The 274,771-nt window shown below is 39.5% G+C and overlaps 1 protein-coding gene and 1 pseudogene across 2 annotated transcripts; both read right to left on the minus strand.

Moving 5' to 3' along the window:
* Nucleotides 1-767: 767 nt before the first annotated feature.
* On the minus strand, nucleotides 768-235,162 carry LOC126331618 (klaroid protein-like). Of its 2 annotated transcripts, none has more exons than XM_049996507.1 (11): nucleotides 235,041-235,162; nucleotides 229,880-229,990; nucleotides 229,612-229,764; nucleotides 180,534-180,617; nucleotides 180,166-180,449; nucleotides 156,151-156,193; nucleotides 114,865-114,951; nucleotides 90,890-91,002; nucleotides 53,448-53,615; nucleotides 24,693-24,788; nucleotides 768-1,077 (listed from the first exon to the last, which is right to left on the minus strand). In XM_049996507.1, exons 1-11 carry the CDS (start codon nucleotides 235,090-235,092, stop codon nucleotides 943-945), a joined length of 1,326 nt encoding a protein of 441 aa, XP_049852464.1. In that variant the 5' UTR covers nucleotides 235,093-235,162; the 3' UTR covers nucleotides 768-942. The 2 variants fall into 2 exon arrangements, with proteins under 2 accessions (XP_049852464.1, XP_049852465.1); XM_049996508.1 differs by having other exon boundaries at nucleotides 828-1,077; nucleotides 156,151-156,190; nucleotides 235,041-235,157.
* Nucleotides 123,936-124,053, minus strand: LOC126337246 (5S ribosomal RNA; annotated as a pseudogene).
* Nucleotides 235,163-274,771: the final 39,609 nt, after the last annotated feature.

Below are 274,771 nucleotides of genomic sequence, written 5' to 3' on the forward strand. Positions count from 1 at the left end.
TTCACAGACATGTAATTGTAATGTTTTATTATCCTTTGCCAGTATCTGTAATGTCAATTTCTGACATGTCTCATGCTCACAAACCAAATAGTTTGTAAAAGCACTTAAAATGATGCCTAATAACAATAATGTGTTGTGCTTAATCTCTGCAGGAGATGTCTCTCATCTTTTTCTTTTTCCAACTGATCATCTCACCAAATTTTACTGGTATACTGTTTCAGAATTTACTGATACTATGTCTGTATTTTAAAAGAGTGTTTCAACAAAGGGACTGTTTTAATAACATTAACTTTTGAAAGCTTTGGGAACATATGTGAAGTCTCTTAAGAATTTCTACTGTAGTTTTTCAACTGATTTTAACCAAATCCATCCCTGAATGTTTTAGTAAGGTCATCATCAGTAATTTGACTTTTAAGAGCCTTGAATTTACAAGAAGGTGGTAGGTTAATTCATGGATTAGATCTTACACCTGAGTTACTTATTGGGGTATACATCTGGGGGTGTCAGGAATTATGTATCCTAAAAAGAGGAAAAGGTAGACAGAAATGAGACTACACACAAGAGTTAATTGCTTGGCACCTACATCTGCCATTATTGGGCTACTAGAAGTTTTTAAAACATTTATTAGATTACAATTTTGTTTTAGAGGTTATTTCTTTTATACTTATCATTTATGAATTATTTAAATAGTGTTCCTGTTCCTGGTGACCACATTATTAATGCTGTATAAGAAGATGAAGTGTCCCACCTAAATCATAAAAATGTGGTATTCTTCAAAATTTTCATTTAAACTAAAAGCTTAATTGGAAAAGAAATTACACTTTAACCACAATATATGTACGAATACAGCTTCATTTGAGCAACAAAGCAGGGAGGAACAGATTAACAGCAAATAACAACAAATATTTCAACTTCAACAACACTAAGTTTAATAGCAGAATATTAAGTAATGATTTTCCTTTCTGAGTATAAAGTACCATGAACACGAAATCTGTAGACACATGTATATTCTGGATTACCATGGTTGGATGTGATCCATAGTTTCACAGCACTGAAAGGGCCCTGTTGTGCTGTAGTCTGAAAAAAATAAATACATACCTGCTGTCACCTCTAGCAATGAAATTAAACACCTTGTACTAAAAATATGAAGCAATTAAAATTCATTAGTTACTTATGATTTTCCTCATTACATCATATCACAAACAATTATAAATTCTGTTCATATATTATGTTCTATAGTTTTGATCATGAAGGTGAACCTTCAGAGATGTGAAAGAAGTCAAGGTATACATTAACAAAAGAAAAGTAACTAACACAAACTTCATAAAGGACACTGTATTAAAAATAAACTATCACTCAACTGCTTATTACAACTTGTACTAACACCAACTGAATGTAACCTATTAAATTAGGAGCAACCTGCTTGGGTGGGTGAGGGGAGAGGGGGGATGAGAAACAGGAATTGTTAAAGGAGATCGGTGAAAGAACAGTGCAAGAAAGTTGTGTAATGGCAGCATGACTAGGCGAGATCAGGGGGAAATTAACATGGGAGACAAAATGTGCTCCAAGGTTAGCGTTGGTGAAATCGGCCACAGTGATGTCCAAAGAAACTCTTCATGAGGCTAAGATGCACGCGACCAAAGGATGTAGATACTGTAGGTAGTGATGGTGTCGTTTGCAGCAGTGAGGAGGATGGGAGAGAAGTGCAAGGGGTGGAGCACAATGGTTAGTGCTGAAATGAGTGGGTGCGAGTGATCAAGGGCAGCAGTTAAGTTTGGCATCTCACAGTTCAAACATTCCATGATTTTTGCTAGGTCTGACTGTGCTCCTGAGGCACGGGCTATAGGGCCACCTCTGCTAGTTGTGCTTAAGGATGGCTGGGGGACTTGTTGCCATTGTGGTGGGAGGAGGCCAGAACGGGAATTGGAGGATAAAGGTAAGGGGGCCAGGTGATGGCTGGGGCAGGGGACTCAAACACCAGATTTGCTGTGACAGTGGTGGCATTGATGTCTATTAGCTCTTGTGCAGCACGCACCTTACAGATCATGGCAAGCAAGAATTCTAGTTGTGGAATAAAAGCTTGTCTGGCAAGACATAGGTTTTGGCTAAGGCATGGAGGTGCTGGCTGGAAACTCCTGTGGGAACATTCCTCCAATAAAAATAGTGCCCAGGAGGGCTGTGTTTTGGACGATGGCGATCACGTGATTAGGTACTCTTATAATTTATGGTAGCTGTTGGGCTGCAAATGTCTGGTGATGATATCACAAGCTTGAGCTTAGCAATAGTAAGGCAAACTTTGTTGTGTCACTCATAATTCCTGACCTGGTGGAGACAATAGGAATAGGTTACTTGTGTCAAATGTGGAATGAGAGGACAAGCTCTGTTTGAGTGATGGGTGAGTGATAGGACTGGTGCCTGAGGTGTAGCAGTGTGCGAGAGTTGTGCAAAGTTGGTGCGAAACTGATTTAAACCAGCTGCCTGAGTCAGTGATTTGGATGGGCTAGGTGCAGGGATTTGATTGGATGAAACACCCTCCATCACGGTTGACATTTCAGGTATCAGCTCAGTGGTACAGCTTCCTGACATAAGTTGCATCTTGTGCAGGAGTACGGGATAAAACCGAACAAGAGAGAGAGGAAATAAAATAAATAAATAAACATACTTTGGTACTCGCTTGTGAAGCAACACAGAGATGCACGAAGGGTAGCCTAATGGGGAAGGCATGCTGCATGGAGCATTTGAGGAATGGAGGCGATAGAAGGAGGCTGCTTAAAGCCCGGGTCACCAGTGTGACAAAGTTTAGTGCCAAAAACATTTCACTACACAATATACATCACAGTTATCGAGTGAGGAAAATTCAGGGGAAAAAATGGGAATGTGGAAAATGACATGTAAGTGGATAGCAATGAAGCAACAAAGAAAGGAGGTGGGAAAATTTTCAGCAACACAATCCATTTATTAAGGCAGACACCACTACATTTCATCTGACAAAAACAAAAAGTGAAAGATGCAATCTGTACATAACTTAGGTGTGACTTGCATAGCAAAAGTCCTCAGTTTATCACTACCGGCACAGGACAAACATATATTTCAAGTTCACTGGCAGGAGCGATCTAAGATTTACATAATGCATGAAAGCTCAACTTAAACACTAAATATTTTTCTGGCAAAGGCCACAAGAAATGACAAATTAAAATAAAGGGGATACTGTGGTGAGGTACTATCGTGCACGAATGAAGATACAAGCCTACTCAGGAAACTATGGCGCCTGTAAGCTATTTGCCTGAAGCACTGCACAAGGATGATTCATCATATTTATCCTCGAATAGTCATCGTGTGACAGTCCTTGGGTCCGTATTGAAAGCACTTTTCCACGGACAGAAGCACTGGTTCGAAAATGGTAGCACTCATTGACAATGTTAGGAGGTGCATTCATGTGGATGCTGCATCAATCGCATGTGGATGGTCATTCCAGACAGAAGCACCAGTAGGCGGACTGCGTTAATGGTGGGAAAGACATTCCAGTTGGTTGGTGTTCACTGTGGCGCAGGTGCTATGGAGAGCATGTAGATGTGACTGCTAGAGCAGACTATGAGACTCATGAAACTTTAGAATTTATGGAGGTGCCCCCACATTAACAGAGCATGCTAATGAAGTGTGTCTGATTTGTGATTCTGTGTCAACATGTGAATGGAGAATATTGTCAAACACTACTCAACCTCACTCGTTCAACATGTATAGACAGTACTGACAATATTTTGCGGCCATCAATAGTGCTTGTCACAATGGTAGAGCACTTGGCCGCGAAAGGCAAGGGTCCCGAGTTCGAGTCTCGGTCGGGCACACAGTTTTAATCTGCCAGGAAGTTTCATATCAGCGCACACTCCGCTGCAGAGTGAAAATCTCATTCTGGAAACATCCCCCAGGCTGTGGCTAAGCCATGTCTCCGCAATATCCTTTCTTTCAGGAGTGCTAGTTCTGCAAGGTTCGCAGGAGAGCTTCTGTAAAGTTTGGAAGGTAGGAGATGGATACTGGCAGAAGTAAAGCTGTGAGTACCGGGCGTGAGTCGTGCTTCGGTAGCTCAGATGGTAGAGCACTTGCCCACAAAAGGCAAAGGTCCCGAGTTCGAGTCTCGGTCGGGCACACAGTTTTAATCTGCCAGGAAGTTTCATATCAGCGCACACTCAGCTGCAGAGTGAAACTCTCATAATGGGCACATTCATATAGAGACATGTGATATCAAAAGGATATTCTAGTACATTCTAGCATTTTCAATTTATTTATCAAATATGAACTATTTGAAACAGAAAAATTATTTTATTTATTTATTTAGTGTTTTGATTATATGCAGTACAATTTACAAGATGGTACTGTTATTAATGTCATTTATTACAGAGAACTGCATTCAAGGTTATGTGGAGTTCTACATGTTATAACTTACAAATTTACAGATCTATACATTTATTGTAGTTCAAGTATTCACTTGCTGAATAGAAGCAGTGGTGCTGTAAACATTCTCTAATAGCTCTTTCAAAAGCATTAATATTTACTGTACATTTTATATCATTTGTCAACTTACTGAATGGTTTTATTCCCATAGAACATGTACCTTTCTGATACAAACCTGTATTGGCTAGGAGTCAATGCATACATTAGTATGTCAAGAATAAACATCATGCTAGAGGTAGCAAGTTCAGTGTTTTAAAAATAGATTTATGTGACTGACTAGATCTGCTCCCTATAATAATCCTAATGGCTGTTTTTTGGAGTTGAAGATCCAGAAAAATGCTGGTGAATTTCCCCAGAATATGAGTCCACACTACTGACCTTAAAAGATAACAGCCTGTACTCAGCTTGGCATTACAGTGTTCAGTATGTCTGTCCCATTTTAGGTAATTTTGAATCCAAATGCCAAGAGATAAGGTTATCTCTCTATTCGCAATGGGCCACTGGTTGATGGTGATGTGTGAATAATGCAAAGTGTTGAATGCTATTGCTTTCTGTTGTTTATTATAAGCTAATTCATTGTTGAACATTCACATAGTTGATTTGTAAATGAATTTACTATTTGTGCTTTTTTCTCTACATGTCTGTTGCACATTTTCTGCACGTGACCACTGAGAAATGAATCAGTCCAGTCATTTGATAATTCTCTAATCCCATAGTACCCAAGCTTGTTTAGAGAGCTCTGTGGTTTATCATGTCAAAAGCTTAAAAGCTTTAAAGTTTAAAAATATTCCAGCTCTTTGTTATTTTTCCTCAATTGCTTTTACAATAGTGTTGACGCATTCATAAAGTGCCAATTCATGTGATTTATTATGTCAGAAACCATGTTATTTATAAAATTTGCTTTCATATTGCATATTTTTTCAATACTTTTAAAAAACAGGATATTATTATAATGGGAGAATAGTTTATCACTTCATCTTTGTCACCATCTAGCAATAAGTGGGGACGTTTTGAGCTGATCGGGTAAGATGCCCATTTCTAATGAGCAGTTACATATGTGTGTGAGGTTTTACTTTACTTGTGGAACTTTTATGCACCAATCATTGTGCATTCTTTTGTCACCTTTATGACCTTTTGTAAAATGTGTAATCTATCTTTTCTTACATTGTTGATATTCCTACCTAGAGTTTCCAGTGTTTGATTTTAAAATTACTTCTGTTGCAAAAAATTCAGAATGGATAAATAAACTGAAAATGCTAGAATGCACCTCTCTACTAAACTGCTTTCTTTCAATATTACAAGTCTGTATGCAAATATGCCCATTGACTTGACACTTAAAAATTTCAGAAAGGAACCTATTATTGCATACGAAAACTATTAGCACAGTATTAAAAAATCTAAATCTCTAAACGTAAATGAGTTTACTCAGGGTGATGCTTAAGTACAATTACCCTATGTTTAAAGTAAAACTGTATGAATAATTGTTTGGCTCAGGCATGCAAGGTTCTTTAGCTGGTATTCTAGTGGATGTTTTCATTAAATACCTAGAGGAAAGCTTTCCAAAAATTAATTCTGAGTTGAGCATTAAGTTACAGTTTTATACTTTTGATATTGATGATTAGATTTTTGCATTATATGGCACTGATCGAAATATAGGTCAGTTGTGTGATACATTCAATGATTTTCATGACAAAATTAAGTTTGCGAAAGAATTGCAAAATGAGAACAATGAGTTAAATTTTGTGGATTTGAAATTGTATATGCAGAATAATAAATTTAACTTTGACATTTTTTGAAAAATTTTTGAAAATTTATTCTTGCAAACTCCTTTCACCCGTAAGTCCACAAACTGGCTTTCTTCGATTCAGCAATCAACTTTCTCCTGAATGTTTACCGAAAGAAATTAACTTGATCTAAAAGATTATCATCATCGTCATCATCATCATCATCATCATCATCTTCTTCTTCTTCTTCTAAGGATTAAGTGGTGTAATTACCTGCTCCAGTCTCTATCATCCATCTCTTACAAGCTCTACCTAGTTCACTCCTTCCAGTCAGCCGATAATTCATTACAGTTTTTGGCAATGTGTTTTCTGTTATACTGTCGACATGATCCATCCATTTTGTTCTATTTTGTCATTAGCTGAAGAACTATCTAAATTTGATCTTATTGTTACATTCTTTATTTTATCCATTTTATTACAGTCTCTTACATATCTCATGAACTTCATTTCTGCTGCTTGTATACACGATTGTTATTTCTTTGTTCTACAGATAGCTTGCTATATATTAATCTACATCTCAATGTCTTTGTCATAGTTAAAACTAATATCATACCCTGGATAACTGAAGTGGGAACCAGTTCCAAAATTTTTTCATTTATTATTATTTTTGATCTGACTGGAGTATTTTCTTTGAAAGCCATTATCTTTGTCTTATTTGCAGGTATAGTTATGTTGTAATATACTGCATACTGGCTCAATCTGTATACTGCTCTTTGTAAATTATTTTCTGTTTCTTGTATTACTATTTGGTCATTGTCATATAACAGAGTATTTAATTGTATGATAGATCCCAATTTAATTCCTCAACTTATTTCATCTTTTCACTTCATAATTAAGGTGTCAATGTATATATTAAAGTGGATGATAGATTGCACCCTTATCAAAAACCTTCATTTATTAACATTTCAACTGACATTTGAACTTATAACTATTTTGTATTTACATACAGACTCTTTATTGTATTAGGTCCATTACTGTTCTTGATATACATTAATGACTTACCATTCCACATTGATGAAGATGCAAAGTTAGTTCTTTTTGCTGATGATACAAGCATAGTAATAACATCCAAAAACCAAGAACTAAGTGATGTAATTGTAAATGATGTTTTTCACAAAATTATTAAGTGGTTCTCAGCAAATGGACTCTCTTTAAATTTTGATAAAACACAGTATATACAGTTCTGTACAGTAAATGGCACAACTCCACTAATAAATATAGACTTTGAACAGAAGTCTGTAGCTAAGGTAGAATTTTCAAAATCTTTAGGTCTGTCCATTGATGAGAGGTTAAACTGGAAGCAACACATTGATGGTCTGCTGAAACGTCTGAGTTCAGCTACGTATGCAATTAGGGTTATTGCAAATTTTAGTGATAAGAATCTCAGTAAATTAGCTTACTATGCCTACTTCCATTCACTGCTTTCGTATGGCATCATATTCTGGGGTAATTCATCGTTGAGTAGAAAAGTATTCATTGCTCAAAAATGTGTAATCAGAATAATTGCTGGTGCCCACCCACAGTCATCCTGCAGACATCTATTTTCTAGGGATCCTCCCAGTAACCTCCCAGTATATATATATCCACCTATGAAATTTGTTGTTAATAATCCAACCCAGTTCAAAAGTAATAGCAGTGTGCATAGCTATAACACCAGGAGAAAGGATGATCTTCACTATGCAGGGCTAAATCTGACTTTGGCACAGAAAGGGGTAAATTATGCTGCAACAAAAGTCTTTGGTCACCTACCAAACAGCATCAAAAGCCTGACAGATAGCCAACCAACATTTAATAATAAATTAAAAGAATTTCTAGATGACAACTCCTTCTACTCACTGGCTGAATTTTTAGATATAAATTAAGGGAGGGGAAAAAATACCAACTTAAACATTAGTGTCTTGCAATATTTTGTGTAATGCAATATCTTGTACAGACATCTTTTATTAACCTGACACGTTCCACATCATTACGAAGTGTTGTATTCATGATCTATGGGACAAGTATTAATCTAATCTAATAATAGATGCTTAGGAAAATCTTCTGTTTACAATATTTTCCTCAGAATGGGTCTTTTTTCCTTATCAAAGGCTATCTCAATATCAATAAATGCTAACTGTATTTCTAAGCTAAATCCCCAATGTTTTTTCAGTAATTTGTCTTATTATAAATATATTATCATTACATGACTGTCCCTTTCTGAAGCCTGATTCTTCTTCTGAGATTATTGCACCAGTGGCAGTTTATAGCCTTTGATTAAAAATTTTCCCATAAATTTTGATTCGAGCATTTAATAGACTTTTTCTGTCTCTTCCCTACTGTTGTTTTTAAATACAGAAATTACTTTATCTGTGTTCCATTCTTCAGACACAGAACAGTTCTGCCAACACATATTTAAAAATTGGAGGGAGCAAAATTCTAAAATAGTTGCCCCAAATTTGGTTAATTCAGCATTAATGTCATCTAGGCTAGCAGCTTTTTTATTTTTTGTTACATTTAAGTCTGCTTTTAATTTTTTTATGCCTATTTGATCTGTAGAGTTATCATCAATTTTTATAAAACAAATTTTGTTGTTATCTTCATCATGCTGTACATTTCTGTAATGGTGTAGTCATTGATTTTTTGTTATATGATGTTTACAAAAAAAGGTTCAAATGGCTCTGAGCACTATGGGACTTAACTTCTGAGGTCATCAGTCCCCTAGAACTTAGAATTACTTAAACATAACTAACCTAAGGACATCACACACATCCATGCCAAAGGTAGGTTTCGAACCTGCGACCATAGAGGTCGTGCAGTTCCAGACTGTAGTGCCTAGAACCGCTCGGCCACTCTGTGATGTTTGCAGTCTCTTTCTTTGTTTTATTTATAATGGTCTTGTTACTTCAGTCACTATATTCTGTTGTCTTCCATGAATGTCATGTTCAATATTAACAATGAATCTTTCCCAGGATTCACTATAGTATCTTTTTATTAAATTCTTTGTTTTATTTCTTTTCTGTTTATATATTTCTCAGATTTCATTTGTTCATGTTTGTAAATAGGCATTATTAGCATTTTGTTTTTCTTTAATATTGTTAGTTATTTCTGTATTTCTTATTTTCAGACCTCTTCCATAGTACCTAATTAGATATTTTCAACACTGCTGTTTTTAATCTTTCCCGCTCTTCTTCAATATTGTCTTTAGTTTCAACATTTGCAATTCCTGTGTGAGTCTTTGTTGATATAAATTGCTTATGTTTGTTTCCTGTGCAAGATGAACTTTATATTTCAAGTTTTGACTTTGGGTTTTCTTTACACTTGTATTTGAGAGCTTTTATTATTAAAAAGATTGGAAATAATAACAGTTATGAGTCAGTTATAGCTGACCAAATTTTAAGTAATAAAGCAACTAAAAAAATTTCAAAGCTTAACAATAAAAAAGGAAGGAAAAGGTGAAAGCGAAAGTTTATGACAATACCTATTCTGGGTAATTTTCCACACAGTGTTAGCGCCTCTTATCTAAAAAACATGGCTTTAAGGTTACACTCTCTACCAATCGTAGTTTAAAGAAAAATCTAATGCACATGCTTTGGATAAAAAAAGATTCTTTCACTAACTCAGATGTTTACAAAATATTGTGTGATAACTGACCGAGATATTATATATGAGGGTGGTTTGAAAAGTTCTTAGAATCACCACGAGAGGTCAGCATTAGCGCAATGAGTTGTTCACGTGATATTCATTGGACTGTTGACTGTAAACACGTGCCACATCAGTGCTCTTGGAAGAGAGCTGTGGTGGTAACATGGCTCTGTTGTTGCTCCCACAAAGTGATCTGCGAAGATGGAAAAAATCAAGATTCAAGCAGAGATTAAGACTTTGTGAAAAAAGGTATGAAAGCAAAGGACATTCATGCTGATTTCCAGAATACACTGCAGGGATTCTGCTCCTCCATATTCAACTGTTGCCAAGCAGGAAAATGAATTTAAATTTGGTCGAGGGGGTTAGCCAAGATGTGTCATTACTCAAGAAATCACTGCAAAAGTGTGCAAAATGATCATGGAGGATCACCAATTGAAAGTGCATGAAACTGATTATGCTTGCCAGATATCATCTGAAAGGGTGTATCACATTTTAACTGAAGAATTAGAAATTTAAAAAAAAATTACCTGCAAGATGGGTGCCGCGACTCTTGATGCTGGATCAGAAACATGTGGTGTCACCATGGCAAAATTACATGAACTAAGGTGTGAACTGTTACCACAGCCGCCGTATTCACCTATTATGACTCCATCAGACTTCCATCTCTTTCCAAAACTGAAAATTTCTCTTGGAGGATGAAGATTCACTTCAAACGAAGAATGGATAGTCGGAGTAGACAACTATTTTGCAGGCCTGGAGGAAACTCATTTTCAAGACGAGATCAAGGCAATGGAACATTGTTGGACCAAATGCATTTATCTACAGGGAGACTACATTGAAAAATAAAAAAGTTTCAGTGATTTAAGTACCTTTCTTCCATTCCGTTCTGAGAACTTCTCGAACCATACTCATACGACAAACTGGAGGGAGATTCAAAGTTAGATATAAAGAGCACTTACTGGGCAAGGGAGGTAATAGCATACAGAATACCGACTATGCAGAGCTTTTGTTAACCGAGAAAACTTGAAGAAATGGTAATTTTGCACTAAGAAGGAAAAGGTTATAAGTTAGATTTGTTGGAGAATCTTGGAATTTTAGCTAACAGAGATGGCTGTATCATGAATGAATAGCAGCAGCTTACTGATAAGAACTTCGTTGGTGGCTTCAAGCCCGTACTCATGGCCACTTAACAGCTTTTTATTGGCTGCATGTACTGCATCAAGGATGTCATTTTCCTCAAACACACTTTCTTCTGTCACTTACACAGCACTATTCATTTAGGGTACAGTCCAGTTTCATACCTCAATGAAACACATCCAATATGCATAACTATTTTATGATGCCATGTTTTATATTACATTTTTTGAGTTACTACATTGCATTTCATCTATTTGAAGCCACAGCCTTTGTTCCTAGAGAAGGAAAATTTATCCTTGGGCTTGTAATTGTTATAATGAAGTTAAGCTTTTATAGAATTTTCTGTTATAATGAATTTCAGGCAAGGATTTTTAAATAATTTTATTAACATCATTTAATATGTAAAATATTTCATGTACTAGTTTGCATTGTTAAAGGTAGACTAAACAATGTTTACTAGTCATGCACTACTTTTGTCTATTATTAGATATAAGCTACTCAACATGATAATTTGCATCCAGTTTTTATTTATCAATTCATTTCATGTAAGCCACCCAGCATGTCAGTGTGTGAAATAGTTGTACAGTACACATGTATTGCCCTCTATATGGAAGTCACCTTAAGGGCAGTAGGGCGTCAAACAGGCCGACTTGGAGCAGGAGAGGCACCACAGGACATTTTAATTTTCACCGTCTATACTTTTACAAGTAAATTCATAAAACTCTGTCAGCATGACCAGGAAGGATTTAGAATTGACACTCGCAGCAGCGCAAGTTCAAAAACATGAAAGAAATAATTTTTTTTTATATGTGAAATTTCATCATTTTTTCACTTACTATTGGCTGCATTTGTTGCTATAGGTACACTTTTCTTCATAAGTAAGAGAGACTGTTGTATGAATTTTTCACAGCATACAAACCATACTTACAGGTGTCTGAAACTCTATAATCTATTTAATTTATGAAAAAATGAATGAGCTGTTATGTTTTAAACTTTATGTTTAGAAAAAAATCAAATTTTGTAGTTAATTATCTCAATTTATACGACAGTTTTTAATAGATTTGGAAAATTCTAGAGTTTCGTACACGTGTAAGTATGGTTTGTATGCTGTGCAAAATTCATCAAATAATCTCTCTTACTTGTGAAGAAAAATGTACCTATAGCAACAAATGCAGCCAACAGTAAGTGAAAAAATGATGAAATTTCATATCTAAAAAAAATTTATTTTGTTATGTTTCTGCACTTCCACTGCTATGAGTGTGAGTCCTGAATTCTTCCTGGTTATGCTGACAAAGTCATATGAATTTATTTGTAAAAGTATAGACAGTAGAAAAAAAAAAATGTCCAAGTTGCCCCGTTTGACGTCCTACCCCCCTTAACTTAAGAGCTAAGAACATTAGTAAGTTGGCAGGTTTTGCGTATGAAGTTCAAACTGTTTTTATCTGATGACAATAACGTGTTACTTTGTTGTTTTTGGGATGAACTGTTATTTGTCAAGAGCTAAATGGCTTTATTCTAAGGTACGTTCTCAACACAATATGTAACAAGGAAATGTGTACTACTGGATTCTTTTATTTATTTATTTAGATTTTTTGTGAGGAGTCATCAATATGATGGCTTTTGCAAAAATCAAGTACAGTTACAAACATGAAATACATAAAGATCTTAGCTGTACAGGTAGTAATTAAACAGTAAATTGATGCTTTTCAAAATACATTACATCTTACACATATTTATACAGCCAACTTTTTTATGCATTATTTTACAGCTTAAAATTAAACCATTTAAAATTCGTTGGGTGAATAGGGACAGTTTTCAATAAAAATTCCTGTAGTTTGATTTGAATTGCTTTTTATTACTGTTTTTCATGTACTCTGGCAGTTTATCATACCACATCAGTCCATTAGTATATGGGCTCTGGTCCATCATTTTTAATGTTGTTCTTTGTCAGTAGTAATTCTCTTTGGGCCTGGTGTTTTGTTATGCATATAACTACATTTAGTTACTTCAGTTTTCTGTGAGACAATTAATTTACAAAGATACAAAGAGTATATGATGAAATACTTGTATTGTATGAAAACATCATGGCAAGACTCTTTATAGCCTAGTCCATGTATAATACTTAACCCTTTTTTTTGGAGCAATAGTACTCTGTTAAAGTCAATGTCTGCAGCACAACCCCATATTTCTATACTTTAGCTAAGATGGGGATCAATAGTCCCATAATACACAGTTTTAAGCATTTGGGTGGGCACCATTTTGGACAGTTGCCTAAGAAGATACAGCCCATTGCTGACTTATTTACATACAGCGTTAATGTGGCTAATCCACCAGAGGTTTGAGTCCAGATGGATCCCTAGAAATTTACACTCATTTGCTTCCTCTGCCACTATGCCACCTCATTTACGCATGAGCGGTGTGAGCTGCCAGTTGTAAATATTAGCATCTGGGATTTATTTACATTGACCTTAAATCCTTGTTCATGAAAATATGAACTTAATTCTAGTATCCCCTTACTAGCTGAAAATTTCAGTTCCTCACAATCTTTACCATGAAATAAAACTGAGGTGTTATCAGCATAATTTACAATGTGTGAGTTAATGGGGTGTACAAGAGGAAAGGTCCAAGAATTGAGCCTTGAGGGACCCCTGTGTCACTATTTCATTTGTGGATTTAAAGGTTAAGATCTTATTGTCAATTTGACGTGTAAGTTTGGCACACTGTTTCCGATTCACCAGATAGGTCGATAGATGTTTCACTGATGCATCACTGATATTGTATGCCCACAGTTTTTTAAAGAGAAGCTCATGATTTAATGAGTCAAAAGCTTTGCTCAGGTCAAGGAATATTCTGGCTGTGTGCATACCCTGTTCTATATTGCTATATACTTCATGGAAGAAATTGGTAACAGCAGTGGCTGTGCTTAGGTCTTTCCTAAACCAATGCTGTGATTCAGTAAACATTTTGTGTCCTGAGAAAAATGTTGTGAGATATGATAGGATAACCGTTTCAAATATTTTGCTGAAAGTAGGGGTTAATGATATTGGTCTATAATTTGAAACTTCTTCTTTACTTCTCTTCTTATGGATTGGCTGAATTACACTTATTTTTAATGCATTTGGGTATATGTTTTCATTAATACTAAAAACAATGGAAAATCCAGGATGGACTGTAACAATATGAGAGAAGGAAAGTTGCTACTCACTATATAGTGGAGATGCTGAGCCACGATAGGCACAATAAAAATATACACACACTCATAGCTTTTGGCCATAAGGCCTCTGTCAGCAGTAGACACACACACACACACACACACACACACACACACACACACACACACACACATGCATGCAAGCGCAACTTGCTCACACATCTGCAGTCTCAAAGAGCTGAAACTACTGTGTAGTATAATTCGGGAACTTATGTATAAGTGAACTGAGGTTTTCTCTGAAGTTTTTGGTTACATCAGGACATAAGTCTGGTGGACAACAGAAGGGTCCAATTATCATTTTATGCCCACCCCTGATACTGAGTGTTGCCCAAACAGTCTCACATGCAGCTTAAAATTTTATCTCAGTGGATTTTAAGTTCCTTGTCTAGTGCACCAAATACACAACCTTCATTTCCCATTTGCCTATCCTTTCAATATGCACTTAAACACAAAAGAATGGTGTATTATCTTCATGCTCTATTTTTCTATGTAATTTCCATCCCATTCTATGGCCTTCCTCCAGCTTGAAACAAGGGACTCTATGCCCTGTCGTTACCAATCCTTGTCCTGGTGGCGTGGCCAGTGCTTCACTGTATAGATCACCTCCTCAAAATGTCTTCCATGAATGGCATCCTTTAATGGCCCAAAACAAGTGGAAGTCTGAGGTGACTAGGTCAGTGCTGTGGGGTGGATGGGGTAACACTGTCCAACCCTGTTCTGCGATGTATTCAGCAGTCCTCAGACTTGTGTGGGACCAAGCGTTATCATGTTGCAGCAAAACACGGTTTGCTGTGGTGCTGAAGTTGCCAGAATCATATCTTGAGTTTTGTTAATGTGTTGACATATGCTTCTCAATTAATGATACCACCTTTTGGCATCACATCAATGAGAATCACACCTTCACAGTCCCAAAACATGGTGTTCATGACGTTACCAGTTAAAGCAGTTGCTTTGAATTTTTTCTTCTGCTGAGAGTGGGAATGGCACCATTCCATTGACTGTCATTTTGTTTCGAGCTCAAAATGGTGACCCCAGATTTCATCACCTGTCACAACCCGGAACAAGAAGGCCTTCCCCTCAGCTTCAAAGCACTGCAACATATCAAGACAAATGTTTTTTTTGTGTGATTTATGATCCACCATTAGACACTGTTGGACCTATCTTGTACACACTTTTGAATATCCAAGAGTGTGGATAATGCATCCGCACTTCCTTTGCTGATTGATAGATGCACCAACTGCCAAGTCATAATGTGTCTGTCTTTGTGAATGACAACATCAGCTCACTGCAACATATCAGGAGCGACAGCCATGGATAGTCTCCGCGACCACTGCAAACCGTGGAGTTCTGCCGAACCGCCTTCTGATGACCTCACCCTGTGTGTCCAGCAACTAACTGTACTTCTGTCAACAGCAGATGATCCATAGACTTTGCGTAAGCATTTGTGCGTACTCACAACAGTTTCTTTCTCTGCAGTGGGAAATTCAATGATGGCATGTTGGTTGTAATGTACATCACCTACAGACGTAATTTTGAAACTATGCTGCAGCTATGCTATTTGTTAGAAATGATGGAAACGTGGTGCATTCACTCAGGAGACTTCAAATAATGCATACTTAACATTTCGCATTTGTAGCACTATTTTTGGCTGTGAAAAAAAAAAAGTGACGCATTACTTTCTCAGTAACCCTTATAGAACAGATAGGAACACCACTCATGGTGTAGATATTTTGGATCTAATGGAAACAAATAGACCTTTGAGGATGTCCACATTAAAACCGGTATCAGTGACCATGGTGTGGTTGGGGCAACAGTGGTTACCAAACTACAAACAACAACTAAAACCAGCAAAAAGACATAAATGTTCAGTAAACCAGATAGAAACTCAGTATTGTCATAACTCAATGAGGAACTTGAAACTTTCAGCACATGTCAGGAACATGTACAGGAGCCTTGGCTCAAGTTTAAAATGAAAAGTTGACCGTGCACTGAATAGATATGTACCCAGCAGAACAGTTCATAATGGTATACAGACACTGCAAACATACTTCTACAGAAACAGAGATTACTGCATAACAGGTGTAAAACAAAGCGTAGGCCTGAAGGTAGCCAGATGCTGAATGAAATGCCTTTGGCTGTCAAGAGAGCAGTGCCTGATGTCTTCAATGACTACCATAGTGAGTGAGATGGGAATTGAAATTGAACGTTGCATAGCAAAAGCTGAAATGCTTAACTCTGTTTTCAAATGTTCCTTTACAAAGGAAAATCCAGGAGCATTGCCCCAATTTAATCCTTGAATTGCTGAAAAGATGAATGAAATAAGTATTAGTGTCAGTGGTGTTGAGAAACAGCACAAATCGTTAAAACTGAACAAAGCTCCAGGCACTGATATAATTCCTGTCAGATTCTGTAGTGGATTTGCAACTGAATTAGACCTCTTCTAACTATAATCTGTCAGAGATCCCTTGAACAAAAAACTGTGCCCAGTTCTTGGAAAAAGGCACAGGTCACACCTGTCTACAAGAAGGGTAGTACAAGTGTTCCAAAAATCTACCGGGCAATATCTTTTACATTAATTTGATGTAGAATCTTAGAACATATTTGAACCTCAAATATAAGAGGTATCTTGAACAGGATGGCCTCCTCAGTGCCAACCGGCATGGATTTCAAAAACATCGATCATGTGAAACCCATATCACACTTTTCTCACATGACATACTGAAAGTTTGGATCAAGGCAACCAGATAGATGCAATGTTACTTGATTTCCGGAAAGCATTTGACTCAGTACCACACTTAAGCTTATTGTCAGAAGTACGATCATATGGGGTATCAAGTGAACTTTGTGATTGGACTGAGGACTTTTTGGTAGGGAGGACACATCATGCTATCTCAGATGGAAATCATTGTCAGATGTAGAAGTAAATGCAGATGTGCCACAGGGAAGTGTGTTGGAACCCTAGCTGTTCATGTTGTACATTTTGCCGACACTATAAACAGTAAATCAGGCTTTTTGCAGATGATGCAGTTATCTATAATGAAGTACTTTCTGAGAGAAGCTGCATAAATATTCTGTCAGATCTTGATAAGATTCCAACATGGTGCAGAGATTGGCAGTTTGCTCTAAATGTTTAGAAATGTAAACTTTTGCACTTCACAAAATGAAGAATGAGAATGAGAATGACTATAATATCAAAGAGTCACTGTGTGAATCGACCAACGACAGAAATACCTGGGTGTAACAGTTTGCTGGGATATGAAATGGAATGATCGCATAGGTTCAGTTGTGGGTAAAGACGGTGGTAGACTTTGGTTTATTGGTAGAATACTGGGGAACTGCAATCAGTCTACAAAAGAGATTGCTCACAAATCACTTGTGTGACCAATTATAAAATATTGATGAAGTATGTAGGACCCATATCAGGTAGGATTAACACGGGATATTGAACATATACAGAGAAGGGCAGCATAAATGGTCAAATGTTTGTTTAATCGTTGGGAGAGTGTCACAGAGATACTGAAGGAACTGAACTGGTGACTCTTGAAGACAGACATACACTGTCATGAGAAAGTTTATTAACAAAGTTTCAAAAATGGGCTTTAATTAATTATCACTGTAGGGATATGCTGCAATCCCCTATGTATCGCCCACATAGGGCTCATGAGAACGAGATTAGAATACTTACTGCATGCACAGAGGCATTCAAGGAAGAAACTCAAATAACTGGTACAATGGGACATACACTCTGCCATGTATCACAGTGATTTGCAGAGTATAGAGGTAGTTATAGATGTAGACTAATGGCATCCTAGATTGCTAAGTATTTCTCAATGATGGACATGCAGAGAGGCTACTGGCAAATCGATGTTAATGATGTTAATGAGGCTGACTGGGATAAGTCTGCCTTCATAACTCCTAATGGCCTTTATGAGTTAAAAGTTATGCTGTTTGGACTACATAATGCTCCAGTACTCTTTGAGTTTATGATAGACAACTTGCTTTGATTGCTACCTGGGTAACAATGTCATTTTTTGAAGACATCTGACAAATAGCTAAGCCTACCAACAACCATGCTGAAGTCTGTTAAGACTCCAGGCCTCTGCCTGAGTCCAAAAAAGTGTCTCTTCACTGCCTAAGAAATAAAAATCTTGAGGAACCTAGTTAATGGTGATTACGTCCATCCTGATCTAAAGATAATAAGAACAGCCACCAACTTCCTGATTCCTAGGCACATTTGGCATGATGCAAGAAGTTTTCTCAGAATGTTCTTGTACCACTGGTGATCTGTAAAGGACTTCTGTAGGAAGCCAGATCCACTGAAAAAGTTATGCAAATAGATGACAATTTTTCCTGGAACAAGGTGCAAGAAACACTTCTTGTTATCTTTAAGGAGGTGCTAACATCTTCTTTACCTCTATTTATATGACAATACATTCACCCTTATGAAGGACCACCATTTTCTTTGTTTGCTGACTACCATGAAGGATCTATCAGGTCTACAGACAAGATGGCCATTGTGGATTGAAGAGTAAAAAGTGGATGCAAATGCAAGGATGTTGACTACTTTTAAAGGAATCCTGCAGTGGAATACAGCAACTTGGACAAATCTCTGTCATTGTTGCATTAAATGACATTCCTGTTGTTCAGAGAAAAGAGTCAGTATTGCTGAAATCCATAGAAGCATTGAAGGTGGGGAACCAACCACAAGAGGATTCCAATTAGTAACTGGAACATTGTATAAGAGGAACTATGATCCAAAGTGCGGAAATGGTTGCTCATAATACCAGCTTATCTATGGCCAACCATCTTGAAGTATTTCCATGACGTTCCATCATCAGGTCACCTGGGACATATGAAGACTCTAGATGGAATCAGATGCATGTATCACTGGCCCGGCTTATAGTGATCTTTTAGACATTATGTCAGCAACAGAAACACATGTTACATCTACCTCTGGGGCAACCTGCAGCAGCACCATTCCACTGAATTAGAATCAACGTCATGGTGGAGGTCTCAAAGCTGACAAATGGGAATCAATGCCTGCACTGACTATCTCACCCACTATGCTGTCACTAAAGCTTACTGATGACAGGAGCTCACAAAATTGCAAGGTGACTGTTAGGAGACATCCTTTTGAAACACGGAGGACCCTGGTAATGAACTCTGACTGGGGAAAACATTTTCATTCAAAACTAGTATCAAAAGAAATTTCATGTTGCAACATCACCCTCAGGATGACAACTACCTTCCACCTACAGATGAATGGCCTCACAGAATTCTTTAATAAGACATTGGCAGTAAACTGTTGATGTATGTTGATAATGAACAGAAAGATTGGGATAGAATCTGAATGTTGTGATATTCATATACAACACAATGAAGCGAGACACTACAGGTTTCAAACTGTTATTTCTGATTCAAGGTCATGAGGCTGAAATGACAACGGTTACACTGTACTTGTTTCACGTAGATGATACTGGATGACTACATGATTTTTCTCATCACCAGGACCAAAGAAACAAGATAGCTAGCTCACATATAGACCCTGGACATTCAGAAGGAGGACTCTAAAAACTATCACATCAAGCAACGGCGAGTGAAATACAGTGTGGGAGATGTGATATGGTTTTTATGTCTTTGCGAAAAGTGGAACTATAGGAAAAGTTATTCAAGTGCTACTTTACACTGTATCATGTTCTTTGTTGCTTATCAGATGTCACATTTGAAGTCGAGGATTGTGACAGTTTATCAAGAAGTCAAAAGCGCAGAGACATTGTCCACATCCTCTATATGAAGCCCTATGTCAGTCCTGAGGTATAGATCAACATGGGGGTTTCTTGCTCAAGGAAACTGATGCCCCACTTGATGACTGCAAAGGTTCGGCAGGGGAAGAGGAGGGAACAGGTGTAGGGATCTACCTACAATGGTGATACTGAAGAGGATGTGACAACTTGACCAGAATACAGGGCTCTTCCATTACTGCCACACGGAAGACTCCTGACAAGATCTAGATCCTGAATGGTACTTTCAGCTCTGATGGGGACCTCTGAAACAGTGGGCTGTTGTTTTTGTTCGGGAGAGGGAGCACTGACACGAGCTGTGCAGCATGCAGTGTGGTGTAGTGGTTAACATTACTGGCTGGCATGCTGTGGGTCACCAGTTCAAACCTAACAATCAGCAATTATTTATTATTTAGTATTTATCATTTATGAAAATTTCTTGTAACTTCTGATGTTTGTAACATTAGGATATTCTGGAATATTATGTGTTTGTAGTAATAGCAGCATTATCCCTCCAGGAGTTCCATTTGTTCTGGCTGTATGTTGGTGTCTGTAATAAATGTACTTTTAATGCTAAGTGTTGTACTTCATTGATGAGCCTGCTTTTGGATAAGGACTTGACTGTGGTTATGATGTTATCCGCCAGGCCTCAACCTCCGCTAATTTCAAGTTGCCGCCGCTCATACCTCACCTGTCTTTCAACAACATCTTTGCCTCTGTACTTCCATCTCAACTAACATCTCTGCCCAAACTCTTTGCGTTTACAAATGTCTGCTTGTGCCTGTGTACGTGTGGATGGATATGTGTGTGTGTGTGTGTGTGTGTGTGTGTGTGCGGGTGTATACCTGTCCTTTTTTCCCCCTAAGGTAAATCTTTCCGCTCCCGGGATTGGAATTACTCCTTACCCTCTCCCTTAAAACCCACATCCTTTCGTCTTTTCCTCTCCTTCCCCCTTTCCTGATGAAGCAACCGTTGGTTGCGAAAGCTTGAATATTGTGTGTATGTTTGTGTATCTATCAACCTGCCAGCACTTTCGTTTGGTAAGTAACATCATCTTTGTTTTTAGATATATTTTTCCTACGTGGAATGTTTCCCTGTATATACTGCATTTAGAAGCCTCTCTCATTCTGTTAACCTGCAGACATGATTGATAACATATTTTCACTCAGTACTGTCCTATGACATAATCTTATGTGGCAATGCAGCTAAAGTTTTGATAACATCTTATAGAAGCCTCTTTAGAGACCTGGGCATTATTTATGTGCCAATAAGTATACTCTAAAATGGTATATGTGGTCAATACTTTGAGTGAATTTAGGGTGAAATGTGCAACTTGCAAGCACAGTAGTAGAAGTAAAATTAGTTTCCATATGTCTTATGCCTCCCTATGGATGGTTCACAACATAATTTTAGATCCTAGTGCAAAAAATTTGTTACAGGCTACAGACAGAGATCAAGCAAGAAACTGAAAATCCACAGATATTCAAAAATGAAGTATAAAAAGCTGATAGTGGTTTGTGTAAAATTATATAAATGCTTTGTTCAATGAATTACATAAAAGCAATAGCTGGGTCATTTAAGGGGAGGGATAGTCACTGCTTTCAAAGTAATTGCTTTTCTCTTAATTCAAATACTCACATATAAAGCACTGTAGTAGTAATGTGCATAATTTATTGCTATAAGTAGATTAGTACTAGTCATAGTTTGTTGTCAGTACAGCCGACAGTGGCTGCTTCTTCCTGTTAATTTATAACATAACTCATTCCACATCCCTGAAGGCTTTTCATGATAGAATTTATGGAACATTATGTGTGAATGAATGAACGAATTTTCATTACTTAGTACTTTTCTTGCATCTGTGGCGTTGATAGTTTGTATTGACTATGAATCTTAATATCAGTGAACTCTAAGTGCTTTGTTGAACCTCCATCTTAACTTTACTTTAGTCAGTTCTTTGTTATACTTCATTCTATATGGACGCAGTGTTAAGTGTAAATATATATGAGCTACGACATATATGGGAATTAAGTTTTCTATATCCCAATTACCGATCCCGTTCCCATAGTGGTCACCCCGACTACCATCGCCATCTGCCTTCTGCTGTCGCTGTTCAGGCACCCCTGATGGACGTGCTATCACGCAAACAAACTTCCGGTATCAAACACGTCTCTTGGACTGCTCTGATGCTAGAGGCCTTCAATGCTCTGAAGACTTCTTTAGCTCACACTGTGACACTCGCCCACCCCAACCCCTCATCCAAGTTATTCATCACTATGGATGCCAGCGACATTGCAGTGTTGCAACAACACAAGGATGACACGGTTTCTCCCCTTCATTTCTTCCCCAAGAAACTATCTACAGCTCAGAGAAAATATTCTGCATTCAATAGAGAGCTCCTTGCTGTTTACGAGGCAATCAAACATTTCCGCCCTGATGTCGAGGGACATTCGTTTTTCGGCCTCGCCAATCACAAACCACTGGCAGAAGTGTTCTGCAACTCACCTGAGGACCCACCTCCTCAATGTTACAAACACTTTGACCTGGTTTCTCAATTCACAACAGATTTCCGTTACATCAAGGGTGCAGATAACATTGCAGATTTCTTCTTGTGCATCAGTGCTGTTTCCCTCATCGTTGATCTTTCTGATCTGACCTCCCTCCAAGCTTCTGACGAAGATCCTTAGGCTCTCCTATGAGACCCACAAACATCACTTGTTTTCACAAAAGCTAAATTTCCTGGCATTTCTGACGAGGTGTGGTGTGATTCTTCGACCGGCACCCTATGCCCTTTGCTCCCACCCAGACTTTGCTGACAGGTTTTCGATGCCCTGCATAACCTAGCCCACTCAGGCGTTCGAGCCACCACATGTCTCATGTCATAACATTTTGTTTGGAAGAATATCAAACGGGACTGTCAAACCTGGGCACCCAGCTGCGTCGCTTGCCAGTGCAACAAGATCAGCCGCCACACCTCCCCGCCTCTGGGGGAGTTCAACATTCCCACACAATGATTCTGTCATGTACATATTGATCTGATTGGGATTCTTCCTCCTTTGGAGGGCCATTGATATATCATATCAACTATCGACCATTTGTCTTGCTGTGTCGAGGCTGTCCCTCTCTCTAACATTACTGCCGAGACGGTAGCCAAGGCTTTCATTAGCTCGTGGATCGCTCGTTTCAGGTGGCCGACAACTATCACCACAGATCAGGGTTGACCATTTGAATCCTCCCATTTCATCATCCTCTGAAATATCTGCGGTATTAAAAAAAATACACACTACAACGTATCACCCACAAAGCAATGGGTTGTTGGAGAGATGGCACTGCACCCTCAAGACGGCCCTTCGATGCCATAACTGTCTCTGGTCGGAAGCTCTCCTGTGGGTGTTACTTGGTCTACGCTCGACCTATAAACCTGACCTACAGGGGACTATATCCAAATTTGTTTTCGTCAAGAATCCGGTCCTACCGGGGGAACTTATTCTTCCCCAGGTTAGTGAGGATCTTCCCCCCTCGCCAGATTTCATTAGCCGGATGCGCACACATTTTCAACAAACGTGTTTGCACCCGTCCATCAGTCACTCATTGCCCGAGACTTATGCTCACACCGCACTCTCCAACTGCTGCCACATCATGCTGCATGATGATGCAGTTAGGCAGCCTCTTCAACCTCGTGATCTTGGCCTGCAGCGGGGGACACAACTTTTGATATCGTGATTAAAGACCGCACACATACAGTTTCTCTGCATCGCCTGAAACCGGCTTTCATAGGCCCTGATGGTCTCACACCGCCACAGTTGGACTCTGCAGATGATCCATCCTTGATCGAGAACGAAGACGTGCTCCCATCAACCTCACTGCACACTTCTTCTGCCAAAGACTGTTTACCACCGTTCGCTGGTTTCCTGACCTCGCCCCCTGTTTTATCCTGTGCAGGTTTCACATCCTCACCTCCAATGTCAGAGATACACACACCTACTATCAGTGTGTCCTGCTATGTGCTGCTGGACCGAGTAAACAACTTTCCTATAGTGACATTCGACGAACGAGTGCTCATTCTTTTGACAGATACCGAGGTCCCGCCATTGGACGGTCCCTTAAACGTCAACATTGCACACACCCTTACACTCCTGCATGAGTGTGACCTAGCATCTCTCTGTGCTTTCATTTCAACGGACGGCTCGATCCACTTAAGGGCCAAACATGCCTCCACCACACCGTCGACCACCCCGACTGCTTACTCACGAGCCAACCGCCGTCTTATCCAGCCACGGTGGCTGACCGACTATGAAGTGGACCTGCCTATCGCCGCACCGCCTGCAGAACCCACCTCGTTCGAGATGGAAGTACCTGTGGTGCACTTGCCTGCGTCCACGATTTACAATGACGTCAACGCCTGCACACCCTTACCCTTGGACATATGTAGTACTCTGTACTCTGTAATGCGGGAGCCATTGGGGGGAGGGGGGGGGGGGGGATGGGTGCAGGCGTCAATAGTTCAAATCGACCATGAAACTTAATATCTATGAACTCTAAGTGCTCTGTCGAATCTCCATCTTAATTTTACTTTAGTCAGTTCTTAGTTATACTTTGTTCTGTACAGACACAGCATTAAGTGTAAATATATACAAGCTACGACATATATGGGAATTAAGTTTTCTATATCCTGATTACTGATCCCGATACCATACGTCAATAATTACATACCTGTTGGTTTATGAAAAAGGTTTGCAGTGCAGAATGTGATATATTGTAATAGAAAGAGCCAAGAGCAACACCTTCTTCGTTATATGAATTCAGCCCCTGAAACAAGCAAAGTCAAATCAGTATTAAGTTCTAGTGGAGACATTCTGAATTAGTTTTTATTTTCTGTAGATAGTGACAAATATCCACTACAGTGTTCATCATCATATAGTTTTGGAGCGAAGAAGACTCTGTAAGGCAAAATAACGCATGCAATACATTGTACTTGCAGAGATTAAGATAGTACAAATGTTTTTCAACACACAAACCATGACAAAGACAGGCAGCATATTGCACTGTGAGAAGTATAATCCAGTGTAGGAGGGACATCCAGAAAGGAAGTTTCCCTTTTCTTTTAAAAAATGAGGCTGCCGGTCAACCCACCAGAGGTACATGCTGTATGCAACGTGATCACTGGCAGCCACACACAACACTATGTTAAGTAGAGTATGTAATGCAAAAGTGTGGATTAATTTGTATTTTTTGACTGAGATGACATTGGTGTACAGGAACTCAGGTACAATACCTTGCTCAATGTTCAAGGGCTTGATTTTTGGCAACTTAAGAGTGGAGCCTGTGGCTACCATATGGCACAAAGTGTCAGATGTGAACCTCTGCTCACCAGCCAATGACCTCAGGGCAGTCAGCATTTTAAGACAGTTAGCAACATTTTAAGACAGTTAGCAATTCAGTTTTCTCACCATTGATACACCATGCACAGACAAAAGTGCTTTATTCACCATCATTTTGTCCAAAAGTGGGAGATGCTTAATGCAAATGTTTCTCCCACAACGGTGCTGAAGTGCGATACGTCATTATGGGAATGATATGTCCCATTTTCTGCTCTCCATCAGCCAATGAAAGATGTTCACAAATTGAGATAGTAAGAAGGAAGCACCCCACTTTCAGGATGTGTTTTATGGTTTGCGCAGATCAGAGTTGTACTGATCTTGTGATATTGGAGCATGAACTTGCAGTTCTCTTTGCTGGGTGGATTCGTTTGTTCAATGGTGCTGCAGGTGATCTCCATGATGTCAAAGAAATGCTCGCCAGAGACAAATGCTATTGAAATATTTTTCTACCGATTGTTATTGTCTTGATGAACTCTGAAAGACATACCTTCTCTTGTTTGACTGGAATACATGCAGTTGTAATTGCTCTGTAATCATCTAGAATTAGGCAATACATCAAACTATCTTGGTGTGTTATTCCAGTGGATATATAGAACAACAGAAATCTCAGCATCTTTTGATGCAAAAAGGAGAAGTACTCCACTGAGAAGAGCTGCTCCACAGTTAAAGAGGCACTGACTAGCAGGGCCCTTTTGTGCAAGAATTATGGTGAATGATAAATATATTGCAAGTACTCTGAAGAATTAACCCACAAAAATTCTACAGATCGACTAATGAATACTGTTTTACTTGTCAACAACTACCACCCAAATAGGAAAAGTAGGAAGAAACATTTCAGTTGGCAAAGTCAGTGAAGGACATTAAAGAAAAAAAAAGTGCAAAGAAAAGGAGAAAAAGATGAATAAAAATTTATTTATTTTATTTTTTCTTAAATGATGAAATTAAGTGAAATATGTCATTGCTCAGGCCAATCAAAGTCGACAGCAGAAAGTCTAGCACTGCACATGCTGTGTAGTTGGATTTAAATCAGTAAAATATTAAAAAAGAAGTTGCCTGTGTTGGTTGTAACTAGAAAAAGAAGAAATAGTCTTAATAGTAGGAAAGTGTGAATTGTGTTTGTTCTTAGCAACAGAGTCAGTTATTAACAACTTTAACATGTTTACAGAATAACAGACCCAAGTCACGTATGTACGTTTGGAGCTGCAACACAGAAGAACTATGTTGGGTTCGAAGAAGAAGAGTGTCAACTTCATAGCAGTGGACAGACCCCATGACAGCAATTTAACTCAGCACATGGTCTATGCACCACCAAACAAAGTACAGGAGAGCATTTGTTCCTCTAGTATTACACCCAGTCACCAAGCTTTACAGAGATTATGGACAGGATTAGAAAAGACACAACTAGACTTAAAGAGAAAAACTCAAGTAACTAGCGAAAGTAGTCGAGGCAAATGGTTGGAAGAGCTACAGTTAGAGACAGGATTGAATTTCTCAAAATAATTTCTGAAGTTTAAACCAGATGTGAAAGAACAGCCCACTTACTTTTTACATATATTTTAAGATCTTTGCCTAAAAACTGAGAACACCATAAGAACATATATTTTACTCTTTGTTACTTGATTGGAGATGCAGATGAATGAGGAACAGGGAACAGCCCATTCCAAAGATTTTAAATCATGAGAGGACTTCGTGGAGAAGTTTAAAAAACATACTGGTCCACAAGTAAACAGGAACAGCAAGTATTATAATAGTTCTTTGCTGACTGAAATATTTAAAGAATCCTCTCGAAGCCATTGGAAGAGAAATATGTAGTAAAAATATTAAATTGGTGACTTCCTTAGCACATATGCAAGGAAATTTCATACAGCGGTTGGAAAAATGTTAATTAACTGTTAACTTTTGCTGAAGAAAAAGATACATTGAACAACAGGAGATGCAAGTACACCCACAGAGACAACACTGTAAATAGTAATAGTGAAGATAATAGATATGCAAACAGAAACATAAGGAGGAAAGAAGGTACTGTATTTACTCGAATCTAAGCCACACTTTTTTTCCATTTTTTTGTAATCCAAAAAACCGCCTGCGGCTAAGAATCGAGTGCAAAGTAAGTGGAAGTTCTGAAAAATGTTGGTAGGTGCCGCCACAACTAACTTCTGCCATCGAATATATGTAGCGCTACACAGGCTTGCTTTGCAGGCACAAAGATAAATACTGGTGCCAAAACCTCTGCGTCAGTAAATAAAATAAAAATTTCTTACCTGTGAGAAGAGATGGTTGTTAATAGGAACTTTTATGAATTGTGAATCACATGCAGTATTCTCTTCACCATAAGAATAATACGAATATAAACATTTTGCCATGTATTCTTTCATGTCTGCTGCTATCTCATTTAAATTCTGTCTGCCTAATAAACTACGAAACTAGAGTGAGACAACAGCAAACATGGAGGAATATACATATCATGTCATGTTTATACTCGTATTATTCTTATTTCTCATAGTGATACAGTCAGAAATGAACCACGGCAATTGACTAGATTTTTAAATCTGAGATGACACTAATTTCTGTGCAGAATGTAATGTACTAAAGAGGCGTCTGCAAAGATTTTCAAATGGAGAAAAGTTTTTGCTAAAGTCTCATTCAGAACATTTTCTCATTTGCAGTCTATTATGTGGTTCTTGTTGAACATTGTCAAAGAAAGCAGCAGTGTAAGTATCAACAAATAGCAGTCTTTTGCTATTGTTTCGCTAATGAGACGATTCATCTCTCTTTTTTTTTTTTTTTAAATTGTAAGTGGTGGTAGCACGCAAAAAAGCAAGCCATGCCGCGAGCAGCGACAGGCCGTAAGCATGCACTATCCGAATGCGACAACAGTGCATGCCACAGTACAGTAATGTATTTTCAGCTTAGAGTGACGTAAACACCTATAACAAAGAGAGCGGCACTTACCAGATCAAAGCAAAATATAGCAATCCATTCAAACCAGACGAAGCACGTGAAAAAGGAAGGGTACCCGCATAAATACTGACGGAGCGCTTGACGTATAGCAATGGCTACCTGGTAAAGCTTAACTGTTAAGCTTACGACTCGAACCGAACTACTGTAGCTGTATCGTCATTCATTCGACCTAAATTGTGCCTCATATTAAAATGGACCAACTTTGTTTCGATTTGGAGGTGCGGCCTAAAACTTTTCTCTCCCCTTGAATTTCGAGTCTCAAATTTCAGGTGCGGCTTAGATTCGGGAATTTTTTTTCCCTTGACTTCGAGTCTCATTTTTCAGGTGCAGCTTAGATTCGAGTAAATACGGTAATTGTTGCTGCATGTCTAAAAGTAAACAAATTAATTAATGCACAGCGTCAAGGACTGTAACAAATTAAAACCCCAAGTGTTTACTCCCTGAACTAATAAGGTCATAGACGTCAGCAAAAACCAAAGTATGTTGTACTTGAATGAAAATGTAGGGAAGGCCGATTACCCTATTTAAAGTGACAGAAAATGGGAAACATCCTGGAATAGGGGGCCAGTATTCAGGATGTAACATTTCAGCAGTAGGCCTATACATGAAAAAAATTATTGCTTTTACACAAATGAGAGAGTGGTTACTAAATGAACAGCAATCGGCAGAAGAGGAACAGGTTAAACTGGTAGTAATAGGAACTGTTAGAGACAGACAAATAGACATTTCTATATATTCAGGAAGTGAAATCTCTTTTTTCACAAGAACTAAGATTCTATTAAAAATACATGTTATTCTCCTACACCACTGACAACTGGAGTACATGTTTGGAAATACAGGCAAAGTAATCAAAGTGGAAACAAGATTACCATTGTGTATAAGTAATTTTAGGCTCATGCAATCCTATTAGTGATGCCTAATGTAAATTTACATATATTATTAGGGACTGACTGGCTGATAACCTATAAAGGAAAGTTCGATTTTGATAACAAACTATTATATTGGAAATAAGAACATCATCATTATGAAGCACCAGTCAAGACAAATCAGTCACTTAAAACAGAAGAGGAAGGATTAATGTTTATTTAATAGTAAATACTGGAATTGTCAGTAACGAAGAACATGTAGCAGGATGTGAGGTAAGGGACGATCCCTTGCATCATAAAGCTTCTGAATCAAACTTATTAACCAAGAAGCAAAAGAAGAACCTACATAATATTTTACACTTTTTTTTTTTTATAGGGATGTATTTTCAGATAAACTGGGAGTGATTGGAGACTGTGTGTCATTTTAAAATTAAGGCCAGAAAACCATTCTTTTGTGCACCATATCCAGACCCATTAGTTTTAAGAATGACAGTTCAAGACGAAAGAGATGAATCGGTCAAAAATGAGATTCTACAATGGAGTCTTAGCATTTACAGCAATCCATTACTAACTGCACAAAAAGCTACGGAAGTGGTATGCTTAGTGTTCAGCATACATATGCTAAATAAACACATAGAAATGGAAAGAGATATTGCTCTGTATGTATCTATGGTTTGTTAACGAAATTTGAACATGGAAGAGATTTTAGTATAATGGCTTTAACTGTCACCTATTGGCTATTTGATCTACATGAAGAATCAAGAAAATATACAGCATTTCTATATGATGGTAAATCCTCCCAATTTCACCTTTTACCCTTTGGACTGAACATCTCAGTTTTGGTGTTCATAAGAGCACTCAATGGAGTGGTAGGGAAGGAATTTCTACAAGAATTAATACACAAATCAAAAAAAGTTTTGCAGCACCCCAGTTCCCTGAACTCCTGAAGATAGATGTTGACTGTGGATATTGTATCACAGATACAGTCCGTTTGACTGTTCAGAGACGTCACTAAACCAACCTTAAGATGTAAACAACCATGCATGAGCAGCTCCTATTAGACGGAGGGGGTCTGACAGCCGATAAGTTCAAGTTATTCCACCAGGAAGGAGGTACATGGCTCATGTTGTCTGTATTTCAATCATGCCTCGATAGTCGATACTGTTGTTCAATCGCATCCACACTGTTACTTTGTGCCAGGAAGGACTCTCAACAAGGGAAGTGTCCAGGCATCTCGGAGTGAACCAAAGCAGTGTTGTTCAGACATGGAGGAGATACACAGAGACAACAACTGTTGATGACATGCCTAGTTCAGGCCGCCCAAGGGCTAATACTGCAGTGGATGACTGCTACCTACAGATTATGGTTCAGAGGAACCCTAACAGCAACGCTACCATGTTGAATAATGCTTTTCATGCAGCCACAGAACTTTGTGTTATGACCCAAACTGTGCACAATAGGCTGCATTATGTGCAACTTCACTCCCTATGTCCATGGCTAGGTTCACCTTCGCAACCACGACACCATGCAGCGTGGTACAGATGGGCCCAATAAGCTAATATACCAATGTAATGCACTGTTACATAAATTAGAAAGATATGGAATAAATGGTAATGCTTTGAAATGGTAGAAAGCAAAACGTAGTTGTAACATTAGCTACAGGAAATTGTTCCTCAGAATGCAAAATTATTTCACAGGACATCCCACAAGGTTCCATCTTAGGCCCAGCCTGTTTTTATTTCCTGTAAATGATTTACTACTTAATATAACGTCACACTCAGTTTAATTTAGAGAAAACACATCTATACTCATTGAGAGTGTGACAACAGAACAAATTCTCCAAAGAATCATTAACACCCTAAGTAGTTTAGAGGTTGGTTTTATGTAAATGGATTAAAACTAAACACGAAAAGAAAAAAAGTGTCGCACATTTTAAAACTAAATAGTCAAAATCAAGTGAAACTAAATTATCCATAAAAACCAGGAACTTAGGGAAGCAGAATCTGTCAAATTACTGGGGATATTTTAAGGAAAAAAAATTGTCCTGGTCTTCGCATATAATTTGCTTGGCAAACAAACTAAACAGTCTAGCATTCACAATGACAATATTGTTCTATGCAAGTGACACTGACAATAGGAAAGTTGTTTACCACAGCTATTTTGAAGCCATTTTAATATATGGAACAATCTTTTGGGGAATGCAAGTAGTGTAAAATGAATATTATTACTTTAAAAAAATGTAAACAGAAATATGTGTAATATTAAGCCTACAATCATGCTGACCTTCTTGCAGATATCTAAAAATTTTAACTATTCCATGTACTTACAGTTATGAACTGTTTGTTACTATCCATACCAATTATTTATAGAAAACTGTGTTCAATGTATGTACAACACAAGGAACGAAGATATTTTCAAGTTCCCACTTCATAGGCTAAAACTCTACTCCCAGACTCCTCATTACATGGCTGAAAACTTACAATAAATTAAAAATGAAGTACAGTATGGAACTAGGTTTACTGAAGATAAGGTTATGCATCATTCTAGTGCAGAAACATTATTATGGAATTTTTAAATGAATATGAAGATTTCTTTGTGGAGTACTAAACAAATCTGGTTTTTTTTTTTTTTTTTTTTTTTTTTTTTTTGTGTAAATTGCGGTTCAGTTCTCTGTTTGACACACTGTATGTGTCTATGGTACATCATCTGTACTGATTTATGTACAAGGCAATAAAATTACAATCTTAATCTGGGATACAGGAAAACAATGGCGACTGTTAACAGATAATGGCCAACAATTTATAAACAATAATTTTAAAGAATTCCTTGCAGCTATCTCAAAGTACCATTTGCAATCCAATCCTTGTGAATGCGTCATGAAGGATACAGGAAAATTATGCAGGACATGTTGTTGTTGTTGTGGTCTTCAGTCCTAAGACTGGTTTGATGCAGCTATCCATGCTGCTCAATCCTGTGCAAGCTTCTTCATCTCCCAGTACTTACTGCAACCTACATCCTCCTGAATCTGCTTAGTGTATTCATCTCTTGGTCTCCCTCTATGATCTTTACCCTCCACACAGCCCTCAAATGCTAAATTTGTGATCCCCTGATGCCTCAAAACATGTCCTACCAACTGGCCCCTTCTTCTTGTCATGCGGTGCCACTAACTCCTCTTCTCCCCAATCCTATTCAATACCTCTTCATTAGTTATGTGATCTACCCATCTAATCTTTAGCATTCTTCTGTAGGACCAAAATTTGTAATCTTCTATTCCCTTCTTGTCCAAACTATTTATCGTCCATGTTTCACTTCCATACATGGCTACTCTCCATACATATACTTTCAGAAATGACTTCCTGACACACTCGATGTTAACAAATTTCTCTTCTTCAGAAATGCATTACTTGCCATTGCGAGTCTACATTTAATATCCTCTCTACTTCGACTATCATCAGTTTTTTGCTCCCCAAATAGCAAAACTCCTTTACTACTTTAAGTGTCTCATTTCCTAATCTAATTCCCTCAGCATCACCAGACTTAGTTTGACTACATTCCATTATCCTCGTTTTGCTTTTGTTGATGTTCATCTTATATCCTCCTTTCAAGACCCTGTCCATTCCGTTCAACTGCTCTTCCAAGTCCTCTGCTGTTTTTATTTCTCCTCCATGGATTTTAATACCTACACCTAATTTTTCTTTTGTTTCCTTTACTGCCTGCTCAATATACCGATTGAATAACATCGGGGAAAGGCTACAAACCTGTCTCACTCCCTTCCCAACCACTGCTTTCCTTTCATGTCCCTCGACTCTTATAACTGCCATCTGGTTTCTGTACAAATTGCAAATAGCCCCTGTATTTTACCCCTGCCACCTTTAGAATTTGAAAGAGAGTATTCCAGTCAACATTGTCAAAAGCTTTCCCTAAGTCTACAAATGCTAGAAACGTAGGTTTGCCTTTCCTTAATCTTTCTTCTAAGATAAGTCGTAAGGTCAGTATTGCCTCACCTGTTCCAACATTTCTACGCAGTCCAAACTGATATTCCCTGAGGTTGGCTTCTACCAGTTTTTCCATTCGTCTGTAAAGAATTCGCGTTAGTATTTTGCAACTGTGACTTATTAAACTGATAGTTCAGTAATTTTCACATCTGTCAAGACCTCCTTTCTTTGGGATTGGAATTATTATATTCTTCTTGAAGTCTGAGGGTATTTCGCCTGTCTCATACATCTTGCTCACCATATGGTAGAGTTTTGTCAGGACCGGCTCTCCCAAGGCTGTCAGTAGTTCTAATGGAATGTTGTTTACTCCCGGGGCCTTGTTTCGACTCAGGTCTTTCAGTGCTCTGTCAAACTCTTCATGCAGTATCGTATCTTCCATTTCGTCTTCATCTACATCCTCTTCCATTCCTATATTATTGTCCTCAAGTACATCGCCCTTGTATAGACCCTCTATATACTCCTACCACCTTTCTGCTTTCCCTTCTTTGCTTAGAACTCGGTTTCCATCTGAGCTGCTGATATTCATACAAGTGGTTCTCTTTTCTCCAAAGGTCTCTTTAGTTTTCCTGTAGACAGTATCTATCTTACCCCTAGTGAGATAAGCTTCTACATCCTTACATTTGTCCTCTAGCCATCCCTGCTTAGCCATTTTGCACTTCCTGTCGATCTCATTTTTGAGACGTTTGCGTTCCTTTTTGCCTGTTTCATTTACTTTAGTTTTCTATTTTCTCCTTTCATCAATGAAATTCAATATATCTTCTGTTACCCAAGGATTTCTACTAGCTCTCGTCTTTTTACCTACTTGATCCTCTGCTGCCTTCACTACTACATCCCTGAAAGCTACCCATTCTTTTTCTACTGTATTTCTTTCCCCCATACCTGTCACTTGTTCCCTTTTGCTCTCCCTGAAACTCTGAACAACCTCTGGTTTAGTCAGTTTATTCAGGCCCCACCTCCATAAATTCCCACCTTTTTGCAGTTTGCTCAGATTTAATCTACAGTTAATAACCAATAGATTGTGGTCAGAGTCCACATCTGCCCCTGGAAATGTCTTACAATTTAAAACCTGGTTCCTAAATCTCTGTCTTACCATTATATAATCTATCTGATACCTACTAGTATCTCCAGAATTCTTCCATGTATACAGCCTTCTTTTATGATTCTTGAACCAAGTGTTAGCTATGATTAAGTTATGCTCTGTGCAAATTTCTACCAGTTGGCTGCCTCTTTCATTCCTTAACTCCAATCCATATTCACCTATTAGGTTTCATTCTCTCCCTTTTCCTACTCCCGAATTCCAGTCACCCATGACTATTAAATTTTCGTCTCCCTTCACTACCCGAATAATTTCTTTTATCTCATCGTACATTTTGTCAATTTCTTCATCCTCTGCAGAGATAGTAGGCATATAAACTTGTACTACTGTAGTAGGCATGGACTTTGTGTCTATCTTAGCCACAATAATGCATTCACTATGCTGTTTGTAGTAGCTTACCCGCACTCCTATTTTTTTTATTCATTATTAAACCTACTCCTGCAATTACCTCTATTTGATTTCGTATTTATAACCTTGTATTCACCTGACCAAAAGTCTTGTTCCTTCTGCCACTGAACTTCACTAATTCCCACTATATCTAACTTTAACCTATCCATTTCCCTTTTTAAATTTTCTAACCTACCTGCCCATTTAAGGGATCTGACATTCCACGCAGGACACATTGCTTGGAAAGACATACCACGTGGGCACAACTGATTTTGGAATTTCAAGTAATAATAAATGAGTTGCTCCGTATGGTTACAGTATTATCACCAGTCCAAATTATGGCTAAAATTTTCATTAGGCAACCATTATTAAAATTATTTAAATGGCCACCTACACCCAAAGAAGATACAAGTGAAATCCAAAAGATGGCAGAGCAGTGTTTGCAAAAACATGTGGATGTAAGAGTACACAAGTTTAATATATGTGCATAGACTCCAAATATTTAATATACGTGAGTTCCTTCTAGTGGCATTAAGTTAACTGTTTCATTATTTCCTTTTAGTTTATGTGAAACAGTTGGTTCTCTCTTTTTCTGTCCTATCATCTTTCTGATATTTCTTATTATCCTGTCGTACAAGTGAGTGTAAGGCAGTGACCATTGGTGAGAAAGAGACATATGCATGGGGCCTTGTGTTAGACATGTCACATGCTTGGGGGGAAGAGAACAGGAACTTTACAGCATGTGCAGTAAGTCAGTTGAGAAGGTGAATTACAAACATGGGTACAATTAGTATTTTAAGAATTGAAGAAGGAAATCAAGAAAGTAGAACTGTATTGACCATGACAGGAGGAAATAACATAAAACAATTATATCATAGGATCACAGGTTAGAGTAAATTTGTTGGTGAGAGGTATTTCACCCATTGTAAAGTATTGTAGGATAACTAACAGTAAGTGCCATCACAGCATGGAAACAGTAGGGACACAAATATTAATATAAGATCCAAGCAAGGTGGAAATGTAGAGCTAGTAATAAATCAGAAATTGTAAATGATAAAGAAGTGTAATGTATTCTAAAAATGATATTGTAAGTAGGATACAAGACTTTATATAGAAATGAAAAAATGACAGTGCTGTGTATCTGATACATAGCAGGTATCAGGGATTTATGGGTAAGTAGTAGACCCAAAGAAGGGAGGACTTAACCCACGTCATGTGTACCCATAGGTGGAATGACCTGTGCTGCTTTTTATTAGGTAACAGAGAGGAAGTGGACCTATAAAGAGGATGACTTACACCTTAGGTCAGGTGGATCCAAAAGAAGAATGACTCATACCATTGTAGTGAAGGTAGGGACACAGGGCACCTCAAATGGAAAGGCAATTGCTAAGTATCTGCCCATAGAAGGAGTATACACAAACGTGTATAAGGAATATGTTCAAAAAGAAGCATTCTCCTGAACGAAGTAATGTGGTGACCTGATTGATTGTATTTGCATAATCTGAGTACCTTTCTAATGCAATTTAAAGACAAGAGTTTCTGAGATTGGTTATAGATAAGCATACTGTTAATTCCAGGGTCAGAAGTAATTTCTCAGCCAAATAAATGAAACATATGAAATAATTTACTAGTAAGTCCACACAAAACAGATACCTTTGCTGAGATTTACAATAAATGATAATACACATGTGGCCAACTATGTGGCTAATCTGAAACAAAATAATTTGTTAAATGTATTATCTTAGAGGAAATAAAGAAACTGGGAAAAATGAAGATAAATTTTGAGTAATTTTAAATGGTACAAAGGGATAGCAAATTCGAATTAGAATAGTATAACTGATATTTACAAGACATATAAAAGAAAGGAGTACGGTGATAGTAATGGTTTCATGACAAATGCAAACTGAATTGACAGAAATGTTTATGCGAGTCCCAAGAAGACATAAACTGACAGTATTATACTTTGGAAAAAAATGTTGAAGAATCATTTTATTGTGAATGTGTTAAAATCTAGAAGCACATCACCTTTTGTCTCAGTGGGAGAGGGAGGGGGGGCATTGAAGTCTGACATGCCATTCTGGGAATGAAATATCCCACTTGCTGGTCTACAACAGCTGATGAAAATGTTCATGAGTTAAGATAGTTAGTAAGTAGGAAGCACCTCACTATCTGGAGGTATTCTATGGTCTGTGCAGATCCATGTTGTACCGATCCTGTGATAATGGAGAGGTGGACCATGAACATGTGCTTTTCTCTGCTGGCTGGAAACATCTGCTCTGTTGTGCCACAGGTGAAGTGCATTGAGAGAACGTGATCTCCATGAACTCAAAGAAATGCTCAGCAGTGAATAAATGATGCTCAAATATTTTTGTTACAATTGTTTTTGTCTTGATGGGCTCTTACAGAACATTATTTTGTTTGACTGGAATACAGGCAGATGTAAGTGCTCTGTGATCATCTATAAATGTAAATTAGGCAATATATGAAGTTTAAACTATCTTGGTGTGTTATTTCAGTGGATACACCAAACAACAGAAATCACTTTCAGCATATTTTGAGGCAAAAGAGAAGAGGTTCACTGAGAAGAGCTGATCCATGGTTAAGGGTGCCGATTAGGAAAACCCATTTAGCATAAGAATTATGGCAATATATAAATATATTGCAAATATGACTTCTGAAATTTTCCCAGCGTATTTGTTCTTCTAATAATTTCCGGGTATGCAGCCGGATCCCGTCGACATTCTGCCACAATATTTCGGCCCAGAGACGTCTGGCCATCATCAGGTGAGTACACAACTACTGAAGAGCCCAGGTGCAGTCGCGGTATTTATACCTATTCTCGCGCACGTGTTGACATGCGCGGCATAGCCAAGTTGTACGTGCTGCCCTCGGTGGTGAAAGTAAAAGATCATCTAGTCATTGAGTATCAAATGGCGCTGTCTATTCCGCTGTGAATGTATAATTTTAATAACAGGATTCCAATTTTTATCCAGTTGAAAGCCGTCGTCACGATTTATAAGATTATCGGCAAGACGTATTTCCACTGATTCCTTGATTACAGAATCCCAAAATCCGGAAACCGGAGCTAAAATTTTTGTTCCATTGTATTCCATTGAATGTCCCAATGAAATACAGTGCTCTGCTACTGCCGATTTTGACAGTTGCCGCAGATGGGTGTATCTTTCATGTTCTGTACATTGTTCATGGACAGTTCTTGTCGTCTGGCCAATATATGCAGAGCCACATTCACAGGGAATTTTGTAGACGCCTGCTTTCTTCAGTTGTAAATCGTCTTTAACGGATCCAACCAGGGCCCGGTTCTTTGCTGGTGGACGGAAGATAACCTTGATTTTATTCTTCTTCATCATTAAAACTCTTTACATGAGAACATCAAATTCACGATGGAGATTGAAAAAGATGGCACTTTACCATTTCTAGACGTGCTAGTATGCCGTAAAAATGATGGGTCATTAGGACATTCTGTGTACAGGAAACCGACTCACACAGATCTGTATCTCCAGGCGTCAAGCTGCCACCACCCAGATTGAAAAAGATGGCACTTTACCATTTCTAGACGTGCTAGTATGCCGTAAAAATGATGGGTCATTAGGACATTCTGTGTACAGGAAACCAACTCACACAGATCTGTATCTCCAGGCGTCAAGCTGCCACCACCCAGCACAAACAGCCGGTGTTCTCAGTACCTTAATATATCGAGCGCATGTAATATCGGACGATGAAAACCTCCACGCAGAATTAGAACACTTGGAGAAGGTTTTTAAAGAGAATGGCTACACTTCACGCCAAATAAGAAAGGCCATGCGCGACTGTCATAACAAGAAGCAGCGCACTGAGGACGCTGATGACGACTTTAAATCAACTGCGTTTCTTCCATACGCCGGGAATGTGTCGTTGAAAATAGGCCGATTACTGAAGAAGAATAAAATCAAGGTTATCTTCCGTCCACCAGCAAAGAACCGGGCCCTGGTTGGATCCGTTAAAGATGATTTACAACTGAAGAAAGCAGGCGTCTACAAAATTTCCTGTGAATGTGGCTCTGCATATATTGGCCAGACGACAAGAACTGTCCATGAACGATGTACAGAACATGAAAGATACACCCGTCTGCAGCAACCGTCAAAATCGGCAGTAGGAGAGCACTGTATTTCATTGGGACATTCAATGGAATACAATGGAACAAAAATTTTAGCTCCGGTTTCCGGATTTTGGGATTCCGTAATCAAGGAATCAGTGGAAATACGTCTTGCCGATAATCTTATAAATCGTGACAACAGCTTTCAACTGGATAAAAATTGGAATCCTGTTATTAAAATTATACATTCACAGCGGAATAGACAGCGTCATTTGATACTCAATGACTAGATGATCTTTTACTTTCACCACCGAGGGCAGCACGTACAACTCGGCTATGCCGCGCATGTCAACACGTGCGCGAGAATAGGTATAAATTCCGCGACTGCACCTGGGCTCTTCAGTAGTTGTGTACTCACCTGATGATGGCCGGACCTCTCTGGGCCGAAATATCGTGGCAGAATGTCGACGGGATCCGGCTGCATACCCGGAAATTATTAGAAGAAAAAAAAAATATTGCAAATACTTTGAAGAATTAATCTATGAAAATACTATGGATCAATTAAAGAACTGTTTCACCTATCACCAAAATAGGAAGGAATATTTCATCCTCACAACCTCCAGAGAAGCTAGCCATAATAAATTATGTCTAGAATGTGGCAGCAGGCCCATAAGATCACTGCCCATGCAGTGATCAAGGCTGTTTTGCCTGTAGCAAGCTTTGACACTTGAAGCTGATGTACCATAGCCAGAAATCAACAACATGGTTTGTTACATTTCTATGTGTCATCTGGCTTTTGGCCACATCACTATGTAGGCCACTGCTGCAACTCTCAGTAAGGCTCAACATAAACATCAATGGGAACAGTTGTGTCTTTAGTAATCTGGAGACATGCCAGCTCAATGGTTCCCCACTGGTGCAGGATGTGAGTGCCCCCTTGATATGCAGGGCCTGGCATTCTGCAGGAGGCAGAAGTATGGAGTAAGTATGCATGAGGTATAGCAGGGGATCAGTTGACACAGGGTGTACTTCCTGCTGTGCAACACTGGTGTTGTCATTCTGCTTCCAGTTGCTGTTGGCGAGCAGAACTGAAGTGCAGCTACAATGACCAGTAAACACAAACTCTGTTCAAGAGTTGTTCTGCCTTTGCACTGTAACAAGACTCCCAGAGTTAGACTGGCTTGTATATCTACAGTGAATCCCTGGATAAATTTTCAAATGGTGAATTATTGGTCTGGTGGAGTGTTCGTCAAACCATGTTTGCTCTATGTGGCCACTCTGTTAGTTCGAGGTGTGTTCCTGTAACTCACTTGATGTTGAGTTTGCATCACTGTTAATTGTGAATGGAATTAACTGCCTTGTGCCCTGCTTGATATAGCTATCACATCTTGGTTGTTACCAGTTGTGGCCAATATTCAGCAAATTTGTATCTTACCTGAGTTAATTGCTATGTTCATGATTTGTCAATGAATTCCTCCCCTGCATGCTAAAGATTACCTTCCAACTTAAGTTGGATTTTGCTGTGCTCTTTCTGCCTGTGGACAATTTTAGTTTGTTGAATACCTTGTGCCGACAAAGGGTGGTATTCTTGGAAGTTAAAACTTAGTGCAAATTTTTGTTCTGTTCAAGGTCAAAGTCTTGAATGGCTCTGCACATTACCTTTTATGAATGTTAATTTGATTCTAGTCGTCTTAACAACAGAATTAATATCAACTGTACCTGCAGTTTATTACACAATATTGAATCTGAGAAACTTTGAGCTGAATTTTATCTCCAATTGTTTTCTTCTTTGATGATCCTGTATTTTACTGTTGTAGGGAATTGTTTAAGTGAATTGTATATTAATGTTGGTTCTGTGTGTGTTATAGAAGCTGTTGTCATTGAACAGCCCATGCTGGTTGTTGTTTCTGAAATTGAAACATGCAGCCAATGCTGAATGCCAACTATCAGTAGTGTACTAATTTGTGTTTACTCTTTTCAGGGTACTGCATTATGTTATGATCACGGATACTTGTTATGCTTTTCTCTGTATGCTGCAGATTTTTTTGGTTACTAATCATGTTGCTCAATTGTGATAGATTTTTGCTGTTAACACACTTTACATTTGAATAGTTTGAAATCTTAATTGCTATAAGCTGTGTTACTGATATTTGTTGTTATACTATTCTCTGTAAGCTGCAGATTTTTTGGTTATTAAACAGGTTGCTGAATTGTCATGGGCTTTTACTGTTAAGAAAATTTATATTTGAATAGTTTGAAACCTTGCTTGCTATAAGCTGTGTTACTCTATTGGTGTTTGTAAGGGACTTCCATTTGTCTGGGGCAAAATTCATTCATTCAATTACATCACTACCTAAGTTTTTTTATTTTAATTGTGAAATTAATTCAATGCATCATTAATATTGTTTTTATCAAAGTTTATCTTGCACACCTTCAAGAATATTGTTTGCTCAATGGGTGGTACTTCTTTTAAAATTTTATTTTAATTAATTCTGTAACCACGATTAACCCACCAGCATTTTATGATAGTATTACCCTGTAACTGTGTTCTTAACAGTGTTTGCATCTCAGTTTTGTCAAAGAAATCTCCTTTTTTACTGTATTCTCAAATTGTGGCTCAGCATTCCACTCCAGCAGCCTAGTGCACTGCTACCTACCTTGTGAACGGTAGCAGTGTGTGGCAGGTTTCATGTGTGTGGGATTCTAATTGAAATTTACTAGTAGCAGCATAGTGGCTACTGTAAAACTTTTTATTTATTTTTATTAATCCTGTTACTGCTTGTTGTTTGGGTCTTGTTATGTTGCAGTAGAGATTCTACAATATCAAGCAAGGTTTTGAAATTGGTATAGCCAGTCTCAGAAAACCTTGCTTACAATATGAGCTCAGGATTTGTAAGTAGGATGAGGAAGGAAGCATAGCGGAACTTGCTCAATGCTTGTGGGTGTAATACCACAACACTTTGGGATCCTGTATCCTTTTACCAGTCTCACCCTCACTCTTCCGAAGAGCGTATATGTGTAATATCAGTAAGCTGCTCTGTTTTTGTCTTTTCTGGATATCTGGATTCAAATACACTGAAGATTTTTTTTAGAGCAAATTAATAATTTGCATTAATTTAAACTATAGTTTTCACATTGTTTACATTAAGGTTCACCAATACGCAGAATGAAGGAAACATGTTGGGTTGTACATTATACAAACTTCAGGCATATGGTAGGAATAAAATTGCTATTGTAATTATGGAGTAATTAATGATTAAAGTTCTGATATTTCTAGTCATCAAGAGACAGCTAGAAAACAAATTGTATCAATAACAGAAATACGGCATGATAATTTTTAAGTCAGAATTAAGCATACTCAAGTTTTAATTGGTGCTAGTTAATCGAATTGTAATTGCAACTACATAGAAATGTTAAATTTTATCCATACAAAATTATCTTTTAAGTAAATAAAATAATATATGCAAATTAATGAAATACACTGTTGTAAAGATAAAACATGTAATTTGTAGTCTTAATAGAAAAAAATTCTTTCCTGTCTTTGTATGAAACTATTAAATGGAATTTCATGTTAATTTCTGTGTAATTATGTAAAAGTTTTAATTGTTAAACCTAAAAATTTAATATGTAACAATGTAAATAGAGGCAATTTGTACAAAACCATATCTCCGTTGGAGTTCAGTTTGACGTCAGTCGTGAGACAATGTTAAGTCAATTTTACACATAGTTCGCCGCTGAACATCTAGCATGCAAAATAAAACTCATTGTGAACATGAATCCCTGGAGCTTATTTCTACCCTTGCACGATTCCTGAGTGGCGATGCAGTAACACCAAGATGAACCTACGGAAGCATTAAGAAGCAGCACCCCGGATTACACCAGATACGCATTATTTATTTGGTGGAGGGTATCCGTAATATGACGTGGTATTCTGTTTTCTTGTGTTAAGTAAAAAAATCATTTTTCACCACGTTATATTACACAGGCTACCTTGACCTCACAAGTGAACACCTTATACGATTTGGTGGGAGAGATAAGTGAAGCCATACTTTTTTGTAACAATTTGTTCGGAGATCTTCAGGATGATGTGAAAGATTCTGAGGCTGCCTCCTGCTGTGAAGGGAAATTTGTCAGGTAAAGACTCAACCTGATCATTTAGTCAATCGAATGTGCAATATGCATGGTGTTAGTAGAGATCCTCCGGTGTTAGCCAAGATTCAAAAACTGCATGATGAAGTTTTAGACACACAGCAGCACATGTTATGTTTAAACTGGCGTGAGGATGTGTAAAATGTTGACACTAATGTTAATCAAGAATGGCCAGCACTAAACATAGTGAATTCGGGATATTACCTAACCCGATAACAACTATTCTTAATGGGGTATCAAAGCTGTCTGTGGAAAGTTCCGACAAGTTACTTGACTCTTGCGATTGTTACTTAGCTCACACGAGCAGGCCCAAGATGCTATGCATGAATCATAGTGTAGCACTGGAGTTTATTTACCCAGCTGCTGTGGGATGTTTAGCAAAGATAGTTGCAGAAGCATTAGAGAATCAGGAAACATTGGGGGATTTTCAGAAAATGCTCCTAAACAAGCGTTGAGTACTTTTGAAAAGAAAGACATAACTGATAAACATGTTTATCAGATACAAAGGAAATATGAAACACTGTGCCATTACGTAAATAAGGTCCATCTTGCTATCTTGCCTTGTGTGTTGTTTTCTCAGAGGTTGAAGTGGTCACAAATATCTTGAAAGGTAGCTGTCCATCGATAGATGCAACATTTTCTTTTGTGATAAACCTTAATGTTTTGCCAATTTAGACAAATTCTTGAATAAAACTGAAAACATTCATGGTGATAGCAAGCGTCCAAGATTAGAAGCTGATTGTAGTGAGGGTAGGGTAAATAACGTTGACATTCAGCATCGTCAACTGAGTGTGGTAGTTAAAGGAGTGTGCTACCACTGTAATAAACCAGAGCACTTTGTTAGGGACTGCCCGATTCTGAAGAGTAGGTGAATAAGTAGATGACGCCAGAAGAAATTGGCTCCATCAGCTCCCTGTAAAATGCTGCTGACGGACTGCTGTAGAAGATGTGCTATAAAGTATGAGTGGCTCCCTTATGTGCATGAAATGCTGGGTATGAAACCTTGTTTGTGCTCTAATTGATTTGGGCAGTAAGTTTCCTTGATTCATTATGATTGGTATACCAGACACAGACATGTAGCTAGGTTACCAGAGTTGCGTCTACCCAATCAACCTTGTCATTCTGCAGATGGGAAGCCTCTTGAACCAGTACACCAGACCCATTTTAATTGAGTGTTCAAGGCTTTATACGGCTCCTCGAATGTCTTGTTGTTAAAGGGCATCAATTAAAGTTATTATCTAGTGTATTATTTGTGTTTAAAACAGTGTTTAGTGGATTATATGGGTGGTTGGTTTTGTTTCAAGTTTAAGCCAAGTGAAAGTTTTAGCATATGTTCTCATAATGGCAGGGTAAGGGCTTGCAGGGTGGGCATTGAGTTGAACAGGGGAGACATCAGACAACTTTCTGAAACTCATGCTTCTACGATCTTTGAGTTGTCTCCTCCTAAGGTGGAAAAACTGTGCGAAATCATTGATCAGCTTCTTGCTGATGGCGTAATTATACCTTCCATTTTGCCCTATGCTGCACCAATTTTCCTGGTTTCCAAGCCCCACATGGGAGGTTCTGCAGAGTGGCTCTGCAGATTACCTTTTATGAATGTTAATTTGATTCAGGCTGTCTTCATAGTGGAATTAACATCAACAGCAGCTGCAGTTTATTATGTAAAATTGAGTTTAAGAAACTTTGAGCTGAATTTTATCTCCAATTGTTTTCTCCTTTGACGATCCTGTATTTTACTGTTGTGATGAATTGTTTAAGTGAATTGTATATTAATGTTAGCTTTGTGTGTGTTATAGAAGCTGTTGTCAATGTACAGCCTGTGCTGGTTGTTGTTTCCAGTCAGGTCTCGTGCGTGAAACTGAGATGCGCAGCCGATGTCGAACACCAACTGTCAATATTCTGGTAAGCTGTGTTTACTCTTGTCAGGCTACTGCAATATGTAATGATCACCAATACTTGATGTTATGCTTTACTCTGTAAGCTGCAGATTTTTTGGTTACTAATCTAATTGCTCAATTGTGATAGACTTTTGCTGTTAGGACAATTTACATTTGAATAGTTTGTAACCTTGCTTGCTATAAACTGTTACCATATTGGCATTTGTATGGGACTATCATTTGCCTGGAGCAAAATTCATTCATTCAGCTTCTTTTAATTGTGAAGTTAATCTACGTAACAGTAGTGCTGTTTATATTAAAGTTTTGGGCCATAAGGATGTCTGTCTTTCACACTTTCAAGAATTGTTTGCTTAAATGAGTGGTAATTTCTTTAAATTAATTCTATAACCATGAGTAGCGCACCAGCTGCTTATGATAGGATTATTCTGTTACTGTGTTGTTACCAGTGTTTGCATCTTGGTTTTGTCAAATAAATTTCCTTTTTTTACTGTATCCTCAAATTGTGGCTCAGCATTCCACTCCAGCAACCTTGTGCCCCACACAACAGCCAGTCCCATTGCTAGCCAAACAATGGTCTGAGAAAAGAATAATAATATATCTATACAAATAACACTTACAGTGGTGAATTCCAATACAGGCACTAACATTTTAGAACTGGTTACATTCACATTTTCTGGTTTCTGGCTCGAAGACTAAGTTAACTTGGTCTATAATACAAGACATTTGTGAAAGATAAAGTTATAACTGAGACTTGGAACCAGCAGGGGAGTACCATCATGAAACCAGGCCATGGCCAATATGATTGCAGCTGTTGAGGTGACTGATGACAGACCACACACTTGCTGCTGACATGTTACGCAGCCTACAGGAGTACTGCAGCTTAATTACGACAGCTGTAGGTCACTGACATGCTCCATGTCATTTGGCGTGACACACTAACCAGTGTGAACAGCGGAAATGAGCAGGGTTAAATGGTATTTGAGAAGCAGTATTTAACCAAAATAGTGCCACTCATCATCATTCAGCGAGCTGGGCTGTAAATGAAGCCCAGTCCACATTAGTCATATCCTGTAATTATGCTGACATGGGTTGCAAACCAATGATTGCCACCTGTCTGCCCAGCCTGAACAACCAACACTGCGAGCCGATCGCCCCTGCACTCCAGTTGTTGGTCTACAGGAAAACCTGGCCAATGCCATTGCTGTGCCACTGGGACGCCATGACCTTCCTTAAAGACAAAAGATGCTACTGGGTGGCCTTTCTCTGGGCTACAGCTGTATGAAGTCCCATGCAGTGTATGTATCACTGTCGCCAAGTCAGCATTGAATCGGTGCTTCACTGAGTAGCAACTTGACTCTCTGTACCAATGGCCATTACACCTACTACTTGTTTGGAATACTATGTGAAGAAGGAAATGCATTGCACTGACTGTACTAGCCAGATGGAATAATTAAAGAAGTGTTGGCGGAGCAGAAAAAGCAGTTCTTTACTACCATTGAATGTACCAGCTTAATTATATCATTTCTGACATGCCATTAAGAAGATATAATCTCATAAATGCAGAGATGCATTGAAAACTGCCGCATTATGCATGGCATTTAAAGTTATTAGTTCTTTGATACTAACTCTATTTGAAACACATTTTGCAGACATTACCTGCATCCTGCAGACAATATCTGCATTCACTGTTGAATGTACCTACAAAAATACATCATTGCAGGAAATATTGTTCAGGAGATATAGCATCAAATACTGAGATGCATAAAAAAATGCATGATATTTTAATTTATTACTTCTTTAGTACATAATATATTTACAACAAACTTCTCAGACAGTAGATACATATATTACTGGATGCAACTGCAAAATTAAATTGTTGTACAAAAGATAGTTTAGGAGATAAAACATCATAAATAGTGAAATGCTTGGAAATGAAACTGCAGGGCAAAATTTGCTAGAGATATAGGTGAAATATGTATGATACACATTAAATATATCTGACTATAGTGTACACAAGCAAAGCCACGGGTAAAAAGCTCATTCTAAACCCCTCAAACGATTTCAATCAAATTTGGTTCTAATGTTATTTACGACCTGGAAATTAATACTGTGAAGGTAAGAACCACCAGCCTCTTATTGGGCTGGGGGTGGTAATATAGAGAGTGATGGGGAGAAGGAGCTGGACAATTACAGAGGGAGAAGGAGGAGATGGACACAGATAGGGGGAGAGGAGATAGGCAAAGAAAAGGGGTGGGGACATGGACAAAAAGTGGGAGAGGAGCAGATGGACAGAGAAAGGGGTAGGAGAAGATGAACAGAGAGAGGGGCAGGAACAAATGGACAAAGTGGTGAGGTGGGGAAGGAGAGGGACAGAGAGAGGGAAAAGGAGTTGATGGACTGATAGAAGTCTGGAATAAAGACATAGCCAGACAACGCTAGGTACTCAGCTAGTGATTAAATAAAGGACTAGTGTTTCTTCACTGCTTGTCTCTCTGCTGCTTCCCCACACATCTCCTGTATCTCCCGAAACATCTATGGACGTTACAGTTTCCACAGGAAGACTTGAACCCATTTTGACAAGCAAGAACTGCTCAAGTTTAACTCCGGTTTTCCCACAGCCATCCCTATCCCGCTACATTTTGGTACCAAACAATGACACACTTCCATTCACCTTCTGTACATTCAAGGAGCTCAGTTTGTTATGTCTTCAGTGCAAACAGGTTTTTGCTATCACCTTAGGGTACACTGTGAATTCTGAAGTGTACATTTAATTGAAACAATTAGCAGTACTTAATTTCAGTAGAGCATGTCCGTTTGCTATACTTGAGCAAGTTAATGCAGAATTGGGCAGGTTTGGAGATTATTTCACCTGTATCAGAGACGGTGAAGGAGGAGATGGCCAGAGAGAGGCCACAGATCATAACAGCAGAAAAATTTCCTTTAAAGATACAAACTTTTTCTATTTGCTGGTGGATTTATAAGGGGCATTCAAATTAAACCCAGTCATTAGTGTAACATAATGGTAACAATCTTATTAACACAAAAATGTAATTATACACAGTACACATACTCAAAAATAGATGCCAAAACTGTTGGCACATTTCTCCGATTGTGACACTAGCTGGTTGATTCCATCCTTGAAGAAGCCAGTAGGCTGCTGTCGGACCTAGTCACACACTTCAACATCCATTGCAAATCAATGTCCGCAAATAGCTTGTTTTAGAGGTCCAAACACATAAAAGTCACGCGGTGAAAGATGTGGACTGTACGGTGGATGTTCCAGCATTTCCCACCAAAACTGCTGCAATGTCATCTTCACCACATTCGCCATATGTGGGCGGGCATTATCATGCATTCCATAGCACCTGAACGGATCAGACTGTACTCACCATACACAGCCTTCATCTGTCGATACATTTCAGGCCTTCAACTCCAACTGCCACCAAAAATCAAATCACTCCTCATTCCTGCTTACTCGCCTGCATGTTCAGTAGTGGACCATAACTTGTGTGACCACCTTCTCTTCGGCGCGAAACCACACTGGTGCTATGTAGCATCAAATGGTGCTCACTTGTCAGTCTCTCCACCATGGTGCCACCATACCTGCAGTTACGTGATGCCATATTATGTGTACGGCAAAAGTAGACGCACTGACCAGGTTTCATTTCAATGAACCTCGTATGTTATTTTCTGATTAGTCGTTTCATCTCTATAATGGCAAAAAGCAAAATGCTGCGATTGAGCTTACAGTTATAGCTGTTGTGATGGAGAAATCACATGTGTAAAGCTCGATCTTTTGTTAGTTACATCACGTCATTACTAATGAATATGCTCCATGTTTGTCAGTTAAGACTCTGTAAAGCAATTGTTACCAGCTGCAATGTATGGAAGGAACGTAATTGTCATTCCAGTGTGCCGCCACTATTGTAATGCTATTCATCAGCAAACATTGGCAATTATGTAGTCACATTCCAATATTGCACTGCCACATTCACTTTCTGTTGTGAGTGGAGGGCAATAATATGTGAAATTGTGAGAGAACACTTGATATACGAGCAACTCTCAATAAGCAACTGCTATTGCAATTGTGTACTTGGATCAGCAATGGTTCTATTGCAATGTCAAAACTGTGGGCTCTTTCTGCATAACTGTTTTCAGATTTGTCCACATGACTCCCTGAATTCCTCCACACACTTGAGGGAACACTTTCTAGAGTGGAGTGACACAACTCTACAATATCATTTATCTTAACATTCTTGTTCTCCTTTGTTACTTTGTTCCTGACAAAGAGCCACATAAGTTCAATGACACTGAATTAAGTTTAATTTCCTTGTCTGCTGAGCACAATATACTTCCCACCCCTGAAGTTCAGTTGCATGTTCCAGTAGGCCTACCATAGTAAATTCCTTGTATGACATGACACTCTACATAATGGCGTGAAGCTCTACATAATTGCTTTCCATCCATTCAATAACAGAACCCTTCTTCTATTTCACAGATGGATTTGATGATACTAAATTTATCATCATATAGTATGGAGTGTGATGTATAACAACAACAGATTTGCTTGTTAATTTTTTGAGAATGCTCCTAAACCAACCTTTGATAGTGTCTGGCATTCATCTCAGTATGATAATCTGCACTTCCTTTTTACCCAGTAAAAGATAATCTGGCATTTTGCATGAATCCATCATCATTTGAAATGAATACTGTGGATTTTTTACAACGCTGTAAAGGATGCAAGGTTTCTTAGTAGTACAAAGCAACTAATTATATCACAAAGACAATCTTACATGGTTAAAAAACTGAGATTGGTAGCATGATTGTTTCCTATCTAACGAAAAGCCCTGATGTAAACACTGCAACAATGAACAAAGAAATGGAAATACTGTTCAGAGGTCTGGCAACACAGCATATGTGAGCACACAATGCATAAGGACACAAAAGTAAATAAACACATGATATTAGCAACTTTTAAAGAGTTATGTGCATAAAAATGTAGCAGCTGTGAAAGGCAGCAACAGAGTTAGCATTTACATTTTTCATCTTGTCCATACATACCAGTATTAGGTGAACTGTGGCAATCTACATCCGCCATTATTACAAAGAAAATGTCTAATTGGAAACCGATGAAAATCAGCCTGTAAGTGGAGAATGGATGTATTTTTAAAATGTGCAAAGGAAATTGGTAACCTAATTATGGCCTTGCTTCTGTGACTCTTCAAACTTGACACTCGGGAAAACGTGCTGGAAAAAGCATGCTTTCTCTTATACAGTATGTTGCGCCCTTTTCAACTAACACATAATACTCAAACACCAAATAAAGGTAGACATTTCCAATATTCTGGTAGGTATAACAAACTGACGGTTGTCATGCGATATAACCAAAATATGAGCTCAAGGCCATGGGTCAATCGTTATGAAATGGATAATAGACACAGCCATTTCCTAACCAATAAAAGGCAGGCCCATGTGTGAAAACAGCCATGTTATGTATCAGCTACGCTGCGGTTACTGTTCAGCATTCTATGGAGGCATGTCAATTAACCACCTGTCTGCTCACCAAACTGTGGCAAACTTGACTATTCAATTATCAACAATGATGCTTATCACAACACAAATGACTTCAAAAGTGTCTTCACTATGTGCGCTATTTGGATATTCCTTTCCAGCACAAGTTTCTCTGAACTATGGAAATGGAAATTGTCTCTCTAGCATGTCCTGCAAACCATCTGGCCTAAACCTCAGCTAAGCTGTTTCTCTCCTTTCTACTGTCCACACTGCTCCTTCCCCATCCACATCATATACTGCCTTCTCCCACACCATACCTCCCATAAGGATATTCTCTCTCTTTCTCTCACCCCCTCCCTCCATTTTCCAACCATCTCCCCTTCTCTCAACTATCCTCCTTGTCTACTTCTTCATCTCCACCTTAACCGCCCCCCCCCCTCTCTCTATACAGTGGAACCTTACTTAATGAGCACCTCCCATAACATGCAATTCGCATAATGAGCAAAACAAATTGGAAAGAAATTATTTTCTTAATGAGCAATGTTTCGCATAATGAGTGACAATGATTTAGTGTGACGTCACCAGCCATTAGTGCACGGTGGGTGAACGTTCAACAATATAAATACCTTTCATTGTCAGCAGCAGCATATGAACAATGTCTTTAGTATGTAACACAGTCTGGGTTTCTTAGTGCAGCTTATGATCATATATTTTTCTAAACTTGTGTTCACACACTGTTTTTTTGTGTCCAAATTTTAATAATATTCATACAAATATCCCCAAAGCTAAAGTCGCAAGAAGATGACCATAAGAGAAAGAAAAAGACCTTAGAAATAAACTGTAAAACCACTGAAAAATGTGAATGTGGTGTGAGCGTTGCTGATTTAGCATGACCATACAATTGGTCTACACCAATTATTTGCAGTATCCTCAAGAACAAGGACAAGATTAAGGAGACAGATGCTTCAGAGGTAGTGATAAGAACATACACACAATGGTTTTGTATTCTGGATGGATAGGGATCCTTATATGGATAAATGAAAATCAATTGCAAGGCGGCACTATTTATGAGAACATCCTTTGTGAGAAAGCAAGAATGATTTTCGTCAACCTTGTTAAGAAGATGCAAAGATCATCAGTGGCCAAAGAAGTGCTTAAGGAAAGCCATGGGTGATTCGAGAAGTTTAAGAGAAGAACCAGGTATCCACAGCATTGTGAGGCATGTTGAAGCAGCCAGCTCCCACACAAAGGCAGCAGAGAACTTCATCATCAACATCAAGATGTTCGTAGATTCTGAGGGTTATCTGCTGTAGCAGGATTTTAATTGTGATGAGACAGTTGTGTTCTGGAAAAATATGCCAAAGCATACATTTGTAACAGCAGAGCAGAATGCACAAGCCAATGAATGACCTTCTCACATCGATATTCTGTACCAATGCAGGAGGCTATTTGAAAATTAAACTGCTTGTTTACCATTCAGAAACTCCACAAAACTTCAAGAAGTGTAAAGTCCAGAAGACCAGGTTAAATGTAAGGTATAGGTCCACCAACATGGCTTCGGTGACATGTGATCTTTTTGTGATTGGATCAATGAAGTGTTTTGTCCTTCGGTGAAAAAATATTTGGTTGAGATGAATCTGCCACTCCATGTCTTGCTTGTTATGGACAACTCTCCTGCCCTCCACCAGGCCTACTAGACCACCTCCTTGAAGAATTTCAATTCATCATGATCCAATTTATGCCTCCCAACACAACTCCGTTACTCCAGCCTTTGGACCAGCAGACATTTCTAACTTTATGGAGCTCTATGCTAAAGCACTCTTTGAGCACTGCTTTGAGTTGACTGAAGCTAACAATCTCACTCTCAGAGAGTTTTGGAAATATCACTTCGACATTGTTGCCAGCATCAAGATGATTGAAAAGGCATGTGAAGAGGTTACCATGAGAATTCTCACTTCTGCTTGGAAGAAGCTTTGGCTGGAGTGCATTGTTGAATGTGACTTTGAGGAATTCGAGTCAGTACCTGTGGAGCCTGTTATCAACAAGATTGTGTGTCTGGCCAAGACCAAGGGACTACAAGTGATTGCACTGATATCAATGATTTTGTGGAAGATCACAGGCAAGAAATTACCACCAAAGAGTTTATTAAGTTGGAGTGTGTTTCACGGCAAGAAGTTGTGGAGAGTAGCTCTTCTTCTGAGGAGGAGGAGGTAACAGCAAAGCAGCAGTCTTCTGGCACAATAAGAGAAATGCTAAAGGCATGGGAATTGGTTGCATCATACACTAAAAATCATCATCCCAAAAAGCTACAAGCACAAGCTACAAATTTATTTGATGATAATGCTGTGTCGCATTTTTGTCAAGTGTTGAAGCATAGACAGAAACAAGTGATTATAGATAGCTTCATAGTAAAAAAAGAATTAGTTATATATCGTGGACAGTAAAGTACACAGTACTTTATCTATAATTTCCTTTAAATAAATGGCATTAATAAGATAAAACTTCTAGTACTTTTTCTGCATGGACACATTATCATATTTTACATTAATTTATATGGGATAAATTGTTTCGATTAATGAGTGTTTCTAACTATGAGTAAGATTCTGGAACGAATTATGCTGCTGTGTGAGTTCCCACTTTATCTCTTATATGCCCTATCCTCTGTATTCCTTTCATCTTGATGTGCAGCCACTGAATCATCTGCTGATTGACCTGCTTGTCACTATCCTGCTACCTCTTCTTGCCTTGTGTATCATCCCATACCCCTCATCACCACCATTAGCCCAGGCCATTGCTCTTGATAATCAATAATCAGTCTTGCCATGGCTGCTGGATTGTGCATTTGGATGTCTGTTGGTGTCAATGTGTGTATTTGTGCTAAGTCTGAATAATTTTTTCTGTAACATGTGTCTATGCATCAGTTCATTATAGGTGATTGGTTCCCTTCCTATATTTTATGTATTGTTCCATCCAAGAATTACCATTATTGTTTCATATGTATAAATTTATTCTGTTTTCTTACCTGAAATTGTAAATTTATGGACTCCTTGTATTCTTCTGACTCGAGTAAATAAATAAATAAATACTACTTTGACAACTTTTGTGCCAAAATATTTTGTTTTAGAACTTACAAATACACTGAATGTCTTCGGTGCTGAATCAACCTTCCCTGTTAGAGACATGGAAGCTGATATATGCTCCATGGATACAGCTGTGATAGTTATACGAGCAGCTAGCTGTATCACCACAGAACCAATGGTGCCCCGAAAAGGCCAGCATTCACCTGGAGCAACTGAATTCTACATAACAAAAATAGTTGCATGAATTTGTTGTTCAGGGCTAACAACAGAAATACATAAATGTATGTAATGCAAAAAAAAAAAAAATTAGAAAATAGTCCAGTTAACTGAAATAAATGTGTGGTAATGTGAGCTATTATATAATGTTTCTACATCTGAACTGAAATATTAGCAACAGTTGAATAAAATCTGTCAAACACACAAAATTAAATACATTCACTGATACTTTCATTTTCAGAACTGAGCAGTTTCTTATACAGGTTAAGGAAACAGAAATTAGAAATTACAAGATTTGCAGATACTAGAAAGGAGGAAAAATTTGCTTCAAATAAGGAATCAGGATATGCACAAGTTTCAGGAGAGGAGCAACAAGCAACACATTCCTTCAATCCATTATATGCCTCTTTTACATTTTCTTTTTCCTTTACCATCATCTCTCCAACTGAAGAAACTGTTTTAAAGTTCTACAAGCTAAAGTTTCAGTAGTCACAAGTTCAAGCAGAGAAACCACAGTGGCATAAAATGGTAGAACTCAACACAGTCAAGCCAGCAAGTAAATGAAGACTGCAGATCAGTAGAACAAGCAGAGACAAGAAACAAGTTAAAGTAAACATGAACAAAATCCATAGTACTAGGACTGATTCTATAAATTTTGTCCAAGAGAGTAATGTTGCATCATTGTACTAGGACTGCAACGATCCATGAGTGAAGTCCAACACCTGCTTGCTAAAGGGCATAGCCAGTTTACCCACTGCTGGACATGGACATAATCTGAAAACTGCATTGTAGGACACTCAATTTTCTGCCCCATTAACCATCACGTAGGATTGAAAATTTCCGAGATGGTGTCGGAACAAATGATGAGGAAGAGGAGTGATGTTGGTATCCTCCTCCATCACCCCCTGTTTGATGATGTCAGAGACAGAATCGCATGGTGGTGGTGTATGTGTGTGAAATGGCCCTGGCTGGTCAGTAAGTGTTACAACACTTGAACCCATATCCATAAGATATCATTGTGTAGGTATTATTCCCTTTGATAGGGTGACTGCGGTTCACAGTGAACTTGGAGGTTATACACTGGTGCAGAAAGGGCACTGGTATGGGTGGCAGAGGGAACAAGTGGGCCTGCACCTACTGACTGGGCTAATGAAGTCTTCGGCACCGTGCGTGTGTCAGTTACTGACTGGCTGAGGTGGGAGTGTTGTCTGTGACAGAGGTTATAGCTGGTGATAAGCTGTGCCAGCCACTTTCATCCAGGCACGGCTTTGAAAGGTTGGCACTCCCTATGACCAGTTATGATACATTGAATCCACCCCAGAACTTGGTCAAAGGTGCAAGATCTGACATGGATGCCTGTACAATAGTAGGGTGTCTTGTGGAGAGGGCTGTGGGCTCACTGTGCTGGGCACAGAAGGTCTAATAACATATGAAGTCTGCACTCGTGCAAAATTTTGGCTATGCTAAATTTATTGATGGGTCGACAGCTTCCTCAGACAATGGCTTTAACACAATCTTCTGCATTTGTGTTTTAAATGCCCTGACCAGCAGTCTTCCTTCAAATTAGACACTGAGTGAAAGGAGGTGGTAGTTAGGTGCTCTATCCCCCTTTTTTTTGTTTTTTTTTTTTTTTTTTTTTTTTTTTTTTTTTTTTTTTTTTTTTTTTTTGGCGGAAATGTTTATATATGGAAACGTAAACTGCAAGTCACTATCAGACACAAATGTGTGAGGTGTTACTTCTGTTGCAAAAATTAATATTATCCAGTTGTGGCTGTTCCATGGAGTGGGAAATGCTTACCACGCATGGAAAAGTGGAGAGTGTGTCAATCATGAGCAACCACAAAAGTCCCTGAAAATGGCTCGCTAAATCTACAAGAATTCTCTCCCAAGGCAGCTCAGCTATAAGCCAAAATATTTCTAATGTCTTATCAAAAATTACCATAAAATTATTGAATCTACCAGTAAATAACAATATTCTGCTGAAGAACTTTAATGAAATGAACGATTTCATAAGATTATTGCCGAACACAGCTATGTTTGCTGCATCATACAAGGCAGACTTTAATTTGTGTGTGTGTGTGTGTGTGTGTGTGTGTGTGTGTGTGTGTGTGTGTGTGTGTGTGTACGCCCTGGTATGTTTGATAGCATCCTTATCTGGTAAAAGTAAGAAGAGTGTATCTGCTATCTGAGGAGCATTTACCATTTTACAAAAGAGAGAGTCATGTGAGGTTGATTTGTGGGTGTATGAAGGTAGAAATGGTGTACGGAAAGCTGGTAGAGTTGTGGAGGTGTTGGATATTTTTTACCGGTATCAAGAGTGGGAAATACTGCACAACACACCAATCAAGATATGTATTTTACTGGTAAGTCGGACTGTTTTTCAAAAGAAGTATTACCTTTTGGTAGTGAAGTGGTAGTTAAGACAAGGCGTTTATTATCTTTTTTGATGCAATAAATTCATTTTGTACAAAATGTACCACCTGTTTCTACTAACATATGGACTACAAGCAGCAGCAGCAGCAATTACCGATTCAAATAAGAACCGTCTCCTGGAAAGAAAAATGAAGTTCCTTCATTGTTGCCGATAGAAAAATATAGACAAATGAAAAACATGGGCTACTACAGGACTTCTTTAGTTTAATTGGACCAAAAGGTTTTAAGGAAGGGACCAAGAGGAAAATTTTTGTATTAGCTGAAAGGTACAGATCCTCATGAATCTAAAATTTCAATGTGTCAACTGGCATCAGATAAGCAAGAAACAGCTATGGAGGAACAAGAAAAGTTGGAAGAACCTTATTTACAGCCACATGATGATGTAATTCGTCCAATCCATTAGTTAATTTAATAAAATTAATCAGACACATTTTTTTCTCATGCATGTGAGGCTTCAGAATTTTTCACATAAGCATTAGAGATTGAAATATTTTGCACCTTCATCATCTATATTTGAACAAGCGTGTCTATAGTTAATTTTACTATAAAGGTTCCGACACTCCACCCCCTTATCTAGGTTCTACACCTGGCTGATCTGACCAGTCTAATTATGGTAGCAGATCACTCCTCAGTCGCAAGTGCTGATTAATAAAGTTACATGACAGAATTTAATTCACACAATACGCTATAGAGGATGGTAAGCACAGTATCCTGAGTGACTCACATTGAATTTCTATTACTCCTTTCTGAAACATCAGATTTGCTGACTATGAAAGTAAAATCATGGCATATCATGGATAAGAATTTATTTTACAAACAACATATTACAACTTGTAGGGACTAAACATTCATTATTCACAATCTCTCTTCCAATAATACACATTAGTGACTGTAACAGTAACTGGTTACTGGAAAGGTTTGGAGATAAGTGAAAATGTCAATTCCCTATCATGATTCTAAAATCATGAAGTCTTATGGTGGGTACGCACCAACTGCAAGGTGTGTGCAATTGACAGCGAATGAAGACAAGTATGTTACTGGGGCAGAGCGAACATTAGAAGGGTTACTGCTTCAATCTGAATCAACAAGTTATTGTGCCTGTTGGTCCCTGTCATGCTGGTGCTGAAATGTAATCCTACCCTGAGCTTCGATGGTAGACGTCAAACTGAAGTAACTTGAAGGGCTCCTCCATCACTGCTGGTCAAGCATGCACTCCTCTGAGCCTGTCCAACTCTGAGTCTCCAGGTTGGCAGTCTGCTTTAAACACAACAATATGAATTGTTATATATTTTCTTCCTCCATGGCCCAAGCCTGCATCTCCTTACTTAAAAGCCCATGTGTGGATCTTTCTCTCAAAAGACAGAACACAACAGGTGCATCTTCTGAGGTAGTGCGACTGTACCAAAAGGAAAGAAAGAGTAATCTATGTGAATAGCGTACATTGTTTCGGAGTATGTATTCTCTGATTTGAAGAGGTACATTTTGCCGCACGCGCTCTCATGGTAGTTTTCTGAAGCTTGGAGCCAAATGCAAACTGGCACCGTCTACCCTCACAAGCACTGTGTCAAAGGCTTGGCCATTGGTTTCTACATGCTTCTTATGGCAGAGGTTTACATTCCTTCTGCCAGAGAGCAGTAAAGCGCAGAAACTCTAAAGCACAATCTGCCATCTAGTGAGCATGTTAGAGTACGCTGGGGCTCAAAGTTCTTGTAATCCAGTGTTACATCTTTCTGCAAGTTAATGCTAATGCTTTCGTTAATGCAAAGTAATGCTTAATTAAACTGAATATAGAAATTATACACTTCAATACAATTATATGTTTATACTCATTATGTTTATGTGATACAGTTCTGTAAAAACACGTTGTAGTAATTGTGTGGTGAGATGTTGTTGTTGTTGTTGTTGTTGTCTTCAGTCCTGAGGCTGGTTTGATGCAGCTCTCCATGCTACTCTATCCTGTGCAAGCTTCTTCATCTCCTCGTACTTACTGCAAACTACATCCTTCTGAATCTGCTTAGTGTGTTCATCTCTTGGTCTCCCTCTACGATTTTTACCCTCCACACTGCCCTCCAATGCTAAATTTGTGATCCCTTGATGCCTCAGAACATGTCCTACCAACCGGTCCCTTCTTCTTGCCAAGTTGTGCCACAAACTCCTCTTCTCCTGAATTCTATTCCATACCTCCTCATTAGTTATTTGATCTACCCATCTAAACTTCAGCATTCTTCTGTAGCACCGCATTTCGAAAGCTTCTATTCTCTTCTTGTCCAAACTATTTATCGTCCATGTTTCACTTCCACACATGGCTACACTCCATACAAATACTTTCAGAAACGACTTCCTGACATTTAAATCTATACTCGATGTTAACAAATTTCTCTTCTTCAGAAACGCTTTCCTTGCCATTGCCAGTCTACATTTTAAATCCTCTCTACTTCGACCATCGTCAGTTATTTTGCTCCCCAAATAGCAAAACTTCTTTACTACTTTAAGTGTCTGATTTCCTAATCTAATTCCCTCAGCACCACCCGACTTAATTCGACTACATTCCATTATACTCATTTTGCTTTTGTTGATGTTCATCTTATATCCTCCTTTCAAGACACTGTCCATTCCGTCCAACAGCTCTTCCAAGTCCTTCGCTGTCTCTGACAGAATTACAATGTCATCAGTGAACCTCAACGTTTTTATTTCTTCTCCGTGGACTTTAATACCTACTCCGAATGTTTCTTTTGTTTCCTTTACTGCTTGCTCAATATACAGATTGAATAACATTGGGGACAGGTTACAACCCTGTCGCACTCCCTTCCCAACCGCTGCTTCCCTTTCATGCCCCTCGACTCTTATAACTGACATCTGGTTTCTGTACAAATTGTAAATAGCCTTTCGCTCCCTGTATTTTACCCCTGCCACCTTTAGAATTTGAAAGAGAGTATTCCAGTCAACATTGTCAAAAGCTTTCCCTAAGTCTACAAATGCTAGAAATGTAGGTTTGCCTTTCCTTAATCTTTCTTCTAAGATAAGTCGTAAGGTCAGTATTGCCTCACGTGTTCCAACATTTCTACGCAATGCAAACTGATCTTCACCGAGGTCGGCTTCTACCAGTTTTTCCATTCGTCTGTAAAGAATTCGCGTTAGTATTTTGCAGCTGTGACTTATTAAACTGATAGTTCGGTAATTTTCACATCTGTCAACACCTGCATTCTTTGGGATTGGAATTATTATATTCTTCTTGAAGTCTGAGGGTATTTCACCTGTCTCATACATCTTGCTCACCATATGGTAGAGTTTTGTCAGGACTGGCTCTCCTAAGGCCGTCAGTAGTTCTAATGGAATGTTGTCTACTCCCGAAGCCTTGTTTCGACTCAGGTCTTTCAGTGCTCTGTCAAACTCTTCACGCAGCATCGTATCTCCCATTTCATCTTCATCTACATCCTCTTCCATTTCCATAGTATTGTCCTCAAGTACATCACCCTTGTATAGACCCTCTATATAATCCTTCCACCTTTCTGCTTTCCCTTCTTTGCTTAGAACTGGGTTTCCATCTGAGCTCCTGATATTCATAAAAGTGGCTCTCTTTTCTCCCTTATGCTCTCCCTGAAACTCTGTACAACATCTGGTTTAGTCAGTTTATTCATGTCCCATCTCCTTAAATTCCACCTTTTTGCAGTTTCTTCAGTTTTGATCTACAGTTCATAACCAACAGATTGTGGTCTGAGTCCACATATACCCCTGGAAATCTCTTACAATTTAAAACCTGGTTTCTAAATCTCTGTCTTACCATTATATAATCTATCTGATACCTACTAGTATCTCCAGAATTCTCCCATGTATACAGCCTTCTTTTATGATTCTTGAACCAAGTGTTAGCTATGATTAAGTTATGCTCTGTGCAGAATTCCACCAGACGGCTTCCTCTTTCATTTCTCTCCCCCAATCCATATTCACCCACTATGTTTCCTTCTCTCCCTTTTCCTACTCTCGAATTCCAGTCACCCATGACTATTAAATTTTCGTCTCCCTTCACTACCTGAATATTTTTTTTTTATTTCATCATATATTTCATCAATTTCTTCATCATCTGAAGAGCTAGTTGGCATATAAACTTGTACTACTGTAGTAGGCATGGGCTTCGTGTTATCTATCAGATAATTGATTATATATAGCTGCGTGCACAGTGTTACCTGTAAGTGTAAATTCAGTTGACTGCGAAAGTAGCAATCATGAACAAAATAAGTAAGTTATTAAAAATGTCATTTAGTGACAGGATTCTCAGTGAAAAAAATTCAGATAAAAGCTCTAGGTAGGCCCACTCAAAAACCTGAATCTGCAGCAGCATACAACAAGTCGATGCTGTAAGTTCAATCCAGGAATATACCAAAACAACGAATGGATTTGTGGCTGTGAGGAAAACAATGCTGTTTTTTGTTTTGGTTGTGTGTTATTTGCAGGAGATGTTCATTGGTGTCAGACTGGAATAAATGATATTGGGCATACATGGTTTAAACTGAAAGTACATGAAATGTCAAAGCGACATATGATAATGTACCTAGTCTTTCATTTCTATGCCAAATCAACATTCAGCAGAAATTTGATTCACATTATAGACAAACACCTGCCAGCCACAACGAACCTGAAAAAAGAATAGATATTTATTGAATTTAAATGTAAACGGTATTCGGGACTGTGGCGCTTTGGAACTGGTTCTCAGGGGCGACAATGAAACTGATGCCTCCCAAAATAAGGGTTTTTTTCGTGAGCTATTTCAGTTCAGTGCAGAACTGGATAAAGATGTTCAAGTTCATCTATGTCAAACATCAGTGTTCAAAGGCATTTCTAAGAGTGTTCAGAACGAACTATCAATGCATGTTGGAAGTGTACCATGATGAAGTTCATGAAAAAATAAAACGTGTTGGTTAGCTGCAATAATCACGGATGAAACCATAGATGTGTCTTGCAAATATCTATCGGTTATTGTCTTTGCCTTATGTTGCTGAGGCAAAACCCATTGGAAGACTTTGGAGTTTTGTCAATCCAGGAAGTCAGAATGCTCATACAATATCTGAGAGTGTTCTGAAAGAAATTAAACCATTAATTGGTGATGTCTGAGCAAAACTGATAGCTTAGAGTTACGATGGTGCTAACGTTACGAATGGCAAGTTGTTTGGCATTCATAAATTAATTAAACACAAATACCCAAATGCAAACTACATCTATTGTTATGTGCATCAATTGCAGCCTCTGTTAATCGCAAAACTTGCATCTTTTTTGCACAGCTTTCAGGTATTTCTTCTTTCTTTTCTAAATTGCCACTGAGGTCAGAAGTGGTGTATAGCATTACTCTAAAAAAGCTTGCCTGTGTGGGTGTCACAAGATGGAATTACCTTTTGTGAAAAGTAAAAGATGTTTATGAAAAAAGGGAAGATCTTATGACTGTTATGGAAGTCGTTGAAACAAGTTAGAGCATAAAACAATCTTCTACTATTGAGAAAGCTGATTCACACAAAAAAAAAGACTGAAAAATAATTAATTCATTTTTAGTTATTATTTTCCTATAAGGTAATGCCTCATGCATACATACTTTTCATTCAGCTCCAGAAGAAGATAATTGAACCAACCAAAGCAAAACAAGACATATAGAACCTTGAAGTGGTAATGCAAAACATCAGAGATGACATTGACTCCATCGTTAGTGAGATTAGTTTTGAAAATGACGAAACAATGGCTGTCAAGAAGCCACGGATTCTTGATGAGTCACTGGGCACCTGGGCATTGCAGCCAATTCATTTGACCTAAATCAGTTTGACCAATATTTTGAAATTACAGACACATATACATTTCTGGAAAGAAGAAATTTGAAGGGTGAGCTTCAAGTCTTCATTGCTAGGCCAGAGTTGAAAGTAGTCTCTGGTGCACTTCCACTTATTTCGTTGATTCTAGAGGATGAGCTTTGTGACATGGTCAAAGAGACTGTTAAAGTTTTTAAACTGCTAATCATGATGCCTATCTCGATCTGAAACACTGAGCAGTGCTCTTCAATGCTCAAAAGAATTAATATGTTTCTACGAAACATGAAAGATGAACTACTGAGTGCCTTGGGGATGCTATCCTATGAAAAGTCATTTGTGTATAAAATTGAAGCTTTCAATTCAAGAAGTGTGCTGTTGTAGTAATTAGTTTATTTCTGTTTCCCTATATGTTTTGTTTGAAATAATCTGTTATGAAATACTATATACCAACTTTCATACTCCCTCTGTTCGCTCTGTCAGAACACCTTTCTCAATAAACTTCTTTATGACATGTCTCTGCCCAAAAAGTAGAACAACTGGAGGTGTTTTTTGGTATACTTTCTAGAGATATTATATGCAGCCAGAGCTCATGTTTCTCCAAGCCCAGAGCAGTATTTTTCTGAATTCCCTTACACCACCAGTGAGTTTTTCTTGTCTGCCTGCAGACACACTGTACTATATGCAGGCATGATTGGATGGGGGGGGGGGGGGGGACAGGGGGGGGGCAGCATTTCTAGCATCGCAAATTATGTATCCCGCTGTATTGTCCTATGTTTGGGCAGCCCGTGGCCCGATGCCTGTCTGTCTCTTGCACAAAATCTATTTGTTCCGCTTTCTCCCTAACATGAGTTTGCTCCTCAGATTATGAAAAGATACTGCTGCCTGTATCACAAAGGAATGACCCTGTGGCAGTCACTCCCTGTCCCATTTTCACCTGCCCAGGGCGGCACAGTGTCCGCCTCTAGACCTCATGGTATAAGCCAAACAGAGAAGGAGAAAGTGCAGAAAGTTAGTAATGCCCCTCCAGTCACTGCCTTACCTGTCCTTAAAATTCTAAGTGTAATTGTCTCATCCTACATGTCAACATACTACTCCGTTCCATCGTTACTTAAGGGTGAGATGCTGGCTGCTGTGGCCGAGCTGTTCTAGGCACTTCAGTCCAGAACCATGCTGCTGCTAAGGTCGCAGGTTTCAATCCTGCCTTGGGCATGGATGTGTGTGATGTCCTTAGGTTAGTTAGGTTTAAGTAGTTCTAAGTTTAGGGGACTGATGACCTCAGATATTAAGTCCCATAGTGCTCAGAGCCATTTCAACCATTTTAAGGGTGAGATGTGGCTAGTTGAAAAGGGTAGCAATTTTTCATGACTTTCTCATCACAATGCAAATTTTGCGAAGGAGGTGACATACTGAAAAATTGCTAGTGTGGCATCTCCACAACAAAATTCTGAAGGTCATCATCTTCCCACCAAACCATTGATCCTATGTTGCTATAGTCGATTATCAGAAGAAAATGGAGACACATTTTATCCTTGCCAACATCCAAAAAGAAAAACAGAGTATCTATGTATGAAAATTACTCCATCACACTTGTGGGAACCACCCTTTTCATTCATACTTAATACTTGGCCTGCTACTGAAGACACCTTTTGTGATGTGACAGAAGGTATTCCAATCTCACAAGCACCACTCAACAAACCTCTGCATATCAAATAAAATAAAAATGAACTCAACCCAACAACTAGGGAGAATTTACTGTTAAAATATTTCTACCTCCCACTTCTGCAAACTTATTAGTAATCACAAGTCTCTCAATCTCTCCATCTGGCTAACAGATAAAATGTTGGTGACATAAGGCCCAGACACACTTACATACATTATATAATTAAACTTTTATAAAGACAATATTTGTATATCAATTACATTTATACCACCATGCATAAAAATGTACATGTAGGAACACAACAACAAAAACCATAATCTTACGTGAACAGCTGTAATTTTTAGCACAGAATGAAAGCTTATTATTTTTTTATCATTGAAGCACTAAGTGTGTGTACATGTTACTATCGTAAATCACTACTAATTGAATAGGATATATACCTATTCATCTAGGAACTTATTAAAGGAGATAAATATGTATTAACAATGGGTAATCTTGTCTAAAAGAGAAATATTCTGAGTGTACATTAAGAACACAAATGCATGTCAAATGCCATAATATTTTTCCCCCCTAACTGCATCCTAGTAAATTAATAATTCCCCTGGCTATGTATGACAATTCTTTTTTTGGTGTAATGGGTTGCAAGTCTGCTGAAAACCATCTCTTTAAATTGTAGAGGGTTACCACCTAAGTTATTATCTTATTCAAAGTCCTTACTGCATTTATGAGTCACAGTAATGTAGGTCTGTGTTTTACAAACAATAAAACATCACAAGTGGAAAAGATATTGGGCAAATGAGCAAGCTTTATTGACTACTATAATATTACAAAAATATGGTACATCTCATATGACAGAAGTTATCAGTTCACTAAGAAGGACAAAACAACAAAAATACTTTTCACATTACAGCAGAACATTTCGTCTCCACCTAGCATGAATAACCCGGCATCTGTCACATGGCAGTTCTGGTACACTCAATTGCACTCTTGAGAATAGCCATTAGGCACTGGCACACGATTGTAGGCACAGGGTTCAGTTTGAGAGGTGGGGAGGCAGACTGCCAATGTTCATTATCAGCTGATCCTTGGTTTTTGACACTTCATCCACATGGACACAGAGAGCAGTCATCTTTCCTTTACAGCAATGGTCCATCTAGACATTCTGCTTCCTCTACTTTGTAGTGCATCAACAGATGTGGGGCAAGCTGGGTTATTTGTGCCTGAGTGGCACAGCAAGGACAAGTCACAGTGTACATATTGGCACTTGTGTAGTACGTCCATGCATGGGTCCACCTACACTCTTTGATGTGTCTGAGTGTGCATATCTACCATGCAAACAGAGGAAGATGCTATAAGGCTCACAGGGGAGCAAATACCGTAACATAAAATCAGAGTATTGCTACCAGATATGTTACTGTTATTCATGGGTGTTGAACACAGAAGATAAGTTGCTGTTCGCAGCTGCAATGCAGTCGAAAGCATGTGGGTATAGATGCATAGGTCTTGTAACAGTACTACTTGTGTTGCAGACCACCTGATTTGACATTCTCCAAACAGGGATGATTTCTGTCATTCCCTTGCTGGGTACCTCGCTGAATCATTACAAAGCCGTAACCGTGTACCTCCCCACTGCAGTGGGTCCTTTCACCCCTGGCACATGCCTACGCTTATTGGGGTATGGGTGCTTTTTTAACCAAATGGATTGCTGGTACTGTTGCACCTCACTCAGGCCACAAGGGAGTAACTCTGCCTCCATGTTGTAATGTGAGTGCAGCTGATGGCCTTGAAGTGGTGGCAGTACAATAGTAGCCAACTGGTCTTATTTCACTGCTCACTAGACCTGTAAGGTGAGCAAGTGCTCTGTTGTTAGGCTGTCGGCTGACTCAGAGTTCACCTTTGCACATCTGCTGAAGCCTCCCTCTTGTGTGCCAGTGACTGCAGTGCTGCCCTGTATACTCCACTGGTTGTCCTTGCAAGCTCTCATCTGCACAGTGCTCATGATACAAATTTTACCTAGTTATCTCCCTGAGACTATTTTCCTATTCCTTAGTGCTACACAAATTTCTTGATTACAATTACATTTCCTTTTTCACATTTATTACTATATAACGATTCATTATGTAATCTCCATGTTTGTTTTGTACATTTTCTGTTACAATTATTAATCTGTACCTCACTGTTATGTAATTTTAATATTTGCTTTATACACTTTTAATTTCTATAAAGTTTTAAACAAAATCTATATGACTTAATATTACCTCCATTTACTTTTCATACATATCTACTATTAATATGGTAGTCATTAGTACATTAGTTACTGATTAATAAACCACGTGGTGGTACCATCGATCTTTTACATACATGCAATTCAATTTTCATGCATCTTTGTTAGCTATTCTAGTTCTCTATATCTACATGAATTTTCCTCTGTTAAAATCAAGGTTGGAAGAAAATACTGTCACCTGATACAAACTACTCTTTAATGTCAAGCTTGGCCTCCTCCTCCTCCTGTATGGGTTTTCACACTGCCATCTTTTCTCTTTCCATTCCATCCAGCATCCCACTATTTCTGTCCTGCGTGGACCTGTCCCCTTAAACTTGTAAAATACCTGAAGTTCAAATATACATCAATGGTTGAATCAAATGAAACTTTGTGTGTCTACTTATTTTCATAAGTAGCAAAAGTCTTGAGAAATTCCTGTAACTAGCAACATACTTCAGAGAGAAGAGAAAGAGAGTTTGCAGCGGCAGGCTAACCAGCAAGGAAGGTCGGCCGAACATCTCAAGTAAGTCATCTCATTAAAGAACTGGAAGTTTTCATAGGTACTTCAACACTTCAAGTCATCCAAACCATTAGAATGTGGCAACCCGTGTGAAAGGGATTTTGAGATGAAAACAAGAGAAAAAGCTATCATGTGTTGACATAGCAACCAGGCATAATAAGGAGAAAATCTCAACGTATTAGACCAAGAAGAAATATACCTAGAACAGTCCGACTAAGAAGATTCAGTGCAGGGAATATACAACTCTCACAGACATCGCCGGGATGCAGACGCAGAAATCAACATCTGATGCCGCCGGCACCAGTTGCTGTTCACCGGTGCTGACCTGCTTCCACATCTGCTCACCTACGCAGCGAGACTCTATGCCAGGTGAGTGTGAAACAAAAATTAACTACTGTAATAAGAAGTATGACAGAAGATTGTGGAGTGAACCTTTACTGTGTATTTAGTATAATTACAAAATGGTTCAAATGGCTCTGAGCACTATGGGACTTAACACTAAGGTCATCAGTCCCCTAGAACTTAGAACTACTTAAACCTAACTAACCTAAGGACATCACACACATCCGTGCCCCAGGCAGGATTCAAACCTGCGACCATAGCAGTGACGCGGTTCGAGACTGAAGAGCCTAGAACCGCTTGGCCATACCGGCCGGCTGTATAATTACAACTAGCATTAAATGCCTCAAGGTCTAAAGCTTGTAGGAGTATGGATAATGTACAGCCAGTCATGGTAACTTCAGAACCACCCATGGCTATGAAAGTTAGCAAAGGAGGACCTGACTGGTCTGAGTTAGTAAATCTGATCAAAACTTTAAATTCTAAATTAGATGCCCAGAGTCTAGCTTCAAATGCTCAAAATGCATCTCTAAGTAAAGAGCTAGGTTTAATACATTCTAGATTAAATTCTCAGAGTGAAGTTCTAAATATCCAGAGTGAAACCTTAAATAGTCAAGCAACCAAGATAGGTTTCCTAAATTTGACTCACAGATTAAAGAATTTAGTAATATATGCAAAGGAATGGAGGCCTTAAAGACTGGATTTGACACCTTAAATAGTAAGGTAGAGGATTTGAAATTAGACTTAAAGAATGAATTAACTAATTCCTTGAAGATTCATGTAAATCAACTTTTCACTGACTTTAGTCAGAAACAGAATGATCAATTTCAGGATTTAACAAAGAGACTGGAATTGAATATTTAAGACAAATGGAATAGTGTAGAATCAGAGATTAATGAAAAGTTAGGATCCTTTAAAATGTGTGCAATGTTAAATTCAATGCTGTAAAGCAAGGGTTGAGTACTTTGAAAGAGAGTGTCGATAAGCAAGATAACTTAATGCCAATTATCCAGCCACAAATTACAGGACAGGTGGAAGAACTTATAGATTGGAAAGTTTCGGAGAAAGTAACATCCAAAAATGTATCTCCTATTCTCTCTTCTGAATTTAGTGATAACAAGAAAGTTATAGATGACCTGTGGAAAGAATTCAAACTCATCCAGAATAAAGTAGACAAAGGGGTACCTTCACATAATGTAGTATTAACTTGTGAAGTAATGACTGATCTGCAATGGGAAGCTTACTCAGGATTATCCAGGAAATTTCCTAAATTTAAGCCCAACAGGGATGTACATCTGACCCATCTTGTGAAAAGATTCAATGAAGCTTTGCCAAAGAATTGGGAAGATTCTAAAAAGATTGAATTTGCTGCTGGGGTATGTACTAGGAGAGGCCTCAGAATGTGGAACTGTAAATATTGAGAATTTTTCTTCTTGGGAAGACTTCCAAAATAAATTTAAAGAGAAATACAGGTCTGCCAATGCACAAGAAAAGTTAATATCAGATCCATGAGACCTAGGCGGAGTCATATATCCCCTAGAGACATTAACATTTTGTGTTAACAGGCGGAGTGATGACCATTGGATCCCTAGTAGTTTCAGTGTTTCATCCAAACTAGTTTTCCAGTACAGAATTCCTTTAAAATCTTAAACTATTCTGTCATCTATTCCTAAAATCTATCCTCTAATTTTAGTACTTAGAAAACTGGATATGTCAATCAAGTGGAAAACTATCCAGGTGAATCACAGAATAAGAAGGAAAGTGGAATTGACATAAAAATAAAATGAATGGTATATTATGTTTGTAGAAAATATAATATTGTGTGACTACTTGAACAAGTAATATACCATAGTGTATAGATTTTCTATGTTGTATAGAATATTTTGTACCTTTGGTGAGATGTGATATAGATAGGAGAGTTTGTATCAATTCTGAAAGGGATGGTTAACATAGATAAAAGCATGGTTTATGAGAACACATAAATCATGGCTAACACAAAACATACATCACACTTTTCAAACAACCTTCACAAACAAGTGTGCCTGATTGTTCATCACTTACCGTTTCCATATGGTTGCTAAGATTTCCTTCAGGGACCTCAAGGGTGAAGGTGGGAATGTCCGTTCTGTAGGAGATGATCTAACACCAAAGCTCCTCCGGCATCTTACTCAAGTACTTGAGAGTTAGGGATCCTGCTGGTTTTTGAACACATTCTAAGTTGATGTCCGAATGAATTATAAGTTGATTTTTGAATGTGTGCATATTGTAAATGATGTCTCTGCCAGGGGAATCATTGTCACATCTTGAAACAAACTTTCCCCCAGATTGGGCTATATGAGTTGAGCAGAATAAAACCAAACCGGAGAATGACAACGCTGCTTGTTTATGTGCTTGTTTTGGTTTGTGAATGTTCAGCGTAGTTATAATTATTACCAAAATCCACAGATTTAGACTACCAGAGTGGAAATAAACGACTAACAGCAATAACAGGTAACAAAGATTACGTATTATCTTCTCGCTGTAGCCAAGAGAGTGAAATTTTGACAGAAAATTTTTGGCCAGATCGCTACACTAGACTGCGCCAGTTTCAGTGCCCAGCTAGCAGCCGCTTAAGTTCCATTCTGGAAGTAGCTTGAGAAATGAATTGTATGAACTCATAATAACGCGTAACCAGAGAATAATCGCTGGATAACTAAACCAGTGATTGTGGCAGGGATAATAAAGTTTACCAGAGAATGAGTTTTGACAGTAATTAGTGATGACAAGACTGTAAGAATGAGGAAGGAGACATCGCACAAATTATGGAAGAATATGATGATTCCAAATTTATACAAAAATTTTGTTCTACTACTATTCGGTCTCATGCATGAATGAAACGTGAAACTATTTCATAACGTAAAGCTTATCACTTGTAGTAGGCCAAATGGGTATTTTGTATTTGTATTTTGTGAATTATTTTGTTGTATTATAAAAATGATCATTATTGCCAAAACAGTGTCACTTATTTGGTGTGTATTACAATTGCTGCAATATTAGAAAGGCCTATTTTGTTTTATGCGGCACACAGTGACAAAATAGACATAATCAGATCGAGAATCCACACCAGTCTTGGGTACTAATTGTATTAACATCTTTTTCAGTATTAGACAACGACATTTCCATTTTACATGCAGCAAAACATTTGACAAACTTTGATAAGGTAATAGTTCATTCACAGAAAGGAAAGAACGCCATGTAAAGCTGTAGCAATTTTGGAGAGAAAAATTGCTAGGACCTAAGGATTGAAGAAAAGTGTACTGTCTTGCCTGTCTCTTGTCTTTACTGGTTTTAGGTATCCTATATTTAATTTTATGTTCCACAGAAGAGCAAGATATTAGCTAATAGGCAATAAAGAGTCCAGATTTTCTGAAGAGTTCTTTTTCTCCTGGTTACAAATAACACTATCCAGTACTAATTGCGAGGGGTTGGGCAGAAAGTCAAAATGGTTCAAATGGGTCTGAGGACTATGGTACTTAACATCTGTGGTCATCAGTCCCCTAGAACTTAGAACTACTTAAACCTAACTAACCTAAGGACATCACACACATCCATGCTAAAGGCAGGATTCGAACCTGCGACCATAGCAGTCATGTGGTTGCGGACTGAAGCACCCAAAACTGCTCGGCCACTGCAGCTGGCGGCAGAATGTCAAACTGGCTGACTGGGAGCAGGATACGCACTACAGGACATTTTAATTTCCACTGTCCTGAAATAGTTTGACGGCATCCATTACAAAATATACACATTTGAGTTTCACAATGCGAAATACAGTGACGTGCGCTATAAGAATGTTGTTTGACGAGGCGTAGCACTGCACACTTAAGACCAAATAACATTTGTTACATTTCCTTGAAGATATATGTTTTATGTATCAGACTCTTCAGAAGGATGTGTGTTACAAAATGAACTTATTTTTTAAAAGTATGTTTTTTTTTTAAATTTTTATTTTTAACATTCTGATGTGCAGAGCAGTCTGAGTTATAGTGTGGGAGGGAGGAGAGGTCTCCACGTGATCCGTGTTTACATTTAGTGATTTTTTTGTATCCTCTTTGTTTACTGCTCTCACGTCAAATGAAACCAAGATGGATTTCTGTGGCTGAGAGCTATCAAGTGAATTAAAATATATTCACATAATTAGTTACTAGTTTCAGATTTTATTTTATTTCCACCTTTCTGACTGCTGAGGCAGTGAATTTATTTGAAACAAAGTGTTTAATTCCACACTACTGGCTAGTTTCAACTGTTTGCTGCCTTTCAAGTGCACGTTTTCATCTTCTAACACGTATGACATTATGAAATAACAAAGAACCAAATATGAGGTATTACAGGTACTGGCAGAAGTAAAGCTGTGTAAAGCATGAGTAATGAAAGAGAACGTAAGCAAGATTGGAGTTAATCATGACGCTTATTTAAGATAGTCAGTATAATACATACTCTGAAAATTGATGGATAATAGGATAATAGGACTTGAATTATAGGTAGACACACTATCTACCAAGAGTATAGAAGTTGAGAAGTAGATGAGGACTCTAGGGATTAAATGATATATTAAGAAGTGAATGCGAAGTGTAGAATAATTTTGTAGCTTTACCATAAAATACACTACTGGCCATTAAAATTGCTACACTAAGAAGAAATGCAGATGATAAACGGGTATTCATTGGACAAAGATATTATACTAGAACTGACATGTGATTACATTTTCACGCAATTTGGGTGCATAGATCCCGAGAAATCAGTAGCCAGAACAACCACCTCCGGCTGTAATAATGGCCTTGATGCGCCCGGGCATTGAGTCAAACAGAACTTGGATGGCGTGTACAGGTACAGCTGCCCATGCAGTTTCAACACGATACCACAGTTCATCAAGAGTAATGACTGGCGTATTGTGATGAGACAGTTACTCCATTACCACTGACCAGACGTTTTCAATTGGTGAGAGATCTGGAGAATGTGCTGGCCAGGGTAGCAGTCGAACATTTTCTGTATCCAGAAAGGACCTGCAACATGCAGTCGTGCATTATCCCGCTGAAATGTAGGGTTTTGCAGGTATCAAATGAAGGGTAGAGCCACGGGTCCTAACACATCTGAAATGTAACGTCCACTGTTCGAAGTGCCATCAATGCGAACAAGAGGTGACAGAGACGTGTAACCAATGGCACCCCATACTATCACGCTGGGTGATACCTCAGTAGGGCGATGACAAATACATGCTTCAAATGTGTGTTCACTGCGATGTAGCCAAACACAGATGAGACCATCATGATGCTGTGAACAGAATCTGGATTCATCCGAAGAAATGACGTTTTGCCATTCGTGCACCCAGGTTCGTCTTTGAGTACACCACCACAGGCGCTCCTGTCTGTAATGCAGCATCAAGGGTAACTGCTGCCAAGGTCTCCGGGCTGATAGTCCATGCTGCTACAAACGTTGTCGAACTGTTCATGCAGAAGGTTGTTGTCTTGTAAACGTCCCCATATGTTGACTCGAGGCCATTGGGATCCAGCACAGCATTCTGTATTACCCTCCTGAACCCACTGATTTCATATTCTGCAAACAGTCATTCGATCCCGACCAACGTGAGCAGCAGTTCCGCGATACGATAAACCGCTATCACGATAGGCTACAATCCGACCTTTATCAAAGTCAGAAATGTGATGGTATGCATTTCTCCTCCTTACACGAGGCATCACAATGACGTTTCACCAGGTAATGCTGGTCAACTGCTGTTTGTGTATGAGAAATTGGTTGAAACTTTCCTCATGTCAGCACGTTGTAGGTGCCGCCACCAGTGCCAACCTTGTGTGAATGCTCTGAAAAGCTAATCATTTGTATATCACATCATCTTCTTCCAGTCGGTTAAATTTCACATCTGTGGCACATCATTTTCGTGGTGTAGCAATTTTAATGGCCGGTAGTGTACTTAATTATATTATACATAGAAATATATACTAGGGTAGTGAACTGTCAGGCCTACTCAGACAGTATAAGGGGAGTACACCCAGCATTTACTAAGTATAAAGGGCAGGCATACCTACGTGGTGATAGGATGACCTGTGGCCTAAAAAATGGGAATGTTTTATGAAGGGGCATACCTACCAGAATGGAAAGAGGAAGTGCTCCAATAAGGTCAACCCACAAGCAAGGTATAGGTACTGATCCTAGGGGAAAGGGACAGTATTGTGACAGAAGTCATACATTTTATAGGAATTATTCGGATAGTATGAATTCTATACGAAACTAGCATCATTATGTTTCATATATAAATGAGTGTCAAAACTACATTTTCATTTTGCTCATAGTTCCTCCAAACTACAAGCTACAAACTAGTACAAAGAATGAGAACAGATAATAGAATACTCGAGTGTCATGAACAGCTGATGTTTATGATTGAAAATAAAGAAAGAGCCTCACGATTCCTAAATACTAGTGAAGCTTACTAAATCATGAACAAATGCTCATGTCTGACCAAAGTAGAGAAAGAAAACAGTAGAAAGACTGTAAGTAGAAACCTGTTTAAGAGAATACATATAAACATGTAGAAGAAAAGTATATGGTTATGAAATGTAAAATGTTACCATGTGTGATATTATGTACATAATGATTATGTATAAAATATCGCGTATTCGATCTGAGAGGGGGATATGTAGTGTTTCGAGAATTTCAGTGTAAATTCTAGAACCACTCGGCCTTCTACCGTATCGAACACACAGTGATTTAGATGTGAGTGGGATGATAAAATCCTACCTAGTACATGTTGCATGTCTGTGTGTGCACGTTTGGAGTTTGTCGTGAGAAGACTGTAAACACAGCGGTCACTCGGCACCGTCAAGTACTTGTCAATCAATCCATGGAAATCATAGTAAAAGAGCAAGGAAGAACTATGGAACTTCCAGGTTATTCCATGTTAATTGTATCAGTGAACATTGATAAAAATAACACGAACATTTGAGATTCGGAATTCTGAATAAACTTTTTACCTTGGACCTGCTGGAGGCAAGACGTTTTTTTGGTTTTGTTTGTAATAGAGTTATGGTTGTTAAGCCAATTCTTTTCTAAAATGTTCTTAAATCTGTTTCTAATGTGAGACAATATGAGTGACTTACAAGAAGTCAAATGTTTATAGTCGAAGTGTGAATTTTGTTCTTGATGAAGCTCAAATATACCAATAGATGTTGAGAATAAAATAGAATGAAACTTCCACATGGGAAAAATATATTAAAAACAAAGATTCCAAGACCTAGCAAGTGGGAAAGCGCCGGTAGACAGGCACAATAAAAAAACACACACACAAAATTTCGAGCTTTCGCAACCGGCGGTTGCTTCTTCAGGAAAGAGGGAAGGAGAAGGAAAGATGAAAGGATGTGGGTTTTAAGGGAGAGGGTAAGGAGTCATTCCAATCCTGGGAGCGGAAAGACTTACCTTAGGGGGAAAAAAGGATAGGTATTTACTCACACACACACACACACACACACACACACACACACACACACACACACACACATATCCATCCATACATATACAGACACAAGCAGACATATTTAAAGGCAAAGAGTTGAGATGTTGAGAAGTATTCTTCGAGTACCTATTTATTTCACAAGTAGAGAGAGAGTCTTTACGGTTCCTGTAACTAGCTTCATTCTTTGCAGACGAAGTTTACAGTGGATTCCAGGAGCCAGCTATCCAGAGAAGAAGATCGGATGTGTACACCAAGTAAGTCGACTCATATACGAGAAGTGGGAAGTTTGCAAATACACTTCACACACTCTTAGTTGTCTAAAGTGTTAGAACATGGCAACCGTGACAGGACAGAAGAAAACAGGAATTTTGAGATGAAAACGAGATGAGGAGATATCGTGTGTTGCCATAGCATACGAGCATAATGAGACAAAAGAATCATTCCAAGAACTGAATTAAGCTCAAAGTATCAGATGGAGAAAATTTATGAATGTAGAAAAAGAGAAGACATAAGAAAGTCACAACAAGATTGAGAGAACATTTCGACATATTAGGCTAAGAAGAGATACTCCTAGAATGATTTGACCAAGAAGATGTGCAGGGAGTATACAGCTCTCATACGCATTGCGGGGATGCAGATGCGGTAACCAAACTACATCCACCGCCACCAGCACCAGCTTCTGTTCACTGGTGCTGACCTGTCTCCACATCCACCCCCCCCCCCCCCCCCCCCCCCCACCTACGCAGTGAGAATCCTACACTGGGTGAGAGTGAAATGAAAACTTTATTACTCTAGTAAGAGGTGTTATAAAATTCTGTGGGGTGAACATTTACTGTGTAATTGGTATAATTGAAAGTAGTATTAAATGCTCCCAAGAGCTAAAGCCGATAGAAGCATGGACAGCATACAACAAGTTGGAGAAAATTCAGAACCAGCCATGGCTATGAAAATTACCAAAGAAGGGCTTGACTGGTCTGAGTTAGTAAATCTAATTAAAGCTCAGAGTATACAATTAGGCTTGATGAATTCTCAATTAGAAGATCAAAACCTTAAATTAGATTCAGTAAATATTCAGTTAAATAATAAATTAGATGATCAGAGTACAACTTTAAAAGCTCAGAGTGAAGTTCTAAATAACAAAAGTGAAACCTTGATAGTCAAACAACCAATCTAGGTTCATTAAGTGCCAAGGTTGATGCACAGAGTAGAGAATTTAGTAATCTATGCAAAGCCATGGAAGCTATAAAGACTGAATTTGACACTCTAAATGGTAAAGTTGAAAATTTGAAATTAGATGTAAAGAAGGAACTAACTGATTCTTTAACATACATATAAATCAAATGTTTACTGGCTTCAGTCAAAAACAGAAGGATGATTTTCAGGATCTGACAAAAAGATTAGAATTGAATATTAGGAGAAATGTAATAGTGTAGAATTAGAGACTAATGAAAAGTTAGGATCATTGGAGGATGTATGTAATGCTAAGTATAGTGCTGTAAAGCAGGGATGGCATGTTTTTAAAGATAGCCTTGATAAGCATACCGAATTAATGCCTGTCATTCAGTTGCAAATTACAGCTGTAAGTACATGAGTGGATAATGTAGAAAGAAACTTTAAAGAGAAAATAGCAAACTCTGATACCATAAATGTAAGTAGTCTGGAGGAACAGGTAGAAGAAATCATAGACTGGAAAGTCACTGAGAGAATAACATCCAGGAATACATTGCCTATGGCTTCTTCCTATTTTACTGATACCAGGAAGAGCATAGACAAATTCTGGAGAGAATTCAAACTTATCCAGGAACAAGTAGAAAAACAAGTAACTTCACCTAATGCTGTGTTACCTATTGAAGTGGTTATTGTTTTCCAGTGGGGAGACTTTCAAACAAATTTTAACAAGAAGTACTGGTCTGCACTTGCTCAAGTGAAGTTAATATCAGATCCATGGGATCTGGGCAGTCATCTATCCCCCAGGGACGTTAACATTCTGAGTTAACGGGCGGAGTTGTTTTTGGTGTTTCTTCCAAAAAAGTTTTCCTGCACCGATTTCCTTGCAAATCTTAAACTATACTGTCATCTATTTCGAAAATCTTAATTAATATTATCCTGTAATGTTTGCTTGGAAAACTAGATATGACAATAAAATAAATACCAATTTAAATGAAATAAACTGAATAAGAATATTATGTCTGTGGAAAATATAATATAAAATGACAAACTGAATGAATGTTAGACTGTAGTGTATAATTTTCTATTTTATATAGAATATTTTATATCTTTTATGAGATTTGATGTAGATGGGAGGGTTTTTATCAGTTTTGAAAGGGGTGGGTATTGTAAATAAAAGCATGACTTCCGAGAACACATAAATCATGACTAACACAAAGCATACATCACACCTTTCAAACAACCCTCACAAACAAGTGTGCCTGATTCTACACCATTTGCCGTTTCCATAGGGTTGCTAAGATTTTCTTCGGAGACCTTAAGGTCCAGAACAACATGATAATGCCAAACCTCCTCCGTCATCTCACTCAAGTACCTGTGAGGTAGGGATCCTGGGGAAGGAGGGTGGGAAAGGTTTCCTGTCTTTGGGGCTATCTTCTTTCTCTTCTTCAATCTGAGCAACCATTTCTATTCCCTTTTGAAATGGAGAGGAGAGAAATTTGTGGCACAACTTGACTAGAAGAAGGGATCGGTTGGTAGGACATATTCTGAGGCATCAAGGGATCACCAATTTAGTACTGGAGGGTAGCACGGAGGGTAAAAATCGCAGAGGGAGACCAAGAGATAAATACACTAAATAGATTCAGAAGGATGTAGGTTGCAGTGGGTACTGGGAGATGAAAAAGCTTGCACAGGATAGAGTAGCATGGAAAGCTGCATCAAACCAGTCTCTGGACTGAAGACCACCACAACAACAACTCTCATTTGAGGACCTATCTATTTTTTTCCCTTTTTCCATATTCACATACTTCTATTGCAGAAGTCTTTTCTGGTTTGCATGGTTTCCAATAACCTACATCTTAACTTCAGATAAGAAGGCCAAAGAATCAGACTACACGAACACACATCCGAAAACACACAAAATTACATTTATACACAAACATTAAAATTACATCTTAGATATTCTCGAATCCAGCCAGATGTTCGTGTCGTTCTCACACGATATTTAAACAGCGTGCCTCGCTGTCTTCTTCACATGGTACCTGAGACTGGTCCTTAGGTCGATCGAGTCCAGTATTTATGCCTGGAAAGAGCTGGGTGTTCTCTAATTGGTCCGCACTGCGTCGTGTGTTCCGTCTGCAGTCCGCGCCCGCCAGACGCGGCTACATTGGCCCTGTCTGATCGCCGGTGTTCCGATCGCCCTCCACGCCCGGCCTGGCTGTCTTCTGAAGTTGAGTTCATGATCTGGGGTGTGTCAAATCTGGTCTCTAATGTCTGACACCTTGTCTCACGGTATTCTTTCGGTCTCCACTTCTATTTCTTGTAGAATCCCAGAGTGTCCTGCGTTGAGTTTCCACAAGCTCAAGTGCTGGATTCCAGGCAGTGCTGATTTTGTATCTTGAGTCACGGCTGATTAGATTGTCTGTGAATTTGATCTAAAAGGCTTCTTTAATGACACTGTCCCAAAATCTTGATGTCTGTGTCACAACCTTGGTGTCATTGTAATCCACTGAATGACCAAGTTCCAGACAATGCTCTGCTATGGCTGATTTAGTTGCCTGTCTGAGTCTGGTATGTCTCTGGTGTTCTTTACACCTGATGTCTACAGTTCTGGGGTCTGGCCAATGTATGACATCCCACACTGGCATGGTATGTTGTAAATACCTGGCTTGCGTAGCCCAGGGCCATCTTTCACATTCCCCAGCATAGCCCCAATTTTGGTGGGTGGGCAAAATAAGCTCTTGATGTCATATCCTGGAGAATCCTGCTGATTTTGGCAGAGATATGTCTGGTGTATGCCAGGTATGCCATCTTCTTTGCTTCTTCTGGTTCTTCTTCTGGATCCTTTGGCTGATTGCAAGGTTGAAATGCCTTCTTGACATCTTTAGAGGAGTACCCATTCCTGCTGAACACTGTTCGTAAGTGTTCTATTTCTGTGGCCAAACTATCAGGATCTGACAGAGTTTGTGCTCTGTAGACCAGTGTTTTGAGCACTCCATTCTTCTGTGCCGGATGGTGGCAACTGCTGGCTTGTAGGTATGTCAGTGTGCGTAGGTTTGCAGTACACATTATGTCCAAATGTGCCATCTGCCTTTCTCTTCACTAGAACATCCAAGAACGGAAGTAGTCAATCCTTCTTCATTTCCATTGTGAAATGAATGTTCGGATGGCAAGAGTTCAAATGTAGCAGGTATTCATCTAACTTCTCCCTACCATGGAGCCAGATGACAAAGTATCACCAACATACCTAAAAACCACTTGGGTTGATATGTGGCTGAAGAGAGTGCCTCCTCTTCAAACCTTTCCAGAAATAGGTTGGCCACCACTGGGGATAGAGGGCTGCCCATCGCCACCCCTTCTGTTTGTTCGTAAAGCTGACCCCCATATAAGAAGTACGTCGAGGTCAATACATGCCTGAATAGGTCAAGGAGAGCACCATCCAACTTCTCTCCAATAAACTCAACACAGGACACTCCAGGATTCTATAAGACATAGAAGTGGAGACTGAGAGAACAGGCGTGAGACAAGATGTCGGACATTAGAGACCAGATTTGACACACCCCAGATCATGAACTCGACTTCAGAAGACGGCCAGGACGGGCGCGCAAGGTGGTCAGAACACCGGCGACCAGAGAGAGCCCATGTAGCCGCGTCTGGCGGGCGCGGAGTGCAGACGGAACACACGACGCTGCGCGGACCGATTATGGAGAGCCCAGCATGAAACAGAAGTGGAAATCATAGTAACAGTCATGATACAGAGTACCCAACATCTCAGATCGTGTCTGACACACCTCAGATGACGACCAAAACCATTGAGGCCAGCCAAAACAGGCGTGGACGGCAGTCGGAACATCCGCAACTGGAGGGGTCCATTGAAGCCGAGTCTGGTAGGCGCGGACCACAGACAGAACACTTGACTCAGTGTGAAGCAATTAGGGAACGCCCAGCTATTTCCAGGCATAAATACTGGACTCGATCCACCCAAGGACCAGTCTCAGGTACCACCTGAAGAAGACAGTGAGGCACACTGTTGAAATATAGTGTGAGAGTGACGCGAATATCCAACTGAATTCCCAAATATCCAAGATGCCAACAGATTGCTGCGAAAGCATGAAGAATTACATTAAAATTACAGACTAGAAACCTGACGAGATGTGAGAACCAGCAGGTATTGTAGGGGAAAGAATATGTGTACATAAGGAAACATACACATGTATATAAACAATATGACAGTTATGAAACTTCCTGGCAGATTAAAACTGAGTGCCGGACTGAGACTCCAAATCAGGGCCTTTGCCTTTCGTTGGCAAGTGCTCTACCAACTGAGCTACCCAAGCACAACTCACACCTCGTCCTCACAGCTTTACTTTTGCCAGTACCTCGTCTCGTACCTTCCAAACTTTACAGAAGCTCTCTTGCGAACTTTGCAAAATTAGCACTCCTGAAAGAAAGGATATTACGGAGACATGGCTTAGCCACAGCCTGAGGGATATTTCCAGAATGAAATTTTCACTTTGCAGCAGAGTGTGGGCTGATATGAAACTTCCTGGCAGATTAAAACTGTGTGCTGGACCAACACTCGTACTCAGGGCCTTTGCCTTTCGTGGGCAAGTGCTAAGCAACTGAGCTAAGCAATGTCTCCGCAATATCCTTTCTTTTGGTAGTGATAGTTCGGCAAGGTTCACAGGAGAAATTCTGTATGGTTTGGAAGGTAGGAGACAAGGTACTGCCAGAAGTAAAGCTGTGAGGATGGAGAGTGTGTCGTGCCTGGGTAGCTCAGTTGGTAAAGCACTTCCCAGTGAAAGGCAAAGGTCCCGAGTTCGAGTGTCAGTCCTGCACACAGTTTTAATCTGCCAGGAAGTTTCATATCAGCGCACACTCCGCAACAGAATGAAATTAGACAGTCTTTAAGTTTCCTGTAACTAGCATCATTCTTTGCAGAAGAAGTTTACAGAGATTCCAGAAGCTGGCTATCCAGAGAAGAAGATTGGCTGTGTACACCAAGTAAGTCCACTCGTATAAGAGAAATGCGAAGTTTGCACATACACTTCACACAATCTTACTCATCTGAAGTGTTAGGCTATGAGGTCTTATATTTGTCCTCACAACAGATACCCACTTAATTCATAATTCTCATTCTTACCTATTATTCCATCTTTATATCAGACCTCCAAAGCCATACCGCATTATCAGGTTGTTTTCCTCTTTCTCCACATCAACAATTATTTATTTACTGTATGGACACACATTTGTCTGATTACTCCACTTTACCATTTGATTCTAACATTTCTCATGCCCATAACATTCTGCTCCCATTCTTGCATTATTCTCTCAAACGTTATGTGTTGCTGATACAGTGTTTTCCTCAATATATTTTCCAATTTCTATTGTCTCCAGTTCCAGACATTGTCATGCATAAGGCACCAGATCTTTGTTGGTCGATAATACAGTGGAAAGAATTTATGAAATACTGTCTTCTGTCTGCTAGATATCCTCTGCAACCCGTGTCAAAGTCTTCTGCCCTACTTCATAGATCCATGTTTCTATCCAAGCATTCATCTCACCTGGCTGCCGTTGTTTGCATTTTCTTTAGCGCAATTCGATCATCTCTCTATGCTGCAGGTGTTGCCTGTTCAGGAACTCTATCACCTCTGTAATTTTTTGTGTTACTACCTTATTCTTTAGCAGCAACACCAGCGCGAACTCGGTTGCTCTATGCAGCAAGTTGTTCATCATTTACTGAAAGTTTTTGAGGAACACATCCCATGATGCAAGTTGTTTACTGCAACACAATTGGCAATGTGATCCCAGTTCTCTCATAATCCTTTCTGAGAGATTTGAGGAGGTGTGTTACATTGATGTATATAACAACTGTTTCCTAAACTTCTTCACTGCTCCTTTCTATTGTTTTGACCTAAATTGAGGGCTGTTATATGATATAACCTTCTATACTCACCCAACCTGTTTCAGGAATACTTTTTGGAAGGCATCCGAAATTGTCCTGGTAGTTGTTTTCCGCAATGGCACCAAGGTCACATATTTCAAGGACATATCTACTGTTACCAAAATATAACTATAATCCTTTATTGATGCAACAGTTATCATATTAAGTCAGTTGCCAGTAGTTGTCTCAATCTATTTGGTACAACGGAAAACAGATGAAATTGGTTCAACTTTGTCAATGGTTTCTACTTTTGACATAGCTTACAAATAGCAAACCTTTTGTATTTGTCTTTCCAAATTCTTGAAGTAACAAGTCACCCATAATTTCAGATAACATTTCCTCGGTCAGTAATGTGCATGACCCACATGAGTACACCACATTTATTTATTTGTTATTTCTTCCATTATGCACAGCAACCATCTAGTCCCATCCAAGATCTGGTGCTGAATTAGTATTCCTTTTTTCAATATGTAAAACTGTCATACAGCAGTCTGTTTCCTGTTTCTTACCTTCATTTTTATTTCTTCAATGTGGGGTCACAGTCCTCTTCCTTTACAATGCCCTCAGTGATGCTGTAATAAAATTCTTAATCACCCACTCTGTCATATTGTACAAACTGTACTGATATTCTTTTAATTCCTCCTCCTTAGTTCCTGCTAGTTCTACAGGGGCATGAGTGCATCAGCCACAATATTCATTACTCCAGGCAGATATGTAATGATGAATTGGAATTCTTACAGGTATAGTATCCACTGTACTGACCTTCCATATGTTATCTTCACAGTCGTCAAAAACTGTAGAGGTTTACGGTCTGAAAACACACAAATCTTCATTTCATATAGAAAATACCAATAGCAAGGGCTTCCAGTTCCATCACCAAACAGATCTTTTATTCCTTCATGAACACCCAACTGGCAAAAAATCTTACTTTTTGTCTCCCATACTTCTTTGATTTTGAGGAAGATAATTACAACCAAACCTGTCTTTACATGATCTATCATTGCACAAAAACCTTTGGAGAGGTACAGGAGGGGATAGTGTCAGTGCCATTACCATTGCTTCTTTAATGACTGGAATTCTCTCACAGTGGTCACATCCCAGTCTTGGTGTGACTAGAGCCTCAAGGTGCTCAAAGGACTTGTAGATATTTACTAGACCAAGGTATCTCTATAGTTGTTGTGCAGTTTGCAGTGTTGCATAACACTATATCACCTCCTCTTCCTTGTGGATTCGGTGAAATCCCACTGTTATCTATCATGCAGCCGAAGAAGCTGACTCTAGCAACACAAAAATTACGATTCATCAGTACTGACTGCTGTTCCATGGTTGTTGAATGTTGCATGTAGGTTCTTGAATATACAGTTATGCTTTTTCCATGAGGACTGAGCTGTTAACATGTCATCTAAGTACTGCATAATAAGATGTGTGGCAAGTCATCCAAGATACTCTCTACAGCTCTGATAAAAGCAGCTGCACATACACTCAGCCCAAAATTGGTAACAGTGAACAAAAACTAATAATGGTGTATTATTAGCACAATGATTTCAGTACAATTCGCCAAAAATTGGCCCACAAATCCAGGGAAGAGGATGCTCTTACGCCATGAAACATTTGAAACAGTTCCTCTGAACTTTCTTGTCAATTGGTCTCCATTTCAATTACTGCATTAGTTTGTCTGGTGTCCAGTAACAGGTGAATGGTACCATCCATTTTCTCCAACACTTACAAGGGATTGTTACATGAGGATACCATTCGTTTGATCATTCCTTTTTCCATCATCCTGTGTATTTCATCGTGAACCTGATTTTGTACACAAGCTGTATCATAATAGGCCTTACAAATAATTTAGTATGAAGCTTCAGTGTAAACTTATATTGAAAATTTCACAAGATACCTACTTCAGGTGAAAAACTTCCAGCACTATGGTTTAGAATATTTTCTAAGTTGGTTTTCACATGTTGCTACACGTCCTGCATTTCTTCTGCCTTCCCTGCGATTTGTCTCCATTTTTTGGTGGCCCAATTGAAAAAAAACTTCTCTTCTTATTATTGTCCTCTTCTGTATCCTATTACATCATTCTCTGACTTGATATATAATTTTAAACAGTTCAGTGGCAGTTGTTTCCAAGCTACATGCTCTTAAAAAAGGATGCGTATTTCCTTGCCCTGTTGGAAGATGATCTTGCCTCTGTCTATGTCTATCACCACATATTATGTTGGCAGAAACTTCATTCCCAAAAGCACTTATATGGAGAGGTTCAGTACTATCAAGAAGCTCCATACCAGGGTAATGCCCTGACATAAATTCCAATCATACTTGAGTACTGGCCATTTGTTTCTTAACATACATTATCAAAATGTGTTGCCCAATACTGCTGAAATTTGGCTGCCACTGTCGAGAATGGCAACAAAAACTGTGCCAGTGACTAATATATTGGCTACTGAATGCTGAATGTATGTTTTGCATCTGCATACACTCTCTCTCTCTCTCTCTCTCTCTTTTCTAATAACACTTTTTGTAAATCAACATACACGACATAATTTATATTTTCTGTTCTGAGTTCATCCACACTCCTCTTTTTCTTGCCCCCGTGAAGTTTGTGCATCATTGTAGTGATGATGGCTCTACAAATAGAATCATATTAAGGTCAGGTCCACCAAATTCAATAATCTCTGTGGCTTGTAGCAGCTGAACATTCTTATTCACCTCCCATTTGTAATCTACATTCCTGTTACTATTGTATCAATTGCTTCTCCAATCATTCGAATTATTGCATCCTCTATGGTATGGTTATAAGTTTTGAATTTTCACCACCACCGGAATGTGACTGATTATTCCTCCATTCAGGGCGCAGTCACTGCAAACTGAAAAAGTCTGTCATTGTGTCACTGGCTGATACATTCTATGACCACCACAATGTACAAATTTAGTTTCCTGCAGAAGGTCCTTGAACTCGTGTGTATCATTACTGAAACGTCCAGTGAGTGTTCTGGCATGGTGGTCTTTGAAAGCAAAACTTAATCATCTCTTCTGCCTGTACGGCACAGCCAACAATTGATTCTTCATCAGCATCTCTTTGAAAAGTTTCACTCGACTCTTTAGCTCTGACCCTTCAAAGTCATGTTCAATAATCATCTCATTTTTAGCTCATGCCTGCAGCTTCTGTTTAGACTATTAGTTGACCAAAAATGCCTCCTTAAACTTGCAATACGATATGCACTTTAGTGCTACTGGCCACATCTTCACGACATGTAAATGTATTTCAGTTTGTGCATCAATGACAACGACAGTAGGTTTAGATCACTGAACTGCTCAATCTAAGCCCTGGACTGGAGCATATTCCTTTTCTTCTTGAACACATGGTACTTACATTTTGACATGTAGTGCCTGTGATTGAACTGTTCAAGCCCAATCTCTGTCCAGCTGAAAGAGCCCTCTATACATATTTCACTATTCCCTCATGACTTCAATATGATCATTCTTTCCATGCTTTCATATCTCCCAGCTGTCTTTGTTATTGGTTACTAAGTGTTGGCCCATTTCATACTATTGTTTATAGCTGTAGTACCTGTCTTCCATGCTTTCAGACTGTCACACTGCTCTGATAACTGTTCTGTTTGTCTCTGTTGTTTCTAGTCATTGCCCTCCTGCTTCTATTTAAATGCTATTAGCAATCTTTCCTCTTGCGTCTCACCTACTGGAATGATGCTGCGTGATAATTTCATATGTCCTCCTAGATAATAATTTTATTTCCTATGGCTAGATCGTCTGTGGCCTTACACAACTACTGTTCTATATGTTCTTTGATTTGGTCTACTCACTCGTCTACTGTATTTCTACATCCTTCATTTCCTTGACCTATTTCTTCTGTTTTTCATCTATTGTGTTAAGCTTCTGACTGATTATGGGAGGTTGTGCCAATAGCCACCTGGTCCAGGTCCTCAAACCACTTTTTCTCCCGAATTTCTCTTTTCTTCTCCCTCTTGACTGCTTCTTCCTCTCTTTTCTTCTTATGCTCAGCTGCTTCCTTATCCACAATTTCCATTTTTCTCACAATAAAAACAATGAATTCAAACATGATTGATTTGTTATCCTCATCTGTCCTTTTGGTTAACATGCTTGTTACAGTCAATTGAGTTTCCAGTCTTTCATTTATCATTTTCTTCATGCATTCATTCTTTTCTGAATTTGTAAAGTAAAAACCTGTTTTGCCAAAATTATTTTCATCATAACTCACATTAACATCTTATTGAACATGTTTGTTTTCTGTTTCCCTTAGTGCCTCTAAGTTCCCTCCACCCGAGACATTCCATTATCTCACCCCATTGCTGTGCTCAAGTCTCTCGCTGCATCTTTTCAACTGAATCACACGTATCTGTACTTTAGAACATACACAGCTGGCTTCTAGTACACAGTCATTGCATAACCCTTATATCTCACAAATTTCTTTCAATTCCACAGTCTAATTACTATGATATTCACTTCAGTTTTTCCTTTTTACTCTACATGCACAGTATTATATTCTTCCAAAATATGACAATGCTGGTCTACAACATATTCAAATTGACAGGTGGTGTTGCCATCACAACCAACATGAAGGTATACAAACATTGAAATACAAGGTGAAAAGAAAAAGAACATGTGCTATTATTTTCACGCTTGCAGTCTTGTTGTAACTGAAAAATCTATTATTTTATTTTTATTTTTTTGCTGTCAAAAATTAATGTGAAGCAAATCCTTGCATGCCTATGTCAACTATTTTTCAAATTTTCTGACTATGACTGGAATATATTGCATATATTGAATCCTGAGAAGTGTACACTAAATGAAAGTCTCCACATCCTTACCTAGGCTTTACACTTGGCTGATCTGACCAGTCTAATTATGACAGCAGATCACTTCTCAGGAGCCAGTGATGATTAATAAAGTTATGTAACAGAGTTTAATTTGCACAGTCTGCTATAGGGGACACTAAGCACTATATTTTGAATGGGTCTCATTGAATTTTCTATTAATCCTTTCTGTGGCATCAGATTTGCTGACTATGAAAGTAAAATCATAAAATACAACAGATCCATATTTCTTTTCATAAACAATGTATTAACACTAGCAAGGATTGAAGATTCATTATGTGCAATATCCCTTACAATAGTACTTAATGGATGACATAAGTGACTGTAACTAGTTGGCAGCAGGGCCTGGAGATGAGCAAGGATGTGAATTTTGTTATGATGATCAACTATCATGATTGTAGGATCATGAAGACATATGACAGGTATGCAGTGATTGCAAGGCAGGAAGCTGACAGCAAATGAAGACAAATATCACATTGGGGCAAGGTGACCATATCAGGTATCACTGCTTCAAACCGAATCACCAAGTTATTGTGCCTATCTGTCCCTTTGCTGCTGGTGTAGCAATGTAATCTTACCATGAGCTATGATGGTTGGCATCAAAACGAAGTAACTGGAGGAGGCCACAATCACTGGTGATCAGGCATGTGTGCCTCTTAATCCACCAGACTGCGAATCTGCATGTCCGCAATGCACTTTGAACACTAGAACGCAAATGTGAATCTTTCCTACTGCACAACTAGAGCTACAATTTCCATACTCAACAGTCTGAGAATGACTCTCTCTCTTGAAAGACAGAACATGAATCTCTAAAAAGTACACTCCTCCATGCCTGGTCACTGTTTTTCACACATCTAAGATTTGCTAACCACATGCCCATTTTGCTGCCAACATTGGTCAATGGCTTAATTTTGTGGTATCTTTCATACTCCCTCCATTGGCTCTGTAAAAACTCCTTGCCCAATCAACTTCTTTACTGCTCATTTCTTCCCAAAAATTGGAACTCAAGGCTCATGTCACAGGCCACCTACCAATGACAGGGTGTGTTTTATCCTGCCGGCATGATTTCACCTCCAGGGGAAAACAAACAGGAAAACATGCATTCCACTCTCTGAAATGATAATTAAATGGACACCCTAGCTACAAACAGGCGTTGATATACTCCATTGGGGACATGTTAAAAATGTGTGCCCTGACCGGGACTCCAACCCGGGATCTCCTGCTTACATGGCAGATGCTCTACCCATCTGAGCCACCGAGGGCCCAGAGGATAATGTGCCTGCAGGGACTTATAACTTGAACGCCCCCCGTGAGACCCACATTCCCAACATGTCCACACCACTACATTCGTAGTGTGCCTAATAGATGTTTGCTCATCATACTCATTACTCGTGGCAGATTAATCTACCAAGTCCCGTATGAGTTCGGGCATAGCTTGAGCGTTCGCACAAGAAGGTGAATGGCCGGGAGGCCATATTTTAACTACATATGACGGTGGTATCTGTTCCTGAAAGAACAGATACCGTTGATGACCATGCAGCTTTGCTAGAAAGATGGAAGAGAGGAAGACTTAAATACTGAATCAGTAAATTAAAGACGTAGGTGTTAGTCCTGTTAAGAAACTGTGGTCAGTGAAGTCAAGTCATGAGCTCTATGCATCAAGAAAGAGCATAGAAATTACTAAAGCTATGGATGAATAAACTGCAGAAAAACTGACCACACTCTTCAAAGTAGTAATTCCATCTTCAGAAAAAAAAAGCAAAGCACTCTTGCACCTCTTGCCAGGAATTTTTCACAAATATCAATTCAGCTGTCAAAGCAAGTTTTAGCTATTATTTCAGAGGCATTTTCAAAGAAAACAATTTTGAACCATGTTCCATCAGTATCAATGTACATGGTAGACAAATCAAGAAATGTGTGGTCTGTAAAAGGAGTCTTTGGAAGACCAGATCCCTATTATGGTCATCCTTAGAAGCAGCTCATGCTCAAATAGTGTAGCCATTTTATCTGGAAGATAAGTGGGACTGTTGTCACCAGAATGGAAAAAAAACCACACACTATAACTGTAACAGTAGAAAGTCAAAAAGTTTTGTAAGTGAAGAGTAGATGACTCACAGTATTAAACTTTTGCAATTAATAAGAGCAACTTCACATATTAGAAGATCCAAATTTTGTGCACTATGACTTAAGTGGGTAGTTCCACACCCATCTAGAGATGTCTGTTTATATGTGTATAGCACAAATTTTGAACTTCATGTGGTAACTTTGAGGAACTAACTGAAGCACATGACATATGACACCATGGTTGGGTGTGTGAAGTCATTAATAGTCTGTAATGTAAATTGAGAGACTTGTTTGTTTCACGAATGTGGTGATTGCCCTGGAAAGGAAGGATTGTCTTTACAGACACTTGGCCTGGAAGACGTAGCAAATAACATTACGGAAATTACATATGAGGCATGGGAGGAAAATAAACTAATTAAAAAAACTGTTGCCTTTGACAGTTTCATTGATGAACTTGGTAAGTGGTCAGTGAAAGCAGTAACACACCAGCATCTGAAGAAATTGCAACAACAACACACTGCAGAAGTGAAAGGGTGTGTACAGGCTGGAGTACTATGTTAACTGCTTCACTGTGATTTTGCTGAGAACTGGTCTGTAATTCTTCCACAGGAAGTACAAGGATACCATTGGAGCAATGACCAGGTTTCAATTTTTACACGTGTGACATATTTTCAGAACAAGACTACTAGTGTTGCAGTTATAAGTGATGACACAGGACATGAATTAGCACATGCTTTGCTTGCAATGTGCAAAATTCTTCAACTGCAAACCGGGACGGAGAATATCATCATTATTTCTGATGGTGCTCCTAGTCATTTTAAAAATCCTTACCAGCTTTTTGAATTGAGTAAGTTGCTTGTGGCAACTGATTGGGTATACAGTGCTGCGGGGCATGGGAAGTGGCCTTGTGATGGTGCAGGAGGCATGCTAAAGCACCATGCTACAAACCAAAATCTTTCCATACCAAATACAGCTGCGATTCAGAATGCTGAGAATTTTATAAGAGTCGTGAAATCTTACACATCCACAGCCCTCGTTGTGTTGTCCAATGAGGAAATCAAATTCCATGACCAGAAAAAAGAAGAATGGTCCAAACAAACTACTCCTGTGAAAGGAATTCAGAAGATACATTTTTGGACTCAAAGTGATTGGTGAATTCATATTGTTTGCACTTAAAAAGGCAAGAAAGAAGAAATTTTGTTCATTCGGCCAACACCTCAGAAACAGCAGAATAATATTCAGAGAAGTGGGATGTTTGTGGTGTGGGTGTATGACTGTGACGGGTGGATTGCAGAGATTATTGACACAAGTTATGAGTTAAATGAAACTGTAGTGAACTTTATGCTACCACATGGGTCAGCTTCTGGATATAGGTTTCCAGCTGAAGGAAAGAAACAACGCCATCAATGCTCACTTCCTGTTTACAATGTTTTGAAGATTATAAGTGCTCCAGTTCCTATTGGTCCAACAGGAGGGCATCACTTTACATCAAAGGAAGATACTGAATCAGTGGAACACATTTTTAGTTCATTGACTGGCTAATTTCAGTACAAAACAGAGTACACAGAAGGTGTATAAATTGAAACCTTTATGTCTTTGGCCCTTTCACATACATTTTGGAACCATTTAAAATGCTTGAAAAATGAGTCTCTTACTCACATTTCAAAACTAAAATTATGCTAAATAAGGTTAGGTTTTGATTTTTATGAGCCTGTTATGTGATAATGTGGCGTTAAAACAGGTTTTATGTATGGAAAAATTTCAATTGTTCATAAAACCTGTTCAACCAAAAAGCTGAAGCTCTCCTTTTCAGGGAATGTAGAACTATATGGTACTAATCAACAACAACAACAAAAAATTTGAAAATTTTATGGGTTGGAGTTTTTGGAAAAAGAAAGAAAGAAAAAAATTTCATAAATTCTAAAAAAGTTCAGAATGCTACAGTAAAAGAACTTTGACAGATAAGTCCAAATGGAGGATTTCTTTGTAATCATAAAGCCATTATCTTCCAAAAAAAAAAAAAAAAAAAAAAAAAAAAAAAAAAAAAAAAAAAAAAAAACCAACGAAATGTCTAGAACTGTTCCAGAAATAAAGCATTTTAAAACTTTTTCCAAAATTCACATTTTGAAAATGGTATGTGCAGGGCTGCATCTCGGAGAAGAAATTTTTTTGGAGGGAAGAAAAAGTGTTCCTTCATTTTAACATACGCTAAATTCAATAACATCCAAGACTATGACGGTAAGATTTTTTCCTACTCTGCCTGAAATGATATGGACTATGCCTCCCATTTTCCTTGGTCTATTCATGAGCGGAACGGAAAGAAAAGTGCTAATGTTTGTTCAATTGAGAAGCATGATGTAGATGCTGATATCATCAGATAATCTCCATGCTGCTGCAGGACCAACATACAAAGAGTTAATGACAGATGTGACCAAGAACACCAATACTATTCTGAAGAATGCAAATTTGCAACAGGAATATATACAATAACTCCAACAAAAGGCACTAACAGCTTTTCACTTGTATAGGCTTCTGAGAGTACACAATGAAGGAAAGCACCTGCACAGAGTACTAAATGTCATCACCTGTTGAACTCTTTTGGAATGCACAACAGCAGCAGGAAAGTCAATGTAGGCTCCTATATGCTAATTTAATTACAACTGAAATTCTAAAGAATGAAACATAAGAAGACTTTTTGATCTACAGCACTAATGTCTACAGAGAGAAAATTAATGTTCAGTAGCTACCTGAATTATTGAACGAGGTGATTTGGTATGCCTCCACACTGGAAGGCCAAGTACATAATACCAAGAATCAGGCTGAAGAGTCTCTGTCTGGGGTGTTGATATAATATTTCCACCTGTGAAAATAATGTTATATATAAAATACATAGTCATGTTATTATGGAAATTAACACAACTGCATAAAAGAAGTAATTGATTATATCTTCAACACTTGAACAGATAGCCAATTTCAAACTACTTACATTAAAACTCATACTGAAAAGTATTTTGAGAAGGAAAGTAGCTACTCACCATATAGCTGAGATGCTGAGTCCCAGATAGGCACAACAAAGAGACTTTCACAATTACACCCTTAGACCATTGGCCTTCGTCAACACTAGACACACACACACACACACACACACACACACACACACACACACACACTCAAGCAAACACAACTCACATAAACGACTACAGCCTCAGGTGACTGAAACCACTCTGCGAGCAGCAGCAACAATCCATGATGGGAGTGGCGATTGGTTGGGGGTAAGGAGGAGACAGGGGTGGGGAGGGGGAGGGGAGGGGGAGGGATAGTATGGTGGGGGTGGTGTACAGTGAAGTGCTGCAGGTTAGACAGTCGAAAGGGGAGACGTGGAGAGGAGTGGGGAGAAGTAGCAGAAAAGAAGAGAAAAAAAACTGGAGGTGGTGGTGGAATGATGGCTTTGTAGTGATGGAATGGGAACAGGGAAGGGGCTGGATGGGTGATGACAATGACTAATGAAGGATGAGGCCAGGAGGGTTACCGGAATGGAGGATGCACTGCAGGGAAAGTTCCCACCACTGCAATTCAGAAAAGTTGGTGTTAGTGGGAAAGACCCATATGGCACAGGCTGTGAAGTAGTCATTGAAATGGAGGATATCATGTTTGGCAGCATGTTCAGTAACTGTGCGGTCCACTTGTTTCTTGGCCACAGTCTGCTGGTGGTCGTTCATGCGGACAGACAGCTTGTTGGTTGTCATGCCTACATAGACTGTAGCACAATGGTAGCAGCTTAGCTTGTAGTCCACATGACTGCTTTTACAGGTAGCCCTGCCTTTATGGGACAGGTGTTGTTAGTGACCGGACTGGCGTAGGTGGTGGTGGGAGGATGTATTGCACAGGTCTTGCATCTAGATCTATTACAGGGGTGTGAGCCATGAGGTAAGGGACTGGGAACGGGGGTTGTGTAAGGATGGACTAGTGGACCACACAGTTACTGAACATGCTGCCAAACACGATATCCTTCATTTCAATGACTGCTTCATAGCCAGTGCCATATGGGTCTTTTCCACCAACACCAGCTTTTCTGAATTGCACTCGCGGGAACTTTGCCTGCAGTGCATCCTCCATTTCCATAACCCTCCTGGCCTCAACCTACATTAGTCGCTGTCGTCACCAATCCAGCCCCTTCCCTGTTCCCATTCCATCATTACAAAGCTATCATTCCATCACCATACCCAGTCTTTTTATTTCTCTTATTTTCTGCTACTTCCCTCCCACTCCTTCCCACCATCTAACCTGCAGCACTTCACTGTCCGCCACCCCCACCATACTATCCCTCCCCCTCCCCACTCCAGCCTCCTCCTTAACCCCATCCAGTTGCCACTCCCATCATCCATCATGCACTGGTGCTGCTGCTTGCAGTATGGTTTCAGTTGCCTCAGACTGCAGTTTTGTGTGTGTGTGTGTGTGTGTGTGTGTGTGTGTGGCTGCGCACACATGCAAATGTATGTTTGGTGAAGGCCAGTGGCTGAAAGCTTTAATTGTGAAATTCCTTTTGTTGTGCCTATCTGTGACTCAGCATCTCTGCTATATGATAAATAGCAGTTTCACATCTCATAATATGAATCTCTCTCCCGTATTTCATAGTAACACAAGCTGAGTTGGCCTTCTTTGAACTTTCTGGTTGGTTTTCACCTACACTATATGGGAGAAATAGAACACAGTGCAGCAGTACTCCAGAATAGAAAGGACAAACATAATGCAGGCAGTCTCTTTAATAAATTTGTTACACCTTCTAAGTATGCTGACAACAACACAGTCTTTAGTCTGCCTGCACCACAATATTAACTGTATAATGGTTTCAATTTAAGTTATTCAATTGTAATCCATAAATATTCATCAGCTTTTAAATTTGTATGACTTTTTTGCATAATCGAATTTTAAAGCAATTCTTTTGTACTTGTGCAAATGTGCTCACATTTTTACTGATCAGGAGCCAATTCTGCCTTGCATATTTCTTATCCAAATCATTCTGTAACTGGTTTTGATCTTCTGATGACTTTACTAGACAGTAAACAATAGAATCATCTGCAAACAATCTATGAGGGCTGCTCAGATTACTTACTAAATTTTCTGTATAAATTAAGAAAAGGTGGGAGCATAAAATGCTAACTATGATGAAATGTCACTTCTGAGAAATTATGTCAAAAGCCTTTGGAAAATAATGAATAATTTAAGATGCCCTTGTCAATACCACTAAGTACTTCATGTGAGTAATAGCCAGTTGTGTTTCACAAAAATGATATTTTCTGAATCCTGGCTGATTACATGGCCAATTGATTATTGTCTTTGAAGTACAGTAGAAGCTTGATATAAAGCAGTTTTGGTGGACATGTTTTAGTCCTGCATTATATCATGCTCCCAGTACATCGAGAGTGAACTATATAATGACAAACTACACACAGAAAATTAGGAAGAACACACAGTGCAATATTATACATATTGTACCACACTGAATTTAAATTTAAAGAACGTTGGAAGTAAAACATTTCAAAAAGTTACCAAACAGGGTACAGCAATTAGACCAACATCACTCAAATGTTGACCAAACAATAAAACTAATTTAAATAGAACATATAAAGTACACTGTCAAATGCAGTATTACAATTCACAACACTTCTTGCAAGATACAGTACATTATTATTCTACTGCTTTAAAGAAGTCAGTTAGCTTTCTTCGGCAGGTCATTTCACACAGTTTCTTTAGTGCATATTGTTTTATGCTCATCAGGCGCAACAACTCAGTTTTTTTTGGTTCACTTTGTGGTTCCATCCACATATCCACTTTATTTATATTATCCAATATTTCATGTGTACTGGGAACATAATCTATACTTTCTTCTTCAGTTTCATCATCATCATCATCTCTGACTGCTTTACTACTCTCATTTCAAACAGCATCAACAATGTCCTCCTCATCTATGATCTCCAAAACAGGTTCTTTGTTGTCAATGGTTATGGTACAGTTCAAGTCTTCAATATCAATATTGACTGTAGAACATGACATGCAGACTGGATGTCACTGTTGTTGAAATCTATGTCACCACAGTGTTCATCTGTTACGTTTTCTTCAGTGGAACACTTCTTCCACCAATTCCTAATAGCGTTCGGACCTATGCTTTGCCTACTGAATATGCAACACTCCTATGATTTACAGATTTCAATTGTTGTTGTTGTCTTCAGTCCTGAGACTGGTTTGATGCAGCTCTCCATGCTACTCTATCCTGTGCAAGCTACTTCATCTCCCAGTACCTACTGCAACCTACATCCTTCTGAATCTGCTTAGTGTACTCATCTCTCGGTCTCCCTCTACGATTTTTACCCTCCACGCTGCCCTCCAATGCTAAATTTGTGATCCCTTGATGCCTCAAAACATGTCCTACCAACCGATCCCTTCTTCTAGTCAAGTTGTGCCACAAACTTCTCTTCTCCCCAATCCTATTCAATACCTCCTCATTAGTTACGTGATCTATCCACCTTATCTTCAGTATTCTTCTGTAGCACCACATTTCGAAAGCTTCTATTCTCTTCTTGTCCAAACTAGTTATCGTCCATGTTTCACTTCCATACATGGCTACACTCCAAACAAATACTTTCAGAAACGACTTCCTGTTACATAAATCTATATTCGATGTTAACAAATTTCTCTTCTTCAGAAATGCTTTCCTTGCCATTGCCAGTCTACATTTTATATCCTCTCTACTTCGACCATCATCAGTAATTTTACTTCCTAAATAGCAAAACTCCTTTACTACTTTAAGTGTCTCATTTCCTAATCTAATTCCCTCAGCATCACCCGATTTAATTTGACTACATTCCATTATCCTCGTTTTGCTTTTGTTAATGTTCATCTTATATCCTCCTTTCAAGACACTGTCCATTCCGTTCAACTGCTCTTCCAAGTCCTTTGCCGTCTCTGACAGAATTACAATGTCATCGGCGAACCTCAAAGTTTTTACTTCGTCTCCATGAGTTTTAATACCTACTCCAAATTTTTCTTTTGTTTCCTTTACTGCTTGCTCAATATACAGATTGAATAACATCGGGGAGAGGCTACAACCCTGTCTCACTCCTTTCCCAACCACTGCTTCCCTTTCATGCCCCTCGACTCTTATTACTGCCATCTGGTTTCTGTACAAATTGTAAATAGCCTTTCGCTCCCTGTATTTTACCCCTGCCACCTTTAGAATTTGAAAAAGAGTATTCCAGTCAACATTGTCAAAAGCTTTCTCTAAGTCTACAAATGCTAGAAACGTAGGTTTGCCTTTTCTTAACCTTTCTTCTAAGATAAGTCGTAAGGTCAGTATTGCCTCATGTGTTCCAACATTTCGACGGAATCCAAACTGATCCTCCCCGAGGTCTGCATCTACCAGTTTTTCCATTCGTCTGTAAAGAATTCGCGTTAGTATTTTGCAGCCGTGGCTTATTAAACTGATAGTTCGGTAATTATCACATCTGTCAGCACCTGCTTTCTTTGGGATTGGAATTATTATATTCTTCTTGAAGTCTGAGGGTATTTCGCCTGTCTCATACATCTTGCTCACCAGCTGGTAGAGTTTTGTCATGACTGGCTCTCCCAAGGCTGTCAGTAGTTCTAATGGAATGTTGTCTACTCCGGGGGCCTTGTTTCGACTCAGGTCTTTCAGTGCTCTGTCAAACTCTTCACGCAGTATCGTATCTCCCATTTCGTCTTCATCTACATCCTCTTCTATTTCCATAATATTGTCCTCAAGTACATCGCCCTTGTATAAACCTTCTATATACTCCTTCCACCTTTCTGCCTTCCCTTCTTTGCTTAGAACTGGGCTGCCATCTGAGCTCTTGATATTCATACACGTGGTTCTCTTCTCTCCAAAGGTCTCTTTAATTTTCCTGTAGGCAGTATCTATCTTACCCCTAGTGAGATAAGCTTCTACATCCTTACATTTGTCCTCTAGCCATCCCTGTTTAGCCATTTTGCACTTCCTTTCGATCTCATTTTTGAGACGTTTGTATTCCTTTTTGCCTGCTTCTTTTACTGAATTTCTATATTTTCTCCTTTCATCAATTAAATTCAATATTTCTTCTGTTACCCAAGGATTTCTAGCAGCCCTCGTCTTTGTACCTACTTTATCCTCTGCTGCCTTCACTACTACATCCCTCAGAGCTACCCATTCTTCTTCTACTGTATTTGTTTCCCCTATTCCTGTCAATTGTTCCCTTATGCTCTCTCTGAAACTCTGTACAACCTCTGGTTCTTTCAGTTTATCCAGGTCCCATCTCCTTAATTTCCCACATTTTTGCAGTTTCTTCAGTTTTAATCTACAGGTCATAACCAATAGATTGTGGTCAGAGTCCACATCTGCCCCTGGAAATGTCTTACAACTTAAAACCTGGTTCCTAAATCTCTGTCTTACCATTATATAATCTATCTGATACCTTTTAGTATCTCCAGGGTTCTTCCACGTATACAACCTTCTTTCATGATTCTTAAACCAAGTGTTAGCTATGATTAAGTTGTGCTCTGTGCAAAATTCTACTAGGCGGCTTCCTCTTTCATTTCTTAGCCCCAATCCATATTCACCTACTATGTTTCCTTCTCTCCCTTTTCCTACACTCGAATTCCAGTCACCCATTACTATTAAATTTTCGTCTCCCTTCACTATCTGAATAATTTCTTTTATTTCATCGTACATTTCTTCAATTTCTTCATCATCTGCAGAGCTAGTTGGCATATAAACTTGTACTACTGTAGTAGGTGTGGGCTTCGTATCTATCTTGGCCACAATAATGCGTTCACTATGCTGTTTGTAGTAGCTTACCCGCATTCCTATTTTCCTATTCATTATTAAACCTACTCCTGCATTACCCCTATTTGATTTTGTGTTTATAACCCTGTAGTCACCTGACCAGAAGTCTTGTTCCTCCTGCCACCGAACTTCACTAATTCCCACTATATCTAAGTTTAACCTATCCATTTCCCTTTTTAAATTTTCTAACCTACCTGCCCGATTAAGGGATCTGACATTCCACGCTCCGATCCGTAGAACGCCAGTTTTCTTTCTTCTGATAACGACATCCTCCTGAGTAGTCCCCGCCCGGAGATCCGAATGGGGGACTATTTTACCTCCGGAATATTTTACCCAAGAGGATGCCATCATCATTTAATCATACAGTAAAGCTGCATGTCCTCGGGAAAAATTACGGCTGTAGTTTCCCCTTGCTTTCAGCCGTTCGCAGTACCAGCACAGCAAGGCCGTTTTGGTTAATGTTGCAAGGCCAGATCAGTCAATCATCCAGACTGTTGCCCCTGCAACTACTGAAAAGGCTGCTGTCCCTCTTCAGGAACCACACGTTTGTCTGGCCTCTCAACAGATACCCCTCCGTTGTGGTTGCACCTACGGTACAGCCATCTGTATCGCTGAGGCACGCAAGCCTCCCCACCAACGGCAAGGTCCATGGTTCAATAACATTTCCATTTCCTCATTCGAATTTACTACTGAAGAGAGCAGCTCATGGCAATAATGAGCCTTAAATCACCATATAATGCCCTAATCCAGTGGCTGAGTTAATGCCCCCTTGTTGTAGCATAAACGAAGTATTTATTTTTCTATCTTCTGACTGCAACACATCAGCTGGTGGATGAACACATCAGCAGGTGGGTGAGCTGAACAGTATTGAGGATTAGTAGAGCTGCTTCTCTGAGCTTAAGTGTCTGTAGGTGTTTTCTCATGGACAAAACAAACTCTGGTGAAAATGTCACACGTCATCCAAGCATTCTTTGAATGTCCGTAAGTGAATTATAATGATGAAATGCTTAAATGTTTGAAACATCTCAAGCTTTTACTTTTGCTCCTACAAAGAGGTTTCAAGTTATGGCTACCCAATTTATGTGTGGCAAAGAGGAAGATTAGTCTATCTTTACTCATTTACAAACTTGTCTAATTTGTTTTTTTTTTCTTTTCTTTTCTTTTTTTTAGTAGTTGTGCTATTTATCACTTGATGATCATTTACATTTTTAGTCAAAACACTTTATGATCATTTAAATTTTTATCTTGTGCTACTTTGTGTAAAATATCAGGAAACTGGAGAGCATGTTCACTGTCCCAAGACTTGCTTCTTTTTTAATGGTTGTTTTGCAAATTCCATGGTGACATTTCCATCTTGAAAACCATCCATCGGAAGCTATAAATTTTTTGTTGCCAAATAAATCGAAGTGAAGTTTTTCAGACAGGGCTTTAATAATTGGCATGGAAAGTGGCACAGCTTGACTTCTCTTTACTAAAAACCACTTATAAAGGCATTTGACATGTTCAATTGCATTATTTAATTTAGTCCATTTTCTGTCAATTCCCACATCACTTTCAACTGTATTTTCAAAACTTGTAAGTCTGTCCTCTTCTTTCACCCATTCCCTGATTATCCCTTTAAGTATACCACACTCATGTGATAAGCTTGCTTTAGTGTCACACAAACAATAATTTTTAGTTTGTCATTCACAGAACACGCTTTCCATTTTCTGTGACATCATACATAAATCTAGACAAGAAATGAATAGTTTATGATCCATGAGATGGTTATCCTCATTTCAATTATTGAGAAGCACTGTTGCATAGTCACTTCATTGACTGTGTCACAATGTTAACAGTGAGATGTGCATTCAACACTTATGTCCATCAGCAATCCTGATATGTTGATAAGACAAACCAAAGGTTGTCTATCTATTTTTGGTTATGTTTTAGAGAGCTTGGAGGTTGCAGAAGTAAACTATCTTCAGGCCACAAGTGGCCCACCGCGACCATCCGACCGCCATGTCATCCTTAGTTGAGAATGCGGACACCGCTCTCCCAGTCATTATGATGGTTTTCTGTGACCAGAGCCGCTACTATTTGGTCGAGTAGCTCCTCAATTGGCATCATGAGGCTGAGTGCACCCCAAAAAATGGCAACAGCGCATGACTGTCTGGATGCTCACCCATCCAAGTGCCGGCCACGCTCGACAGCGCTTATCTTCGGTGATCTCAAGGGAACTGGTGTATCCACTGCAGCAAGGCAGTTCCCGTACTCCTGAAAGGCTACATGCAAACTGTAATAAGTCATTTTTTTCAAATTTTATAAAATGTACTGCACACAAAAATCATTCATAAATGATATTTTATTTTGGGGGAATACTTTTTCTGTTGTATTTAATAATGGTGGAATACAGTATAGTTCCGAAATCCTGCTACATATTGATGTCAGTGATATTAGTCTTGAATTCAGAGGATTACCTTCTTTTTCTTGTTTTTTGGTGTGACCTGTGGTAACTTTCAGCAGCTGTTTTATCAACATACTCTGAAAGGAACCTATCTATATACAATATAGATTGGGAGACTTTCCTTTATTAAATGACTTAAGTTGCTTCACTGCATCATGGGTATCTCCAACCAGCTTATCCATTTTTGTATCTGTTACGTATTTAAGAACTGTTACAGTTTATTTATTCTGTTTGTGTTGAGTTGTTATGAGTCCTTGGTTTGTCACATACATGTCTCACTAAAGCATACTTGTAGTATGGAAAATTCTGGCAGAATGTAAATAATTTAGGAGTAAAAGATACCACGCACTGAATAGTAGAAGTGTTAAGTTGTTGACAGACACACACAAAAGAAAAATAAAGACTTGCTATCTTTTGAATGAAATCCTTTGACAAGCTACAGAACAAAAACATGCCACCCCCCACCTGCCCAAAATATACACCTGCACAACATTGTGCTAGCTGTTTTCTCATAGTCCATCTGCGAAACTACAATTCTAGCATTGTGTGATCTTTTCATCCTTTTTTCTATGCGCCTGTTGAGGAGTCAACATTAATGCTATCTGAAGATTAGTTATGTAATTTTAAACCTTGAAACAGTTTGTTTTTCAGACATATATTAAAGCACCCTGAATTTATTTACTTAATTGTCTTATGTTTCACTCTATATGTTACAAGCACAGTAGCGGGGCAAAAATAAAAATACTGGCAAGAATTCGAAACAGTAGAGAGAGAGAGAGAGAGAGAGAGAGAGAGAGAGAGAGAGAGAGATGTTGCTACATTACTGAAAGTAGACCCCATGCTAGTACACTGCTAATGAATCTTCAAGACGTTTTAAGGCAATAACAGACAACAACAGTTTTGCTGATCAGTATGCTAAATGCTAACACCATGGAGTATTTCTTATTTCAAATCTCGCTGAACAGTGGCATTCTCTGAACTGTTCAGTGCACAATGTCACAGTTAGTTCTCATCAGTACATGTTGGCTTGGTTTGTAAATACTCTCTCAATTTCCCCTTCAAACATGAAATGCTTAAACACTTAAGTTTTCACATTCTTTTTAATAATTTTGAGAAACATGGTATAGAATCATTATAAAGATATCACCAAATATGCGATAGCTTAGTAGATACAGTAACTGACTTGTATACGCAAGTTAACTCTAAGTTAATTTCGTTTTTTTAATTTTTATAGAAATGACATCCTGTTTTGTACACTTGAGAGTAAATGGTATATGTAGAGGAAAGTCAACCTTTGTATGTGACAATGCACTGCTCACCGTTCCTCAGTTTATAAGTGGTGATCTTCCTGTACAGGCACATTCAGTTATGAACATTATTCTGAAGAACCATCCAGAGAGCAGGAAGGTGGAAAGAATCTCTCTTGCTGTGAGTACTGAAGAAAACGGTGGGAAGTCCCCCCCACCCCCACTTCTCAACAATCATGCAGGCTGTCATTGTGGTGCTTCTCACTCATTCGTGTTTCCCACGTAAGTGGTGAAAATGGATGAAACTATGTCACATTCCTTTGTGGAAAACGAATAGTTCTCAATGTTTTTGAGACGTTATCAGAAAAACATTAATCAGTACTGGTAAAGGAACTTGCAGCAATGACATCTGAATTTACCAACGTTTCTGTGATCAGTTAATGTGTGGATGTAAATAAATCAATTGAAGACACAATGTCTAAAAATGAGTCTGTGATCATATTTTGGAACTTTATTTTACAGGTCCGTCTTGATCACACAAACTTTTACGCTTCACTATTACCAGTTTTGGCTACTGCCATCTTCAGATCTGTTACAAACAAAAACAAGGTTTAACCAACTAAGTTCAGTTTGCTGATGCTAAATCTATACAAGCCTGGTGCTGCATAAGAAAGGTAAAAAGTGTTGACATGATTAACAGCCATGTATACGAACCACAGATACCATAAAATATTTTGATGTAGTATCAATGTCAAAGTTGTTTAGTTTCTACAACTTGTTCAGTTTCTACAGTGCAGCTGCGAGAAACGGAAGCTTTATTGTCTTGACAAATCATGGGTTAATGCAGTACATGTGATACAAAAAGTGTGGATTGACAAGACAAAACAGTGAGTGACAATAGACAAGTTTTTGTTGCAGATCTATCACAGGGATTAATAAATCCAATGGGAAAAAGAAGCAACTGTCGTTTTATGGAAGTTGCTGAACTGATTTTTGAATAAAAAAGACTGGAGATTAGCATGAAGACATGAATGGTGAAGTGTTCCTAGAACATTTCAAAGATATTCTAACCAAATAAGAGCCTAAGAGTGTTATAATTATGGTCAATGCTTCATATCATAGTGTAAGATTGAGTGTAGGCCAAAAAAATCTTGGAGAAAGGAAGATATTGCAAACTTGTTGATGGGAAAGTACAGCAGTCCTACTGTGATCAAACTTGAATTACTGAAACAGGTTGAAGCTTACATTGTAGATCAGTACATAATGGACAGAACAGTGCAGTCTGTGGGTCACGTTGTTGTTGGTTTATCGCCATATCACTGCAATCTGAACCTCACACAACTTATTCGGAACCAAGTTAAAGGATATGTCACAAGAAATAATACGGAATTTAAGCTACCAGATGTGCTTAAATTAATGCACAAAGCTTTGTCACACATCATTGTTGAATGCTAATCGGATGCAGAACAACACGTAATACAATAAGAAGATGAAATGTGACATTTGGATAGTTTCTAGATTGCGCTGTTGATCACCTATTCATCAATGTTGAAGATGGTAGATCCATTGATGTAATGTTTCTTCAATTTCAGAAAATATGGAAGGTGTTCAGAGGTTACCATATGACTAAGGAGAGTAATACTTTAAGTGGCTTCAATATTTCATTATATGGCAAAATCATACATTGCTCTCACAGAAAATTACACTGTGTTTATGCAAGTATTTTTTTATCCTCTTTTTCTAAACTAAAATACAGTTTCTCCCTGTTCCCTTAAAAAGCATATTATCAGAGTACTACTGTATATTAATTAATCTCTTTTAAAATTATTTATTATTTGTTTGCTGCTTGTTGATTTTATTACTTATTTGCAGGTGTAAATTTGCTTCCGAATGTTTTATTAATTCTTTTAAAGAGAATGCTTTCAGGGATCCAGCATTCTCAAATACCTATCTGTGAGAAGTGTTAAAGTAAATCAACTGAGAATAGATTTAACAAAACATTATTAACATTCATTTGTGGAATGTTGAACAGAAATAAATAAGCTTAGTTGTTCACATCACTGTGGACTTGATGGACTGGTTCCCTGTTTACATGAAGTGGTAAAACATTGTGTGTTGGGCTAACTTCTCTGAGAAGTAAGGCTGAGCTATGTTACTGCATAATATAAGGTTATTATTTTACCCAATAATACACAGATTAAGCTGTGCGGGAAATAAAATCCAATCACGTATTAACAAATACAGGAGAATATGCAGTGTAATGTTTACATCAGGATTGTTCTTATGACGACACATGGCCACGCAATATTCTATGGCATATACAGAACCTCAGGTTGGTTTGGTTTGTTTGGGGAAGGAGACCAGACAGCGAGTCATCGGCCGTGACCTTTCAAAGGAACCATCCCGGCGTTTGCCTGGAGCTATTTAGGGAAACCATGGAAAACCTAAATCAGGATGGCCAAACACAGAACTGCAGAATTTGGGGTAATGTTAACCTATGCTTTGTGCATGAAGAGCCATTGCACTCGCTCTGTGTGACTGTGTGATGTGAAGCCACAAGCACCTTTAATCTTGGTTTGTTCTTTTTTGAAGAGAACACAGCCAGGAGGCCTGTCAGGAGTATTGTTATGTCTGCACATTAGCGAGAGCTTGTTGTGCAGCATGCGATACCGTCTTCATAAGAGTGCAACTGTGTGGAAACCACTATTTTCATGGAAGGCCAGTATACAGGAACATGTTGTTCAGATTCCACCAAAAATGTTGTGAGTGTCTGTTGGTCAAGTCATTTTATAGATGCAGCATCTCATCAATGTCTCTGGCGCTCATATTGAACAAATTGTGTAAGCAGCGGTTAATAATAAAATCAACATTATGCCTTTCTCACTTCTTTGAAGTTTTCTGCACACACCATGCTCATAATCTCTCAGATATGGAAATATGTCTACATGTCTTTCTTACATTTACAGGGCCAGACTTGCACCTGGTGGCCAAAATTGGAAATAATTTTTTTTCCATCATAAAGCAGTTCCATGTTAATGCCCTAGAATATCAAACAAGTTTCGATGCCATGTGATAATTACAGCCCACACTATGCCTGTGAGCAACAGCACTTTTATTGTAACCACACTGTAGTATTTAAGCTTAAAGTAATTAAATTTATTTACAAGAGAAAATGAAAATTATTTACAAATGGCAGTGTTCACACAATCTATAAGACATATAGAAATATTTCCATATCTAACAGATTATGAACAGGATGTGAGCAGAAAACTTCAAAGAAGTGCATAACGTTGATTTTATTATCAACCGCTGCTTACACAATTTGTCCAATATGAGCGACAGAGACGTTGACATGATGCTGCATCAACAAAACAACCTGGTCAACAGTTGCTCAAGCATTCCTGGTTGAATCTGAACAACATGTTCCTGTATACTGGCCTTCAGATCAGGTAGAGACCAAATATGTCCCTGGTAATTGCATTGTTTTAGATATACTGAGCCAAAAGTCATATAGATTCATATCAGGTGATCTTGAAAGCCATGCATCTGTGAAACCTCTGGAGGTAACACGATCTTGAAGGGTTGCATCAGGCAGATCTTTAGAAGAGCCACATGAGTTGTTGCCCCATCTTGCATGAAAACAAAGATTTACAAACAGTTGTGCTGTTACAAAGAAGCAATCACAAGCTGTACAATGAGATCTCAATAATGTGCAGACATCACAATACACCTGACAGGCCCTCTGGCTGCAATCTCTTCAAAGAACAACAAACTGTGAATAAAGGTGCTTATGACTTCACATCATACAGTCACATACAGCGAGTGCAATGACTCTTCGTGCACAACACGTGGCTTAACAGTACTCCAAATTTGGCAGTTCTGTGTATTCCATGGAATATTGCCTGGCCATGTGTCATCAACTTCAGTCTGTGCCAGAAACCAAAGAGCAAATTCAGAAGGTTGCTGTGGGTCATGAGATTTTGGTTGCTGAGCCATCTGGATCTTGTATGGATAGCAGTGTAAAATAGACTGTAAGATTTTCTGTACTGTTGACCATGGGATAGACAATTCTCATAACAGTGCATGAGTACTATCCCCACCCAAGGCAAGTGCTACATGGGCAGTTATAGCAACAGTGACATCGTCAATAACTTCCACTGGAACAGGATGCCTTCCTTTTCCGGGAGCCACAAAAAGCTCCATGTTTTCAGATTTCTTTATCATCTTGTTTAAACCATGTAATGACATTGGGCCTCTCCTCTGACATTTCAGTCAGTGATATTCTTGCAACGCAGTACTGTAATTGCTGAAATTCACATAAAACTGTTTCACTACAGCACACGTTCACTCATGTTATGGCTTGTCAAATGACAGCATTTATATCATACAATCATACAGAGAATGTACAGTGCCAAATTTGGACCCAGTGGTCACAAATGGAGAGCAGTCCAACACATGACAAGTATCTGAATGCTTACTGCCTGTGTGCTGAGGGTTATTGCTTCAAGAAGAAGCATTCACACTTAATCCTGGCAAGTTCAAAGAATTGAAAAATGAAGGAAAAAGCTCTCTATGGATTCTTTTTGCTGTTCAATGAAAAACTTACTTTTGTTGTAGTTGTCAAGTTGAGCTGTCTATGTAATAAATATTCAAGTCGATAAAAAGTTTTAAAAATGTTTTCCCTACTCTCAGTTCGAAACTGGGTAGGCTTGCTTAGAAAGACCACAATTAAGCACTTTTTAAGGGTAAACTCTATACGTATGTACTGCAGAAGCAAAATGCATACGTTAAACAATGGAAAGTTCAGAATGGAATAACTAATGGTACTTTATGATGAAAAAGACAGATTGCTACTTAAAATGTAAAAGAGAAGCTGACCTGCAGACAGACACAATGAAGAGACTACTATACATTTAAGTCTTTGGCCATAAGGCCCTATTCTGAAATAGAAAACATATATGCTTTCACACAAGCACAACTCACACACATGACCACTGTCTCTGGCTTCTGTGCCAGATTAATGTTATTATAAATATACGAGGGTCACTCCAAAAGAAATGCACACCATTTTTTTAAAAATCCATCTTTCATTCTACATGTCTAAAAATTTTACCGTGTGTAGATACATCCTTTAGGAACAATATTTTCATTTCTCCACATAATTTCCATTCCTTTCAACTACCTTACACCATCTCGGAACCAGCGCCTGTATACCCACAGGCAAGGACAATTCTCAATATTGCCGTGCTCGCTTTCATCACATAACCTGCTTGCCCACCAACTAACTGTACTGCGATTGACAGCAGCATCTCGATACACCTTTTTCATCCTCTTGTCGATGTTTCTCACTGTCTCATTTTCACAGCACAGGAATTCTATGACAGCAAGATGCTTCTGACAAACGTCAATTGTAGCAGCCTCTTGAAGACATGCTGTGACGGCGCCACTCATAGGAACAGGTTGAACAAAGTTTGAAAACAAGTGGGAAGGATGTATCTACACACTGTAAAACTTTCACACATGCAGAATGAAAATTGTATTTTTACAAAAATAATGTGCATTTCATTTGGAGTGACCCTCATATGTAGTTTTTATTTGTAAATTGGTAAATAAAAATATGCAGTTCTATTATCCAAATAAATTAGTTTTTCAAACATCCATGTCCATGCTCTACTGTACAGCAATTTAAACTAACAGATACTGGCTAGAAAAAAGATCATTCTTTGTGGGCATCAATCACTCAGATCTTTTTTTATAGATTGACTGAAGTTCTCAAAAAAGTTCAATACCAAGAACAACAGAATCTTAAGTGGAGACATAAATACAAACACAAATATCGTGGATGAAATCAGTAGCAGCTTAAATATTCTTCACAGTTTTGGCACGTCAGTTGGTCAACAGTGCAACATAAACCTCAGTCTCAGTAATTGAATGTGCTGTTACAAATATAGACACTAACACTGTTTTGTAAATATAAAAGATCTTGAACTCTATGCTTATATTTGGAAATTAATAAAAGTGAAAGGTGCATTGGATAAGTCCACAAGACTGCAAACCTATGAAAAAATCTTTCAAAACCCAAAATTCAAAACTTTTCACAGGTATTATTAGACCTACGCCAGGCTGGAGTGTAGACAGGAAACAATGTAGATGAAAAATTTTCTACATTCTTTACACATTTTAACTAAATTTCTGGAAGTACCCACATTAACAGCAATGATCAATAAAAACAAATAGATAACAACAGACACAAGAAAGTCCTCTCAGGCCATAAGTATCCCATTTCCAAAAAACTCCATATTGAACCACAGTTGTTAAACTATTAACAAACATCTAAAATATTAAAACTGAAGAAACAGCAACAAGGTAGAAACTTAAGGAGATGGGACCTGGGAAAGTTGAAAGGACCAGAGATTATTGATAGTTTCAGAGAGAGCATTAGGTAACAATTCACTGAAACAGGGGAAAGAATACAGTAGAAGACAAATGGGTAGCTGTAAGAGATGAAATACAGTAGGTGAAAGGGGACGAAACAGGCAAAAACACGAGGCCTAGTAAAAATCACTGGATGCCATAGAAGATACTGAATTTAACTGATAAAAGGAGAAAATATAAAAACACAGCAAATGAAATCGGTGGAAGGGAATATAAAAACCTAAAAAATGGGACTGATAGTAAGTTCAAACTGACTAAGTAGGAATGGCTAGAGAACAAACGCAAGGATATAGAATCTCTACCTCAGGGAAGATCAGGATGGATTCCATAGAAATGTAGGAACACATGAAACAATACTGACCCTACGACTTATTATAACTTTCGAAATATGGTGTTACAGAAGATCATATAAATAATGAGGAGGTACTGATTACAACTGGGGAGAACAGAAATTTGCGGCATAATTCCAATAAGTAGGAATCGCTAGAGAACAAACGCGAGGATATAGAATCATGTATAACTATGGCGAAGAAAGATACTGCCTACAGGAAAATTAACACGGAGAAAAGAGAAGTAGTTGTATGAATATCAAGAGCTCAGGTGGAAAACCAGTACTAAGCAAAGAAGGGAAAGCCGAAAGGCAAGAGTAGTGTATTGGGTGGCTTTACAGCGGAAATGAACTTAATGGCACTATTATAGAAAGGGAAGAGGACAGAAATGAAGATGAGATAGGAGTTATCATACTGCGAGAATTTAATGAAGCACTGAAGGTCCTAAGTTGAAACATGGCCCCTGGAGTAGACAACATTCAATCAGAACTACTGATATCCTTGGGAGAGCCAGCCATGACAAAACTATTCCACCTGACACGCAAAATGTATGACACAGGTGAATTACTCTCAGACTTCAAGAATAATATGATGATTCAATTTCCAAAAAAAACAGGTGCCACCAGATGTGAATATTACCAAACTTCAGTTTAATAATCCATTGTTGCAAAATACTAAAAAGAATTATTTACAGAAAAATAGAAAAACAGGTAGTAACTGACCTCAGGGAAGATCAGTATGGATTCCATAGAAATGTAGGAACACATGAAACAATACTGACCCTACAACTTATTATAACTTTCGAAATATGGTGTTACAGAAGATCATATAAATAATGAGGAGGTACTGATTACAACTGGGGAGAACAGAAATTAACGGCATAATTCAAATAATAGAAGGGATTGGTTGAGAGGACACACTGGGACATCAAGGGATCACCAATTTAGTATTGGAGTGAAGTGTGGGGGATAAAAATCATACAGATAGACCAAGAGATGAACACAGTTAGTAGTTTTGGAAGGAAGTAGGTTGCAGTAGTTATTCAGATATGACGAGCCTTGCAAAGCATAGAATAGCACAGAGAGATGCATGAAACCAATGTTTAGACCGAAGGCCACAACAACTACATAAAAAGATTCATAGAAAGGCATTTCTTGCCACAAAAAAGCCAGAATATGACCATACAATACTTAATACTCAAAATGAAGTGTAGCTGTCAAATACGAAACAGAAAAGCAAAAACAGAACCACAATAACCTACAAATAAAAGGCACCCATTGTTTCATAAATGATCCACAGAAATTAGCACATTTTGTGAAAGGATATTTTTGTAGTATAGAAGATCAACTAAAACAAAAACTCCCAAAGCCAAAAATTTCCAGTTAAAAATAATGAACAAGTAGAATGATATTACCCACCACAAAGTATGAAGACAGCACAAAAAAAGGGGGGGTTGTTGGGGGGGGGGGGGGGGGAGAGAGAATTCAGCAAGCATACGTGAAATGCCAGTCCATACACTTGAAGAACGCATAGCCAGTATGCAAGCCTCATTAACTGTGACTTAATAAATAACTCTTCCATCTCAGGTAGCTTCTTCGAGTATCTGAACCAGGCAAAAGTTGATCCTGTACTATAAAGGAGGGCGATGCAAAATATACAGAAAAAGGTTTCTGGATTAGTAGAAAACAGAATCAGTCACAGTTAAGTTTACAGGAGTGCTGCTTGATGGACTAGACAACAGCCAGTGGATATTATCTGCTATCAGAGTATTTAGTCAAACTCTAAAACATCTCACTCAAATCAAAAAGGACACCAAAGATAAACACTTCCCAGGCTGTGTTAAGATATATGAATATTTAAAGGAAGGTGATATAAAAAGGTAAAACAATGCACAATGACAAGGTAATTTTAGGGCCAGTAAACACATCAAAAGCATTCTGGAGAACACATCAAATGCAATATGGGGTGCAGTAAAAAAAGAAATTAACGAAAATGTTGAAAGTCAAGATAACATTGTTTTAGAAGATAATTACAGCGTGGTACTCAGAAAGCTTACTCTAGCAAATTACATAAATAACTACTTCATAAATACGTGAGTCAACCTCACTAAAAATTGCCCTGCAAAAAGTGCCAATTCAATATTGCTATCCCCCACAAATAAATCACAAGTTCTAAGAATAATAAAAACAATAAGGAATAAAATGTCTTCAGGGATTAGCAAAGTACCTGGTTCAGTCATAATAAAATGTGCTAAGGTCATATTAGAACTGCTCTCACATGTCATAAATACATCATTATCAGAAGGAGTATTTCCTCAAAGATTAGAAAAATTTCAAAAATGAAACCACTGCATTAAAAGGGCAGTGTATATGAAGTGGGAAATTATATACCAACGCTTCATTATCTGTATTTTCGAAAGTCATAGAGAGAGTTATGAAAAACAGAATTACAAATTTCCTTGAAAAATTCAATCTCTTGTCTGTAAACCAGCATGGTTTTCGTAAAAGATTGAGTACAGAATCAGCTATTATCTATTTCACTGAAAATATCGTAATGGGATTAGACAGACACAACAGATTAATATGAATAAATTTGGACTTATCAAAGGCATATGATACTGTCCAACATGATACCTTCCTAGACAAATTACATGCTATTGGTATAAGAGGAGTTGTAAAAAAAATGGTTTAAGTCTTATATTGACGACAGATAGTAGAAATTACCTCACCCAACATTAAAACCAAAGTACTGCTTATAGATCTGATTTTCAGACTGTACTAACTGGAGTAGCACACATGAGTGTTCTAGAACCTCTCTTATTTCTAATTTAAATAAATCACATCAAATTTCCAATCAGTGGGACTCATATATCCTGTTTGCTGATGATACAAATGTTGTGACCGATGTAAGCCAAGTATTGCCAACATCTCCAACTAAAGTTCTGGAATATTCATGAAAGTGGTTTGAAATGAACAACTTAACTTTAACAAATCAAACAAAGGAAAATCGAGGAATGAATGTAACAGTATTATGAGATGCAAAGTTGCCACTCACCATATATTGGAGATGCTGAGTTGCAGATAGGCACAACAAAAAAAATGTCACAAATCAAGCATAAGCCAGTAAGCCTTTCAGCAACAATAGACCACACACACACACACACACACACACACACACACACACACACACACACACACACACACAACTGCAGTCTCAGACAACTGAAACTACACTGTGAACAGCAGCACCAGTGCATGATGGGAGTGGCGACTGGGTGGGGAAAGGAGGAGCCTGGGGTGGGAAGGGGGAGGGATAGTGTGGTGGGGGTGGCGGCAGTGAAGTGCTGCAGGTTAGATGGAAAGCAGGGGAGAAGTGGGGGGGGGGGGGGGGGGGGAGAGCAGAAAAGGTGAGAGATAAAAAGAAAGACAGGGTCTGACGGTGGAATGACGGCTGTGTAGTACCGGAATGGGAACAGGGAAGGGGCTGGATGGGTGAGGACAGTGACTAAGGAAGATAGAGGCCAGGAGGGTTATGGGAAGTAGGATGTATTGCAGAAAAAGTTTCCACCTGCACAATTCAGAAAAGCTGGTGTTGGTGGGAAGGATCCATATGGCACAGGCTGTGAAGCAATCATTGAAATGAAGGATGTCATGTTCAGAAGTATGATCAGCAACAGTGTGAACCACTGTGCTCCTCTCCTACCATACTATTCCTCTGCCTCCCTGCCCCAGCCAACTCCTTACCCCCACCCAGTCACCTTTCCCATCATGAACTGGTGCTGCTGCTCACAATGTGGTTTCAGTTGCCTGAGACTGCAGTCGTGTGTATGAGTTGCATTTGCATGTGTGTGTGTGTGTGTGTGTGTGTGTGTGTGTCTGTTGCCCATTGTTGGTGCAGGCCTTATGGGCCAAAGGTTTTATTTGTGACAGTTTTTTTGTTGTGCCTATCTGTGACTCAGCATCTCCGCTACATGGGAAGTTAGCTTTAAATATTTCAAAAACTAATTACATCTAGTACAGGATAACAAAGTCACAAAATGACCTAGACCTCAGAATACAAAATAAAGAAGTTAAGAGAGTAGGTATCACAAAATTTTTAGGTACATATTGATGAAAATTTAGATTGGAAATCCCACATCCACAGTCTCGCTAGGAAGTTAAGTTCTGCTTGGTTTGCACTATGTGAAATTAGTAATGTGACTATTAAACAGTGTAGCAGAACTGTCTACTTTGCTTAGATTCACACTGCTATTGCCTATGGCCTCACTTTCTGGGTCATAATACAATGAATCTAAAGTCCCGTCTTCACACTACAGAAATGAGCTGTTAAAATAATTACCAACACTTCAAGGCTGACACCCTCCAATCAGATATTTCAACAGCTAAATATTCTGTCTTTACCATGCCTCTGCTTACAAAAAGTGTAATTAACAAAAAAAGGTGCTCTGAAAGTTTGAAATACAACAATGCGCAATGATATTCATGTAGAAAGGGTAAAAAAGGCTATTGCACAAAAACAAACAAATGATCAAGGTACAAAATTGTATAACAAACTTCCAACATATATAAAAGAAATTTAAAAAAAAATTCTACATTTAAGGAAGAAATGTTCAAGATTTTAATGAGCAAGTGCTACTACAGTGTAAACAAATACCTTCAACAACCTAGTAGCAAATAATTACATTCACATACTATGTTGATAATATATGCCACAAACAATGTCAATAGCATTTTCAGACAAATGTTTGCTATGATCTGAATTACTACTTTCATTAGTAGTGACACAACTATTATGTGTTTTTTATTTAAATCTGAACTAAGAATTCCATGAAAATCTTTCATATAATAAACCAAAGTTGTATATGCAATTATAAAGTGATTGTGTAGAGTACTGTGGACTCCCGTCTCTCTCTCTCTCTCTGTGTGTGTGTGTGTGTGTGTGTGTGTGTGTGTGTGTGTTATATGTATTTTCTGATGCAATCCATGCAATGTAAATTTTTATCTGTGTGAATAAACTACTACTACTACTACTACTACTACTGTGTCACAGGCATGTTTATAGATCTGCAAAAGGCTTTTGGTACCGCTTACCATAAATTTATAGATTCATTGAGAATAAGAGGAACTGTCAATAACTGGTTTTGCCCATAACTGAGAAGCAGGGCACAAAGGGTAGAGGTAGCACAGGATTCACATAAAGAAAAATTTAGTGAACCATTTATCACATCATGACTACCTTCATACATTCACATGTCATGTTCCATAAGTTCCATAAGAATCTTAGGGATGTGGTATGACTCACATTAAGTATTAATAGGCAGGATCTTAGGACGAACTTTGCTGACAGTGTTAGATAAGGAGAAGAAAATCTTTTTGCTAATGACAGCAATAGTGGAATCACAGATCAACACCAGAAAACCTCACAGACAGTAAATGAAATACTACTAAATACTTAAATTTGGTCATCATGCAACAATCTTACACTGAAGATATGTGAACGGAAATTTCATAGATTGTATAGCAAACACAAAATTTTAGGAATTAATATTGACTGTCACCTGATGTGTAACAAACACACAACTACACTAGAGAGAGAGAGAGAGAGAGAGAGAGAGAGAGAGAGAGAGAGAGAGAGAGAGAGAATTGTCATCAGTATACTGTGCCCATAGAGTCTTGTATCATTGTTTAACAGATGATGCTTTGTAATCACATATTATTCCTATAGGCACTATATCTGTATTTTGACAAAGCCAATTATGTGGTGAACATGCTGAACAGCTAATAAATAAACATATGGAATCATTTTTGGGGGTTTCCCCTACACAAAACATGGACACGGTTTTCAAACTACAGAAACAAGCCATTATAATAATAACTAAAAACAGTAATCAAGCTCTGGAAAAAGATCTGTTTAAAAAGCTGGGGAATCTAACTACACCATTATCCAGCAATCTGTTATGCACATAAAAAATAAATTCAGCAATTATCACATGAACAATAGGATTCATGATCACAGAACAAGAGCCATTCTAAACTTACACTTACCCAAGATCAAACAGTATTTTCTACAGGGGGAAAAAAGCTAAACACCTCCTGAACAGGCCATGAAGGCCCAATGGTACTAACTGGCCACTGTGTCATCCTCAGCCCACAGGCATCACTGGATGCGGATATGGAGGGGCGTGTGGTCAGCGCACCACTCTCCCGGCTGTATGTCAGTTTCTGAGACCATACAGGGGAATAAAACTGCACAATAAACTGCCCCAGATGATTAGAGAGACAACTATTAGCCAAATATTTAAACAGTCAGTTAAAGCATCCTTCTTAAATAATTTATGCTAAGTCAAGATTACTTAGGTAATATAGAGCAGCTAATGGTAAAAATTAACACTATTTAGTAATTAACTACAATTCTAGAGTAAACTGTCATAGTCTAATTTCTCTTATTGTAAAATCCTATGCCCAGGATCTGTGATGGGCAGTTCTTACCAATTACCATTTCCTTGAGCTCAAAATCTCATTCATCATGGTGAGATGCTGACTCAGTTTTTCAAACAGACCACAAGAACAACATGAAGAATTCTATAAAGGAAATATCGTCAAAATAATCCCCGCACGTGTGTGCTTTTTATTTTTCTCTGTGTGTGTGTGTGTGTGTGTGTGTGTGTGTGTGTGTGTGTGTGTGCGTGTAGTGTGCCCGTGTGCAGTGACCAGTGATGGGATACAAATGAACATTTTTATTGATACTTTTACTTAGCTTTAAGGAAGATTTTTCTGAAGGTATTTTCTTGGAACACAATGGTGTATAAAAGAAAAATAGAGACAGTAAAAAAAAAACAGGAGAAAAGTGAAACCTTTTAGAACACTGTGTCCACAAATGTATGTTAAAAATCAAGTGGGTAGGCTGAGTATGAAATGAAGAGTAACAAGCAATAATAGGTATGCAAAAAAGTTTGCAGAAAAAAGGGACACATTAGTAGAATATAATGAAATAATAAGCAACCAGCTGCATAAAAGAAATTTAATTTCTTTACTGGTTTTGGCATTTAGTGACCTTCTTCAGAAGATTATGCATAGCAACGGTTAAGGCATTCAGGAACTAATTATGTAAACCACAGTATTCACAATGTGTTATGTATTGGGCATATGCAGGTGGAAATATTGTGATAAGAAGAAATGGATGGTAGCACCAAATCAGTGGAAAGGCTCATGACTACATTTAGAATGTTGTCAAAGCAGACAGTCTAAACCTAATACTTCATATGCAGCTAACACTGTTCTGAGAAGTAAGTCATAAAATGAAATTCAGAAAAGCAGTATGAGAAAAGCACTTTAAATTATACAGCATGACACATTCTTTGTTAAACTTAATTTAGATTTCTACTGAATGTATGCACTCAGGTATTGCCTGGAGTTATCTATGGCTGTACCTGAAGACTCGAGAGCAAAATCAGGCATTTCCAGTTCATCACAGGAACACAGGCAGCAACTGCTTGACTGTCCCTTAGAGCTGGAGTCTGTAAACCCAAAACCAATATACTCTTAGAACCAGAAATAATTAAATGAATTTTTTACCAAGTAATATAGTAGCATTTATGTGGATTACTACTGTTAATACTATTGGCTCTAATTTTTAAACTGGATGTCTCATTACTCACAAGATATAAGAGGGAGTGAACAATGGGCAGCCTTGGATGCTACTTGCTGTGACATGTTGAGGATCTTGCTAACACCTCTGACAGTCAAAACTGTCCTCTGTCTTGTCAAGAAATAAATCTGCCATGCCTTACCTACACAAACACTTAAGACACTATGCACATCTTCTCATCACCCCCTTTATCACTCTCTACAACTCAGAGTTGGGACAACTAAATCAACTATACCAATTGTGTTCTGATATGATAAATATCTTATGCATAATGATTCTCACCACTGCAAATTGGTGTCTATCCCAATGTGCCTTCAAAACACTACCAACAATGCCATGGGTATACCCTTGTGAAAGATTTATATACAAGGTCTGTTCCATACATTTACTCACACCTACCATTCTAAGCCTGTCACTGCCATTTCAAACCATGTCAGATGGTTCATTTTTAAAAGACACTTGACTAGATTTCCAGAGAAGTTAGGTTCAAATCTCTGTCCAATTTTATATGATTTTCCTAAATTTCTTAAGGCAAATGCCAGAATGACTCCATAGAAAACAATGCAGCCTGCTTCCTTCCCCATCCTTATCTGACGTAACTTTGCATTACATCTCTAATGACATTGTTTCAACTGGATGTTAAATTTGAATCTTCCTTCTTTTTTTGGTATTTACTGTCACAGTCAGAGTCCAAATAGACAATGCAGTTGTGGTGTCTGCTTTGCAGCATAAGATGATTAACTTCAACAGATGCTTCACAGCTCAAGCCATATGGATATTCTCATTCTGTTTCACCCTCTTGTCCCTACACAAGCCTCTCACTTTCTCAGTCATTTTGTTTCATATTCCATATATATGATGCATTCTAATCTCTTTCTGCTACTTTGGATTATCTGTATTTCCCCTGTTGTCTCCTGTTTCCTTCAGTGTTCCTCCCAGTGAGACCCTATCCTGACTTTGAATACACCTACATTTTCCAGCCCAACACCATGTCCAGTTCCTCCCTCTCTCTACTTCATGTCCTTCCCTTTCCTCCACTGCCCATCCTAATCAAAATTGCTACTTCCCTAAGTCAGATGGTGGTGGTGTTGAGAAGCAGTAGTGCCTGTGTGTAAGTGAATTTTGCATATGCTGGGTCTGAGGAAAGACATTCTTGAAAACATAATCAATTTGTCACATTTTCTATGAGCGTGTCCACTGTTCAATGCATCTTTTACTTGAAATGTAGCAATTAATAATCACTTACATATACTGTGTTACATAAATAGGTAAAATAAACTTTTTTATGAAACAATACTGAAATAAGAAAATGCGAAGCTAATATTTAACAAAAGGTAAGCCAGCAAATGTAAGGCATATTTCCACTCTTTGCTAAAATTATAGAAAAAACTCGAGACATGACACGTAACATCAAATATTTCACTTGTTTATGCATCTTAGGTAGTTTCTGATGTAAGAAAGTAGGAAACAGTAAGAGGTCTCTTAGGATGCAGGTGTTACTATTTTTGAGAAATTCAAAAGAGTGTTGAAAAGAAACAATTTCACAAATAATCTATATTTCTCCAGAATTAATTCTCACTGTGCAGTGGAGGGTGTGCTTATGTGAACTTCCAGGAAATTAAAACTGTGGGTCAGACTGGGACTCAAACATGGAACCTTCCAACTATTGATTTAATTTATAAAAATGACCAACCATCTTAACCTCGTGAAATTGTAGCTTTAGGTATGGCAATCCAAATCAACATTGAAAAATACTGGAGAGACAATCCACCTTATCCATGACACCATTTTATAGTTTTGTTGTTATACAGACATGTTTCAGCACAAACATGGTATCTTCAGAACAATTTATGTTTACTTTCTTTCTGATAAATTATTGTTATATGTTAACCTCTTGCATGAGTTACATGAATATTTATCTCAAAATTATTTAGATTTGATGATTGACTGACTGATTAATTGATTCATCTGTAGAACAATATACATTGTATGGATGTTATCAAATGTTTGTACAATATTTATTATTAAAATAAACATTCCTCTTACAGTATTTATAGCTATACTTAGTTACACTTTTTTAATTATATCATAAATTGTTACGTAGTACAATGTTTATGAACAATAATTTACAACCTAACAATACAAGAGAAAGAAAGTTGCTACTCACCATATAGTGGAGGTGCGGAGTCGTGATAGGCACAATAAAAAGATTCACACAATCATAGCTTTTGGCCATTAAGGTCTTTGTCAGCAGTAGACACACACACACACACACACACACACACACACACACACACACACACACACAAGCACAACTTGCACAGACATCTACAGTCTCAGAGAGCTGTAACGACACTGCCAGCGGCAGCACCAGTGCATGATGGGAGTGGTGACTGGTTGGGGATAAGGAGGAGGCTGGGGCGGGAAGAGGGAGGGATGTTATGTTATGTTGGGAGTGGCGGACAGTGAAGTGTTGCAGTTTATATGGAGGGCAGGAGAGAAGGTGCGGAGGGGGAGGGGGTAACTAGCGGAAAGGAGAGAAATAAAAATAAGAAGAAATTAAAAGCCTGGGTTTGGTGGTGAAATGACAGCTGTGTAGTGCCGGAATGGGAACAGGGAGGGGGCTGGATGGGTGAGGACAGTGACTAATGAAGGTTGAGACCAGGAGGGTTACGGGAATGTTGGATGTATTGCAGGGAAAGTCCCCACCTGCGCAAGTACCCATATAACGTAAATTCGCGAAGTCATCAGTCATCTGTTTGTTTTAAATGGCTTGAGAGATAAAAGAGAGGAAAAAATTGTTAGGTATGGATAGGGACTGGGCCTGTTGTGTACAGATTCAGAAGGAATTGGCCACCATCTGTAAACAGCTGGAAGCTGTGTTGGCCATGATTGACAGGCTCCAGGCTGTTACCCTAAGCTGCAGTGACATTGGGACACCCGAGGCGAGCACTTTGGTGCCTCTGGAACCTGTAGCATCGCCTGAGACCTCTGATGCCACTGCACCCTTGGATTCGGACATCCCTGCCGGTCGTCACTTCCCTCACAGTGACTGGCGGACCATGGTGGGGTCGCGAATCCCTGGGTGGAAGGCGAAGTTGGTGCTGGCTGCAAAGCTGTACCTTTACACCTCCATAACAGGTTTGAGGTACGGCCCACTGCTGAAAGTACAAATGAACCAGCAAGGGCAGCCTCGCCTGTTGCAGCAGTGGCCAGTCTTCCTGAGAGGTGCAGACAAGCGCAGAGTGATATCAGGTGTTCCCCAGGGAAGCGTCCTGGGACCTCTACTGTTCCTGATCTATATAAATGACCTGGGTGACAATCTGAGCAGTTCTCTTAGACGGTTCGCAGATGATGCTGTAATTTACCGTCTAGTAAGGTCATCCGAAGACCAGTATCAGCTGCAAAGCGATTTAGAAAAGATTGCTGTATGGTGTGTCAGGTGGCAGTTGACGCTAAATAACGAAAAGTGTGAGATGATCCACATGAGTTCGAAAAGAAATCCGTTGGAATTCGGTTACTCGATAAATAGTACAATTCTCAAGGCTGTCAATTCAACTAAGTACCTGGGTGTTAAAATTACGAACAACTTCAGTTGGAAGGACCACATAGATAATATTGTCGGGAAGGCGAGCCAAAGGTTGCGTTTCATTGGCAGGACACTTAGAAGATGCAACAAGTCCACTAAAGAGACAGCTTACACTACACTCGTTCATCCTCTGTTAGAATATTGCTGCGCGGTGTGGGATCCTTACCAGGTGGGATTGACGGAGGACATCGAGAGGGTGCAAAGAAGGGCAGCTCGTTTTGTATTATCGCGTTATAGGGGAGAGAGTGTGGCAGATATGATACACGAGTTGGGATGGAAGTCATTACAGCATAGACGTTTTTCGTCGCGGCGAGAGCTTTTTACGAAATTTCAGTCACCAACTTTCTCTTCCGAATGCGAAAATATTTTGTTGAGCCCAACCTACATAGGTAGGAATGATCATCAAAATAAAATAAGAGAAATCAGAGCTCGAACAGAAAGGTTTAGGTGTTCGTTTTTCCCGCTCGCTGTTCGGGAGTGGAATAGTAGAGAGATAGTATGATTGTGGTTCGATGAACCCTCTGCCAAGCACTTAAATGTGAATTGCAGAGTAGTCATGTAGATGTAGATGTAGATGTAGAGGGTGGGATTGCTTGTCACTGGGAGCTCCAATGTTAGGCGGGTGATAAAGCCCCTTAGGGATATCGCAGCTAAGGACAAGAAGAAAGCCAATGTGCACTCCGTGTGCATACCGGGAGAATCATCCAAGATGTGGAAAAGCTCTTTCCGGATGCCATGAAGGGTGCAGGGTGCAGCCAACTGCAGGTGATGGCTCATGTCGGCACTAATGATGTGTGTTGCTATGGATCGGAAGAGAATCTCTCTCATTTCTGGTGGCTATCTGAGTTGGTGAAGAATGCCAGTCTTCCTAGCGAGATGAAGGCAGAGCTCACCATCTGCAGCATCGTCAACAGGACCAACTGCGGTCCTTTGGTACAGAGGCAAGTGGAGGGTCTGAATCAGAGTCTCACACAGTTCTGTGAGTGTGTATGCTGCAGATTCCTCAACTTGCGCCTTAAGGTGGTGGCGTTTTGGTTTCCACTAAATAGGTCAGGTGTCCACTACACACAGGAGGCGGCTACATGGGTAGCAGGGGCTATGTGGCGTGGACTGGGCAGTTTTTTAGGATAGACAGTCTCAGAAAAGATGAAAAAGGACTCCAGTCTCAAAGGGTACAGGACAAAGAAACGACGAGAATCGACCAAGCAACAGTCGGTATTGTAGATGTAAATTGTTGTATTTGTGTTGGAAAAGTACCAGCGCTTCAAGCGCTGATAGAAAGCACGGAAGCTAAAATCATTATAGGTACAGAAAGCAGGCTAAAGCCGGAGATAAATTCTGCCAAAATTTTTACAGAGGTACAAACTGTGTTTAGAAAGAATAGATTAAATAAAGTAGGTGGTGGGGTGTTTGTGTCTGTTGGTAGTAGTTTATGTTGTAGTGAAGTTGAAATATGAAATAGATAGTTCCTGTGAATTACTATGGGTAGAGATTACACTCAAACAGCCGAACCAAAATAATAATTGGCTTCTCCAACCGACCCCCCCCCCCCCCCCCCCCCTCCCGACCGCACCTGATTCAAATGATATAATAGCTGAATGGTTCAAAGAAAACTTGAATCTCATTACAAATAAGTAACCCACACATACAGTTATACTTGGTGGAGACATCTATCTACCCTTGATTTGTTGGCGAAAGTACATGTTCAAAGTTGGTGGAAGACAGAAAACATCTTCCGAATTTGTACTAATTGCTTTCTCTGAGTATTACTTTGAACATTTAGATCATGAGTCCACAAAAATTGTAAATGGTTGTGAAAACACACTTGACCTCTTAACCACAAATAACCCCGATCGAATAGAGAGTGTCATAACGCATACACGGATTAGTGAATATAAAGCCATCGTTGTTGTTGTTGTGGTCCTCAGTCCTGAGACTGGTTTGATGCTGCTCTCCATGTTAATCTATCCTGTGCAAGCTCCTTCATCTCCCAGTACCTACTGCAACCTACATCCTTCTGAATCTGCTTAGTGTATTCATCTCTTGGTCTCCCTCTACGATTTTTACCCTCCACGCTTCCCTCCAATGCTAAATTTGTGATCCCTTGATGCCTCAAGACATGTCCTGCCAACCGATCCCTTCTTCTATTCAAGTTGTGCCACAAACTTCTCTTCTCCCCAATCCGATTCAATACCTCCTCATTAGTTACGTGATCTACCCACCTAATCTTCAACATTCTTCTGTAGCACCACATTTCGAAAGCTTCTATTCTCTTCTTGTCCAAACTATTTTGTTATCCATGTTTCACTTCCATACATGGCTACACTCCATGCAAATACTTTCAGAAACGATTTACTGACACTTAAATCTATACTCGATGTTAACAAATTTCTCTTCTTCAGAAACGCTTTCCTTGCCATTGCCAGTCTACATTTTAAATCCTCTCTACTTCGACCATCATCAGTTATTTTGCTCCCCAAATAGCAAAACTCCTTTATTACTTTAAGTGTCTCATTTCCTAATCTAATTCCCTCAGCATCACCCGCCTTAATTCAACTACATTACATTATCCTTGTTTTGCTTTTGTTGATGTTCATCTTATATCCTCCTTTCAAGACACTGTCCATTCCATTCAACTGCCCTTCCAAGTCCTTCGCTGTCTCTGACAGAATTACAATGTCATCGGTGAACCTCAAAGTTTTTATTTCTTCTCCTTGGATTTTAGTACCTACTCCAAATTTTTCTTTTGTTTCCTTTACTGTTTAGTCAATATACAGATTGAATAACATCGGGGATAGACTACAACCCTGTCTCACTCCCTTCCAAACCACTGCTTCCCTTTCATGCTCCTCGACTCTTATAACTACCATCTGGTTTCTGTACAAATTGCAAATAGCCTTTTGCTCCCTGTATTTTACCCCTGCCACCTTCAGAATTTGAAAGAGCGTATTCCAGTCAACATTGTCAAAAGCTTTCTCTAAGTCTACAAATGCTAGAAACGTAGGTTTGCGTTTCCTTAATCTTTCTTCTAAGATAAGTCGTAAGGTCAGTATTGCCTCACGTGTTCCAACATTTCTACGGAATCCAAACTGATCTTCCCCGAGGTCGGCTTCTACTAGTTTTTCCATTCGCCTATAAATAATTCGTGTTAGTATTTTGCAGCTGTGACTTATTAAAGTGATAGTTCGGTAATTTTCACGTCTGTCAACACCTGCTTTCTTTGGGATTGGAATTATTATATTCTTCTAGAAGTCTGAGGGTATTTCGCCTGTCTCATACATCTTGCTCACCATATGGTAGAGTTTTGTCAGGACTGGCTCACCCAAGGCCGTAAGTAGTTCTAATGGAATGTTGTCTACTCCCGGGGCCTTATTTCAACTCAGGTCTTTCAGTGCTCTGTCAAACTCATCATGTAGTATCGTATCTCCCATTTCATCTTCATCTACGTCCTCTTCCATTTCCATAATATTGTCCTCAAGTACATCGCCCTTGTATGCACCCTGTATATACTCCTTCCACCTTTCTGCTTTCCCCTCTTTGCTTAGAACTGGGTTTCCATCTGAGCTCTTGATATTCATACAAGTGGCTCTCTTTTCTCCAAAGGTCTCTTTAATTTTCCTGTAGGCTGTATCTATCTTACCCCTAGTGAGATAACCCTCCACATCCTTACATTTGTCCTCTAGCCATGCCTGCTTAGCCATTTTGCACTTCCTGTCGATCTCATTTTTGAGACGTTTGTATTCCTTTTTGCCTGCTTCATTTACTGCATTTTTATATTTTCTCCTTTCATCAATTAAATTCAATATTTCTTCTGTTACCCAACGATTTCTACTAGCCCTCGTCTTTTTACCTTCTTGATCCTCTGCTGCCTTCACTACTTGATCCCTCAGAGCCATCGTAGCGAGGCTTAAAACCATATCAATCAAAACCATTAAAAATAAATGCAAAATACATCTATCTAAAACAGCAGATAAAAATTTCCTTGATGTCTTCATAAGAGAGAGTCTCCATTTCTTCCAAGATAATTATGTAAGTGTAGACCAGTTATGGCTCAAATTAAAAGATACAGTATCGACAGCAATATATAGTCATACCACATAAGTTAGTAAGAGACAGGACTGATCCACCATGGTACACAAAACACGTCAGAACACTGTTGCAGAAGCAACAAAAAAAACATGCCAAATTCAGAAGAACACAAAATCTCCAAGAGTGGCTAAGTTTCAAAGAATCTCGAAATTTATTGCTGATGTCAATGCGAGATGCTTTTAATAGTTTCCACAATGAAGCATTGTCTCAAAAGATGGAAGAAAACCCAAAGAGATTCTGGTTGTATGTAAAGTACACCAGTGGGAAAAAATCAGTCAATACCGTCACTGGGCGATAGCGATGGAAATGTTACCGATCATGGTGTCACTAAAGTGGAGTTACTAAATACAGTTTTCCGTCATTCCTTCACGAAAGAAGACAAAGTAAATATTGTAGAATTCGAAACCAGAACAGCTGTTAGCATGAGTGACATAAAAGTAGATACCTTAGGTGTTGTGAAACAACTCAAATCACTTCAGAAAGGCAAGTCTTATGGTCCAGATGGTATACCAGTCAGGTTCCTTTCAGAGTATGCAGACACAATAGTGCCTTTCTTAGCAATCATATACAACCACCCACTAGATTAAAGGCCTGTTCCTAAAGACCGGAAAGTAGCACAGGTCACACCAATATTCAAGAAAGGAAATAAGAGTAAACCATTGAATTACAGACCCATATCAGTGACCTCAATTTGCAGTAGGATTTTGGATCATATACTGTACTCGAACATTATGAACCACCTTGAAGAAAATGACTTATTGATACATAACAAACATGGATTCAGAAAATATCATTCTTGTGCAACACAGCTAGCTCTTTATTCCCACGAAGTAATGAGTGATGTCGACAAGGGATCAGATCGATTCCATATACCTAGATTTCCAGAAAGACGGTAAATAATCGAGTAGAACAGAAGTGAATCTGGCGTTCTGCAAGGTAGTGTCATAGGCTCTCTGCTGTTCCTAAACTCCTCCCACTCAAGCCAGGAAGGCCCAAAGGTACCGACTGGCCGCCATGTCATCCTCGGCTCACAGGCGTCACTGGATGCGGATACGGAGGGGCATGTGGTCAGCACACCGCTCTACCAGCCGTATGTCAGTTTCCGAGACCAGAGCTGCTACTTCTCAATCAAGTAGCTAATCAGTTTGCCTCACAAGGGCTTAGTGCACCTCGCTTGCCAACAGCGCTCGGCAGACTGGATGGTCACCCATCCAAGTGCTAGCCCAGTCCTACAGTGCTTAACTTCGGTGATCTGATGGGAACTGGTGTTACCACTGTGGCAAGGCTGCTTGTTCTGCTGTTCCTGATCTACATAAATGATCTAGGTGATAATGTGAGCAGCCCCCTTCGATTGATTGCAAATGACGCTGTAATTTAGTGGCTAGTAAAATCATCAGACGATCAAATCCAATTACAAAATTCAGATAGAGAGAATTTCTGTATGGTGCGAAAAGTAGCAATTGGCACTAAACAAAGAAAAGTGCAAGGTCATATACATGGGTACTAAAAGAAATCCGATAAATTTTGGGTATATGATAAATCGCACAAATCTAAGGGCTGTCAATTCATAAATACATAGGAATTACAAATATGAGCAACTTAAATTGGAAAGACCACATAGATAATATAGTGGGGAAGGCGAAACAAAGACTGTGCTTTGTTAGCAGAACACTTAGGAGATGCAACAAACCCACTAAAGAGACAGCCTACATTACACTTGTCTGTCCTCTGCTGGTATATTGCTGCGCGGTATGCGATCCTTACAAGGTAGGGTTGGTGGAGGACATCGAAGAAGTGCAAAGAAGGGCAGCTCGTTGCATGTTATCGCGCAATAGGGGTGAGAGTGTCACTTATATGATATGCAAATTGGGGAGGCAGTCACTGAAACAAAGGCGATTTTGAAACTTCCTGGCAGATTAAACTGTGTGCCCGACCGAGACTCAAACTCGGGACCATTTCCTTTCGCGGGCAAGTGCTCTACCATCTGAGCTACCGAAGCACGACTCACGCCCGGTACTCACAGCTTTACTTCTGCCAGTATCAGTCTCCTACCTTCCAAACTTTACTGAAGCTCTCCTGCGAACCTTGCACAACTAGCACTCCTGAAAGAAAGGATATTGCGGAGACATGGCTTAGCCACAGCCTGGGGGATGTTTCCAGAATGAGATTTTCACTCTGCAGTGGAGTGTGCGCTGATATGAAACTTCCTGGGCTTTAAACTGAATTGTTCATTGCATAGAAGACACTCCATATATGTCCGGATGGATATGTGTGTGTGTGCGAGTGTATACCTGTCCTTTTCCCCCTAAGGTAAGTCTTTCCGCTCCCGGGATTGGAATGACTCCTTGCCCTCTCCCTTAAAACCCATATCCTTTCATTTTTCCTTCTCCTTCCCTCTTTCCTGATGAAGCAACCGTTGGTTGCGAAAGCTTGAATTTTGTGTGTATGTTTGTGTATCTATTAACCTGCCAGCACTCATTCCATGTGGGAAAAATATATCTAGAAGCAAAGATGATGTAACTTACCAAGTGAAACCGTTGGCATGTTGATAGACACACAAACAAACACAAACACACAAACAAAATTCAAGCTTTCGCAACCAATGGTTGCTTCATCAGGAAAGAGGGAAGGAGAGGGAAAGACGAAAGGATGTGGGTTTTAAGGAAGAGGGTAAGGAGCCATTCCAATCCCGGGAGCGAAAAGACTTACCTTAGGGGGAAAAAAGGACAGGTGTACACTCACACACACACATGTATCCATCCGCACATATACAGACACATGCAGACATTTGTAAAGGCAAAGAGTTTGGGCAGAGATGTCAGTCAAGGCAGAAGTACAGAGGAAAAGATGTTGTTGAATGACAGGTGAGGAATGAGCGGTGGCAACTTGAAATTAGCGGAGGTTGAGGCCTGGTGGGTAACGGGAAGAGAGGATACACTGAAGGGCAAGTTACCATCTCCGGAGTTCTGACAGGTTGGTGTTAGTGGGAAGTATCCAGATAACTTGGACGGTGTAACACTGTGCCAAGATGTGCTGGCTGTGCACCAAGGCATGTTTAGCCACAGGGTGATCCTCATTACTTACAAACACTGTCTGCCTGTGTCCATTCATGCAAATGGACAGTTTGTTGCTGGTCATTCCCACATAGAAAGATTCACAGTGTAGGCAAGTCAGTTGGTAAATCATGTGGGTGCTTTCACACGTGGTTCTGCCTTTGATCGTGTAAACCTTCCGGGTTACAGGACTGGAGTAGGTGGTGGTGGGAGGCTGCATGGAACAGGTTTTACTCCGGGGGCGGTTACAAGGGAAGGAGCCAGAGGTTAGGGAAGGTGGATTTGGGATTTCATAGGGATGTACCAAGGGGTTGCGAAGGTTAGGTGGATGGCGGAATAACACTCTTGGTGGAGTGGGGAGGATTTCATGAAGGATGGATCTCATTTCAGGGCAGGATTTGAGGAAGTCGTATCCCTGCTCGAGAGCCACATGCAGAGTCTGATCCAGTCCTGGAAAGTATCCTGTCACAAGTATGGCACTTTTGGGGTTCTACTCCAGTCCTGTAACCCGGAAGGATTACACGATCAAAGGCAGAGCCACATGTGAAAGCACCCACGTGATTTACCAACTGACCTGCCTACACTGTGAATCTTTCTATGTGGGAATGACCAGCAACAAACTGTCCATTCACATGAATGGACACGGACAGACAGTGTTTGTTGGTAATGAGGATCAACCTGTGGCTAAACATGCCTTGGTGCACGCCCAGCACACCTTGGCACAGTGTTACACCGTCCGAGTTATCTGGATACTTCCCACTAACACCAACCTGTCAGAACTCCGGAAATGGGAACTTGCCCTTCAGTGTATCCTCTCTTCCCGTTACCCACCAGGCCTCAACCTCCGCCAATTTCAAGTTGCCGCCGCTCATACCTCACCTGTCATTCAACAACATCTTTGCCTCTGTCCTTCCCCGTCAACTGACATCTTTGCCCAAACTCTTTGCCTTTACAAATGTCTGCTTGTGTCTGAATATGTGCAGATGGATATATGTGTTTGTGTGTGTCTGTGTGTGTATACCTGTCCTTTTTTCCGCCTAAGGTAAGTCTTTTCGCTCCCGGGATTGGAATGGCTCCTTACTCTCTCCCTTAAAACCCACATCCTTTCATCTTTCCCTCTCCTTCCCTCTTTCCTGATGAAGCAACCATTGGTTGCGAAAGCATGAATTTTGTTTGTGTGTCTATCAACATGCCAAAATACATTCCACGTGGGAAAAATATATCTAAAAACAAAGAAGATGTGACTTACCAACCGAAAGCGCTGGCAGGTTGTTTGTGTGTCTATCAACCTGCCAGCGCTTTTTTTATTCACTGACAGTCCCTTTCACCTATTTAACAACCATTTCGGCTAGTTCTAATAACTTTCCCTTTATTTCCATTTCCGTTTTCACCACATCACTGATCAGTTTTAGCCGCTTCCCACAGGTTTTAACGTCATTATCACTTCGTCAGACAATTGTTAGCCTCATTTTCATAATCTGCCACAACAAAACCACTCCTTTTAATACATTTACACGTAGTTTTTTCGAAATTTTCCCGAATTTTCCACCCTTTAACGAGTTTTGGTGGCAACACAACACCTAACCTTTGTGCACATCATTGTCTGACAACCCAAGTTCACCACAGGATCAACATAGCCCAGCTTTTACCAATACTTTTTCGCCTTTTTTCACACCAGATCTCCAGATGCTTTCTAGTTCACCTTTATCTCTCCACATATATTTTTATTTTCATTTTCACTTCAGCCTCAAGTTACACTTTCCACCTTCTAATACCATGTCACACTCACAACACCCCCACAACGACCCCATTAAGTTTTATTTACAGTCCCTCCGCAAACATGCCTTCGCCCTAGGCTGATTACGCTCCCATATTTTATTTTCTCAGGCTTGTCTGACATTTGGCATTACCCCCAAAGGCCTCACACTTAAAGTTCCCATCTCTGGCTGTAACCCTTCTTTCCATCAGTTCCTATACCAGTTCCAAACTGAACAATCCATTGCCTTCACCCACCTAATCTTTCACCTACACATCAACTCAGCCAATGAACACACCCGTCAACTCCTATTCATAATAAAAGTCCTCAACCTTTCCTCTCCAACATCCACACCGGCTGTTCACAGCATCCTCCTACAGTCCAACCGCAAATCAGAACAGCATGCCACCCTCCACCTCAAAAAAATATCCAATCTCCTGGTTTCCCACCTCCGGAAAGGCAACTCACTCACCGTTCACAACCTTTCCAGCAAACCTCAACCTCCTCTAATTGCACACAGACCCCGTCTCTCCCATCTACTCAATCTCCCACTTCCAGCTCCACTCCCCTCAAAATTCCAATCAACACAATCTGGAACCACAACACCCTAATTCAGTAGTTAACTTTTCCTCCAAACCTCTCTCCCAATCCGAAACCTCTGTCCTATCCAAAGGCCTCACCTTCAGCCCCACTCCCAGATACAACCAAACAGCCCTCATCAAAGATTTACTGTCCTACACTCGTACTCTCTGCTGGAAATATCACTTTGCCACGAAGAAAAATGATCCTAATCCTACTCCTAATGATCCAACTCCCCAAGACACTATCCAAATTGAACCCTGCTTGGAACTGTTCCGCCCTCCGTCACAGCGGGACCCACCTCCTCTTCCTCAAAATCACCCTCTCCAAACCTTCCAGGAATTTCTGACTTCCAGCCTTGCCTCTCAATCCTTCTTAAAAAAAACCTTAATCCTACTCCCAACATCACCACTGCTGAAGCCCAGGCTGTCCGTGATCTGAAGGCTGACCGATCCATCGTCATTCTTCTGGCGGACAAGGGTTCCACGACCATGGTACTTGATCGTCGGGAGTATGTGGCTGACGGACTGTGTCAGCTTTCAGACAACACTACATACAAAGTTTGCCAAGGTAATCCCATTCCTGATGTCCAGGCAGAGCTTCAAGGAATCCTTAGAACCTTAGGCCCCCTACAAAACCTTTCACCTCACTCCATCAACCTCCTGACCCCACCGACACCCCGCAACCTTACCTTCTACCATCTTCCTAAAATTCACAAACCCAATCATCCCGGCTGCCCCATTGTAGCTGGTTTACCGAGCACCCACAGAACGTATCTCTGCCTACGTAGATCAACACCTTCAACCCATTACATGCAGTCTCCCATTCTTCATCAAAGACACCAACCACTTTCTCGAACGCCTGAAATCCTTACCCACTCTGTTACCCCTGGAAACCATCCTTGTAACCATTGATGCCACTTCCTTATACACAAATATTCCACACATCCAGGGCCTTGCTGTGATGGAGCACTTCCTTTCACGCCAATCACCTGCCACACTACCTAAAACCTCTTTCCTCATTACCTTAGATAGCTTCATCCTGACCCACAACTACTTCACTTTCGAAGGCCAGACATACCAACAATTAAAGGGAACAGCCATGGGTACCAGGATGGCCCCCTCATACGCCAACCTATTCATGGGTCGCTTAGAGGAAGCCTTCTTGGTTATCCAAGCCTGCCAACCCAAAGTTTGGTACAGATTTATTGATGACATCTTCATGATCTGGACTCACAGTGAAGAAGAACTCCAAAATTTCCTCTCCAACCTCAATTCCTTTGGTTCCATCAGATTCACCTGGTCCTACTCCAAATCTCATGCCACTTTCCTTGATGTTGACCTCCATCTGTCCAATGGCCAGCTTCACATGACCATCCACATCAAGCCCACCAACAAGCAACAGTACCTCCATTATGACAGTTGCCACCCATTCCACATCAAACGGTCCCTTCCTTACAGCCTAGGTCTTCGTGGCAAACGAATCTGCTCTAGTCCGGAATCCCTGAACCATTACACCAACAACCTGAAAACAGCTTTCGCATCCACAACTACCCTCCCGACCTGGTACAGAAGAAAATAACCAGAGCCTCTTCCTCATCCCCTCAAACCCAGAACCTCCCACAGAAGAACCCCAAAAGTGCCCCACTTGTGACAGGATACTTTCCAGGACTGGATCAGACTCTTAATGTGGCTCTCCAGCAGGGATACGACTTCCTCAAATCCTGCCCTGAAATGAGATCCATCCTTCATGAAATCCTCCCCACTCCACCAAGAGCGTATTTCCGCCGTACACCTAACCTTCGTAACCTCTTAGTTCATCCCTATGAAATCCCAAAACCACCTTCCCTACCCTCTGGCTCCTATCCTTGTAACTGCCCCCGGAGTAAAACCTGTCCCATGCAGCCTCCCACCACCACCTGCTCCAGTCCTGTAACCCGGAAGGTGTACACGATCAAAGGTAGAGCCACATGTGAAAGCACCCACGTGATTTACGAACTGACCTGCCTACACTGTGAATCTTTCTATGTGGGAATGACCAGAAACAAACTGTCCATTCGCATGATGGACACAGGCAGACAGTGTTTGTTGGTAATGAGGATCACCCTGTGGCTAAACATGCTTGGTGCACGGCCAGCACATCTTGGCACAGTGTTACACCATCCGGGTTATCTGGATACTTCCCACTAACACCAACCTGTCAGAACTCCGGAGATGGGAACTTGCCCTTCAGTATATCCTCTCTTCTCGTTATCCGCCAGGCCTCAACCTCCGCTAATTTCAAGTTGCCGCCACTCATACCTCACCTGTCTTTCAACAACATCTTTTCCTCTGTAATTCTGCCTCGACTGACATCACTGCCCAAAAGCCCAAACTCTTTGCGTTTACAAATGTCTGCTTGTGACTGTGTATGTGTGGATGGATATGTGTGTGTGTGCGAGTGTATACCTGTCCTTTTTTCCCCCTAAGGTAAGTCTTTCTGCTCCTGGGATTGGAATGACTCCTTACTCTCTCCCTTAAAACCCACATCCTTTCATCTTTCCCTCTTTCCTGATGAAGCAACCTTGGGTTGTGGAAGCTTGAAATTTGTGTGTGTGTTTTTTATTGTCTCTATCAACATACCAATGATTTCTCGTTTGGTAAGTTACAGCATCTTTGTATTTTAGCTTAGTTCAGAAGTGTTCTTGTAGTAGCTGCAATGTCTTGTTTCAAGTCTTTTGTATCTTAAATGATCTAGAAATTCTGCTACAGAATAGAAGAAATGATCCATTAAGAATGCCCTCAGGGTTTTACAAAAGAGTAAGAATGATGATATGTCTTTTACTTTATATGGAAGATTATTGTAAATTTGTATAGTTCTATTTACTGTGGAGGTTTTATTGACTGGACATGAAACTTTTCCTTTTGTCTCGTATCATGTTCATGGATATTAAAATTTTCATTTACATCTTTTAAATTCTTTCTAATATATTTTCAGATTTCTAGTATATACATACAGGGAACAGGGAGAATTGATGACTTTTGAAAGATGGGTTTGCAAGAATCTGTTTGTCGAACATGTGGCATTTCTCTTAAGTTCTTTTTTGAGATAAGAAGATGACTGAAATAGGTGGTGTATTTCCCCAGAATATAATTCCATACAGTAGGAGACTGTGGAACTGGGCAAAGTAGGCAGTTCAGACAGAGCTATTATAGAGAATAAGTGCAGACTATGACATATTTTACTTAGTGTTCCATTAATTTTGTTTATATGTGTATGCCATTTGAAGTTATTTTGAAGCCATAAGCCTAAATACTTTGTTTCCAGAGAATATGAAATTTTGTTGGAGCTTACTGTTACACTGGTGCAGCATGGATCACTATTTAAACAGAAATTTAGGAATGTTGTTTTTTTGGTGTTTGTCATACGTTTATTCCCCTCAAACCATCTATTTAGCTGTTCTGTGGTCTTATTAAGAGCTGTTTAAAGCTGACTTGTGGTATTTCCTGGAATTAGGATGCTTGTGTCATCTGCAAAAATGTGTTTGCTTGTGACTCAATGATCAGGTCTAGATCATTTATATACAGAAGCGGATTGGCCCAAGAATGGATCACTGAGGGAGTCCTTAATTTGGAACGTCTGCAGCTGAGAAGCATGTCCTTGTGTTTTCCTTTAGTTCATTTTATTTGTATTTTTTGTTTCCTGTTCATCAAGTACAAAGTGAACCATTTCAGTCCAGTGCCTCTAATGCCATATACTTGGAGCTTCTCCAACAGTACGTTGTGGCCCAGTATGTCAAAGGCTTTACTTAAGTCTAAAAAAATGCCAGTGGCTCTTTGTTTTTAGTCTGTGCAGGGCATTTTCTATAAAATCATAGATTGCATTGATTGTTGATTTATTTTTCCTGAATCCAAGCTGAGAATTGGCAAGAATTTTGTTTTTCTCTAAGAAATTCATTAACCTATTATACATTACTTTACCTATGACTTAACTAAAGCCTGATAATAATGAAACTGGTCTACAGGTTTCTATATTTGTTTTGTCTCCTTTCTTATAGATAGGGACCACTTTAGAAATTTTTAAACTGTCTGGAAATGTGCCTGTCAGGAAAAATGAATTTACCGTGTCTGCAAGAGAAAGTGAAATGTTTTTAATACATTGATTTACGATTTTGTCAGGAATACCAATATTTTGATCCTGGTTGTTATCCATAGCTTTGCATTTTTAGTTGTGCCTCTTATTTCTTGTGTTTTGAGAGGGAATGCAATTTCAAAGTAATCAATGAAGATGCTAGAGAATTTCTCAAACTTTTTGTTGGTGTCATCTATTTGCAAAACTTCTTCCCACCTTTCTCCTGATAACATGGAGCTGGATGTCTCTATATTGTGTGTATTAAACTGTACTGCTGTTATAGTTCTTTTACAGTTCTGTTTGGGCAGTAAGTGGCTTTGGATGGTGACAACTTTGGCTTCATGATTATTAAGGCTTGTACTTACATATTTTGCGGCACAATTTATATTCACAAATATCTAATCTAAGGCAGCAGCAGTAGTTTTTGTGATTCTTGTTGGGATTGTTATAGTCTGTTTTAAGCCGAAAGTATCTGTGATTGCGGCACAATTTATATTCACAAATATCTAATCTAAGGCAGCAGCAGTAGTTTTTGTGATTCTTGTTGGGATTGTTATAGTCTGTTTTAAGCCGAAAGTATCTGTGATTGCGGCACAATTTATATTCACAAATATCTAATCTAAGGCAGCAGCAGTAGTTTTTGTGATTCTTGTTGGGATTGATATAGTCTGTTTTAAGCCGAAAGTATCTGTGAGGTTGAGCAATAGTTCTTTCCTTTTGCTGGTTCCAAAAAAATCAGTGTTGAAGTCCCCACAAAGCGCTATTGATTTTTGTCTAGATGAAGCCTGTTTAGTCCATATTCAAGCTTATTTAGAAATGAGTCAAAATTTCCATATGGAGAGCGATAAATACATTTTGCAACTGTATTTGCCTCAATGACTTCAACGAGTGCCAGCTCAAAGCCTCTTTTCTGCACTGAGATGTTGAAACTTATTGATTGATTTATATTTTAACCCATGCTTGGTGAAAATTGTGGTAGCTCCATTTTTATAGCTGTTTCTACAGAAATAATTTGCTAGTGTGTAACCTGGTATAAAAAAGGGGGAATTTGGTCATTATTTAGATTGAATATTTTGATGGCAAACAGAAAGATGTTTGTGCTGTAATTTATTTGATTACCAGTACCGGGATTTACATTAACATCTGAGATTCCTAAGGGCATTTTTATTATATCACTGACTTCATTCTTGCTTGGTAAAGATCTGACCATAAAAAACCATCTGTTTGGGAGCCTGGAATCCTCTTCTGCATTGATGGAGTCTGCTTCTTTTCTTGCAATGTTCTGTGCACCACTTCTGCATAACAGGGAGATGATTGTTGTTTTGGCGAACAGAGAAGATATGTATCTGTTTTCTTTGATGCTGTATGTCTTTATCTCAAATTTCTTGACAACAAATGTTTATTTTTTCCACAACAAGTTGCTTCCCCAGCCCATTTAGGCGTAATTCATGTCTAGTGTGGAATTTATGTCCTATACCAATCAGGTCAATGGCTTCTACGTTTTCATACTGTGTGCATATTTTTGAGAGTAACACGTTTGCAGCACTTATCTCCTTGTTTACACATGACCATGCTGGTAGGTCGTATCAGTATGGAATAGTCATTAACAGGACATTTGTATGAGTCAAGTGTCCTAAGCACTTCTTTAATTCACCAGTAGCTTTTGGATTTTCATTTTTAAATTTGATGATATGAAACACAATATGAACACCAATTTCACACAAGATATGAACACAGTAAAACAGAACAAAACAATGTCACACAAGACCTAAATATGATGAAGCAAGAACAAAAACAAGTATTCAAGGATTTGCAAGACACAGTCTCACAGAAATTCAATGACGTGGCCAAAAATTTTCACACTGAAATCGACAAAAAATTGAATGAAATGAAAAAACAGGTAAAGCATGCAGTATTTTGTGAAGTTAACAGTAACATCATGGAGTTGAAACAGAAGGTAGATTCTTTTGATGATCATCACAATCTAGCAGAGCAACAGATAAAGAGAATCACAGACACAACCACTGAAGCCACACAAAACCAGTTATTTGGACAGTAAAACAAGTAGCTACTGTCATTAACAAACTAAGTAAAGACTATGAAGGTGTACCTTTAGCTGCAGAAGAGCTTACTTTAAGGATAGCAACATTAGAAGTTGACTCACCATGTGCTAAGAACGAGAGAGATAGAATCAATGAAAATCTGAGTGATTTCATTAGTCAAGCTCAAACAGGTATGCTAGATAAGGGTAATAGCATTGTGGAGAAGTTAGTAGCCGACTGCACCGATTTTTCTAGAAAAGGCTTTTAAAAAAAAAGAAAATGACATAGTGAACAAGGTAAACAAGCTGTGGAAAATAGGATCCAACACCTTTTAGAAGAAAATATTAGTGGATCTCAAAATATGCGTGTAAATAATACAAAGGCTACAGTGGACAAACCACAACCTGTCGGTATTTATCCACAAATTGTCAAAAGTCCCACAGCAGGTACCAGTGACAGTTGTAGTGTGCCAAATGTAAACATACCCACAACTCCAGTACCTGAACAGTTACCAGCCAGGGTTACAGGTAACTACAATAACAACATAAAAACGACTGAAAATACCACGTGTCTATCAACTATTTTTGCAGATGAAGGTTTGCTGGGACAGCGACAGTTTCCTACATTTACTGCTGAATGTAAAAGAATGAACCCCAGTAGTACTTATCGGCGTTTTTCGTCATGCATTTCCACGCAACTGGACAGAAGCACAGAAAATCAGATTTGCCATGGGATGTATGCAAGGTGATGTGCTCTTACGGGCAAATGAAGCGGCCAAACGTTGCAGCACTTATATCCAATTTGAATGAGCTTTCCTCGACAAATACTTGTCTGGGACAGTGCAAGAAAGACTCAGAAGTGAAGTTTTCAAGCCTGCACCATTCAATGGCAAATACGGTAGTCTACGTGAATACTTTGAAAAATACCTGAACAAGACGCACTACTGGATGAACCCAATATCACAGGTAGACTTGTTAAAAATTTTGAAAAGTCGTTTACCTTCGCATATTAGAGAAAAATTAGTCACAACGCCAGAGCAGGACACTGAATATTTTCAGTCAGTGCTTGAGTCTATCGACTTAATTTATGAGGAAAGACCTGTCCCCTATAGAGCAACAGAAAATCAGGCACAACAATGACGTAGTTATGTAAATTAGTCAGTAAAACATCATCTAAACACACAGCAAGGATGGTACACACAATAGCACAATTGCATACTCAGAGGTAATGAGTATAACACAAATGGAAAAAAAAGAAGATTTAAAAGAAAAAACACAGTGGTAATTGCAACACACTAGCGAATTGCAATGCAACATCACAAGGCCCTATGCTGAATATAAATAGAAACAGTCAGCTACAGCAGTGGCCGACTTGCGGCAACAATGCCATGCCTAATGCTGTACCGCAGTCGACCTTTGGACAGCAAAATATCTGCACAGCAGCTAACGACACAAATTGGCGAAGTACCCATCCAGTAAAATTAACTGAAATTTCTCCAGGCAACGAATTAAGTCACAGTACGCTATCGGAAAACACCAACAGTCGTAGTTAAGCCCCAGGCTATTGACCCCTCAGGGAGTGGGGCAAAGCAAAACTACAAACATGTTTTATAAGGTTTGACAAACAAGGTGACATCAAGGATGATTTGTATCAACATGAGTTAGATATAGTAGATAAAGTCAAGGAAGAACAAATACAAGCAATCATTATGGGGAAAATATTTAATATTGACACACAATTAATTTTAGATACAGGTTCAACTAGCAATGTAATGTCAAATGCATTTTTTTGTGAACTGCAGAAGAGAGGCAAGTTCCCAACATTTCCTGTCCAAAATTACAAGATGCAAACTGCTACAGGCAGTAAGACTAAATTGGTTAAACCTCAGGCACTTATTCCAGTACAAAATGAATATTTTACAGTGAAGTGCACTGGCATGGACATGTTTAGAAAATACAAAACACAGACTGACACAGGTAATGGTAAATGCCAATTTTATGTAAGCGATCAGATTTTTTTCTATCGGTTTAGTGAAAACGCCTGACGAATGTAACAAAAACAAACCAGAGTCAAACGTAATAGTATAATATTCCCTTAAAACCGTATATTTCACAAACAAATCTGATAATGTACAAGAAGCAAACACTGAGGTTAATTACAAAATTGTAGAGCAGAAACTAAATGAATTACAGGTACTAAATAAGATACAAAGACAAGAACTTTCTAACTTGTTATTTAAGTATGCTAATGTTTTCATTATGGAGGGAGGAGTAATCAAAGACTATGAATATAATTTTGAAGTCTATCCACATGAAACATTTTGTGTAATGTCATATCCTATTCCTTGGGCAAAACGAGAGGCAGTAAGGGAAGAGACCAATCATATGATTAAATGGGGAACTATACAATCTTTATTTTCATCCTATTGTAGTCCAATATTATCAGTAAACAAACCACATGGTTCTGTAAGATTATTTCTTGATGCTAGAGGTATCAATAAGATCACAGTACCCGTATGCATAAGACTAGACAACTTGGATGAACAGCTCCTAAAGTTTTATAATACGAAATATTTCAGTATAATTGATCCCAAGATGTCCTACTAGCAAATAAAGCTCCACAAAGGAAGTCAAAAATATACAGCATTTGTTTGTGGTGGCAGAAGTTACGAATTCCATGTTCTACCTTTTGGACTGTACATATGTGAAGGAGTGTTCATATCTGCATTGGACAATATTTTGGACCAGAATTGCTTAGCAAAGTCACTGTTTATGTGGATGATATGCTAATAGCTGCACCTACTTGGTTAGAACATATCAAGCTCATTGAACAGGCGCTTCAACAATTTGCAGATTATGGAGTAACAGCCAATTTCAGAAAGTCTAGTTTTGGAAGGGAGCAAGTCAAATTTTTAGGACATGTTGTGTCAGAACAAGGTATATTACCTGATCCCAAAAAACTTCATGCCACATGCAATTGTCCATCTCTGAGGAACAAAAAGCAACTAAAGACCTTTTTAGGACTAGCATCCTTTTTTCGTAAGTTTGTACCACAGCAACTGATGAACAGTGAGGCATTGGTCACCTTGTTACAAAAAATATGCTTTGGTTGTGGGATGATAAGTGTCAAGAAGACTTAAATAACACTAAGCAGGCATTAGTCAATGCAAACATTCCTAGCCACCCCAACATGGCCAAGGATTTTTGTCTACGTACAGATGCCTCATCTCAAGGGCTGGAGGCATACTTGTTCCAGATGCGAGAGGAAGAAGGTAAGGAAGTACCCAAAATCATCAGTTTTGTTGGTCACTCATTATCAGAAGCAGAAAGATTTTACTCCTTGTCAGAATTGGAAAGTTTAGCGGTAATATGGAAAGTTTAGTGGTAATATGGGCATTTAATATTTTTTGTGTGGCAAGAATACCAAAGTTTACTGTGACCATCAGTCACTGTCATTTTTTTAACACGTAAACTATTACACCGTCAATTACGTCAATTAGCTAGGTGATGTCTATATTTACAAGAATTCAATTTCAAGATCATTTATATTAAATAAAGTCAGAATGTTATTGCAGATGCCTTGTTTATGTTACCACAAGGTTTAGAGGAATTTGGTGAATTAATAGAGCAGGATACAGAACTCAGAACGTTATTGATGCAAGGTACAGCACAACAGTCAGATTACCATAAGTTTTGTAAGCAAGCGAAAATTATACAACAGCAAGATCACAGATGGAGCAAGGTGATGCCAAACTGTAAGCAAGATGAAGGTGGAAAGGTAAGTAAATGGTATCAGGAGTACAAGGGCATTTTGTTTCATAGGAAACACAAAAATCTGATCAGTGGTGTGTGTGTATTCCTGAAGATTATATCGACGAATTTATAAGACACACACATGAAGTAAGGGGGCATTATGGAGCAGGCAAATGTACTGAAAAAAGTGTAACATCTCCTTATTTTCAAAATTTGCGAAGGCGAGTCCAACAGCTATTAAGAAAGTGTGCAATATGTCAAAAGTCAAAACCGTCCAATGTGTCAAAATATACTGAGCTACAACCAATACTCACAAAAAACCCTCTAGATACTGTAGCCCTGAACATAGCTACTCCAAATCCAAGAAGTAAAGGAGGAGTAAGATACATAGTAGCACTACATGATATTTTCTCAAAGTATATCAAAAATGCAACAGCCACAAATCTCAGAAAAAGAATTGAGGGAGACTATTTGAGAATAATAGGTAAACCAAAGGTACTACTAACTGATAATGCTTCATATTTTGTTGGGCAAAAGTGTAAACAATTTATGACCTCACAGGGCATAAAGCATATATTAGTAATCCTTCTTCAACCAGAAGCAAGCCCAGTAGAATGAGTCTTTAAGGAATTTAATCAGTTTATTAGGACATACACCCCTCACAAACACACCCTATGTGTATAATACATAACTCCGTTCATGCAAGTAGTCAATAACCTTCCACATTCTTCAACAGGTTTCACACCTGATGAATTGATGTTCTGGACAAAACAAACGAATGAGTGGGAGTTGCCCATACCAAAGGTACCCACTACAGAAATGACACTACAAGACAAAATCAAACAAGCCATAGTTACACTATAAAAATGAAACTATACAATTTTTTTAAGGGCAACAAGTCCTCTTGTGGACGCACCCTAAATCGACAAAATTTGGCAAACTGAATACGATGTGGCAATTACTCTATTCAGGACCAGAAGTAATTTCCAAAATACCATATCCTAGGATGCACACGTTAGTTTATGAGAAACCAGGAAGAGACAATGGTCTCCATCTTCACAAAGATACAAAAGCCTTTATAGAATGACGAAGCATGGAAACATTTTTTGTATTGCAAGATAATTGTACATTGTGTACATAACTCTTAAGTGTAATTTTTCTTCTGGAGTGCATTTTAAGACAAAGTAATGTGTATAGGCATAAGTAATTCTTTTGACTTGTACACATAGACATAAAAATTAACAGCAATGAGAAGTAACACACCGTTTCATGTGAAGTGAAAGTATAAACGAAATTAGCTTATGGTTTAGCTGTCGCACGTTGAACAATATGAACTGACGTCAGTAGCAGGAGAGGAGACATTGACCTGTGCACATGCGTGACAGACTGGCAGAAAGTGCAACCAAAATAGGAATGCAATTCGGACCTAACTTAAATACAAAGTAAACAGAAATATGAAGCAAATACATCTACTATCTAAGAACTAGGGAACCTATAGATATGTACACAGAGATTTAATGAAACACTAAGCTATATACAACATATTTACAATCAAAAGGAAGCATTATGAAAAATTATATGAGACGTGTAAGCTAAGGACTAATGACAAAATACCATGAGAAATGTCAAATAATTTTCTCTGCAGAATAAATGATCATAATGGGTAACAGAATAAACAAATGTCTATGAATTTACACAGCATGTGCAATGACCAAATGTATCAGTGGCCACTGATTTACGAACTGCAATTAGTTTAAGTTTTTTGTTTCAGCAACCAGTGCATCACCACAGCACAGAAGAAGAGAATTACGTCGAGAGTAGCAGGTACCAAATGAAGATATGGGCCACACATTGAGTAAACAACTTAGCTATAAGGATTTTTATACAAGGGTCATAATGCAGATTAAAAATGAAATATGTATTGTCACGGTGAGTCTCCATGACAATTATCAGTACCTATTCGCTGCAGAGTACACATAAACATTTAAGCATGAGATTTTACAAAAACCAGTTAATTTTTATTGTCACATGAAAGCTTGAATAATGACATTTCCAGGTATTTGAGAAAGATAAGTCTACAATGGTTAAAACATCAGGTTTCACACAAAGCTACACATGAATTGAAGTAAACAGCACTAAAACATGAAGAAACAACATGATACTACTTGAACGATTAGTCGTTACACATTATTTCAATGAAGCAAAAGTTCCTTGGCAGCTAGTTCATCTTTGTACGAGTAACATTTACTCATAAATTCTGAAACCAGTATATGAGTATTTCCCCTTTTCTCTGCCAAACAAAGGAGGTGGTGCCAAGTGTAGCTAGGTCAACAATGCACAATGTTTTAGTCCTTTTTTCAATGATTTTCTCCCTCTTCTACCTAAGGAGGAAATGAGCTCCCACATAAGTGATAAAAGCCTATCTATAAAATGAAGCATACATGTATCATAATGAGTCATAATAATGTGATATCTAATTAATTTGTACATGTGGTGTGAATGAAGAAAAGTTGAAACTAAAAAACCAACTGTAGTAACAGAAAACAGTTAATGAAAATTTTATGACTTTTTAGAACTTCAGAAATTTATGTTCATAATATAAGCAATGGATGGAATGTCAGCCATGGGCATAAGCAGTCATATTACGTATATTGTCGTAACTCAATAGTTGTATGAATTTTCATTGGATACCAATCTCTACATGAAGAAATGAACTTTAAATACAAGCAATTTATACATTGTTTTAACTACAGCATTTCCTTTTGAAGTACATTTGTCTGATGTTGGAATCCTTCTTCTTCCAGGAAATTTCTCCACTTTGCATTTATAAACTAATTTTATTACCAGTTCACAAGACTCTTGTCAAATACAGTTCGAAAATGTGCAAACAATTTCCAGCACCTGGTTGTCATTTTAATGCTATGTAATAATAATCATAAATAAGTCAGAAAGTATTGTTTTGGTCTACAAATATTTGAATTAATCAATCAAAAAAATCTCTTCTCTCAATAAACAGAATATTGAAAAGTAAGTCTGTGGTGCTTGCATCCTAGTCACGTTATATAAGGCATTTTCTCAGCTCCCTTTTAATTTCAATCTGTGACTAATATTTTTCATTCACATTTCAGAAATTAAATAACAAAAAAGTAGGGAACTTTATTAAGCAGTGTGACTCTTTATAAACATGATAAATGTGGAAACCTTTTTCAAACTTCCATGCATGTATAATCCACAGTTGTTTGTTCACAGCTGTCATAAGATATAGGTGCCATAAATGCTATTGGAGTGGACGAAGGAAATTCTTTTACATTGATAACACATTCTTATTTAAAATGTCACCTGCAGAGCAGTTGCAGTTACAAACTGATGTGAGATAAGTTCAAGAGGACTTTGGACAGCCATTGAAGAGTATTTATTAATGGATAAATAAAGCTAAATGTCACAGTATGAACTCTGGAGAAGCATAAATGAGGTTTCTTTTGAACAGCAGTTAACACAAGATATAATATGACAGAAGACCAAAACATATAAGTTAGTGTGAATAGTGAGATGGCAAGCACCTTATAATAATGAAGGTTTGCAAATGCAGAAGCTAAATGTGCAATGGGAACACATTCAAAATTATATTTGGAAAATTTGAAGGATTCATTCATTCACACATTTACGTCTACATCCAAGTTTTGGAAACCACAATGAACTGCACAGCAGAGTGCACTTTCAATATTGTACCACTATTACAGTTTCTTCCATTCCCTTTATTTATGAATCACAGGAAGAATAACTTCTTAAATGCCTCTATGCAGGATGTAATTAGTTTTTATACTGCCTTCGGGGTCCCTATGGAAATGATATATACGTTCTGTAACATATTCTTTGTTTATTTTTTAACTTAACAATGGTTATGGAAACTTTGTAAGTAGGCTTTCAGGGGACAACTGACATATATTTCCACGTGTAGGCCAATTTGGTTTTTCAGACTTTTGGTAAAATTCTCCTGTGAGTCAAATCTGTGACCATATATCCCACTCTTCTTTGTGTATGTTAAGTATAACTGTTAGTTCTATTTTGTATTGGTGCGACACATATAAACAATACTGTAGGATAGGTCACACAAGTGTTTCTAAGCAATTTCCTTTGTGGACTGATGGATTTTCCAGGTATTCTACACATAAACTAAAGTATGCCACCTAAATTACTTACAACATATGTAGAATTTCATTATCTTTGCAAATCATCACTGAAGTTTGATTCCAATTGTGATTTTTCAATAGTGTAGTCATATGATACCACACCTTTGTTTTTTGTGGGCTGCACAGTTCTACATTTCTAAAGATCTATGCATCAATTTGACATCTTATTAAAACCTCACAGAACATTTGTGATCCTTTTTTCAGATAGTACTCCAATACGGATAGCTGCATAATTTGCAAGAAATCTGGTGTTACTATTGAAAATACATGTAGCAAAGTACATTACTGTGCGATGTGCTGTTAGTTTTGCGAGACTTTAATGCAAATGTTATGAAAAACACAATGTAGTAGAGTAACAGGGTGATACAGTTTACATGAGGAAAGTGATGAGAGCACAGTTATGCTATGTCAGTTTGCTGCTGGAAATAAGTTACTCAGAAACACCTGTTTTCCCCACAGAAGAATGCATTTTAGAACATGTAAATCAAGTGTATGTGGAGTATTTAACCAAACTGTTCATGTGTTAGTAATCACATGTCATGCCTTCCAGTCATAGATATACAGAACTGCAGAGTTCCAAATCATGATTCAGGCAACTATGCCATAAAAGCCACAATGGGGAAAGAAGTTAGAGGCAATACATACAGCTGGAATGCAAAAAGGCCAAATAATAACAAGAAATGCTCGGACAGCAGGCAAAGAAATGACAGGAAACCAAAATAGGTGGAACAGGATACAGAAAGCTGTGAAAGAGGCAGTAACAGAAAAAAGTAGGAGAAGAAGAATGCAAGGGATGAACGGTTTGATGACAAATGTAGACTATCAATAAAAGATAGCTATGCAGCAAGCGGAATGCTACAGAGAGACAAACAGGAAGAAATGTGGAAGAACATAAGGAATTAAGGTCAAATGCCCACATGATATGCAAGAATAAGAAATGACTGAAATTGAAATTTCACATAAAAAAGAACTAAAGAAGTAGAATAAAACAAGAAAGCAATAGGACAGCTGAGGAAAAATTTTCAACCAAGACTAAATACACATAAAAACAGAAATGGTGAGATAATCAGACACAAACAACAACTGTTGCAGAGACGGGCAGAATATTTTGAAGATATGCTCAGTACCAACTAAGAGTAGAACTGGAGAAGAACATAGAGGCAGAGAAGAGAAAAGAGAATAAGCATAAAGACCAACAGTACAAGAGAGATGGGATACTGTCAGAACTTACAAAATTTGGTTGCCAAATCCATGCCCTAATACATAACGTACAGAATATGAAAGCATCCCAGGGGACCGGAAAAGTGGAATAGTCTGACCTATATATAAGAAACAAGGAAAATTAGGTGAAAAATATAGGGCTTGACTTCATTGTTTACAGCCTACGAGATATTTTCTGGGGTGCTGAATGAAACAATGAATAGGTGCATTAAAAATATCCTTGGAGAACACCAACAGGGTTTCCAGCTAAATGGGGGCATTTCTGAGCACATGTTTGTTATTAGACAAATAATGGAAAATTTTATAAATGTGACACAGATACCCAGTTACTGATGCTGATTTTAATTAAGCTTTTGATAGTGTTAACAGGCCAGCAGTATGCAAAGTACTAAAAGAAATGGGCATCTGTGATCAGTCAGGAAGGCTAGATGTATTACCAATGAAAGACATGAAGGTAAACCTAAAGATGTATAACAAAATGACTAAGAACTTTAATTTTACAGATGGGGCGAGAAACAGAGTGATGGTCTCACTGCAGTTATGTTTAACTTAGAACTGCAAGGTCCGACACAAAAAATAGGTAAGGAAAGTACAGTAAGAATGAAATCCATTCAGATATGAGCATATGTACATGATATTGCATCTGTGTCAAGAGATATAAAAATCTTAAAGGAAATGTATGAAATAATAAAAGTAGAAGTGAAAATTTGTCTTACTGTAAATGCAAACAGCACTACATTCTAATGCTAGAACACCACATAACCTGATGATCTATTGTTTTGAAGATGTCAGCTGCTTTCACTATTTATGAATTCTTTTAACCAGTCATAATAACATGTGGCAATATATAAAAGCAGGAAATAGCGCTTATTGAGCAAACTTATAGGTATTTAAGAACTATCCAATTACAGCAATGGCAATCGTGTGCTACAAAAAGAAATATTGCTCAAAAGCTAATATGAATGTTGTTTTCTGTAACATGTTTCTGTGCTCCATCCATTGATCTGCTACAGTGAGTGGTCACCTTCCCCTTATGTTACAAATTGCTCAATTTGTGAATTCTACATCTACATCTACTCCGCAAGCCACCTGACGGTGTGTGGCGGAGGGTACCCTGAGTACCTCTATCGGTTCTCCCTTCTATTCCAGTCTCGTATTGTTCGTGGAAAGAAAGATTGTTGGTATGCTTCTGTGTGGGCTCTAATCTCTCTGATTTTATCCTCATGGTCTCTTCACGAGATATACGTAGGAGGGAGCAATATACTGCTTGACTCTTCGGTGAAGGTATGTTCTCGAAACTTTAACAAAAGCCCGTACCGAGCTACTGAGCGTCTCTTCTGTAGAGTCTTCCACTGGAGTTTATCTATCATCTCCGTAACGCTTTCGCGATTACTAAATGATCCTGTAACAAAGCGCGCTGCTCTCCGTTGGATCTTCTCTATCTCTTCTATCAATCCTATCTGGTACGGATCCCACACTGTTGAGCAGTATTCAACCAGAGGGTGAACAAGCGTACTGTAACCTACTTCCTTTGTTTTTGGATTGCATTTCCTTAGGATTCTTCCAATGAATCTCAGTCTGGCATGTGCTTTACCGACTATCAACTTCATATGATCATTCCATTTTAAATCACTCCTAATGCGTACTCTCAGATAATTTATGGAATTAACTACTTGCAGTTGCTGACCTGCTATTTTGTAGCTAAATGATAAGGGATCTATCTTTTTATGTATTTGCAGCACATTACACTTGTCTACATTGAGATTCAATTGCCATTCCCTGCACCATGCGTCAATTCGCTGCAGATCCTCCTGCATTTCAGTACAATTTTTCATTGTTGCAACCTCTCAATACACCACAGCATCATCTGCAAAAAGCCTCAGTGAACTTCCGATGCCATCCACCAGGTCATTTATGTATATTGTGAATAGCAACGGTCCTCTGACACTCCCCTGCAGCACACCTGAAATCACTCTTACTTTGGAAGACTTCTCTCCATTGAGAATGACATGCTGCATTCTGTTATCTAGGAACTCCTCAATCCAATCACACAATTGGTCTGATAGTCCGTATGCTCTTACTTTGTTCATTAAACGACTGTGGGGAACTGTGTCAAACGCCTTGCAGAAGTCAAGAAACATGGCATCTACCTGTGAACCCGTGTCTATGGCCCTCTGAGTCTCGTGGACGAATAGCACGAGCTGGGTTTCACACGACCGTCTTTTTCGAAACCCATGCTGATTCCTACTGAGCAAATTTCTAGTCTCCAGAAAAGTCATTATACTCGAACATAATACGTGTTCCAAAATTCTACAACTGATCGACGTTAGAGATATAGGTCTATAGTTCTGCACACCTGTTCGACAGGGATGACCTGTGCCCTTTTCCAACCCTTTGGAATGCTTCGCTCTTCTAGAGACCTACGGTACACCGCTGCAAAAAGGGGGGCAAGTTCCTTCACGTGCTCTGTGTAAAATCGAACTGGTATCCCACCAGGTCCAGCGGCCTTTCCTCTTTTGAGCAATTTTAATTGTTTCTCTATCCCTCTGTCGTCTATTTCGATATCTACCATTTTGTCATCTGTGCGACAGTCTAGAGAAGGAACTACAGTGCAGTCTTCCTCTGTGAAACGGCTTTGGAAGAAGACATTTAGTATGTTGGCCTTTAGTCTGTCATCCTCTGTTTCAGTACCATTTTGGTCACAGAGTGTCTGGACATTTTGTTTTGATCCACCTACCGCTTTGACATAGGACCAAAATTTCTTAGGATTTTCTGCCAAGTCAGTACATAGAACTTTACTTTCGAATTCATTGAACGCCTATCGCATAGCCCTCCTCACACTACATTTTGCTTAGCGTAATTTTTGTTTGTCTGCAAGGCTTTGGCTATGTTTATGTTTGCTGTGAAGTTCCCTTTGCTTCCACAGCAGTTTTCTAACTCGGTTGTTGTACCACAGTGGTTCTTTTCCATCTCTTATGATCTTGCTTGGCACATACTCATCTAACGCATATTGTACGATGGTTTTGAACTTTGTCCACTGATCTTCTACACTATCTGTACTTGAGACAAAACTTTTGTGTTAAGCCATCAAGTACTCTGAAATCTGCTTTTTGTCACATTTGCTAAACAGAACAACCTTCCTACCTTTTTTAATATTTCTATTTATGGCTGAAATCTTCGATGCAGTAACCGCTTTGTGATCGCTGATTCCCTGTTCTGCATTAACTGATTCAAATAGTTCGGGACTGTTTGTCACCAGAAGGTCTTATATTTTATCGCCACGAGTCAGTTCTCTGTTTAACTGCTCAAGGTAGTTTTCAGATAAAGCACTTAAAAAAATTTCACTGGATTCTTTTTCCCTGCCGCCCGTTATGAACGTTTGAGTCTCCCAGTCTATATTCGGCAAATTAAAATCTCCACCCAGAACTATAACATGGTGGGGAAATCTACTCGAAATATTTTCCAAATTATTCTTCAGGTGCTCAGCCACAACAGCTGCTGAGCCCGGGGGCCTATAGAGACATCCAATTACCATGTCTGAGCCGGCTTTAACCGTGACCTTCACCCAAATCATTTCACAATTAGGATCTACGTGAATTTCCTTCGATACTATTGCACTTCTTATCGCTATAAACACGCCTCCCCCTTCACTGTCCAGGTAAGAGTATATTATTCCCTTGTATGACCTGTTTTTAGGGGAATAAATGTTTGTGGCAAAATAAAGAGACAGAAAGAACCTAAGGACATCTGAAAGAAAAACCTGTGAAAATGTATGGGTCTGTGAGAGAGACAGGGGGCTGTAGAGTAAGATACAACAGCTTTCACAAGGGAGGTTTATTAAATCTCAGCACTCACTGGTTAGGATGTATGGAATGGATGGCAGACGACAGGATGTCCACATTAATAATGAACTGTATCCCACCAGAACTAAGGGCTGAGCGATAGCAAAGTGACTAGACAATGTGTTGGCTGATATTACCAAGATGGAGGTCTGAAGATAGAACAGAACAACAGAGAACAGAGATGAAGGGAGGTAGATTGTTGATGAGACCAAAGCTGATAAAGGGGTGTAGTGCTGAAGTAGGGGAAGGAGGAGGAGGAGGAGGAGGAAGTATACAAAGAATCTCTCAACACTCTTTCCTGGGACACACCTGAAATTCCTTTCACATCTGTCAAGCTATAACAGAAATTCCTGAATGTAAAAGTACATAAAATAAGGGAAAGGCAACCACTCACCTATAGCAGACTCATGTGTGGTCATGGAAACACATAATAGTAAACACTATTTACACTATATTTCAAGTTCTTGCTCTTTCTGTAGTAAAAGTACACACATTCACATGCAACTTCCATAGCCATGGGTTGTGTGTGTGAACGTGTATACCTTTACTAGAAAAAAGGGCAAGAATTCGAAAGCTAGTATGAATAGTGCGCTTCTATGCGCCACACATGAGTTCACTGTAGGTGAATGGCTGCCTTTCTCCTACTTTAAGAGGGCTATTCAGAAAGTAGGGAACGTTTCCATCTGACGACACCAGGTAGGCGCTGATCGTGTATATTTTAGTATGTACGAGCTCAGCAGCTCAGTCGGCATCCATCCGTGACAGCAGGAACATCTCTGCATGTCTAGCTTTTTTCGATATTTGAATTTTAAATGTGCACTGCAATCGAAAAACTGATCAGTTATGAGGTGCAGTCTGTGATACGGTTTTTGTTGGCAAAAAACCTAAAACCTATAGAAATGTATCGAGTACTGTGCAAAGTGTACAGAAACAATGTAATGAGTGAATGTTCCATCCAGCAATGATGCATTCGGTATAAAAATGGCTAAACCAACGTTCATGATGAAGAGGAGAGTGGACGCCCAAGTATTGTGACTGATGATCTTGTTGCTAAAGTTGATGAAACAATTCGTGAAAACCATTGTTTCACAATAATGGAGCTTTCGCTTTCTTTTCCACAAGTTTCACGGACTTTGTTGTTTGAAATTGTCACTCGAAAGCTAGGCTACCACAAATTTTGTGCACAGTGGGTGCCCAAAATGCTTACAGAACACCATAAAGAATAGCAAAAGGGGGCAACGTTGACATTTCTGGAGGCCTTCCGCAAACATGGTGATTCATTACTGGAGCGAATTGTAAACGGTGATGAGACTTGGGTGAAACATGTCAATTGTGAGACAACAAAATCCATGGAGTGAGGGCACACAAGGTGTCCCCCCCCCCCCCCCCCCCCCCCCCGGCCCAAAAAAAAAAAAAAAAAAGTCAGCAAGGAAGCTCATGGCAACAGTGTTTTGGGATAGGCAAGGTGTGCTTCTTATTGATTTTCTCGAACGTGGAGCAACCATAAATTCTGCTCGGTACTGTCTAACTTGGCACAGCCTTAGGAGAGCAGTTCGAAACAAACCCCGAGGAAAGCTGACGTCCAAAATTTAGTTTTTTCATGACAATGCCTGACCTCACATGGCAAACTGCACTAAAGAACTTCTTAATTCATTCAAATGGGGAATTTTTCCTCATCCGCCCCACTGCCTCGATCTTGCACCAAGCGACTTCCACTTGTTTCCCAAGTGAACCGTGTCATTTGCCACGGTGCCTGTTTCTTCCAAGGTTTACTCCTGTTTGGAGTTTCCATGCTTTCCTAGAGGGTGTTGCGGAGCCTCTGCGAGCGTGCTGCTAGGGTGCCTGCTGGGAGGAGGCACTGAGTGCCATGTGAAGGGCGGATGAGGCAGTTGAGACGAGTGTTTGGCCCTGGACAACCATTCTGCAGCGGGACACTCGGTCCCTCTATGCTAAGTCTGGATGGGCCAGAAAACTCGGGGCGTGAGGACACAAGAGGCCGTAAATCTGTGGTCAACATTTGATTTCCATTCATGGGCTGGGGAAGCTATGAAGTCTGTCTGCTGCTGCCAATAACCTCCAGAAGGTGGTGTCATCACTGAAAGTAAGATTTTTTTTTCATCTAGTTAGTGCAACAGTCGTCGTCGAAAAAAAGGAAAATTTTTTGGCTGTGGACCTTCTGCAAGCTGTTGTTTTCCCATGGTCGGTGTAGGTCACTGTTTGGATAAGCAAGTTGTAAAATGTTAAATAACCTTGTACCGTCTGGTGGAGAGATAGAACCAATTAATTTTATGGATGTCTGAAATGCGAGAGTATGTTAATGTTCGCCAATATCTGTTGTTTTGGTCTGTAGGCATATTTAACTTTAGTCATTATTATTGTGTATATATTCTTGTGTTAAGGAGTTTAGTTCCCGTGGCATTTAAGTGCTCTATTTAATTATATCTAAGGTAGTGCTAGAGTTTCTATTTGGTAATCCGCCTAGCCATAACTGATGTTGGTTGCTCAGTCTGTCTGAAATGTTGGGCCTATTGGGTAGAGACCGTTGTTGACTTGCTCTCCTCAGCTCCAAAGTCCTGTATTGATACTACGGAGGTAGTTCTACCTAAATCTCATTTGTAGAAGTTATCAGCTCTTGTGAGCACTAATAAAGCTACCTTTGCCTCTGTAATTTTCGTCCACTGGCCAGCAAGCTTTGGTTAATGATTAAAAATCGCCAACTGGTCTTCGTCCAACATAATGGCTCGTGTTACACGAGTTCCCTTTCAAGTTCGGGTAAATGTTTCCTCTTCCTGGTGGAGCCATCTTCTTTCCTGAGCCACGCTGGGGTAAGAGTTGCCCAAGTGTCTATTGCCGCTCAATGTTCGAAGAGAATGAAATAAGAGGTTAATTATGTACTTCACCGTTGTGCCCAAGAAAGGCAAGTTATAGTAGTTCTGGATTATTGTACACTATTAAGATAGTTCTAGGTTTGAAGCAATTGCTGTTTGGTAAAATTTAGCCTTCTGTGTAGGTAATCCGGCGTATTCCAAGATCCAACATTTTTAGAGAACTGAAAGATTTGGTTTTCATACATATGCTGAGACATGACTTAATTATTTGCTATTGATGTTAATTGCTTTAAATGAATCTTCTTTAATTTATGGTTATAATTCTTAATGAGTGATCGTCCTTAATGGTGTAACATTTAATGTACATCTGATTGTTCCCTGTGTCACCTACTGACTTCATTCAGAGACTGAAAAGGTGATCCTTGCTCAAGTTTATGGGACTTTATTAACTGTTGATCTTTATTGTTTATGATCTTAAAAATATGTTTGTTAAAAAGAAATAATTTTATATTCCTATTGTTTATTAAGTAATTCTTAAGTTTTATAGCAAATATTACGAGTGCAAATATTCTCTCATTGTTACACTTGCTTTTTCTGTGATTTACACTGAAGGGTGTGACAATAAATGCAAAATCTAAAGTGAAGCATTGGGACGAATTAATCCTTTCCCTTATCATTACCGTTAAAGATAACTGATTGTTTGTCACTTGTTATTGAAATTGGTTGGGAGAATAGTTTATTGATTGACCCTGAAGAAAGAGTGCATCACCAAGATAAAGAACTGACATGCAACGCAGCGCTTTGACGACGACGTGGAACTCCAGGAGGACGTAACTCACTGGCTGAAGACTCATGCGGAACAATTTGACGACGAAGATCTTTCAGAGCTTGTCCACCAGTATGATAAGTGCCTCAATGTGTTTGGTGACTATGTGGAAGAGTAGTATGTCAGTCGCTCTTTCAGATGTATATAATAAAATGTATTTCTTGTACTTAGTTTTTTTAATGCCAAAACGTTCCCTACTTTCTGAATAGCCCTCGTACATATTCTTAGGTCTGTAGACACTATCTAAAATAACGTATGTGTCTTCCCTACCATAAAATACTCATATGAATGTTACTATCATTAATAAATGTTGGATCGGTAACGAATCAAATGCTTTTTGCAAGTGATGAAATACTACATCCATCTGGTTACCTTGAACCTTGCCATTCAGAACGTCATGTGAGAAAAGCATTAGTTGGATTTTGCAAGGCGTTTGCCCCCTGCCCCCCACTCCCTCTCCCCCTCTACACCACCCCTCCAGAGAACTTGTTAGTTGGTATGGGGCAATCATTGTGTTCAAGATTGCAATTATATCAAATTATGAACTGCTGGGCTAGTGGTCCCGCATTCTTCTTCCTGTGAACAGATGGCAGTACTTTTGTCACTCTGGTGTAGCAGTTTGCTTCCTGTTTCACATACGCTACTCCATGTTCTGTGCTTCCTAATAACACACAGCATCTCACACTCATCCACCATCGCTTGCGAAGTCACAGCACCAAGTGTAAGTGTCCTGGTATTCTTGGCATATTTCTTTATCCAGGCAATCATCTGTAGTACTGTCTGGTGTTACTTTGGCATTGAGTTACGTTTTACAGCATCTAGTCCGACTGGTAGTTTTTTAAACTTTTTTTATTAAATCTTCTTTTTGTTTTTCATGTGTATTGCTGCATGTAGAAGTTATCTCCTACCTCTTTCTATTTTCAGTACGAGAACTGTAGATGAGCGTGTAAGAGCCCAAAACCGGTCATGTCCTAAATAAAATAATCTTACAGCTGTAGCAGTAGAATGTTACAGTCGACACAATCAGTGGACTAACAACATGACAGAAAAAGCTAAAGGATAAAATTTTCTTGTTTAATTCCACTGCAATAGAGTCTGTGAGATTATATTTGTTTTCTGTCTACAGAACTATTTACAAAAGCCAACCTGACCTGTTGTTAAAACGTTATTCTCAGAAAGGAATAGTTTTAATATGCCATTAACAATGAAGTCATAAGAGATAAAGAACAATTCGAACTGGGCCACGCCATTTCAAAGTAACTGCCTCAGCATTTCCTTATGCAGTTTAAGGAAATCAGAGAAAATCTAAATCTGGATGAATTGCAATACAAATACAATATTTCACCACTGTGCCACTTCATTCAGTAAATGGTTACAGAAAGATGGTTCCATGTTCTACTGTAAATTACTCTAAAATAGTTTGGAGATCATGGGATTAAGAAAGATGGGCCTATAATTAGAAGTCATGTGCATATCTCTACTTTTATAAATGGGCATCACTATCATATACATAAACACTGTGAGCTGGCATATGCTGTAATTTGATTTGCCTTAAGTTTCCCTTTCAGTTGGAATGAGCTGTTAATGGGTTGGTCATAATACTTGCATCTGAACTGCTAAGAGTTAACAATACACGTTTTCTACTTAAAATAAATTGCAGTATTTTTGGTATTTTATTTTTGCCAGTATGATAGAAATTTTATAGATCTGTAAACTGTGCACCTCGCTTTGAGTCAGCCTCTTATTTCTTCAACATACTTTGCATACATACATCGATCAATCACAACGTTATGACTACCAAGCTGTTATTGATATAAACCAATCCAGGCAATAGCAGTGTCACCTGGTGATGAACAACTGCCAGTCAGACACATTCATGGTGTGTGTAGTATCAGTGAACCTGCTGTCTGCATGTAGAATGGGGCAGGTGTGTGATCAATCCGACTTTGACTGAGAGCAAATTGTAATGGCCCGGAGGCTCATCCCATGAGCAATTCAGAAATTGCACGACTTGTCGGGTATTTGAGGATTGTTGTGGTGAGTGTCCTCAACACATGGCGAAATCAAGGTGAAAGTACATCCAGGCATCATGGGGTTGGGTGGCACTCCTCATTACAGGTGTCAGACACCATAGGCTGGGCAGACTGGTAAAACAGGGCAGGTGGTGAACTTTGGCACTACTAACATCAGACTTTAATGCTGGGCAGAGTACAAGGGTGTCTGAACACACAGTGCACTGAACACTGCTAACAATGGGCCTCCACAGCTGATGACCCAAGCATGTTCTAACACTTTGGACGCCTTAAAGTGGTTAAGCATGTGCGCAAACTTCCACTTCTTTTACGATACAACTTACTTGAGATGGTCAGCCAACTTTCCTTGCTGGTTAGCTTGCTGCTGCAAACCCCTTTTCTCTTCTCCAAAGTATATCTGCTAGCAACAGGAATTTCTCGAGACTCCTTCTACTTATAAAAATAAGCATACACACACAGTTTCTTTGCTTCACTTCATGATGTATATTTGAACATCAAACTTTTACAAAACTCATTCTTAACACAAAAGAACACTATCAAGAAAGTCTCTTCACATGTCCAAAGGTTAGGAACAGTGTTCATTTACACAAGAAAAGGTTGGCTTAAAGCCCAAGTCCATTGCCATTCTGAATCTGAACACACGTCTTATCCTCTCCATGTCCAAAACGAACATTAATTAAAAGTCTTTTTCCAACTCCATTGTTCTTTTGTCACTACCATCGTCAAAGTTACAGAACAGCATTGTATACATAAACATTCCTTGTTCCTTCACTACGGCTTCCATGGTGTGACTGGTAAACACTTGTCGGTGTCGTTCGACCGCCATGTCACAGTAGTATTCATCTATTACATAGGTTTATGTACATTTTTTTCTTTTCTTTTCTTCACCCATAAATCTTTGTACTCTATAGAGCAAGCTTCTAATGGTTGTCTTTCTGATTCCTTACTCTACTCTTCTTCTTCTTCTTTTTTTTTTTTTTGCACTTTTTTGCTTTTTGTTTTTAGAACATAAGCATTTATTTATGATTTCAGTCCGCTTTATTATTACTTAGGAATTGTGAGGACTCTTTCTTTAACTCCAATCGCAAACTTCAGGTGTTCATGACACATGAGTACTTTATTCTTTATTCTAACTCGTTGTACTATTTCTTTAGTACATAATAGTCTCATTATTTATAGACTGTAGTTTGGAGGAACTCTAGGTAAAATAAAAGTGTTCCTTTTGACACTCGTAAACTTACCTAAAACATGATAATGTTAGTGATACACAGAATTCAAACTTACCAGAATAATCCTATAAAACATGTGACATCTGTCACAATACTGTCCCCTCCTGCTAGGATCAGTATCTATACCTTACTTGTGGATTGACCATATGACTGCACTTCCTCTTTCCATTCTGGCAGGCACGCCCCTTCATTTAATATTCCTATTTTTTAGGCCACATGTAGTTCTATCTCCACGTACGTACAACTGCCCTTTATATGCAGTAAATGCCGAGTACGCCTCCCTTATCCGTTCTGAGTAGGCCTCATGGTTCATTACTCCCAGTATACATTCCTAAGTATACTTTAATTAAATGTTTTCTGGTAAAGCTACAAATCTATTTTACACTTCGCATTCACTTGTTAATTACTCACCAACTCCCTAGAGTCCTCCTCTACTCATCAACTACTATACCTGTAATAGGTACCATGTTTGAATTTACTATTCAGTAGATAATATGTTTACTTAAGGCTATACGAGTCCCTCTATCCTACCATTCTTTGGCTTATGTTCTCTTTCATTACTAATGTTACACACACACACACACACACACACACACACACACACACACACACACAGGGTGGTCCATTCTTTGGCTTATGTTCTCTTTCATTACTAATGTCACACACACACACACACACACACACACACACACACACACACACAGGGTGGTCCATTGATCGTTACCGGGCCAAATATCTTGCAAAATAAGAGTCAAACGAAAAAAACTACAAAGAACAAAACTTGTCTAGGTTGAAGGGGGAAACCAGATGGCGCTATGCTTGGCCCGCTAGATGGCGCTGTCATAGGTAAAACCGATATCAACTGCGTTTTTAAAAATAGGAACCCCCATTTTTTATTACATATTCATTCAGTACATAAAGCAATACGAATGTTTGAGTTAGACTACTTTTTTCGCTTTGTGATACATAGCACTGTAATAGTCAAAAACGTATAAGTACGTGATATCACATAACATTCCGCCAGTGCGGACGGGATGTGATTGAACATGGTTTCGAAGCCCATCACCCCCCCATCACCAGAATTTAGGGGAATTAGGTCACTTATGTGTGCAGATGTGATGCTAACCCCCTCCAGCCACCTACCAAGGTCAACTGCTTCCATGCCACGACATGTTGTTGCTGTCATCTGTGCTCTGGCTGATCAGTGTATGTGCATTCCATAATTTCTAGTACAGGCTCATGGAGTTTGTAGAGGGGACTTGTAAATAAAATTTTGATAAGGAACTCATGCCTAGAAATTTACTGTTTCGATTTAAAATAAATTTGATGACGGGATCACTTCCAACTCTATACTTCATGGTATACACACAAACTGAGAAGAGGGTGCCATCGTCAGTCTATATAGTATTTCTGAAGTCATTTACCATTTTCATCCAACTACGACAACAGTTGCAAGGAACTGGTACATTCACAACTGGTAGGGTTGGCTGTGGTGCTCCACAGACTGACTGCAAACTTGACTTAAGAGAATGTCGATCAACAATGCAGGAGAAGATAGATTGCCACTTACTGTAAAGATAACATGCTAAGTTGCACATAGGCACAATTACAAGACACTATGTAAGCTTTAGGCCACAGCCTTCATCGACAACATAATAACACACACCATTTATTCACGTACTTCAAAATTATATTACATTCGAATGGTACTTTTCCTGACAGGAGTCCCCAAACAAAATTTTATCTACTAAATCCCCTCTACTACCCATAAAAGCCTGTAATAGAAATTGAAAAACGACCTGCATATTTGTATATACTTGTTAGTTTAGGTTGTAGAAAAAGTGAGAGAGGAAGCTATTTGTTACAATTTCATCTGCAGCTTAAGTTAATTTTGGACATTATTCAACCACAAGCAAACATAATATTTACCTTTCTTCTTAGCCATTGCTGCAGTAACATCATCCTTTGGCTGCTGAAAAGAGGGAAACAAAGTTTTACAGAACCAATAATAGGGGATATTATTACGAGGTTGATTTGAAAAGTTCTCGGAATCACCACAAGAGGTCAGCACTAGCGCAACGAGTTTTTCACATGGTATTTATTGGACTGTTGCCTGTAAACACATGCCACATCAGTACTCTTGGAAGAGTGCTGTGGCTACTGCCGGTGACGTGGCTCTGTTGTTGTTCCTGTATAGTGATTTGCGAAGATGGAAAAAGTCGAGATTCGAACAGTGATAAGTACTTCGTAAAGAAAGGTATAAAAGAATAGGACATTCATGCCAATTTCCAGAATACACTGGGGGATTCTGCTCCTTCATATTCAACTGCTGCCAAGTGGACAAATGAATTTAAATTTGCTCGGGAGAACTTAGATGATGATGTGTGCAGCGGTCGACCAAGATGTGTCACTACTCCAGAAATCATTGCAAAAGTGCACAAAATGGTCATGGAGGATCATTGATTGAAAGTGCGTGAAATTTGCTCATGCTTGACAGATGGCACCTAAAAGAGTATATCACATTTTAATTGAAGAATTAGAAATGAAAAAATTACCTGGAAGATGGGTGCTGTGACTCCTGACATGTACCCACACACATGTGCCATTGCCACAGCAAAATTACAAGAACTAAGGTATGAATTGTTGCCACAGTCGCCTTATTCGCCTAACATGGCTCTGTCAGACTTCCCTCTCTTCCCAAAATGGAAAATTTTTCTTGGTGGACGAAGATTCACTTCAAACGAAGATTTGATAGCCTGAGTTGACAACTATTTTGCAGGCCTGGAGGAAATTCATTTCAGAGATGGGATCAAGGCACTGGAAAATTGTTGGACCAAGTGCATTAACCTACAGAATACAATGAAAAATAAAAAAAGTTTCAGTGATGCACGTACTTTTTTTCTATTTTGTTCCGAGAACTTTTGAAACCACCTTTGTAAAATTAACAGTTGATATAACTATGTACTCATTTTAACAATGATATGTGTAAACTAAAGTGGCAATTATTTCGATTTTCACCATAGCAGCATGTGTTTTATGTTAATATGAACATTTTAGCCCAGAATTTGCTACCTCACACTTCCCATTTCACAACATTTTCATGCTGATATTGACATGAGCAATACTAACGAATAGGTCTTCTATCTCTATCACCACAAGCAAATACAGTTTACTGAGGAAAGACACCATGCTAGATGGCAACAATTTTTTTAATGGGCAGTTTCTACTGAAGAGCTGACTTCACAGAATTGGCTTGTTTGTTGGAGCTTTCCTGTCAAATACATTGCTTCTAAATCTTTTGGGGGTACATCTGGGACATTATTACTTTTCCTTCCTTCATTTTGTCTACAAACCAAATAGTGAAGGTTCAGGAGATGATCGACTGACTTTTGAATGTATCATTGGAAATATTTATTCCACCTGATATCATATAATCTATGAAGTTACATACAACATGCAGTAAGTGTCATTCATAAACAAAATTACAACAGGGAAGATGAAAATCCATAATGATTATGTTTCAAGTAGTTGGGTCATTCAAATTGTGAGGTGGTAAAGGCTCATAAAGAAAATTCTTATGGGAGCTTTTAAGAGATATGTTTGGAATTGGCATAGTGGTTAAACTGCAACCCTCTTTCCGGTTGATTATGTCATCTGCTAGCCATATATCCACTGCCTTTTTTAAACCACTGTTCAAGTAGAGAAAACAGACTGGTATTATAAGCATTGTTTTTATACATTAAGTAAGTAACTCTCTCTCTCTCTCTCTCTCTCTCTCTCTCTCTCTCTCTCTCTCTCTCTCTCTCTCTCTCTCGCTGTGTGTGTATGTGTGTGTGTGTGTGTGTGTGTGTGTGTGTGTGTGTGTGTAGAACACTTTTAATGCTTCCTAGACGAATAAACTATGTGGTCAGTAGGATAAATACCAGCAGAAGAAATAATAATTTTTTGTTATAGAATGCAAGCTTTCATGGCGAGTGCTTGTGACATTGCTAATATTTGTACTATGGGCATTAGGCCATGGTCCAAGGCATAATTCCCAGCCTATCAATTCGATTCCATTGCTGCATGTACCATCAGAGGCTTTAATGACTCAGAAAGCAGCTCAGCACACTGAACTGACATCCAAACAACAGATGGTTCACGACATCATCAGACTACTGCCTAGGATCATGGAGTTAAGTTGATGTATGTTAAGGAGCTTGTTGAGAAGAGTTGGTGCCATTTGTTTTATTTAGCACTAAGGCCCACAACTTGTCTAACTTCAAACCTTCTTCCATTTGGTTGAAACTGTTTTTGTACTTTTTAGAATGGAAAATCCAGGGCAGAATATAACAGTATTAGGAAGGAATAGTTGCTACTCGCCATACAGCAGAGATGCGGAGTTGCAGATAGGCACAACAAAAAGAGTGTTGGAAAGCGAGCTTTCAGCAAACAAGACCTTTATCGAAAATAGACAATGTACACACACACACACACACACACACACACACACACACACACACACACACACACACAAACGCAACTCACACACATATGACATTAGTCTCTGGCTTCAGCTGCCAGAGACTTGTCGTGTGTGTGTGTGTGTGTGAGTGTGTGTGTGTGTGTGTGTGTGTGTACGTTTTTTGAAGGTCTTGTTGGTGGACACCTCATTTACCAACAGTCTTTTGGTTGTGCCCATCAGCGACTCAGCATCTCCACTATATGGTGAGTAGCAGCTATCCTTTCCTAATACTGTTTTTGTGATTTTGTATTTCTATGGCCTCTCTGCATGTCTTAGCAAAGTAATTATTAGCTCTTACTAAAACACCAAAGTCAGAGAAATGAATTTGGTGGTTTCCTGTCCCTTATGCACGATCTGCTACTGCTAATTTATTCATCTTGCCCAGAAGATAATTGCTCATCTTCCTTAAGGTGGGTGTTATTGTTTCTTTTTGCAGTTCCTATGTACATTTGTTGCATATGCAAGAGATTTTATACACTTCTGTTGTGGAATGTGGTGGGCATAGGTCCATTCCAGTGTTCTAATACTTGGGTACCCTTTTTGTTGGTTTAAACACTGTATCAGTGTCATGTTTTCTGAGTACTTTTCTGATGTGATCTGTGACAATTTTTACAAACGAAGGAAAACTTCCTCTTTAGTTAGTTCTATTTTCATTAGAAGCACTAGACCTTTTAGGATGAAACAGACATGTTTGCCAAAGGTGTAAGCTACGTGGTTGCAACTTCTAGCATACCATCAAAAGACATTATTGTTAATATCAAAGCAGTAATCCATTTTTTACCTAGAGTAGTTGCAGGAGAAATGTGCATACAAATCAGACAGGATACTGCTTAGGAACGAACCACCTAGTACTAACATCATGAAACGTGAGAGGAAAGCTCTCTGAGATTTAAATTCTGATAAAGACACTCTATTTCTTACAGCAGATAAGGGCAATGCTAGACTTGTAATGAGGAATGACGTCTACCATAGTAAAATTCAGGACTTATTAGAACAAATAAGATATAGAAAACTTAAGGGAGATCCCACAACTACTTTTCACAGAATAATGATTAAGCTAATAACGGCCTCTTTCATTTCTCCTATTGAAAAGAAGGTTGTCATCAAATCAGAAGTATTGCCTCTGGGGTTCTGTAGTTACTGGAGTTGATTGTCCAAACTTTGGGATCCTGTGGTTCTCCGTCACTCAAGCATTAAATTTACTTTCTTGTGCCTCTGTTCAAAATTATCTGAGTGCCATATCTGATGTATTTTAAAATTTCTTTTAATGACAACATGTTCAATTTACTTATCTTATCATCTGGGTCTGAAACTAATTGTGTCATATGTTCTAGGCCGGCATGTTTATTAGTGACCACTGAGATTGAAATCAAGTCTTATTTATATTGGAAGTTGTTGTTTCCCTGACTGGAGTAATGACTATAAAATTGCTTATGGCCGTGGTAAGAAAACACTAACAGCCCAGGGGATCTCCCTCTGGTGATATGTTGCTCCTTTCAAAAAAATTAATATTTATTGTTCTCAATACAATTACTATTGTAGTTGGTTGAGTGTTAACCCACAAGACTTGCCTGTTACATTTAGTCACTTAAGTTAATGTGTTTGAGCAGCCCTGTGATTTCTTGGTTATCACATTAACTTGTTGTTATATTTTGTTGTAAGATTAATCGATCAATCCCATTAGTAATATTTATTTTAATATTCTTGTTGTAATACATAAGGTTTGCTTGTGGCTTGGGGCAATGCTCACATTGAGTTTCTTGTCTTGGTTTGACATTTTCATATGTTCTATGATTGTTATGCATAAATTATATGTGTGGTTGTTTGCTCTCAGCTTTCTGAGCTGTTCACAGCATTTGTAGGCGCTGCACTAGGGTGTTATCTGTTACCAACCAGTTCATTGGGCATAGACTGTCCATGTTGATTGTGTATGCTCATGAAAGCGGCACGCCATAGCCTCTGAGATGTGGCCTTCTGGCTTTCTATGGAATCCGTTATAAGTTGAATTTCTATCTCATAATAATCAGGCATTAACTTAGCCTGGAGTGCCCATTATACACTCCTGGAGATGGAAAAAAGAACACATTGACACCGGTGTGTCAGACCCACCATACTTGCTCCGGACACTGCGAGAGGGCTGTACATGCAATGATCACACGCACGGCACAGCGGACACACCAGGAACCGCGGTGTTGGCCGTCGAATGGCGCTAGCTGCGGAGCATTTGTGCACCGCCGCCGTCAGTGTCAGCCAGTTTGCTGTGGCATACGGAGCTCCATCGCAGTCTTTAACACTGGTAGCATGCCGCGACAGCGTGGACGTGAACCGTATGTGCAGTTGACGGACTTCGAGTGAGGGCGTATAGTGGGCATGCGGGAGGCCGGGTGGACGTACCGTCGAATTGCTCAACACGTGGCGCGTGAGGTCTCCACAGTACATCGATGTTGTCGCCAGTGGTCGGCGGAAGGTGCACGTGCCCGTCGACCTGGGACCGGACCGCAGCGACGCACGGATGCACGCCAAGACCGTAGGATCCTACGCAGTGCCGTAGGGGACCGCACCGCCACTTCCCAGCAAATTAGGGACACTGTTGCTACTGGGGTATCGGCGAGGACCATTCGCAACCGTCTCCATGAAGCTGGGCTACTGTCCCGCACACCGTTAGGCCGTCTTCCGCTCACGCCCCAACATCGTGCAGCCCGCCTCCAGTGGTGTCGCGACAGGCGTGAATGGAGGGACGAATGGAAAAGTATCGTCTTCAGCGATGAGAGTCGCTTCTGCCTTGGTGCCAAATATGGTCGTATGCGTGTTTGGCGCCGTGCAGGTGAGCGCCACAATCAGGACTGCATACGACCGAGGCACACAGGGCCAACACCCGGCATCATGGTGTGGGGATCGACCTCCTACACTGGCCGTACACCTCTGGTGATCGTCGAGGGGACACTGAATAGTGCACGGTACATCCAAACCATCATCGAACCCATCGTTCTACCATTCCTAGACCGGCAAGGGAACTTGCTGTTCCAACAGGACAATGCACGTCCGCATGTATCCCGTGCCACCCAACGTGCTCTAGAAGGTGTAAGTCAACTACCCTGGCCAGCAACATCTCCGGATCTGTCCCCCATTGAGCATGTTTGGGACTGGATGAAGCGTCGTCTCACGCGGTCTGCACGTCCAGCACGAACGCTGGTCCAACTGAGGCGCCAGGTGGAAATGGCATGGCAAGCCGTTTCACAGGACTACATCCAGCATCTCTACGATCGTCTCCATGGGAGAATAGCAGCCTGCATTGCTGCGAAAGGTGGATATACACTGTACTAGTGCCGACATTGTGCATGCTCTGTTGCCTGTGTCTATGTGCCTGTGGTTCTGTCAGTATGATCATGTGATGTATCTGACCCCAGGAATGTATCAATAAAGTTTCCCCTTCCTGGGACAATGAATTCACGGTGTTCTTATTTCAATTTCCAGGAGTGTATTCTAAACCCTCTTAGTCAGGCCTGGCCAGCCATACCTGCCCCTTCTATGTTTTCCTTGTTTGAAGTTTGGTTTTAACATAATAGTTTTAATATTGGTGTAATGCTCAATTTGTTAAATGGTATTTCATTATTTTTCCATGTCAGTATCTTGATTATGACCATGGAATTGAATATTTGCATTGAGAATTGTTCCTGTGCTCTTTGCATAAAATATTAGTACTTAAAGGACCTGAGCTCATCAGACACCAGACTTGTAAAATTTCATGCTATTACACTCCCTGTAAGTTATATTCATTAATGTCAAGCACTTCCTTAGTTAGTTAGTTAGTTATATTACTTGTTCCATGGATCATGAACACGATTCTTTCGTAATGATGTGGAACATGTCAAAGTACACAAGATTCATTTATCCCAAATAATCATTGTTAGTCTTATATACGGTACAATTGTTAATGCTTACTGTATTTCTTTGGCCTATGTCTAAAAATTCATCTATGGAGTAGAAGGAGTTGTCATTCAGGAATTCCCTTAACTTACTTTTGAATGCCGATTGGTTGTCTGTCAGACTTTTGATATTGTTTGGCAATTGACCAAAAATCTTTGTGGCAGTATAATTCACCCCCTTTTGTGCCAATGTCAAATTCAATGAACGGTAGTGAAGGTCACCCTGTCTCCTAGTATTGTAGCTGTGAACTGTGCTATTAATTCTGAAGTGATCTGGGTTACTAACAACAAATTTCATTAGGCTGTATATATATTGTGAAGCTACTGGCAATAGCCCTAATTCTTTAAATAATTGTCTACAAGATGATCTTGGATGAGCCCCAGACATTATTCTGATAACACGTTTTTGTGCAATAAATACCTTCTTTCTTAGTGATGAATTGCCCCAAAAGATGATTCCGTAAGAAAGCAACGAATGAAAATATGCACGGTAAGCTAACTTACTGATGTGCTTGTCTCCAAAATTTGCAATGACACTAATAGCATAGGTAACTGAGCTCAATCGTTTCAGTAGATTGTCAATGTGTGTCTTCCAGTTTAAATTCTGATCAATACAGACACCCAGAAATTTTGAACCATCTGCTTTAGCTAAAGATTTTCCCCCACACTCTATATTTATTTCTGGTGTTATGCCTTTCCCTGTACTGAACTGTATGTACAGTGTTTTTTCAAAGTTCAATGAAACCCCATTTGCGGAAAACCACCTAATAACTCTTTGAAAAACATTATTTGCATTTTCCTCAGCTAATTCTTGCTTTTTAGGCTTGATTACAATACTTGTGTCATCTGCAAAAAAAAAACAAGTTTGCATCTTCATGAATATAATTAGGCAAGTCATTAACATATATTAAAAACAATAAAGGCCCCTGGACAGAACCCTGTGGTACCAAATTCTTTGATCAGCAAAATGGTGGAATTGTAATCTGTAGCATCATTGCTGTCACTGTTTGCTTAATTATTTTATCTAATTTTCTGCTGAAGTTTGAGCTGCTATTAACATTTTAAATCTCTTGCTGGCACTAATTATTGTCACTCATTAGTTGTGGCTAATTCCAGTCATTCCAAGCAGCTATTGTCATTTGTATTTTCTTAGTGTTTCTGGTATCTGTGCAATAAAAGATTGTTGGACTCCTGTGCGGTAACAAAGGACTTGTGATAAATGGTCTGCACCTTTCCTATGCCTGTTTAATTGTTTCTTTAGCCTGTGGTATCCACTGATATTTCACATTTAGGCTGAGTTCAAGTGATATTATGGTCAGTTTTGATGTTGCATCTCTGCTTACTATACTTCCTCTTAATGAGGTGATGTCACAGTGGGAAGGTATTTTCACAGAGGATGTTAGATCTCTTTAAATATTGTCTCACATCAACATACTTTCAATGGGATTACAAATTCTATGAACAAATTGATGGTGTAGCTATGGGAAACTCACTTAGCACAGTTGTCACCAATTTTTATAGGGAAAAATTTGAGGAAACAGCCCTTCTACGGTGAAGAAGAAACCCTGATGTTGATGTCAGTACACGTATGATACTTTCATTATATGCCCTATTAGAGATAAAAAAAGCTCTTTGAATTCTTAAATAATGTTAATACCAAAAAAAGCACCCAACAGATTTCAGCAATCAGTCACAAATCCAATGCGTATTTATTGCAGGTCTGAATGTCAGCTTCTGAATAGCTATCTACACTGCATTTAAATCATATCATTTAGACTCATCAAGCCTTCTAGAATGCATGTTGCTATATGATTCATACATGGCGAGATTCTGAGGTTCAGGCTGCTGAATTACTTTTCCTTTTTTAAAATGTATCACAGTAACTGTGCACAACTGTTCTGATGAAACTTTATATTAGAATTAATTATATTATTCATTATTAATTCTAATATAAAGTTCGCAATGGAAAAGAAAGAGTGAAGAGAGGGAGAGGGAGAGTTGAGAGGGAGATGGAGATGGAGAGGGAGAGGGAGGGTGAGAGGGGGAGGGGGAGGGGGGAGGGGAGAGGGAGAGGGGGGAGGGAGGGAGAGAGTGAGAGAGACACGTAAGATCAAATTTCATTTTTTGATGTAGAGCATAAAGTCAACAGAAAGACCACACACACAGATAGATACCTTCACAGAAATTCCAATTGTTATCCCAAGTAGAAAAGAGGAGTGATCAAAATACTGGTAGACTGGACTAAAAGAATCTCTGAACCACAGTACCTGGAAGGAGAGCACGATCAATTAAGAATGCTTTAGAAGAAATGTTTCTTCTGATAAAGAGATAAATAGGGCCAAGTGTACATAAGAACTACAAAAAGAAGCGTTAACACCCATCTTAAGCAACACACCTGGGCAAGACACATAAATCAGCAGTAGTAGACCACACATTAAGACCAGGAAACCATCAAATTCCATTCTCTGACACAGTGGTTTTAGCTAGATCTAATAATTACTTTGCTAGGGTGTACAGAGAGGCCATAAAAATACAAGCACACAAAAACAGTTTCAACAGAAAAGAAGAAGGATTGAAGTTAGACAAGTTATGGGCATTAGTGCTAAGTAAAACAAACAGCACCAACTCTTCCTCACAAAAATCTCCTTAGCAGACATTGGCATAACTCACGATCTCAGTTAGCAGTCTGATGGTGTCATGACTGACCACTGCAACGATACATATAAACAGATTGCAGTGCTGAACTTGCTTGTGTCTGGAAATGCTTTCTGAGTTGTTAAAGCTTCTGATAATGTCTCCAGCACTGGAAGATGAAATGTTAGGCAAAGAATTATGCTTTGGACCATAATACAAATATTAGCAATAACTTTTTGGTTGAATTACCAAAAGATGCTGAAGTACATGTTTACTGATAGCTCATTTTCTCCCCATGACAGAATCAAAAACTGCAGTTCCCAGAGATGGGTGAATGAAAATAATAACACTACAGTCAGTAGTTATTGTCAGTATCATCACTCAGTTAACAGTACCACGGACAACTGACCTAGTCATCGAGCTGTTGAAGACAAGTATCTCAATCGAGTAGATTATGTCCAATTCCAGTAGTCTGTTGTTAGAATACTAACACATTTGTCTGTCGACAAGGCTACAAATGCACTTGCAATAAAATGCAACTGCTTCATGTGAGTTGCAACCAGCGATACATTAACTCAATCAAAGCTATCTGGCTATGGGTTATGTTAGAGTAGTACTGCTGCATAGACAATCTTTCTCATTTGATTATAGTTTGTATGGTATATTAAAGACTAAACTCTACAAACAAAAAATACAGTCCAGGAGAATTTTTTTTAAAATCTTGAGTTTCATCTTATGTTATTAAAAGTTGAAGAGATCGGGTCCAGCTTGTGAAACACATTGAAGTTTTTGGACTTTAGAAAGATGAGTTGTATCAGGAAACTGATGATAAAACAAGTACCAATTTGCTAATTTACAATCACTCCTACCATTATCATTCCTGATAGGTCCAAATGTCTGCATCCTGGAAATAATGTGAGCAGACCTGCAAAGAACATTTACATAATGTTTCCCCTTTAACTGCGTCTTCACTATCACCTCTTAAAACTATCCCTATCTTCTTGAAACAACTACTATTAGCTATTCATTCTCAAACTGCTGCTAGACTAATTTCATGTCATCATTGTATTGTCCTCACCAATAAGAGGTAAGTCTCCTTTGATCTAGGCGACTTTTCCTGTATCCTTATGCAAATGATTTTACACTACTCATCTGCTTTCACTTGACGAATAGATGTGTGTAATATGTTTATTAGCACTTTGACTGCCCTACATGAGGCATGGTGACCATGCCTTGGATTTCACACTCTTGCACTACTTGTTGCAGACTGTGAGCTAAATATTTCTGATGCACTTACAATTTCTCAGTTTTTGGTTTCGTTCATGTTATAGGTTTTGGGGTGACATTAAGAGTGTTTCCTGGTTTACAATCATCACACTATTTACTGTGATCTCCACAATACTACAATCTGACAGCACTTTATGAAAATGCAGGATCTTTCTGTAGAAATTGTAGCCTTTTGGCATTGGAGAGCTACTTTCTTTCTTACATAAACATGTAGAAAATTTTCTAGTTCCAGAAGCTTGAATTCCCTTCTATTTCTTTGCAGTAAGGATACCATTTATAACTCACTTTCCCATCCAATTTAGAGGACCTTTTAGACTGAGTGTTGGAGGCTTACTGACTCTCCATACTGAAAATGTCACCATCTGAAGTTACTGATTTTTGGAGTTGCAAGATCTGACAGCCTCAACTGAGTTTTCTTTCAGTTGCTGTTGTTCATACTTTACCACTCTTTCATTGTCATGAGGGTACTGCTAATGTGAGTGAAGTTAGATTTGGCAATTCATTTGAAGCAATCACTATTTATTTTGTAATGTTTGAACTCATCTTCACCGTTCTAGGAGGGAGGAGGGCAACAGTATATTTAACATTAGCCATATTCTTGTACTGCACACTCAGTGGATTCTCCTATTATATCTAGATTACCATGATGACCTTTGGAACAGTTTCACAAGGGCTGTGGCAAATGATATAAATGATAGGAATTGTGATACTTTATACACTTCCTTGAATTCAGCAGAGGGGACAGGTCTGGTTGCCATTGTCCCTTGAATTAATTTTGTGTCTCTGAAAACATGGACACACTAACTCCAAATGGCATGACTGCCTAAGAATGGTCCCAAACATTCAGTGTCTGGTTCATGCACACGAGCTAAATTTTCCACATGGAGCTCAACATTAATTGTATCCTAGTGTACTGCTGCAAAATACTTGACACCACTTGAGGTAAGTGTAAGATCTCCTGCTGACTATTAAAATGTCTGTGTGTGCTGCCTGTCCTGAGACATAAACAAAGCCTACCTTAATATGTGTAAGCACATAAGATTATTTGAAGTCAAGAAACCGTTCATTCAATCTTTCTTTCTAGAATTGTGCCAGTTCTTTACACATAAGGCCACTTCAAGACACAACACCCTTACTAAGATTAAAGGAATTTTATGGTACAGCATAATGGTCAGCATAGCAGACACTTTATTTTTGTTTTGTTTTGTATTGTTTTGTTTGGGATTAACCTCTTTGGGTGAACTTCTAACCCACACACTCTTGCTGGTTTGGGTCTATGTTTCTACCAGTGGTCCATCCTGTCCACTAAAAGTTTTGATCTGAAAGATTCATTACACCCTATGAAAAGTTAGGAACTACATAGTGCATCCAAGCCATGCACACTAAGCATTGCTTTGTACATCTTATGCTTGAGGTTTTCTCTGTAATAGTGACCATTTAATCTACAGCACCAGGAAGACAGTGTGCAAAATGTGTCAAACTGGTATAATGTGTACTATTGCTTAGTTACGCAAATGACTTCCACTTACGCACAATTGGACAAAATAAGTATGATTAATGCCAAGTACATTCTGTATCTAAGAATTGATTATGCAGTGGGTTTCTCATTCAGACAATGTATTTGAATGAAACTTTCTGGCAGATTAAAACTGTGTGCCAGACTGAGACTCGAACTCAGGTCCTTTGCCTTTCACAGGGAAGTGCTCTACCAACTGAGCTACCCAAGCACAACTCACGCCCCGTCCTCACAGCTTTACTTCTGCCAGTATCTCGTCTCCAACCTTTCAAACTTTACAGAGCTTCTGTCCTCACAGCTCTACTTCTGCCAGTATCTCGCCTCCTACCTTCCAAACTTTACAGAGCTTCTTTAAAGTTTGGAAGGTAGGAGACGAGATACTGGGAGAAGTAGAGCTGTGAGGATGGGGCGTGAGTCATGCTTGAGTAGTTGTAAATTTGGAAGGTAGGAGACGAGATACTGGCAGAAGTAGAGCTGTGAGGACGGGGCGTGAGTCATGCTTGGGTAGCTCAGTTGGTAGAGCACTTGCCCGCAAAAGGCAAAAGTTCAGAGTTCGAGTCTCAGTCCGGCACACAGTTTTAATCTGCCAGGAAGTTTCATAACAGTGCACACTCTGCTGCAGAGTGAAAATCGCATTCTGGAAACATCCCCCAGGCTGCGGCTAAGCCATGTCTCTGCAATATTCTTTTTTTCAGGTGTGCTAGTTCTGCAAGGTTCGCAGGAGAGCTTCTGTAAATTTTGGAAGGTAGGAGACGAGATACTGGCAGAAGTAGAGCTGTGAGGATGGGGCGTGAGTCGTGCTTGGGTAGCTCAGTTGGTAGAGCACTTGCCCGTGAAAGGCAAAGGTCCTGAGTTCGAGTCTCGGTCCGGCACACAGTTTTAATCTGCCAGGAAGTTTCATTCCAGCGCACACTCCGCTGCAGAGTGAAAATCTCATTCTGGAATGTATTTGAATGTTCACTGTTTGAAAATCATTACACTTGGTGCAGTAAGAAGAAATATCTACCAGTAAGTCAAGTCCAAATTCGAAAATGGCATCACTGTAGCCTATCAAGACAGCAGTATACTGTTCTGTGATATTACTCTTTGCATTCTTTGCAATCCCACAACTGTCATGCAAATATGGAATCAAAGGGTTCACAATGGCCATACTCAATGCCAGTTAGGATCACAGTAGCTCTTCATAGCTAGTGGCCAGGTGGACAGATATACTCTTCACTTGACTGAGCAGATGCTTACAGTCATGTTATGTACTCTCAATCATGAAATCAGCTAGTTTGAAGCTTGACAAGTATATACACAGACTGTGTGATGACTTCTAGTGCACCACTGACTGTCAGTACATCAGCCATTGCTATAACTTCCCTTGACACAGCAGAAGAATGAAGTGTACTAACAGTAGTGCACCCGGCGACAACACTAGGCTCAGGAGTGGCAACATGTCATCTTTTCAGATGAGTCTCTGTTCTGTGTTCGGTAGCATGGTGGATATATTGATGTGTGGAGGCAGCAAAGAGCATGAACACTGCCAAGTTGCATTCGTCATCATACAAGCCCAGAACCTGATATGATGGTATGCCATTTGGTTCACAACATGATCACAGCATGATCAGGACTGGTAAACTTGTTCAAATACTTGGGTGTAACACTGCAGGGACATGAAATAGAACGATCACATAGATTCAGTTGTGGGTAAAGCAGATAGCAGACTTCAGTTTATTAGTAGAATACTAGGCCAATGTAGTCAGTTTACAAAGGAAATTGCTTACAAATCATTTTTGGGAGCCATCATGGAATATTGCTCAAGTGAGTGGGATCTCTACCAAATATGGCTAACCAGGGATATTCAATGCATACAGAGAAGGGCAGCACAAGTGGTCACAGGTTTTTTTGACTCACAGGAGAGTCACAGAGATGTTGGAAGTACTAAACTGGCAGACAATCAAAGACAGATGTAAACAATCTCAACAAAGACTACTTTCAAAGTTTCGAGAACAGGCTTTAAATGATGACTCTAGGAATATGCCACAACCCCTTACACACTGTTCCCACACGGATCATGAGGACCATATTACATTCATTACATGACACACGAGGCATTTAAACAGTCATTTCTTCCACACTCCATACATGAATGTAATGGGAAAAAGCCCTTGTAAATGGTACAATGGGACATTCATTCTACCATTCACTTCATAGAGTATAGATGTAGATGTAATTTCAACAATGCCCATACAGTTATTATATGTTAAGGATGATGGCTGAGCACTCTCTACACTCTCTTCCAGCAAGATAACCACTTGCTAGCAGCACTATCCTGACCTACTTCAATACAGAGTGTGGTTAACTGTTGCCTTGGCCAGTGCACTGTCCAAATCTTTCACCCATTGAAAGCATTAGATAAAGTGTTGCCTAGAGACTGGCTAAACATGATTCACTAGCTAATATGATTGATAAATTCTAGATAGAGCTGAATCAGCAGGGAATGATGTACTACACTATCATCCAATTCAATTCAACCCTATGCTCATCTCGGTCAGAGAAGTTGTGATGCCAGAGATGGTAGTTCTGTGTTCTGAATTTCACACCCTGCATACCCTCAAATCACCTGCAGATTTAATTATAATTTTTGAACTGCTCATCTACAATTGTATTGAGCTGTGGCACACACAAAAGAGAATGAATACTTGCTAGCCTTCAGAAGAAATGCTTTGATGAGCATCTGCACACACATTCCTACACCCACACAACCACACATACACACCCATGTGCCCCACCATTGTGCCAGTTAGACACACAATGCAGGGGCTGCGTTCAGCAGGTGACTAGGATGGGGTGGGGGTTGCGTTGTGTCAGGTGGGGGGAGGTAGGGGGTTAGGTAGAGGGAGAGGCAGGAAGCAGGAAGGAGGGGCTGCGTATGTGTTGCTAGTGCCTTGGAGGGAGGCAGTGGGCATGCTGGCAGAGTGCAAGAGGAAATGGTGGCAGCTACATGGGCTTGGCATGTGATACATTGGATACCAGGAGTGGGGTGCATGATGTGGAGGTGTGGACTAGAAGCAGAAGACAGGACAGAGGAAGATGGAACTTTCGGGTAGATGAGGAACATCCTCCTAAAGTGGTACTCTTTTGCCCATCCAACCAACACAACTGACTGGTTCATCTCTATGCCACTCCCATTCCCAACCCTTATCCTTGCAACGCGTCCTTCGATCCCACAATCCTGACCTCAGTCTCCATTAACCCACTGTTGCCACACTCTCTACCCAACATCACATTCCCTCTATTCTGTCAACTCCTCCCAATCCACTGCTCCTTGTTGTCTTCATCATGCGCCATACCTCACCAACTCCAGTAGCCATGTGTCACATGCATAGTCCATGCAGCTGTCACTCCTCCCTCCAAGTCGCTAGCTAATAATCCCCAATCCCTCTTCCCACTCTCCCTCCTCCTACTCACTTCACAAGACACAATCTCCACCCTACCCTAATTTACCTGTCAAACTGAAATCCTGACACTGTATATATAGCAAGCGCAATGCAGGGGAATGTGTGTGTGTGTGTGTGTGTGTGTGTGTGTGTGTGTGTGTGTGTTTGTGACGGGGGGGGGGGGGGGGGGGTTCCGCATGTGTATTCATACTCAAAGGATTTCTTCTGAAAGCTAGCAAGTTTTGTGTATGCCTTTGACTACCCTATGCTTCTGCTATTTGGTGAATGAACAACTTTTCTTCTAAATTATTGACATTCCACCAGAATTTTCCTTACTATATTTGTATCATCTACAATTGGTTTTGTCAGTATATCAGCCACTTGTTCCTGAGAGCTGATATAATTCGCATTCATACATTCATTGCAGCAAATAAAATTTTACTTATTGTCCCAATTTGTCGTCACAAATGTGTCCATTTTTCTAAGAGGATTATGCATGACTAATTGACTTCAAAAAATTGTTGAAGTTTGAGCAAATATTCTAAAGTCTTCAAAAAGTTTTTTCAGTTACAGAATTTCTGTTGCAGTAGTGCCAAACCAAAATATTCTGTTTATGAAGATCAGTACTGTCTTCTGGCATTGCTACATTATTACAGGCAACCATATCATCTGCGAACACTCTTAAACAGCTTCCAACAATTTCTACTAGATCATTTATAAACATTGTAAACAAGAATAGTTCTATTACACTTCCTTTAGGTACTCTGGAAATTACATTTACAACTGAAAATTTTGTTTCGTTAAGATCAACGTGTTGCGTTCTGGCTGCGAGGAAATCTTGAAACCAGTTACAAATTTGATCCAATACTTAGTAAGCTCATATTTTTTCACTAAACAGCAATGTCGGGCAGTGTCAAATGCCTTCTTGAAGTCAAGGAGTATGGCACCAACCTGAGTGCCATTATCTACAGCATTATTGATCTCATAGAGGAACAGAGCAAATGGAGTTTCACAAGATCTCTGTTTGTGGAAGCCATGGTTCAAATGGCTCTGAGTACTATGGGACTTACCATCTGAGGTCAACAGTCCCCTAGAACTCAGAACTACTTAAACCTAACTTACCTAAGGACATCAGACACATCCATGCCCGAGGCAGGATTCAAACCTGCAACCGTAGCAGTCATGCAGTTCCGGACTGAAGTACCTAGAACCACTCGGCCACTGTGGAATCCATGTTGACTTTTATAGAGAAGATTTTTGTTCTCCAAAAAGTAATAATTCTTGAGCTTAAACTATGTTCCATAATTTTACAACAGACTGACATCAACAATATAAGCCTATAATTATGTGCATCTGTCCTATGATCCTTCTGGAAAATGGGAATGACCTGCGCTTTTTTCCAGGCGCTAGGTGCCTTTCATTGATCCAGTGACCACAATAAACTGCTGCTGGAAAGAAAGCAAGTTCTTTTGTATAATCTTTGTAAAATCTTGTAGGTATCTCATCTCGTCCTAATGCCTTTCCACTGCTGGGCGACTGTAGTTGCTTTTCTATTCTGTGATTGGTTACCTCGATGTCTGCCATTTCAGCATTTTCACAATGACTGAAAGGAGGGACTGCATCACCATCTTCCATGATGAAACAATTTTGAAGGACTGAATTCAATATTTCAGCCTTCTCTCTGTTATCTTCCAGTTTGGTGCCAGTATGGTCACTGACTGAATGAACAGAGGATTTTGAACTGCTTATTGATTTTACATAAAGCCAATACCTCTTAGGGTTTTTACTCAGATCAGTTGACAGAATTTTACTTTCAGTCATTGAACATTTCTCTCATTGCTATCTTTAAGCTCATTTCTGATTCATTCAGCTTTTATATGTCAGCTAGTTTTGACTTCTCTTGAAACTGTAATGAAGCTCTCTTTGTTTATGTAGCAGTTTTCCAACTCAGTTATTAAACCACAGTAGGTCTTTCCCATCCCCCAAGACCTTGCTCGAAACATACTGTCTATAGCATATTGAACTATGCTTTCAAATTTTTCCATTTCTGCTCCACATCGTCATCTTCAGCACTGAATGTTTAATGCTGACTACTCAGATAGTCTGCATTTTGTATACTGTCACTATTGCTAAGCAAAAAAACTCTCCTACTTTTCTTAACATTTTTGCAAAACCTGTAGTCATAGTTGCTATCACAGCCTTACAACCACCAATATTTTCTTCTACTTTAACTGATTCCATAAGTTCATGTCTGTTTGTTGTTCACTAATTATCTGCTCAAAGTAATTTTTAAACAAAACACTCATTATAATGTCACACAAATCCCTGTCTCTGGCATGAGTTTTGACAGCATGACTCTCCCAGTATATACCTATCAAGTTGAAGTCGTCCCCTATTACAATGGCATGATCATGAAAATTACCAACAATATTCTGCATGTTCTCTATGAAGCACTCTACTTCGGCTCCTGAGTCAGGCAGTTCATAAAAGCATCTGATTATCATTTTTGATTGATCTTTGAGGCTTATATTCATCCATATTAATTAACATTTGGAATCCATGATAATCTTGTTAGATATTATCAAATTCTTCACTGCAATAAATACGTCAAATACGACTAAACTATCCTTCTAATCAATATTATAATCTGAACTTAGGATTTCATTGCTGTAAACTTCTGGTTACAACCAATCTGGGCATTATAACCTTCAACAAGTGATACTAATTCTGGGATCTTTCCGTTGAAACTCCTGCTGCTCACTAATACCATATTAACCTGCTCTATATCCAATTTGCAATGACAAACATTCTCTGATAATGCTGTGGCTGATGTAACTTTGATTCTGGAGGCAATTCATCTCTGATCCCAGGGGAGGGCGTTTCTTTAACCTAAAAAACTCCCATGTACGTGCCACTTATGCCCCATTACCACTGTGGCTATTTCTTGCATGTATTGCACACCCAACCTATTAAGTGGAACCTTACAATTCTGCACTTGATGGTGGAGATCAAGAAATTTGCATCCGATACCACTGTAGAGTTGTCTGAGCCTCTGGTTTAAATCTTCCATTCCACTCCAAACCAGAGGACAACAATCGACTCTGGGTACTACATTAAAATAGTCAGCTTAACATGCACCCAATGTGTGATGCTAGTTCTCTTCACCAAGTAATCCATTTGCCGAAAGCAAACTGAGGCAGGCATAATTCATGCTGACATGCCCCACTATTTGCAATCAGTTGCATCCAGTGTGCTCGATAGCTGCCTGCAGGACCTCTTCTACATCATGGATGAGACCCTTGGCAAACATACCAAGTGTACACCAGCATTCTTTCCTGCCCTGCATGCTATTTCTCTGACACACTCCATTACTCATCTAATGTTGGGGCTCTCAGTGACTAGCAAACCTGCACTATGCAATTGTGTGGACTGGGCAAGAAAATCACTTGCTGACCCAGAAGGAGAGACACCATGTGCTTGCCGGCCACGGTGGCCAAGCGGTTCAAGGTGCTTCAGTCTGGAACCGTGTGACTGCTATGGTCGCATGGATGTCCTTAGGTTAATTAGGTTTAAGTAGTTTAGGTTCTAGGGGACTGATGGCCTCAGATGTTAAGCCCCAAAGTGCTCAGAGCCATTTTTTGAACCATGTTCAGAAGTACTGTCAACAGCAGATAGTACCTTGTACCTGTTGCTAAGGTGTAAGGAGACAGTAACTTGCTCTGTTCCCTGTTTTGCCTTTTACCCAGTGACACGCGACCCACCACTGTCTGCCACTCACTCTTGAGTGAGGATAGAGTGGTCAGAAGTTGTGGATCAGAAGACACGGCAACAACTTGGACACCAGGGAATTCCAATGGCACCAAGGGTGTCAATGGTCTCATCACCAGGACACTGATGCTGCCGCTGCCACAAGCAGTAGCCAGAAGCCATTCAAATGTGGCCAACGTTGCCTCCAGCTGTTTATAGACAGCAAGCGGTTCTCCTTGTGTCTACTCACCACAAGCACAGTCCCTATTCTTATCTTACTCTGTCTGTCTCTCTCTCTCTCTCTCTCTCTCTCTCTCTCTCTCTCTCTCTCTCTCTCTCTCTCTCTCTATCTCTGTGTGTGTGTGTGAAAAATAAACAACTGTAGCGCTACTGAAGTTGGAATGCAGGCAAAATATAAATAAGAGAATACACAAACACTAAAATCTACTGTGCAGACTTTTCTCTACAGCCTAAGATTAAAAGATCTGCTGGATCTCTATTGAAACTTGGTGAATCAACTTTACTTTTTAAACTCTGCTTACATGAAACCTATTGTGCTAACTTTAAAGCACTGACATAACAATATGCTGTGTACTAATGTGAGATTTAAACGGAGTCCGGTGACATGGATCTTCAGAAGGTGGATTGCCTCAGACAGATATTCATTAAGATTCCTTCACTAAGTTTTTAAAAACTTAATAGTAAGATACTAACCAGTAGTCTATACAGTGAAATACGCAAGTAGAATTCACTTCCTCATGGAAATAAATGGGAAACAGAAACTAAACTAGATTACTCTGTAATGCACCTGGTACGGCTTTCCGTTCCGTGACAGCACTACTGTATGCAATAGTTACACGTTTTAACATATTGGCTGCTATCTAATCAAACTGATACACAAGGTGACTTCCCTGGCAGGCTACATGTATCATATTGATAACCATATTCCCAGCAGGTGACAAATTCAGATACACAACTACACTGTATCCCAATGGATATATAGTTGTCCTGGCCTCATGGAGAGGCCATGCACTTCTGGTTCTGAAATTCGTTGAGGGCTAGTGTGACAATTGACTCTTGCAGTCTGCCCTGCAGTCAACTATTTCCTTGCATTTACAACTTCGATTACACTCATGGTAACTCGCACAGGAATGTTGCTACAGCTTATGTGTGGTTTGAACTTAAGTTTCTGTGAAGATCTGACCTTGTTTTATTGTGAGTTTGTGACAATGTCTGACGTAGAGACAACTGCAGGTTGGTTGGACAAGGAAAGTGAATTCAGTGAGATTGAGGCCAGCCTGTTTGGCGAAGTGTCTGATGGCAATGATTCTGAATATTCTCCTGAGAGTTCTGATTGCGAATCCAATGATTCTGATGGGGGAAAAAAAAAAAAAAAAAAAAAAAAAAACTAACTGTTGGAGAATCAGCAAACGTTCCTCACAGAGACATCTCTGAAGTTACTTAGCATGATGTAACTAGAAATATAAATGATTTTACCACAAGCTGGAATGAGCAAATTGCTGATCACATGGCGATGAAAATAAATGGAAGATGTGATGAACTAAGTTTTTACTTGTTTTCTGATGATCTAGTTTTGGAAATGATTTTCACTAAGACGAATCATTATGCCAGGCAGCAAGTTATTAACAGTACTGCCAATGAAAGACGTACAGAATACAGCAGTGGACACAAATAATATGAAAGGTTATGTTTTTTCGGATTAATTTTGTGCACTGGTTTCTATCAAAAACCTACACTCCAAAACTATTGGTCAAGGAATGTACTATACAAAAATGAAATAATTAAAGTTTTGCCTCACAACAGGTTTGAGGCTCTTTAGAGTATGTTGCATTTTGTGGACAGTTCTAGCAAAAAGAAGGCAAACTGTACAAAATTTCACCATTAGTTGATCTAATAAACAACTTCACAAAGTGAGAAAGTGTGCACTGATGAAACTATGGTGCCATTTAGAGGAAGGCCAGGGTTTCACCATTGTATTTCAGGGAAACATCATGAAAATGGTCTCAAGCTGTGTGTTCGGGGAGGCTATACCTGGCATTTGAAAGTGTCTGCGGCAAAGGAGACTGCCTCACAGATCATGAAGTGTGTTCCACTGTAATGACAGTGCTGATGGGTCCATTGTTGAATGCTGGGCCACTCTGTATGTTCACAATCATTACAGAAGTGTTGCCGTATCCCATAATTTGAATGAACATTCAACCTACCACATTGGTCCACTGATGAATAACAAGTACAATCTAATGGGCGGAGTGAAAGGCAAGGTCAAGAAAGGTGAAATGTTAACGTGCATAGTAACAAAAATGTTATTGTAAGAAAATGGAAGGACAAGTGAGATGTCTTGTTTTTGGCCACTAAAGAAGTTCAAGAAATGGTAGCAATCACCTCAAGAAAAGGAGCAACCGAAAAGCCATCCACAATATTGGAATATAATGCCACAAAATCCTTCATAGACATTTCAGGTCAAATTGCATCTTATGCCTCAACTTCACAAAAAGAAGTGAAGTGGTGCCACTGGATCATATTCGAGCCCTTCAGAAATATGGCAGTTGGCAGTGCTCATGCTATCTACAAGCAAATAATTGATGACAATGTGCACATAACTGAATTTTGAGAAAAGTTGTGCTTGCATTGATATGCACTGGAAACCTGAAAGATGTACCAAGATCACCAGGATCACAAAGTTCATGGAAAGAAGTCTTGCAAGAAACAAGCAGCAAGAGAAACAGGTCCACATCATGATACCAAAGATACTCTCAAAATTTTTGGTCGAGCTGAAGTTATAAAGAAACCAAAGCAAAACAGACTCTTAGGGTTGTCTGAATGAAAAGTTCATGTGCTCAAAAAGTTTTTTCATTATCCACACTTGTAAAGTAAAGTGCACAACCTATTAATTAATTCAAAGGTGTTGTTACATCTGCTGTGAATCTGTAAATTCTTCCACAAAACAAAAGTCATTTGTCTGAAGTGCTGAAAGGAGTCTTTATTTGTTATTAAAGGTTATATCTAATTCCTATGCACATGGCTCAGCAGGAATGAAGAAATATACTTCACAGGCCAGGTACATAACCTTGGGTGATTCAGATCCAGCAGACAATGTTTTAAACGGGGTCATGTAATGCAGCTCTTCAGACAGTTGATTGCCTTACAAAGATATATAATTATGTGAAAACTGATACTAAACTAAATTATTATGTATAAGTCAACTGGTGCAGCTACAGGCATGACAGCGTCTACATTGAGCACTGTATGCAATGGTCACAAAATTTATATGGAGTCACATGGTGCGACTCTTCAGAAGGCATATCACCTCATCATACCAGTGTTGGAGCATGCATGTGACTATTATGAATTAGCTTTATGTAAAGCTATAAATTGGTGTAGCACTTATACGTATTTAGCTAGGACATTGATTTGGGTGTCATTGTTCAGAGCTGGCAGAGCTCTACTAGGATTCAAAGTGAGATAGTAAAAATATTTACAGGAACGTAATTGAAAATCAGTCAGAGGAAAGCTTGTTTCAAAAGGAACCCATAAAAGTGGAAAAGTTGAGTGCCAAGTGAATGCAAGAGCCACGGTACTGCTGAATGGAACTTGAAAAACGTAGCTGACCCATCGTGCACACAGTGGCCAGGACAGTTGTAGTAGAATTGATCAGTGCTCCTATCTCCCTCTCATTTCGTAGAATACAATAATCACATTAAATTGATGACACCATCTTCAGGAATCAACAGCATAAATCTAAAAACGTAATTTGTTTTTATATTTTTTCAAAGACAGAGCTAATATATAAAATTGACTAAAGACTTATTTCTAATTTATTTTGAAATGTAATTTAAAATTATTGTCACTATTCTTATTTGTATAATTTATTCAGAAAATATTTTATAAGTAGTATGACACAGACAAAGAATCACTCTGGATGTAAAAGATCGATGTATCAAACAATGGAAACTCCAGATTGGACTATCAACAATATAAGGAAAAGATAGATTGCTACTTGCTGTAAAGATAAGATATTAAGTTATGGACAGACACAACAAAAAGACACTTACACATTAACTTTTGGCCAAACCCTTCCAGTCTATGTGACAACTGCATTCTGGTTCAAGTTGCCGGAGATGGTGGTCATGTGTGTGAGGTGTACTTGTTTGTGTGAATCAATGTGTGTGTGTGTGTGTGTGTGTGTGTGTGTGTGTGTGTGTGTGTGTGTGTGTGTGTCCTTTTCTGATGAAGACTTTGGCCAAAAGCTAATTTGTGTCAATTAATTGTGCATGTCTGCAACTTAATGTGTCACCATTACTGTAAATAGCAATCTATCTTTTCCTTATATTAAAGATTGACGTATTATTTTTGTATACAATCTTCAATTTTGGTATTTATTTACATGTGAATGTATCTTGGTGTATATTTTTTTCTTCTTCATTCTCCAGTTACTTCTTATCCCCTACTTTCTGCTTGTTTACTTTGCCTTCACTGGCACCAATTTCTTCCTCTATGCTTCTGTTCCCAGTCCATCTCAAACCTCCCACATTACTTCAAATCATTTGTTACTAACATATTACTGTTGATTTCCTTTTGTCATTCACTGTCTGTTTTGACACAGAATCATTGTTAACTTTATAATTAGTTCTTAAACAGTATCCTTTCCTTCAACACTACTGCTTCTTATCCTTGGTGAACGACCCTCTTGCTCCAAATGAGAATGATTTTTAACTGTTTTTGGATGGTCTGTATGTACTCCCACTTGGTAAGTACAAATATCCTTTATCTATATTTAACAACAAAATTTTGGGCACTTAAATGTAATACTGCCTAATCTGCTTATATGTATCTGATCCATAATGTTATTTCCAGTTTGGTTATAAATATATTTATTTATCTTACCTTCATTAAATTGAATAATAACTTCAGCTTTGATAAATCTGTTTTAAATGCTAAGTGTTGTCTTCTCCAAAATTCCACTTCTTTATACAGTCTTTCATTGACAACAAGAATATTTTTAATAGCAGATTTCATAACATCGTCAGCGTGGTTCTCAGCAATGACTTTATATGTGCCATCTACAGGAACAGCACTCTCGTGTGCAAACGTTTTTCTAAAATATTCTGTTAAAGGCCGAATTTCTGATACGTCCTTCCCAAAATTTGAGATACAATAGTAAAGAAACACTGAAATAATAAAGTTAATTAGATGCAATAATTCAAATATAATAGCATAACTTTCCACAGCAACTAAATGGATATAAAACATACTTATAATCAACAACAAAAAAAGTGAACTGATGCAGCTGGTTGCTAGTTTGCATTTCACAGCATCTCTAAACCTTCCTTTCACACCTGGAACAAAAATATATCTTATCAAGACATGTAAGTCAGGCATTAAAACAGGGATGGAACTAAATGAGATCCATTTCAGTTTCTCTTAGTATATAACTCATGAAAACATTTTACAACACAATAGCTTCTGTGGTCCTTTTTATGGAATGTGAATACACTGGTGAAAAAAAAAAAAAAAAAAAAAAAAAAAAAAAAAGTAATGCTGAAACATAATGAAAGTAGAGTAATGAAATGTTGGGAATATATTTGACTAGGTAACAAGTATAAGTGATTAATGTATAAGTGATTAACATTGCAAGATCACATGTTAATGTAAGTGTGACATAAGCCATCGCAAATGTGGAACGCTGGTACATTAATAACTGGTGTAATTACCAGAGTGTTGAGTGCAAGCATGCAAACGTGCTTACATTGTGTTGTACCAGTGCTTGACCTGTCAGTTTGTGCGACAGATTTCCATGCCTGTTGCACATGGTCAGTCAACACAGGGCTGTTTGTAGATGGATGCAGGAGTTGTCGTTCTATGATGTCCCACATGTGCTTCATTGGAGACAAATCTGTTGATCGAGCACACCAAGGCAACATGTCAACACTCTGTAGAGCATGTTGGGTTACAACAGTGGTTTATGGGAGAATGTTACCCTGTTACGAAACACCCCGAAAAAAATGTTTTGCTTCTCTTTTAACTTTATTTAACTCCTCCTATTATAACATTTTAGGAAATGTATTGCCACTCTTTCCCTTCCTCATCTTATTCCTCTGCATTCTCAACTTTCTTTTTATTTGTAGAGGACAGGGTTCGATGACATCTATGGTGGGTGTTGAAGCTGGGCTGCCAGTGGTCAGGACGATCTGCAGTTCACCACCCTAGGTGTGGTTGCAGTGGTGTTGTGGCTGGATTTCAGGTGGTTGTGCACCATCTGGTGATAGAAACAGCAATGCTAAATACTTTTTTCATTCTATGACAAAATACAATAGTCATGTATTGGCAGTCATGTGTTGGCAGTCAACACAACAAGGTGCAGGCTGGAGGTCGGCGAAGCATGCTCAGCAACTGCTAGTGGGTGGCAGTCAAGGCTCGTGGACAGCAACAAACCGGCAGTGCCAAGCTGACTCAGGCCCACGGTTGGGCGCTGGTGGTAATCAGTCAAGGCAGCCATGCCAGATGCCACTAGGCACTGATACACAGCTCAATTGGAAGATGCACCAGGCGTGAAGAATCACACTATGGTTCCTATGTTGGACAGTGACAACTCACGACGGAGACATGCGCTGACACATGTGATGGCGGATAGCGACAGCGTTTGCTCATACAGGGCAATGATCAGTGAGTGTGTTTTCCTGCACAGGCAGTGACAATTAGTCAGTTAGATGACCCGGCCTCTAATCATGGACCACCACAGTAGGATGCCAGCAGTGGCTGGAGATAAGTCACGAGGTGGCCCACCAGCTGGAAGTTGCAGAGTCAACAGCACTCAAACTTAATGGAGATACCAGGCCTGTAGCTAGAGAAGACCGTGTCTGGCAGTGACAACTTGTTGATCCATTTCAGTTAACAAATTACACAGACCTCATCTCGTAGCTGGCAAGCATGCACACTGCCTGTCTGTGAGCAGTGCATAAGTTGGTAGCATTTTTCCACAAGTTTAATAAACACAACAGTAGACATAACAAAGAATTTAGTTGTCAATAATATATTCTCCTTCACTATTTATAACAGACTGCAAATGCTGGGGTAAATTTTCAATTCCATGACTATAGAAATCACATGGTTTTGAGGCGAAGAACTCACTGAACCATGTTCAGAGTACATTTTCATACAGAAAGGAAATTCCTTGACGACTGTTCAATAGAAACTAGAAAAGGTGAAAATCTGAGGCTTAAGATCATCTAACTGAAGTTTCATGAAAATATCTCATTGCAGTAAAAAACATCTTTGTTACAACGATTGCCATCCCAACTTGCATATCATGCCCTTCACTGAACGTTTTTTATGTCCATCAGTCCTATCCAGTAATGATCTCATACTGCAAAGAAATACTCTGACAGAAGACTGGGAAGCATAGTGTAGGCTGTTTCTTTACTGGATCTGTTACACGTCCTAAGCGTTCCGCCGATAAAATGCGGTACTTGGTTAGGCTCACCCATAACATTATCTATGTGATCTTTCCAACTTAAGTTGTTCGTCATTGTAATTCTTAGTTATTTAGATGGATTGGCAGCCTTTACATTTGTCCAATCCATCATGTAACTGAAAGTTGAAGGATTCTTTTGAGTACTCATATGGATGACCTCAAAGATTTCATTACTTAGGGTCAACTGCCACTTTTTACACCACACAGATAGCCTGTGTAAATTATTTTGCTATAGGATTTTATCTTCTGATGACTGCCCTAATTGTCTCCTAAATAATTTATATAGATTGGGAATAGCAGAAGGATTATAACACTTACTTGGAGAACAATAGATGTCACTTCTGCTTTTCCCGGTGAATTTATGTTAGTTACTACGAACTGTGACTTTTTGACAGAAAAATCACAAATCCAGTTGCACAAATGAGACAATACTGCATAAGCATGTCATTTGATTAGACGCTACTTCTGAAGAATGGTTTCAAAGGAATTCTGGACATCTAGAATTGTGGGATCAATTTGAGATCCTCTGTCTGTAACACCCATTACTTCACGAGAATAAAGAGCTACTTTGTTGCACATGAGTGGTATTTTCTGAACCTGTGCTATGTGTTAATAGATAATTTTCTTCAAGGTAGTTCATAACATTTGCACACAGAGTGCATTCCAAAATCCCGGTGCAAATTGTCATCACTGAGATCAGTCTGCAATTCAGTGTAATACTCCTATTTCCTTTCCCAGTTGTATACTATTGTTAAATATGGAGCTATTACGTCAGTATACTCTGAAAGAAACCTAACTGTTATACATTCTGTACTGGATGAATTGTAGTGATTAAGTGATTTGAGTTCCTTCATTACAACGCGGTGAACTATACAGTTTGCATTTAGTGTGGTATCAGGATCTAAACCTGACATAATATTAGAGTTAATTCTCTCTTATACATACAACAGCCACCAGAGAGCATAAATTTAGTTCATGTTTACTGTTCTTACCAGGCCTAGTATGGTATATAAGGAGTGTAAAAAACATGAAGTGTTGAGTGGTCACAGTGAAGGACACTGACATGCTACATACTTGCGTGAGACAGTGTTTCCAGCACCTGACAGAGTTTGAAAGGGGTCTCACTGTGGGGTCTCCATTTGCCCAGCTGGTCGAATCACACAATATCCAGATTTTTGTGGCATTTGCATGAGACAGTGATCCAATAATGGATTGCATGGGAACATGTGTGCAGGCGTACTCATTGTCATGGTCTGACCAGCTACCATTAACGTCACAACACAAATGTCTGCAATTGGAATGGTGCTATGTAAGGGAAGCATGGGCTGCTGAGGTAAGTGATAAATCACAGTTCTGCACCAGTTCTGCACTACCCTAGACTATATCATCGTCGGCCAGTATAGTAATGATCTGGAGATAGGTCTCATTCTTCCAGTGTTTTGGAGCGACACCATGCTGTTACTCATGGTGTGAATACTCATCTGGTATGACTTCTGGTAATGGTTGGAAGTGATTGAGTGAACTCTTGACAGTACATCACAAACATCCTGCATCCTCATGTGTTACCTCACCCTGAACAGTACATAGCACCATTTTTCAACAGGACTAGGCTCATTCACACATGGCACATGTTTCTGCGAACAGTGTGCATGACACTGATGTACTCCTGCAGCCAGCAAGGTCCGCAGATCTGTCTCCAATAGACCATGGGTGGGTCCAGGTCGAACACTATCTTCATCAGATCTTTGGCCACATCTTTGGTGCGATGTCACGTGTGCTGCACTGCTGTTGAAATTGCTCGATAATATTTTATAAAATTTGAGACTTCATTTACTTATTTTAAAGTTTATTTGTGTTAATTTTTGCCGTAAAAGTAACTTATTAGTGGATTTTCATTAATCTCAGTCTTTCTTCCTGTGTTATTGTCTCGAGTGATCTATTATTCGTGAGTGTGCTTGCGTTGTTCATCTAAGCCTTGTGCCTCAGTAGTGTATTTACACTTTGTGGTTATAAAGCTAAGTACTGACAGACTTATTTGTGCTCTGTAATGCAGTTATTAATTTTAATAGTTTGCAGCAGTCTTGCCTGCTGTTTGTGGGCGAAATAATGACTAAATAAACTTTTGTAATTGTTCACTCGCTGTGTTTTTTAAAGTTTTCTGTGCGTCAAAGTTGTTTAGTAAATTTGTTGCTTTAGATTTCAGTAAAATTTTCATTCAGTGTTTTAACTTCGCTTAGTGTTCCAGTGGCCATTCGAATTTTTTGGTTTTAGCTAATAATTTTGTGAAGTTTTGTTGGTATCGATATTAGCTGTGGTGTAGTAGTATTAATACGAGTATTTGCTTTCTTAATAGGCAGAGAATTTCGAGACCATTATTGTTAGTTCTTAAATAGTTCTACTGCTGCAACTGAACTTTGCTAACGTAGACATACAGTTTTTTCAGTAACTGTAAAATTTTACCATGAGTGAGAAATAAGGGCTCTGTCGTAGGTTTGTGAATAGTGAGTTACGGCGTGGGATTTGTTCAATGTATTTTCATTGGGGGGAATGCAGTGGGGAAGCAAGTGGTCATTTTAGTGAGATCCTCTTCTGGGAATGCAGAATCTGTAATAGAAGAAAGTTGATAGAGGAGCAGGAGCCTAAGATCTGTGCCCTTCAGGTGCAGTTACAATGCGCAAAGGAGGAACTAGATAGGTTGAGGGCTGGGAGGGCGCTGATGGCAGAGGGCATGGGTCACATCTCAGTGGTGCCAGTTGGGTCTATCAGTAGATCGGGTTTCACTAGGCATGGTCTGCACTTCAATAGATATCCGAAGGGGAGGCTGGCTAAGCTTATATAGGTGACAGTGTAGTGGGTGGTGGCGGAGGTGGTGGTGGTGGTGCCACTCATGGAAAAATTCCTGTAGTAGTTGCTATTAGAGCTGCACCTTTTTTAGATTTAAGTCAGCTGATAGGTATACCTGCTTAAAGGAAGTCCCTCTAACTAATAGCTCACCTTCCAAGGATGTAATGTTTCCAAGTAGAGAAGGAATTATCATATTTCATCAAAATATAAGAGGTATTAGAGATAAAGTTAGTGAACTGCTTACAGGTGTTGACTATGAAATTATTGGTATATCAGAGCACCACTTAAATAATTTGACAATTCAGAGGCTTTCTTTACCAGGCTACAGATTAGCTGGCCTGTTTCTCATGGAGTTCATTTCAGCGTGTGTGTGTGTGGGGGGGGGGGGGTGGGGGGGGGGGGGTGGCCCTGTACATAAAAAACAGTATTCCATTTGAGTCCATAGATGTATCACGACACTGCACTGAGCAGATATTTGAATATTGTGCAGCGGTAGTTGAATTTAGTGAAACTAAACTTCTAATTGTTGTTGTTTATAGGCCCCTAACTCCGACTTCAGAGCAATTCTGCTCAAGCTAGAGAGAGTTTTTGATTCACTTTGTAGGAAGTACGAAAAACTAGTTATATGTGGTGACTTCAATATAAATTTTGTATATGATGGTTCAAGAAAAAAGATGTTGGTAGATCTCCTAAATTCATATGATATGATGCAAACTGTTTTTTCCAACTAGGGTGCAGGGGAACAGTAGCACAGTCATGGGCAATATTTTTATTCATTCTTCATTACTAGATGGACATTCTGTTAGTAAAAGGGTGAATGGCCTTTCAGACCATGATGCACAAATTTTAACACTAAAAGGCTTTTGTACTCAAACCAATGTCATGGTTAATCCAACAGCAAATAGAGAGTTTTTTAAACCTTGTTAAGAAACAAGAGTGGCAGGATGTTTATAGTGCCGATAACATAGATGAGAAATACAATGCTTTCCTTAACACATTTCTCATGCTCTTTGACAGTTGCTTTCCATTACAACATTCTAAGCAGGGTACTAGCAGTAATGAGCAGCCTGAGTGGCTGACTAGTGTGATAAGGATATCATGTAGAACAAAGTGGGAATTATATCAAAATGTTAGAAGTAGTCACAATCAAGCTACAGTAGCGCATTACAAACAGTATTGTAAGGTGCTTAAAAATGTTAGTAGGAAGGCAAAGAGTATCTGGTATGCAAATAGAATAGCTAATTCACAGGTTAAAATAAAAGTATATGGTCAGTTGTGAAGGAAGTGTCTGGTCAGCAGCACACGTTCGACGATATAAAGTCAGTTCGCAGTAAAAATATTTCGGTTACTGATAAATCAGATATATGTACCGTATTTAACAATCATTTTCTGAGCATTGCTGGTGAATTATATAAAAATTTAGTTTCTACAGGAAATCATGTAACTTTCTTGGCAAATGCCTTTCCGAGATTGATATCTGAAATACTCCTCTGTGATACAGACAAGAGGAAAATCGAGTCAATAATTAAGTCACTGAAGACCAAGGACTCTCATAGTTATGATGGAGTGTCTAGCAGAATATTAAAGTACTGTGCTGCACATGTTAGCCCTGTATTTAGCCATATTTGTAATTTTTCCTTTAGGGATGGTCAGTTTCCTGAACGATTAAAGTACTCAGTAGTAAAGCCACTTTATAAAAAGGGATAATGTAGATAATTTTAGACCTATTTCTATGCCATCAGTGTTTGCAAAAGTTATTGAAAAGGCTACGTATGTAAGGATAATTGATCATTTTATATCACACAATTTGCTATCAAATGTACAGTTCAGCTTTAGAAGTCGTTTAACAACTGCAAATGCTATATTCTCTTTTCTCTGGGAGGTACTGGAGGGGTTAAACAAAAGGTTTCAAATGCTTGGCATATTTTTTTATTTAACCAAGGCATTTTATTGTGTTGATCACAAAATATTGTTCCAGAATTTAGACCATTACGGAATACGGGGAGTAGCTCACAATTGGTTCATCTCTTACTTTAGCAACAAGCAGCAAAAGGTCATCATTCACTATGTTGATAACGGCTGTGATGTGGGGTCTGAGTGGGGTACTGTCAAGTGAAGGGGTGCCCCAGGGATCAGTGTTGGGGCCACTCCTGTTCCTTATTTATATAAATGATATGCCCTCTAGTATTAAGTGTAATTCTAAAATATTTCTGTTTGTTGATGACACTAGCTTGGTAGTAAAGGATGTTGCGTGCAACATTGGCTCGGTTTCAAATAGTGCAGTACAGGACCTCAGTTCATGGCTTGTAGAAAATAAACTACAGGAACTCAGTTCATGGCTTGTAGAAAATAAACTAACGCTAAATCACAGTAATACTCAGTTTTTACCGTTTCTAAAACACAATTCAACAAAACCTGACGTTTTAATTTCACAGAATGGGCATTTGATAAGCGAAACTGAACAGTTCAAATTTCTAGGTGTTCAGATAGACAGTAATCTGTCGTGGAAAGCCCAAGTTGAGGATCTTGTTCAAAGACTTAATACTGCCACTTTTACTATTTGAATGGTATCAGAAGTGAGTGATCGTTCGCCACGAAAATTAGTCTACTTTGCTTATTTTCATTCGCTATTGTCGTATGGTATTTTATTTTGGGGTAACTCTCCCCATTCTAAAAGGATATTTTTGGCTCAAAAATTGTCGGTTCGGACAATTAGTGGTTTGAGTTCACAAACCTCTTGTCAACATCTGTCCACAAGTCTAGGCATTTTGACATTGGCTTCTCAATACATATATTCCTTATTGTTGTTTCTTGTTACCAATATTACTTTATTCCCAAGAATAAGCAGCTTTCACTCAGTTAACACTCGGCAGAACTCAAACCTGCATTTGGATCGGACTTCCTTAACTCCTGTTCAAAAAGGTGTGCAGTATACTGCTGCATCCATTTTCAATAAGCTGCCACTCGGATTCAAAAATCTTAGCAGCAATCCACGCGCTTTCAAATCTTAACTGAAGAGTTTTCTCATGGGTCACTCCTATTCTGTCAAGGAGTTCCTTGAAAAATTAAGCTGATTTTTATTGTATTGCTCATAGCGTTTACCTAAACTTATGGACTGACTTTTTTAAGGTTCATGAACATTTATTTTTATCTGTTATTACGTTTATGTTGTAATTTCATGTACTGACATGTTCCATGACCTTGGAGATTTGCTCCTCAATTTGGTCCTGCAGAACTTGATGAGTAAATAAATAAAATAAATAAAACACAGTGCCAGTATACAGGATACCAATGAGCAGTTACAACAGTTGTGGACAGCTTGCCTCAGGAGACAAGGCAAATCAGTGCATGCATCCAGGCCAGAGGGGCTGTAACATAATATTTATAAGTAGGCTTGAACTACCAAGATCTTTGTCAATTTGACTTTAATTTGTAATCGCTGCAATAACTTCACACACTTTCTCTACCTGTGAAGTTTAATTTTGTTTTCCTCCTTCCGTTCTGGGCATTTCACTTTTTTTTGTTAGGTAGTGTATATTTGTATTATAAATACAGAGAGCACACAGACATAAGTGAGAATTGTAAATCTTCATTTATTGCACATCTGTGAAACTGTAATCATAACAGCAGCAGCACCAAGGGATCTTTAAAGGCGCTACACAGGGTAGAGAAAGGCAGATTTATGGACACACTACAAAAAACTGAAATTTATAGTGTTTTCAAAGAACAACCACCATACACACTTGATGAGCGAAGAGACCTCAGAAATAGAAATGTTCTCAATTGTTTGAGACTTTACTCTAACGTACTATAAGAGAACACTTTTAGTGCCAATCTGTCATGATACATTCAATCCATTGCAGTACATAAAATGGAATATTAATACTACCACTGTCCTTTGATGTGAATATTATGTTATCTCCACCTAATGTAAATCTATAGGTCAAAATCTTGTATGTGTATGAATGTCAACAAACTACAAAATTGATTGTACATGCTGTTAATCCCACTCGACATTGTTGTCATTACATTGTATTATGTTTCATAAATGCTTGAACGTGGCTTAATGCTGATACTGAAATCATACAATAAAACACTACAACCTTGAGGCAAAATTTCATGATGCACTATGCCACAGTAATTGAAATAAACAGTGAGCAAAACTTTGACATTTGATAAAACTTGGTGTGTTTTTTTTTGGTCTTGGCTCTCCGGGATGCTTCCACTGGGACGATTGGGCTTTGGTTTCGACATCGTAACCATGAGCATGTTTCCCCACCAGTTATGACTCAGGATCATCACTGACGTCATCCAAGAGCTCCTGAGTGATGCTCATGCGATGGTTCTTCTGAACAAAATTGGGAAGTTTTTAAACAAACTTCGCTGACACAATTTTTTCAAATGTTTTGGGCATGAGACTTGTATGACACGAACTGACCGATATGCCATCATCCTCAGCAACTTTTCTTACAGTAATTCGACGATTTTCCCAAAACAATTTTCTTCACAGCTTCGATGTTATAATCTATTGCTGACGTGCTGGGGCATTCAGAGGGAGGTTCATCATTGGCATCTACTTGGCCATCTTGGAAGAGCTTGTACCACATTTAAACAATTTTTTTACTTAGAGCAAACTCAGTTTATGCCACATCAATATTTCAAGTGTTTTAAAGCACTTGATTTCATTTGACACAAAACTTGATGCAAATACTTCGCTCCATTTTTTTATAATAATCGAAAATCGCCAAGTACACTAAAACACATCGAACCTTTCTATCAGTCAAAAACAAATGAAGTATGCTGTACACTTGAAACTGAAAAAGTTCGATAATCGAATGTATGTTGCATGCGTAATTTAAAAGTCACCTTACTTTTTAAACAGCCCTTGTATATATAAAGCAGACTCTCTCTCTCTCTCTCTCTCTCTCTCTCTCTCTCTCTCTCTCTCTCTCTCTCTCTCTCTCTCTCTCTCTCTTTCTCACAATTATATGAATAACACAATGTTTCATGAAGATGAAAATTAATATAATTGCTTCTTATTTCATTAACACAGTTAATTATGAATCTCTCTTTTTCTTCTTTGTGCACTACATTACGAAGACTTTTATTTTTTCTAGCTTATATTAACCTATTCATAAGACCTATCAGCACCAAACCAAATGTAGCCACAAAGGAAAACATGTACTTATTACAGAATGTAATATTGCAATAAAATTTTGCCAAATGGTTCCAAATCTATGGTAGAAATGAAATGAAATGAAGCTGTCACTGATGCCATATCAAATTTCACAGTCATGGTTCTGCAACATATGCAGAAAATCTGAAGTCAAACATGTCGTCAACATGTCATTTTGTAATTCAGTTTCACAGTTTCTTCTGAAAGCAAACATTCAAGATTAATAAAGGCAAGGAAAACAAGTGAATTACTGACAGGTAATAACTCTGTTCAATGAGCAAAATGTCAGATGAATTTGCAAGCCATGGAGTAGGTTTGAAACTGTATTGCAAAATGCACTTGAGAACTGTACAGTTGGAGCACAGCTTCATCCAGGTGCTGAAAGAAGAGTAACATTTAAGGGTCTCAATCTTCCCTGACCTAACAACCATAGTTGAGACAGTAGTAATTCAAAGTAACTAGAATTGTCCACCTATCCAATGGTGCCGCAGATTATCACACCAAGCAACCATCTACTATAGTGTTTGGAGATGCAATCTGGTAGACGGAAATGATTCTGCAGAAATGCTCATACAGAGGCACACAGACAGCCAGTTATCCCTCGCTCTCTCTACTACTGGAACAAGAAAGGAAACTATCAGAAATGGTACAGGGTACCCTCCACCCATTCCTGATCTCACATCAGAAAAATCTTAAATAAGGGATGACCATCAAGATTTTTTTCAAGTGTCAAAAGCCAGCAGCACTAACTGCTAGACGATGAAAGTTGGCTGTGGTGAAAGCCTAAAACACTAAACAAATGGCTTGATGCTGTTTTTCTTCCATTCTGACAATAAAATAGATGTAAATGGTTCCAAACTATCATTTCTACACTTCTGTATCCTAAAGATGCAAGCGACAACAGAAAATATCAAGTTACTTGCAAAAGTTACTACCATAAGGGATTTCACTCCTGAAGAGCAGTTGTGGGGTATGAGGGCATGAAGAGGCAAGCAGGTGATCAACACCAATATATAAAATAAAATTAATCCTGTATGATTTAATATGTTACCATGATTATACAAATGCATGATCACCAACTTGGCTTGCCTACTGACTTAACTGGATTGGCATGGACATCATTGATCGGGCAGTAATTATAACAGCACAAAAAAAAACCACACACACACACTCACACAACACTTTCTTCACTGTCGGTGGCCTCACACAGAGTTAGCTGATTCTGGAATAAGCATACAGTGCCACTGTAAATGAAAGCTTCCCTATCCTACTTCCACAATGAAGGGGCACTTACATCCAACTTCCCCGATAAAGATGAGCTGACGGAGTGTCTCTTTTAAGGACAATAACTCTAGTGCATTAATGCTAATACCTTAGTGAAATCAACTGACTTGTTACACTTCATTCATAATATATTGCAACAGGGCAGGTCTCTCTCTCTCTACCCTTTAAACAATCAGCCCACCTACCTGGATACGTTTCAGGTTGTCTGCCCCTTCACTCTGCAATGGTAGATACTGGCTTAGCTGATAAAAGCAGCATTGACGAGAAGTCAGATAAATACCTACCATGCAAGGCCATATAACTACAATCCATGGGCAGCATTTGAAAGTTAGTTAAATTATCAGGTGTTCGGGATTCTTGCACGACTCGTTCGAAAAATGTCTAAAATTTCCTGTAAGCTTCTTTATTGCCTTTAAAACACAGAAAACAGCTATCAAGTCCTTATTTAATATCCCAACACTAATTATGCTGACTGCATCTGTAACAAATTCACATCCAAAAGCAGCCAGAAGTTCTTTAGTCCACTCCCAAAAGCAGCCAGAATTTTTATGGCTTGGACTTGATATCAATACATTACAGAAATTGTTACAAAAATGTTTCCTACAAAATTCCCACTTTAAAGGTAAAAAGAAATATTCATAATGAAAAAACTCACTAAATTACTTCTGTGACCGATAGAAAACTTTTAGAACATTACACAACCTACACTATGTAGAGGTGCTATGAACTCCTCACAAAAATCGCTAGGGTGTCCTTATAATTTGACAATAGTATGAGAGGGAGAGCCATTTCCTATATTTCATTAACTTTTTCTTTCTTTTTTTCTTCCTTTTTTTCGCTGTGATGAGTGTCTATAAAGGATTACATATTTGCAGCACCTACTTTTCTATAAAACAGCATGGGAGCTTCTTTCCACATTTACTCTTACACCAATTGCACACCTGGGTACTTTATAAACATCAGTGTCTACTTTTCTGTCAGGAACAAGTGAGTCTCATATCTGATTTCCATTATGGGTGTACCTGCAAAACGCAGTAGTCTAAGCCAAACAATCATTATTTTGCTTCCTGCATGTTATGCATGTTTCTTCCAATTATGTACAATATTTGTTTCTTATCATTTACAAAAACAATTTTCTGGATTTCCTTTACTTTACATATCCAATAATAACATTACTTCACTAAAGTATTATTCAGCATAAATTCTTCTTCAGAATTTTTTTCTTCAGTAAAAAGTGAACTAACCTTTAGTAATCAAAAATATACGATACTCTAACTGTCCCTATTCTTACCCACCTCAAATTCCAAAACAGCATTCTTTAAATTGCACTTCAGTCTCAAATTCACTCAAGCAACTGCTGAAAAACATTCTCCTTTTTACTATGCAGGTTCTTCACTTCTGATTATAAATTTTTCCAACTTTGTTCTCAAATACTAGTAAGTATATTTCTCAACTTTAGAAAATCTTTACGTATTAAGGGTAACAGCTACTGTTCCATAATGTTTACATAATAGATATAAATACACAGTGAATGAAAAATTACAAAAAACCTATACAATCATTGCCTCAGTTTTCAGCTGTCACAGAATACACAACATGTTCACCTTCATTTTTGTACAAAATCTCTTGGCACTTTACAGTGATAATCATAAGAATACTGTCTCTGTTCTGAAACTTTTACATAAGCAGGTATATGTACATTTCACCAAACTTACACTTTACGTTATCTTATTATGCAAAACTTTCACATATTCTTATCGTGCATCCCTGATCCACTATTTAGTATGTTAGTACAGTTTTTTGTACTGAAATTTGTTCAGAAATGGTTTGTTGATTCCTCTTTATCTCCTATGAAACACTGAGTACACTATATACACAAGATAGTGAAGAAAGAAGAGACGATAGCAAAAGTTCTGAATGAAGAAGAGGTAGGCTGACAATATGAAAATGTAAAGGAAATAACATTGCCAACAACTCTGGATGCCTGATGTTCGTCAAACATCTGATGCTGCACAGAAAGCGCATCCTCTGAGTCCAATTAGTTACTACTATCCCCATCTTCCTCCTGTGTACACTTTTCCTTCTGTTCTCCATGTTCATCATACCCACAGCATCCTCTTTGTTCCTGCAGCAACGTATAGCTACATCACATTGCTCACCTGTCAGATATCACTTTCTTTCTGCAAACGGCACTGACAAGTGCTTTCCATCTACTGTAACAACAATGTCGTTGTTCCTAAAATCGATTTCCCCTTTGTATTTTCCAAAACAAATATCCCCCCACCAATATTTCCACACTTAACATGAAAATTTTCAGAAAATTCTGGTACAGTTCATCACCCTGAATCCTAACAGTAACATGACCTCATGAGTTACTGCTGTCTTACTTTTACCAGTGGCTACTGCAATGTTTATTCTGGACACAGGCATAATAACTGTTTCTTTCCGATCGGTAGTAGCATCTACAAAATTTTTACATTGCACATATATATATGAACCACTATCAAGTAAGCAGGGAACTTTTTCACCAAAAACTACACCTCTGTTATTGGTTGACATCATGATTCATCAACAGTTTCAGGATGTGGTTCTTCCAATGAATTCCACACTACCTCATGTCTTTCGAATCCTATACCTTCTGCAGAAATAACACATGAGGTCCTTCTCCTCTTTAATTGTAGCAGCTTTAATTAATCTGTCTACTAGAGACAGTCAAAACATTTCTCCAAAAATTCACTTTCTCTAATCCTTTCAATTTCTGCAACACTTCCTTCTATATTGTCAGAATTTTCAAAATAGCCCCCAGCTTCATCTACTTCTGTAGCTGCATCACTATCCGATGAGGTTTCTTCCACTCTATTTACACCTTCGTTGACCTCTGTAATGGCTCCATCACTATCTGACAGAATCTCCTCTATTCTACCTAAAACTTCATCTGCAGGTATACCTTCCTCCTCTGCTACACTTCCGCCATATACAGTGCTTTCTTCCATGTTCCCTATAGGATCCTTTTTTGTATTGCAGTGCTCAGTTAGACTAAGATCCTGCTCCACAATCTCATCAGATAACTTCTGTTTCTTGCTAACTTGGTTCCTAGAGCCATGATTTTCATCTAATCTTACACAAAATTCTGCCATGTTTCCTTGAAAAGTAAATATTTTCATTTCCTCCCTTTCTTCCAGTAGATTTGTAGTACCCATCCACTGTGTAGTGCTGGTTGCTGTTTTACAAAGGGCTTTGCTATAAGATTCAACTTATGTTTTGGAAATCTGCAAACACTAGCACCTTTACAGACTGCTACTCTGCCTACTCTGCCATTAGCTGTATCGTACCACTCATTCGGCTCTCTGGAATGCTGTTCTGCTCTCTCAGTTGACTGCTGATTCTGATAACTGTCGTTCCTGTTCCTGTCGTAATTTCTACATCCAATAAAGCCCCTCAACCTGTGGACCTTCCTCTGTGATAGCTCTCTACACACCTAGTCTATTTACTTGCACTTCGTTTTTCCTAGTATGAGCCCTATAATTTCTATTATTATTTTCCTCTTCTTTCAAAAGATTCTCTACCCATTCCCCCATTCCAAGTAACCAATTAACTAGTTTATGTCTCTCTGGGTGCAGAAATTATTTTATTTTGTGAGTACAAAGGCAACTTGTTTTCTAACCCCATTATAATTTGTTCTGTTTCTAACTTGGCAGTCAAGTAAGGCAAAATATTTACCCACTTCTGCACATACCTCTTAATAGTGTCTTTCTTTAGGTTCACATTTTCACATGACCAAAATATAGCGGAGATGCTGAGTCGCAGATAGACACAACAAAATTACTCTCACAATTATGAACTTGGGTCTGATGTGGATAGTAAGATAAGTGGATTAATTTTTGAAATTATCGGGGGTTTATAGGACAGTCAGAGCAGTTTAATAAGAAAATGAACCCCCAATTCCATGAATTGGACTCTAAATTGGTTGCTTGGCCAGCCTATTCACCAGACTTAGCTCCAAATGACTTCTACCTGTTCCTGAACTTGAAATTTTGCCTTGCTGGTAGAAAAGTTTCATAAAAGGAGGAAGTAATAGTTGCAGTCAACGAGTACTTCACACAGTTTAATAGAACCTATTTTTTCCAATGGGATGAAAAAGTTGGAGGATCAGTGGATGAAATGTAGATCCCTCTAAGGAAACTTCGTCAAGAATTAAGATGAGTTGTTTACAAAATAAACATTTTTTCTTGCTTTTTTACCAGACTTATCAAACCACTCTTGTAAGTAATGCTTCAGCCACCTTCAGACATGTGATGCACAACCTGCTTAAAAACCTTAAATCAGGGCCAGCCAAGATTTCAGATCATAGGCCGTGCCCTGGCAAGAGTGCCATAGTGCTCAGTCTCGCATGTTTCCCCCACCATCATAGCACTTGGAGGGGGGTAAGGGGGAAACTGAACACAGCACATCTAAAATGCAAAGGAGTGGCACTGCATACGACTTTGTTTTATATTTCACATTTCTCAACGAAAGGTCTTTCACACAAATACGTTGATAAAAATACGAGGGTAAGTCAATTATTATCCGCATTTAGTTATATTTTTGTTTATTTTGGTAGTACTCTTGTTTTACATTGATTACACATGCTTTGTTTATTTGATGTTATATCTTTGCAATTTTCAAGCTGCTACATTAGTTTTGTTATCACTGCTGTGCTGTTAGTCATGGCTGCTCCGCTGTCTATTTGCACCAAAGAAGAGCAATGTTCAGTGGTCAGTTTTTTGTGGTCTGAAGGCATATCAGGGGCCGAAATTCAATGAAGACTTTTGGTACAGTACGGGAACAGTGTTCTGCCACAATGGAGTGTCTACAAATGGATTGACAAATTGGATTGGTCGCACAAGTGTTACACGTGATGAAGGAGCCGGACGACCATTTGCTGCCACAAATGAAGAAACCATTGAGCATTCACGTGGATGATTCTCTTAGACAGACGGTTAGCTATTGACAAAGTGACACATCGTCTGCAGATCACTCAGGGTTCTGCCTATGAAATCATCCACAACAGACTGGGGTTTCATACAGATTGTGCAAGATGGTTCCCAAAACAACTCTCACAGTTGCATAAACAAACATGCTTGGACATCTGCAAAAAACATTTGGATCACTATGGTAACGAAGGGGGTCATCCTCCATATGTCTGTCAACGGTAGCTGAATGGTCAGCGTGACGGATTGTCAACCCTCTGAACCCGGGTTCGATTCCCGGCTTCACCGGGGAATTTTCTCTGCCCAGAGACTGGGTGTTGTGCTGTCCTCCTTATCAACCTTTCATCCTCATCGACTGTAGGTCACCGAAGTGGCGTCAAATTGAAAGACTGGCACCCGGCGAACAGCCTGCCAGACGCAGGGCCCTAGCCATACAATTAAATAAATAAATCCTCCATATAGTCCCGATCTTGCCCCTTCTGACTATCACTTGTTTGGTCCACTCAGACAAGCACTGAGACCCCATCAATTTGCCTCGGATGAAGCAGTGAAAAAAGTGGTGCCTTCCTGGCTCGCAGTTCAACTGAGGTATCAAGAAACTTGTACAACGATGGATCAAGTGCATTGAAATGCAAGGACACTATGTCGAAAAATTATGTTCTTCTAAGTTTCCTATTTGATTACAATAAAATTTTATAACTACTTTGCTGATAATAATTGACATACCCTCGTATTATAGCACTTTTGCCAGCTCATGATGGAGAATGGAAAATTCTATCTGAGGAAAGCAATACAGACATCCTGGACAGTTTTAACGTAAAAGGATTTGTCATTAAAGTAGGAATTACCTTGTAAGTCAGTCAGTTACATACGCACATGCACATGGTCACTTTCAACTGAAATGGATAATGGTCTTGAAGGCAGCTCAAAAACAAATGCAAGACCGGCAGTACCATTAAAACATTTAGAAAACTATCCTTGCAGTTCTTTCAAAGGCACAGTGAATTCTTCAAACCTACCTTTTTCTTTAATGGCATTTAGCTTAGGAAGAAGGACTGTATCTCAGATTGTGTGACTTTTATAATGTGATTTTCTTTTTAAATGCCTCCTCATCAAATCAGAAAGAAGCCATTTCTCACCTTTCAGGATCTTACTGTGCACAGTATTTTGTCAAGACCAGTTAAAATGTGAGGTCTGCAATCCATTCTGGACATTCTAGTTTTTGTACCTGCACTCCATTTTCCTTTATGAATCTACAATAGCAAGTTTTAGATTGAAAAATCATTCCAGGCATGCCACTTGATTTAAACAAAGTACTTTGCAGTGGTATATAAAGTATCCATACTCTTCATTCAATTGCATCAATTGCGGTTGCAACCGACAGTAGTAGTTTGTTTATTAATCACCACCCTTGTCATATTTAATGGTTGTGCTAGTTACAAGAGTTTTTTAAACTGCACTGACCATTCAAAATAACCAAAGTGACAGATTCTGAATGTCTTCCAGGTTTTGCCTGGATTTGCTGGTTAAAAAAATACACTTTCTCCCAGGTGAAAATACGCTTTTTCCTTGTTAAGTGACAGTATAATTTCCCTCGGGATCTTAAAACTTATCAATCCTTTGAATAGTTAAGACTTTGTACACCGGTGTACAGCCTCCCACCACTAGAGAAACGAACCCCAGAAAAAAATATGTGTTTTGAAAGGATCTTTGATTTACAGCAACATGTATGCTGCATATTTTCGTATTACAAAAGTATATACTCGAACCACCAAACACAGAACGTTAGTACCCGAATCATTGAAACCGAGTTCGCGATGCGCTTTTCTAAGCCAGTCATAGAGCTCATGTCACGTGATATTGTGAGCCGATGATCGCAGATATTCATCATGTTTACATGAGGCTCCCAAAACCAGATTCCGTAAGCTGATCTCCCAATACAGCTCCTGCGTGGTCATGTAAACACTTCAAAATAGATTCTGAACTATTTTTGCTGCATGTAAATGCAGCTGGTATTGAAACGTACTTGGGCTTTCATGTTTCGTCTTGTTTTTAAAAATTTCGGTTAGTATTGATGGACTTGCTTTTTTTACAGTGAAGGATATGTAGAAATATTAGACTGAAGCTGTTTGCACCTCGTGTAACTGAAGAGACATAGTGATTGTGCTGACTAAATCATAAATTGCATCAGCTGTTTTCCATGTGCCCTAGTTAGCTTGACTAGCAAATCTGCTTCAGACCTTCATATGTAAACACGACAGTGAAAAACTGTTTCCAAAATTCAGGTTCTGTCTTTTGGAAGATGTGTTGCATGTAAAAGTAGTGATTCAGAGCATAGGACACGTGATGTAGTCAGCCTATAGTACGTCACCATTAAGTAGCATGAACACACAAATAGGAAAATTAATGTACATAATGTAGCTACAAGAAGCGCTAAGGTATCACATATAATACTTGTCTTTTTTGCATGTGTTACACTTCGATACATCACACAAATGTGCTGGTAAAATTTTACATAATGACATAAATGTCTGGTCTTCTGGGCTCTTAATTCTTCTAAGTGGCTGGCCCTCAAAGTGTTAAGCTTAAAATGAAAATCAAATGGACTGCGATTTAAGTAATTCAAAGCTCGTTCACACACATAACTCATATTGTGTAAAATGAAATGTATCTCGAAGGTAACGTTTTTCAAATGACCAATTGCAATATTTTCCCGTGACCTGTTAGAACTCGTTTCCGCAGTTGTCAGAGAGTGCCAGAAAATGGCATTACTGTGCCTGCGCAGCCACAACGAAGCAGGTAGCCTGTATGTTTGTATGTATATGGAATTAAGAGATCATACATTACGTCAGAAATGAAACAGGACATCAGAGGATACCCAAAGAGGATCAGAATTTCATAAGCCACATTAAAATCCATAATTCGACTTAAAGACCACATTCATATGTCCAGATTCACAAAGAAGTAGGCTCCAAGCTGATATTAAACTTTTCAGTGTTGTTTTTGGAATGCAAATTTTCTTGAAGTACCTGTACTGTATTATCTTATTTTAGTCCTATGGCATAATGCCATACATCGCAAAAGATAACAGCATGCACTTGAAATACTGCAAATAGCTGACACCAGCCAACAGTGTTTCAAATAAACTGACTGCTTCCGTGGAAAAAGTTAATTAAAGCCAATTTTATTTTAGCAAATCTACAAAAATAACTTCATTGTTCAGCAAGGCAATTAATTAATACCCGACTGCCAAAATCCTGGAAATAAAATAAAATCAGAAAACAGAATAATTACATATTTTAGCCTTCCACAATTATGTAATATTTTAATTCACTTTATAGCTCCCAGCCACAGAAATCTGTTTTGTTCTTGAGAGGCAGCAAAATCACTAAACGTAAACACAGTTCACATGGAGAATACCCGTCATCTTACTAGAACTCAGACTATTCTACGCATGCGTGGATCTGACAACTTGGGTGCACCAGAAAAATGTTACCGCGTAGCATCTGGTTGCTTGTTGCTACTGCTGATACAGTTCGTGTCTAGTTACCTACAATACAGCTGACAGATGCACTTCAAGTAGCCAGAAGCGGAAGAAGGTATGCTCATATGCGGCTCAACTGCGCATGCGCTTAAGCCCACTGGCAACTGCTGAAAAAGAACCCAATGTTAACCATTGTGATGTCACGCCAATCGGAAGCAGTTTGTTGTTATGAAGTATTGCATAGACTTTGCCCTAAAGTCTTCTACACATTTTGCTGTTGGCAGACGCTTGTGTGTGCACTGTGTTTTGTTGCTGTAAATGGCGCATTTCCTTTGCAACTTCCATTTTATTTATTTTTTCCTCATTTATGTTTTATTGCTGCAATATTATATTGCAGTAATGGGCTTGAGGAGGAAGTTCGGGTTGGTTACACCAAACAACACCCATTTAGCAGTGGTTCATTTATTCACCTAAACACATGCAAGGCTTATAAAGAACTGAACATGGCGGAACAGCCCAAAGACAATGATCAGAGTCCAAAGACGACGCTCAGAGCCCAAAGACGAACACATATCGATGCTGGTGTCAACCTCATTGGCGCCACATGCCCCCCCCCCCCCCCTTCTTCCCGCAGTATGGAGTACTCTTGAGAGGCCAGGTAAGTTCGGCTGTCGATCCTGGAAGTTGTTGAAGCGGGCCGGGCATCGTACTGGGTGTGCTGGTTGTACGGCAACAGGTAGTCCGGCGGTTTGCGGGTGGAATCTGAGCGATGACGATGATGTCTCCGGTGGGCGTAGCGAACACACAAAGCATGTCCAGGTCGACGTAAGACGGGAGGGGAACACATTTCACCAGTTGTCAGGCAATGGTGGAGGTTATGTCATGAGCACTGGATGAAGAGAAACACATGATGAACAGTGTATAATCGCGCAGTATTATTGAGATTTAGTGGGTTATGTCCGGGGGGACAGGCACAAATACCTCGAACGAGGGCACGTTCAAGTTGGGGGGGCATGAGTACAATGTGGAGGGAGTGATCGGAGTGTCGTGAGCCACGACAGTGAGTGACGTGGTCGTGGCCTGAAGGGGGGTAGTAGAAGGCTTGACATAAGCAGGCTTAAGTCTGTTGAGAGTGACTGTAACAGCTGAATCTTTCATCTGGATGTCATAGGTGTTGGCTGATCGCTGGAGAACTCGGTACAGGCCAGTATATGGAGGTTGGAGGGGAGCACGGACAGTGTCATCTCAGAGCATGATGTACTCGCAATTGTCCAGAGAATTCAGAACGTGGACCTTAGGGCAGGAATGGCTGGCAGGTGGAGGGATATGGAGGTTGATGAAGTGGTGTCTGAAGCGGTCCACAAAGGAAGGTAAGTCAAACTGAGGGAGAAAAGTGGAAGGGCTCACAAGTTCGCCAGGGAGAACAATGTTCTGGCTGTATACAAACTCGGCTATTGTGCCTTTGAGGTCTTCCTTATAGATCACACAAATGCCGAGTAGCACAAGGGGAAGGGCCTCCATCCATAGAGAGTCATGGCATCGAAGAGCCAACTTGAAAGTGCGGTGTCAGCAATCTACTGGCCCATTACTTTGCGAGTGATATGCTGTGGTATGGATGTGCCGGATGCCGCAAATGTTACAAATCCAGTTGAACAGGGCCAACTCAAATTGTCTACCCTGGTCAGTCGTGGTGATAGCTGGACATCCAAAATGTGATACCCATGATTCGATGAAAGTTCGAACAACAGTTTCTGCCGTAATATTGGGGAGGGGGACAGCTGCGACCCAGCGAGTTGTTCAGTCGATAGACGAGAGAACACAACGAAAGCTGTTAGAGGGGGAGAGAATACCAACAATGTAAATATGAATATGCTGGAAACGCCCAGGAGGGATTGAAATGGCGCCGAGGGGGACCGGGGTGTGGGGGGGGGGGGGGGGGGGGCGAGAGGGGTGAAGTGTGCTTGTGTGCTTTGCAGCGTTGGCATGCAATGCAGGAGCGTGCCCATTGCTGGCAGTCCTTGTTGACATTTCTCCACACAAAGCGCTCCACTACAAGGTGGGCGGACGCACGAACACTGGGATGGGCTAAATTATGCAATGCGTTGAAGACAGCTCGACGGAGCATGTTTGGGATGAGGGGGCATAACATGCCCATACTGTCGTCATACCAGATCTCACCAGAAATGCTAGGGAAGGTGGTGCAGACAAAGTGTAGTGAAGCAGTCGAGTCTGAAATCCGGTTTTGTGTATCCTCATCAGTGGGTTGGAGGTTAGGCAGTTCAGAGAGGTCTAACAGTGAATAGACGGCATCGACTCGTGAAAGGATATCAGCAATTATATTGTCAGCACCGTTTATGTGCCTGACATCAGTGGTGAAATGAGATATGAAACCCATGTATCTGAAGCGGCGAGGAGGCGGGTCAGCTGGTGGGTTTGTAATGGCCACAGCCAGGGATTTTTGGTCCGTTAAAACATAGAAAGGGCGTCCCTCAACGTCAGTCTTAAAATGCTTGATTGCTTCATAGACCACGAGCAACTCCCTGTCAAACGTGGAATATTTCTGTTGTGCATTGGTGACCTTGCATGAGAATAACTGCAGAGGCGAAGTTTGGCCATTGATTATCTGGCTAAGGACAGCGCCGATGGCAGTATCGCTCGTGTTTGTGGTGATGAAAAGCTGCGCATTGGGATGAGGATGGGCGATGGTGCAGGCCTCGGCAAGAAGATTTCTGAGGGCAATGAAATAGTCAGTCATAGCAGGGGTCCATGGAATGGGCCGAGATCGAGGCCAAGGCGTCCGTCAGTGGAGCCTGAATCTCCGCAGCCCTAGGTAGAGGTCGGTGATAATAATTAACCGTCCCCAGAAAGCACCAGAGCTCTTTGAATGATGAAGGTCTGTGTAGGTATAGTATTGTTTGTACTTTCTCAGGGGGTGGTGAAATGCAGTCGGCAGAGACCTGAAAACCAAGGAAAGTGACAGCTGTAATTTGTCCTGATTGGTCTCGATGTCTGCTGCCGCGAGAGTGTTCATAACAGTCTGCACATGTTGAATGTTGTCCTCGACGTAGGAGCTGAACACGTGAATGTCATCAAGATATGCAAAGCAGAGTTTTAGGTCGAATAGCACTTCGTTGATGAAGCATTGCCAGGTCTGGGTTGTGTTTTTCAGACCAAAGGGCATGAATCGAAACTGAAATATCCCGATCGGGGAGGTGATTGCTGTCTTCTCGATGTCTTCAGGTGCCATGGGGATTTGGTGGTAGGCCCGACCCGTTTGCAATCAATGACAGAGAACTTGGTCGCACCTGCGAGGGAACCCGTCTTTCTTGGGTATCATATGTATGGGCATAGACCAGCTACTGACAGAGGGTTCAATGACGCCAGAACTTAGTAGTTCAGAAATCTGATTTTTAAGGTCGTTGAGGTGCTCGGGACAAAGTCAATGTGGTTTACTGGAGATCGGGGGACTGACATGAGGCGAAGCTTGTGAACCGTGCCATTGGTGACGACAGAAATGTTGCCGGCAGCACGGGAGGCGGTTTGTTTACAATGTGTGGCGGGTGGGGCAGGCGAGGGGTGGTCGTGGTGTTCGGAGCCACTCAGCGGATCCGACGGGAGCCGAGGCAACAAAATGTCCCAGGAGTCAACGCGACAAGATGGCCACCGGTCGAAGCAGTGGCACGGTGGTCGGGTGTGTTCGGTAGAGTTAGTGAGCTGTTAGTGAGTCCATTGTCCGAGGGCATGGCCTGTAGCAGCACGGGCAAAACGCTTGGCGCGAGTGCACTGTTTGTGTTGTCAGTGGTGGTCGCACAGCGGCGCGCAGGAGCCGAAGATGCACAGTTTGAGGTGTTGTCCGCGAGGGTCAGGGTAGAAGCCGCAAGTTCGGGAACACGTGACGCTCATCGCACTTGCGCTCTTGTATCCGGCCAAGTGTCAACTGCTGCCATGTTAGGAGGGTGTGGCCCTGCGGAACTGTCAGTACATGTTATGGCAGTCTTGATAGCACAGTTGCGAGGGGTAGCTGGAGGTAAACACATGGAGGCTCGATTGCTGGGACTGCAAGCTGATTTGGCTCACTTACTGACCTTGCTGTAGTGTCTGTAATTCCTTTGCTGCATCGGAGAGCTGGAGCTGTGTTTTGTGGAGCCAGAGGGAGAGCTCAAAGTTTTCCTTGCATAGGCAAGAGATGTGTTCGAGCTCAACAAGGCACTTGTGAGTGATTTCTTGTAACGTTGTCGACAGAGATGAGCATGTACGGATGAGATGAGCAAGGACCGATGTGTCACGGGGAGGTTTGCTCAACGGAGCATAGAGGAAGTGAGTCTTGCACGGATGATGAAACACGGTGTTTCGCACTAGGTCCGGTGAAAGTTTGTGGTGTCATGAGAAATCAAAATGCCTAGTATAGGTTCGTCAATTTCGCACACAAAATAAAAGTGCACTCGAGTTTGAATGATTAGGGCAGATGTTCGACGATGCTAAGGACTTAGGCAGCAGCGAAACATCGGCGCCTGTGTCCACTAGGAAATGTCTTTAATGTAAAGTCGTCCGCAATTATCCAGTTGTTCCTCGACAGAATGGAGCACTGAGGGGTTTCTGTCAAGTTGTGTGCAGGAGGTGGGACCCGTGCAATTGGCGTTTGGGAAGTAACAGGGTAGTCTGCAGTTCCGTGCCGCCTCACCAAACCATGAGTGGAAGTAACAGTACGGGTAGTGCGGTTGCATTTCCTGCGGAAAGTTCGTTGCCAGTGGCAGTGGCCGAGGTTCGGTGGCCGCAACAGGTTCAGTTGCAGGAGGGAGCGTGACCATGGGCAGAACCAGTGACGTCCGAGTTGCTTGTTTACTGCTTCCCGGAGCGCGCGGAACGGTCAGCACAGTACAGCCCCGGCCACGTCCAGCCACAGGGCGATAAGCCTGAACCTGAGATTTGTCAGGTAGGCAGTGGCTGATGAAATAGAGCAGTGATGCATCGTGTAGCTTGTCAGCAATTGTCATTCTTTGCTCGACAGGTTCAGGAGACCTTTGAGCCAGAACAAAGTGGATGTGAGAAGATAGTTTATCTGACCAGATGGTGAGGAGAGCTGTGTCAGAGAATAGATCGGCGCTAACCAAGGCACGTAGCTATCTCCAGAGCTGGGAAGGTTTGTCATTGCCCAGTTGCTTGATGTGGAGTACTTGCGTATTGCTGCCTCAGTTGAGCATGCAAGACGTAGAACTGTCTTTTTGGTTAGAGTGTATCAGGTAGATGAGTCCAGGGCGTCGACCAGGTCAGCAATCAAGTCCTCCTTGTTGTGCAGGTGGGTGATGAGGCAGAGAATCCTGGTTGACTAGTCGCGTTTGTAGTGGTTGAACACTTCGTCCACAATTTTGAACCAGGTTGTTGCTCTGCCGGGATTAAACGGCGGCAGCGTTGGTAAGCATTGTAGAATGTTCGGAAGAACAGGTTGAGTTGAGTTCGTCGGGGCACTGCCTGAATCGAGCTGTTGTTGCTGTAGTATTCCAGGAGAGTGTATACTGTAGACATTTGCGCTCTTGTTAGAATATTTTCAGAACAATACACATACAAAGATAAATTGGGAGGGAGGGGAGGGAGTGGACAGAAGTATGTAACGGGTCACCAAAGATCGTGTATGTGGCAACGACAGCTGTTCGGGTGGCAGCGTGAAGGTGACACATTGTCGTTGAGCGCAATCCGTCACGACCGGAAGGCCGACGCGCATGAGACACCGTAATGTGTCGATTGTGGTTGCGGAAGCTCAACACGTTGCAGGTGTGTTCGGATTGACACATCGCGGAAGACCGACGCGGTTGAGGCACCGAGATGCGCTGAGAATGGTAGCGGAAGCTCAACTGGAGCTGGCACGGGGGGGGCAGGTGAGAAAAAGTTCAAAGTTTGAGAACGCGTGTTAGCCGCGGAAAACTCGTAGTATGATCAGAGCTGGGACCACCTGTGTTGCAGGAAGGCTGCAGAGGTGCAGGCTGTCCAGAAGCACAGTGTGGGAAATGATGTCGAACATGGGATGGAATGTGTGAATGTTCACTGTTAATAGTCACTCCACTCAAAACGGTGTGCAGATAAAGTGAATGTCATGGCACAAAACACTGAGGTGTAGCAGCGGGACGGAGTTGGAGGTCAGGCACAGATAACAAGTTATTGTTTCTGTTGCAGGCCGAGGTATCAACGTAGGAAGGCGTGTGCTGATGCTGAACCAAAGCAGGCGCGGGCGTGGTTGGATGCTTAGGAGGTAGACCTGTGAACGAAGCAGTTCCGCCAGGTGGCAGGTATCCGCATGGTACTGCACGCCTTGCGGCATGGCAAATCCTTGTCCTGGTGGTAGTAGGTTGTCCGACGAAGCATTTTCAGAAATCGGCATTGGTCCTGCACCGCACAGAGATCTGTGAGAGGTAACTGCACAGTCAATCAGAGAGGGCACATGTGGCGGGAACAAAGGCGTTTGATAGCCAGAGTCATGCGCACTCCTAACCTCAGTTATCACTGCAGGCTCGAAAACATCTGGCGAAATCAGCGGAATCATCAAGTGAGAGGCTTTGTGTTGCAGTCCTCGCAGGTGTACATCGCACGCAACACGATGCATGTCGATCACAAAATCCGGCGTTCGGCACTGGGCCGAAGTCATTGTTTGAAAGCTGTGTCGATGTAATACATGCGAAAATAACCGACGCGGAGGTCGCAAACACAGTAAAACGGCGAACAGGAAAGACGTTACAACTCGGGGTCACCAGTGAGGGGGAAGTTCGGGTTGGTTACACCAAACAACACCCTTTAGCAGTACTTCATTTATTCACCTAAACACATGCAAGGCTCACATAGAACTGAACATGGCGGAACAGCCGGAAGACAATGTTCAGAGTGCAGAGACGAACGCATATCAATTCTGGTGTCGACCTCATCGGAGCCACAGGCTAAAGTAAAATTCTTTGTTAAGATCAGTTCTTACCAGTCAAAACTACAAAAATCAGATGAAAAAATTCCCGGGTTTTTCCTGGTTGTCACAGAGTGTGTACACTCTGTGGAAATAAATGTTTCCAGTCCTTATTTTAAGTTACAACACAACTACCCAGTTCACTCTTCAGCAGCTACTTCCTGGAGTGAACCTTGTGACTAACAGCTAGATCTAACTATTTTATCCGCATTTTGTTACCCTCAACATTTTGGGACCATTCCTCATTTCGGCTCAAAATATATTTTTCCCATTTTATTTATTTATTTATTTATTTTACGATGTCTCTAGCAAATATGACTGCAGAAACAGTTGCTAAAGCTTTCAAGACACATCTTATTTTCCAGAATGAGATTTTCACTCTGCAGCGGAGTGTGCGCTGATATGAAACTTTCCTGGCAGATTAAAACTGTGTGCCCGACCGAGACTCGAACTCGGGACCTTTGCCTTTCGCGGGCAAGTGCTCTACCATCTGAGCTACCGAAGCACGACTCACGCCCGGTACTCACAGCTTTACTTCTGCCAGTATCCGTCTCCTACCTTCCAAACTTTACAGAAGCTCTCCTGCGAACCTTGCAGAACTAGCACTCCTGAAAGAAAGGATATTGCGGAGACATGGCTTAGCCACAGCCTGGGGGATGTTTCCAGAATGAGATTTTCACTCTGCAGCGGAGTGTGCGCTGATATGAAACTTTCCTGGCAGATTAAAACTGTGTGCCCGACCGAGACTCGAACTCGGGACCTTTGCCTTTCGCGGGCAAGTGCTCTACCATCTGAGCTACCGAAGCACGACTCACGCCCGGTACTCACAGCTTTACTTCTGCCAGTATCCGTCTCCTACCTTCCAAACTTTACAGAAGCTCTCCTGCGAACCTTGCAGAACTAGCACTCCTGAAAGAAAGGATATTGCGGAGACATGGCTTAGCCACAGCCTGGGGGATGTTTCCAGAATGAGATTTTCACTCTGCAGCGGAGTGTGCGCTGATATGAAACTTTCCTGGCAGATTAAAACTGTGTGCCCGACCGAGACTCGAACTCGGGACTTTTGCCTTTCGCGGGCAAGTGCTCTACCATCTGAGCTACCGAAGCACGACTCACGCCCGGTACTCACAGCTTTACTTCTGCCAGTATCCGTCTCCTACCTTCCAAACTTTACAGAAGCTCTCCTGCGAACCTTGCAGAACTAGCACTCCTGAAAGAAAGGATATTGCGGAGACATGGCTTAGCCACAGCCTGGGGGGTGTTTCCAGAATGAGATTTTCACTCTGCAGCGGAGTGTGCGCTGATATGAAACTTTCCTGGCAGATTAAAACTGTGTGCCCGACCGAGACTCGAACTCGGGACCTTTGCCTTTCGCGGGCAAGTGCTCTACCATCTGAGCTACCGAAGCACGACTCACGCCCGGTACTCACAGCTTTACTTCTGCCAGTATCCGTCTCCTACCTTCCAAACTTTACAGAAGCTCTCCTGCGAACCTTGCAGAACTAGCACTCCTGAAAGAAAGGATATTGCGGAGACATGGCTTAGCCACAGCCTGGGGGATGTTTCCAGAATGAGATTTTCACTCTGCAGCGGAGTGTGCGCTGATATGAAACTTTCCTGGCAGATTAAAACTGTGTGCCCGACCGAGACTCGAACTCGGGACCTTTGCCTTTCGCGGGCAAGTGCTCTACCATCTGAGCTACCAAAGCACGACTCACGCCCGGTACTCACAGCTTTACTTCTGCCAGTATCCGTCTCCTACCTTCCAAACTTTACAGAAGCTCTCCTGCGAACCTTGCAGAACTAGCACTCCTGAAAGAAAGGATATTGCGGAGACATGGCTTAGCCACAGCCTGGGGGATGTTTCCAGAATGAGATTTTCACTCTGCAGCGGAGTGTGCGCTGATATGAAACTTTCCTGGCAGATTAAAACTGTGTGCCCGACCGAGACTCGAACTCGGGACCTTTGCCTTTCGCGGGCAAGTGCTCTACCATCTGAGCTACCGAAGCACGACTCACGCCCGGTACTCACAGCTTTACTTCTGCCAGTATCCGTCTCCTACCTTCCAAACTTTACAGAAGCTCTCCTGCGAACCTTGCAGAACTAGCACTCCTGAAAGAAAGGATATTGCGGAGACATGGCTTAGCCACAGCCTGGGGGATGTTTCCAGAATGAGATTTTCACTCTGCAGCGGAGTGTGCGCTGATATGAAACTTTCCTGGCAGATTAAAACTGTGTGCCCGACCGAGACTCGAACTCGGGACCTTTGCCTTTCGCGGGCAAGTGCTCTACCATCTGAGCTACCGAAGCACGACTCACGCCCGTTACTCACAGCTTTACTTCTGCCAGTATCCGTCTCCTACCTTCCAAACTTTACAGAAGCTCTCCTGCGAACCTTGCAGAACTAGCACTCCTGAAAGAAAGGATATTGCGGAGACATGGCTTAGCCACAGCCTGGGGGATGTTTCCAGAATGAGATTTTCACTCTGCAGCGGAGTGTGCGCTGATATGAAACTTTCCTGGCAGATTAAAACTGTGTGCCCGACCGAGACTCGAACTCGGGACCTTTGCCTTTCGCGGGCAAGTGCTCTACCATCTGAGCTACCGAAGCACGACTCACGCCCGGTACTCACAGCTTTACTTCTGCCAGTATCCGTCTCCTACCTTCCAAACTTTACAGAAGCTCTCCTGCGAACCTTGCAGAACTAGCACTCCTGAAAGAAAGGATATTGCGGAGACATGGCTTAGCCACAGCCTGGGGGATGTTTCCAGAATGAGATTTTCACTCTGCAGCGGAGTGTGCGCTGATATGAAACTTTCCTGGCAGATTAAAACTGTGTAAAGTTTGGAAGGTAGGAGACGGATACTGGCAGAAGTAAAGCTGTGAGTACCGGGCGTGAGTCGTGCTTCGGTAGCTCAGATGGTAGAGCACTTGCCCGCGAAAGGCAAAGGTCCCGAGTTCGAGTCTCGGTCGGGCACACAGTTTTAATCTGCCAGGAAAGTTTCATATCAGCGCACACTCCGCTGCAGAGTGAAAATCTCATTCTGGAAACATCCCCCAGGCTGTGGCTAAGCCATGTCTCCGCAATATCCTTTCTTTCAGGAGTGCTAGTTCTGCAAGGTTCGCAGGAGAGCTTCTGTAAAGTTTGGAAGGTAGGAGACGGATACTGGCAGAAGTAAAGCTGTGAGTACCGGGCGTGAGTCGTGCTTCGGTAGCTCAGATGGTAGAGCACTTGCCCGCGAAAGGCAAAGGTCCCGAGTTCGAGTCTCGGTCGGGCACACAGTTTTAATCTGCCAGGAAAGTTTCATATCAGCGCACACTCCGCTGCAGAGTGAAAATCTCATTCTGGAAACATCCCCCAGGCTGTGGCTAAGCCATGTCTCCGCAATATCCTTTCTTTCAGGAGTGCTAGTTCTGCAAGGTTCGCAGGAGAGCTTCTGTAAAGTTTGGAAGGTAGGAGACGGATACTGGCAGAAGTAAAGCTGTGAGTACCGGGCGTGAGTCGTGCTTCGGTAGCTCAGATGGTAGAGCACTTGCCCGCGAAAGGCAAAGGTCCCGAGTTCGAGTCTCGGTCGGGCACACAGTTTTAATCTGCCAGGAAAGTTTCATATCAGCGCACACTCCGCTGCAGAGTGAAAATCTCATTCTGGAAACATCCCCCAGGCTGTGGCTAAGCCATGTCTCCGCAATATCCTTTCTTTCAGGAGTGCTAGTTCTGCAAGGTTCGCAGGAGAGCTTCTGTAAAGTTTGGAAGGTAGGAGACGGATACTGGCAGAAGTAAAGCTGTGAGTACCGGGCGTGAGTCGTGCTTCGGTAGCTCAGATGGTAGAGCACTTGCCCGCGAAAGGCAAAGGTCCCGAGTTCGAGTCTCGGTCGGGCACACAGTTTTAATCTGCCAGGAAAGTTTCACATCTTATTTTGCTATAAAGGAAGGCCTCAGCTATCATAACAGAGCAATGAAGTAACTTCTTATTACCTCTTTTCATGCACATTTGCAAGTAATTAAATATCCAGAAGGGGTCAACTAACCTCTTGTATCCTAAAAGTAAAGGCTGCATAGAGCAGGTACATAAGTCTATTCTTAAAATGCTATCACATTATGTGAATCAAAGCTATACATACTGGGACAGACTACTTCCATTCACTGTGCACTTACACAATGCGTGAGAGCATTAATCTATCGACTGCACTCCATTTGAGGTTGAACAGGGAAGCAAAATGTGTCGTCATTCAAGTTAGATAAGTTTCCCCCAGATGTTGATGCAACAGCAGTAAAATGGCTGTACAGAAACTTGAGAACTGTCTAGCAACAGTTACAGAAGAGTGATGCTGGTGCTGTCACTAGGCAAGCTAAACAAATTCAAAATAATACAAGAGTTCCTGATTATCAGCCTGGGGATATAGAACCTTCTGACCATGCAATAATGTCACTAAGGTTCCCCTACTACTGATATTTGTTTTACAGCATATTCCCTCATTTCCCATTGAAGATCGCAAAACCAGTGCAAACGAAAGGCAACTCTGGGTGGTGTGAGGAGAATTTTGTCAAGGGATGATCTCATTTCAGGGGTTGACTTGAGAAATTCATATCCCTAGCAGAGTAATTTATTGATGTATTCGAGGCCAGGATAATATTTGGTGACAAGGGGGATGCTTCTGTGTGGTCTGAGAGTAGGAACATTGTTGTTGGACGGGGAGGAATGTATTGCTCGGGTGATCTGTTTGTGGACAAGGTCTGCAGGATAGTTGCGGGAGAAGAAAGCACTGGTCAGGTTATTGGTGTAATTGTTGAGAGATTCGTCACTGGAGCAGATACGTTTGCCACGAATACCTAGGCTGCAGGGAAGGGAGCGTTTGGTGTAGAATGGATGGCAGCTATCAAAGTGAAGGTACTGTTGTTTGTTTGTGGGTTTGATATGGACAGAGGTGTGGAGGTGAGCTTCAACAAGATGAAGGTCAACATCCAGGAAGGTGGCTTGGGTTTTGGAGAAGGACCAGGTGAAATTCAGATTCGAAAACGAGTTGGGTTATGGAGGAAATTAAGGAGTGTTTCTTCGCCATGAGTCCAGACCACAAAGATGTCATCTATAAACCTATACCAGGCCAGGGGAAGCAGCTGTTGGGTCTTCAGGAAAGCCTCCTCCATGCGGCCCATGAAGAGGTTGGCATAGGACGGAGCCATCCTGGTTCCCATGGCAGTTCCCCTGATTTGTTTGTAGGTCTGGCCTTCAAAAGTGAAGTAATTATGGGTGAGGATGAAGTTGGTAAGTGTGATAAGGAACGAGGTTTTTGGAAGATCTTCGGGTGGGCATTGGGAGAGGTAGTGCTCAAGGGCAGAGAGACCATGGGTGTGTGGGATGTTTGTGTAAAGGGATGTAGCATCTATGGTGACAAGAAAGGTTTCAGGTGGGAGAGGAGTGGGAATGGATTTAAGGCGTTCTAGGAAGTGGTAGCCACCCTACTCACAAACATCCCACACACCCATGGTCTCTCTACCCTTGAGCACTACCTCTCCCAATGCCCACCCGAAGATCTTCCAAAAACCTCGTTCCTTATCACACTTACCAACTTCATCCTCACCCATAATTACTTCACTTTTGAAGGCCAGACCTACAAACAAATCAGAGGAACTGCCATGGGAACCAGGATGGCTCCATCCTATACCAACCTCTTCATTGGCCGCATGGAGGAGGCTTTCCTGAAGACCCAACAGCTGCTTCCCCTGGCCTGATATAGGTTTATAGATGACATCTTTGTGGTCTGGACTCATGGTGAAGAAACACTCCTTAATTTCTTCCATAACCTCAACTCGTTTTCGAATCTGAATTTCACCTGGTCCTTCTCCAAAACCCAAGCCACCTTCCTGGATGTTGACCTTCATCTTGTTGAAACTCACATCCACACCTCTGTCCATATCAAACCCACAAAAAAACAATAGTACCTTCACTTTGATAGCTGCCATCCATTCCACATCAAATGCTCCCTTCCCTACAGCCTAGGTATTTGTGGCAATTGTATCTGCTCCAGTGACGAATCCCTCAACAATTACACCAATAACCTGACCAGTGCTTTCCTCTCCCGCAACTATCCTGCAGACCTTGTCCACAAACAGATCACCCGAGCAATACATTCCTCCCCGTCCAACAACAATGTTCCTACCCTCAGACCACACAGAAGCATCTCCCTTGTCACCCAATATTATCCTGGCCTCGAATACATCAATAAATTACTCCGCTAGGGATATGACTTTCTCAAGTCATCCCCTGAAATGAGATCATCCCTTAATAAAATTCTCCCCACACCAACCAGAGTTACCTTTCATCGCCCCCTAACCTCCGTAACATCCTTGTTAAAAACTACAATATTCCCAGACTACCTTCTCTACCCAGCGGTTCCTACCCCTGTAACCGACCCCGCTGCAAAACCTGCTCCATGCATCCCCCCCACAACCACCTACTCCAGCCCCGCTACTGGTAAAACATACACAATTCAAGGCACGGCCACGTGTGAAACTACACATGTCATTTATCAGCTGAGATGCCTGCACTGCACAGCCTTTTACATTGGTATGACAACTGACTAAACTGGCTGAACGCATGAACGGACACAGACGAATTGTCCACCTAGATGTCCAATACCCAGTAGCGGAGCATGCCCTCCAACATAATTCTAAGGACCTAGGAACCTGCTACATCGTATGTGCTATTTGGCTTCTCCCACCCAACACCAGTCCCTCTGAACTGCGGAGATGGGAACTTGCACTCCAACACATCCTTTCATCCCGCCATCCCCCTGGACTGAAACTACGTTAAACAACCTCACTCCCATTTACTCTTCAGTCTTCTCCTCTTTCCCTTTCCTCTTTAGCCATTCATGCATCTTTTCATCCTACATCTTTATACTACACTCCTGGAAATTGAAATAAGAACACCGTGAATTCATTGTCCCACGAAGGGGAAACTTTATTGACACATTCCTGGGGTCAAATACATCACATGATCACACTGACAGAACCACAGGCACATAGACACAGGCAACAGAGCATGCACAATGTCGGCACTAGTACAGTGTATATCCACCTTTCACAGCAATGCAGGCTGCTGTTCTCCCATGGAGACGATCGTAGAGATGCTGGATGTAGTCCTGTGGAACGGCTTGCCATGCCATTTCCACCTGGCGCCTCAGTTGCACCAGCGTTCGTGCTAGACGTGCAGACTGCGTGAGACGACGCTTCATCCAGACACAAACATGCTCAATGGGGGACAGATCTGGAGATCTTGCTGGCCAGGGTAGTTCACTTACACCTTCTAGAGCACGTTGGGTGGCACGGGTACATGCGGACCTGCATTGTCCTGTTGGAACAGCAAGTCCCCTTGCCGGTCTAGGAGTGGTAGAACGATGGGTTCGATGACGGTTTGAATATACCGTGCACTATTCAGTGTCCCCTCGATCCCCTCGACGATCACCAGAGGTGTACGGCCAGTGTAGGAGATCGCTCCCCACACCATGATGCCGGGTGTTGGCCCTGTGTGCCTCGGTCGTATGCAGTCCTGATTGTGGCGCTCACCTGCACGGCGCCAAACATGCATACGACCATCATTGGCACCAAGGCAGAAGCGACTCTCATCGCTGAAGACGACACATCTCCATTCGTCAATCCATTCATGCCTGTCGCGACACCACTGGAGGCGGGCTGCACGATGTTGGGGCGTGACCGGAAGACGGCCTAACGGTGTGCGGGACCGTAGCGCAGCTTCATGGAGACGGTTGCGAATAGTCCTCGCCGATACCCAAGGAGCAACAGTGTCCCTAATTTGCTGGGAATTGGCGGTGCGGTCCCCTACGGCACTGCGTAGGATCCTACGGTCTTGGCGTGCATCTGTGCGTCGCTGCGGTCCGGTCCCAGGTCGACGGGCACGTGCACCTTCCGCCGACCACTGGCGACAACATCGATGTACTGTGGATACCTCGCGCCCCATGTGTTGAGCAATTCGGCGATACGTCCACCCGGCCTCCCGCATGTCCACTATACGCAATCGCTCAAAGTCTGTCAATTGCACATATGGTTCACGTCCACGGGCTGTCGCGGCATCCTACCAGTGTTAAAGACTGCGATGGAGCTCCGTATGCCACGGCAAACTGGCTGACACTGACGGCGGCGGTGCACAAATGCTGCGCAGCTAGCGCCATTCGACGGCCAACACCGCAGTTCCTGGTGTGTCCGCTGTGCCGTGCGTGTGATCATTGCTTGTACAGCCCTCTCGCACTGTCCGGAGCAAGTATGGTGGGTCTGACACACCGGTGTCAATGTGTTCTTTTTTCCATTTCCAGGAGTGTATATACCTCTTTACCTCTGTATGCATCCTCTTTGGTTTGAAGCTGGCACAGTACCTACAGTAGAATATCTTTGGCTTCCCTCTGACAACCTTGCCTCCATCCTTGATACCCTCCCTGGTTTCCTTTCCCTGTTGCTTCATAACCTGGGTTGTGAGTAACTAAATCCACTTTACCTTCTTCCCCTTCTTTCCCCTCTCTCCTCCCTGATGAAGGAACATTTATTCCGAAAGATAGGAACGTAAATTTTCGGTTGTTTTTTTTGTGTATCTATCGGCTGTACTGAGCTGAGGTAAGTACTGGCCAGCCCCGCTATCTCTTTGTTAGTATTTATTAGTAAAACTGTAATACACAGTCACCTGTTGTTCATATTTTACAGATCTTAAGCAATCACGCCCTGCAACATTTCTGTTACTGTTAATAGCAGATTTTACAGGTGAAATTGTCAAAAAGCTGGCTAATGTTTTCTATTTTCGTTCACTAATTTGTTATGTCAACATATTCTTTGATAAGTCTTCATGCGGGAAAACGGAGTTCATTGCATAGAAACGTATAATAAGGATAATAGGTGATGTGCACTCTAGAAACTCTTGAAGACAGCTCATTAAACAATTAGGCTTAATGAGAATCATCGAACAGTACATTTACTACCATAAAATGTTTGTTTTCAGAATGAGATTTTCACTCTGCAGCGGAGTGTGCACTGATATGAAACTTCCTGGCAGATTAAAACTGTGTGCCGGACCGAGTCTCGAACTCGGGACCTTTGCCTTTCATGGGCAAGTGCTCTACCATCTGAGCTACCCAAGCACGGCTCACGCCCCGTTCTCACAGCTTTACTTCTGCCAGTACCTTGTCTCCTACCTTCCAAACTTAACAGAAGCTCTCCTGTGGAAGGTAGGAGACGAGGTACTGGCAGAAGTAAAGCTGTGAGGATGGGGTGTGGGTCGTGCTTGGGTAGTCAGTTGGTACAGCACTTGCCCGCGAAAGGCAAAGGTCCCAAGTTCGAGTCTCGGTCCGGCACAGTTTTAATCTGCAAGGAAGTTTCAATGTTTGTTTTCATCAATCAATTACAATTTGAAAAGAACGGTATAAACATGTGTCATTACAATAGTAGGAAGAGAGATTCATGCATAATTGGATACAAAAAATGAATCTACATCTACGTCAACATTTGCACCAATACTCTGCAATCCACCTTACAGTGCATTTTGGATGGTACCCTGTACCATTACTAGTCATTTGCACCTGCAAATAGAATGAGGGGAAAATGACTGTCTCTATCCATCCATATGAGCCCTAATTTCTCGTATCTTACCTTCCTGGTCCTTATGCACAATGTATGTTGCAGTCAACTTCAAATACTGGTTCTCTAAATTTTCTCAATAGTGCTCCTCGAAGAGAGTGTTGCCTTCCCTCCACAGAATCCGATTTGAGTTCCCAAAGCATCTCCATAACACCTGCGTGATGTTCATACCTACGAGCAACAAATCTAGCAGCTCGCCTCTGAATTGCTTCGATGTCTTCCTTTAATCCAGTGTGGTACGGATACCAAGCACTTAAGCAGTACTTAAGTCTATGTTGCACTAGCGTCCTATATGTGGTCTCTTTTACACATGAACCACACTTTCCTAGACTTCTAATAATAAACCAAAGACGACCATTCGCCTTTCCTACCACACTCCTCACATGCACCTTCCATTTCATATCGCTTTGCAACATTACGCCCAGATATTTAAATGACGTGACTGTGTCAAGTAGGACACTACTAATGCGGTATCTGAACACTACAGGTTTGCCTTTCCTACTCATCTGCATTAACTTACGTTTTTCAGCATTCCGTGCTATCTGCCATTCATCACATCAATCAGAAACTGTTGAAGTCATCTTGCATTCTCCTACAGTCACTCAATTTCAACACCTTACTGTGCACCACAGAATCATCAGTAACAAACAACTGCAGATTGCTGCCCCCCCCCCCCCTCCCCCCGTTCGCCAATACATTTTTGTATATAGAGAACAACAATGGTTTTAACACACTTCCCTGGGACACTGCTTACGATGCCTTGTCTCTGATGAACACATGCTGTTGAGGACAACATACTGGGTTGTATTACTTTCTTAAGTCTTCAAGCCACTCACATATCTGTGACCTTATTCCATATGCTCATACCTTCTTTGACAGCCTGCGATGGGATGCCATGTCTTTTTTTGAAATCTAGAAATACAGAATCTGCCTGTTGCCTTTCATCCATAGTTCACAGTATATGAAATGGACATCTGGAATCTCGCACCTTGCAAAAAGCCACAGCTTCCAGATGCAGAAAAATCTATACATTTTAAATGGGCCAAAAAAACAGACACTGGACAGTAGCTGATTGGAGATGTGCGGCGTGGTCCAAGGAGTCACGATTTTACATCTTTTTAAATAATGCAATACAGTGAATGCACTGATTTTCCATGGAGTCTTTAACCTTCTGTGTGTGTGTGTGTGGAGAGTATAGTTCAAGCTGGAGGTGGTTCTATGAGGTTGTAGGGGAGTTTTTCATAACACAATTTGGGTCCACTTATTCAGATAACCATGAAAATGAACTGAGATATTTATTTCAACTTCTTGGTGGCAGATTTTTGCTCTTTCTTCTAAATCTTCAGGATGAGTATGATGTAAATATTCTTATCTTCCAAAATGACAACAGTCATGTTCTCAGCTCTGCACACATAATCTCTGGTTTGATGTATACTCATGTATCCTACCGCATCTCAGATGGGCCACTACATCACTCAGTTTCAGTCCTGTAAAAAAAAAAGTCTGAGACTATTTGGAACAGCAGGTGAAATGTATCAATCAATGTCCCAGCAATTTGGAAGTTCCATACGATTTATCGTCAATGACGAGCTACAGCTGGATATTGCACAACTGCAGGAACTTGAGGACACTCTTTCTCACCAAATTGAGGTCATTATCAAGGCTAGAGACAATGTTGTAGGACATTAATCTCAAGACTGGTTTGATGCAACTCTCCATGCTGCTTTATCCTGTGTAAGCCTCTTCATCTCCGAGTAACTACTTCAACCTCCATCCTTCTGAATCTTGTTTCTGTACTCACCTCAAGGGCTCCCTCTACGATTTTTATCACACACCCTTCCCTCCAGTACTAAACTGGTGATCCCTTGGTGTCTCAGGATGTGTCCTACCAACCGATCCCTTCTTCTAGTCAGGTTGTGCCACAAATTTCTTTGCCCATCAGTTCTACTCAATACCTCCTCATTAGTTACATGATCTACGTATCTGATCTTCAATATTCTTCTATAGCACCACAATTCAAAAGTTGTGATTCTTTTTGATTTTCTTCTTGTCTAAACTGTTTGTCGGCCATGTTTAACTTCCATACATTGTTACGCTCCATACAAATACTTTCAGATAAGACTTCCTGACGCCTAAATCTAAACTTGATATTAAATTTCTTTTCATCAGAAATACTTTCCTTACCATTGCTAGTCTACATTTTATATCCTCTCTACTTAGGCTGTTATCAGTTATTTTGCTGTCCAAATAGCAAAATTCATCTACTACTTTAAGTGTCTTGCTTCCTGATCTAATTCCCTCAGCGTCACCTGTTTTAATTCGACCTCATTTCATTATCCTTGTTATGCTTTTATTAATGTTCATCTAATGTACTCCTTTGGAGACACAATGTCATCAGCAAACCTCAAAGTTTTTATTTCTTCCCCTTGAACTTTAATTCCTACTTCAAATTTTTCTTTGGTTTCCATTAATGCTTGCTCAGTGTAGAGATTGAATAACATTGGGAATAGGCTACAACCCTGTCTCACTCCCTTTTCAACCACTTCTTCCCTTTCATATCCATCAACTGTTGCAAATGGTGTCTGATTTCTCTACAAGTTGTAAATAGCCTTTCGCTCCCTGAATTTTACCCCTGCTACCTTCAGAATCCCAAAGAGTGTGCTGCAATCAACACTGTCAACAGCTTTATCTGTGTCTACAAATGATATAAATGTAGGTTTGCCTTTCCTTAACCTACCTTCTAAGATAAGTCATTGGGTCAGTATTACTTTGCGTGTTTCTATATTTCTCCAGAATCCAAACTGATCTTCCCTGAGGTTGGCTTCTATCAGTTCTTTCATTCTTCTGTGAAAAATTCGTATCAGTATTTTGCAACCATTACTAATTAAACTGATAGTTTGGTAATATTCACTCCTGTCAGCAATAGCTTTCTTTGGAATTGGAATTACTGTATTCTTCTGGATCTCTGAGGGTATTTCACCTGTCTCATACATTTTGCACACTGGATGGAAGACTTTTGTCTTGGCTGCTCTCCCAAGGCTACCAGTAGTTCTGACAGAATATTGTCTATCCCGGGGCCTTGTTTCGACTTAGATCTTTCTTCTCACAGTATCTTATCTCCCCTCTCATCTTCATCTATGTCCTCTTCTACTTCTATAACATTGCCTTAAAATACATCTCCCTTGTACAGACCATCTATATACTCCTTCCACCTTCAAAGTTTCCCTTTGTTGCTGAGGAACAGTTTTCCATCTGAGCTCTTGAATTTCATACAACAAGACTTCTGGTCAGGTGACTACAGGGTTATAAACACAAAATCAAATAGGGGTAATGCAGGAGTAGGTTTAATAATGAATAGGAAAATAGGAATGCGGGTAAGCTACTACAAACAACATAGTGAACGCATTATTGTGGCCAAGATAGATACGAAGCCCACACCTACTACAGTAGTACAAGTTTATATGCCAACTAGCTCTGCAGATGACGAAGAAATTGAAGAAATGTATGATCAAATAAAAGAAATTATTCAGATAGTGAAGGGCGACGAAAATTTAATAGTCATGGGTGACTGGAATTCGGTAGTAGGAAAAGGGAGAGTAGGAAACGTAGTAGGTGAATATGGGCTGGGGCAAAGAAATGAAAGAGGAAGCCGCCTGGTAGAATTTTACACAGAGCACAACTTAATCATAGGTAACACTTGGTTCAAGAATCATAAAAGAAGGCTGTATCCATGGAAGAAGCCTGGAGATACTGACAGGTTTCAGATAGGTTATATAATGGTACAACAGAGATTTAGGAACCAGGTTTTAAATTGTAGGACATTTCCAGGGGCAGATGTGGACTCTGACCACAATCTGTTGGTTATGACCTGTAGATTAAAACTGAAGAAACTGCAAAAAGGTGGGAATTTAAGGAGATAGGACCTGGATAAACTAAAACAACCAGATGTTGTACGGAGTTTCAAGGAGAGCATAAGGGAGCAATTGACAGGAATGGGGGAAAGAAATACAATAGAAAAAGAATGGGTAGCTTTGAGGGATGAAGTAGTGAAGGCAGCAGAGGATCAAGTAGGTAAAAAGACGAGGGCTAGTAGAAATCCTTGGGTAACATAAAAAATATTGAATTTAATTGATGAAAGGAGAAAATATAAAAATGCAGTAAATGAAGCAGGCAAAAAGGAATACAAATGTCTCAAAAATGACATTGACAGGAAGTGCAAAATGGCTAAGCAGGGATGGCTAGAGGACAAATGTAAGGATGTAGAGGCTTATCTCACTAGGGGTAAGATGGATACTGCCTACAGGAAAATTAAAGAGACCTTTGGAGAAAAGAGGACCACTTGTATGAATATTAAGAGCTCAGATGGAAACCCTGTTCTAACCAAAGAAGGGAAAGCAGAAAGGTGGAAGGAGCATATAGAGGGTCTATACAAGGGCGATGTACTTGAGGACAATATTATGGAAATGGAAGAGGATGTAGATGAAGATGAAATGGGAGATATGATACTGCGTGAAGAATTTGACAGAGCACTGAAAGACCTGAGTCGAAACAAGGCCCCTGGAGTAGACAACATTCCATTGGAACTATTGACGGCCTTGGGAGAGCCAGTCCTGACAAAACTCTACCATCTGGTGAGCAAGATGTATGAGACAGGCGAAATACCCTCAGACTTCAAGAAGAATATAATAATTCCAATCCCAAAGAAAGTGGGTGTTGACAGATGTGAAAATTACCGAACTATCAGTTTAATAAGTCACAGCTGCAAAATACTAACGCGAGTTCTTTACAGACGAATGGAAAAACTAGTAGAAGCCGACCTTGGGGAAGATGAGTTTGGATTCCGTAGAAATGTTGGAACACGTGAGGCAATACTGACCCTACGACTTATCTTAGAAGCTAGATTAAGGAAGGGCAAACCTACGTTTCTAGCATTTGTAGACTTGGAGAAAGCTTTTGACAATGTTGACTGGAATACTCTCTTTCAAATTCTGAAGGTGGCAGGGCTAAAATACAGGGAGAGATAGGCTATTTACAATTTGTACAGAAACCAGATGGCAGTTATAAGAGTCGAGGGACGTGGAAGGGAAGCAGTGGTTGGGAAGGGAGTGAGACAGGGCTATAGTCTATCCCCGATGTTATTCAATCTGTACATTGAACAAGCAGTGAAGGAAACAAAAGAAAAATTCGGAGTAGGTATTAAAGTCCATGGAGAAGAAATAAAAACTTTGAGGTTCGCCGATGACATCGTAATTCTGTCAGAGACAGCAAAGGACTTGGAAGAGCAGTTGAACGGAATGGATAGTGTCTTGAAAGGAGGATATAAGATGACCATCAACAAAAGCAAAACGAGGATAATGGAATGTAGTCGAATTAAGTCGGGTGATGCTGAGGGAATTAGATTAGGAAGTGAGACACTTAAAGTAGTAAAGGAGTTTTGCTATTTGGGGAGCAAAATAACTGATGATGGTCGAAGTAGAGAGGATATAAAATGTAGACTGGCAATGGCAAGGAAAGCGTTTCTGAAGAAGAGAAGTTTGTTAACATCGAGTAATGATTTAAGTGTCAGGAAGTCGTTTCTGAAAGTATTTGTATGGAGTGTAGCCATGTATGGAAGTGAAACATGGACAATAAATAGTTTGGACAAGAAGAGAATAGAAGCTTTCGAAATGTGGTGCTACAGAAGAATGCTGAAGATTAGATGGGTAGATCACATAACTAATGAGGAAGTATTGAATCGGATTGGGGAGAAGTGAAGTTTGTGGCACAACTTGACCAGAAGAAGGGATCGGTTGGTAGGACATGTTCTGAGGCATCAAGGGATCACCAATTTAGTATTGGAGGGCAGCGTGGAGGGTAAAAATCGTAGAGGGAGACCAAGAGATGACTACACTAAACAGATTCAGAAGGATGTAGGTTGCAGTAGGTACTGGGAGATGAAGAAGCTTGCACAGGATAGAGTAGCATGGAGAGCTGCATCAAACCAGTTTCAGGACTGAAGACCACAACAACAACAACATGTCAGATACCTCTTTAAAGATACAGTGTATTTTTCTGGTTCAATATTGTGTAAAAATCAACACCTATTTCTTTCAGGAACTGTTTATAATGTATATGTTTTACAGATTTTTTGCTGATATCAGGTAATACACCACACTTTCTAAACAGATTAGAAGTATTTTGAATATTTTTGAACCTGCTTAGGGTTATTAAAAAATTACAAAGAAATGTATACAATTTTTTCCAAAATGGTTCCTCAAATTGAGGTACCCTTTAATCCAATGTTATACATTTGGAGGAGACCGAATTTTTACCAGATATGCACAACATGATGGCTGAGATACTAAACCTATTTAATTCCACCTATTGTGTGTATTACAAGGATAAAAAATATCACGCCTTACATTTTAATTATTGTAATTTTTTCCTAATAAAAATTTTATCTTTTCTATAATATAGTCAAGTCTGCAATAAAGCTTAGGTCTACTACAGAAGTATAGACTATTTCAAGTTGCAGAAAAAAAATTACAGCAATGCTCTGTAAACTTCAGGAAATGTTTGTACCTGAATTCTGAAAAGTGCAGCTTGCGGGAAATTGTGAATGAAGATATGAGTCAAATTAAACGGTGCCTCAGAATATTCCTGAAGCACAGCCTTCATCTTCAAGTTTCCTCTTGGCATTCCTTTTAGCACTTCTTGCTTCTTTGGTAACTTGAAGAGTGAATTTTTCAGCTTCATGCACACATTGTCTGTCACACACAAGCAATTGATCTTTCATATTAGGGCCATATTTTATGCCTAAATTTCTCAGGACTTCCAGCCTTCCTATCACTCCATCATTGAAACATATCACTGCATCTAGTACGCCAGATTTTAATGTATTTAGTCCTACAAAAACATTCTTGGGTAATGGTTGAAACTTTCATTTGTATTCTGAGTGCCCCCATAAAAGACATTTACTAAGCAAAACAGGGTCACTCAGGTCTCTAAAAATTGGTTTTATTTCATTCATAACAGGCTCAGGAAGAGAGTACTTATGATGGTATATTTGACCACTTTCTTTTGCTTTTTGGTAACCATTCCAAGAATCTGCTCCTTCAGGGCAAAGTCCATGAACAGGGTGTTTCTTCCACTGCACGTTTCGTAGATGCTTTAGACCCAACCATCAAGGCACCTAAAAGTATTTATGTGTGTTTGATGAACCTACTGGCACGAGGAGGAAGGCCCATCAAACCACAAAACATTTGAACAGCCTTTTTTCCTTGTCCTGTTGCACACATTGCATACACTAACTTCAAATTTATGTCATACGAATTATGCATAATGTTTGGGGTCATTTTTGAGGCAGATTTATTGCAGGATCTATACAGAACAACTAATTTTGACACTAAACCCTTTCTGCTACTTTGTAGTTCAGTTATTTCCAGACAGCCTACACCATTACATTCCTTACCTTTCACCACATCCTTTATCATAGAAGGAAAGATGCCCACCTCAACAACAACAAATCCACTACAAACAATGTCATTGTTAACACAAAAATTTGAATCACCAGGAGGCATGCCATGTGGGAGTTTCTTCTCTGATGAACTGATACATAGGTTACTTTCAACAGTGTGGCTTGCTTTGTTTGTGAACTGGTTACCATGGAATTTCTTGATGCATGGCATAGTTCGTATTTATTGCACACTAAAGGATATGTACTTCCACAATTATATGTAGCACTTTGGCAACAAACATTCAGTAACATGTGAATAAACTGTGTCAGCAAAACAAAAGTAAATACTAGTAAAAATAATCATTTACAGACACTAGAAACCTGCATTGTTACCAACATATACAATGTATCACACGTATAATCGCTGGAAAAAGAAAGTTCACAGTTATTTTCAAAATGATACTGGTTTCTGTAACAGAAATAAAGGGGGTATGGCAGCATACATGAGCGTATCTTTTAAACTTGGTATATATAGGTCATTTTTCATTTGAAGCACTATATGTGTACAGGGTGAAGCGAAATTCATGCACTCGGGCTTCACAGCGTGACCCCTCACGTGCCATCGATAAAAAAATGTCTACCACAAAATTTCATCCGGCACGTATATCCGACAGAAAAAGGACTTTAAAGAGTAGCAATCTGGCAACACGGGAACTACATGTTTGGTAATCCATCTGTTAGCACATACTAACTATGCTGTACAGTTGGTGCAATGAATAGTGTGTTGGGTAAGTATGCAGGAGGTTGAGAGTTTGATGTGGGGTGGGGCACATTTTTTTATTTGCTTATTTCATTCTAACATTTCATACTTTAATATACACAGTTTCTTAGGTCACCTGTATCCTAAATTTACAACATTTTGTAACGCTGAATACATGGGTAGACAAATGACCTTGTCTTAGGACAGAATAACTACAAAAACAATATCAATTTCGAGATTCTAAAGATGATAGCACAATACAGTAACACATCATCTACTTGTCATTTATACTATGTGTAATGTGAGCACTCAGATGTCGCACGTTAGCAACCAGTAACAATAATAATGTCCATATTAATAACCGCATAACCTTCACAACGTAATATGTTGTCCTCAGAACAACAGATGCTCAAAGCAACATGTCTGCAGGTCGAAACATTGTACAACCCGCCAGATCATACAGCTCTGGACCCTTCGCAGCAAAGCTATGTCCACAGTAACAGGAGCAGAATGCACATATGCTACGAATTCTTCCACATTTGTCAGCGGCGTAGAGTACACATGCTCCTTCAGGTGTCTCCACAGGAAAAAATCCAGGGGATTTAAGCCATGTGAACATGGTGGCCATACAACTGGACCTGCATGTCTGAGCCATTCCCCTGGAAATTTCTGCCAAAATGTGTAGGTGCACCATCATGCTGGAACTATATCCTCTGCTGAACATGTAGTGGAACGTGTTCCAGGGCATGAAGCAGATAGTTTGAGAAGAATGCATGATACCTTCATGCATTCAATCAGTCAGGCAACATGTACTGGCCCAAACACCTGTCGCCCATTTTTCCCAGACATTGAAACCAAAACAAACAGTCGGGGGTGACATACGGGTTAACCTCACACGAATGGTGGACATTGTGCATATTGATGACACCCTCACGAGTGAATGCTGCTTCATCCGATCATATTGTGGTGTTCATGAAGTCATCATTGGCTTCCTGTTGTTGTCGGAACCATTCACAGAATTGCATCCACTGATGGTGATCTGAAGGAAATACGCAGTTGTGTTGCTACGCTATGTGTACTTCACTCAGGTTCTTGGTGTATGACCTCCAGAATAGCTTTCTTAGTAGCTGGAGTATGGCAAGTCTGTGGACGACCTCTGTCAAGCGATTGTGGAAGAAGAGAACCTGACTCCCAAAGGTGCAGCTCCAGATGACAAAACACATTTTTATCTGGATTGCATTGACGAGGATATCTAGCAGCATATTCATGAGTGGCAACACCAGCCCAGTTTTCAGACACACCAAGGACCAGAAGCATATCCATATATTCATTGTTTGTGTATGCCATATGTCTGCTACACTGGTTTAGTGGTTTACAATGGGAAAATTCGATATGTGTACGCATGTACATTGAACTCTGTCAGGGGTGCATTATGCCGCTCACTACTAGACCCTGTCTGGTGAACAGCGCTTACAGCGTAAACACGCCGCCAGTCCTGAGCGCTGTTCCACCTAACACCCATTACCCCTCTGACAGATATTTTTCTGCATGATTCATCCCGACACCGCTAATTGTGAAATGTTTGGTTTTGAATTACGCTGTTTCCCTATCCATAATAGACGTGATGTTTCCACAATCCCATTGATATAATAATAATAATAATAATAATAATAATAATAATGCATTGAGATACTTACTAAACAGCATGCAGTAACCAGACTCAATGCTGAAAGGCATAATTAGTGGGATCATAGTGACAACACATACAAAAAGTAACCAGACATTATTCGCAAAGCACGTTGCTTAGTCCTACTGGTAACATAAGCTCCTAACAAAATGTAATGGACCTGAATAAGGCAAGAAGAATAGTTGGAACTAATCTATGAGACAAAGAAAACAGGTTTCACACCTAGTAGATGAAGTGGTGCAAATAAATTCATGCCCAAGACATGGAAATGGCTACTTTCAAAGCTGATCAATCTTCCATTTCTACAACTGTAGTATGTAGGTGCAAATGTGTTATACAGGGTCCACTGCAATCACTGTTGACAATTAAAATGTCAGATACTGTACCTCCTGGACTACATTTACCAAATAAAAAACATGTTGGGTTATTGTACTGAGCTATCATCTTTAGCATCTCGAAATTGATATTGTTTTGATAGTTATTCTGTCCTATGACAGGTCATTTGTTTCAAATGTCTGTTTCTTATTTGTCTAACCAAGTATTTGCTAAGTTAAATGATACAAAATGCTGTAAACTGAGGATACATGTAACCTAAGAAACGGTGTGTATTACAATATGAAATCTCAGAATGAAATTAGCAAAAAAAGAAAAGAAAAAAGGTGTGTCCCAACCCAGGATTGAACTCTTGACCTCCTGCATGCTAACTCAAAACACTATTCACTGCCCCAACTGTACAGCACAACTAGTATGTGCTGACAGAGGTAGTTACCATACATGTGGTTACAGTGTTGCCAGATTGCTACTCTTTAATGTCCTTTTTCTGCCGGATGTAATTTTGTGACAGACATTCTTTTATCACTGGCACGTGAGGAGTCGCACTGCAAAGCCCCAGTGCGCGAATTTCACTTCACCCTGTATATCAATGTAATTTGGAAAGACTATAGAATTTAACAAAATCATAAAAAATTTTGATTTTTCCACCATTTATGAGTATCCTGTATCCTTAACATGTTGACTGCCACAAGATTAATGGTAGACATTTCAGCACAAGGCCAGGGCACATGGTGTTAGGCACAATGTTCTCCTGTGGCTGCCAGCACCCACATACTAGTCAATTTGTTAAACAGATACAGGTGTACAGTAAACTTTAACATGTAATATGCTGGAGTGACATTATATTTTGTGTTAAGGCAGTCACTGATGAAATTTGAGCCCAATGGGATGGGGAAAAAAATCAAAAACCTCACTTTTTAAATACATATCACATCACTTCCTTCCAAATCTAACTTTTCTTTGATATCTGGGTAAAGTATCTCCCCCCCCCCCCCCCCCACACACACACACACAATTCTTACCTGACTGTCTTGCATGCTGATCACTACATTTTCAAGAGAGTGTTGTCAAAGTTTCTCAGAATGTTTCTCACAAACCATTTTATTTATGATTCTTTGCCTTTAATGTGTCTAAAATTCTACTTTTTACTTCAGTCATTATTATTAGTTGTCTTATTTATATTCCCTAAAACCTGAGAAATTCTTAGGTGACAAAAATAGCAGGTAGTAGAGACACAAAAATATAAGAAACAAATCTGATCTTAAAAAAATCTGCTTAGGCCGCACTTTCATTAATATGTTAGTACAAATAGTTCTCTTTCTGAGATATTTTAATAATCTTGGAATGGAATATATATATATATATATATATATATATATCTCAGTAAAAACAAGGCAACATACAATGATAGTTCTAAACTGTCTTTAGTTCCATTTTCATATTGAAATGAACATCAGCCTAGTCACTAACACTAAATTTAAGCATTGCTTGTTTACATGTTTACCTACACAATGTAAACTTAAGTGTATGGTGTAGGATGCTTCCCATTGCACCTGTATCACATGTTAGGGGTTCATCTTGTACCATTCAGAGTGTCTGCATTGGTGCATAAATGTAATTATTCTTGTTTTTGCAGTCTCTGTGGGGCTTCAGGCATCAGCCAGTTCAGTTTTTCAGCATCTCTGTGATGTTCTCCCATGGGTTAAAAAACCCGTGAACATTTGAACTGCTCTTCTTATTCAGTATCCCCTGTTAGTCCTCTTTGGTGAGAGTCCCACACACTTGAGCATTAATGTGGGATGGGTCAACTGAATGTTTTGAAGACTGAATGCATGTTTCTACTATCCTACCAACAAACCAAAATCCATCTAGTGCCTGAGACCATGTGACCATTCCATATCACTTTTATGGGTTTACTGATTTCAGCTGTGACTCATTGACATTTTATTCATAGAATAGTATGTTTTACTGTCTTCCGAAATACACAATTTTATGCTTCTGAACATTCAAAGCAATTAACAACATTTACACCACTTAAGAAACCTTACCAGTATCTGATTGAATGTATGTGCAGCTATGAAAAGTAATTATTTCATTCATTGTAATGAAGAATTAGAGTAATGCAGTGCTGCACGCCATTAATGGTCTAAGATAATGCCGCATGTCTGACAAGATCTTTGGCAGTACTTTTTTTTTTAAAATAAATAAATAAATAAATAAATAAAATAAAAGTTAACTGCCCTGACATGAGCTAACACAATAATTTCTTTTATTCCAACTACAAAGAAAATATGCAACTACCGTTAATCCCAGTTATTGCTTGTGCTGTTACTTTTTCTTTCCTCTGTGTCTTCTCAGCAAAACATGCTTCTTTATAGCTATAGACTATAGTGTCATCAGTATCAACTAACATAAATTTTTTATCATGATTTAGATGCTGCATTTGCATTCCACCTGGAAGTAAATGCAGAAGATTTACACACAAAAAATTCATATTCAAACTCATTGATTGCAGTCTTTACATATGATATGTTATAATAAAATATTCATAATAGGGGGGCCTACATACCCAGAGCTGCAGTAACCTGTGTGTTGGATAGTTCTGGCTTTTTAAACAGATTTTCATTTGTGGATAATGGTGTAGATTTTGTAGACGCAAATGATATATCAGAAAGTGTACCTGCAAAAAATGACTTAATTGATAAATTTGTTTAGATTATGCTTCATAACATCACAGAAAAATGTATGATATTTGAAGAACTAGCACATGTGAATTTATGATTAATTATTCTCAGATCCAACATTTACAAAATGTTTCACTCAATGGGATAAAATGAAGAAAAGAAAAATGACGCAAGTAAGTTAAACATGGGCAATGCAGTTTGGATTACTCCATATGACATTCACAGCCAATACAAAATTAGCTGCAACTTAATGTACAAACTCCAAGAACTACCTTTTGCAGATAAAAAGAACAAAATAAAAAGTGTATCGTATATTTATGGCAACAAATTTCTGAGTGAGATCAAATACTGCTCCAATTACAAAGCAAAAGGACATATGTACACATTCTTTAACATGCCTGAGCAAATGTTTCTATGTCTGAGCACTTGTATCTATAAGAACAGACATCAGGTAGCCTAACAAGGAAGAACACATAATATCTTCTCTTTAAATAAATATCCCTTTGTGGATCCAAAAAAGAAAAAGAAAAGATAAACAATCCGTGTTTGTACTCCTCTGAAATACATGTAACATTAGAATAAACTAACAGAATAATAAACTAATGAACAGTGTAATAATGACTAAATTTAAACTGCACTATTTTTGTTATTCACCCTTTATGACTGCCTTTTGTAAACTGATTTCTTTCTTGTTCTCCTTCCCTCTCTGTCTCCTTCTTTCTCAAATTTGACTATGCTATACTCAATATACTATTTAAGTATGCAATTAATCAAAATGGACCAAATAATGAAATGAAATAAATGAAGCTGATACTGGTATGTTGACTAAAGTAGAAAGGTTGAATAATTTCTATAAATGACTCAAACTATGGAGTTGGAACAAATCAACTTGACAAAGCAGCTGAAGGTGATAAGCAGGCCTATACATAGACTGTCTTTCAGTGACTAAAAATACAAAGACTAAGAAAATTTTCATATTGATTAACCCTAAGGTAAGTTACATGGAGCCCTTACATGAGTGAAACTGACTTGCCCAGTATCACATTGCAGCATTTAAGAGACTCAAGAATAGTGCAGTATCAGTTTCTTTTCGCTTCATTTCACAACCCATTGGGCATAAAGCGTTGTCAGAATAATGATGTTGCACATTCTTTCTATTCATCTACTAACGCACAACATCGTCTAAATGGTGAAAGTGGCTTTAGGAGATTTAGATTACATTAGATTAGATTCAGTTTTCCTTCTATAGACCCAAAAATTTGATGATTCTCATGAGAGTGGAACATGTCGGAAAGTATAACATAAAAAACATAGAACATTTGAATATAATACCGTGAACATCTGTCAGGAGATTGTCAAAATATATGAATACATTACAGTGAATTGGAACTGCTATCATTTACAGAATTAATACACTGCCGGTATGAAACATAGTTATGCACTTTTAACAAATTATCATACACAAAATACCTAATTTTGATGTTTTGACCAAATGTCAAAACTGAAATGTAACAGGTATTTTTACTTAAGCTGGTTTAACAGTCGCTGTTAAGATATTCATTTATAGGGTAGGAGGAGCTGCCTGCCAAAAAGGCTTTAAAACTCTTTTTGGAAATCTAGAAATACTGCATCTACCTGACTACCTTGCTCCAAAGCTTTCAGTATCTCGTGAGAAAAGTGCAAGCTGGGTTACACATGACTGATGTTTTTGGAATCCTTGCACGCTGGCATCAAAGACAAGATACCTCATTACGATTGAGATCCGATTACGTTCTAAGATTCTACAACAAATCAGTGTCAAGAATATTGGACGGTTTTTGGATCACTTTTACTACCCTTCTTGTAGACAGGTGTAACTTGTGCCCTTTTGCACAGTCTTTTGTTCAAGGGATGTACAACACATTATACTTAGAAGAGGAGTTACTCAACCTCAAATTCAGTATTTCGGTTTAACGATTTCAACTGTTTCTCAGCACCACTGACACTAATACTTGCTTCATTCATCTTTTCAGTAGTACACGGATTACAATTCTCCTGGGTTTTCCTTTGTAAACAAACATTTGAAAATGGAGTTAAACATTTCATCTTTTGCTCTACTTCCCTCAATTTCAGTCCCTGTCTCATTCACTAGGGAATTGACATTAACTTTGGTGCCACTAACATCCTTTCCATACAGCCAGATTTTCTTTTAACTTTGGTGCCACTAACAGCCTTTACGAACAACCAGAATTTCTTTGAATTTTGTGAAATGTTATCTGACAATATTCTGCTATAAAAGTCACTGAAGCCATCACGCATTGCTCTCTTGACAGCTAAATGTGTTTCATTCAGTATCTCCCTATCTATAGCCCTATGCCTTGTTTTATACCTATTATGTAGTAATCTCTGTTTCTTTATAGTGACTGTACACTATGGAGATTCCCTTCCATTATGAACTGTTCTACTGTGTGCATATCTGCCAGTGTGTGGTCAACTATTCTTCTATTCCGACATGGATTCTAACAAGGCTAGGGCGTTGTTCAATTTCAAATATATCAGCTGTTTCTCCACATCACGGACACTCACTTCTCCCAAAGTATCATCCGTCATAAAATCTTTGAAGCCAAAGTATTCTAGTGGTTATAACATAACAACAAGTTAGTCGAAGAATGGTCATGTTAGCTGAGTTGTATCTTAAGTTATTTGGGTAATCAATCTCTTATCAGTGGAACATTTCCAGCCTGTCTGAAATATTCTGAAGTTACTATTCTTTGCAAGAAGGGGGATAAAGAGAAACCATCAAACTATTAACCAATTTCACTTTTGTCAGCTTTTTCAAAAGTTTTAAAAAATGTTGTGTTCAAGTGTTTTCTTAAGAATCTGACAGCAAATAATATGTTGTCCAAGTCACACTTTGGGTTTCTTAAGAGAGTTCCGATATAGAGAAGGCTCTTTACACATACAATGAGAATGTACTTAATTCACTAGATAACAAATTAGAGGCTAGTGGCATTTTCTGTGGCATGTCACAAATGTTTTATTGTGGGAATCACAGCATTCTTTTAAGTAAATTGGAATGTTATTGTGTCACTGGAAATGCTGTGAAATTGTTCAAGTCTTAACCTAATCAGTTGGTTAGAACTAGAATATTGCTCATGTGTGTGGGACTCGTACCAGACAGCACTGACAGGTGGTACTGAATATATACAGAAAAGCACAAATGGTCAAAGGTTTGTTTAATCAGTGGTAGTCTGTCACATAGATACTGAAAGAACTGAACTGGAAGACTCTTGAAGACAGACGTAAACTATCCCGAGAAAGTTTATTAACAAAGTTTCAAGAATAGCTTTAAATCATTAGTCTAGGGATACACCACAGCCCCCTATGTATCGCTCACATAGGGATCATGCAGATAAGATCAATTATTGCATGCACAGAGGCACTCAAACAATTATTCTTCCCACACTCCATATGTGAATGGAAGAAACCCTAATACCTGGTACAACAGGACTTACTCTCTCCCATCCAGAGTATAGGTGTAGATTTCCATTTTACTGAAGTTATTTGTAGAGACTGGTTTAAGGTACTCTACTGCACTGCTTACTGAATCTGATAACCCCCAAGCTGTCAGTAACGGAAATGAAGTACTTATTTAAGAGGTTTGCAATACTACATGCACTTGTTTATTTTTAGAGCTATCTGTTCCTCTTCATTTCTGGCCACACCTGTCTCTGTCTTAACTATATCCCAAACAGTTTTTATTTTGTTGCCTGATGTACTTATCTTTTTCTCATAATAAAGCTCCTTAGACTTCTGGATTTCCTCATTATTTTGCAGTATTCTTTTTAATGTATTCCAATGCTAACACCAGAGCTTTCTGGTTAGGAGATACAGTTTTCCCTTTGTCCCACATGATACCTTTGTTCCTTGTATAATCCATGGTTTATTTTTTAACTTCTGTTTGATATGAGTTACCTTAAAAGGAACGTAATTTTCAAATCAGGAATTAAGTTTATTAATGTATTCATATATTAATGTATACAATGTATAATAATATATAGTGTAGTAATGTATTTTCCATTTGAGGCAAAAGTATTGCTAACATCTATCCAGCTGATGGCTTTTGGCAATCTCCTAAAATTATCCATTTTTGACTCGACTGGTTTATTGCCCCCCCCCCCCCCCCCCCCCCCCGTACTCAGTGTTAATAGATTTTAAATCTCGACAAGTTTCAGCATTTAATGTGACATGCTGCTACGTCATGATTAGACAGTCCATTTACTGTTAGTTTTGTAATATAACTCATGGTTGGAATAACTATTCACTGAGAAAGATTTTCAATAAATTCACATTAAAATCACCAGCAACTATTATTTCTTTGTTTTTTACTGTGAGATGGGACAACAGAGCGTCCAGATATTTTATGAGGCGGCTAAAATTTCCAAAGGTGCTCTGTACGTATACTTATTACCATAAAGGAATTATTACGAAATACTACTACAGTTGCACATGCTTCTAAGTGATACTCTGATCCAAATTTATTAATATCGATATTCTTGAAATAAAAGTTTCTGACAAATCCTCCTTTCTCCACGTTTTCTCTACGGCTACGGCTAAGTAAGGGGCTAACTTAAGGCCTGTAATATTTCACATATCTATACTTGAAATTAACCGAATGAGACGTTATTTATTTTACATTCACGATGTTATAATTGAATTTTTTAGTATTATAAGGAACACCAGGCAAAGCAAACTTGCATCTTGAAGAAAATGATGAATGATTAGAAAACCTAAGTAACATATCGTTACTTCGGGATCGTTAAATTTGGTGAAAAACATCTATTTTCATAACAGAATTGTTCATCAACACTACAGTATTGGTGGGACACAGTCATCCACTTTCATTGTGTAAGAACAGTTTTAACAATAGTGTAACTGCAGTTCATCCGTTAAATGCCATCTCCGATAGTCTAAATCTACAGCACTGCAACGTATTCTGTGTTCGCCGACCGTGAGGTGACAGGAAGGCGTTTCAGTTATTAAAGCATAATAAATATGCGACTTAACCTTCAGAAATACACGATCTACACGCACTCCGTCGGCGTGGAGTTCTCTTCATCGCTATACAAGTCACTAGACAAATGCAACGTACAATAGTCAGTCATATATGGCGCCATTTCAGCTCGACCAATGATCCTCCGAAATACTCGATTATGTCAACGATGAAAATATAGACTAGTTGTCTGTGGTCTCTAAAAAACCAATGATTACAGATCAGTAAAAAAGGCAAAGTAACAAAACGAGAACATAAAAAAGTATGCTAATTTTAAGTCCGATTCACACAATATGTCAACCACGACCGCCTATGCCGAGCGTCAGTGCAACAGAACGAAGCGCCATCTGACGTCATTCTCAAACCTTCGAGATAACAGAATATGCGGGTCGTACACATAATGTACCGTCGTCAGAATTACAGGGTGGCTGAGCTTGGAATTGTGGGATTTTGTCAGTTTGCCATTTCGTGCAAGCCCAAAATGGCTCAAGTAGCAGCAGCTGTGCAGTTCCGTACCACAGTCTTATATTAGACTGTGTCCGTACTGAGTAGGGTCTTTGGAGGCCTCGTCATTGATGATGTGAACTCTTTCACCTCGTTTACATGGACCTCATCATCAATAATGTGAAATATGACATAATTAGAACTCCAGAATGAGATTTGCACTCTGCAGAGGAGTGTGCACTGATACGAAACTGGCAAATTAAAACTTTGTGCCGGACTGAGACTCGAACTCGAGACCTTTGCCATTCGCGAGCAAATGCTCTACCTCCTGAGCTACCTAAGCACGACTCACGATCCCTCCTCACAGCTTTACTTCTGCCAGTACCTCGTCTCCTACCTTCCAAACTTTACAGAAGCTCTCCTGCGAACCTTGCGAAACTACCACTCCTGAAAGAAAGGATATTGCGGAGACATGGCTTAGCCACAGCCTAGGGGATGTTTCCAGAATGAGATTTGCACTCCGCAGTGGAGTGTGCACTGATATGAAACTTCCTGACCTTTCAGGAGTGCTAGTTCAGCTAGGTTGGCAGGAGAGCTTCTGTAAAGTTTGGAAGGTAGGAGACGAGGTACTAGCAGAAGTAAAGCTGTGAGGACGGGGCGTGAGTCGTGCTTGGGTAGCTCAGATGATAGAGCACTTGCCCGCGAAAGGCAAAGGTCCCGAAATCGAGTCTCGGTCTGGCAGACAGTTTTAATCTGCCAGGAAGTTTCATAAATAGAACTCTTCCACCCCGTTTACATGGGGTTCCCAAAACCGGATTTCGGAAACCGATTTCCCAATAGCGTTTTTGGTTGGTCATGTAAATACTACAGAATCGACTTTGGAAATCCGCTTCATCATTAAGAATAAACCTGATCTAAGCAAACACAAACGCGGTGATTAGTCAGAAGCCGTAGCACACGTACACTGGTGTTGTTACGCTCTTGGAAGTAGGTCCTACTTATGTAGTACATATATTACTACTAGGTTATGTTAAATGAAATTTTAAGATATTCAAATGTATTTCTTAACCACGCTTTAGCTGCGTAGTTTTTATTTCAAAAATCGTGTACAGTCACAGCCCCTGCACCGTTGTGCTCTGATTATTGGGCTGTACATGCGCATATGAAAATGGCTGACGCAGCTTTCTGTTCCGTAATGAAACACGCGTGTGGAATACGGTTAAAAAAAGTGCCGAGAAATAGGTTGTTCTTAACGTTTTTCGTAAAGTTATGGAGATAATCGGCTTTGAAGTTTTCCCAGCCACTGTATTAATACAATTAACACGTTAACACTAATCGTACGTGTAGAGAAGTCGGTAGTGCAGTAGAAGTCAGGTACTCAATAACGGATTATCGTTAGGCCAAGTTTCCCCAGTCGACTTTCTTTTTTTCTTGGTCAATCTGAAAGACCTACCTACATCACGTAATTAGAAAACTCGTCGTCATTTTTTATGAATAATGCACGTCTTCTTGTTTCTAATCACGTATTGGATGCGAAATTTCTGTTTTCATTTCAAACACAAATTCTTAATTATGGATGTTTTATGAAACATTGTTCATTAAAGTTCCTTAAATTTAGAAAATATAACAATTTAATCTCTTAAGGCATAAATGAAGAATCAAATGCTCTTTATTTGGGGTATGTCCATCGTTTTATACCACAGAGGTAGATAAATATCGTAGACACATGAAAAACAATCATTTTCACACCATCGAGCACATCATACAAATGCTACATTTTTACACCTGCTACTGTACATTACAATATGATCCCAACGGAACTGATCTGGAGCCAAGTTGCGGTATTTGGTCTGAGAAGTAACAAGACTTTAAGCTGACAGATGTGCTGGAACTAACGCACGAGGCTTTTTCACTTGTCACTGCCGAACGCTGGCGGGATATAGAACGGCTCGTTATAAAAGAAGAAGAGAAAATGCGATACCTAGTTGGGTTCGTGGATTTTGTTGTTGATAGGCTCATTATCAACGTAGGCGGTACTTCCAGAACTGAAACGTATCTCTCAGATTCGGATAAGGAAGAAACTAAGAGATCACCAGACAACTGCGTAATTAATACTTTCAGTGGCTTCAGTATTCAACAGTACAGTGAAATCCCTGCAGTATGCTTTTCCATTACGCACAGCTCGCTCAGAAAAATTACGCTACGTTTAACTTAGAAATTTTCATCACTCTTGTTTGTAACTAGAATACTACATCATGTGGGAACGAGAGCATTTTATGATTTCCTCCTAATCACCTAAGAAACGCGAGGTAGTGCTGGTGTTTTGTCTAATATTATTTAATTCTGTTTAAAAATTTAATAATATTCGAAGACTTATCGTTTCTTTGCTCGTCTCTTTTTATGTCTGAACTGCAACTGTGCACATTATTTAAGGTGTGTTGGACAGCTGGCTGGCCATTTCTGTCCAAGTTTAATGCGCTGGTAAAACTTTTGTCCCGCATTATCGCTCAGTCTATGTGCACGTAACACAGCATAAAACGTATCCTTATGATAGTATTTGGCTGTACTGGTCACAGCTTGGCTTCCACTCCACTTGAAACGAAATCCAATGAGTCTGAAGCAAATGCGGAAGAAAGCGTGGCGTAATTTTTACATCAGGTTTATTCGTATGGTGAACAGAGTACAGTTCTCAGGTTTCCAATTCCACAATCAATTTTCGCTCCCATGTAAAAGCAGCCAGTTTTGATACTTGCTTTGTTTGTCAAGTCACATGTTGTTTCCAGAATATTTTGTTAATATGAAATTATTGTTCTGTGAAGGAGAAGCAGAAATATTAGACTGAGCATGAAGCTGTCTACCTGCAATATGTAAGTGGAGAGAAATAACGATTGTGTTGAGTGAATCAGAAAGTGGATCAGCTGTTTTCCAGGCGCCATATTTAACTGGGCTGAACTCCATTCATCAAGAGAATAAACCTGATGCAAACAAATACAAACGCAATGATTGGTTAGACGCCGTAGCACACCTGCACTAGTGTTGTTACACTCTTGGAAGTAGGTCCTATCTATGTGTTAGTTATATTATTACTAAGTTACGTTAAATGAAACTTTAAGGTATTCAAATCTGTTAACAGCCGTCAATGTTTTACTTAATCTCACTTTAGTTAAGTAGTTTTTATTTTAAAAAATCGTATACAGTCATAGGCTCTACAGTCTTGTGCTCTGATTGTCACGCTGTTAATATGCAGTATGAAAATGGCTGAGGCTGCTTCCTGTTCCTTAGTGAAATATGCGTGTGGAACACAGTTAAAAAATGCCGAGAAATGGGTAGTTCCTAAGTTTCTCACAAATGGACAGAGATAATGGGTTTTAAAATTTTCTGATAGAATGTATTAGACACAGTTTGGATGCAACCTCCTAATGAATGCATAGCGGAATCGGCAGCGCAATGAAATGATAATTTATTGCAGCTCATGGTCCGCTGGTTGAAGTCTCTGCACAGCCATTTTTTGTGCAGCTCATGGTCCGCTGGTTGCAGTCTCTGCACAGCCATTTTTTTTTTTCGTTCAATTTGAAATACTCACATCACATGACTGTGAAATTCATCATCATTTTTATGAATAATGCACGTCTTCTTGTTTCTGATTACATATTGCACGTGAAAATCATGTTTTATTTCAAATATAAATTCTTAATTACCAATATTTTATTAAAGACTGTTAATAAATGTTGCTTAAATTTAGAAAACAGCAATTTAATTTTTAAGGCATAAATGAAAAACCCAATCCTCTTTACTTGGGCTGTGTTCGCTGTTTTACATCACAGATGTATATAAGTATCGTAGAAACACGAAGAACTATCATTTTCATGGCATCGAGCATACCATACAAATGCTGAATTTTTACATTTTCCACTGTACCATTACAATATGAGCCCAACAGAACTGATCTGGAGCGAATTTAATGATTTGGCTCAAGAAATACGACTGTTAAGCTGCTGGAGGTACTGGAACTAAGGCACGCAACTTTTTCACATGTCACTGCCGAACTCTGGCAGGATATAGAACGGAACGTCATAAAAGAAAAAGGAAAAAATGCGGCACCTGGTTGGCTCCGTATATTTTGTTGTTGATCGACTCACTATCATTGTAGCAGATGAGAGTTCCACAACTGAAATGTGTTTCTCGGATTCGTATAAGGAAAGAACTAAGAGATTACCAAACGAATAAGTCTAATTAATACTTCAATGGCTACAGTATTCAACACTACAGTAAAATTCCTGAAGCATGCTTTTGCATCACACATAACTTGCCATCGATAGAGACAAGATCAGTGAAGTGTAGTAAATGTATTCAGGGAGTTGTTGTTGTGGTCTTCAGTCTTCAGTCCAGAGACTGGTTTGATGCAGCTCTCCATGCTACCCTATCCTGTGCAAGCTTCTTCATCTCCCAGTACTTACTGCAACCTACATCCTTCTGAATCTGATTAGTGTATTCATCTCTTGGTCTCCCTCTATGATTTTTACCCTCCACGCTGCCCTCCAATGCTAAATTTGTGATCCCTTGGTGCCTCAGAACATGTCCTACTAACCGGTCCCTTCTTTTTGTCAAGTTGTGCCACAAACTCCTCTTCTCCCCACTTCTATTCAATACCTCCTCATTAGTTATATGATCTACCCATCTAATCTTCAGCATTCTTCTGTAGCACCACATTTCGAAAGCTTCTATTCTCTTCTTGTCCAAACTATTTATCGTTCATGTTTCACTTCCATACAACGCTACACTCCATACAAATACTTTCAGAAACGACTTCCTGACACTTAAATCTATACTCGATGTTAACAAATTTCTCTTCTTCAGGAACTCTTCTCTTGCCATTGCCTGCCCTAATCTCGTGGTCGTGCGATAGCTTTCTCGCTTCCCACACTTGGGTTCCCGTGTTCGATTCCCGGCGGGGTCAGGGACTTTCTCTGCCTTGTGATGGCTGGGTGTTGTGTGCTGTCCTTAGGATAGTTAGGTTTAAGTAGTTCTAAGTTCTAGGGGACTGATGACCATAGATGTTAAGTCCCATAGTGCTCAGAGCCATTTGAACCATATTGCCATTCTACATTTTATATCTTCTCTACTTCGACCATCATCAGTTATTTTGCTTCCCAAATAGCAAAACTCCTTTACTACTTTAAGTGCCTAATTTTCTAATCTAATTCCCTCAGCATCACTCAACTTAATTCGACTACATTCCATTATCCTCGTTTTGCTTTTGTTGATGTTCATCTTATACCCTCGTTTCAAGACACTGTCCATTCTGTTCAACTGCTCTTCCAAGTCCTTTGCTGTCTCTGACAGAATTACAATGTCATCGGCGAACCTCAAAGTTTTTATTTCTTCTCCATGGATTTTAATACCTACTCCGAATTTTTCTTTTGTTTCCTTTACTGTTTGCTCAATATACAGATTGAATAACATTGGGGAGAGGCTACAACCCAGTCTCACTCCCTTCCCAACCACTGCTTCCCTTCCACGTCCCTCGACTCTTATAACTGCCATCTGGTTTCTGTACAAATTGTAAATAGCCTTTCGCTCCCTGTATTTTACCCCTGCCACCTTCAGAATTTGAAAGAGAGTATTACAATCAACATTGTCAAAAGCTTTCTCCAAGTCTACAAATGCTAGAAACGTAGGTTTGCGTTTGCTTAATCTTTCTTCTAAGATAAGTTGTAAGGTCAGTATTGCCTCACGTGTTCCAGTATTTCTACGGAATCCAAACTCATCTTCCCCAAGGTCGGCTTCTACTAGTTTTTCCGTTAGTCTGTAAAGAATTCGTGTTAGTATTTTGCAGCTATGGCTTATTAAACTGATTGTTCAGTAATTTTCACATCTGTCAACACCTGCTTTCTTTGCGATTGGAATTATTATATTCTTCTTGAAGTCTGAGGGTATTTCGCATGTCTCATACATCTTGCTCACCACATGGTAGAGTTTTGTCAGGACTGGCGTTCTCAAGGCCATCAGTAGTTCTAATGGAATGTTGTCTACTCCTAGGGCCTTGTTTCGACTCAGGTCTTTCAGTGCTCTGTCAAAGTCCTCACGCAGTATCGTATCTCCCATTTCATCTCCATCTACATCCTCTCCCATTTCCATAATATTGTGCTCAAGCACATCGCCCTTGTATAGACTCTCTATATACTCCTTCCACCTTTCTGCTTCCCCTTCTTAGCTTAGAACTGGGTTTCCATCTGAGATCTTGATATTCATACAAGTAGTTGTCTTTTCTCGAAGGTCTCTTTAATTTTCCTGTAGGCAGTATCTATCTTACCCCTAGTGAGATAAGCCTCTACATCCTTACATTTGTCCTCTAGCCATCCCTGCTTAGCCATTTTGCACTTCCTGTCGATCGCATTTTTGAGACTTCTGTATTCCCTTTTGCCTGCTTCATTTACTGCATTTTTATATTTTCTCCTTTCATCAATTAAGTTCAATATTTCTTCTGTTACCCATGAATTTCTACTAGCCCTCGTCTTTTTACCTACTTGATCCTCTGCTGCCTTCACTACTTCATCCCCCAGAGCTACCCATTCTTCTTCTACTGTACTTCTTTCCCCCATTCCTGTCAATTGTTCCCTTATGCTCTTCCTGAAACCCTGTACAACCTCTGGTTCTTTCAGTTTATCCAGGTCCCATCTCCTTAAATTCCCACCTTTTTGCAGTTTCTTCAGTTTTAATCTACAGTTCATAACCAATAGATTTTGGTCAGAGTCCACATCTGCCCCTGGAAATGTCTTGCAATATAAAACCTGGTTCCTAAATCTCTGTCTTACCATTATATAATCTATCTATTACCTTCTAGTATCTCCAGGATTCTTCCATGTGTACAACCTTCTTTCATGGTTCTTAAACCAAGTGTTAGCTATGATTAAGTTGTGCTCTGTGCAAAATTCTACCAGGCGGCTTCCCCTTTCATTTCTTAGCCCCAATCCATATTCACCTACTACGTTTCCTTCTCTCTCTTTTGCTACACTCGAATTCCAGTCACCCATGACTATTAAATTTTCGTCTCCCTTCACTATCTGAATAATTTCTTTTATTTTATCATACATTTCCTCAATTTCTTCGTCATATGCAGCGCTAGTTGGCATATAAGCTTGTACTATTGTAGTAGGCGTGGGCTTTGTGTCTATCTTGGCCACAATAATGCGTTCACTTACCCGCATTCCTATATTTTTTATTCATTAGTAAACCTACTCCTGCATTACCCTTATTTGATTTTGTGTTTATAACCCTGTATTCATCTGACCAAAAGTCTTGTTCCTCCTGCCACCGAACTTCACTAATTCTCACTATATCTAACTTTAACCTATCTATTTCCCTTTTTAAATTTTCTAATCTACGTGCCCGGTAAGGGATCTGACATTCCACGTTCCGATCCATAGAACACCATTTTTTTTTCCTGATAACGACGTTCTCTTGAGTAGTCCCCACCCGGAGATCCGAACGGGGGGCTATTTTACCTCCGGAATATTTTACCCAAGAGGACGCCATCATCACTTATCCATACAGTAAAGCCGCATGCCCTCGGGACAAATTACGGCCATAGTTTCCCCTTGCTTTCAGCCATTCGCAGTACCAGCACAGCAATGCCGGTTTGGTTAATGTTGCAAGGCCAGGTCAGTCAATCATCCAGACTGTTGCCCCTGCAACTACTGAAAAGGTTGCTGTCCCTCTTCAGGAACCACACGTTTGTCTGGCCTCTCTACAGATGTCCTCCGTTGTGGTTGCACCTGCGGTACGGCCATCTGTATCGCTGAGGCACGCAACCCTCCCCACCAACGGCAAGATCCATGGTTCATGGGGAAGGGGAGAGTTGTTACATAGCTCAATTACGGGGTATTTAAAAGAGAATGACCCTGATTTCGAAACTCCATATTTATTGGTAAAAACACTGTACCAATATGGAATGTATTGAAAAATACTCACAAAATCTTAACGTTTTAGCTATGCTACTACAAATGTTCTATGTGACCAGCATCAGCACAAACAACAGCTAGACGATAGCTGACTTTGTCATAAACCTTACACTATATATCTGTTTTTACAAAAGCTATGGCGGCTGCTACTCTATTTTCCGCTTTCATAGATGTCACGAGGTAAAGAGGAGATGAACACACTTTCCTTTAGATATCGCTACAAGAAAAAAACCGCATGTGGTCCTTTCTGGAGATCTTGGAGGTCAAGCATGCAGGGCAGTGTCTCGGGGGTCTTGTGCAGTCTTTCTATCATTGAGGCAGAGTTTCATTGACATAGTGACATACTGTTTTTGTGCCAATGAGGTGGAGCTCCATCCTGTTGAAAACTCCTCCTGTAGTTGTGGAAAATACCAGTTTTGCAGCATTTGAAGATAGCTCATTCCAGTCACTGCGTTTTACTCAAAAAGAAGGGACTGTATAGTTTTTCACTGGAAATAGCACAAAAAGTTCACTTTAGGCCAGTCTCTTTCGTGCCCAGTAATGCATGAGGGTTCTGGAGTCACCATATGTACACAGTATGTCGGTTTACTTTATTGCTAACAAGTATTGTTGCTTCATCACTGAATATTAACTGTGGTAAAAATGTATCGTCTTCCAAGCCCTCCAACAGAGCACTGCTGAAGTCAACGACGACGAACGTTTGGAGGAATCATTGCTGAAGTCAACCTATTTCCTCTAATCACCAAATCGAAGAACTTGCACTAATTGTCGTCTGTATGTTTTATAGACTAAACGATGCCTTAACTCGCACGAGACAGTCGTATGAGGCATTGTCAGTTCTCTGCTTGCCTGACGAATAGACTTTCTTTGGTTGGTTGATTTGTTGAGGGACCAAACAACGAGGTCATCGGTTTAGACTTACGTGTACTCCTCTCAGACATTTACCGAATTCTTTCGGCAATGTTATCAGAAGTCTTTCCACAGCGTCATTAGAAGTGCGAGGTTGATCTGGACCCTTATTTTTGTATAAGTACCCTGTCTCCCCAAAATTGGCGTTACCAAAGACGAATGTCTTTGGATGCTGGTGGATCAGTGCCAAAATGGCGACGAAAAGCACAATATGCCGAAATCACTGACTTACTCTTTGTAAACTACAGCCCACAAAACGCATTCTGGTGAGCGGACATCATTTTACTTCTGACTGACAGTAAACTGAGATGACTTGTTGGCTGACATATAATGGCGATTTTCTGAAACTCTAAGCCACGCTCATTCAAACAAAACGTATTTCCTTGCTGGCACATCCCATAAACACCCTGTATTTTGAATACTTAGGCCCGAGTAAAATCCAAAGACCTACACTTTCACCATTTGATTCCTTTAAAAAATGGAAATTGGAAACTGAGAAGTTTACACAAGCGATGTTTGTAAAATATCATGGGCTCATATTCTGGTGCTGACAACAGCATAAGACATTATTACGCATGTCATCATTAAGACAATTCTTGCGTCTAACAGTAAAAGCATTAGATTGATCAACTTTCAACGCAGCAATAAAATTTTTGAGTGTCCTGAGAAAATAAAGGTTACTGAAACCATAAATGAAATTCTGCCGTCACAAATTTGTGTTTACGCATGTTGGTCACACACATGACCTAAGTCACTTGGAACTGATTGAAAACGAAAAAGTAAAATATAGCTGTGGATATCGCAAATAAAATCCCTTTCCAAGCTATACTAGATACAGTATGAGACTCGGTTTCTGATTCTCCAATTGAAAGAATTCATCTGTGACAGAGGCGAGAACATTGAGCATTGAGCAAACGTGTGCTCCGCAACTGGCAGGCATCACAATGATGCTGACAGTGTAGAGGCATGGGTACATGAAGTTAATGAAGGCGACAGCCCTGTGTATTATAAATCGCAGGACACAATAAGGAGTCACACTCAGAGCTGAAAAACACAGATTTTGTGTTAATTATAATGGACAATGCACAGGGAGAAATTTCGAAGAAGTATGGGAACCACTGCATTTTGCATAGACAGGACGCATGGAGTTAATTATTATGATTTTGATGTGACAAAATCACTGGTGTTGGATGACTGGGTCAAGGATTCCCATGTACCCTCCTCATATCAAACAGAAACGATCAATAAATACTATCCCTATTCTTCATCTACGTAAAAGCTGTGACTGGACTAATTTCACTGAAAGTTATCATATCAGATACGGCTGAATTTTTCTTTAACGTGTGGAATGTTTCAATTGAAGCTCTGAAAAGGAGGCGCTGTTGTACATGGCACATGGACAAAGCCTGGAGGAAAAAAATGGTTCAAATGGCTCTGAGCACTATGGGACTTAACTTCTGAGACCATCAGTCCCCTAGAGCTTAGAACTACTTAAACCTAACTAACCTAAGGACATCACACACATCCATCCCCTAGGCAGGAGTCTAACCTGCGACCGTAGCGGTCGCGTGGTTCCAGACTGTAGCGCTTAGAACCGCTCTGCCACCCCGGCCGGCCCTGGTTCAAATGGTTCAAATGGCTCTGAGCACTATGGGACTTAACAGCTGAGGTCATCAGTCCCCTATAACTTAGAACTACTTAAACCTAACTAACCTAAGGACAGCACACACATCCATGCCCATAGCAGGATTCGAACCTGCGACCGTAGCGGTCGCGCGGTTCCAGACTGAAGGGTCTAGAACCGCTCGGCCACTCCGGCCGGCCGGCCGGCCGGCCCTGGAGGAAGTAAACATTAACGTAAGAGGCTGAGAGGAGCAGGCAGAGATGTACAAGCTTCTGAGGACACTGTTAGAGGAAAGAAATATTGCTGAGTTTTAAATTATGCTGCCTGCTGTAATAGCAAACGTATAGTGTGATCCTGAAACAGCAGAGCTAGGGACCTACTTCCTGTAGCACTATGTCCACAACACGCATTGTTGGGCATGTCTGTCTGGAGGGGAAACATGTTAAGCGTACTGACATAGCTCTTTTTGCGCTTATGTCTAAGGCAAATTGTGGGATCACATAATTGTGATGACGAAACGAAAGCTCAGTAGCAAGATAAAAGATATTCGTCTCATTCGAGTGCGGAAATAAAGACTTCATTGTGGGGGAAGACAGTGGTTGGAAAGTGCCATCTGACTCAGAAGTAATGTAAATTTATTTGGTAAACGACAGTCGAAAGGAATGCAGCTACAAACCGACATGTCGCAATTGCAAAATTTGTATCCATAGTTATTCGTGCTCGTATGTTGATTCAAGTCTAAAATGGAACATGTGCAAGTGCATACACAGCATGTGCTACATGACTGACAGTCTTTCTCAGCTCCAGTCTCCACGAAAAAATTACGATGCACTTTTGTAGTCAGCGAGATCTTCCCATCATGAACGAAGGAGAAAGAAAGTAATGGCACAAGTCAGTAAAAATCACACTTTTAAGGACTCTGTGGCCTTTAAGGAACAAAAGGACAGGATCGCTTCTGAACTATTATGATTAATCGACGAGATCTCTATAGTTATAGCCGGTGTCACGTAGGATGGCGCTTCCGCGCATAGAGGCGGAGCAGTAGGGAAGTGCGGAGGGAATGAGGTGTGCGTAAGTGTGTCGGCAGAGAGCGGGCAAACGAAGTCCGCGATGCTGAGAAGAATCAGATTCATTTGGGTACTGTGCATCCTATTACACATCAGATCTGTGAAGAACATAATATATTTTGTAACTGATTCGATCAGTCATCTGTATGAGAGAAATCTTAATTCAAACGTTGCCACACTGCGTCAGGTGCCCAACAGCTTTATTTCCGCATAATGTCGAAAGGCAAGTACAACTGACGCAGCTTCGTGAAAGCGTCAAATACAGTTTTTTTTTTTTTTCAAAAAGACGATTGTCCAACGACAAGACCATCGAGACTGCTTACAATATTTGTCATTTTGGTGCGACTATAAGTAAAACTGTAATACACCGTCACCTGTAGGTAAAAATCGAAAATGAAGTTCATAGGTTTCATATCTTTAGCGTCTCTGAACTTACCCCATTATGGGTAGCAGCAGAGCTTCAGTTGCAAATTTCAAAAAGCTGACTTAATGTTTCTACTTTCGTTCTTCATTAATTTGCTATGGTGTCATAGCTTTTGATAACTTTTCCTAAAGGAACGAAGTTTTTGTCACACAGAAACTTGTAACAAGGATAATACGTAATGTCCGCACTAGAACTTGTTGAAGGCAGCTCATTATACAGTAGTTTTCAACGATTAATTGAAATTCGAAAACAACAGAGGAAGAGAATTTCTTTACACAAATAAATCGTTCATAATACTGTATACAGAAGCAGGTAAGGTATTTTGCCACAAAAGTCTTTCACAACTTAATCATTGAAGTGGAGAATCTAATGCGTAACAAACTTAACATCGAATTCAAACTGAATCCATTATATTTGCTTGACAACTCCTCTGCCGTAGAATTTTTAAAAAAATGATATTTTTAACACGTTTATGTGGGTGTCTTTCAGTGTAGTTAAATGTAAATCATCGTGTGCAAGAAAGAATTACTGGTATCAAAGAATAATGCAAAAGACTACATTGTAAAAATTGAGTATATTATCATATTTTTCGCCGACAGACACCATTGTGAGTAGACTAACACTTTCCACAGTACTGTAAGGGACCACACCTGTTATCCACGGAACAACCGAACAACTTACATCATCTTCGAATAACTTGACGGAATGCCGCGCTATAAGTACGTCGAAAACGGCCGATATCTCGACAGGTAATCCTCCATGTTAGTTTTAAGACATCATCCAATTTGTGCCTTGAAAATGAAAGGTTCTTACCTGTCAAACTTTCAGAGTTTTTGACAAATTTATCCGGCTGCATTCTCGCCAGTGCATAGTAAACACTGGGTTACCTTACATTGTTCCTGAGGCTATATCGTAGTAAAACCGTTGTCACTGCTATCTGAGTCTGTATCCGGACCATCTGACTGGAAATGTATGATTATGGGTTCAAGGCTTCTATCCATCTTCATCTCCGTATCAAAGTCATATTCCTAAAGCTTTTCAGCCGGGGGAGGGGTGGAGGGGTGGAGGGGTGGAGGGGGGAAGGGGGGTTTGCACAGACGCCGACTCCGTGGTGCCTGAGGGTGCCGAGACTCCTCAAAAATTCGTTTGGGGTGGTGGAGGGAGGGGGAGCGTCCCCCCAACAATTTAAGAAAATTGTTAGTTATATTATGCTTTGTAAAACCACAAAATTATGTATGAATTTTTTATTTTCCTTGTTTGACGATAGTTCCTTTTTAAAATACGTTCAGTAAGGAGTTAAAACAAATAATTATTATGGTATTAAGCAAGTTAACTGAAAATGAGTGGTGTGAATCATGATAGTAATATGGTGCTGTGGGCTCACTTCGACTTTGTCCTGGTGCACACATATTCGGTTACAGCCTGCAGTGACATCAGAAGCGCCTGGAACCCTTCGCCTCGCGTCGCCTTGACGCTTCGAGAGCAGTCATTCAGTGCAGATAGTTTCGTTCAGTGCATGCTGCAGATGTATTTAGTGTTCCGACTTTAGTGTCTAGTGGACTATTTTATCTGACTATATTTTATTCGTTTACTTTAGTCTCTTAGTGTATTATGAATTAAGTTTTTAATGAATAGATTTGTTACCAAAAGGGCGCGCTTGGAAGTTGATGATACAAAAAGTCAACCTCCTGCAATTATTGTGTCGTCAATTGCTTCATCGTCTTCAGGCGAGAACCATTCACAGCCGAAACCTGGACAATGCGGTAAGGGAAGATCATTTCAAAAGTCTTGGTTGATCAAATATACATGGCTAGAATATGAAGCATCTACCGAAAAAGTTTTTTTTTTCAAAACCAAAAAAAAGATGCATTTACTCCCGCAGGCTTTGGAAAACTTCCATCTTCATGAAAATACGTTTATGCATAAAGAAGGTGCTCTGAAATTAAATTCTATCACTAACCGAAGTGTGGTCTCCCAATTGAATGAATAGTTACATAGCGATATGAAGAAAGGATGTTCAGCTCTTGAGACAGATTTTACTACCGTGAAATTTCTCTGCCAGCAAGGACTAGCAATTGGAGGACACGAAGATGTAAACTCAATTTTTTTCTATTGTTGAAACTTCAAAAGAATGACATACCTGAGTTTAGGGATTAGTTTGGGTGTATGGGGTATAAGTGGACGTCACACGATATTCAAAACGAGATCATTGATCTACTAGGAAAGTCTGTGTTGACAAAGGTATTTGCTTCAATCAAGAAGACTGAACATTTTTCTATTATGGTTGACGAAACAAGTGATCCTTCGATTCACAAACAAGTGTCATTTTGTATTCGTACTGTCGATGATTCCTTAATTATCAACAAAGACTATTGACTTATACACGACCCCCAACACTGAATCACAAACTCTATTTAGCTATGCTCGTCTTGATTTACCAATGGATAACTTAAGAGGTCAGTGCTATGATGGTGTCTCGAATATGAGATGTTAGTTCAAATACCTAAAAAAGTTAGTTTTGGATATACAACCAAATGCACGTTAATTGCACTGCACTGCTCACAGTTTAGACCTAGCAGTTGTAGACCGTCTCCGCCATCTTACGTCTATGAGGTATATTGCGGCTTTAGCTAAGGACATAATGAACACTGTAAGGGAATCCAACAAAAGGATGGGATTTTTCAGAAGCATACACTATGAGAGCGCAAACGACCAAGCTGGTCTAAGGTCCCTTTGTCCGACTCGATGGACAATGCGAACTTCTAATATCTTGAGAATACTGAAAAGCTTTGAAGAACTTCTACAGTTTTTTGAAACATTTTCTGCAGAGGACAAAACAGAGGCAGGTTACAAATGCGCAGGCTACCATGAGTCAATGTTACAATTCAAGATTTATTTCTTTTTACGTCTTTGCCATGCAGTGAACCCAGTAGAGGATGTCAATGAAAAAATTTAATGCCTCATCCAAGTGTTGGTGCTCTGTAAAAAACATATGAGGGCTTGATCTGTATATTGAATGGAAGGCGTGATAATTTTGAACACTTTTGGAAATTCTGTTTAAAAGAAAAACTTCACAAGTTGATGATCTTTTGCTTTCTCGGAATCGAAGTACACCAAAGAAGTTTGAAAACAACAGAGCCAGCTCACCGCACACTTTCAAAACCCCAAAGGTATACTACAAAGCTATTCACATTGCAGTTTGTGAAATGGTGCAATCTTGCATTATTGAGCGGTTTGCTTCAGCTGGACTCACACAGGTCATTGCAGTTGAACAAGAGTGCTTGCTTTTAGTAAACAGAGGTGAAACAAATTTGGAAAAATCAACAGTTTTTCAAAAATGACCTAGACATTGAGTGACTGCGCTTGCACTTGAATACGTTAGCCGATATCGCTAATAAAAAACAACTGGTCTTAAAAAAACATGTTTGATGTAAGAATGTATATTACACAAGAACCTGCAGTTGGTGAAATGTTATGTGGAGTAGTTCCAATCACGACAGCAACAACAAAACGGTCATTTAGCGCCATTAGACGTCTGAAGTCATATCTCCGATCAACAATGGGACGGAAGCGACTGAACAACTTGGCTGTTCTCCATGCCCACCGACATGTTTTGGATGAATTGGATATCCGACCAGTCATCAACGACTTCATATTCAGTAATCCAGTCAGACAGTCGACATTTACGCCTTCTAAAGACACTCTGTCCCTAATAATGACATTTAGAGCAATATTAAAAGTCTTTATAAAATAGAGAATTAAATACATACATAATGTTAAATTTCCAGTTTCGAAATAGTAGTACTAGTTTAGTACTGTATTACTATAGTACTGTATTACTTATTTTAAAATACTTAAATATTTTTACGGTGTAAGACCCAATTAAAGCCCGCTATTTACATACTTTTTGACTGAAAGTATTAGGCATACTGCATTAAATGTATTAACTGTATTAAAGCATTAACTTTGAGATACTGTTTCTATTTAATAAACCCTGAGCCTTATTCAAAGTAAGCTTAAATTAACTATTTCACTTATTAACCAAACTGCAAGAGCTATTACTGTGTGACAGCAATATTTTATGTTTTATTCTTTTGATAATAGCTTAGGATTTACTTAATAAATCTTTTCAAAGCTATGTATTCACTGCTCTTTAATAGTCTAAAAGCATGAGTACTACTGTAAATTAAATCAGCTTTTACGAAAATACCATGTGTGTTCATGTTTTGTTTCTTTTTTCAAAGCCAAAAAATGTGTCAGGCTTGTTGAGTTTCTCGGAGTGTCGAGTTATCGAGAGTCCAGTTTTCGGGGTTCTAATATTGATCATAGACTCTAAAATGCTTAAAAATTTTAAAACTCACTATTTTTCATTTGAAATTTAGAAAATTTCGCAAGGCATGGCCCCTAGTATGCCCCCCCCCCTGCCCAATATACACTCCTGGAAATGGAAAAAAGAACACATTGACACCGGTGTGTCAGACCCACCATACTTGCTCCGGACACTGCGAGAGGGCTGTACAAGCAATGATCACACGCACGGCACAGCGGACACACCAGGAACCTCGGTGTTGGTCGTCGAATGGCGCTAGCTGCGCAGCATTTGTGCACCGCCGCCGTCAGTGTCAGCCAGTTTGCCGTGGCATACGGAGCTCCATCGCAGTCTTTAACACTGGTAGCATGCCGCGACAGCCCGTGGACGTGAACCGTATGTGCAGTTGACGGGCTTTGAGCGAGGGCGTATAGTGGGCATGCGGGAGGCTGGGTGGACGTACCGCCGAATTGCTCAACACGTGGCGCGTGAGGTCTCCACAGTATATCAATGTTGTCGCCAGTGGTCAGCAGAAGGTGCACGTGCCCGTCGACCTGGGACCGGACCGCAGCGACGCACGGATGCACGCCAAGACCGTAGGATCCTACGCAGTGCCATAGGGGACCGCACCGCCACTTCCCAGCAAATTAGGGACACTGTTGCTCTTGGTGTATCGGCGATGACCATTCGCAACCGTCTCCATGAAGCTGGGCTACGGTCCCGCACACCGTTAGGCCGTCTTCCACTCACGCACCAACATTGTGCAGCCCGCCTCCAGTGGTGTCGCGACAGGCGTGAATGGAAGGACGAATGGAGACGTGTCGTCTTCAGCGATGAGAGTTTCTTCTGCCTCAGTGCGAATGATGGTCGTATGCGTGTTTGGCGCTGTGATGGTGAGCGCCACAATCAGGACTGCATACGACCGAGGCACACAGGGCCAACACCCGGCATCATGGTGTGGGGAGCGATCTCCTACACTGCCCGTACACCTCTGGTGATCGCCGAGGGGACACTGAATAGTGCACGGTACATCCAAACCGTCATCGAACCCATCGTTCTACCATTCCTAGAAAGGCAAGGGAACTTGCTGTTCCAACAGGACAATGCACGTCCGCATGTATCCCGTGCCACCCAACGTGCTCTAGAAGGTGTAAGTCAACTACCCTGGCCAGCAAGATCTCCGGATCTGTCACCCATTGAGCATGTTTGGGACTGGATGAAGCGTCGTCTCACGCGGTCTGCACGTCCAGCACGAACGCTGGTCCAACTGAGGCGCCAGGTGGAAATGGCATGGCAAGCCGTTCCACAGGACTACATCCAGCATCTCTACGATCGTCTCCATGGGAGAATAGCAGCCTGCATTGCTGCGAAAGGTGGATATACACTGTACTAGTGCCGACATTGTACATGCTCTGTTGCCTGTGTCTATGTGCCTGTGGTTCTGTCAGTGTGATCATGTGATGTATCTGACCCCAGGAATGTGTCAATAAAGTTTCCCCTTCCTGGGACAATGAATTCACGGTGTTCTTATTTCAATTTCCAGGGGTGCATTAAATAAGTCAGCGCCCCTGGGGATATGTTACCTATTGCTTCATGTACAAGCGATTCACTGCCTGCTATATTGGATGTTTTGTTCCTTCCTGCCACATAGCCTTTAAGCTGTGTCCAAATCAATTCGATCGATTTATAGTAGCAGTGGTACGGTGGTAAACGTAAAACTGTGAGACGACATGGAAGTGAGAGTAAGTGAAGTTCGTACGTTTTCTCACGTGACATGGTGCAGGAGTTCCGCACAGGTCTGGCTAATACTGTGTTAGTATTTCTATTTTTAAGCCAGAGCACAATATCCGCTTTCCTGGTGTTTGTAGTAGGTGTTTTCTCTATCACGTCTGAGCGGTAGCTGGCATTGTCCATTACAATGACAAATAGTGGAGCCAGGTATAGCATGAACTGTTCAGTGAACCACATTTTCATCGTGACAGCGTTCACATCAGAATGGTAATCAATTATTCGAGAACCTTTTCCTATGGGAACGTTGAAACCACCACGACCGTCACTCATTTCTCAGCAGCTTTTCCTAGAATGATTTTTATTCATCCATGTTTCATCCAGGGAATACACTGTTGAATTACCTTCGCTTATTTCGTGCATCTTTCTCAGGAATGTGGTTTGTGCTGCAGCTATGTCACTTCGTTCCATTAAAACCGTTCTGCTATTGTTACTTATAAAGTATTTGAAACCAATGGCTTTGATGAAGCGCATCCTTTGAAGCCAATTTTGTCATTCATAATTTCAACAAATTTTTGTGAAATCGGTTAAAGGTTTCTTGTGATTTCAGCGCTTTTCAGGCGACACGAAACGAACTTCTGACGTTTTACAACTGTGACACTTGCATTTATAATTCGGTGTACAGTTCTCTTGACTACACCATACGCTTCTGCAGTCCATTCTTGTGTCTTCGAAATGTCAACGATGGGAGCCGCACTTTAAGCTTTACATTTGAAGACGCTGTAAACGTTTGCGAAGCACATCGCGTTTATTGCCGTTATTTTATTAGGAAATCGCACTAATACGTTTAAAGATTGCCGTTCACAGCTATAAGGCAACAAGAAAATAACACCAATAACTGAATTAATAGTACTCTCGCTCTGTGAATTACATTGCTTTGTTGTGAAGTATGGCAACAGTGCAGCTTGTAGGAGAGAGATTCTCGTAACTCGCTGTTAGCCAATCGGAAAGAGAATGAATGTATCTTATTGACTGTCAGCGGTTTATAGAGAGTGGATGCGCAGAACGCCTCCCTACGTGAGACGCAGTTTAGTGAACTAGATGTTAACGATAAACACAGCTTCCATAAAAGCAACGTTAACTGCAGTTCACAGTCAGAATGATAGGCACTTCATTCCCAAAAAAGAAACGTCTCAGAATACAAAAATCATTCCACAAGAGATACTATTTTCAACGAGAAAGAAAAGACCTGCCCAGCGCATCCCGTTCGCGTGGTCTGGCCCAACAGAGAACGATAAAATAGCAATGTTTTTGTTGAAAGATCAAGATGAAGCAATTGATGTTTCGTCATATCACAACACTGAAATCAGTGACCTGCGGATGTGAGAAAAATGGACAACACTCAAAAATTAAGTTCTGAATGAAACAGGTTGGACCAGTACGAAGACAGCTATAAACAGTATTATCAAGCTTCGTATTGTTTGGAATATAATGTAGAAACCCGTCAATACGTCGCCCCTCATGCATTCTGTCTTCTAAGCGATAACTGGTAGACTCCAACCGTGGTTGTCGCCAAACTGTGTGACTCGCAACTTTCATCTCTCTTTGGTGCTATTCGGGCTGGAGCCCCAAAATAGCGTCTTTTGCTAAGGATGATTCTAAAGGAGACCACCCACTGAAAAAGCAAAAGTGTTGAGTTGTCTATAGGCGCACGCAGAAAACGAAAACTTGCTAGTTTTAGGAGTTATTATTTGATGAGGTGGAGGACACACACACACACTTGTGCATAAACTCTTCCTGTGTAGTAAAGATGTAACTCCTCTACTGTTGGTAAATGCCAATGCTGTTTGTTTTTTATCCTTTATCGTCACTGTACAGTGAGATAAATTGTAATACAACTATTTTTCATGAGACATTTGCGGCAGAACATCGACATAAACAACGCTCACCATCTTGCCAAATTTTTTTTCAGTCAGAAATTCTCACAAGCGCGTCAAGCAATATTTGTGCTTGACAAACACGTAAAACAGCACCATACGTGGGCCATTATTTTGCGGACATAGTAGAGTCTGTCAAATTATTTGATCGTATATGGGGGCCTTAACACTAACAACACAGGTGTGAACAGTAAGCGGTCGATATCAATTCCCTTTCGTATAAACCAACTGTTGCGACTGCCGTCTGATTTCCTCATCAGTTGTAAATAATCTTGCACTCCCTGTATTTTATCCCTGATATCTTCAGAATTCCAAAGAGTGTGCTGCAGTCAACATTGTCAAAAGCATTCACTATGCCTAAAAATGCTATAAATGTAGATTTGCCTTTTCCTTAACCTGCCTACTACGATAAGTCTTAAGGTCAGTACTATCTCACATGTTTCTGGATTTCTTCAGAATCGAAACAGATCTCCTCCAACATCGGCTTCTACCAGTTTTTCCATTCTACTGTGACGAAATCTTATTAGTATTTTGCAACAATGACTCATAAAACTGATAGTTTGGTAATATTAACTCCTGTCAGCAATTGCTTTCTTTGGAATTGGAATTACTACATTCTTCTGGAACTCTGAGTGTATTTCGCTGTCTCATACGTCTGGAAGAGTTTTGTCATAGCTGGCTCTCCCAAGGCTATCAGTAGTTTTGAAGGAATATTGTCTATACTGGGGCCATGTTTCAACTTGGATCTTTCAGACCTCCATCCATTTCTTCTTGTGGTATCATATCTCCCCTCTCAACTTCATCTACATCACCTTCTATTTCTATAATATTGCCCTCAAGTACATCTCCCTTGGATATACCTACTATTTACTCCTCCCACCTTCAAACTTTCTCTTCTTTCCTCTGAACTGGTTCTCCACCTGAGTTCTTGATACTCACATAGCTTCTTCTCTTTCCCCCAAAGTCCTCTTTAAATTTTCTGTATACAGTATCTTCCCTTTCCCCCAAAGTCCTCTTTAAATTTTCTGTATACAGTATCGACCTTTCTCCTGGTGAAACATGCTTCTATATCCTTACATTTGTCCTCTAGCCATCCCAACTTAGCTATTTTGCACTTCCTGTTAATCTTTTTTATGCATATGCATTCCCTTTCATCTACTTTATTTACTACATTTTTATATTTTCTCCTTTCATCATTTAAATTCTATATCTGCTGTCTTACCCAAGGATTTCTCCTAGCCCTTGTCTTTTTACCTACTTGATCTTCTACTACCTTCACTAGTTCACCTCTCAGAGCTACCAATTCTTCTAATGTATTCCTTTCCCCTGTTCTTGTCAACTGTTCCCTAATGCTCCATCTGAAACTCTCAACAATCTCTGGTCCTTTCAGTTTATCCAGATCCCATCTTCTTAATTTTGTGCCTTTTTGTGATCTCTCCAGTTTTAAACTATAGTTCATAACCAATAAATTGTGGTCAGAGACCACATCTGCCCCTGTTTTACAATTTAAAATCCTGCTCCTAAATCTCTGTCTAACCATTATATAATCAACCTGAAACCTTCCAGTGTATCTAGGTCTCTTCCACACATACAACCTTCTTTTATGAGTCTTAAGCCAAGTGTTAGCTATGATTAAAGTTATCTCCTTTAACTATCTGAATAATGTATTTTGTCTCATCATACATTTAATCAATCCCTTCATCAATTGCAGAGCTAGTTGGCATATAAACTTATTACTGTGGTAGGTGTGGGCTTGTTCATTTTCTTGTTCATTATTAAACCCACTCATATGTTACCCCTGTATTCAGTTGACCAGAAGTCTTGTTCCTCTTGCTACCAAACATCACTAACCCCTGTTATATCTAACATTAACCTCTCCATTTCCCTTTTTAAATTGCCTGATCTACATTCTTGATTAAGGGGTCTAACATTCTGTGCTCCAATCCATAGAGAGCTAGTTTTGTTTCCCCTGATGACAACATCCTGCTGAATAGTCCCTGCCCGAAGGTCCAAATGGGGGACTACTTCACCTCCTGAGTGTTTTACTCAAGAGGACACCATCATCATTTAACCATATGGTAGAGCTGCAAAAACTTATGGATTTAGTTTTCCCTTACTTTCATCTGTTGGCGGTACTAGCACAGCAAGGCCGTTTTGGTTGATATTATAAGGACAGATCAGTTAATCGTTCAGAGATTTGCACCTATAGCTATTGAAAGGGCTGCTGCCCTTTTCAGGATCCACACATTTTTGTGGCCTCTCAACATATACCCTTCCTTATGGTTACACCTATGATAGGGCTATCTGTATCGCTGAAGCATGCATTCCAGCCCATCAACAGCAAATTCCATGGTTCACAGTAAAAAGCAAGGTAATGGTGGTTGCTGGTGATTGTAATGTGGATTTACTGAAAAGCATTACCAGTGAACAATTATTGCAATCAGTAACATTGTCATTCAGTTTAATTCTTACTGTCAACTTTGCAGCTAGGGTATGTAAGTGCTTTGCGACTACTGTTGATAACATCTTTGTAGACAAAGCTAGAGAAAAGGTAATGCCACAAAACCATTAGTAAATGGGCTCTCTGATCATGACACACAGCATTTTATGTTAATATTGAAACTTGTCAAGATATTAAATCTATTAAATCTGAGTACAGGAGGGTAATAAATGAGTCAAAAATTGATAACTGTAGGAAATTATTGAAAGACATGAGCTGGATATAATTTAACAACACTTCTGACTCAAATGGAGAATACAAAGCATTCATTAATAAACTTATTTTCCCTTAAAGTTTACTCAAATCAAACAGAAGCCTAAAAATAAACCATGGATTATACAAAGAATCATTTGAGACTAATGTATTATAATAATAAAAAAATAAATTCAAAGAAAATTTTAAAGTATAATGCAAAGGGATTACTAGAAACATTCTGCGTGTACGAATTTAGACCATTCAGACGTCCTCCCTTACATTTCAGTTGTAGATGTAGACAGCTGACTTCAAGGACACCAGTGAATGACAAAAATGAAGAAAATCCTCCTTACTTGGCTCCACTTTACTTAAATGCTTAATACTGTTGTTAAGTCTTCTCTTATTTTGACTCACGTATAGTACATAACACTTGTAATAGTTCATACTTTGAGCAATACACCTTAAGAATCCTTCTACATATGAGAGAGTGAGACAAAATCATGTACAAAGAAAAATGAATGATTTTTTTTCATTTGTCTGCATCTTACCATGAATTCATAATTAATGTCATTGCTGACGCTTATGGTCGATCGCTGTTTCATTTTTTTAAAATAAATTTTTACTTTAGCATATCCAGGGGGTCTTTCACTATGTACCTATACAATTGCCCCCCACAATTGCCATGTTGACATGGTATGGAGATGTACAGTTTTGACTTGCAACAATGTACAGTATTGAGTTACAACTATGTATATAACATGATAGCTTATATCTATGGCTGACATTCCATACGTCGCTGATATTACAAACATAAATTTCTTAATTTTTAAAATGTCTTAATTTTTTCATTAACTGGGTTCTGTTACTACAGTTTGTTTGTTAGTTTTAACTTATCTTCATTCACATCACATATACAAATTAATTATTTAACTCATCATTATGGTACAATACAGGCCTATGATAATTTATACTTCATTTTATAGACAGGCTTTTATCACTTACGGGAGCTCATTTCTTCCTAAGGCAGAGAAGGGAGAAAAACATTCAAAATAATGCAAATACATTACGCATTGCTGGCCTACCTATGCTTGGCGATACCTCCTTTGTTTGGGAGGGAAGAAAGGTAATAATCAGCTACCTGTTCCATGATTTATGAGCAAATGTAACTCATACTATTATGGACTGGTTGCCATGGAACTTTTATTTTATGGAAATGATATGTAGTGACTAATCATTCACATACTATCATGTCGTTTCTTCATGTGCTACTGTCGTTTACTTCAATTCACGTGTAGTAGCTTAGTGTTACATATGAAGAAGTTACAACCAATGTAGATCCTTCTTTCTCGAATACGTGGAAACGTCATTATTTACGTTTTCATGTGACATGAAAAAAATTAATTGGCTTTTGTAAAATCACATGCTCAAATGTTAAAGTGTACTCTGCAGCGAAGAGGTACTGGTAAATGTTACAGAGATATACTGCAACAATGCATAATTTCATTTTTCATTTGCCTGATGACCTTTGTATAAATATCCTTATAAATAAGTTATTTACTGGAGGTGCGACCCGTTTCTTCATTTGGTACATGCTACCCTCGACGAAATTCTCTTCTTCTGTGCAGTGACGATGCACTGGTCGCTCAAATAAAAACACTTAAAACATAGCTTGGTGGCCACTGATACATTTGGTCAGTAGATCCATCCACAGATATTTCCATACTTAGTTTAAATTTATTGACATTCGTTTATACTGTTACCCATTATAATAATCCACCTTGCAAAGAAAATTATTTGACACTTCTTGCGGTATTTTGTCGTTTCTTCTTAGCTTAAACGTCACATATATTTCTTTATAATGCTTCCTTTTGCTTGAAAATATGTTGTCTATAGCTTAGTATTTCAATAAATCTCTGTATATATATATCAATAGGTTACTTAGTTCTTAGACAATAGAGTAATTGCCTAGTATTTCCGTTTGCATTGTATTTAAGTTAAGTACTTGTACATATCGCATTCCTATTTAGTTGCGCCTTTTGACAGTCTATCGTGCATGCACACTGGTGTCAATGCCTCCTCTCCTGCTACTTCCGTCAGCGTGATTTGTTGAGCGTTCACAGCTGAGCCATAAGCTAATTTTTTTATATTTCTGCTTCGGATGAAGCGGTTTATTACTCCTCATTGCTGTTGATTTTACGCTTATGTGTACAATTCAAAAGAATTACTTATGCCGGTACACATTACTTTATCTTAAAATACACTCCAGAAGAAAATATTATACTTAGAACTAATGTATACTACATACATGATGAAAAACTGGTACCTAGCTTCATTATTCTATAAAAGCTCTTATGTCTTTGTGAGGGTGTGGAGTCCCTTGTTTCTCCCTGTTTTCTCAAAGACTAATCTGTACGTCCCAGGGTAGGGTATTTTGGAAATTATATGTGGTCTGAATATAGTAACTGGCACTTCTTATTCAGTTTGCCTAATTTTGTCGATTTTGGGTGCGTCTGTAAGAGGAGTCATATGGCTTCAAAAAATTGTGTAACATGTTTCAATGTCTTATTATAAATTTTCTTTCTATACTCGGCCCTGTTTTCTAGTGTAATCATGGCTTGTTTGATTTTGTCTTGTAGTGTCAATTTTGTAGTGGGCACTTATGGTATGGGCGACTCCCATTCATCCATTTTTTTTGTCTGGAACATCAATTCGTTGGGTGTGAAACCTGTTGAAGAATATGGTAGGTTATTGACAACTTGAATGAAAGGAGTTACATTTCCTGACCATAGAGTGTGTTTGTGAGGGGTGTATGTGCTAATAAACTGGTTAAATTCTTTAAAAACTCGTTCTACTAGGCTTGCTTAGAGGTGAAAGTAGCTTACTAATACTTGTTTTATGCCCTGTGAGGTCATAAATTGTTGTCACTTTTGCCCAACGAAATATGAAGCACTGTTGGTTAGTAGTATCTTTGGTTTACTATTCCTCTCAAATAGTCTCTCTCAATTCCTTTTTCTGGTATTTGTAGCTGTTACATTTTTAATGGCATACATTTTGTTATGTTTCAAGAAAATATCGTATAGTGCCACTATGTATCTTACTCCTCCTTCGCATCTTGGATATGGAATAGCTGTGTCCAGGGACACTATACCTACACAGTTTTTTTTAAGTATTGGGTGTAGCTCAGTATATTTTGACACATTGGGATGTTTTCGTTATTGACACAATGCACACTTTCTTAATACCCGTAGGACTTACCTTCTCACATTTGGAAACTAACGAAGTGCTGCGATTTTTTCGGTACATTTGCCTGCTCCATAATGTCCCCATACTTCAGGTATGTGTATTACTAAATACATCGATATAATCTTCATGAATACACAAACACACACCATTGATCAGATTTTTCATGTTTCCTATGAAACAAAATGCCTTTGTACTCTTGATACCATTTGCTTACCTTTCCACCTTCATCTTGCTTAAGGTTTTACATAACTTTACTCCATATGTGACCTTTCTGTTGTATAATTTTCTATTACCTACAAAACGTATGGTAATGAGATTGTTGCGTTGTACCTTGCATTAATAACATTTTGGTTTCTGCATCTTGCTCTGAAATTCACTAAATTCCTCTAAACCTTGTGGTAATCTCGACAAGGCATCTGCAATAACATTCCGACTTCCTTTACTACAAATGGTCACAAACTTGTGTTATTGTAAATATAGACACCTCCTACCTAATCTGTGGTGCAATAGTTTACACGTTAAAAGAAGCCACAGTGACTGATGGTCACAGTAAACGTTGGTATTCTATCCCACAAAAAATATTCAAACTTTTTAAGTGCCCATATTACACCTAAACTTTCTAATTCTGACACAGAATATGATCTTTCTGCAGCCAGGCGACGGCGCGAGTTTTGGTGTTCTCGTAAAGATAAGTTCAAAAATGGCTCTGAGCACTATGGGACTCAACTACTGTGGTCATCAGTCCCCTAGAACTTAGAACTACTTATACCTAACTAACCTAAGGACACCACCCACATCCATGCCCGAGGCAGGATTTGAACCTGCGACCGTAGCAGTCGGACTGCGCGCCTAGAACCGCGAGACCACCGCGGCCGGCTAAAGATTTTCATTTTAGATTATAAAACATATAGTTTACTACTGATTACGTGGTAAATAGGTGTATTAGTGTGCCTTTTAAGTGTACCATTAAAGTTTTCATTTTTCTCTACGTAATACAGCAGAAAACGCGAAAAGATCGTACAGTCGGATTCTCTGTTCACGCCAAAGCATATGTATAGAATTTCGTTTAGTTGTTCTTTGTTCTCTCCAGCAATTTAACTGTAGCGTACCTCTTCATTATTTAACTAGCATTTCCAGAAAGTAGCGTAAAGTTTAAATTGTTGTTTCAGAAACTTCGCACTGTTGTTTTTGTTTACACACATTTGCGTATAGGCCAAATTTGTGGAACCATGTTTTCGTGTTATTTAACTGACTTACTCTTAGTGGTTTTGTAGCAGAGATAGGAAGATACTAGAACTGGAGGGCTAAATGCCGCCCTTCAGGCTGAGTGAGACAAGGCCAGGGGAGATCTTGACAGGTTAAGGAGGGAGAAGGGTAAAGAGATGTGGGAAGTGGCAACAGGCAACAGGAGGAACAGGTCTAGAAATCTGACAGCTATGTGGAATTTGGAGATAGATTTGACCTGTTGCTTCAGTTAGAAACTGGTGAGTCTCAAGCAGCTGCAGGTGTAGACAGGACACAATAAACTTTCAGCAGCAAATTGAAAAGTAAGAAAGTAGGCAAATCAGTAAAGAGAAAGAAACTATTGTTGTTAGGTAGTTCCTATGGAAGAGGTGTTGGCCAACTTTTGCAGGATGAACTAGGATCAGAATACCAGGTCACTAATTTTATTACACCTAGTGCTGGTGTGGAGCAGATGACAGATGATTTAGGATCACTTTGCAAAGATTTCACACAAGAAGACACCGTGGTTACAGTGGGTGGGGTAGGTAATAGTATTGAAATAAATCCTGGGTACAGTATAGAGTATGACCTGGCAAAGATTGCATCAGCATCGAAGCATACTGGTGTTGAGTTTGTATCTGTTCTTGGGCGCCATGACCGACCTCATTTGAACTCTTCTGTCAAAAGAGTTAATTTGGAGTTGAAATGGTTGCTTATGTCTGATGCAGGATCACACATTGGTGTGGTTCCTGTTGATTCTCTCAATAGGTGGGGGTTATACTAGCCATGGCCTTCACCTCAACAGGAAGGGGAAGGGTAAATTGGCTGGGAAAATAGCAGGAAAATTAAAGGGGGGGAGGCACTATCATGAGTGATAAAATACCAGTGGTTATAGGGCTCAGAAAAGACCCGTTTTTAGGGCGGTGAGGACAGAAAGAAACAAAATTTTAAGAGAGGTTAGGACTGAGACAAACATTCAGTTTGAAAAATAAACCAAAAAACATAATTCTAGCTTATTATATCAGCATAAACAGCCATTTGTTAAGAATTTTCAACAGTCAGCAGATATTTTAACTCTACCCAATTTTAACTTAGTAGTTAACTCAGTTATTGCATCAAAATATTCGAGGACTGAGAAATAAAATTAATGTATTAATTATCTGCATAGATTAATTAGAGTCTTCAAACCCAGCTGACATAATCTGCCTCTCTGAACACCATGTGACCACTGGTATAGAACTTTTAAGTGTTATAGTGTTTCGGTTATCGTCTTACTTTTGTAGATCAGAAATGGAGAAAGGAGGAGCTGCCACATTCATCAGGTACTGTCATAAATTTAAGAACATAGACATTCATGAATTTTACCTAGAACATATGGAAGCATGTGCAACAGAAGTAGAATTTCACAAAAAATCTTTCATAATATTAAGTGTATATCGAGCACCTGCAGGTAACTTTTATCTGTTCATAAACCACATTGACGTTGTATTGGCCCATTCAACAACCAAAAACAAAGCAATAGTGGTTGCTGGTGATTTCACAGTAGATTTCCTTAAAGACTCTCCCAATAAGAACTTATTTGAGTTAGTGACACTATCATTCAACTTAATTCCCACTGTCAAGTTCCCCACTGGGGTAGCCAATTGCTCACAAACAGCCATTGATAATATCTTTATAGAAAAGTCCAATGAACAAAATTATATTACAAAACCAATAGTCAATGCCCTCTCAGATCATGACATGCAGTTCCTTCTGTTGAATGTTAACACTGAACAGGGTGTAAAATCCGTTAAATCAGAGCTCAAGAGTGTAATCAATAAGCTATAATTGTTATTTTAGAACACTCCTCAAAGACATTCACTGGACTGATGTTTACAGTGCTCAAGGCATGAATTAAAAAATATAACACTTTTTTTTAATAAAGTGCTTACCTTATTCAAACACTGTTTTCCCCCAAAACTTACCAAGGTTAGAGCAAAGTCTACAAAGAAGCCATGGATTACTCAAGGAATAGGGGTATCCTGTAAAACAATTAGAAAACTGTATCTGTCAATCCGAAACAGTTCTAATGTTGATGCTATAGCACATTACAAGAAATACCAGACATTTCAAATAACTTCCATTATATGAATTTGACCCTCACTATCCCAGCAGAAACAATGTCCATCATAAAATGTTTAAAATCAAAAACATCTAGTGGGTGTGATGAAATATCAACAAAGCTAATTAAATAATGTAATTCTGAGTTAAGTAAAGTATTAAGCTATCTGTGTAACCAGTCGTTTATCAGTGGAATATTTCCTGAATGGTTAAAATATGCTGAAGTTAAGCCACTGTTTAAGAAGGGAGATAAAGAAATAGCATCAAATTTATGTCCAATTTCACTTTTGCCAGCATTCTCAAATATGTTAGAAAAATTAATGTGCAATCAGCTTTATAACCGTCTTATCTCAAGTAAAATACTGTCAAAGTCACAGTTTGGATTTCTAAAGGGTTCTGATATTGAGAAGGCTATCTACAGTTACAGTGAAAATGTGCTTAATTCATTAGATAAAAAATTGCAGGTAACTGGTATATTTTATGATCTGTGAAAGGCATTTCACTGTGTACATCACAATATCCTTTTAAGTAAATTAGAATATTATAGTGCAACAGTAAATGCTTCAAAATCATTCAAATCTTATATCTCTGGCAGGAAACAAAGGGTGTTATAAGGAAAGAGACAGGTATCAATCTATCAGTCATCATCCAACTGAGAACTAATTACATGTGGGGTCCCACAAGGTCTCATTTTGGGGCCCTTGCTATTTCTTGTGTATATCAATGACATTTCATCAGTAACATTACCAGATGCCAAGTTCATTTTGATTATCAATGATACAAACATTGCAATAAACAGCAAATCAAGTGTAGTCTTATAAAGATCAGCTAATAAAATATTTGTGGATATTAATCACAAGTTATTAGTCAATTCCTTGTCACTAATTTCGAAAAAACACACTACATGCAGTTGGGAATTTGTAAGGGTGTCCCTCGAGTATATGCCTAACATGATGGCAAGCAGATAGAAGAAGTGGACAGTGTTAAATTCTAGGGATTACAGCTTGATAATAAATTCAACTGGGAAAAGGACACCACAGAAAAAGTATTATAGTAGTTGTAATACATATTTATCACGTTATAAATAAATAAATAAATCTTTTTATTTTAAATTCAGTGCATTAGTATTTGTAAAATGATTCTTTCATATAGTGTTCATTAAAAAATGACGATCATTCCACTTGGGAACTGTGGTATGGTACATTGGCGTATTTGTTTGAGTTGTAAATATTTGTCTTGTATTGTTGTTTTTCTGACATCTCCTACATCCTGGATGACCTCCTCACTACGGATCAATTGGAATGAAAGTAAATGTAATCTAATCTACTCTGATAAATTTTGACTATCAAAACTGATGACCTTTTGTACTTCTTTAGCTTCTTGTTCTCACATCTGAAGAAAGCATACCCCCAGCCCTTGAGATGAGATATATGTGCAGAGATAAAAATCCTTAGGCATGTCAATGTAGCTAAGAATGTTTGCATTGACCAATGCCTGCCTAATCTCGGGCACAGATGAGGCAATTTTAATGTCATTCACTGGAATGAACAGTGTTTATCTAATAAGTTGGAAGTAGTGGAAGATGTCATAGACACTTATCACTTAGATGTAGTCTGTCTCGTAGAACACTGCTTAAAGCATGATGAAATAGATCTATACTGCCCTAAGGGCTACACCCTAGCTGACAAATATTGTAGAACTAATAACGGTGGGTTATATTTCTAAAACAAGGGATTAAATATGAACCAATAGCAAAAGTTAAAGCATTATCTCTAGAAATGTTATGCGAAACTGCAGCTGTTAACTTGTAACTTTGTACTCAACTAAGATTGGATGCAATTCAACAGATGGTTTTGTTAGCAAGACAGTATGTAAGTATAAGTGTAGGATACGAATCTGTGGAGATTTCAATTTGAATTTTCAGTTGTCCACTATCTATAACTCATATGTAAATAATTTATTAAATTCTTTTGGTCTTTATATTACAACCAATGAAATAACAAGGCCACTCTGTAAAGGTACCGGTACCTGTATTGACAATATAGTTGTATCAAATGAGTTAATGCATCTCAAGGTAATTAAGACCTGAGTATCTGACCACTGGCCACTACTTCTTAGAACAGATATAACAAGAAATTGTAACACTGACTCAGTGCACATGGCAGGAAAGAAAGTATGTGTGGTCAATTATGATAATCTAAATATATTTGAGTCTCATATTGATAAAAGTAATTGGGTGCAGGTTTATTGAGAACATGCAATAGCTAGAAAGGTGGACGAACTCATATCTACTCTTTATGTATATGCTAAGATGTCCTTTCCCATTAAGTTACTAAATAATAAAAAGGCACTTAGAGTAAATAAGGTCAAGGATGAAAAAGGTGTTGAAGATCAAGAGGGAGTGAGATCAATATTATCAGTGGTATAGAAGTACAAGTTCTCAAGTGTTTAAAGACATGCTCACAGTAAAAAAGAAAAGATTAAGACAGGCTTTAAAGGATGCTAGATGAAAAAAAATGAAGATATAATACTAACATCTGAAAATAAGACATGTACAATGTAGAATATCATTAACAGTCAGTGCAACAAGAAAATCACTTCACAGGCTGAAAGCAGTACTCTGAATACTGCACAGTTAAATACATTCTTCACTGAGAAGGTGCAAGAAATAATAAAGGTGATTGGCACTTCCAATATAGCCACTCACCATAAATACTACCTGAGAAACACCACAAAGCCTGAAAGTACATTTAGCTTTAAACTGGTCAAAGTACAGGATGTTACTAATATACTGAGGAAAAAGAAGAACAGTTTTAGTAATGACGTTTATGGTTTAAGTTCAGCCATGTTAAAGCGTGATTCAGTTCAACTGCCAGAATTGATAACACATGTAGTAAATACATGTATTTTCAGGCTCAGTTCCCAAAGGCACTAAAGTTTGTTAAAGTCACTCCAATACACAAAAAAGGCAGCCTCTCAAGTTGTTGTAATTTTAGGCCTGGTTCAATTGTGCCAATCTTGTCTAAAGTGATACAAGCTATATTAAATAATCAAATAGTAAAATACTTTGAAGAAAACAAAATCTTCACTGATAGTCAATTTGGCTTCAGAACAGGGTTAGGACCTGTTAAATCTGCCTTATCACTTTTAACACAGTGTGTGACGCAACTAGAAAGCAGGCTAGTGGTTTAGAATAAACTCTTTGATTTATCAAAAGCTTTCGACACTGTTTCTCATGAAATCTTATTGAACAAATTGCAATTCTATGGCTTCACAGGAAGTGCTCTGGAATTGATAAAATCTTATCTAAGTAATAGAGTGCAGAACGTGGTTTTTAATGGTGCAGAATCAGATTACTTACTTGTGGGCATGGGTGTCCCACAAGGTTCTGTACTTGCCCAATTATACCTATTATTTATATAAATGACTTACCATGTAACATAGTTGGGCCATCAACTAGGACTTACTTATTTGCAGATGATCTTGCAGTCTGTATAACTGCAGAAACAGCACAGAAGGTGAAATATGAAGCAGACCAGTGCACTGTCAAAGTTGAAAATTGGCGTAAAGCTAATTCCCTTTGTGTCAACCGAAAAACAATACAAGACTTGTATGTATCATGGAATAATAACACTGAACTTGAGGAGAGCTCAAATGCTGTTAATATCCTTGGAATCTCAATTGATTCAAAATTATCCTGGGGTAGCCATATAGAAAAAGTGGGAAGGAGCATTAGCAAAGGAATATTTGCTCTAAGGAAGCTGCGTCTTTGTCTAAATGTGCCAGTACTTAAAGTGGTTTGCTTTAATACACAGTCACATTTCCTATGGTACAATACTGTGGGAACATCAAAGCAAGGCAGCTAATGTCTCAAACTACAAAAGAATGCAATAAAACTGAAATGTAGCTTGGCACCCAGAGCTCACTGTAGGCCAAGCTTTAAAAAGTTATAGATTATGACCCTGACATCAATATTTGTACTACAGTATGTAATGCATATTAAGGACAACTATCCAAGTTGTCAACAGTATGACATGTGACATAATTATAACACAAGAAACAAGCAGAACCTAGTTTCTTTCCTATGTAACTATAAAAAAACACAAAAAGTGCTTCCTGTACAAGTCCATAAAATTTTTTAATGCCATACCCCAACATATGAGGGATCTTCCAATTCAACATTAAAAAAAAGTAAAAGAATTTCTTCTTGAGCTCAGCATTTACAAAACTGATGAATTTTTAAGGGAGGCAAAGAGTATGGTATGACTACACTTTGTGATCAGTTTTTATATGCTTCTATATATGAGTAAGTCTGTAATTGGCTAAATTTACTGTGCAATATCAATTTGTTCCAGATGGTTCCCTATTTTGTATTTGTTTGAAGGTACCATAATTATTTGTGTAATATTTATATTGTGTAATATTTTTCTGGTTTTTGTAATTATTTGTGTAAGATTTATACTGTGTAATATTGACTTTTGTAATGCCTCAGATGATCTCTGAGGTCTGTATAAAAATAAAAATCAATCAATTAACCAATGTTACTGAAGTCGTCCCGACACTTATCACCCCATAACCAAAGCCTATTTTTTCGTAACAAGTTGACCAATGCCTCACTGTTCATCAGTTGCTGTGGTACAAACTTACAAAAAAGGATGCTACTCATAAAACGGCCTTTAGTTGCATTTTTGTTCCTCAGAGCTGAACAGTTCCGTGTGAAATCAAGTTTTTTGGGACCAGGTAATACACCTCGTTCTGAGACAATTTCTCCTAAAAATTTGATTGGTCCTTACCAAAGCTAGACCTTTTTAAATTGGTTGTTATCTGTAATATGCAAATCGTTGAAGTACCTGTTCAGTCAGCCTGGTATGTTGTAACCAAGTGGATGTGGCTATTAGCATGTCATGTACATAAACAGTGACTTTGTAGATCAATTCTGGTCATAAGACCTGGTCCAAAAGGTAGAAAACGGAATTCATAGCTTCTGCCACCACAAACATATGCTGTACATTTTCGACTTTCTTCGTGGAGCCTTATTTTCCAGTAGGATGCCTTAAGATTGAGTATACTGAAGTATTTGTTATTGTAAAACTTTAAAAGCTGATCGTCCAAGTCTCGTCTTATACATACTGGTACTAAAATTATATTGATACTTCTAGCATTGACAACTAATGTTACACACACATCTGCTTTACTTACTGGTAATATAGGACTACAATAGGGTGAAAAAGAAGGTTGTATAATTCGCCATGTAATCACATGATTGGTGTCTTCCCTTACTGCTTCTCGTTTTGCCCATGGAATAGGATATGACATTACACGAAATGTTCCATGTGAGTAGATTTCAAATTTATACTCATAGTCTTTGATTATTCTTGGCTCATTAACAAAAACATTTGTACACATAAGTAACAAGTTAGAAAGTTCTTGTCATTGCATATTATTTAGTATCTGTGATTCACTGCTCTACCATTTCGAGCTAAACTCAGTGTTTGTTTCTTGTTCAGCATCAATTTTCTTTGTGAAACACACAGTTGGAAAGAAATATTGTACTATTACTTTGGACTCTGGTTTGTTTTTGTGATTTTCATCAGGTGTTTTGACCAAATGAACAGAAAAAATTTGATCCTTTGCATAAAGGTAGCATGTACCGTTACCTACACTCCTTCAAGGACACCAGTGCATGTCAAAAATTAAGAAAATTCTGCTCCATGCTTGGCTACATTTCACTTCAATAAGAATACTTAATACTGTTGTTAAGTCTTTCATTATTTAGACTCACATATAATATGTAACACTCGTAATATTTCATACTTTGAGCAGTACGTCAACTGCCCTTCTACATACGAGAAAGTGAAACAAAATCATGTACAAAGAAAAATTAATGAATATTTTTTTGATATTTGCCTGCGCCTTACTGTGTATTCATAATTAATGACTCTGCCGATACTTATGGTCGATCGCTGTTTCAGTTTCTTTTAATAAATTTTGCCTTTACCATATCCGGGATGTCTTTCACCATGTACTTACACACTATCTAGGAACAGCACTGATGATAGCCTTGCAATCCCATCCAAGAATACTGCTAAATATTAAAGTAGGTAGCCCAGCAACCTAAAGAGTTTTTGTATGGGACGAAGATAATTAGATCAGGCAAAAAAAAAAAAAAAAAAAAGCTATATGGGATGTAGTGAAGACAGTGGCATTTGGGGCCAGAAAGGAAGCGCTACAGAGAGCTCTAGAAATAAACAATTGCATGTAGTGTTGCAAACCTCTTAAACAAATGCTTTCTTCCTGTTATTGGTTGCATGGGGTTATCAGATTTAGTTAACTGTGCAATGGAATACGTGAGACCAGTCTCTTCATCCAGAGAAGCAGCATCCATAATAAAAAACCTTTATGTCAAACTATTCTAGTGATAACAACAACGAAGTTAATCAAAGAGTATTCACGTGAACATTTCCAGCCTGGCTAAAATATGCTAAAGTTAAGCCTATTTACAAGCAGAGATACCATCCAACTATGGAGCAGTTTCACTCTTGCCAGCTTTATCAAAACTATTTGAAAAGGTTGTGTTTAAGTTTCTTCTTAAGAACCTTTTAGCTAATAATATATTGTCCAAAACACAATTTTGACTCCAAAAGAGTTCCAATATAGAGATGGATACTTACACATACAGTACAGTGAGAATGTACTTAATTCACTAGATAACAAAAATACAGGCTACTGGCATTTTCTGTGACCTGTCACAAGCCTTTGATTATGTGAATCATAGCATTCCCTTGAGTAAATTAGAATATTATTGTGTCATTGGCAGTGCTTCAAAATGGTTTGAATCGTACCTAACAGGAGACAAAGGCTGTCATTGCAAAACACCTGTGGAGTAACTATCAGTCTTAATCTTCTGATTGGTATTTAACTATATGTGGTGTTTCTCAAGATTACATCCCAGCTCCATTGCTTTTTCTTGTGTACATTAGTGATCCCTCGTCCGTTACACTGCTAGATGATACAAACATTGCAGTAAATAGAAAGTAAAATATAGATTTAGAAATTTTCGCTGACATTAATAAATGGTTTAAATCTAATTCACTGTCATTAAACATTGAAAAGATTAACTACATGCAGTTCAGAACCTGTACAATATTTCCTTTCAGCATCTGTTTAGCATATGATAATATGCAGATAGAAGAGGTTGACACTGTTAAATTTCCAGGGTTACAACTTGATAACAACTTCAGGTGGGAAGGGCATACCACAGAACTGATGAAGAAGTTCCAAGACACATATGTATTTGTAATGTGAATGATGTGTCATGTGGGAGGTATAAATACTCTCCTGGAAATTGAAATAAGAACACCGTGAATTAATTGTCCCAGGAAGGAGAAACTTTATTGACACATTCCTGGGGTCAGATACATCACATGATCACACTGACAGAACCACAGGCACATAGACACAGGCAACAGAGCATGCACAATGACGGCACTAGTACAGTGTATATACATCTTTCGCAGCAATGCAGGCTGCTATTCTCCCATGGAGACGATCGTGGAGATGCTGGATGTAGTCCTGTGGAACGGCTTGCCATGCCATTTCCACCTGGCGCCTCAGTTGGACCAGCGTTCGTGCTGGACGTGCAGACTGCGTGAGACGACGCTTCATCCAGACCCAAACATGCTCAATGGGGGACAGATCCGGAGATCTTGCTGGCCAGGGTACTTCACTTACACCTTCTATAGCACGTTGGGTGGCACGGATACATGCGGATCTGCATTGTCCTGTTGGAACAGCCAGTTCCCTTGCCGGTCTAGGAGTGGTAGAACGATGGGTTCGATGACGGTTTGAATATACCGTGCACTATTCAGTGTCCCCTCGATCCCCTCGATCCCCTCGACGATCACCAGAGGTGTACGGCCAGTGTAGGAGATCGCTCCCCACACCATGATGCCGGGTGTTGGCCCTGTGTGCCTCGGTCGTATGCAGTCCTGATTGTGGCGCTCACCATCACAGCGCCAAACACGCATACGACCATCATTCGTACCAAGGCAGAAGCGACACTCATCGCTGAAGACGACACGTCTCCATTCATCCCTCCATTCACGCCTGTCGCGACACCACTGGAGGCGGGCTGCACAATGTTGGGGCGTGAGCGGAAGACGGCCTAACGGTGTGCAGGACCGTAGCGCAGCTTCAAGGAGACGGTTGCGAATGGTCCTCGCCGATACACCAAGAGCAACAGTGTCCCTAATTTGCTGGGAAGTGGCGGTGCGGTCCCCTACGGCACTGCGTAGGATCCTACGGTCTTGGCATGCATCCGTGCGTCGCTGCGGTCCGGTCCCAGGTCGACGGGCATGTGGACCTTCCGCCGACCACTGGCAACAACATCAATGTACTGTGGAGACCTCACGCCCCACGTGTTGAGCAATTCGGCGGTACGTCCACCCGGCCTCCCGCATGCCCACTATACGCCCTCGCTCAAAGCCCGTCAACTGCACATACGGTTCACGTCCACGCTGTCGCGGCATGCTACCAGTGTTAAAGACTGCGATGGAGCTCCGTATGCCACGGCAAACTGGCTGACACTGACGGCGGCGGTGCACAAATGCTGCACAGCTAGCGCCATTCGACGGCCAACACCGCGGTTCCTGGTGTGTCCGCTGTGCCGTGCATGTGATCATTGCTTGTACAGCCCTCTTGCAGTGTCCGGAGCAAGTATGGTGGGTCTGACACACCGGTGTCAATGTGTTCTTTTTTCCATTTCCAGGAGTGTATTTAAGGAAAACATCATAGTTTTCATACTTCCTTTCTATTATGTCAGATGTAATCATATTCTGGGATAACTCAAACTGAGCAAAAGCTTTTAGAGTGCAAAAGTGTGTAACAAGAGTAATTTGTGGTGTACATTCAGGATCATCATGTAGAAACCTGTTCAAGGAACTGGGTGTTCTAACCACTGCTTCTCAGTATATTTATTCATCAATGAAATTTGTTGCAAATAATATGTCTCTATTTCCAAACAATAGCTCAATACATAGAATCAAAACTAGAAATAAGAACGATCTACATAAAGATCTAAAAATCCCTTAGCTTTGTCCAAAAAGGGATCTAATATTCAGGAACACACATTTTCAATAAATTGCCAGCAACCATTGAAAACTTGGTTTCAGATAAAGCACAATTTAAACAGAGTTTGAAAGACATTTTGGTAGGCAACTCCATCTACTTTATAGATGAATATCTTCTAGGGACTGCTAGACTAGCTTAAGTAAAAATACATGATTTCAGTTTTGACAGTATTTGATCACAACAGTCATGATTTGGTATTTTGTGTATGAAAAATTTGTTAAAGGCATAACTATGTTTCATTCGAGCAGTGTATTAATTCTGTAAACATTATCTGTTCCAGTTTATTGTAATATATTCACATATTTTGACAGCCTCGTGACAAATGATCAGTGAAGTGAGCATTATAATCAAATATTCTATGTTCTTTATGTCATACTTTTTGACACATTCCGCATCCATGGGAATCATCTCTTTTTGGGCCTATGGAATGAAAACTTAATCTAATCCAATCTAATCAGTTCAGTAGAAGAAGTTTCCCCAATGGAAAGTTCTCTATTTCATTCTTAAATCTCATAACAATAGCCTCAAAATATCTGATTTGGTCTGACAGGTTTTGAATGCGTAGCTACACATTTAGCTTATTTTTTCTGTACTAATGTTAACCCATCAATGTCATTGTAGAGTTTGTCTTTGGTCTTATTGCAGTATTCATGTTTTTTCAATATTTTGTGTGGTCCTTGATTGGCTTTTGTACACTGTGGTATACCTTCCAGAAGACCCTTATGGAACAGATGTTTACTTAGTTTCCCACAGAAGCCATTTGACACCAGGAATTAGTGGAAGGAGTCATTTTACTTTTGCATTGCAAATTAATTTGTAAATATGCCTACATGCTTACATTTACAAGGTTTTTTGCTTGTGCATAGTCTCCAACGGGCACTGTATTTTGGCGATTAGACAAGTTGCCATTGTCAAATGTGTTAACGAACTGAGCTTGTGAGGGTGTGCAGC

Source organism: Schistocerca gregaria, chromosome 2 (genome assembly GCF_023897955.1).
Source record: "Schistocerca gregaria isolate iqSchGreg1 chromosome 2, iqSchGreg1.2, whole genome shotgun sequence".
NCBI classification, from domain to species: domain Eukaryota; kingdom Metazoa; phylum Arthropoda; class Insecta; order Orthoptera; family Acrididae; genus Schistocerca; species Schistocerca gregaria.

Coding starts and splice junctions, on each gene's coding strand:
- LOC126331618 (XM_049996507.1), bottom strand. CDS start 235,092: ATGAAGAGAACTCCACGCCGACGGAGTGCGTGTAGATCGTGTATTTCT. Junction 156,194..180,165: donor TATTATTCAATTTAATGAAG/GTAAGATAAATA, acceptor CCCTCTTTTCAG/CAGCCAAAGGATGATGTTAC. Junction 91,003..114,864: donor TTTTGCTCTCGAGTCTTCAG/GTACAGCCATAG, acceptor TTATTTTCACAG/GTGGAAATATTATATCAACA.